The following is a 251,144-nucleotide window of genomic DNA, read 5'->3' on the forward strand; positions in this document are numbered from 1 at the left end:
CCCAAACTTTGACGGGCTCCTGGAAGGAGGGGCAAGAAGAATCCAGGCAAGTGTAAAGAGAGGAGGAGGAGCCAGGCCAACTTAACAACACCCCTGGGAGACTCTTGTGAGTCTTCTCTGAGAGTTCCTCAGAGCCTGCATGTCCTTCACCTCGGGAAGTAGGCGGTACAGTGCAGTTATAACCTACTTGTCAGCTAAATCCTCCGGCCACTGAAAATCTAAGCGAGGTTGGCTCACACATCTTTTCCATGACTCGAGGATGTCATGTCATCCCTAGAGATTTCACATATTCATTTGGAGACTTCAGTTTTATGGTCCAATTGGCCTCTACCCAACAGCTTGGACTCACATTGTGCTGACCGACATGTGATTTGCACACAACCAGGGTGACACTGGAAATATTTAACCATCATGGAAAAGGCACTGGCAATCAGGGCAGACATCACCTGTTAACCCTGGGGGCGAAGCCACCACTGCAGGGCAGGTGAGCATGAGCTCTGCGAAGGGTCCCGCATAGGCATGCATATGGCCAGTGATGCTGAAGACAGTGCACTTTACAAATTCTTGAAAGCTCAGAAGAGAGGTCGTTTGTGTACCATACATCTCCTGCTTTTTTCTTGCTAATGAAAACTCATTTTTATTCCAGCATAGGGTCGATGTTCTCCAAAGGTGAGCTCTCCAACAGGAAGGACCAGGAGAGACCAGGAGGTGAACCATGATGGGCCTGAGTGATCATGACAACCCAATTTGCCCGCTGCCGGGTGGGTTTAGGTGTAGGCGGCTGAACTCAGAAATACCAGATCTAGCCAGTGTTCTGAAGGGGAGTGTCCTAGAAGCTTCCGGAAAATATTTTCCTTCTTAGTGAAAATAAAAAGATACAAAAGGAAAATCTCTCTCCCGCTCCCTTTCCACCTGCTGCCTTACAAGGCAGTCACATGAGGACCTGTGTCCAGAGTTACATAGATGTGACACAGCCAGGTGGGAGAGTCCACAAGTGGAGGATAGCGATGCAGAGAGATAGGAGGAGCCTGGGCCTGCAGCTCTGGAACCACTGCTCCCCGGACCCTCCTCAGAATCTCCGTTGTTCCAGCCACTTCATGAGAGAGTGAGCTTCTGCTTCTTCTGGTCAAAATCTTGACCACAAACAGCTTGTCACCATCTCCTAGTCATCTCTTGTCTACTCTCTCCATTCCCCTCAAACTGAGACAAAATTTTCCTCATTTTCTCCTGAAAAGCAGGTCAAACAACTCTTATTATTGCTTGGGTCCCTGCCCAAAACCAGCCCTTGCATAGTCTCATCTTGTATCCCCAAGAGCTGAGTCAAGCTATTTATCCCAACAAAGAAAATTCCCTCTCTAGGAAGAATTCTCATTCTAGTCCTGAATATGATTTTTGTCTGAAAAGAAAAAAGAAAGGAAAGGCAAGGGGAGAGAAGGGGAAGGGAGGGGAGGGGAGGGGAGGGAAGGGAAGGAAAATTCAGGGCAGATCCCATTCAGGGATCTCCAAGAGATAATTATCTCTACAAATCATGGAAGGCCCTGACTGTCCTTGGCTAGAGATCCAGGAAAACAGCTGAGGAGGGCTGAACCCCTTAAAGAGAACCTATGATTCATTTGTTCACTCTGTCATTCAACATGTATTTATTGAGCACATACTATATGCTATGGACCCAGCAATGACAAAGAGAGAGAATGTCTCTCCCTACATGGAGCTTACATCCTAAAGGGGTAGACAGATAACCACACACAAAAAAAAACATAAAACAACCAAACTGGAAAAATAGTTATAAATTGTAATTACCCCCCTGAGGGAAGCAAAGACTGTTGACATTTTAGTGCATTCCTAAATTCTAGTAAAAAACTCCAATTCCAAGATTGAGCAGAAGAGTGCCGTGTACCCTGAGGCAGTAAAGAACTCATGGATTCGAGTAACTCAAAGTAAATGTTGGATGGGAGCCAAGAGGGTGGGGGAGCGGATGGTGAATTAAGAGAGGTAGCCGTCACCAGGAACCGATGGCCTTGAGGCCATGATAAGGCATCCTAATTTTAATCTAAGTGCACTGCGAGATATTGGAAGGACTAGAAGCAGTCAGGCAGCCTAATTATTCTGCTCTGATAAAGGAGAATGGGCTGGCAGTGGGTGGGTCTGGAGGGAGACTACCAACTTCCCCCTCATGAAATGCTTGCCCTGGCCCATCAATAGCACCCTTTGTGAAGGAGTGGCAGTGGACATGGAAAGAAATGGAACATTCAAGACGTATTTTTGGAGTAGAAACAAAAGGCCTTGCTGATAGATTGAATGTGGAAAAACCATAAGGACATTAGTCCTAAGCTTGACTCTTGTACATATTTCCAAGAAAAATAGGAACTGAACACAGATCCCCAAAGCCTGAATGTTGAGAAGTTTCATAATGGAAAAGGGTAAGGAACACCATTTCCTACAAGCATTTACAAAGCACTAATGGTATGCCAGGTACTGTGCTAGGCTCCTGGGAAATAAACTAGAAAACCCCCTAGCACTGGAGCGGAGAGGAAGTCTGTTCCGGAATCTTCATGTGGAGGCGGCCAGCTGAGCCAGGAGCCCAAGATTCATCCCTCTGAGATTTATCCTCATCAGGCATCAGCACAGCCTCCTTTTCCAAGCCTCAAAGATTTGCTGGAGTGAGAACATCTGTTTCCACCAACATAGAACTAGATAGCCCGAATGCTTTCCTGTTAGAAAATGAAGACAATTCTGGGTAAAACATGACAAACCCTTTTTAAATGCATAGCTGAGGTTGGGGTAGGGGATGGGGGGTGGTCGTGGTAAGAGAAACCCCCAAAGGCCAAAAAATGAAGAGAAAACAAAACCACATTGGCCTGGGAGAGCTCTCACTTTATCTTATCTCTAGGGGTTGGCTGGCCTTGGAAACCCAAAGATTTGAGTATTAATGGCTGCAGCCCTGGGCCTGAGAAAGGGAGGGAGTTGGAATCAAGACCCCCACAGGAGTCTCTGAAGTGAAAGGGTGCACCAGAAAAAAAAATCAGTCCACTGGCAAACTGGGACAATGAGGAAGCTGGTCTTACTTAACCTTTTGGTGGAAGAAATGCCACAGGATTTTTTTTTTTTTTACATTGAAGAGTATTATCTCATAGTAATCCCAGAACTGCAAGCCAAGCACAGAATATAAAAAGTGATCATAGAATGGTAATCCCCCTTGTGGTCTGACAGAAACAAATGCAAAACTGCTCTGAGGAGAGGTGCCTTGGTGGTGCAGTCAGTGGAAGGTCCAACTCTTGATTTCAGCTCAGGTCATGATCTCAGGGTTCGAGCCCTGAGTTCAAGCCCTGCATCAGCATCCATGCTATCAGGCTGTCAGCACAGAGCCCGCTTGGGATTCTATGTCTCCCTCTCTCTCTGCTCCTCCCCCTGCACGCTCTAGCTCTGTGTGTGTGTGTGTGTCTGTCTCTCAAAAATAAATAAACTTAAAAAAGAAAAAACCTCTCTGAGGAGCCCCAGCAGGCCAGATGACAGGGCATATTATCCAAGATTACATTATATGTGAAAAGACAATTGTCAATAAACAGCAAAATTAGAACTCCAGAATTATAAAGATACTTTAAATAATTAACACATCAAAGAAAGAATTACAACACATAGAGAAAAAAAACTTTTCCATGGAAAAAGAATGTTCAACCTCACTATTAGCCGCAGAAATTTAAATTGGAACAACAATGTGGTACCCTTGTTTGGCATAACAATTATCAACCATTACAGAGTGATGATACTCAAGGTTCTAAGAGTCAGGATAACTGGACCTTTGTCACCTGCCAGTAGGGTACACCTGATGTCTTGCCTTGGGTGTCCCTGAAGCAAAGCCTGGCATGGTGGCTTGATGGTGATCCCAGGAAGCAGTGCGGAACACGCACAGGGAAACCAAAGGAGAGACGCCAGCCCGGGGTTGTGTTATCAGGTAACTCCACAGTTGGTGGCTGGGGCTCAAACCTGCAGGACCTTCTGAGGAGGCTCGTGAAATGCATCTTAAAAGTTCCCACCCTGAGTCACCTGGGTGCTTCAGTCCGTTAAGCGTCCAACTCTTTTTTTTTTTTTTTAATGTTTATTTATTTTTGAGGGAGAGGGAAACAAAGTGTGAGCAGGGGAGGAGCAGAGAGAGGGAGACACAGAATCCGAAGCAGGCTCTGAGCTGTCAGCACAGAGCCTGATGTGGGGCTCAAACTCACAAACTGTGAGATCATGACCTGAGCCGAAGTCAGATACTCAACCAACTGAGCCACCCAGGCGCCCCAAGCATCCAACTCTTGATTTCAGCTCAGGTCATGATCTCACCATTCGTGGGATTGAGCCTCGTGTCAGGCTTTGCGCTGGCAGCAGGGAGCCTGCTTGGGGTTCTCTCTCTCTCTCTCTCTCTCTCTCTCTCTCTCTCCCCCCCCATCTCTGCCCCTCCCCCACTTGCACTGTCTCTCTCAAAAGAAATAAATGAACTTAAAAAAAAAAATTCTCACCCTGGGCAGGAAGGGGAAGCAATCATCTACTGGCCCCATCACCGAAGGTTCAAGTGGGCTCGCAGGCACTAATGCTTCCAGATTTCACACTTGGGTGTTCCAAGGCTTTAGAAATGCCCTAAAGAGGAATCTAGAGGCCACAGGAAGGTTGTCAGGTTGCCCCTCACATAGCTGGTCAAAGGAATGAGGGAACAAGAGGCAGGGCCCAGCAGACTGAAGCAGTGTTTGAAACACCCCACTGACCACACAGCATGCACTTGGTCTCAGGAATCACCCTTCAGAGCATCCACTTAGGGAAATACAGCTGACCCTTGGACAACACAGGTTAGAACTGCGTGGGTCCACTCATACGTGAATTTTTTTCAACAAACATATTGGGAAGTTTTTTGGAGATCTGTGACAGTTTGAAAAAACTCACAAATAAACAGTGCAGCCTAGAAATATCAAAAAAAAAAATAAGGAAAGGTGAGGTAGGTCATGTATGAATGCATAAAATATAGATATACTAGCCTATTTTATCATTTGCTACCATAAACGATACACACGTCTTTTATAAAAAGTTAAAATTTAGGGGCACTTGGGTGTGGCTCAGTCGGTTGAGCGTCCAACTTCAGCTCAGGTCATGATCTCACGGTTCATGTGTTTGAGCCCTGCATTGGGCTCTGTGCTGACAGCTCAGAGCCTGGAGCCTGCTTTGGATTCTATGTCTCCCTCTTTCTCTGTCCCTCCCCCACTCACACCCTGTCTCTCTCTCTCTCAAAAATAAATAAACATTAAAAAAAACTTATACATACACAGACTGTACATTATCTTTTCATTTTTGATGTCTAGCATCAGTTATACATATGACATCGCAGTGTTTTATGTCACATAAGGCTATATTGATGTACGTACTGACAGATGACTCATAGAGGACACAAACTTGTGGTATTGATAAATACAGGACAGTACTCTAAATGTATTTTCTCTTCCTTACAATTTTCTTAATAACATTTTATTTCTCTAGCTTTTTTAAAAAATTTGTTTTAACATTTTTATTTATTGTTGAGAGAGAGAAAGACACAGAGTGTGAGTGGGCGAGGTGCAGAGAGAGAGGGAGACACAAAATCTGAAGCAGGCTCCAGGCTCTGAGCTGTCAGCACAGAACCCGATGCGAGGCTCAAATCCACGAACCTCGAGATCGTGACCTGAGCAAAAGTTGGATGCTTAACCGACTGAACCACCCAGGTTCCCCTTCTCTAGCTTTATTATAAGAATACAGTATATAATACATATACCATGCAAACTATATATTCATCAACTATTTATGTTATTGATAAGGTTTTCAGTCAACAGTGGGTGGGCTATTAGTCATTAAGTTTGGGGAAAGTCCAAAGTTATATACAGATTTTCAAACGTGTGGGGCGTCAAGCACCCCTAACCACCATGTTGTTCAAGGGTCAGCCGTAATCAAAATAGGGGTGACGTATGTACTTAACTATATCTGAAAGGGCTAGAGGGAGGAAAAGAAAGATGGAAGGAGGGAGGAAAAATGTCTTTACCCCATTAAGCTTTCCTATTCAACCATATGTTATCCACTGCCCCAGGGAAAACAGCCACAGCTTAAATGCAAAGAGAAATACAAATAGTTAATTCTTACCTTTTGAGCTTCTGGTGGCCTTAATGGATTAAGGTTGATTTAAGGGATTTCTTTCAAGATTAATTTTACCTATCCTCAATTTTTGTTTTACATTTTGATTTTAAAGCTTAACTCCAGCATCAGGTGCAACTTCATAATGCATAGATTGATGCACAAAAATATTAACTGAAGCAGTTAATGGCACAAAAAAAAATTGGAAAAAAATCTAACCTAATTGTCCAAAAAGAATGTATTGATTAAGTAAGCAATGACACATTTTGACAATGGATCATTATGCAGTCATTAAAAATGATGTTTACAAAGAGTTTTCAATGATTTGGAGAAATATTCACAATATAATGTTGAGGGGAAAAAGCAAGAAGCAAAATCACATATATAGTATGATCTAGACCGTGTAAAAATGTATAGGAAAAAAGTGGAGCCAACCAGACCATGTTAAAAAATCTGCCTGAATTTTGAGAATTTTGTGATGTTTCCTCCTTTATGCTCATTTCTATTTTCAGTTTCCAAAATGAGTAAATACTGCTTCTACAATCAAGGAAAGAAAAGCATGTGTGTGCCTCAGTGGTGTTGTGGAGGACAATGGGAAACCTTAGGTCCCAGCATCCCAGATGATGTGACCGTATAGTTCAGAGCCCTGCCACATGGCTTCATTTCCATCCGAAGCCTCTGTTGCACCTGTGCGGCTGCTGGGACTGTTCTGACTCATTACTTGTGGCGTTGGCTATCTACCATTCAACATTCATTCGACAGCTGGGGCGAAATCCAGACCAGCCCCTCGCTTGATAAACCATAGTATAGGGGATCCTAACGAATGGAGGAAGAGGAGGCTTGGAGGGTGTCTGGCATGTCACTGGCACAAGTTATCTTTGAGGGAGCAGCCCAGGGCCATGGGCTTTGGAATCAGATGGATACTCGCTAGTTATACAATGGCAGTAGGTAGAATAATGGCCCCCAAAGATGTTTGCGTCCTAATCTCCAGTATCTGTAAATGTGTTACCTTACGTGGCAAAAGGGACCTTGCAGAGGTGATTAGTTTAAGGATTTTGAGGTGGGGAAAGTATCCTGTATTATTCAGGAAGACCCAATGTAACCACAAGTGCCCTTCTAAGAGGGAGGCAGGAGGACTGGAGGAAAAGAGAAGGTGTGACGGTACATACAAATCAAAGGTCACAGAGTGAGAGAAAGGCGGAGAAGAGAAGGATTTGAAGATGCTGCACTTTGGGTTTGAAGACGGAAGAAGGAAGGGGCCCTAGCCAAGCACGCTTAGCCTTCAGAATCTAGAAAAAGCAAGGGACTAGATTCTCCCCCAGAGCTTCGAGAAGGAACACAGCCTTGTCGACACCTTGATTTTAGGACTTCTGACCTCCAGAACAAATATAAATGAATGAATGAACGAACAAATGAATGAGTAATCTGAGCCGCTAAGTTTGTGGCAGTTTGTTAGCACAGCAATAGGAAATGGATACAACAACTGTGAACAAGCCTATTTCCTCATCTGTAAAGAGAAGCGTGTCATTTGTGTCTCTCCTCATCGTTATGAGCATCAAACCAAATACTGTACTTGCCATGCTTACTAATATGCATAACAAGCATTCAGTAAGCAATAGTTATTCTTTCTCACCCTGTAGGAGATCACCTTACAGCTGAATAGCATTTTGTAGAGCACATGAGAAACATACAATATGGAATAAACTAGTCAGTGAGGTAGGGAAAGTAGCACGTATATAATGTCACCGCTTTACATATGACACCATCAGGGATGGGGGAAGTTAAGCAAATTGTCTAAGATCACACAGCTATTAGGTGGCAAAGAGAAGATGTTTCACTCTTGACTTTTTTTTTTTAATGTTTATTTTTGAGAGAGAGAGAGAGACAAACAGAAAACAAGCTGGGGAGAGGCAGAGAGAGAGGGAGACACAGAATCTGAAGTAGACTCCAGGCTCTGAACTGTCAGCACAGAGCCCAATGCGGGGCTTGAACTCATGAACGACAAGATAGTTCCTGAGCTGAAGTCAGATGCCTACCCAACTTGGGCCACCCAGCAGTCCCACACTCTTGACTTTTAGTTCAGTGGTACTTTATTACCCTTGTGCTTCTCACCCAGGAAATCTGTTAAATATGCAGATGCCCAGAAAAATCTGGCCCAGGAATCTGCATTTTATCAAGCTCTGTAGTTACTTTTTATACAGGCTGGTCTAGTGACCCTACACTGAGAAATGGTACCCTGCCCCATTTACTGAACAGCTGTCCAACTGCTGAATGCTTCTATCTGCTTCCACTTCTTGGAGGAAATGGGAGGCCACAGATGCCCTATTATGTTGTTACCTTTATATTTTGAAAAATTTTGAACATACAGAAAGAAGAATTAATTAATGACCACTCATTTACCCACCACCTAGATTAGAGAACTACTAGCATTTTGCCCTATTTCCTGCATCTCTCTAGAACCACATATTTTCCTTTTTGGCTGAACTGTCCTAAAGTATATTACAGACACCATGCCATTTTTTTTTAAACTGCATTTTAAAAATAAGGACATTTTCCTGTTGTCCGCAAGAAACAATCACACTTAATGAAATTTTTTGAGATCATCTAATATCAATTCTTATATTCAAATTTCCCCAAGTTTCCCCCAAATATCTTTAATAGGTGACTTTTTTTTTCCAAAATCAGGAAGTATGCTCTATCAATTTTCATGCAGCTAGTCTACACAGAGCTAGAGGATTTCCAGGGTGATGTGCTGATGGGAGTCCCCTAGGTTTTCTGTACCTGAACAAGAACATGGATGAGAGTCTGGTTTTCCCCTGGAGTCTGGGCCTCCCTGTCCCAGGCTCTTGCCCTTCTGAGCTGAGGATTGACAGTAACGGCATTCCCTTTACCAAGGCCACAGAGCCTCTTCTGTGGCCTCTTCCTAGAACTACAGCCCCCTCTCCAGGTTCTGGTAACCACTCAGACCTAGATAAGAACAGGGATCTCAGCTTTTTCTAGCCCAAGGGTATTATACCATACCCTGTTGATTTCCCTTAATCACTGCTCACAACTTTGTAAATATCTTTGTTAAACCCTCTGCAATTACCCCACTTCAGTGTCCCATTGGGACACTGACTGATAAAGTAATGGTACCAGGGATGGCCCTATAGGAAAATAACCCTCAGATGAGATTCTAGAATTGGGTTGCTCACATATTTGAGATGTATGGCAGGGATATCCTCTTGCCAGACAGAGGGAAACAGAATGCAGTTAATCCATAAAATACAGTAGCATCAGGGCACATGGGTGGCTCAGTCAGTTAAGCATCTGATTTGGCTCAGGTCATCATCTCATGGTTCATGAGTTCAAGCCCCACATTGGACTCCCTGCTGTCAGCACAGAGCCCCTTTTGATCATCTGCTCCCCTCTCTCTCTGTCCTTCCCTAGCTCATACTCTCTCTGTTTCTCTCAAAAATAAATAAACATTTCAAAAAATAAAATAAAATAAAATAAAATACAGTGGCATCGTAGTTGTTCCAATTATCACCATGAGTGGCATTAAAAGAATGCGGATGGAAGACACAATGTTGGCAGATCCAGTGGCTTAGCTATGCTGACAGTGGTGATTACTGTGGTGTGGGGTGGCTGATCTATGATAGTCCCAGAGACCATATACAGAGGAGGGATAAATCGAAGGTCCTGAATACTTGGAACATGGATGGAAATGCAGAAAGCCTTGATGGTAGCTTTGAGAGACTCACAGATCTCTTGTTGGGCAGCTATGCCCAGGGACTGATTATAAAGGTGACATACACACAGAGTCTATTAAATGTTCAATCCCACTAGAATTCTTATGCCTTCCACTGGTACAAAAGTGAGACGCTGATTCATAGGACATTTGAGCAGACACAGATGTGGCAAAGTCACCTCAGGACTTGTTCCACAGCCCTCATTGCCTCCAGGCCCATAGTAAGAGTTATGTCCTAGTATAGCCCAGATGGAGAAGGACAAAGCATGGTACAGGGGAGAGAGAGCCTATACATCAAAAGGGTTGCAGAACCCCCAGGAGGAGCCTGGGAAGCATATATAGGAGGGAGTCGTAAGAGCATTGAATGGGAGAATTTAATGGTACAGGCGTGCTCACCCAAGATTCAGGACTTCATGTGCTGGCTTGAGCAGCTGGGAGTGGCAGTCATAGCTATACTGGCCAACAAAAGCCTGGATTCAACAGTGGCTGGCCGTTAATGAGGACTTTTCTAGCATTCTGAGAAGGAAACTGAAGGTTTGGGAGGTTAAGAATGTTGGAGGGGATCTATTCTGTACAACATGCACAGCCACACCTTAACCACACTCCCCAGGAGGCCAGAGGATACTCTCCTCTCGAGGCCAGAAGAATTCCATTGTGAAGTGTTCACAGACCTCCTTGAAAAGCTTTTGGCTGTTTTCTGTAAGCAGGAAATGACAATGGGAGAGGTTGCAATGAAATTAGACTCCTTGGTTTAAATGGAAAAAACGGGATCCCAGTGTAGTAGGGGTCAGGAGTCTCAAAGCCACAGTGGACACAATTACCATAATAAGGTGTGAAACTGGAGTGGTAATTAGAAAGTTTGGGTCTGTAGGGATCTCTGGCACTGGCTACCTAATCATGGGTTCCTCAGGACTGCAGTGGATGTACAGACTATTTAGGTGCTACTTGACATATATAATTCTGGGTCTAGTGGGGAAAATCATGGTGGACAATCAGGATTTACCGTGTTTGGACCCAGAGGCCCAGAATCCTTTGACTTGGGGGCAAAGGTGAGGGAGTCTCTTTGAACAAGCACCTGAAATGTGGCCATACCTCTATGCTGTGAATCTTCCCCAATCTTTCCCCAGAGAGACCAGAGGCCATTAAACGAAATGGGGAAAGGGAACTATCCAGAACTTTCAGGGACTGTTAGATTCTGTTTCTGAACTCATGCTAACCACAGGAGATTCAAACTGGCACAGTGGTCCACAAGTTATAGTGTGAGCTCAAGGAGATCAGGTGATAAATGGAATAGCAGTAGTCCAAGTCTATCTTACAGTGGGTCCAATAAGACTGAGAAACCACACTCGTCTTACCTTCCCAGTGCCAGAATGTATAATAATAATAGATATGTTACCTACTCACAGAATCTCACACTGGCTTCCTGACCCATGAAATGAGGCCATTATGGCAGTTCCAAGTGGGAAATGTCCCCTTCCAAATGGAACTTCCCTCTCCCCCACACCAAGACAGTGAACCCAAAGAAATATAGTAACCCTGTCAGAATTGCACAGATTAATGTAACCATCAAATACTTAAAAGATGCAGGAGTGGTAATTACTACCACATTAGCATCTAACTCATGTTTGACTGGTGTAGAAACCAGATGGATTGTAGAGAATGACTATAGATTATGGAGAATTCAGTCACATGGTGATGCCAATCAACTGTAGTTCCAGATGGGTATCTCAACCAAAACAAATAAAAACACCCTTGGCACCTGCTAGGTGCATCTACAGTCCTAGAAAAGGGTTTTTTCCAATTCCCAGCAGCAAAGCTAGTTGCCTTCACATGGCAAGGACAGCAGTACACTTCCACCTGAGGTTTTTATGACAAGGCTTCATCCACTACCTTGCTATCGCACTATTGTACTACAGTCCACAGAACTTGATCATTTTGATATCTAAAAACAAATCACTGGGGCGCCTAGGTGGCTCAGTCGGTTAAGCGTCCGACTTCAGCTCAGGTCACGATCTCGCGGTCTGTGAGTTCGAGCCCCGCGTCGGGCTCTGGGCTGATGGCTCAGAGCCTGGAGCCTGCTTCCGATTCTGTGTCTCCCTCTCTCTCTGCCCCTTCCCCGTTCATGCTCTGTCTCTCTCTGTCTCAAAAATAAATAAAACGTTAAAAAAATAAATAAATAAATAAATAATAAAAAATAAAAACAAATCACTGTATTTCATTGGTGACATTGTGCCAATTGCACCTGGTGCACAGGAAGTGGCAAATATTTTCGGTGCCTTAATAAGAAGTATGCATTTTGGGAGATAGGAGATAAACCCCAGGAAAGTTCAGAGGCCTTCCACATTGTGAAATTTCTAGGGACCCAGGGATGTGAACGATGTCAGGAATGAGTGACAAATTGCTCCATCTTGCACTTCCTACCACAAAGTGATTTGATATTTGGTAGATCTGTGGATTTTGGGGAATAACATAAAACACCCTTAGGTACGCTGCTCTGACCCATTCAGGCCGCCAGTTTTGAGGGATGCCAGATCAAGAAATACAAGCTGCTCTGCCTCTGGGACTACACAAGTAAGCAGACCCAGTGGTAGAGAAAGTGTTCAGACATAGACTATAAAATGCTGTCTGTAGCCTCAGGAGAACTCCAATGGAAGAACTACATGGATATCTCTAAGGTGTGAGGTCTGTGGCCTCTTTTGCTGACTATTCTTCATTGACAAAGCAGTTCCCCACTTGTCACTAGGCTCTGATAGAACCTAGACCTGGTCACACAGTATCATGTGACTATGTGACAGACACCACCATTGTGAGCTGAGCATTATCTTATCTACCAATTCAGGCACAAGCAAATTGCATGAGCACAGTGATGGTTAATCTACATATCACCTTAGCTGGGGCAAAGTGCCCTGATATTCAGTCAAATATTATTCTTGATGTTTCTGTGAGGGTAGATTGGTGACAAGGAGAACTGGGAAGGGATATATGGATAGACTTCAATGAATGGGCCAAGGTTGTGAAAATATTTACGTTCTATGTGAGTGCCTACCAGAGGGCATATTGGGACTAACTCAATGGAACCATGAAAAAGTAGCTTGCTCCACCCTTTCCTGAGATAGAAGCTATGGTAGTCTCAACAACATGGACTTCACCTCCCCAAGGTTAACATAATTAGTGCCACAGCTGAATGCCCTTGCTGCCATCAGCAGAGGTCAGTGCTGAGTTCCCAATATGGGATTATTCCCTAAGCTGAATAGCCAGTCACCTAGTGACAGGTTGATGACACTGAATCTGTTCCGGCATTGTGGGGACAGTGACTTGTCCTTAAAATGAATAGATACATACTCTACATTTATTTGTGCTTTACCCGCTCATAATGCTCTGCCAGCACCATCCTTCCCTACAGAATGCCTTATTCATCACTGTAAATCACATTGCCTATGACCAGGAAACTCATTTCTTAAAAGTAAAAAGAAAGTGCAGTAGAGAGTTTGTTCCAATTAAATTCATGTGGTCTTTCCACATGCCTCAGAAAGTAGATGGCTTCATATTCCAGTTGAATGGCCCACGGAAGGCTCAGTTACTATGCCTCCTGGAAGACCGCAGTCTGCAAAACCTGCTATTGGACACAGTACATACCTTAAACCAGCAGCCAATGTATGGTGCTGCCCCATAGACGGAATGCCCAAGTCTGGAAACCAGACTGGGAGCATGGATGTGGGCATGGCCTCTCACTGTTGTATCCTCTTAAGGGATGTTTGCTTCTGATCCTGGCGACCTTGGGCTCACTGGCCTCAGTGGAGGTCCCTGTGAACCAGAAAACATGGGTGAGGTTCTGTTAAGTCAGAAGCTGCTACTGCCTTCTAACCATTTTCAGCTTCTCATTCTACTGAACCAATAATCAGAAAAGAGGGCGTGCCACTCACCAAGGTGATCTGCTTACCAAGGAGAAATTGGGTCACCACTATACAATGAGGTCAGGAAGGACCAAATGCAGAATCCAAGACTTCATAGACCACCATTGAGTATTCTCTTCACTAGATTACTCATCAGTGGAAAACTGAGGCAACCCAAAAAAGATAGTGCCACCAAAGGACACAGATTATGAAGAAATGAGGGTAAAAAAATCCTGATTATTTGAGGTGGTAGCAAAGAGTTAGGAAATGTGTAATAGGTAATAAAAGAGGGAAGACACAATTATCAACTTGAGTCTCATGACCAGGTATAGAAGGAGGGATAATAGCAGCTTTTATGTTAATTACTTGATTCTCTTCCTTCACTTTTACCCCCAAACCTTACATGAAGAGCATTATGGTTAACACTTTAGGTTTCAGGTGGGAGTACGATGTCATTCAGTAACTAATGGGATTTTGTACGTCCTGGGGCTGGGGACATGACACCTTCATCTGGACAAGGTGGATGATGAAGGGCAAAAGGTGTGAAAAATGTTGGATATTCTCTTTCTTCCACTCTGTACTCTGTTCCTGGAAACTGGCCTCTGTGGACCACATCTATGGGCTCCTTTGTCTTCAGCATCCACTTGGGTTTGGCCATGGGAGGCTCTGACAGGAGGCTGGAGGAAGAAGACAATGAGGTCATAGCCATCAGCTCCTTAGTTTCCATCAGATCCTCCCCATCACATCACAGGTTGTCAGTGGCCACATTCCTTTACTAAAGGTTATAGTACTTTACCCTCCAGGTTCTAGTCCCCACACCTCCTCTTCTTCTCCTCAAGCAGAGGGGTGGTAATGGCACTCTACTCCCAAGATGATTCACTAAATGTTGCTGATTTCCCCTGACCCGACAAATACTCTTGTAAGTAGTCCCTTTATTAAACCCTTCTCAATTATTCCATTTGGATAATCTATCACAGTCCTCACCAACACAGCCCAGTTCAGTCAGGCTGAATCTAGAGCAGATATTTTCTCAGATTAGTGCCCATCCTCACCTGTTCTGAGTGGGCCTAATTCAAGGCTCTTGAATTTGTGATTCACCTGTCTATATTCTGTATAAAAGTTTTCAGTGCCACACATATTCAGACACTTTTTCACCAGCCTTCTGAATAAATAATCAGGAACTTGTTCAACAAAGCTCTCCTAGGGGTGTCTTTGTGGCTCAGCTGGTTAAGCGTCCAGCTTTGGTGCGGGTCATGATCTCACGGTTTGTGAGTTTGAGCCTCACATCAGGCTCTATGCTGACAGCTCAGAGCCTGGAGCCTCCTTCAGGCTCTGTGTCTCACTCTCTCTCTGCCCCTCTCCTGCTCATGCTCTGTCTCTCTCGGTCTCTCATAAATAAATATTAAAAAAATTACAAAAAAAAAAAAAAAGCTCTCCTAGCCTCAACTGGTGTGACTAGCTTGCTTGGGGAAGAATTGCAATGGACTGAACGTCTGTGTCTCCCCGAAATGTGTATGTTGAAATCTTAACCCCCACTATGATGGTATAAGAAGGTGGGAACTTTGGGAGGTAAGTAGGTCAGGAGGGTGGAACCCTCATGAATAGAATTAGTGGCCTACCAAAAAAAAGGACCACAGAGACTCTTCTCTATGCCATGTGAGGATACAATGAGAAGTCATCAGTCTATGGGCTGGAAGAGGTCCTCACCAGAACCTGACCATGCTGGTACCCTGGTCTCAGACTTCCAGACTCCAAAACTGTGTTTCTGCTATTTATAAGCCACCCAGCCTACTGTACTTATGGTAGCAGCTCAGACACACTAAGGTGACAATTCTAGAGCATTGGCCTCTGTCACTAAAACATCTTTGGAAGAATGTCCCAAATGGTAAGCCAACTGGAGTGCTGCAGATGAGCTCCAAGAATGCCATGGGAGATGATCCCCTCATCCTTCTGGGCAGCTGAGCAGGGCCTGAGTAGCTGTAGCAGCCTCACCTCCGAATCCTCGAAGGGCAGCCCCCAGGGAAGTGGCATGCACTTGGTCCTGCAGGCAGCTTGCACAATGAGAAATACCCCACACCTGTGGTTTTGCCTCCACCACTTGCCCAAGGACTCCGGCAGCCAGACACAAAGTCTGCACCTGCTGTTCATGGACACGACCATGAGCTACTCCAGGACTTTGTGTTCCACGTGCCAGGGGGCGTGGCCCACAGCCCAAAGAAGGCCCCTAGGGTGGCAGGGGTTCCCGCAGGCACAGCTCTCTCTCCAGCTTTGTGTACACTGGATACTTTTGTTGTTATTTTGGTTGATAAGCCTTTTAGTGGTGCCCAAGTGAGCCAATGACAATGCATGTTTTTTTTAAGTTTATTTATTTATTCTGAGAGAGAGAGAGAGAGAGAGACCTCGCATGCTAGTGGGGGAGGGACAGAGAGAGAATCCTAAGCAGGCTCTGCACTGTCAGCATGGAGCCCACTGAGGGACTCAAATTCACAGACAGTGAGATCAGGACATGAGCCGAAATCAAGAATTGGACGCTTAACTGACTGAGACACCCAGGCATCCCTAACAATGCATGTTTATTCTGCAAATTAGGACTTCTTTATTCTGAAATAGTTGATATGAAATAAATTAGTTTGGATTTGGAATTCAATTTACATCATACACACACAAATCAACATTACATATGGCACAAAGAAAAAGAAGAGCTATTAGATTCCTTAAACATAAACATATATAATAATATAAATATATGTATTAGATTTACTCACTAAATACATTTAAATATATACTAGATCTGCTTAAATATAAATATATACATAAATGTAAGTGTTGTAAATATTGGAATGGTATAAAACATTGCCTTACATTTTGTTGCCCATTATACATACATATCTTCTCCATCGGCCACAGTTTTCCATATAAATGTTATCATCTCTGTGGTGCCATGTTGTGAAAAGGTCTGGGAAGCACTGCTCTATGGTAACAACACACGTGATTTCCCCACCTCCCATACCTGTCATGCCCACAGCATATTAGCACAAACCACAACTAGGGATTAAACCTTGAACTGAACATCTGGATTAAAGGCTTCCCTAAACATAGACACAACTCTCTCTAATCCTTTCCCTCATAAACACAGAAATAATTCCCCATGGGGCTAATGCAGTCACATACACACATTATGTCCTCAGAGATTACCCTGATATGGGAGTATAAATTGACCTGGGGAGGAGAGGGTTGATTCTGAAGAGTAAAAGGGACAAAATGACCAGTAAATGGTTCGAGTAAAATTCTAACTCAGAAATCTGGCATGTCACAGGAACTATGTTACCTAGCTGCAGTCAACATTGACAGGTCTGAGCTTGAAATGCCTGGGTTCTCAGGCCCCTACATCCTTCTAGGCCCACTAATGAAAAGGGTGAGTTCAAGAAAGGAGAGTGGAAGTGAGTGGCAACATGAATGAACCAGACACAAAATAGTGCACAGTCTGTGATTATATTTTATAAAGAATAAAAACAGGCTAATGTAACATACAGTGTTAGCAATCAGGATAGTGGTTAACACAGGTGGGGTGGTGGAAGCAAAGGTGGAAAGGGGGCGCAAGAGAGGCTTCGGGGTTGCTGATAACGTAAGGTTGCTTAATCTGAATGTTGGTTATGTGGGCTGCGTCTTTGAAATGTATCGGGATGTGTACTTAACTACCCGTCCAGGTTTGTGTGTGTTTATTTTGCCTCAATAAAAACATGTTAAATGAAATGGCGGAGGGCTCATACTAACACAAAAATGCTTGGTAGTTAGACCCAGGTATAGAGGACAGAAAACAAAAATGAAAATCCAGGGGCCCTAGCTGACCACAAGCTGAACTGAAATAATAAGTCAGTGTTATTAGAAGCAAAGAAACAAAGATCACCTGATAACTTGGGCTATAATAAAGGATAGTTGTATGACTTACAGAGATTGTAAAGTAATTCTTCTATGCTACAGTGTAGCTACTTGAACTGTGATCAGAAAAATGGGTAGTTTTGATTAACATCCCTTCAAAAGGACATTGAAAACCAGAGAGGATTCAGAGAAGAGCAATAGAGGGAATTAAAGATATGGGAAATAGACTTTAAAAAAAGGTTAAAAGTAGTGCTTTTTTTTTTTTTTTTTTTTTGGTTGGGTGCTGGTTCTCTTCGCTTGATAAATGGTCACATGACTCCCCAACGCTTTCCTCTAGTTCTTTGCCCCATCTGCCTCTTCTTTATTGGCAGGTGGACTTGTAAGAGCCAAATACGTCAGCCGATGCTAATTTATTGAGCAGATATGTCCATGTCATTCTAAAAGAAAAATGATGTTAGGTCATTAAAAAGCACCAGTCAGAATAATTGGGGTGGCTGAGCTTAAGGAAGAGAAGACTTGATTGGCCTTAAAATAGCTGAAGATGTCTGAGAAGGAAGTTCATCAGTCATTCTTTACCTCTGACAAATTGAAAGTAAATGATCTTAAAATAAAGCAAAGATTTCAGCAGACCAGAAAGACTCATTAAATGAATGAATCACAAGGCCAGGGGGACACTCAAGAGGAGAATTAGGATATTCTGACTAGACTAGGTTCTCTCTAACATCATAATCTTTAGTATCTCCTGGATAATGAGTTTGATTTTATTTGTACCAACAATACCTTACATTTGTAACGCCTTAGAGTTCTCCTCCAGGGACATGTTTATGCCCATTTGCCTCAACTCGGAACCCTGCCTTTGAAACAGGGCTGCCAGAGAGAAATCTGCCACAGAAAGGAAGCCCCAGAGGCAGCCGGTGGGCAGGCCCTGGCCCTGCAGTCCTCCTGCTCCCTGGGGGCTGCAGGCTGGGGGCTGGGGGCTGGGGGCTGGGGGCTGGGGGCTGGTCTGCCAGCCTGGAGGATGGAGGCAGGGGCTGCCGGCTGTCGCCAGTCACCATGGTGACCTCGCAGCCCGCAGCTGCTCTCCCCACCATCTGAAGATGTGGGAAGGGTTCCGGAGGCAGGCTGGGGGCGGTGGGCGGTCCCAGAAGTGGCCTAAGCCTAGGGAAGTCCTGGGACTTGCTCTGCACAGCCAGTGGCCTCTTCTGCGGCTCCCAGCCGAATGCAGGGTCAGCTTCGGAGCAAGCTTGGCCAGAACAGCCTGAGAAATGTCTCCTGGCGCTAACATGCTCCTTCCTCCACCACTCACTGCCCTGGGAAAGTCCGACGCCTGGAAAAGAGACCACGGCTGAAGGCCATTTTTTTCAAGTGAAAACAGAATGACGTGGAATCTTAGGTTTAGGCCAAGACTTTGTTAGCTTGTCCACCCAGTATTTTGTCCATGTTGTAACTGTCGCTGGTGCAGGGCCTTCGGCACAGCCGCTAGGCTCGAATCCCGAAGAGGAAGCCGCCCTGCCTCTTAACAACCTGCTGCCCTTCCAGCGGCCCCTTTGCACAGCACCCCCCCTTCGCCCCCGCCCTGCACACTCCAGCCCCTAGACTCAAGCAGCACCCCCTGCGTGGCACCTGCCGCCTGGCACACACAGCAGGGCCCGGGCCAGCGCCCGAGGGAGCCAACAGCTGGCAGGCCATCTCTCAGCCCGGCGCCTGCCCTGCTGAGCCTCAGGGAGGAGGGGAGTCCCGGGGGAAGGGGCGGGGGGGGGGGGCTCTTGATGGGGGAGTCTCTCCAGCAAGACATCTGCTCCCCTGGCCGCGAGATCTGAAGGGCGGATGCAGGAGATCCGAGGGGGCGGGGCGTCAAGGCAGCCCCTACCCCGCAGCTGTGCCAAGCACCGGCTCCCACTCTTCGTGGCCACAGTCTGTCCCTTTCAAGCCTCGCTCTTCTCCCCTCCCCCCCTCAGCTGGCGGCTCGGGAAATAGAAGTATCACCAGCAAACTGCCACGGAAAAACAAAGCTGTCTGCTGGCGGCCGTCCCAGCCTGCCCGGGCTCCCCTGCCCACCCCCACCGCGGCCCCTTCCTGACACGCGGCTCCCCCACCCCGAGCAGCTCTGGGCCCCCGGCCAGGTCAGTGCAGGACCCCTTCTTGCTCTCCGGTCTGGTCTGCCGCCCCTGTCAGATGCTGGGAGGATTGCTGGGCTGCAGTACTGGGCCCTCGGGGACGGAAGTGACAGATGAACAAGGGGACTTCTTCTCACTAAATCACCAGTCTGGAGCCTCCCTGGCGGCTCTTGAAGAAGCGGCCCCTCCACCCCTGTTGGATCTCTCTCTCTTGGCCACAGCTCCTGGACTGAATGGGGTGGATGGGGGCTTCAATCCCCTGAGCTGGGGGAGTTGGCTTTTGGGCAAAAGCTCTATCAGCGACCCCACGCCAATTCTACCAGCCTGGTTGGGAGCAAAGAAAGAGCCTGTCATCACACCTTGATTAGCATAAGGATTTAAAAAACAACAAACAAGCAGTTCTGCCCTTGGCCTTGCCAGAGAGAGCAGTTTACAGACTGACTAAGGGGCCCAGACATTTATGTTGCCCAAGACTCTCAGGCAACCTGGGGTTTTTTCTCCAAGCACACTGCTGACTGAGCCCAGAATACAAGCAGACATCATGCAGGAGGCAACAACATGCGGGACCTCCAGGTCCAGTCACTCTGGGAATCTTGTCCCCAGAGACTAGTGGAACCCTGTCTACAAGACAGTACTGTCCTGCTGGCCTAAGCAATCCAAGAACACTCCTTTTCGGAAGTCCCCAAATCAGGGTACAACAGCAGAAGGACAAGACCACGCCCACACTCACACCCCCAAAACAGGCCATCCTTTGGCAGCTTGTAATCATTGTCCAATTGCTTCTGGTTTCTGGGTTTTGCAGTTTGGGCCATCCTCCTGGTGACGCAGAGATACATCAGAAAACTCGTAGAAAGTTGAGCTTGTTTTCTAGGTGACCACAGGGCAGGGAGCCCTGTAACACTCCAGCCCATGTCATTTCCCTGCACTGGTCATCAGCCTCCTGCAGCCTACTGGCCTCTGAGCACCCCCAGGCTGGCTAAGGGCTGGCAGGTGGCCTGGGAATTCTATGGCTCTCAGAGTTTCCACCTGCCTGGATACACAGAGAATACAGATCAGAACAAGCATTGTGCATCATAACATCACAAGAGCCAGTGTGTGAGTGTGTGTGTGTGTGTGTGTGTGTGTGTGTGTGTGTGAGGCTGGGGGGAACCAGCACTCCCAGCCTGACTCCTTCCTTAGCACCCCCGCTCACCCTCAGCTGCCCCAATTTATCCTGCACTTAACCAAGATCCTTGATGAGCACATCTCCATCATAGCATCATAGCATCATCCATTCATTTGACCTCTCTAGCTCCGTGAAGTGACAGCAGAGGCTGTGTCTTGTTTGTGGCCTAGGACAGCAAGCACTTCCCAGCGAGTGTTTGTGAATCGACTCTTCCAGAGTGTTCTCTAATTCCCAGCTCAGCCATCCACCCCCTCGTGTCAACGAGACATGAGCTAGCCTGGTCTCCTTGGCTCTTCAGCCTTCTCACCATCCACACCCAAGCAAATGGAGCATGAATTTTTAATGAATTAGGCAAGCCCCATGCTTTTAATAGGCCAAAAATGGAAAAACACTTATCTGTATACACAGAACGGGCTTTATTCTCCTAGGAGTTCCATCAGAGAATACAATATAAGAGGTGATCAAACAACAAAAACTAACAACAACAACAAAATCCCAACCAAACAAAAAATAAAAAAGAAAGGAGAGAACTAACAACAACAACAAAATCCCAACCAAACAAAAAATAAAAAAGAAAGGAGAGAACTAACAACAACAACAAAATCCCAACCAAACAAAAAATAAAAAAGAAAGGAGAGAAGAGGGGGCAGGGAGGGAGACATGGGATCTCTCTTCGAACCACCCCTTGCCAGCACTCAGCCCTCCTCAGACATTGTACCCAAGTCCCTGGAAGCCACAGAAACAGATGTAGTGCACATAGCAGGTGCCCAGTGCACCCATGGGAAGAATACTGCTCTGGGTGCAGGAAAATCTGGATACCAATCATGGGATACATTCTGGAATACACCACTTGGCTTCTCTGAACTCATGTTTTCCTGCAAAATAACGATAAGCCTGCCCTGCCTGCCTCACAGGAGGGTTGTGAGGAATAAATGGGATCAGAACCAGGAGAGGGAGAGTCCAGCACTCCTTCCAAGGAAAGTGTGGAAGTGATGAGCCCCCAGAGGCTGGTGCGTAGGAAAGGCCAGGTGGGCCCTGGGACAAGCCTAGAAACAAAAAGACACTGCCCCTTTCCTCGCTTCCTCTCCTCCATGCTGCCCCTGAGTGTTCCTGCTGTGGGCTCAGTCGTGTTCTCCCCCAAATTCATATGTTGACACCCTAACCCCCAGTATCTCAGAATGTGGCTGTGTTTGGAGATGGGATCCTTAAAGAGGTAATCAAGTTAAAATGTGGTCATATGGTTGGGCCCTAATCCCATATGACTGGTGTCCCTATAAGAAGAGACTGGGGCACAGACAAATGCTAACACACTGGAAGAAGGCAGACATCTACATGCCAAGAGAGACCCTCAGGAGGAACCAACTGGCCGACACCAGATCTCAGACTTCCAGCCTCCAGAGCTGTGAGGAAATAGATTTGTGTTGATTAAGCCACTCAGTATGTAGTACGTTTTTATGGCTGTCCTAGTGGACTCACACAGCCCCTTCCCACCTTTCTACTCATCCTCTTGCCCACTGGGTGCTGGTGTCCCCCAAAGAGCTGCTCCCCTAGCCAGCCTAACAAAGCACCAGAGAAGCAAATGCACAATGCCTGGTCACCATGCTCTCACATCTGTCAGGCCAGGACACGTCAACGAGGTGACACTGTCAGGCAAGATGTCCACTTCTGTCACACTGCGAAGACATTTAGGAGAACACGTGTCCTGTCGGTCTCGTACCCTACACAACTGGCAGTCCCCTGCTGCAATGGGTCCCAAATGCACAGGCTTAAATAGCTGTGGGTATCACGGAGAACCTGATAACAGTACAGACTCCTGAGCTTGCCCACAGAGATTCTAAATCAGTAAGCATGCGGTGGAGTCTGAGAATCTGCTTTGAGGTGAACCTGAAGCACAGCCAGTTTCAAGAATCGCTGACCTAGCTGCCTTTGTGTGAAGGATGCCCCTGTGTTTCATAGGCCACTTTGAGGTTGGGTCCCACGTGTGAGGGAGAATGGCAGTTAGGATATTGTTAGCAGAGCTCCCCAAAGTTCATAGTGCATTAACACACAAATGCCCACCAACTCCGGAGAAGAAGACCTCTGAGAAGCTCCTCTGTGTGAAGTCCGATGGGCCCTTGCCTCTTATTTCCTCCCTTCAGTGAAGTCCAGTTAAAAATGATTTCTCAGAGTCCCATATCATAGAATACTGGAGCTATATCCGGGCACCATAAGGGGTCATGGAGCTCAAGCCCCTCCATTTTCCTATAGAGACTGCTGTTGGGAGGCCAAGTAGCCTGCTCAGGCCACATAACCAGCTGGAGCTGGAAGCCAGCACAGGTTTCCAGATTCCTTGTTGGGTTCTTGCTTTCTCGACTGCACTCTTAAACACCATTCCAGCTTCTGAATGTGACTCTGACAGTAAAGAAAATAAGGCTCCAATATGACTTATTGAGCACCTGTATGCCTGGCACATCGTATGCATTATGTCATTAGTTCTCACGATAGCCTCTCAGACCTCATCCCCCACGCTTTTTATTAGAGAGCCTGTCCAATATCACACACACAATAAAGTTGCATTTAGGATTCATCCCAGGCCTGCCTAACTCCAAGTCCCAGATAACCCATAATCTGAGGACACGAAGCCTGTACTTTTTAAAAAATAAATATGGGGGCACCTGGGTGGGTCAGTCGGTTAAGCATTCAACTTCGGCTCAGGTCATGATCTCACGGTTTGTGGTTCGAGCCCCGTATCAGGCTCTGTGCTGTCAGTTCAGAGCCTGGAGCTTATGCTTCGGATTCTGTGTCTCCCTCTTCTCTCTGCCCCTCCCCTACTCATGCTCTGTCTCTCTCTGTCTCTCAAAAAATGAATAAATGGGGGCGCCTGGGTGGCGCAGTCGGTTAAGCGTCCGACTTCAGCCAGGTCACGATCTCGCGGTCCGTGAGTTCGAGCCCCGCGTCAGGCTCTGGGCTGATGGCTCAGAGCCTGGAGACTGTTTCCAATTCTGTGTCTCCCTCTCTCTCTGCTCCTCCCCCGTTCATGCTCTGTCTCTCTCTGTCCCAAAAATAAATAAAAAACGTTGAAAAAAAAATTTTTAAAAAAATGAATAAATGTTAAAAAAATATAAATAAAAATAAATAAAAACAAATTTGACATATAAAATTGTGTAAGTTTAAGGTGCACAGCCTGTTACTTTGATACATTTTATATATTGTAATATGATTGTCCATGTAGTGATACTTGCCACATTACATAGTTACAGTACAATCTTATTGTCTATATTCATTACACTGTACTTGATTTCTATGGCTTATTTAGTACATACTTACAAGTATGTACCTTAAATACCATCACTCTTTACCATGCCCCTCATCCCCAGGTAACCATTTTACTCTCTGTTTTTTTATGGGCTTGACTTTTTTAGATTCAAAATATAAGTGATATCATATAGTACTTGTGTTTATCTGTCCGATTTCTCTCACTTAGCACAATGTTTCCAAGGTCCATCCTTGTTGTTGCAAATAGCAGGATATGTCCTTTCTCGTGGCTGAATAATATTCCGTTATGTATATGCACCACATCTTTTTTATCCATTCATTCATTCATTGATGAGCATTTGGGTTGTTTCCTTATCTTAAGCCTGTACTTTTTGAACTACTGCCAAAGGGTGCCTGGGTGGCTCAGTCGGTTAAACGTCCGACTCTCCATCTGGCTCAGGTCATGATACTGTGGTTCCTGAGTTCGAGCCCTGCATTGGGCTCTGTGCTGATGGTGTGGAGTCTGCTTGGGATTCTGTCTCTCCTTCTCTCTGCCCCTCCCCAACTTGTGTGCATACTCTCTCTCTCTTTCTCAAAATAAATAAACATAAAAAAATTTTTGTAACTGCTGCCAAGAGCCAGAAGAACACCAGGACTCTCTTGCTGGGCGCACAGGTCTTTCCTGGCAGGTCACAGATGACACCCCTGATGAGGTGGGCAGGGCAGCAACACCCATGCCAGGAGCTAGGGCAGCTCCACCAGAGGAGAAGATACTTCCCGCCCTAATGCCAATGGCATCTGGTTTCCAAGAGAGTCCTTGGCTTTCTCTTGACCTCCTGTTCTTTAAGATGGGGCCACTTCACATCAGCTTTGACAGCGGAGGTTACATTTCACACACTGTCATCTGACATATCTCATTCTCTTCCTGGACCTACAGAACAGCTTCCTGTGGGACTCCCCAAGCTGATACCAGCTGCCAGGGCCCAGTCACAGTGACCCAGTACATGATGGAGGAGAGGGTGTGGATGACATGGAGGGGGTTTCCCCCACACCCACTGCCTTTCATGACAACCATTTTTAGTTCATAGGTCTTTGCTCTCCTCATCCTTCAACATGGCCTCCTTCAACAACCCCCCTAATCCCCACCCTCCCCCACTCCCTGTCCTATCAGAAGATTCTAGCCTCTTTCATTGACAGAAATGGGTCTGTTCATTCATTCATCCTTTTGTTCAGCAAATATTTATTAAGTTCATCACGTATGCCAGTCACTGTTCTAGGCATGGGGAGATACAGCAGTGAATGAAAGACACCAGCCAAACAACAACACAGACAAAATGCCCTCCCTGCATCATGGAGCTTCCACTCTAGCTGGGGAGATAGAAGGTGAATAAGAAAAATAAGAAAGTGTAAAGTAAGTAAGTGATAAGGATAAGTAAATAATAAGTAAGTAAGTGATAAGTGTGAGGGGTGATTTAAAGGAGACCAGGGAAAGCCTTATTCGAGTTACTGTTCAAAACAAAACAAAACAGAAGAAAACCATGAAGAAGTGAAGAAACAACCATGTGGATATCGGGGGGGGGGGGCACAGTATTCTACTCAGAAGAGCAATTGCCAAGGCTTGGAGGCAGAAGGCAGAAGGGAGAGACTGGGACAATGGGAGATGAGGGCCCTCAGGTGGGGAGAGGAGATAATTCTCCTAGAGGAAACCCTGGAGGGTTTGGCAGAGGAGTGCCAGGACGTGAGTTCTAGACGTCCTAACAGTCCACAACTTTCCTAACTCCTCTCCAGTTACCAAAGCTTGCATGTCCTGACTTCCCAGCAGAATGTCCTTGGGCTAGTTATTTCACCACCCTGGACTCCCTCTTTATCTGTGAAACAAGAATAAGGATTATATTCCCACCCCCACCCCCCTCCACCGCCACGGTTGTTGCGGAGTTGAGCAAGAACCTATAATCACAGAGCACGCGTAAGCCACTCCATCGTGGATAATTACTCTTCCTGCAAAAGGCCTACGTAACCACGTTTGCATCCTGGTCACGCCGACCCGGGTGTCCAAGCCGTGGACCAGTGTGAACTGGTCAGGAACCGGGAGCTGGGTGCTGGGTTCCCGCAGGAAACAGACGGCGGCACCTAGGCCCCACCCAGGGAAACATGCACAGGCCCAGGAACTAGCTCGCTTCGCAGCCTTCCTGGGCCACAGGGGAGGGGACAGGCCGCAGCCGCTAGACACGGAGCCTGGGGCGCCGCGGGGCGGCGGGAGAGAATCTCGGCCTGTGGGGCCCCCCGGGCCTCGGTCGTGGGAAGGCCGCTCTGGAGCCCAAATCCTGGCCATGGCCCAAAGCCCGGCTCTCAGCCACCTCCCGCTCGCCGCCCGCCACCCGCCACCCTCCAGCCACCGACCCATCCTAGCGCAGGGCTGGCTCTTTCCTGCCATCAGGGGCTGTTTCTGCAGTATTTTTGTCTGGGACCTTTAGGCCTTTCCCTGCTGGGCACTGCAGACGCTTCCTGCAAGGCCGCTAGGGACACGAGTCTCCCTTGCCTCGGCTCCCACGTCCCGGTACCTGCAGGGTCGTGCCCAGAGCTGCTGGGCTGTGCGGGTCAAAATCCCCAGTTTGAGTCCTACACTACCACCCTGGGGCTGTATGGCCTTGAGTGGGTTGCTTAACCTCTCAGACTCCACTTCCTCTGTCATCCATAGGGCGATTAATGCCCACTGGGTGGGACTGGCGTGGGATAAAACAAAACTATGCATACAAAGCACTTAGCCCTGAATCTGTCAGTGGTAAATGCTCAAATGATGGATGGCTTCGTTAGAATGAGTATAATGTAGGCTAGCAGGACCTACCACCCATATTATATAAACAAAATTAGAATGAAAATCAACAAAACAGCCTATCCTTTTCATTGCCAAAAAATGTTGACTAAGTTTGTATCCTCTAACTTGAGCTCAGAGTTCCCAGCCTTCTTCCAGAGAGCATGCACTTTTTAGGTAAGTTAATACCTTCGGATGGGAAAGAGAGAGACAAACTCTCAAAGACACCATTTTATTTATTTATTTTACTTTTTTTAAAGTTTCTTTATTTTTGAGAGAGAGAGAAACAGAGTGTGAGCAGGGGAGGGGCAGAGAGAGAGAGAGGGAGACACAGAATCCCAAGCAGGCTCCAGGCTCTGAGCTGTCAGCACAGAGCCTAACGCGGGGCTCAAACCCATGAACCGCAAGATCATAACCTGAGCCAAAGTCCTTCACGTAACCGGTTAAGCCACCCAAGCACCCCAAGGACAGCATTTTAAACTTGCTGTGATTTGGGGGTGTGCAATAAACCTATCCAAATGTATTCAACAGAACAGATCTTCCTCCTCCCTGCTGCGGACCTGCCTGCTGCCAGCCTCCCTGGGTTTCCCTTCCTCACAGGCAGCACAGCCCTTCCAGAAGCAGGTGAGGATGGGTGGGTGCTCCCCCTTATCCTGGCTGGGTATTCACAAGTCTGTGAGCCAAGGGGCTGTCTTAGGGCTGTCTGGGTGGGCGCCAGAGGATGGGAGAGACAATAGAGAACAAGTGCTGGGGCCATTTTCTTTTCTGAAAAGATCTTCATTTCCACGCTAATTGCAATTTCTAGCCTGCCTCAGTTTCAGACTCAGCCTTATTTGCCGAGTTGTCTGGCAAATGGCTCCTGGCGTGCTTCCCCCACCTCCTTTTTCTTGGCCAGACATGGCCAGTCATAAATTGACAGGGAAAAACACAGCTCTCCAAATTATTTTGGTGTCTAGCCTAGGGTTCTTATGGAGCTTGGGACAAATCCCAAACAGGTCTCAACTGCCGACCTCACCTGGCACCTCTCAACTTTCCTACCTCACCTTCATTCCTCTCTGCCGACCACAAATGAATTCCTTCTTCCTCAAACCTTCCCAAACGGCTCCACACACCAAGGACCACATGAAGGCTAGAACCAGACCCTGTGGGAACCAGAGGCCTCTAACCCAGGACTGGACTAACCCTCCCATCTGAAAGGCCCTTACTCTGCTACTTAACGAGGCAAAAGCAGCGAAGGGCTGAACTGTGGGACCGACCAGAGGTGAATGGAGATGGGGAATGTGCAGGTGGAGTTGGAGGGATAAAAGGAAGGTGTCCTGAGAAGGGCGAAGCGTGGAAGTCAGAACAACATCTGCAGTCAGGTTGGTTTCATGAGACCTGTAGCTCCAGGCCTCAGATTGCAGAGGCACGAGTTTGTTTTTAGTACATTAGGGCGAAACCAGGAGTTGCCTTGGGTTTTCAAGCACAGAAACTATGATGAAAGCACACTTTTTTTTTTTTCAAAGGTGGGAAAGAGAGTGGGTTCAGTGTACTGAAAGGCTCAGGCACCTTATATGAAAGAAAGTGACTCCACAGGTGTACATTCATTCCTATCCTTCCAGTCCCTTCATCCGCGAACCTACTCTAACCTCCAATGAAATTTAAGCTTACAAACTGAAGGATTTCAAATGGGTCATTTTTCTACAGGGTAAAGTTCATAAAAGGGGGTCTGTGTTTTGACAGCTGAAGGAAAAAAAAATTACCTAAATTGATGAGGGAGAGGCCCCTGGGTGGCTCAGTGGGTTAAGCCACGGACTCTTGAATTTTGGCTCAGGTCATGATCTTTCCAGTTCTGAGAGTTTGAGCCCCCCGTCTGGTTTCCTGCTGACAGCACAGACCCTGCTTAGAATTCTCTCTCCCTCTGCTCTCTGCCCCTTCCCTGCACTTAAAAAGACTTTTTAAAAAGTGATAAGGGAAACAAGGGATGCCTGGGATGCAGACCAACTCATCTCATGTCAGCGCGTTAAGACTGAAGACAGGTCCCAGGTGAGAAGAATTATAACCATTTAAGAGAACTGACCTCTAATTCTAATAAAAAGGGTTTGTTTATATTTTCAGCATTTTATTCTTTCGGTTGCCAGAAGATAGGGGATACGTCACATTTAGTGCTGACTGCCACGTTTTGTCATGAGAACAAGAATTGTGAAGTCTGTGAATCAAATTGGGAAATGGGCATTACCTTGACCTTTAGAGCATCCTGATTGGCTAGCTGTGCTGCCCTCTCCCCGGGCGTCAGCAGGGTCATAAACGCAGGAGAAGTAGAAAGGCAGGTGATCAAACAAACCTGCAGAAGCTTCAGCTGCAGCACCGGGCTAAGGAAGGAGGAGGGTGGGCGCTTGGTGCTAGGTTCAAGTCCGGTCGGTCGGTGCGCCTACGAGGGAGCACGTTATCCCCGCTAGAGGGTGCTATGGGGCTGGGAGGGGACTGGAGCAGTATGGTGAGCGCCCGCCCGCGTGCGTGAGACTAGGCGTGCCCATGAAGTGGCCCTGGCGGTCTGTGTGCACGCGTCTGTGTCCCCACTGCTCGCGGGCAGGACAGCGGGGGCAGCGACAGCGTGCTGGGGCGGAAGAGTCTGAGTTTTGCAGTGGCGCTCTTCGTGAGTCTCCCGGGCGAAGCCGCTCCCCTGCACCCCTGGCCTGGGACTGATTTCTGGGGGAGGTGGCGCGTGTGTCTGCGTGGCTGTCCACCTGGGCCATGACGGGCCCTCACACAGAAAACGATGTTTCTGCTCCATCAAGGACTGCTCCACCCAAGCGCTTGCATCAGGTCCAGGCGGGTACAGCAGGGCTCGTCCATCCAGGCCTCTAAAGGAAGCTTTTCTCTGCCCGGGAAAGCAGCTTCTCTCCGGGCAACATCCGTCAAAGTCCTGTCGGAAAACCTCGCACGTAATACTAATACGCTTGGACAGATTCGAGGACAGGAGCCGTAAAATTAAAAACCATACCAAAGTCCCGGAGTGGGATTGAGGTGTTTTTCAGTCTTCAGCAAGCCGCCCCGGCACCTGGGTGGCGGGCGTAATTAGTGTTTACTGATCAGCCGCAGCCGGGGTACGGTAACCACGGCGACCGCGCCGGGCCTCGCACCACCCCCAGCCCAGGAACGCGCCGCTCCGCGGCTCCGCCCCGCCCCAGGATGCCCCGCCTCCTCGCGCTCCCCATTGGTGGTCGGCTCCGGCGCTCCTGAAGCCACCAATCACCGGCCGCGTCTTCTTACAAAGGGTGGAGAGTCGCCTTCCTGAAGCCTTGCTCTTTCTGTACAGGAAAGCTAGGCTGATGGCTCAATTGAGGTTAATGAAAACTCCAATCAGAGAGGCAAAACGCGAGCGGGATTATCGTATTTACATAAAGGAGCAATACGAGAACTTGAGCAGCCCCTAACAGCTGGCCCTGGAAAGGTTTCTGTGGCAAAGGGCCATCAGATGTGCTCATCCTATATACTATGTACACTCTAGTTCGGGTTCCATCACCACCTAATTCCGTGTCACTTCCATCCGGGGGTCTCTGTTTCCTCAATTTAGAGAGGACTGGATAGTCTGTCGGGACCCTTCCAATTCTAAATTTCTATGAGCTGCGGAAGCTGAGTCACCCCCTGGGAGCCAACGCTGTTTAGCATTCAGGCCTGAACAGAAAATCACAGAATGGGAGTCTGGTTTGACTTTTTTTTCTGTCCTTCTGTCTACAGAGGAAGAAATAGCTGTCTCATTCCCCCTTGCCAGAAGAAAAAAAAAATCAATAGGTGTTTAATCTGCAAGGGAGATGAATTTCCCTTCAACCCAAGGAGATGTGGAATGGCTCTGGGCTGAGGTTTGATTGAAGTGTCAGGTGTCAGAGCCCGCAGGGATGATAAACAATCTCCCTCACCCCCTCGCTTTACAGATAAGAAGTCTGAGGCTCAGAGATGCTGGGCACCTTGCACAAGGCAGCCCAGCTTTCAGAGCAGAAATACTATGCCCTTTCTGTCCCATCATGCTGGACAGCTCGGACCATCTGCTTTCCTCAGGGACTCAGGTTTGCTGTGCCTCCCCCTCTTCTTCATCCTCTCATACTGTCCAATAATAATTGGCAACATACACATCCAGCCCTCAGAAACTGGAGACAAGGACCAAGCTGAGTTTTCTGATATTAGTCAAGGTAGATTCCTTGAAGAAAGAAGAAGGTGCCTTTAACTTGGCCGCAATCTGAAGCTCTGAAGCATTCCAGTGATTCTACAACACATAGGCTTTGACTCTGCAGGACTTGCAGATGATTTCACAAAATTTCCAAACCTTAAAAGGCAGAGTGATGAAGCATTGCATCAGCAGTATAGTGGCTAATGGCTGGATTCTCGTAATTTCCAAATATCCCATACCCACAACATAGAATCAGTTGGATCGGGTACCTGTAAAATCTTGCAGCCATCCAAGGATAGATTTCCTCATTTTACCAAACGCACCAAAGATCTTGGCATCTTGGACCACCTCCTCTACCCCAGCATCAGGCATTTACTGAACTCCCCTACAATCTCATCGATGGTAAAGGCTTTTGTGAGGCAAGGGAAGAATCTCAGAAGCTTTCCTCTGGCCTATTCTTGTCTTGCTGTCTCTGCCCACCTTCAGCCACCTGCCTCCCCCACCACACGTACCAATTTAAAACAGCTTTCAGGCCCCCATGATTTTCTCCTAGTTTTCTGGTTAATTCTTAAAATCCAACTTTTCCTTTTGTTTCATAATTTCTCCAGTGCTGTTCTAAAATAGACAAACAGCAGTTAAATTGGTTAACCATCTGCACAGAAATTGGAAGTTCATGGTGATGTCTAACCAAAGAAAGAAAGAAAAGGAGGAGGAAGAGGAGAGGGAGGAGGAGGGGGGGAGAAGGAGGAGAAACAAAATAAAGATAAAGGACTATAAAATGCATCCTATAGAGCAAAGTTCAAAATCTTTTCCACCACATTCAAAGCGGAGCCTACCCCATCAGTAATTGGCACTGCCCATTCATTTAACTAACCTTTGAACACCTATTCTGTGCTGGCACCGGGGATACGCTGGTGAACAAGACAGATAAGAAAACCCTTGCCCCTAGAGCACACAGGCTCCAGGCTGTAGTGGGAGCTGCTGGCAGAGACTTCCAGTGCAGGAACGCTGTGTGGCATTCAGTTGGATAGTGAAGGAACAGAAAGGAGGGCGGATGGCTGGAGCAAAGTGCTCAGAGGTCCGGTGGTAGGAGGTGAAGTTTGGAAAGGGGAGGCAGGGCCAGATCTTTCAGAACTCCGTACTCCTATTAAGGAGCTGTAATTTAATTTTAAGTCCAATGAAAACAATTGCAGGGTTTTAAGCAGGGGAGAGGCATGATCTGATTTACATTTTGTAAACACCACTCTGGCTGCTGTGTGGCTAATGGAGCGTAGCATTATCTAGAGAGGAATCTTCTTGGCATGAGGAAAAGCAATCCATTCAATTATCTTGAGTCGACCTCCCCGTTCTGGACTTTAATTTGCCCCAGGAGGAAACACTGGTACTGGTTATCCCACCCAGTCTAACTTGGGCTGTAATTAATTTTGGCCTTTAGGTTTACAAATCAGTCACTTATGACTTCTTTGGAATGAACCTCTGGGCTAGTGGACAAAAATGAGTTTCTAGACCTGCAAAGCTCTGAACTAGATTCTGTCCAAAGTCCTGGGAGGTCCTATGAGCAGTGGGTCAGAGCCCTCAAACCTCTCTCAGCCACAGCCATCTGCTTTAAAATAGCCTCATGTTTATTGACTGAAGGAGTAGGTGAAGGAAGGAACAAATGGGTAAAAAAAAAAAAAGATAAATGGCTGGCTGGTTGGCTTCTTTGGATGGATGGATGGATGGATGGATGGATGGAAGGAACCAGTGTGTGTGTGTGTGTGTGTGTGTGTGTGTGTGTGTGTGTGTGTGTACACATATATGCATGGAGAAAGAGAGAGAAAGTTTGGGCAAGTTGGAGACAGACCAGGTAAGGTCTCAGAGGAGAGGGAGAGGATAGATTAAGAGGGCCAGTGGAGAAGCTAATCTGGCCTCTAAAGCCACTCCCTACTTATTCTGGAAGATCCCTCAATAAGCCTTCCTGTCTCTTTGGCTGCCTGGACACCTAAGGAAATGACATGAAGCAGTGGTCACCTCCAAGCCCTTTGCTCCTGGAGGGCAAGTTCAACTATCCTCTCTTCAGACCCTGCAGCTGCATTCACCCCTCACTGGGAATACAGACTTCAGGTTAGGAAGACCCAGAAAGAGAGAAGTATGGGGCTGCTGAGACACCAGATTAGGGTTCCCTGTGGGGTCAGAGACAAAGATAGAAGCAGAACCCTCCCACCCCCACTGCAAGGCTGGTTCTGTGCCTCCCAAGGACCCACCTGCACAAAGGCAAGGCTATTGGGTGCCAGCGTGGTAAGCGGTAGTACCAAAAAGGCTTATCTGACCAAGTCATTGTCCCCCACTCCCAAACTGCCCCTTAAGAAGGGAATCCAAGGCCAAGAAACAAATGCAATCTGTGAGGTTAACACCTCCTTCAACTAGGAGCCACTCTGTCTTGGTCTCCAGACAGAGAAAAAAGCTTGAGATGGAACAATGTGCCAGCTTAGCAGGACTGGAAAATGGAGAACAAAATGCCACCAATTTGCTGTGCATCCACTCTGCTTGGAAAAATCTGGCATTTCTGATTCTGGCGGGAAGTCCCACTCTGCTCTGTTAGCAAAAGGCTGAGAGACCCGGAAACAAGATGCAGTGCCTGAAAGCATTCGGCAAGGTTTGCTTTTGTTCTCATGCAAGGTTTCCAGCAGGAGATAAATGCTTTCCACATGGCCTGAGAGTGGAGGAGGCTTCTTTCCACTCGCTTTTGATCCTTAGACACTGCAGCATGTAAACAATCATCATCCCACAGACAGTTTCCAGAAACAGAACTTCACTCGCTGACCTCCTACCCCCACCTCTGAGCAAGATGACCATGTTCCCACACCATCCTGCACCCCACCCTGCTGCCGACCCAAGAGCCATGCCAAGTCCCCAGGGAGCTCATCATCCAGAGAGGAAATGCCTGAAGCAAAGGATGCCCTTGGTGGCCATTGTCTGTGGTCACTTGGGCTCCCTGCCCAAAACTGTCTTCCCCAGAGCCCCTGGGCAACCTGACTGCCCTAAGATAGACCACAGCCCTCTCCTCCTACTAGCATGAAATCAGATTAGAAGAAACCCAAGGGCAGGGGATATACATTCTCATTGATGGCAGTGAACACATCAATTACTACAGATTTACTATCTCTCTCTAGGCAACTTGTAATACATAATTATAAAAATATTCCCTTCAAATACTCTTTGATTCCACTTCCAGGAATCTATCCCAGAAAACAAGCAGGAATGTGGCAAAAGGGAAAAAATTATAAATAACTTAAGTGCCCGACAATAGAAAGTTAAGTGATCTCTTGTACTTCGAGTCAACAGTCACATACTCCTATCGAATATAATTTTTTAGTTCACATCCTGATAAATACATATTTGTTTATAATGAGTCACACATGGGTACTACTGAACTAAAGACGTTATGTGCACTACAAAACATACAATGTGGAAATTTTGGCCAATATTCAAATTTTTTTTATTTTATTCATTAATACTACCAAAACATTTTGGCTTTGGGCAACATGATTTTGGATATGCTCCATTATTTTTTAAAATCCTATCTTCACATTTGGTGATGCAACAATGGAAAGGTCAGTATATTTTCATATTTGGTTGTAATAGTTGCCATAACTGGAAGCAATCTTTTATAAAGACACATACAAATAGAGGAAAGGCATAATTGGACACACTTATTAATAAATTAATTTTTCTTTCTCATGTACTAAGTATACAGACTTTTATTGAAATTAGGCTGAGTAAATTTTCTACTGCTATGATGTCAATCAATAGGTCTTACATTCTTTATATTTTAAACAAATGCTTCCAAAACACTAAAAACTTAACTGGAAGGTATTTAAACAAGGTAGCAAATTCTGTTTCCACATTTTTAAGTGAGTATATGAGAGTTTTTATATACAACTGCACTTTTTTCCAGCAATAAAGTCATAGAACATTGGAAATCTAAATGCCCTATTTCTTTCAAAAAGCTTTATGTTTTATTTATTTTTTTAAATGCTACCATAATTTGATGAGACAAATTCCATGTAATTATATATTTTAAGAGTCAAGTAACATAATATGGGAAGCCACAAAAATTTCTAAGTCATTTTTATATTTATTAACTCAAGTAATTTGCTACATGATACACATCTAATTTTGTGTACATAAAAGATTTTTTGCTCATTCTCTGTGACCTTTCTATTCTAACATGCTATATGTTAGAATATTTTATATTATAATATATATTTAATATTTTATATTATATAAACATATATTATATAAATTATATATATTTATATAATGTATTAAAATTATGTAAAATATTGCAAAGGTTCTACTATATATTAAAAGCTTCATTTTATTACCTGAACTGCATCACTGATACTCAGTGTAGAACTTCCAGCTTCAAATCCTTTGCTATAGAGGTTTGTAAATAAATTTCAAGTGTGGCATAAATTATTAGCTGATGTTTGTTGAGCACTTACTATGTGCCAGGCATAGTTTAAGCACCCTACCTATATGAATTCATTTGCTTTTTGCAACTAGCCCTCATGTAGACACAATTACTATCCCTATTTTACAGGGAAGGAAACAGACACAGGGAAGTTAGGTAACTGGCCCAAGGTCACACCACTGACAAGCAGCAGCACTGGATTTTGAACTGTGACATCCAGGATTGAGGGATGGCGCTATTCCCCACCATGACAGACCATTATCTGTGCAATGACGCTCAAGAATCTTGTTCCTGAAGTCAAAGCAGGTGCCCTGTCTGCACTTATTACTTCCATCCTTTGTTGTTGCTGTTGTTGTTGTTGTTGTTGTTTTAACCATTGTTAAAGATCTCATTTGATATTCAGAATATATGTCTTTCAATTATCCTTCCTGTAGTGGCTTACAAAAACAAAATTCATGTGTTTTGTTTTGGAAGCAGCATTTGGCAACTGCCATAACTGAATCATGTTGGAAACATATGTACTTTCATCCAACTCTGTGGCAAAACTCCTGCACGGCATTATGTATTCTCATACTTGTTTCTTCAAACATTCAGCAATTGTTCTCCTTGCATCTTCCAACAGTATTTTCTGACAAAATACTACATTTAAGTTCACCCCTGCATTTTTTCCATGTGTTACTTTGCCCAGTTTTACCATGGTATGTGGCTTTTAAGCTGCTGAGCATGTATTATTAGTAGTTTAGCAAAAATGTTTAAGTACTGAAATATTGCATGACTTTAAACATTGGTGGGAGAATGTTTTCTATGTTTACTTTTTAACATTTTGCCTGTGGTGATACTCTCCTTAGCTCATACCTTAGAAGCTAATATCTCTGTATGTAATATAGAGTTAAGGTAAGGCCATCATGAATGAAATGAATATATATCCATTATTTACATAATCTTCTCAAGATATGAATATATTTCTGGCTGACTTTCAGATCTGATGCTATTGGGGTTTTTTTTCTTTTACATCTAATCAGAATTATGATGAGCTCATGGTCAAAGCTGAAGAAGAATCCACTCTGCCATTTTCTTGTTCTCTTCTCATGCTCTACATTTTCTTTGGAGGAAGATTTTTTGGCTACCTGTTCATTTTATGAAGGTTATTATCTAAAAGAATATAATCTGGCAAAATCTCTAAGCCAGACTCAAAAACTACAGTAAATCAGAATTTGCTAAAAGCAAAAAACGCTGTTGGACCCGCAATGGCCACAGGTAACCAGGGGACTAACAGACTGGGTGCAACACCATGGTGAGTCCAGGTATTAGAGTATCAGTAAACCAGTTCTTTCTTATACTTGGATAAAAAGACACGGGAGGAAGTTGCAATATTTTCTTCCCTCATCCTGAGGGATTGTCATTCATGCACCCCACAAGAGACTACTTTTCAGTTATTAAAAAATTATGTTATAGAAGACTATATATAAAGACATGGGGGAAATAGTCACAATATACTGACTGGTAAAAGTTTCAGAAACAGGATATATATGATAATTTTCTACATTAAAGTGTATACCACATATATGATAGTTGCTCACATAAATGGCAGGAGGCAAATTCAAATGTTTGTCCAACAATACTTCATGCTCATCTGCACCTGTACCAACCTGCATCCTTCTGGGTGAAGTGTGTGTGGAGGGCACATATCACCCTGGAAAAGGATAAGAGAACATGTCTGACCTTCAGCGCTAACACTTCAGCAGAGATGAGCTCATGGGAGTGGGGGAAGGAGGAGGGGGAGGCCTGGAGTCAAGACTCAGCTTCATGAGAGCAGTCCAGGTGAGCCATGAGCTGCCTGAAAACTGGATGGGCACCAGGTACTTGGGCGGAGGGGGAGAAGAAAGTGTGAGTCAGCAGGCACATTTCCCAGCATCCAGCTCGGTCCTGGGGCAGACTTTCTGTCAGCTTGGCCTTAAGTAATGACTTGTGTCATTATAACACGGTTCTTCCAAGGAACCTCACAAGACTTCATGGCTTGTTCTCTTCACATGCCAGACAACGTGAGTTGGGACCGTCATGTCAAGAGGAGAGAGTTGCTCTTTATGTGCTAAACCGAAATGGCGTGTCTAGCATCTGGGAAATGTTAAGTCTTTGGCCTGAGGTAATGGGTCCCAAACTGTGTTCCCGTGGGTTCTGCTCAGCCCTCACATCCCTGTGGTCCGTCATCTCCAGTCTTCCCACCTCTGAAGGTGGGGGCTTGCTTTGGTTTCTTGTTGATGCTGACACCGAATGGCTGGTGAGTGCACCTGGCCTCTCCACACCTATTTTAGCAGCTCTTCTGGGACGGATGGGAGCCCAGGGCAGATATCTGAGGTGACCTAGGACTCACGGCCCATCCTTGGCCATGGCCATTCAGAGTCCCACATTCCCCCTCTCTTCCTGTGCTCACCACAGAGGAGGGCTGGGTCCCAAACCAAGAGACACCAGTGCCAGGTGGAGCACATGAGCCCCAGAAGAGTTAGAGAATGAGTCGGACAGAAGCCCTGGGTTGCCTGTCATTGCCATACCTGGGGGCTTCCTTCCCGTTACACACACATTGAAAAGGTGAGGTTTTTACTGGCCCTGCTGCTGAAATCAGCCCTGGGTTTGTCAGGGCTGTATGTGGCCCAACACTTGTTTCCTTATCCCGGGATGAAAGCCTTGGGCCAAAGAGATCATAAAATAATAATAGTATTTATTATAGCTGCCATGTATCGAGCCCCAATAAAACAATTGGCTCTTTACACATATTCTTTTTTTTAACTCCTATTAACAGCGCCTTGAGGGTAGGTTCTTTCATTTTCATTTTTTATAGATGAGGAAACTGAGGCTCCAGGGTTAAGTTAATAATTCACCCAAGGTCTCACAGCCAGGAAGTGGAACGGCCAGGAGCTGGTGAGCCTGCATGCATCCGTCTGGGGATCCCGCGTTCCTTCCTCTGGGCAGCACTGCCTAGGTTGTGACCAGTCAGCATGCCGTTTTAGCTCCTGTCCCAAGGTCCACTCTGGTGCCCATGAGGAACCGGTGGCACTTAGCGACAAGCGGCTGGCGGCAGCAGGCATGACGCTCTCAGACACCCCGGCCATCTACTCCATGGGATTTCACCCCACAACCCCAGCAGCCAACACAAGTGCCCCTGGGTGAGGCCTTCTTAAATGATATCAGATGCTCCCTGAGATGGGGCGAGGGACAGGTCGCCGGCACTGAGATCTGACAGTAGAGAGCGAGCCATCACGGAGTGAAAGGGGAAGCCGTTTGTGCACGTCCATTCGGCCGTGAGCCTGCTGTGGCCCATGCACCAGCTTCCCAGCCTGGCTGCCCGCCCGCTGCACCACGGACTCTGGATGCACGAGAGGGAGTGCACGTGCATGGGTGTCCATGTGTGACAGAATGTATGTGCACGCACGCGTGTGTTTAGAGGGGCACACGGACTCTCAGCCCAAATTGGGGATTGTACTGTCATTTGAGGCACCCATGGCCAAACATGTGCTCTGTACGCTTGCCAACTCTGGGGCCTCTGTCTAAAGGAGCCTATTTTATGGGTGAGAAGAAAAGCCGCACACGAATTTAAGAGGCCACCAGGAAGCTGATTATGATTTTTAAGAGCTAATGCTACCACCCACGACTCAGTGTTTATGGACGACCTTTGCTCACTGTCACTATCGTAAACTGTGTGCAAGACACTGTATATACGGGGACCAAGCGAAGCACTTGGAAGGCAGAGACAGTCAGTACTAATCAAGGTGCCTGGAGGAAAGAGGGCCCCGCTGCTGGAGAAGAGGAGCGCCGAGACCAAACAAAGGCAGAGAAGGCAGCTGCTCCCGCGCGCAGCTGTGTGGCAGTCTATTGAAGGTGACAGATCCCGTTAAGTTATGCAGCCGGGCGCACACAGAGGAGCCGTGTCCCCGTAAATCAACAACAGGCCCACGTCTTTGGGAAGGCTCCTGTAAGCCTGGGGGGTCTGAACAGGCCCACCGCCTGGGTCAAAAGGAAGAAAAAGAAAGGAAGAAGGGGGTCTGTGACTGTCCTACAACTTTGAAAGCCAGGCTTTGAGCAGCAGAGGTGGGGCAAGAAGCCCAGGGACCCCCCAACCTCCTACGCCAGAGCCCTGGGAGAATCTTGGGCCCTAGAGCTGCCGCCTTGGGCCCCACACTACCCAACCTGGTGCAGACAGTCCTGCAGTCTGGCGGGGAGAGGAGTGTGCTGGTTCCTTCAGGACAGTTTGCCTCTGCTCCTGGGTCTGTCTCAGCTAAAAGGCACTTCTCACTGACAGCCACAATGAACTAGTCTGCAAAATGGGACCCTGGATCTGTTCCCTCTGGTCCTTCCAGATCTATCAATTCTGATTCCATGACCGTGGAGATTGGGGGTGACATTCCCCCTCGAATGGTGGAAGCAAGGTGGTCCCACCACTGGAGCGGGACAGACCAGCGCAGACATTGAGCTCACATCTCTGACCACGTCAGGGCTCTGCTTTGCAGCTGCAACATTTCTGAAATGGCACTTGCTCCGAAACAGTGACACCGAAATAAAACCTAACAGGTTAATCACTTAAAAACTGTTAGTTTGGTAAAAATAAATAAATAAATACATAAATAGAGCCTTCAGCTCCCTCTCTTTAGTTTTGCTTTGGCTTCCCGCCCCCCACCCCCATCACCTACTGCAGACAAAAGCAGGAATTAATCACTATTATTCACAGAGCAGCACGGGTTCCTGCAGACATCATCAAAGATGCTGATGCCTCTGGGAGGAGGTGAACAACCTCACTTGTATTGACTTCCAGTGCTATGGAAACAAAGGGAAGGTGAGGAGAGAAGGGAAAGAAGAAGGAGGAACTGGGGCTCTCTCTTCAACAGCCCAGGGTCTGCCTTGTCGTGTCTACCTATTCTATTTGTAATGCTGTGCACATTGTTGAAAATCACATACCTGGGGGAGCATTCTGCTTCCTTAAGGGAAAAGCTCTTTTTGGTATTTAGAAAGGCAAAATCTCTTTTGACTACAGAGGTCTTTTCAAAATGAATGGGAAAGTTTCACGACACTGTAAAGATGGTCAGAATGGTTAATTTTATATTATGTATACTTCACTGCAATTGTTTAAAAGGAAGAAAAACCTAATGGGAATAAAGAGAAAAGTGTTCAGTTGTTTCTAGATCTAGCCTCTGGAAAGATTGCTGTACAAGCCCGCTGATGCTCTTAAGAGTAAGGAAAAGCACTCGGGCCAGCGCGAGCTCCCAGCCTTGGCCAGTGATTAACACCCAGCATGGACGTAACTCTGCTGTGGGTGCCCTGCTCCAGGTGGATCCGCCCTCACACTTAGAATCCTCACCCTTAGGGGAGCCCTGTGGGTTAGTTGGTTAAGCGTCCGACTTGGATACAGGTCATGATCTCACAGTTTGTGAGTTCAAGCCCTGCATAGGGTTCTCTGCTGTCAACAGAAAGCCAGCTTTGGATCCTCCGTTCCGCTCTTTCTCTGCCCTCTTCCCGCTCTCTCCCTCTCTTTCTCTCTCAAAAATAAATAAACATTAAAGAAAAAAAAAGGATCTGAGGCGCCTGGGTGGCTCAGTCGGTTGAGTCTCCGACTTCGGCTCAGGTCGTGGTCTCACGGTTCATGGGTTTGAGCCCCGCATCGGGCTCTGCTGACAGCTTGGAGCCTGGAGCCTGCTTCAGATTCTGCGTCTCCCTCTCTCTCTCTCTGCCCCTTCCACACTCACACTTTGTCTCTCTCTGTCTCTCTCTCTCTCTCAAGTATAAATAAACATTTTAAAAAATTAAAAGAGAAAAAAAAAGAATCCTCACCCTTAGAATCCAGGGCAGATCTGAAGTTCCTGTGTCCAGGGGGTGTGGCTGAGCTCAGAGCCTTTGGTCCAGGCTACTTCTATACTCAGTCTAGATCAAGGGGGAACTGATTCTCAGAGGCCATGTTCCAAGGCCACAACCTTTGTAAGGGCAGAGTATAATAACACTCATCAAAGGAATTAATTCATTCAGCATGCCAGGCACCATGCTAGACACAGACAGACCTTGCCCTCCTGGAAGCCCCGGGAGATGCATGTAAGTACTATCTGTGTAGTCACAGGGCCGGCATAAGAGTTACAGGAGCACATGGGCAGGATGCTGTCTCAGAGAAACTTGGGTTTGAGGATCTGTGCTGGGAGAGCCCCAGGGAATAATGTTTATGTCAGAAAGAGTGACTTCAAAAAAATAGAGTATCGGTTCCTCCAAAAGTTAAACACTGATTTATCATATGGCCCAGCAATTCCACTCCTAGGTACATACCCAAAAGAACTGAAAGCAGGGACTCAGATACCTGCACACTAATGTTTGCAGCAGCATTATTCACAATAGCCTACAGGTGGAAACAAATCAGTTTCCATTAACAGATGAATGGATAAAATGTAGCATGTATGTGTACAATTAGTATTATTCATCCATAAAATGGAAGAAGTTCTGACATGCTACAACATAGATGGACCTTGAAAACATTCTGGTACGTGAAATAAGCCAGACACAAAAGGACAAATATTGTGTGATTCACTTATCTGAGGCACATAAAGTCATTAAATTCATGGAGACCATAGATTAGAGGGATTAGAGGTTACTAAGGGCTGGGGTCGGGAAAATAGGAGTTATGGTTATGGGTGTAAAATTCCTACTTGGAATGATGAAAAAGTTCTGGCAATGGCTGCACAACATTGTGAATGTACTTAATGCCACTGAATTATACAATTAAAATGGTTAAAATAGTAAATTTTGTGTAATATATGTGTTTCCACAATAAAAACAATTCTTCGGTTACTTAATTCCTCCTGGGGGAAAAAAAGCCCCATATCACTCTCATATTACATAAGATTTCCACAGGCAGAGAGAGAAGAAGCCAGTAATAGGTGGATGTTTGATTCCTTCAATGGCACACTGGATTTTCAGACCAAGATGTCCACTGGGGGGAAAAAAACATACTGGATAAAATAGAAGCAAATTCCTTAAAAGCATCACTAAGCTGACCAGATAGTAACTACCAGGCTGGACTCAAAGCAGAAATGGGAACCCACAGAGGTAGCAGAACATGAAAGCGTCTCAGCTGTTTTCACCTTCAGAGCTAAAAATGGGCAAACTAAATGGGTTTTACTTTAACAGCCTGTTGGGGCAAGAAAACGGAAACCAAGGCTTGGGGACCCACCGAGACAGGGAACGCAACAGGACACCCTCCCCACATGGAGGCCTCCACTTGGGCCCAAATCCATTCTCCCCACCCCACATAAACACACAACCCAGGGGTCATAGGGTAGATCGCTTCTGCAGCTAGCAGGCAAGGCAAGGAAAAAAACAAAAGGAACACATCCTTGGCCACTGGCCCTAGAATGGATTTGCAGCCCAGACTCACGAGGAAACTCACCCTCAGAATCTAGTGGAAGGTGGTCCCAGATGGGCCCAGCTTACGTGGTATGCACAGAGTCAATAAATATTAGCAACCACCATTACCACCTCCCATCACCACCTCCATCTCACCACTCTCTGCCTCCTCTCTGCCTTTTGTGTCTTCCAGCTGCACTGGCTTCCTCCCATTTCCTGGAAGCTCCCACACTCTCCCGCCCCTGGGACTTCCCCTTGGGGCTCAACATTTGCTCCATGATCAGCTGACCCATACTCATCCTTTTGACCTTGGCTCCAGCGGCATTTCCTCAGGGAAGCTTGATCTGACCTCAAGTCTAAGTCAGGCCCCTTTGTAAATACACCTTTATAAAACTTCCTTCCTTGCTGCCAGAGCACTTAAATCAGTTTTGAATTAGACATTTATTAGTGGGCTTATTTGATTAATATCTCTGTCCCTCACAAGACTATAAACACCTTGGTAGCAGGAAATATATCTGGTAATATTCATCATAAATTCTAGTATTTAACACATAGGAAATACTCAAAATTATTTTTGAATGGCTGAATTGTGGGAGCTCAGAACACAGAGCTTGCCCCAACTTTGCCACTTATCTTTTGCCCTTTGCCAGGCACTGATCTTTCTGCAATTTAGTTTCTCCTCTTGTATAATGGAATAATAAGACCCACCCACCTACTTCTCAGGGTTCTTATAAGGTCCAAATAAAACCCAATATATGAAAAATTTTACTATAGGATTGTAGCTGGAACAATATCACATTATGCTATATGACTAATAAGTACTTATTGAGTACTTACTATAAACCAGGCACTATGCAAAGTGCTCCAAATACATGATCTCATCTAATCTTTATTTTAAAAACTGTGAAGAAGATATTAATGTCTTCATTCTACAAACAAAGAAATCGAAGTCCTAAAATGTTCAAGAAATTTGCTTCATCTTCAACTGAGAAATTTGGGGTCAGAACTCAGTCTCTGATCCTGGTGCCTGCACACTCTTAACCCCCATGCCTCAGTGTCATCCCAGAGCCCCACTGAGCCCAGCACTGCTCTGAGGCAGCAGCATCTACTCTGGAACCTACTGTCTGGTTGGCTAGGAATCAAGGAGCGAACATCGGAGGTCCTCTCTGAACCATGTCCTTCCCAACTTCACTAGAATAAATATACCAAAGCACAGCACTCCTTAGCATAGAGAACCTGGATGAGCTGGGGAAACCCAGTTTTGCAGAGGGTTCTGAGTCTGGCCGCCCCACAGAGGTGTCCCCATGACTATGGTGACAGAGCCACTTTCTTCCTCTTGTCCAAGATCTGCTTCAGTCCATGATGGCTTTCCTCCTGTCTTCCACTCACAGACACACAGTTCAAGCAGTCCTTGAGTGTCCAAAACCTCATGGCGGGAGAGGCTGATACTGAAGGAAGTTCTTCCTCATTTAACAAAAGGATTTTTCAAAAATGATATTTCAAACTTAAGGCAACAAAACAAAACAAACACAAAAAAAAAACAGCTTAAAATTTTTGCCACTTGTCTCCAGATCCAAAAGAACCGTTTCCTAAGTTTTTGAGTAGAACTACACTTTGGTCTACTTAGGAATCAGTTTATGGCTTCCATTTTGTTCTTTGAAAGGCCTTCATGTAGTTATGGCAAAGCTGTTTTCATCTTCAATCACCAAAGGAGCTGGAAAACCTTCTGTGTTCAGTGCCTAGCACAGTGATATGTATAGGCCTGTCTTAAAATCCCTCTGGTTAGTAAAGAGGGACAACCAGAAGAGTTTCCACTCTTGTTTTCTAGGACCCCAAGATAAATCCGAAACAGTAAGAGCTTGATGACTATATTTTGAACATCAGTTATGAGTGGGTAGCTATTTTATTTTAAACATACACACACTAAGTTTACTTTCTGTAAAGAGGCATTTCCAAATTCTACTCTAAACTCAAGTAAATTAAAACAACACACACACACACACACACACACACACACACACACACACATACACACACCATCTCAGCCGTATTTTCACCAAAGATAATGAACAGAGCAGACAAATCAGTCTGACAGGTAATTTACCATTAACGGTTTGATTTCATCAGTCTAGCCACAATGCATTATGAACTAGGAAAATTAGACAAGTCAAAAGGATGATAGTATCAGTGTTTAATGTTTATTTTCCATTACCTGGCAGCACAATTATTCTCAATAAAATATAACCATTCTCTAAGAGAAAAACTTGAAGCAGTTCAGCTCATAAAATAGTACTATTAAAGTTTCAAGCAGACTCAGCTACTTGGAGAAAGACACCATGTGCCTTTTATTGATGACTGGTGTGACAAGCGAAAACCATGCAGATTGATCTCTCTGTTTAGGTGAAATGAAGGAAAACAGGGCAGTCTCTGGACAAATAACTTCCATATTCACTAAGTGAAAGATGTTTTTCTCCTTCCCTTTTGAATGCCATGAAAAATGTAGTCATTTTCAAAATGAGTTAACAGTTCTGTGTTACTTATCCCAACCCAAAGCAGCATAGGACAGAGACTTGAAAATCTATGTCAATACAGACTATATCAGTAAATGTCACACATACTCTGGTGCCTTGAGCCCAGGTATAAACTCATCCAAAAGTGACTGAGACAAGAGTCTTAATAGATCTTACTGCCTAACAGACTTCTCAGAAATTGAGTTTTCAAAAATAGGTAAGTTGTTTGAAATTAGCCTCAGATACAAATATCTCTGTCATATGGGGAAGTTTTTCTTTCCAATGATCTGTTTTGAAAAAATAGTGAAATACAACTTTGAAAAAAAATCAGATCCCTTACATTTCAAATGTAATTTTCCCATTGTGTCCCCTTTAACCAATTACCAAACGAAGAAGCTGAGAATCCAAGATGAGTTTTAAGATAGCGTCTTCTTGGGAGTGGAAAGATAAATAATTACAAGAATTCCAAAGCTGAATGGCAGTAAAATACAGTTTCTAAGGCTTGATAAGGTCCATCTAGCAGCATCTACCAAGAGAAGAGGGAATTGAGGTCTCAAATAAGAACAGCAGTAGTAGTAATAATAATAGAGTTATAGCAAGGTCTCCAAACTGCAGAGACCAAAGCATTTACAATTGGGAATGACTGAAAGAAGAGGGTGGTGCGTATCCCCCTTCTCATTCAATTCTCACTCACTAGGTTAGCACCCACCTATAATGAATCCCTTATTACTTACATAGCTGCTATTCTCTTCTTTCCTTTGTTCATTCTTCTACTGGATTGTTGGTCTTTCACTTCTTAATTTCTAAGGGCTCTTTAAATATGAGGGAGATTACCCTTTGTCTAGGACAGATTCTCTCCTATTTGTTTTGTGTCAGTCTTGGGAAGTTTTTCCCCCTGGAATTTGCCCATTTTATCTAAATTCTCAAATTTGTTGGAATATTTCCATAATATCCTCTTATTACCTTTTACATATCTCTAGAATTTGTGATGATGGCCACCTGTTTTTGTGCTTTATGGGTTATTCTCTATCATCAGTTTTATTAGTTTTTTTTCAAATGACTATTTTTTGGTTTTACTAATCTCTACTCTTGTACACTTACTATTTTTTTCTTTTAATATTATTATTTCCATCCTTCTACTTCTGTGGGTTTAATTTGCTGTCCTTTGCTTATTTATAGAAGGTGAACTGTCACATTTCCAAGATCATTCAGTTACAATATTTTTAAATTTCCATTGTGATTTCTTCTTGGACCTCTGGGTTATTCAAAAATGTACTGCTTCAGGGCACCTGGGTGGCTCAGTGGGTTATGCGTCTGACTCTTGATTTTGGCTCAGGTCATGATCTCATAGTTGTGCAATCAAGACCCACGTCAGGCTCATCGCTGGGCATGAAGCCTGCTTAAGATTCTCTGCCTCTCCTTCTGCCCCTCTGCCCCTCTCCCCAACCACTCTCTCTCAAAACACAAACGAACAAAGTGTATCCATGCACATGTGACTTTTATAGTTCCCTTTGATACTGATTTCTTATGTAACTCCACTCTAGTCTGAGAGCATTCTCTGTATGATTTGAATCCACTGAAAGTTGTTGAAATTTTCTTTATTGCCCAACATATGGCCAATATTGGTAAATGTTACATATGCACTTTAAATGAACATGCATTCTACTATTGTGGGTACACACACGTCAATTAGGGCAAATTAATTAATGGTATCATTTAAATTTTTTATATCCTTGCTGATTTTTTCTCAACAAGTTCTGTTATTAAGGGAGAGATGTGTTAAAATTTCCCACCATGTTTGTGAATATGTATATTTCTTCTTTCAGTTCTGACAGTTCTAGATTTCCATATTTTGAGGCTATGTAAACAGCTGCATTAAATTTAGAATTTTTGTATCTTTCTGTATACTGACTCTGTTATCAATATGAAATATCCCTCCTTATCTCTGATGATGCTTTTTTGCGCTAAGTCTAATTTGTAACTCTAACAGCTTCATTTTGTTAATGTTTACATGGTATATCTTCTCCATTCTTTTACCTTAAACATTTTTTGTATTTTTATATTTGCATACTCCTATAAAAGGTATATTTGTAAGTTTTGGTTTTGTTTCATCTAGTACGATAAACTTTTAAGTGAAACATTTAATCTGTTTACATTTCATGTATTATTTTTATGTGTTATTATCTATTTGTTTTGTTTTCTCTTTTCCCACCTATCCTACATTACTGTTTGTCTCCCCTTTTTTGCCTTTTTTTTAATCTTATGGTTTTCAGTATTTCACTTCCTTTACTATAGCTTATTAACTGTATATTTTTTACTACTCTTTTTTTAAATTTATTTTTTTTTGTTTAATTCAAGTTAGTTAACATACAGTGTAGTATTGGTTTCAGGAGTAGAACACAGTGATTCATCACTTCCATAGGACACCCAGTGTTCATCCCAACAAGTGCCCTCCTTAATACCCATCATCCATTTAGCCCAGCCCCCCCACCCACCTCCCCTCTAGCAACCCCTAGTTTGTCCTCTGTATCTAAGTCTTTTTACTACTCTTGATTATAAAAGAGATCAGAGATTACAGCAAGTCTCTTGATTTATTAAATCTGATATAAATTAGTACTTTCACCACTTCCAGAACATTTGACTATATTTACTTGCCTCTCATCATTCGTATTATTATTGCCATATTTTAGACATGTGAATACCCACACATATGCACATACATGTGTGCCCCACAAATCATACCCACATATTTACTGTTTTAGTACCTTCTTCCTTAATCTCCATAGTTTCATTTGAGGTTATTTTTCCTTCTGCCTATGGAACTACATTTGTTATTTTGTTTATCAAGAAAATACCAGTAACAAATTCTCTCCAATTTCATCATTCTGAAAGTTGTCTTTATTTCTCCTCCTCTGTGAAGGATATTATTGTGGAGTATTAAGAGGGCTCTGGACACAAGTCCAGTATGTGGGAAGGAGGGGGCTGGTTCCTCACAGCAACAATAAACAATTCTTGGACACCAATTGGGGTCCTACAGTTCAACTCAATTCTGACGTTACGTACCAGGAGACAGTGTCAGATCCCACATGTTAAGGGTTCAATCCTACAAGAGTGCTTCACCTCCCCATCTTTAAATGCCAGCTGGCAAGCCCAGGCTATATCATCTGGGCTTCTGACAGACTGCTTATCAATTGGAGGTTCCAATTACCCTCTTTTTGGGTTCAATTAACTTGCTAGAGCAGCTCACAGAACTCAGAGAAGCATTTTATCTAATAAATTACTAGTTTATTGTAAAAGGATACAACTCAAGAACAGCCAGATGGAGGAAATGCATAGAGCAGGGTATATGGGAAGGGATGCAAAGCTCTCATGCCCTCTTCAGGTGCACCACCCTCCCAGCACCTCTATGTGTTCACCAACATGGAAACACTCAAAATCCTGTCCTTTTGGGTTTTAATGGAGGCTCCATTTCATGGGCATGAATAACCAAATCACTGCCATTGGTGATTGATTTAACCTCCAGCCCCTCTCCCCTCCCTGGAAATCAGGATGGTGGGACTGAAAGTTCCAACCCTCTAATCATGTTTGGTTCCCATGGAAAACAGCCTTATCCTTTGGTGCTTCAAAAGTCAATTCATCAACATAAACCCAGTTTTGGTGGAAAGGGCTTGTCATGAAGATCTCCATTTCACCTTTATGGCTCTGAAGAGATTTTAGGAACTGAGGACAAGAGACCAAATATTAATAACAAAAGATGCTCTCATTGCTCAATAAATTACAAGGATTTGGGGAGTTGTAAGCCAGGAACTGTGGGCAAAAACTAAACACATGAGAAATATATGTTGGGTCATTTATTTCTCATAAATCATAATGTACAAGTATTGGATTCTAGGTTGGCAGTTTACTTTTAACACTACTATTTTTGTTGAGAAGTCCACAGCCAATTTTATTATTGCTCATTTGAAGGTAATGTCCTTTTTCTTTTGTTTTTAATTTCTGGCAGTTTCTCCATGATGCCCTAAGATGTAGTTTTCTTTGTGTTTATTCTGCTTGGATTTATAAAACTTCCTCAATTTATGGCTGATTTTCAATCTATTTTAGAAAATTCCCAGCTATTATCTCTTCAAATAATGCTTCTGCCATGTTCTCTCTCCACCTTTTGACGTATCTTTCCTTTTGACGTATCTTCTCATACAATTCTCTCTTTAGCTGTATGTAATATGTAAGCTCACCTACTGGGGTTTTAATTTCAGTTACTACCTTTTTCAGTCCCAGTATTCCATTTCCCTGCTGTTATGAACTTTAGGATAAAAGGCTGTCTCTCAGTGTCCTATCATTTCCAGGCAACCAACTAGCTCTTATTTATTAAAATTATCCACATAGCTGCTCCCCTTCTGAAAGTGTCAGCAAGGTCGGATTCGATTCCAGGCCTCTGCTTTTAGCAGAGATCAGGAAAGTTGAAGGTCTTAATTCAATGGATTATTTCTGTGTTATATAATCTATATTAAGCAATCATCATTCATATTTTCCAAATAGTGGCATTATGTAATTATACTACAGTGCTACATATCTCCTTTTAGTTTCTCTTTACATTTCTTTACAAATTAATGTCTTATTTAGGTATCACAGAATTTGCCTTTTCTATTCAATCTGTTTCCCTTTAATTGAATCTTAAATATATTTCTCCATTTCCATCTAGTATAAAGTGTTGCTTTTGAAAATTCTGATAATCTAATACAAATCACATGCCCTTTTTAAATGGATGCCCAAAAGATTTGCTTCTTTTTCTTTATAGTCCAGTAATTTCACTAGATGATGTCTTGGTATTGGTTATTTTAGGTCAATATTAATTATTTGCTGTGCTTTTCCGATACAGAATTTCAATGTCTTTCCCAATTCCAGGGTTCTTGAAATATTTTTATGTCTTTTGCTTGTCTTGTTTTTTTTTATAAACTCCTATTAATTACATGTTTGATCTTCTTTGCCTATCTTCAATGACACTTTTTAATCTTAAAATGATGTTTTCTTAAATCTTTATTTTTGATTTAAAATTGTTTTCTTTTTTACACCTACTTCCTTCAGGGCATTGTTTTGTCTGCTCTTAGGTTTCTATTTACAATTCTGAAATATCTCCTCCTATTTCTAATTCTTTCCTGAGTTGTCACCTTATTTCTTGTAATTCTGTTTTATGTTCTTCTTTTATGTCTTTACCATTTCTTAGAGACTGAGTTCCTTTTGCAATCACAGGTTTCAGTTTTGTGGGCATGTGTTTTTGGCATACTTCCATTTTCCACTTGGATGTTATTCTGCTCCTTATTTTCTTATAACTTAATATGGGATTTGGCCTTGATACTATTATTTTGCTTGTTTTTGTGTAAATTTATTTTTTGGTACTTATAATTATTGTGTAATTATTAATAATTTGTGTAAAATTAACTCAAACTTTTGAAATAGGATTCAGGAAAGCTTTGTTAACAGATTCATCCTTGTTTTTGCATTGCGTTAAAAAATATGACAGCTTGATTCCTGGGGTTTCCTGGCTCTACTTCCCTTCCCCACTTTGAACTAGACCACCTTTTTGGTCTATTGTCCCTATCCTGTTCAATTTTGATTCCACTCTCAGCAACTTTTCTTTAATGTGACTTGTCCTGGAAGAAAGCTTTGCCAAGTTGGTTTTGAGAATTCCCAGAGGCTAATGTTCTAGCCCCTTAATTCCTGATGATTATATTGTGGTTCTTCTGTTCTCAGACCTAGCAGATACTACCCTGTTTCTTCTTCCTTGTTCCTCTGAGACACCAATATCATTGCAGACCTTGGAGGTGTTGGTGCTTTAATCCCACCTACTAGTATTTGGAGGTATGAAGATATCTTGTTACCTAGTTTTAGGGTCAATGTGATTATATTGTTGTTTTAATGTATGAATTGAAAAAGAACGCTCTCACCACCACCATCTTTCCAGAATCCTCTCCACATTTAATTTTATATGAAGTATGATGTGAATCTCTTGTGGGGCCACTACTGTTATTAAATCCATGCTTTTCCTAACACTTTCGGTGAGAATGTTCCAGTTCACATTTTATTGTTTCATGCCAGGGTGATCCATTTGCAGTTTAAAACCACACCTCTTTAAACTATGCTTCATCACAGTCTTCAACATTTCTTGTATTTGACAAGCTTTGCCTTACTTCACCTGAAAAAGCACTCAAGAATTATGTCATTCTCAACATGTTACTCAATTACATAGCAATAAATGCTAGCTCAATCTCAGTAGACTGGCATGACCACAACACAAATAGGCAATTTGGAAGACACACTAATAAAACTACTTGAGATTGGCCATTCTGAGTGCACCTACTCAAAACAGGTGTCAGAATTAAATATATACCAGTTATCATATTATCAACCTCAGAACTGTAAACATAAAAGCAAGGATTCCATCTGTTTGGTTTACCATTTTATCCCCAGAGGTTAACACTATGCTTAAATACCTAAAACACATTCACTGAATTTGTTGAACGAATGGACTCTTAGCAGATTGTTTATATTAACTCTCTTCACAACCTTTTATTCAGTGAGAGATGTTTCAGCACTACCCTTCATTTAAAATAGCAATTGCATCTTGCCTGATGCTGGCTTTGTAGAACCATTAATGCCAACTGAATATGCTACAACCGTTAATGAGTGATCCAACGGGTAAGAAGGTTGTCACTGTTTTGGCAATGCTCAGGCGATCAATTTGGCTAATCCAACAAGTTAGGAAACAAGGACATGATCAGAGAGGGCATTCATAAGATGTAGCCAGATGTCAGAAATGTTACATCAAATCTGGTGATCTAGCGGCACCTGGGTGGCTCAGTTGGCTAAGCATCTGACTTCGGTTCAGGTCATGATCTCGCAGTTGTCCTGCATCAGGCTCTCTGCTGTCAGCACAGAGCCTGCAGCCTGCTTCAGATTCTTGTCTCCCTCTGTCTCTACCCCTCCCCTGCTTACGCTCTCTCAAAAATAAACATGTAAAATTAAAAAAAAAAAATCTGGTCATCTAGCATAAGGGGTTGAATTCTGGGAATCTTATAGAACTATGTCATCCAAAGATACTGGGATTGCTCTTTATAAAAGGTTTAGTTTCCACCTTGATGCAGTTGTGTTGGCTTCCCTAGAGGTCTTTGATTCCTCTTTAAGTCTAACTCCCCTTCAGGAAACCTGGACACTGTGGACACAAGGGCCTCAATAAGTCCCCCAACAGCCTCTGTGAGTAGCCACTCACTTGATCATCTAAATAAAGCAAACAGCAACTACTGAGACAGAGAAGGGGAGGAGAGATGAAAGAGGAAAAGACACAGAAAGTAGCATTTCATGTTCCCACGTACTTCTTAATGAGAAGATAAGAAGAGAGTTTTGTGAGTTAATTTTACTAGACAGCAAAGCTTCTTCACCCTAGGTTTTGCTTAAGTCTGAACTGAAGCATTCTGTCAATGAGTTGGTTTAATTAGAAAAACAAACTATTATACTCACTAGAAATATTAAGATACTTAACAGAAAGCCTTACAAGGTTGAAAATACAACAGTAGCATTTTCTTCGGTCAGAGCATTATATATGTCAGCTACACATAGAAGTACCATCTCTGAAAGAATCTGGCCTGGGACCCTTAAAATAAACATTCTGATAGAGACAAAAATGAAAAATGCTAATTACCATACAGTGTATAGAACCTATGTACCATGTCACTGTCCATACTCAAGCAAGCATCTGGTGAAATCACATACAGACCTACTTAACTTTGAGACAACCAAAAATTTCCCTGTATCCATGACTGCCTGTCAGCTCTCATTTAAAGAGAAATTTTGTATGTCAGTTTGTCAAGATCTCCATCTCTTACAAGGTACTATTAAAAATCAGAAGTAAATACAAGGTGAAGAAACTTGGATCTCAAGGGAAAGTTCTCATTAGAACCATTTCTTTAATTATTGTTTCTAAAATAAGATTTCATTTTGATAAGTCTGGCTAGGGGGTTTATCAATTCTGTTAATTCTTTCAAAGAACCAGCTCCTAGTTTCGTTGATCTTTTCTGTTTTTTTGATTTTGGTATCATTGATTTCTGCTCTAATCTTTATTATTTACCTTCTTCTACTGGTTTTGGGCTTTGCTGTTCTTTTTCCAGCTCCTTTAGGTGTAAGGTTAGATTGTATATTTGAGACATTTCTTCCTTCTTTAGGAAAGCCTATACACTTCCCTCTTATGACTGCCTTTGCTGCATCCCAAAGGTTTTAGACTGTTGTGTTTTCATTTTCATTGGCTTCCATGTACTTTTTAGTTTCCTCTTTCATTTCTTGGTTAACCCATTCATTATTTAGTAGGATATTCTTCAACTTCCAGGTATTTGTGGTCTTTCCAAATTTTTTCTTGTGGTCAATTTCATGTTTCAAAGATTGTGGCCTGAAAATATGCATATGATCTCAATCTTTTTGTACTTGTTGAAGGCTGATTTGTGACCCAGTATGTGATCTATTCTGGAGAATGTTCCATGTGCACTCAAGAAGAGGGAAAAAAGAAAGGACCCAAATAAATACAATCATGAATGAAAGAAGAGAGCTCACAACCAACATCACAGAAATACAAACAATTATGAGAAAATATTATGAGCAATTATATGCCAACAAATTGGGCAATCTGCAAGATGGGGACAAATTCCTATAAATATATAAACTACCAAAACTGAAACAGGAAGAAATAGAAAATTTGAACAGACCCATAACCATTGAAGAAATTGAATCACTAATCAAAAACTTCCCAACAATCAAGAGTCCAGGGCCAGATAGCTTCCCAGGGGAATTCTACCAAACATTTAAAGAAGAACACCCATTCTTTTGAAACTTTTCCAAAAATAGAAATGTAAGGAAAACTTCCAAACTCTATGAGGCCAGCATTACCTTGATTCTAAACCAAAGACCCTGCTATAAAAGAGAAAGACCAATTTCCTTGATGAACATGGACACAAAAATTCTCAACAAGATACTAGCAAATAGAATCCAACAATACATAGAAAGAATTATTCACCACGATCAAGTGGGATTTATTCCTGGGCTGTTGGGTGGTTCAATATTCTCAAATCAATCAATGTGATATATCACATTAATAAAAGAAAGGGTAAGAACCACATGACTTCTCAGTAGATGCAGAAAAAGCATTAGACAAAATACAGCATCCTTTCTTGATAAAAACCCTCAAGGAAGTAGGGATAGAAGGAATATACCTCAACATCATAAAGGCCATATATAAAAGACCCATAGCTGATATATATCATCCTCAATGGGGAAAAGCTGAGAACTTTCTCCCTAAGGTCAGGAAGATGACAGGAATGTCCACTCTTACTACTGTTCAACATAGTACTGGCAGTCCTAGCCTCAGCAATCAGACAAGAAAAAGAAACTGGCATACAAATTGGCATACAAATTGGCAAGGAAGAAGCCAAACTTTCACTCTTCGCTGACAACACAATACTCTACATGGAAAATCTGAAACACTCCACCAAAAAATTGCTAGAATTGATATATGAATTCAGCAAAGTTACAGGATATAAAATCAATGTGCAGAAATCTCTTGCATTTCTATATACCAATAATGAAGCAATATAAAGAGAAATCAAGGAACTGATCCCATTTACAACTTCACCAAGAACCTTAAGATACCTAGGAATAAACCTAATCAAAGAGATAAAAGATCTGTACGCTGAAAACTATAAGAACACTATGAAAAAAACTGAGGAAGACACAAAGAAATGGAAGAACAATCCATGCTCATGGACTGAAACAAATATTGTTAAAAATGTCTATATTACCCAAAGCAATCTACACATTCAATGCAATTCCCATCAAAATTACACCAGCATTCTTCACAGAGCTAGAACAAACAATCCTAAAATTTGTATGGAACCAGAAAAGATCCTGAATAGCCAAAGCAATCTTGAAAAAGAAAACCAAAGTGGGAGGCATCCTAATTCCCAGACTTCAAGCTGTATTACAAAGCTTGAAGACAATATGGTATTGGCACAAAGACAATATGGTATTGGCACAAAAACAGACATAGATCAATGGAACAGAATAGAGAACCCAGAAAGTGACCCACAAATATATGGCCAACTAATCTTCGACACAGCAGGAAAGAATATCCAGTGGAAAAAAGACAGCCTCTTCAGCAAATGGTGCTGGGAAAACTGGACAGCAACATGCAGAAGAATGAAACTGGACCACTTCCTTACACCATACACAAAAATAAATTCAAAATGGATAGAAGACCTAAATGTAAGACAGGAATCCAGCAAGATCCTAGAGGAGAAAACAGGCAACAACCTCTTTGACCTTGGCAGCAGCAACTGCTTACTAGGCATGTCTCTGGAGCAAGGGAAACAAAAGCAAAAATGAACTATTAGAGACTCATCAAGGTAAAAAGCTTCCCACTGCAAAGAAAACAATCAGCAAAACTAAAGGGCAGCCAACAGAATGGGAGAAGATATTTGCAAATGACAGATCAGATAAAGGTTTAGTATCCAAAATCTATAAAGAATTTATCAAACTCAACACCCAAAAAATAATCCAGTGAAGAAATGGGCTGAGGACATGAATAGACCATTTTCCAAAGAAGACATCTAAATAGCTAAGAGATATATGAAAAGATGCTCAACATCACTCATCATCAGGGAAATACAAATCAAAACCACAAGGAGATACCATTTCACACCCGTCAGAATGGCTAAAATTAACAACTCAGGAAACAACAGATGTTGCTGAGGATACCAAGAAGGGGGAATCCTTTCGCACTGTTGGTGGGTGCAAACTGGTGCAGCCATTCTGGAAAACGGTATGGAGGTTCCTCACAAAGTTAAAAATAGAACTGCTCTACCACCCAGCAGTTACACTACTAGGTATTTATCCAAAGAATACAAAAATTCTGGTTCGAAGGGGCAAATGCACCCCAATGTTTATAGCAGTGCCATCAATAATAGCCAAAGTAGGGTGTCTGGGTGGCCCAGTGGGTTATGCGTCTGGCTTCGGCTCAGGTCATGATCTCATGGTTTGAGTTCAAGCTCCACATCAGGCTCTGTGCTGACAGCTCAGAGCCTGAAGCCTGCTTCTGACTCTGTATCTCCCTCTCTCTCTGCCCTCCCCCACTCATGCTCAGTCTCTCTCAAAATAAATAAACATTAAAAAAAAATAAAAATAATAGCCAAAGTATGGGAAGAGCCCAAATGTCCATTAATTGATGAATGGATAAAGAAGTGGTGTACGTGTATACACACACACACACACACACACACACACACACACACACACACGGAATATTACTCTGCGATGAAAAAGAATGAAATCTTGCCATTTGCAACAACAGGGATGAATTAGAGTGTATTATGCTAAGCAAAATTAGTCAATCAGAGAAAGACATATTATATGATTTCACTCATATGTGAAATTTAGGAAACAAAACAGATGAACATAGGGGAATGGAAGGGAAAATAAAATTAAAACAGAGGGAGGCAAACCATAAGAGACCATTAAATATAGAAAACAAACAGAGGGTTGCTGGAAGGGAGGTGGGGAGGAGGATGGGCTAAATAGGTGATGGGCATTAAGGAAGGCACTTGTTGGGAAGAGCACTGGGTGTTATAAGTAAGTGATGAATCACTAAATTCTGCTCCTGAAATCAATACTACACTGTATGTTAACTAGCTTGAATCTAATTTTTTAAAAAAAGTTTTATAAATAAAGATTGCATAAAAGAATAAAAAAAAGATTTCAGAAAATCTTGAAAGATTTGAAAACCTTTTCTGAAAATCTTTCCCACCAAGGTGAAAAGTCCTTAAAATCTGAATGCAAGAATACTGTGACATAGCATCAGAAATGTTAATTATCTCATAGTTCCTAAATTTCCAGAGAACAATGTCAACTGAAGCTTTTTCTGATAGCATCAGAAATGTTAATTATCTCATAGTTCCTAAATTTCCAGAGAACAATGTCAACTGAAGTTTCAAACTGATTTTCACCAAATTGCAAGCATTTTGATGGAGCTGTATTAGAAGTCTAATCACATTTACTACTCTCCCAGCCCCCTATAATGACAGCATACAATGGGACAAATATTCAAAGTTTGGCAGCCCTTGTATAAAAATGTTATCTTCTTGATTTTAAATTCTTCTAGTGTCATGTACTTGAGATGCGCATGAGGGAGAATTATGAAATATAATGCTTTAGAGCATATATTTTTGAAAGAATTTTGTATTTTGTAATTGCTTATTCCTCACAACCAACCTTCTATAACAACACTGTGCAGAAGAATTTTCTGTAAGGATAAAAAATATTCTATACCTGCATTGTCCAATATGGTGGCCATAGACTCCACATTTCTACTGAACATTTTAAATGCGGCTACTGTGACTGAATTTCATTTTACTTAATTTTAATGAAAATTTAAGTTGCCACATGTGTGCAGTGGCTATAGTACTGGACAGCATAGTTCTAGAACTCCAGTGAAAGCAGACATCCATATTAAAGAGATTAATGAACACAATGGCTAATCCAGAATGTCAGCAGGTAGAAATACAACCACTCAAGCCTGATTATACAACTAGAACTAGGAGAGACCAGCAGAAAGCAATACATACCCTCTCTGCCACATCTATATTCATAATAGATGTACATAATATATAAAAGTAAAAAAATTAAAAGTTTAAAAATTTTTAAAAATGTAAATAAATAAGTAAATGAAGTTTCAATACGCCACATAAATAAAAACTAACTTAGCTTGAAAACAGATGGTCAGAATAGGTAGGGAAGTTACTAGTTTGTTCTTCAAATGATAGTATTTGAACATGGCAAATACGCTTTACTTAAAATTGATTGTGAAGTTTAAAGAGACAATAACGTAACTAATCACGATAGGTCTTCCTTCCAGCCTTAAGCTTCTTATTTTGTGCTTCCATAAAGTAAGGCTGTGAATGTTAGGGCCCCTATTTGTTCTGTCCTGCTTTATCAATCAGTTAGACTCAGTTTTACTTGAGTGTCTAAGAGTCCCATTTCTCTTGCCTAAATATAAACAATCTCTCAAAATGTCCAGGAGGAGAAAGAAGGCCTTGAATGCTATGCTGAATCTTCACCGGTCACTCCACCATGAGATAGATGAGTGTTTGATGTTCACCTCTGCAAAGGCCCTGCTGATAAGAGCTTCCACAGCATCATTTGTTGGTATGATGTCACCACAAATTTTAGCGATACAAGGTTCATGACATTACAACTATTAGAACTACCTGAAAGATTTAGCTACCAGCATTAATAATTAAAAAATCTTTACCAAAAACTGTTTTTCTGAAAACACAGAGAGGAAGTAAAATAAAGGGGGGGGGGGAGGGTTGATGAGAAAAAACTAAGAAATCAGACTTTTCTAAATACATTTTGTAATGGTTTGTTAAACAGTTACCTTGTTCTACAAGTGCTCTGTTTATGAGAGTACCATGAAAGTGCTTTTTTTCTTTCCTTTTTTTCCTGTGGGAGAAGGGAAGCAATGAAGGAAATGAAAGAGTTCATTTAAGTGCCATATTCACATAAGGCTAATTTGTAAAAGCTCAATCCAGCTGAATATATTTACAGCCACCACTGGCCCACAAAACTTCAGTTGAGAAGACTAATTGAGATTCTTCAGGAGAACTCCCTTGTCTTTAGTAGTTATAGAATGTCTCATTAGGCATTCTGTACCTCCCCCTTCTCTAGAATACGAAGTCTGACTCTGCTTGGCCTGGGTTTGCAGCCTGTGAATTTCCAATAGATTCTAATACACCATTATTGTAAGACTTGATTTTGTTTTGCAGCCCCCTTTGCTATTTGTTTTTTTTGTGTGTGTGTGTGGGGGGGGGTTCTGGTTTAAAACGAAAGTTGCATTTAACACAACTGTAGTAGTTATATTGAAATACTGTTTAAAAAACAAACAAAAACAAGACTATGCCCCGCATCTAGGATTGTTACAGGCTACAGTCCCTATTAAACACCTTCTCTAGTCTTGTACTACAGAGTGCTTTCTATAAAAGAGGATCATTAGAGCTGATGGCTAGAGTTCAGAGAAACTAGAAAATTCCACAAAATCTTATTTTCTACCCATTTTCAGGTCTCTATATAGATGTCATCTTTGAACATTTGACTTTTATTAGGCCACTGACAGCATGATGCCCATTTGACTATTTTTATTTTCTTCTTTACTAAAATGACATGTTGTAGACTCCTCTGTGTCTTTTAAAAGCCTAAATATGTTGGAGAAATTAGTGTCATGGGAAACTGCATGTTTACTTTAAATATTTAATTAGAGGATCTCTCCCATGAGCTGAAAAAGAATCTCTTGGCAAAATTACAGAATAACTCTTTCTCCTCTTACTGCTATCTTAACATCTAATATTACAGGCTTACAAAGAATCATGGGATAGAACTAAAATAACACAAAGGTCTCCAGATATCTGCCATTATTATTAATGAAATTTTCATTTGTATGTAAGCAATGGCACACACACACACACACACACACACACACACACACATTTATATACACATACATGTGCCTCAGCCCAGTTTGGCTGAATTATCCCATTGGTGCTTTTCCCATAAGAAAAAAAATATATATATATATTTGCAGATTTGCCTCTACCTAAAAGACAACATCATTTTTCCAGAGTAAAAGGTAGTTTTACTGCTGTAAAATTTAAATGAACATTTTTCTTCTAATTCATATTTGAATATACTTTTCCTTTCAATTTCCAACTACTTTTTAAAATGACATTTTGAAGGAAAAGGCCTATTAGCAAATGAAATTCCACTGACAATTTATTTCAGCCTTTAACATGTTTTCTACTAAAAATCAAGTTATCAAGACAGGAAAATATTACTGGTTTTGCTATTACAAAAAAAAAGTGAGAATTTTTAATTCACAAAGGATGAAAACACAAGACATTTATGTCACTGTACATACAATATTACAATAAACGAATTAGCTGTAGACTAATAAAACATTTAAGACCCCACATACACACGTATGTACTTTGAAACAAGAAACACAGGACAATTTTAATCTTTGTTATGCCCACAGCTACCAAGAAAAAGAGCATCACTGATTTGAGTCTAATTGTTTTGCTGGCATACAATCACTATATGGGTCAGTTCTAAAGCATATTGTATTGTTCAGGACATTGTTAGGCAAATATAAACATTCTCATTTTGGGGCTTTTTCTCCCTGCCCAAAACAATCTGCTTTTCATAGCTATCAAGTAGTTTGGTTTGTTACCAATCTAACAAGATCACAACAACAAACAATATTTTTACCACAAAACTCAGGTGAGAGATTTTTAGGCAGATCATACAAAAACTATTTGTTCCCAAGGAAGGCAATCTGTAAATTACAAATGCAATTCTAAGAAAAGAGTCTCAATTACAAAAGTATCCACTTTTAAATATTGATGAAGAAATAAAAATTGGAGGGGGGATAGTGGAGGAGGTATTGGCATGGCAGGGAGCAGAAAAGGTGTGGAAAATGAGGAAAACATATATACCACATGAAATGCTGGATTCAATTGATTTTTTAAAAATGAGGTATAAGAGTATGCCAGTAAATGCAAAAACAAGAAAAAAGTAAAACCAAAATGCACATTTCCAATGGAAAATCTCTAAACCTCTTATAGTTTTCTTTATTCAGATTAGACATTTCATATACATCAGTTAATCTAGAAAAATACATCTTAAAATATCTTTAACAGACCATGCTCTCTGTAACAAAACCTTCCAAACCCTGTTTTATTGTAGAAATCAACCTACATTAGTAATGTAAAAAGAAATTCTCAAATTTAGCAATGTCATTTTCCATTTGACATCCATCTAATTTACATATGGGTTTCCACTATTCATACTGCAGTTAGAATTCTGTAATAAATTTTTTCTAATGTATTCTGTACATATTAAATTATCTAAAAGGTTCCTCTTGTAGTGCATTTGCCATTTAGCAAGTCTATTCAGTATTTTTCCAGTACCATTTGCATTACAGTGATTTGCCTGTAAATGTAATTAAAATCTAAAAGTGCACACAGTTAAGTTTCTCAAATAACAGCCTATTTCTGGAGGAAACCTAATATTCACGGAAAAGATTACCAATACCATGATTAGAAATGTCAGGTTAGGATGTACTCTGAGACTATACAACAAAATTATATACATAAGCTAAAGGACATTGTCTTTAGCTTATATTTACATCAACTAATGTCTGTTTCCACAGGGTCATACCAAGAACTCAGTATGGCACTAGACAGAATTAGGATGCTTAGCTACAAATCAGTATAGCACAGACAGCCCAAAAATACCCTGAACTGACTTATGCTAAGTTAAACTCCAGTATCACAGTGTGTTAAGTAATATTAGTGTGCTGCCCAAACAAACAACTAAGACATCCATCCAGTAAGGATGCTGTGCAACACAGTTAACAGGCAGGCAGCAAGGCTGCACAAGGGATTACATCTGGGTTATAGTGACTTGTAGTACTTAGACTACCACTGCATGCAGAAACCCTGAAAAAAAAAATACACAGGTTTCAAAAAGGATGTACTTCATTTCGTTTAGAATGCCCAAGAGCGTCTTCAAAATAACTGATAGTGAGTACTGTTCTATCAAGTGATGAAATCTAACGAATCATGAGAAGAAATTCTACATTATCCAGTTTGAAAAAAACAAAAAAACAAAAAAACATACTTTTCTTACCAAATTATCCAGTGTATACGACTGGTTAGAATTGCAAGTTTTGATTTATACTGAAATTCAGAGTATGAAATGCACACATTCAGGGTAAAATTAATTCAAAATTACACACAGTTATATCAACTTGCAACAAAGCAGCAAATATGAGGGCCTAACACACATCTTGACTCTCCCATTCCCTTCTGATCCCTCCAAAAAGTGCAAAATCAAAGAGTAACTGCTTGGTCCAAAATTAAACACATCATATTAAGGGTTTGAAATCTGATCGAATCCAACTTCTATTCCACAGGTTGTCTTCAGTAAGAATCAACGCCCGAAGATGGAATTTATTTCCAGAAGAATTAATTCTACGATCTGATTTTGGTAGACAGTATGAACTGCTATGTTACCAGTCTCTTTCTCTGGCTTTAACAGAGTGGGACCAAAAACAATTGCTATACTCTGATAGGTCATTCGGTTTTTTTCTCCGTTTTCTATAACTCTAAGAAGGAAAAAATAAATTGTTAAAAGAGTAAGCAGAGAGGAAAAATTCTTCAAATTGTATTAAAAACAGTTTGCATTTAGAAATGAGAAATAATGGGGCGCCTGGGTGGTTCAGTCTATTGAGTGTTCAACTTCAGCTCAGGTTGTGCACAGAGCCTGCTTGCCTCTGTGTGTGTGTCTCTCTCTCTCTCTCTGCCCCTCCCCACTCGTGCTCTTGCTCTCTCTCTCATAAACAAAAAAAATTTAAAAAAAAGAGAAATGAGAAATAATGCTCATTTTCCTAAACTAAGCTACTTAACCAAGTAGAACTCAGTCCAAACACCATGTGAAAGTTTCTTTTGGATAAACACAGCTGAAAGGTACAACTGTATATACTCTAACAAAATTAAGACACAGATGTAAGTATGAGCTACAATTCAGGTAACAATAATTACTCCACCAGATTGATGGGGAAAAAAATTTCATTAGGGTACAGAGATTAATTTTTCATTTTACTCATTTTATGTGTGTTTTAAATCTCCTTTGTTGGGATAATTTATTTTAGTATTCTAGTGTTCTATCAGAAGACAAAAATCAGTTATTAAAATGGCTAAGCAGTAACTATAGTAACTACAGTATATAGTACTATACTAACTATATAAATATAGTACTGTAGTAACTACAGTAACAACTACAGCAGTAAGCTATGATGGCTTTAACGGTAATTTAAATTTAATATTCATCACTTAACCAATCTCATCTTCATATTAACTAACTTCAACAATTTCTGGACACTTATGTGCTAGGTATTATATAAATGCTTACATATAATATTTACTTTAAGTAAATATCTTTCATAGCAGACCATTTGCCTATGGGGTACTAGGCCCAAAGGAATGGTCTTTTTCAAGTTACAAAGATAGCAATTAGCTCAGCTGGGACCTGAACCAACGTCTCAGTGACATTGACCTGGCCTTGGGGGTACCACGCCACATCTCATAACCATGCATCTGTCTTACTTTTTTCTTTTTTTCACCCTAATTACTATTTCTTTCTCTTTCTTTCTTTCTCTCTTTCTTTCTTTCTTTCTTTCTTTCCTCTCTCTCTCTCCCTTTCTTTCTTTCTTTCTTTCTTTTCTCTCTCTCTCTCTCTCTCTCTCTCTCTTTCTTTCGTGGTAAACCTCTTACCTTTTGAGATGTCTAAAAAGAATTTGCATTGTATCTTGATTTGGCTTTGGCAACTGTCTGATTAGGTCCTTAACAGCAGCGACTCGCTGTCTTGGTTCTTGTTCTGAAAAAGAGATAATAACTGGAGATTTTGCATGAAATTGAAAACAGTGACATATTTTAGAACCCGATATTTGGTAATACACAGTGACATCTGGTGGTCACATTTAAAGTTTCTGAAGTAAAACCTTTGAAAAAATTTAAAAGATCAAACAGAATGTAGTAGCTTAATCAGTACAGAGGACTTTCAACATCTAGAAAAAAAAAAACTAAGTTTAATGACATACTTACTAATTGCATTAACAAAATCATTAAAATGGTTAAATGTAAAAAGAGGTTCTGGTAATTCTCGAAAAAACATTTTGAGTGCTCCAGTGATAACATGAATATCTTCCCATTTACTATCATTCAAGTCCAACTTCTCATCTGGAAAACAGAATAGGAAATTTTTAAAAAACTTACTTTAAACTTATTCTAACAGTTATGAGAGTTTTTGCACATAACAATAGGGAGTACAATCTTACCATGATTGACTGCGAATCTCAGTTTCTGGATCACAGCAAGGTTGCCACTTACTCTGTATATCCCATCAACATCCAAACCTAAAAGAAAATTACAGTATTTTTGTGTTTAAAGTAGGTGTTTGCCTCTTCTAAAGATGCTTGCATGGGGGCGCCTGGGTGGCGCAGTCGGTTGGGCGTCCGACTTCAGCCAGGTCACGATCTCGCGGTCCGTGAGTTCGAGCCCCGCGTCGGGCTCTGGGCTGATGGCTCAGAGCCTGGAGCCTGTTTCCGATTCTGTGTCTCCCTCTCTCTCTGCCCCTCCCCCGTTCATGCTCTGTCTCTCTCTGTCCCAAAAATAAATAAACGTTGAAAAAAAAAAAAAAAAAAAAATTTAAAGATGCTTGCATGTTTCAGAATCGTTCTTCATTAACATTAGCCTAAAATCAAATGGGCAAATACTCTTTTCCTCTAACTGGCTTTTTATAGATGCTTGGCAGAGACAGAGGGGGTGGAAATGTTTAATAAACAGCAACAATTCTACTTTGTTTATCATGAAGCTGGTGGATCATTTCAAAAAAAATCACCTCATCAAACTTGAAATACTAACAATTTAAGATGAACTTCTGCACCTGTGGATAGTTCAACAGGTAAAGGAAACCAGTAAAATCAGCCCATCCATTTTTTTGCACATTTTATAATGTGGATGTACATCTTAAAGCACTCTTTCAAACATGGATGTCCTATTAAGTGCTTGTAATAAACTTAATATAAGCTAGCAATTAAAAAGTAAAGGTTCTATAAAAACTATTGATAATTTGACAGAGTTTATTAACTTATTTTATATATGGAATAGAATCATTTGAAATTCATCCCATTAAGCCTAAAAAATTCAAATGTTCATTAAATGATAAGGTTGTACACATTTAACAAAGCACACACTATTTAATGTGCTTCTTCATATAACTTCAAATAAAGGCGTGTTGTCAAGAAAAATCAGAGACAAGATCTGAAACTGGCAGAAATTACAAATTATGCAAATGTTTTAACTATACAAGATGTTTTTGATGATGTACAGATACAAGTTAATGTGATTACCATCAAGATATTATTTTATTAAAAATATTATATATTTGTATAATATAAATTCTAAGTATAATATTTATATAATAAAGGTATAAGTATTATAAACATGTTAACATTAACCAAAATATAAATTGGTTTAAGTCTTATTTAACCGGAAATGACATAAGAAGGTTGGTCTATTGAGACACTTCATAGTTGATTTAACAGTTTTAAACTGTGATCTCATTTTTATTTTAAAGAGAAAGAACACTCTCTTGATAAGTAAACACAACCTTCTACACTATCACTTCTTAATAAACTCAGTTTCATAATCACCTTCTTCATTTCAAGCAAATGCCAACTCCAAATGGCTTCAAAGAATACCATACGCTTAATCAACTAGAAGTGCAGAACATTCAACAGGTGCCTGCACAGGTCTTAATTTAAAATAAGTATAAACACGTAAGTTTTTTGCAAACCAGATGCTTTTCTTAATATCTTACAACTGTTCTATCACTCAAAAATCATAAAAATCCTAGGGATTTTGATGGCAAAACAATGGGTTAGTATGTTTAACATAAAAAAAAATCATTCTCTTACCATATGCTTCAACATGTTCAATACATAACTTCACAAATTTTGGCACTGTGCCATTTTCTCTCTGACACAGATTAGCAAGATTGGCTCCAAATACTTGATCTGAAAGAGATTTATTTTTTAAAATAAACCATCTTGCTAAAACTTAGTTTGCAACATGGTGATAACCATTCACAGTGCCATCAAGACATTTCCGTGCCAGACACCGTCAACTGTGACTTACGCCTTCTGTGATCTGCCTGCCCTTTTCCAATGCCACTTCAAACAACTCAACTGTCCTGCTTTTATTAAACTCCACAAACACCCTGACTCATTTCTACCTGAGAGCCTTTTTGTTTTCTACACCTTTTGCAGAGATCCATCCTCTCTCCCAAACGTGGCTCCTTCTTTTCACTCCCACCCTCAGCTAAAGTATCATCTACTTAGAAAAACCTTAGGAGCAGCCTAAGGTAACCCAGTTACAATCACTCTCTATTCTATTACTATGGTAAATTCTTCAGAGTAGTCAGCACTATTTGAAGTTATCTTGTCCATTTCTCATTTTTATGTAAGTTTCATGAGGGCAGGGACCTTGCAATTCTTGAACACCAGTAGGTATTCATGGCACCTAGGTGACCACTTAACACTTAGTAAATACTGAAATATTTCTTTAAGTATTAAAACAAGCATGGTGCACGGCACGGGGTGCCTGGGTGATTCAGTCGGTTCAGTGTCTGACTGGCTCAGGTCATGATCTCGTGGTTTGTGGGTTCGAGCCCCACATCGGGCCCTGTGCTGACAGCTCAGAGCCCGCAGCCTGCTTTGGATTCAGTGTCTCCCTTTCTCTCTGCCCCTCCCCTGCTCGCTCTCGCTCGCTCGCTCTCTCTCTCTCTCTCTCTCTCTCAAAAATAAACATTAAAAAAAGAAAAAAGCACGGTTCTGACATGACACATTTGTGCTAAGTATCCAGGAAAACAAAATACTCAAAGTGCTAAACACAATCTCCTATCACCATAAGGCAGCATAACACTATAAAGCACCAACAGTTTATATTTCTCAATGAAAAAGCCTGGTGAACAAATTAATAGCAGTTTCTTTTCATTGACTTGTCAGGCTTTTTTTAAGGTTCTAAACTCAATATACAAAATTCATATGCATCATCTCAGAGTCCCTGTTTACCGATAACTCTTAAGGTTGCTAATTTGAATCCCTTAATTGGCTGAACTCCACCTAGTTTTAAGTATCTTTTTAATGAAACCCATCTGTGTATTTTAGATGCTTTGCAAACAGATGTTCCAGTGATGGTCTTTGTTTGAAATTTCAAAGACATGTATGTGTTATATATTACCTTTACCTGTATCTTTATTTACTAATTAATGTCACCGAGTCATGTACTAGAAATCATTGAAATTAAAAGTGCTTGTAAAAACTAAAGGCATACACAAGTATATGTGATTTTAAAGAATACTCTTACTAAAAAAAGATCCTGTTAGTGCATTATTGCTATTACTGCTTATAAATGAAGTAACAAATATAAAAATTAATTGGGAAAACACACCTTATATGAATTTTAAAATCACCTGAAATGAAAACTGAAAGCAAACAATCAAGATAAAATTGTTCAATAATTTTCTTTCTACTGTGTTAGGGACCAATTATTCAAAATTTCTTCTGATCTGTGCATCTCAAAACTAAAAATCTTTATTGTCATGTCTCCTATCCATCCATCACATCCCTGTAATTCCTCTGGTACAGGGTTGTCTGGTATTTAGGTCTGTTCAATGTTTTAGTTAAACCCTTCATGTGCATTAAAATATCAATTTTAATCACTCAAATGTATTTTAACCAATGAACCTGGTAACTCTAAAGAATTAAAACATTTTTACTAGTCAAAAATTTTTCAGTTTTTATTTTAAAATGTCTTATTTCTGATTTTGGCCAACATTAGTAAAAACATCACTTCTATCTACCTTTGATATAACCTTTTTCACGAACAGCTTGCAAAGTGGGGCGCCGTGTAAGAAACTTCTTTAAGTTTTTCTTCGTTTTTTTCTGTTCTGAAGAATCTATGCTGGACACTTTCATGGCTTAAGACAAACAGATATTAGGCATTTCATAAAATAAGAACTTCTTGATGAAAGTTTTTCCACCTAGCACTCAAAACATATTAATCTCAAATGTAAAAATCAGTTATAAATTCAGTTATTGTAACTTTAACATAGTTTGAGAGTAATACGTGAAGAATCAAGCTAACACAGACCCAATTTCAAAGTGATAAACCAAGCAAAACATTTCATTTTTAATCACTAAACACTGACAATGAACTATACCTTCTTTGGTATATGTGCTAAGACACTGGTTATTTTAATTTATATTCAGTGTTTCATAAATGATACTACTTATACCTTCTTTGACTCTCCATCAGCTTTAGAAGGTAAAATGACCAGAAAAAAATGTCTATAAAACATAAACAAGTCCCTATCCTGCAGTATCCTTACTGGACTAGGAGTCTGGAGATATGCGTATCCGTCACAATTATTTGTACTTTAAGCTAACAAAATCTCATCATAATTACTTCTACACTAAGAATGGGACCACGTGAATAACATCCTACATTGCCATCAATCTGATTTCTTTTCTGGTTACCATAAAAAATATCCAAAAAGTAAATTTCTTGAAAGGAACTGTATATGAGGAAAGTTGAGAGCACAAACAATAGATAGTAAAGAATTAAAATAATCAAATTTTCATGTGTTTACATTGTTATATGTCCGTGACAATGCCTGTAACAGGCCTAACCTTCTTCAGAATATGGGAGAACAAAAGCAGAAATGATTTTCTAATCATTCAGTTAATCTGAAGGCTACTAGCAAAACATATAAAGAATAACTTACCACGAAGTTTCTTAGGGTCTTTATGGTCCTTCTCTTTATCATGCTTTTCTATTCCTGGTGAATCTGGTATCTCCTCTTCAATTGCTTCATCAGTTTCTACTGTCTATTGATTACAGATTTCCCAAACACATATTACTTTTGAAACTATTTTTAGATGTGATAGCATAGTTCTCATTATAATCAGTAACTGATCCTCCTAAATGATTTTAGGGAACTAATTAGTATATATGATTTAGATACTTGATAACTTTTTAAAAGTATTCTTTTTCCTCTAGATGGGGGAAATTAATTCTGATTTCAAAAGAGAAAAAATGCTAATAATTCACATGACAATAGGTTTATATACTGATGATGAGGCTATCTTCCCTTGTGTAGATCGACTGCATAAGAATTATAGTAACAAGACTTAAAAGGTCAGACTATAATCTGTGGTGACAGAACATGATGAAGCTACATTCTGTGCTAATACTACAAGATAAAGCTAACTAGCCTAGGGCACATTAATTTTTCACACCAACAAATGTTGCAAATTATACTTTGTATCAATAGCTAGTAATTACTCACAATTCGTGGATTTTAGACATTGAAAGAAATCCCAGGGCTCATGTACAGCCTGACCAGTCACTTTTACGGGTTAAAAAACTGAAGTGAGTTCTCAAAGCTAGAAGCATTGCTTTGCCTTTCACACTGATGTCTTTACTCCACTTAGAACTTATTTTTGTGTAGAGCATAAAAAAAGGTTCTAATTTCTTCTTAGATATCCAGTTGACCCAGTACCATTTATTTTAAAGCTTATTCTTCCTTATTTACAACGCTAAATCTAGCATAAAGTGTCCAAAGGTATGTGTTCTTTATTCTGTTCCATAGATCTGCATATCTAGCCTGGTATGGATACCATGTTCTATTAATTAATACAGCTTTATAAAGTCTTGACATCTGAGAGAACAAGTCCTTCCACTTTCTTCTTCAAAAGTGTCTTACTTTTACCAAATTTATATTCCTGTATGAATTTTAGAACAAGCTTGTCAGGTTCCATGAGATTTTGAAGGAGGTTCAAAAATCTCAAATATATAAATTTATAAATCATTTGGAAGAATATATCTTTACATTATTGAATCTATTTTTTAAAATTTTTTCTAAAATGTTTATTTTTGACAGAGAGAGAGAGAGAGAGAGAGAGAGAGAGAGAGAGAGAGAGAGACAGAGCATGAGCGGGGGAGGGACAGAGAGAGAGGGAAATACAGAATCGGAAGCAGGCTCCAGGCTCTGAGCTGTCAGCACAGAGCCCGATGCGGGGCTCGAACTCGACCACGAGATCATGACCTGAGCCGAAGTCAGACACTCAACTGACTGAGCCACCCAGGCGCCCCTACATTATTGAATCTTTAAAATATTTTTTAATATTTATTTATTTTTGAGAGACAGAACGTGAGCAGGGAAGGACACAGAATCCGAGCAGGCAAACACAGAATCCGAAGCAGGCTCCAGGCTCTGAGCTGTCAGCACAGAGCCCAATACGGGGCTCAAACTCGTGAACCAGGAGATCATGACCTGAGCCAAAGTCAGATGCTTAACCGAATGGGCCACCTAGGCGCTCCACATTACTGAATCTTTCAATCCATGAACATATAATGAGATTTTCTCCCATGTCTCTCAGTCAAGTTTTACAATCTTCCTTGCAGGAGTCTTGTGCTTCTTTCTACATTTATTGTGCATATTTCTACAGTATCTTTTGCCACTTTGTAAACAGTATATATTTTAAATTTCATAGTTGATGTTACTCTCTTTTCACTTGGCTTATCCCCTGATCCTATAAGGCTTAAATGGAAAGGGAAAAAAAACCCTTTTTCTCTCTGCAAGGCTCTCCTGGACCCCTACACTAGGTTAGCCCCTCCTTAATTGGTATTTTCATAGTAAGTTGTATATCCCTTACCATCATAAACCTCACTACATTCCACTGTATTAACTATTCAGTCATCTGTCTTCAGTAATCTTCTGTCTTTGGCTGTAAACTCCATATAGAAATGTGTAGCATGTGGTTGCATGCTGCTATATCTCCCCAGTGCATAAAGCACTCTCACGTTTATTAAATGAATGCAGCCATACTTGCTTTTCAAGGGATTGGGAACAGATTACAGTGACTAGAGCTGAAAGCCCATATTGGGTAGAGTAGAAAGAAGGTACATTTGAAAAGACAGACTGGGCTCGGGTTGTTGAATTTTAATGAGAGTCACAGAAGGTTTCTGAGCAGGAGAGGATTATAAAGTTAACATTAGGAAGTTTCATACAGCAATACTATTAGGAACATATTGGTGGGGGATGAGATGAAATAAGAAAAACTGGGAAGTGACTCTTATCTAACATATAAAGTCCTGATCAGGTTTCAGGAATAAATGGAAAGGAAGAGACAAGATTCAGAAATATACAATATTACAAACTGCAAAGGAGTTTTACAATATATACAAACTGCATATATATATATGAATGAATAACTGGCTACAAGAGGTAAAAAGAGGAGTAAGAGTTAATACTCAAGATTCCAAATCTGGTTGTTTTGAACTGAGTGCATCATAAAGACACTGGAGCTTAAAAGGATACTGGGAGACAATCAAATCCAACCTCCCTATTTTATAAGTGAAAAAAATGGATGCCCATAGAGGTAGAATACCTCAGTAAGATCAGAAATCTTATTTTTTTAATGGTTATTTATTTGTGTGTGTGTGTGTGTGTGTGTGTGTGAGAGAGAGAGAGAGAGAGAGAGAGAGAGAGAGAGAGAGAGAAAACACACCAGTGGGGAGGGAGGTACAGAAAGAGAGGGGTACACACAGAATCTGAAGCAGGATCCAGGTTCCGAGTTGTCAGCACAGAGCCCAACACGGGGCATGAACTCATAGACCATGAGATCATGACCTAAGCTGAAGTTGGATGCTTAACTGACTGAGCCAACCAGGTGCCCCAAGATCACAAATCTTGTTAATAATGAGGCTTCACCTACAGTCTCTGAAAGACTTCTCAGTCTTCACTAAAGCCCGTGATTCCCAATTTTTTTTCAGTCTTTGTTTAGTTTAAAACCATAACACACTTTCTTCAGTATTCACTTTTCTTTTTGTCACTGACCTATGATCCTTAATCAGGAACATGTCCCCATACAGTGTGGGTAAGAATATAGTCTGAAAAAGTAGCGTCCCTATTTGTTTCTTCCTGCTCTTACTAACACAGCTGCAGGATACAAATTTGAGGTTCTTTTTGGTTGTTATTGTTATATATATACATATATTCTATATTCTATATCTGCTGTGTGTGTGTATATATATATAATATATTACACACACGCACACACGCACACACATATATATACATATATATATATAGTATATTACACACACACACACACACACACACACACACACACACACACACACGAGGAGACTTACCAGGAATGGGAGGGTACTGAACACCTCCATGATTAGGGGAGTGAGGGGAGGAACTAGAATGCCTAAGGGGTAGCTAGAGAGCTATCATGAGGAAAGAAAAGGTGCTCATGAAGAGACTATAGCTTTATTCATTTTATAACTGCCTAGGACCTGCCTCCACCAAATAGCACTATTCCCAATTCATCAATCATTGAATAAATACTATGCACTAGGAATGGTTTGTCCCTCTTCTTGAACGATTTCTTTTAGGACCAATCCTTCAATCTGAAAATTATTTAAAATCCACTAATAGCAAATATTATAGAATTGAGAATGTTAAGTCTCCACGAGCCCTGGGGAATTGCTAAACTGACCAGTGCCTTTCCCACCTGTTTTATCACATATAAATTGGAAACTAGATATGCAATAGTCAATTAGAAAGCAGAAAAGAAAAACAGCTCTGAAGTAAAAACATTTACCTAAGTCAAACACATACCTGATTATTGATAGTACTACTAAGAACTTTAAACCAATCATTAATAACAGTGTCATTATCAGACTGAATTAGCAGTTCTGTTCCTTGACGGGTTTTCAGCTTTAGAGAAAAGGAAAAAAAAAAGTACAGTTAGTGCTTTCAACCAAATAAATGAACGCACATGTGCACACATGCGCGCACACGCACACGCACACATAATTATTAAAGAGAGAGTGAGAATCCCAAGCAGGCTCCATGCTCAGCCCAGAGCCTGATGCAAGGCTTGACCCCACAACCCTGGGATTGTGACCTGAGTTGAAATCAAGAGTCAGATGTTCATCTAAGCCACGTGTGTGTGTGCGCGCATGTGTGTGTGTGTGTGTGTGTGTGTATTTTTTTTCTTTTTAAGATTTTAAGTCATCTCTACCCCCAACATGGGACTCAAACTCACAACCCTAAGATCAAGAGTCTCATGTTCCAGAAACTGAGCCGGCCAGGAGCCCCCAAATAAATGAATATATTTAAACTAAAGTCTACAAAACCACCAGCAAAAGACGTTACATTAAGTGATGAAAGGTTAAAGTAATGCTGCATAGCAATAGAGTATTTTTTACTTTAATATAAAATAATCCCAGAGGAATTATTTTATAAAACATGAAATTTTTTTTTCACAAAAAATTCTCAACAAAAATCTAATAACTTAGGGTCCCAAATTCCATCACACAAATGCAATAAAACTTGCTGAAATCTAGTGTACTTTTTCATTAAAAAATAAGTTCAAGTATGGGAATGCAAGCTGGTGCAGCCACTCTGGAAAACAGTATGGAGGTTCCTCAAAAAACTAAAAATAGAACCAACCTACGACCCAGCAATTGCACTACTAGGCATTTACCCAAGGGATACAGGTGTGCAGTTTCGAAGGGATACATGCACCCCAATGATAGCAGTACTATCGACAATAGCCAAAGTATGGAAAGAGCCCAAATGTCCATCGATGGATGAATGGATAAAGAAGATGTGATATGTATACACACACACACACACACACACACACACACACACACACACAATGGAGTATTATTTGGCAATCAAGAAGAATGAAATTTTGCCATTTGCAACTACGTGGATGGAACTGGAGGGTATTATGCTAAGCGAAATTAGTCAGAGAAAGACAAATACCATATGACTTCACTCATATGAGGACTTTAAGATACAAAACAGATGAACATAAGGGAAGGAAAACAAAAATAATATAAAAAACAGGGAGGAGGACAAAGTATGAGAGACTCATAAATATGGAGAACAGCGGGTTACTGGAGGAGGTGTGCGAGGGAGGATGGGCTAAACGGGTAAGGGGAATTAAGGAATCTACTCCTGAAGTCATTGTTGTACTATACACCAACTAATTTGGATGTAAATTAAAAAAATAAAATGAATGAGAACAAAAAATAAAATAAACAAAAAAAAAATAAGTTCAAGTATCAAAGCTGTGTGTTTTCAATTAGAATTGAAACAAAATTCATTTTAATTTATGTTTTTTATGTTACAGGGAGCACATACACACGTGCACAAGTAGGGGAGGGGCAGAGAGGGGCAGAGAGGGGGGAGAGAGAGAGAGAGAGAGAGAGAGAGAGAGAGAGAGAGAGAGAGAGAGAGAGAGAGAGAGAGAGAATCCCAAGCAGCCTCCATGCTCAGTGCAGAACCTGGTGCAGGACCCAATCCTACAACCTCAGGATCATGACCTGAGCTGAAATCAAGAATCAGACACTCAACTGACTGAGCCACCCAGGTGCCCCAAAACAAAATTCATTTGTAAAGAAATAAAATCTGTGATCTTTTTATGTAAATCTGAGGAACTTTTTTCTCTCCCCAGTTAAAAAATAAATGTAGGAAAAAATATATGAAAGAGTGAAATATTCATTATTTCCTATTTAATAGGCAAATAAATATAATGGCTTGGTATAAAGAGAAGGCACAGACAATAAATGTTACATCACTTTTGGAAAGAAACAGTACTAAATTAAGTGTCAAATCATGAACTACTCAAGTAAGGATACTATGTATTATTCTACATGAAGGCTACTGCCAGATTATGTGTAATCACTTTGCTTCAAAGTTTCTTCCACTTGACTAAGAAAAATTATGAGGTATTGGGAGAAAGCCTTCCTCCTATTTTGTGGTTAGTAACTGTTTATTTTTTTCCTTGAGGAACATATTGCATTGTTTCCCATACAACATTCTGAGACATATGCCTCAAATACAGTTCCCAAAGTAATGTTTTAAAAAAAAGGTATTCCTCAGTGATATTTAAGATATTAATTTGGGAAATACTGGATTGAAGAAAGTTAAACAAGATTCTCTCCTTCAAGATATTGCAGGGCTTTGATATTCCAGGGTACACTGATTTTCTAAGGAAAGAATAACAATATACACCATTGCCTGCATTTATTTGACCATGGATTCACTTTCACTCTAAATTACTTCTTAAAACTACAAGGTTAATTCAGTAAACACTGACTTCCTTTCTTGTACTACTTTCCCAGAGTCCGTCAAGCCAGTCTACCAATACTGAATATTCACTGCACATGAGATACTGTCAGTTCTTACTTCAAGATAAGGAAAAATAGTCTCTCTGCTGAAAAAATAATAATTATCTAGTGGGAAGCGTAATTTACACATGATGGTAAACTAAGGCACACTCAATTAAATGCTATTTTATTTACTTATTTATTTTTTAATTTTTTTTAACGTTTATTTATTTTTGAGACAGAAAAGAGACAGAGCATGAATGGGGAAGGGGCAGAGAGAGAGGGAGACACAGAATCCGAAGCAGGCTCCAGGCTCTGAGCCATCAGCCCAGAGCCCAATGCGGGGCTCGAACTCATGGACCGCGAGATCGTGACCTGAGCCGAAGCCGGACGCTCAACCGACTGAGCCACGCAGGCGCCCCAATTAAATGCTATTTTAAAAGCATAATAAAAAAGAAGCATCAGTGTTGTGGTCACATTTCTCATGGGTCTTGGAAGACAGGTAACATGTGATAAGCAGAGACTGCCATGGGTACTAAGAGTAAAAATCATAGGAGCAGGAAAGCCTAGGTCTCACTTGGAAAACAGCAAATGCCTGGACAAGACAGGAAAGGACTGATACATGAGGCTCTAAAGGAAGGCTAGGATTGGGAAGACTGTTTGCAAAGACAGTCTGGAAAATTCCTCCAATCTCCGAATACACACCCTTCTGCACTGTGCCTTTACTGTTCCTCCATCAACAGGTGGGTTCTAGTTCCCCACAACCCTCAACACTCAGCTGGCTTTCGGACTTGCTTTAACCAATGGAATCCACTGATGTGTGACTCCTAAATCTAGGCCTCAGGAAGTCTTATATCTTCCACTCTTACCCTCTTGGAACCCTGACACGGCCCCGTGAAGAAGCCTGGCGTAGTCTCCTGAAGAGTGAGAGAACCTGGAGAGAAAGAGGTCTAGCAGCTGGCACAACACCATACATGTGAGTAGAATGCCCAGATGCAGTCAAGCCACTACTAAAGCCTCGTGAATGGCCCCATGTGAGATCAGAAGAACCACTCAGCTCAGTAAAGGCCAAACCCAACTAAAAAAATGGTTCTTTTCTCCTAAGCTTCTAAATTCTAAGGTGGTCTGATATGCAGCAGTAATAACAGATACAGAATCATATATTACTGTGGGGGATTTTTAATGACAAAATGGAAAGGTTTCAACTTATTTTTCAATATTAGATTTGGTAGGTAAAGGAATCCACACCCTTTTTATTGTCAGTAGGGAAAGGCAAGACTGTGGAACAAAGGCTTGTAATATATAGTCTGAGACCCAATAATTTATGCAAGTGAAGCCCAGATCTTTATACCAGCTTTTTTCCCCTTAAATTATGACACCAAACTGATTTAAAGACCAACTTTGCCTTAATCAGTTGCATTAAAATATAGCTCAAAAGAACTAAAAAAAAAGAACACCCAATTACTATGGTTAAGAAGGTGAATTATAGGGGCGCCTGGGTGGTTCAGTCGGTTGAGTGTCTGACTTCGGCTCAGGTCATGACCTCGCAGTTTGTGGGTTCAAGTCCCGGGTCGGGCTCTGTGCTGACAGCTTGGAGCCTGAAGCCTGCTTCTGATTCTGTGTCTCCCTGTCTCTTTGCTCCTCCCCTGTTCTCTCTCTCAATCTCTCTCAAAAATAAACATTAAAAAAAATTTAAAGAAGGTGAATTATACTTAGAAAAAAAGTGTATTACCTCAAATACATTCTTTTTGCTGGATTTGTCCTTTGAAGCCATCTCCACTGTCGCCCCCTTCAGGTCCACTGTGAACTCTGGCTTGGACTGATTACTCCCAAACTTCATTTTAGAAAAAAGGAAAAACCCTTGTGATATTCATGTACACGGGCATATCAAAAACAATTTAGACCAATTTTATATTATGAACAATAAATCAAATAGGTGATTACCTCAAATTCTTGTCTTTATTATAAAATAACAATTCATACCTTAAAACTGAAATGTCTACAAGACATGAATATATCGTTCACAGAAAAGGAAATGGCTCGACTTGCATCTTAATAAGAAAAACACAAAATAAAGCCACACTAAAATCTTTTTTCACCCATCAGTGTAGAAAAAAAATTCTAAAAGTTAGATGAAAAACTATGTTTTGCATAGAGAAATAGGCCTTCATATGCAAGTACAGTACAAATTGGAACAAATGCCTAGAGAGGGAAAATTGTAATACTTTATTTGGAAATTTACAAATGCATGTATCCTTTGGCTTGGAACTGAACCTAGGCTATATAGGACTAGGTAAAATGATGTGTTCAAAAGGCAAGGCATTATTCTTACATATGTATAAATAATATCTGGCAGATATCAAGTTGTTTTCCACTCAATAAACATTCTATAAACTTGATAATGCTTTCAAGAGTTATTTCCTTATTGACTATTTATGTTGTCAACAACTAACAGTAACTTATAAAAACAGAAAACTCTAAGTCTCATGTTCTTTTATTTAGCCTTTGTTAGAAATTATACCTGGAGCCAGATGCTATGAAGCCTCAGCAATTTAATAAAAAACTGTGAAAAGAATAGGAAGACAGCTGACATGAAAAGAAAAAGCACTTAGCTAGCTGTTAGATTTTGTTAACCAGATAAGGAAAAGATTAGCAAGCAGCAGAAAATTCATGTTAAATACAGACGTACTCTGCACCTTGTCATCATTAACTTAAATTTTTGTTTAGAAATTTAACTAAGAATAGACAACAGAACTAAGAACAGAAAATAGCTTTCCCATTTATTGAAAGGTTTAGAGGTTTTAAATCCTTAAGGGCTATAATCTTAAGGCCAAAGATTTATTACAGAAGATTTTGTTTCTTAAAATATTTTCAAGTCAAATTATGTTTGTCATTGGTAATGTATATTACCCCAGCAACCTACTGATATCTTAGTCACTGTTCGTAACACTACTCAGTAGCTTCCCATTTAATGAATGGTTCAACTTCATCTGTTCCCTTTTACTTCATCTTTTCAGCTAGCAACGTGGACTTAAATAATGTACTTGTTATAACAAAACAACATTTAGGATATTATATGGCATTTATTAGTGGAATCAAAACAAAGCTTAGGGTGTTATATGGAATTTTTATTAGTGGAATCATAATAACAATCACAAAAATTTTGACTAATTTACAGAGTCTTGGCCTTAAGTGTCTGTCATTGTCATTCAAAAGACATTTAATTAACCATAGGAGGAGCTACAATGGATGGGCAAAGAGAACTTTCTGAGCAAAAATGATGATCTCAAAAGTTGTAAAACTTAAATGTACACATTTAACTGAATGATAAAAATCCATGTACAAATTGCCATTACATGCCTGTAAATGGTTAGCTATAAGCTAAGATACTTAGCTTAAATAACTAACCAAGTAAGATATAGCAACCAAATAACAAATACAATGACAGGACATGGAATGCTGGTAAAAGTACATTCAATGCGGTTGGCAAAATTTTGTGTTTGTTACTCATTCTTTTTCAAACTTTAGTCCCACTTTATCATACATCCCTCCAATAAATTCATGGCAAAGAAAATGGAATAATTGTGGCAAGGGGCATGCAACAAGAACACATACAGTGACAGCCGAAACAGGATCAGATTTTACATATGCAGGCCGACGACTGACAGAGTTTTTCCAAGAAGAAAGCAGCGAAAGCAAGAGCTCAGAGACAGAGCCCTGTTGGCAGAATGACTTGATGGAAAAAGGGAAGAAAGTGATGATGTCATAATAATGCACAACGGCAAAATGACACATAAGAGAAAAGCATATGGAAACAAATGGGACAAAAATACAATTCCACAAGCAGACACAACACAAAGCTTAACTTCCAAATATTTTGCAAAGGCCCTAGCATTTATATCTCAGAATTATTTTCTGATTCTGTTACTATGTAAGTTCATGCTTTATTTTTAACATGAATGCTTTATAGAAATTACATTAAACATTACACTAAGCATTTATATCTCAGAATTATTTTCTGACTCTGTTACTATGGAAGTTCATGCTTTATTTTTAAGGTGAATGCTTTATAGAAATTACATTAAACAGAAATTACATTAAACATCTTCATCTGTATTCACAACAGAAGACCTGAAGGGTCACAGACGGAAGTCACATCTGGCCCACAACCATCTTACCCAGCAGCCCCTGAATCTGGGAGCTTCCTCCTTGCAACCTGCTGGGCAATGTCCCCCAGTGGCCCTAGCATCCAGTTTGCCTTCTCTTCCTTTAGGACAAGTGTTTCTCAACCACAGGCAATTCTGTCCCCCAGGGGACATCTGGCAATGTCTGGAGACATTTGTGGTTGTCACACCTGGAGGTGAGGATGCTACTATCTTCTGCTAAATACCACAAAATTTACAGGAGAGCCCCCACAACAAAGAATTATCTGCCCCCCCAAAATGACAATTTTTAGATATTTAAAAGCACATATAAATAAATTTGAATAATTACTAATATTTGTGGGGTGATTTTTATAATACTCAAGGAATATGATGAATGATATCCCGAAAGGTAGCACAATACATGTCATGTCACATTATAACTGTGCACTTGTCAGTCTTCCCCATTATAGTGTAAGTCATGAGGATAAAGACCATGTTACTTACTTGTAACTCCCCAAACTTAACACAATGCCCAGAACAAAATAGGCTGTAAGGTCTGTTGAACAAATCAGGTGAAATGAAGTAAGAAAAAAAACCAAGTATAATTTATGTTATTGATATCACAATCCAGTGGATAACTAAGTATACAGAAAACAACTGGAATATATCCTAAAGGGGAAAGAAAGGCTCACTGGATCATGTACCACCTATGTAAAATTTATCTTATATAGTGGAGTTGCATGGTGCACATGTATGTTTTGTTTACTTAATATTAACTATCCATGGAACCAAAAATAAATGCTAAGTATGAATTAATTAAAACAAAAAACAATTTCAAATAGTGTGAGTGATTTTGCTCAGCCTTCAATCAATGAGTATATGCCCTGGAGTGAGCATAAGATTTGAACCTGCTCTTTCTTCAAGTAGATCTAGGTTTAGGTTTTTGCATTAATTGTGAAACTAATTTTTAAAGAACCAACTGGCCTGGGGACCAACTAGCCCCTTAACATAAACCAAGTGGAGGGCAAGCAATCTTCCAACATCAAAGGCAGAAAATATCTCTGCTAGAGACCAACTTCTAACTAACACCTTTCTAAGAGATACTCAAGGACATTTTCACTACAAGTGATTTTTGTCTTTTTGGCTTATATCTAGCCTTAGAATCTCATCCTCAGGTAAGGTGTGATTTCATTATATAAACAGGATACATTTTACCTACAATAGATCTACTCGGTGACTGAGCAGAGAAACAAAGCTGTGATTTTTTCAAATCCTTTTTAACAATCCTAATTACAGAGTTAGTTAAGAAGCCTTTCACATATTTCACCAATTTTTTAATATTTATGAATGTTGTATGTGCCAAAATATATTGTACACACTCATATACTTTTTATTTGAATCATCTTGACTTGCTTTTACTTAGCCCATTTAAATTAGTTTTCATTCACTTCATAAATGTTACATATGGAAAGAAAGTCTGATTTTTAAATTTGCCATAAAATAAAAATTAAGAATTAACTGCAAATCCAAGCATTTTATCATCTCACATCTGTTTAGTTTTATTTAATTATACCAATTTGAAATTACAATATATTCTATAATTCAAAATACATTAATAAAATTTCATTTAAAGGCAGTAGTTCAAATAGTGAATCCCTAAACTTAAAAATTAATTAAGAATTCTACAGTTTCAAAATTGGCTGGCTCACTGAATTTTACACTGTTTCCGTTATTGCCACATGGTAATACAGTAACACAACTTTAGCTGATGAACAGAAATACCTCACATCCTTTGTCAAGATTAGATTTAATTATGAGTTCTGAATTATGTAAGATCTTCAAGAGTGAAAACCTTAAGTAAAATGCAACCAGCCTGCACTGATGATCATGAGCTGAGGTATTCACTTAACATCTTTAAATTTAAAAAAAGTTTTCATTTTCTTTAAATAACATACAAATCTGCCTAGCTAAATGACACCTCTTACCACAATGTTCTCTACTTTATCTGCACATACCACAACCTCCAATCTTTAAGTATCAGAAATTATCAAATAACCATTACTCGGCTTTCTTTAGGTACTTTTTTATTACTTATTAATCTCTAATTGCTTCTCCATTCCTCTTCTTGCATTCATTTCCTGCACTCGATTTCAAAGAAACCTTGAGCCACAAGCAGGAAGAAGAATTGCATAACCCTCTAGAAATGCATTAGCACAAACAAAAAGTACCATATGCTTTACCTCAGAGAAAAAAAGGAGAAACACATAATTATCCATTTACTTTAAGATAAATTTCAATCTTTAAATATGGAAAGCAGATCACAGGTCTGTTCCACCATTCTGGTTAAACAATGAAGCAAATCAAAAAATTGGTGAACAAAACAGAAGAAACATTCTAGAAAGTTCATATTAGTGCCCAATCCAGAGGATTTTGGGGTTGTTGCCATATCAGAGTTCTAACATGTTCTATGCATTCCTGGTTCTGAGTAATATGTTAAATGGCTGCATTATAAATGTAAATGAGTAGAATTTGCTTGAATTTTATAAATGGATTTCTTTTTTTTATCAAACATAAGGTCCATAAGTCCTGTTAATTTTAAAGCAACAGTAAATATAAGAAAATACTGGTTAAGGTAGGATATAGAGCAGACTAAAGACGTCAGATTGATTTCATTTTAAATTTTATTTAAGCTTGACTTTTCAAATTCAATTACCAAAAATTTTTAGAAATATTCTGAGGGTGGACTTGGGAGACAAAATGCCACCTAGTTCTGCCACTTAGTAGCTAGCTATATGACCTTCGGCAAGCTCCTTAACTGTTTTACACCTCATTTTCTCATCTACAACAGGGGAAGAGGGGATGATAAACAGTAGCTATCTCAGACTTAAAAGGGTAATAATATATGCATAATCTTCTGCCCTTAAAGGAGTACCTGATACATATTAAGCATTCAAAAAGTGTTAATAACTATTATGTCACAAACTGTAATTTTTAATATTTCGATTACAAATTAACTGAGGGGTAACAATAGCAAACACTCAGATATACAAAAAACTTCAAAAATCCCACAAGTAATGGGACATTTACTTATTCTTCTAAATGCTGGCTGACATACACAGATATGTAATCACTGACTAGTAATCCAAGGATCAGATCACAATTCAAGGTGGGGCTTGACACATTACTGTTTACTTTCTGAGTAAACATCTGAACTGGCAAAACCACAAAGCGTAAGAAAGCTTTTACAGGTGTCCCCTGCTTTTTGGAAGTTTTACACCACTTTGCTTTTACAAAAGACCTACATTAGTATCTGTTTTTGTTAACCAAAACAAATCTGATGAGTATTTGCACTTTCATTAAAAAAAGTGGGGTGCCTGGGTGGCTTGGTCGGTTTATCGTCCGACTTCAGCTCAGGTCATGATCTCACGGCCCGTGAGTTTGAGCCCCACGTTGGGCTCTGTGCTGACCGCTCAGAGCCTGTGGCCTGTTTCAGATTCTGTGTCTCCCTCTCTCTCTGTCCCTCCCCTGTTCATGCTCTGTCTCTGTCTCAAAAATAAATAAACGTTGAAAAAAAAATTAAAAAAAAAAAGGTGAAGAGTGAAAATAGCGTTGGACATTTGTTGTCAGTGAGCAACTGTGGAGGCAAACTCACACCCCAAGCTCCCTCTCAGGGAACCACACTAGCACCTGAGCATCAATCCACCATGGTTTTGACTGTGTAAGCGTCTGTGCTTTAGCTCGTTTGTGCATCCATTAGCAAGATATTTCCTAAGGTATCAGAAAAGCCTAAGAGAAGGATGGGGGGTGGGTGGGGGGAGGGATGAAAATCCTCAAAAATTTTTCCATATAAATTAATGGTAATTGCTTCTTTGCTTTATGAAGTTTCATTGGAATGCTCTGCTTTCGGACAACCTATAACATCCTAGAGGTGAATAAAGAGAGATATTTTGTTCTATTATGTCCAAGTAGTAAGCTCACCTTTCAGTCCAATGGATACAACAGACTTTGATGATTTAAATAATACAACTTATCAGACTTCTAATTAGCCCTCTTGTTATGAGTCAAAATGCATCTTTTTAAAAATTTCATTTACTTTTATTTGCATACCAGCTGTAGCTAGAAGGACTTTGAAATACTACATGAAATTCAGGTAAAATACCTTCCACAAAATTTAAATGTATAAAGCCCTCAAAGAGAAGAAATACTTACCCAACTTGTGCTGCTTCCTTGAGTTTTGGTAAAGAGTAAAGATGAACCTTGCAACACGGCCCAAGAAGACAACCAGTTCTTTCTGTAATTATAAATATGACCAACTAAAACTTTGCTACTTAGTTTTTCCAACTGCATTTAAAATATTAAAACCTACTTAACAATGTTTTCCACAATGTATACTCATTATTGACATTCTAATTGTATTTACTGAGAATATAATGCCCCAAATAAATGAAGCTAATAGAGACAGAAGTTATCAGCATAACTATATACCTAATTAAGTTCTCATGGACTAATCCAGCACACCTGTGATCAAGGGTATGAATTTATTTTGAAGTAACACGAACTGAACCCTTTATTTGGCAAGAATTACCCATGATTAAAAATTAGGCAAACATGCCCCCTTCACCTAATTCTTTATAGATACATATTGTTTTATATTTCTTAGTATTCTCCCTTCCCCTAATAAGGCTACACAATGTAAGTGATAGATACTAGGTACATTACAAGTATACAATAAATTACATACTCATTGATCAATGAGGTTACTAAGATGAGGGTTTTTTTTTAATTGTCCTAAATTACAAAATTAACACACATATAAAACTCTAAATATAAAATGTATGAAGAAAAAAATGTATAAAGAGAAAAGTCCCTATTTCTTCTCCTTCAACCCACATTCCAAAGACAAGCAATATTTACCTTATAAGGAAATTCAACTGCTGGCAGGCTAAAATGAATGTCAAATAGGTCTACTACAGAAATTTATTAAGGCCTACCTTACTGCCAAACATACTGATGGTTTTGTGAAAATTCTATGGGTACTAAAAAGATTTATTTTCCTTTTTCAGAATGCAGAACTCAATACATATCAATTAGACCTACTTTATTAGTTTTTATGTATACTTGAACTTCATGGATTAAAAGTAAAATAAAGTTTACTACTACTAAGTTTCTATCTAATTTTTCTTTTATTTCCTGGTGTTTTTGTTTATGGTAGTTAATGCTACTTACTTGGTGAATGGCTATTCCTAATGATTAGATCTTTATTGTGGATTTATCCACAGTTTTTATCATCTTAAGTCCCCATCTTTGTGATGCTTAATGATTTCCTTCCCCCTGCCTCCTCCGAACTGAACATGTCTGCTATTAAAAGCCCCATTCTTGCTTTACTTTTTGTATCTTGGACATGCCTTTTTTTTTTTTTTAACTTTTCTGAATCATTTCTCAGGTATCTCTTTTATATATAATATTTAGGTGGGTTTTGTTTTGTGCTTCATCTGAGTTATCTTTTCCTTTTAATAGAGGAGTATAGACATTGACATATGTTTAGTCCTTGTGTCATCTTTTTGCTATATTTTCATTTCATTTTATTTTTTGTTTTGTGTGGATCTCTTAAGATATTTTGAAGAGATTTATTTTTATTTGTAAATTTATTTTATACTCAATCTTCTATTTCTAGAGAGATCATCTACTGATTCCCTCCTCTGAAAAATGCTAAAATTAGTGTATTTCTACTTTAAATAAACTTTTTGAATTTAGTTTTCAAAATTAGAAAAACTATAGAACTAGTAAACATATTAAGAATATTGAATATTAAATAGTGAATTAACAATAGTTGTCTCAAAGACTGAAGCACTCGTGGGACTGAGCTGCAAGCAGAATTAGTCACAATTTTTTTCCCCAGGAAATTTTTCCTCGAAAAAAACAACAAAAACAATACTGATGATCATACTATGGTTATTTAGTCTTGAGCATTTGGCAGGTAGACATTACCTCAAAAATAAATGAAGTGAGCGTGTCATTTAAATGACAGTATTTGTTGACAATAAAAAATTAAAGCTTTCAAAGGGTAAGTAGAATTTGGGAAAACCTGGCATACCCACCACTGTGATGTGGACGATTTTCCAATCCTTAATGATTTTTCTGATGATGTTACAGATTTGTGATTCTTTGATATTATAAAATATGTCAACATTTGAAAAAAATCAGCAAACTTTAGTGAACCAGTATTTTCCAAATGATCCACAAGATGCTACAAAATTGTGCATGGGTAAAGATTCATTCAAAGTGCAACACAGACCGATGGACTCTTGACGTGACTAAGTAGGAAAGTTCACTAACTGCAACTAACACTTGTGGAGTTATGGTGTAGCAGAGAAATATGTGCAATAACCTAAGAATATTAAACTACTCCTCCCTTTGCCAGCTTTATATATGAAAGGGAGGATTCTCTTCATATACTTCAGCCAAAACAACGTGTCACAGCAGACTGACTGCCAGCATAGATGAGAATCCAGCTGTTTTCCATCAAATCAAATTTCAAAGATTTGCAAAAATGTAGAACAATGCCACACCTCTCAGGGAAATTTTTTGTGTTGGAAAATGCAGGTATTTTCCTTCATAAAAATGTGTAATTGTGTTATCTGTGTTAGCAGATAATGGGTTATAGTTTTAAGAGTTGCAATACTTAAAATTTCTTAGTTTTAATTTCTTAAAGTAAATAGCTATAGCTATAAACTACATAGACAAAAGTTCTTTGCAGTATTCAGTAATTTTTAAGAGTTTAAAGGGGTTCTCAGATCAAAATGTTTGCGAACCCTGGATATACAAAAAAGTAAAAAAACTATTTTGTTCAACTCCACACAAATAAATCTGAAGATGAAATGGATGATTTTCTTAGAAAACATAAATCACCAAAAGTATTCCAAAAGAAGTCGAAAATCTAAAAGACTACCACAGGAAAAACAAAAACAGAGAAAGTGGCCAAAGAACTATCTGCACTACATACACATGCCCAAAAGGGAGAAAAGGAAAAATAAAGACCCCATTCACAAGTGACTCCACCCAAACAGATGAAGGAACAAATAATTGCAGTATTTGTAAAGCTATTTCAGACCACTTAAAAGAAAAACTTCCAAGTACTAAAATGGGACAAAGACAGTTCAGTTAAAGCAAATCTTAAAAACTCAACTATATGTAAATTTTAAACTCTTCTTTACACAACAGACTGATCTCTGTTGACTATAAAATCATAGCATTTTAGCAGTTTTTAAAAACTGGGGAAAATCCAACTTAGCTTATAGAGTTAATTTCCTTGATTCATTAGGAGTTACTACACATTAACCAAAAAAGCCAGCAACCCAATAGATAAGCAGACAAAGGGGATGAACTAGCAATTCAACAACAACAAAAAGACCTACAAGTGGCTTATGATATTCTACCACATTAAAAATAATACAAATTAAAAATATCATTTTCTCTCTAATCTCTATTAGCAAAGATCAAAAAAGTGGGTAATATATTGAATTGGCAAAGGTGTGGAGAAATCCACTGCTATTAGAGGTATGAACCGATTCAGTGCCATAGAGCATACTTGGAACACTATCAAAATGACTACTGCATATGGCTTAGCAAGTCCACTTTTGTAATTTATTCTACAAGTGTATTTACATACTTGCAAAATGAACTATGTAAGATGTAATGTATGTGTAATACTGTTTGCAATAGCAAAAAAAAATGTAATCATTCTAAATGTCTACCAATAGACAAGGCCTATTTACCTACCTGCAAATAATGGTTAAATAAACTAGGGTACAGCCACACAATATTGCAGCAGTTAAAACCAATGGGCAGCTCTACATGAACGAAACAGAACCATCTCCAAAATAAACTCTTCAAAGACTGTTTAAAAAATTAATCTATGCATATACAGATGTATATATCTTCTAACTCTGGAAGAAAACACTATTTCTCATTAGACTTAACTAGTTGCCTCTAGGGAAGGGAACTCATAGATGGATGACTGACTTTTGGCTAAATATTATGCATATCTTTGTTTTTTACCATGTGCACTTACGACTTACTGAAAAAAATGTTTAAGTAAAGCTAATGCTTGATCAGAATCCTCTGCTTTATCACCTCTGAATCTAGTACCACCTTTAAAAATGCCAAGACAAAGGGAGATTTTCATACATTTCATGACAATCCTACATACGTTATATTAGAAAATACATTATTTGAAATTCTTATGAACCTTTTAATCATTTCTACTATAACTATATTCATAGCTTTTAATTTCAATCAAATACATGTCAGAATATTAATGATTTTTATACTTACCGAACCTTTTTCCCATTTTCAGTAATTTTTGTTACGTTTAATAATCCATATTTTTCTTGACCCTATGTAACAGAGTAATACCATTTACACATCACTCATCTAGACAGTAAAATCTAAATTCTTATATATGATTAAGACAAAATGATCTGGTACTCTAAAAATCAGCTTAAAAAAAGATTAGTCAGTATGTAATACGCTTAGTTCTAAAGTATGTTAGGAATACAATTTCCTAGTACTTCCGTAAGGTTATTTTCGGTAACTTTACAATTAAACCTTTCTTCTTCTCAAGTCACAGCAGCCATAAAGTACTTTGCTGTCAAATTAGGTTTCCACATGAACACTACTAGTCAGTATTGGGAAAATGATTTATGACTTCCTATTCAAAGAAAGTAATACAATGCTATAATAATACTACAAAAAGAAATTATTTGCTTTGTATTATTTTACAGCAGTACTGCCTGAAAATTAGTTAAGATACTAACCTCCTTTGTCAGAATGTAAAAATAACTAAATAAAACAAATGCAGTAACTGTATTAATAAATTACTCAAAAGTCAATGTTTCTATGCATAGAACTGGCCTTAATGTGGCATTAAAAAATTCAGTATGTGCTTCATTAAACATACTATCAGATGGTAAATTGGGCTCTGGACAAACCAGATATAGTAGTTAGCTGATGTCAAATAGTGACACAGCTTTATCATCAAACCCCTTGAAGGCAAAACCACTTTGCTGAAGTTAAATTGGATCTTAAAATTCTTCCAGGTGGAAGAAAGGAAACACTTTCTCATTGCTTAGCTTCCAATATTCAACTGAATTTAATCTACATGAGTTGATGTCTATAGCAATCATCCAAATTAGTAAGCACTGTATGTATATGACAGAACAATTTTACTTCAACCAAAACACACACACACACACACACACATACACACCAAAGAAAAAATATTCCCAATTCAGAATTTATTTCTACTTAATTTATCCCTCAGCTATTTTCTCAATGTATTTCCATTAGAAAAAGATAAATCTTTCTTGTATGAGAGATAAACATGATGTGGACTGTTTCCTCAATAATGTCTAAAAAATAATGTTTGAAAGTTTTGCCTACTCTGCCAAAAATTCTCATCTATAGACAAAGCTGTTAAAGTATTAATGTTCATCATTTGTGGTATAATGAAGACTCGGGAAATACCATGTGAAGTTTTACTATGATTTTTTCATGAAACACAGGTTAGATCTCCTTAGACATGCAAGCCTGATACTTCTACCAGTTCTCTATTGCCTCTTAACAAAAACATCGATTACACAATTTTAAGTATGCACATTTAAGTAAGAATATTCCCAACTTACTATCAGGAGCAGGGAGGGGGGAAAAACCCTTTCAATGATACAGGAACTAAGTAACAACAACTGCCAGGAGGGCACTGCTTATGTGAGCTAGGGGACACAGGAATTGGAAGAACAGAGGAGAGGGAGTCAAGCCTATAAGAATGCCAACCCAAGGAGCACACTCTTAATTACAGAAAAGAATCTGATGGTTCCCAGAAAGGAGGTGGGTGTGAGGACGGGGGCACTTGTTGTGATGAGCACCAGGTGATGCATGGAATTGTTAAATCACTGTACTGTACACCTGAAACTAATACTATACTGTAAGTTAACTAACTCAAATTTAAATAAAAACTTAAAAAAAATGCACACCTGTCACAGACACACTGGGAAAGAGACTGGGTTCTTGCATCAGCCCACACCTATTTAATCCACACTGTACTCATACTGCACGGAAATATTAACACCGATCTTTTTAAAAAGCATATGCGGCATATCTCAAAAAAGGATTTGAAGGGGGCATTAAAAACAACAGTAATACGGGGCGCCTGGGTGGCGCAGTCGGTTAAGCGTCCGACTTCAGCCAGGTCACGATCTCGCGGTCCGGGAGTTCGAGCCCCGCGTCAGGCTCTGGGCTGATGGCTCAGAGCCTGGAGCCTGCTTCCGATTCTGTGTCTCCCTCTCTCTCTGCCCCTCCCCCGTTCATGCTCTGTCTCTCTCTGTCCCCAAAAAAATAAATAAACGTTGAAAAAAAAAATTAAAAAAAAAAAAAAAACAACAGTAATGCATTTGAATGGAAATGAAACAAGAAAAAAAATGAACATGTTTAAAATTCATACTGAGGGATGGAATTTTAAATCTGGTTTGATTAGAAGAGGTTAAATGAAAATATCAAGCTGAGTGAACAAAGCCTGTCAAAAATGACCACATATTGTATGATTCCATTCTTATGAAATGTCCAGGATAGGCAAATCTAGGGAGACGGAAAGTGCGATTCCTAGTTGTTCAGGGCTGGGTGAGATGTGGAGGTAGAGGAGTGATACCTAATAGTATGTGGTTTCTTCCTGAGGTGATGAAAAAATTCTAAAATTGACTGTGATGATGGCTACACAAACCTGAATATACTAAAAACCATTTAACTATACATGTAAGTAGGTAAATTGTACAGTACATGAATTACATTTCAGTAAAGCTTTTTATAAAAACAAAACAGGGTCTGAAGAGATAGATGGGCACTTTGCAGAGATTTTAAGATGACATCAAGAAGCTAACAATGATTACAGTACTATTTTCATTCCTAAATTTGTAGCTTTCTTTTTCTTACTGCTAAGGCATTATACTAACCAGATTTTAACTCACAAAAAGGAAGTTATTAACCCGTATTAACCCATTAAGAGTGGGAAAGGCAGGCTTGGTGGAAAAAAGACTTGGTGGAAAAAAGCACAAGTTGAGAATAGGGAGTGGAGGGCCAAGAAAGGGAAAAGTCAAGGAGGGCAAAAGCCTCAATGGGAAGGGGCCAGACGGCCTGGAAGAGGTGTACTCCAGAACAGGAAAGAAGAGTTGTATGATTATGTGGAAAAAAGAATGGAGTCACGCAGAACTAACAAACCTATTCAACTTTTCACTTGAAGATAAAAGAATCAAAGAGGAAAATACTGGTGAGACAGTTCCCTGTGATGGCCATCAGGGGGTACCATGAGTCCAGGATGGTCTAGTTGCTGTCAAACTCTGGAGAAAAGGGGTAAATGGTTTGGGAAATAATTTGCAAATTGTCCTTTTAACTCTATGTGGAACATTTGCAAATTTGTGTTTCTAGTCTAACCTAGAGATTCGCTTTTACCAAAATGTAAATAATTTATAAAAGGTCTCCTTAATAATTATGTATTACCTGTATTTAAAATAAGTTAGGATTTCTGCTTTTTTTCTAGATGCGCTAATAAAGAGTATTAGGGTAATAACACCTTAGATTCATACACTAATTCCTGACACCACCACTAAAGTCATGTTCACTTTTATCTTTAATGTTTATGTACCCAGTACTATGTTACATAATGCAAAAGATCAAAAATAGAAACTAAAAAAGTAGTCACTATGTATCCCTTGGGAGTTTAAAACCTTAGTAGGGAGATGACAGGTACATGAGTTAACATTTACACTATTCGATGCAATAAGAGACTTGGCAATTCAGGAAAAAAAGAAGAGATCATGGGGCGCCTGGGTGGCTCAGTCAGTTGAGCGTCTGAATTCAGCTCAGGTCATGATCTCGCAGTTTGTGGGTTTGAGCACCGCGTCAGGTTCCGTGCTGACAGCTCAGAGCCTGGAGACTGCTTCAGATTCTGTGTCTCCCTCTCTCTCTCCCCCTCCCCTGCTTGCTCACTCTCTCTGAAAAATAAACATCAAAAAAAATTTTTTTTTAAAAAGAAGAAACCATTATTATGCTAAGGTTAGTCTGGCAAGGCCTCTGAAAGAGTCAGTCCTGACTCTGACAATGAATGTCAGAAGGAACTGTGTACAACATGTGATATGAACCATAAAAGATGTGATTCAGTTAGGGAATGGAGAAAGAGTTACAAAAATAAAATGGCATCTGTGGAAGCCTTTGCCTCTAAAAAATCAGAAGTATCATATAAGTAAGTCTACTACAGTTCCATAAAATAAGGAAGTAACAATAAAAGTCTGTCTTTTAAAAAGCTTTAAAAGTTTTATTTATTCATTCAGTAAGTATTTACTGAAAAGCTACTACTCTGTGTACCCACAGAAGTACTAGGGCTCCTCTATTACTGCTCTAATAAAGCTTTTCTTTGTCTAGCAGGGAAGACAAACACAAATAGAGGGTCTCAGGTTCCTATAAGAAATAAAAATGAAAAGTGTTATCTTATTTTCTATAATCAAGTAACATATAATTACATGTACAAAGAGTATTACAGAGAAATCTGACCAAATCTAGAAGATTCAAATGAGATTCTCTGAGGAAGCAAAATTGGAACTGAACTTGAACAAACGAACGGACATTAACAGGCAAAGATGTGGGAGAGAAATGGTTCAGTGGACAGAGAAATGACATGTGCCAGGACCTTGAGCTGAAAAGCAGGCTCTTTTGAGGAAAGAAGTACAGTGCAGCTGAGGGAAAACAAGCAAGGAGGGAAAAGGAGGACACAAGAAGTGTGAGGTAAGGCTGGAACACGCTCAGTGTTGTAGTCCTCATTACAAATGTTGATCTTCATTCTAAAAGAAAAGGAAAGCCACTGAAGGGGTCTGGCAGGATCAGCCCAATACAGGGAAGACCAGGAGGGACTGCAATACACAGATTAAGTAAACTTTCATCCAAGTCAAACCAGGTCTCTGAAGAGAAGTCATCTGGAGGTTTTCAGTTTAGGGCAACCTTAAAGTTGAGTTCAGACCTCTAATATTCTTCTGGCTTAGACCCGTCATTGAATTGTACAGCACAGAACAAAAGTGGTGTCTGTGCTCATTAGGAAGAAGGGAAACTGCTTACCTTTGGACTGCTGTCCTGAGGAAAAAAGAGCGAAGTATAATTTGACAGTATTTTCCAGGGATGTTATATTTATTTTAAAAAACCAAATATAAATTTGTCACTTACAAATATGGTATATAAATTATTTAATCATGAAGATACCATATTTTGCATAAAAAGGGGGCTTTTAAGTCTATAAAATGATTAAATTCTTAAACCTATTTTATGATTATTATCTAAAAAACCAAAGAAAGTTAATAGAAGCCCAAGAAATATTTAACGTTATACTTAGAGAAAATTAACTTATTGAAACTGATTGAAATAACTGGACTATATTATACTATATGCTATCATACTAACTGTATCTTGGTGCTTTGGTGAAGAGGGAGAAGATTCATTTTCAGGAAAGCAGGGTTTTGAGGCAGTTGGAGATTCCTACAAGAAATAAGTAATGAAAAATGTTACTCTATTTTATAGCATTATATTTCTCCCTCTATTCGCAGTGGGAGAGCTTAATAAGGGAAGCTAAAAAATTTTCTTCCTAGTTATTTTCTTTCTATATTCAGCTCTGAAACTAGTATGGTATTGATTTATAAAATACAGATGTCTTAAAGTTAATGAAATATGACATATTTTATTCTAATTACAGTTAAACTTAAATACTGCATACAGAATTAGTCAAAAGAAATGATGCATGTTGCCTTAATACCATGATGTTGTATCAGCTTCAACTGACCACATTTAAAATAGGTAAAATCTAAACACTTATGGATAAAAATGTATTAGTCACCATACTAACTGGCTCTTGGTACGGCAGGTATGAATACCCGGGATTAGGCAAGCAACAGTCACAGGAATGACGTGGCAACTGCCAGAATGAAAACTTTTTTGGTTAATGGTTATCTATGTAAATTAAATTAAATGGTTATTAATATTTAAAGTAATTTATAGCTAACCTTCAATTACTAGAAATAAACAAGATTTAAACAAAATAACAAATAAACAAAATAAACTTTAAAGATTAATAACTCTCCAGAAAAAAAATGTTTTAATGTCTAAGCCTACAAGAATATATAACAGGAGCAAATTGATGGTGTGTATTTTAAAAGCAATTCTGGTTTGTCAATATTAAAGACATGTTATGTGATTTCCATCACAGATGTTTACAAGACTCTTCATAGAAGACAAGACTGAAAAAACATTTTTGGTACCCACAGCCAAACTCCATTTAATTTTTTCCATTCCCCTAAATGCTTTATGAATAATCTTAGGAAAAGAGAATTAGAAAAATCATATGCCAACACTTATTATTAGTTTTCTTATAAAACTAAATAATGTGTTTGCACATTCATCTTCACATCTCTGTCAGTCTACCATGGTTATGAAATCAGGTACTGTTAACAAACCTGGAAATTTGTATTAAAACACGATAAAAAAACCCATCCACTCCATATCCATTCACTTGGAAAAAAATATTCAGGTTTATACCATATAAAGTTTGTAAACAGAGAAACTAGATAGTAGTGAAAGTTTACACAGAAAATCCCTGAAGGGACAATCTTACAAATCAAACATTCAAAGCCTATATTACTAATGAAGAAACATTAAAAGCATATCAAATGTATCTTTACAAAAAGAAATTACACATATCTAGTATAGCTTCACTTAACTATTTTTCTGACTGCTTCAGATGTTTCACTTTTTAATTTCTTGTGTGTCTAATATTAAGAGTTTGAAAAAAAGAGAAAAGATAGATTTGATGACCCACAAACTAAAAAACAAGTGAATGGTAATTACGATTTTTTTCATGACATTATCAGTCCTACAGAAATAAAAACCACAGCAAATGAAGTAATAATATATGTACAACAAGTAGAATTCTATAACACAAGTTTTACACTTATTTATGTATATTTATAAATGTATGTGCATGTATATCTAAATGTCTACAATGAGGTTTTAGTAAAAAAAACATACATAGGCAGGAACAGTACACCCACACATATACATATACACACAGATATACACACATCTACCTTCTCCAAAGTTGTCTGACATCTGAATTAGGACTTGTATCATCATGACAACATTTGCTACATAGTATTAGGTTTCTTTATTATTTCTTTTTTCCTCTTTTCAAAGTCTATTCATTCATTTTGAGAGAGAGAGAACAAGCAAGGGGCGGGGAGGGGGGTGCAGAGAGAGAGAGAGAGAGAGAGAGAGAGAGAGAGAGAATCCTAAGTATGCTCCAAGCTGCCAGCAGAGAGCCCAAAGCGAGGCTTGATCCCATGAACAGTGAGATCATGACCTGAGCCAAGATCAAGAGTTGGACGCTTAACTGACTGAGCCACCCAAGCACCCCACTTTCTATTACATTTCAAGTGACACATCCTTTAACCCTCATCATACATTACTCAGCTAGTTTGTTCTGGCATAGTTCCTCAAATCTTAATGTATATACTAGGTGGTGATAATAAATAGAAAAGCTTACTTGAAGTTATTATCTATGATTTCATTTATAAAGTTTAAGGTGTGGGTATTAAAAAAAAAGACCTTTCTACCAAAAATAAGTAAATCTCTGGTCGCAAGAAAATCAGGCTATCAGAACTCTGAAACAATCAGGTAAAAAAAGAAATGTCTGGGGCAACTGGGTGGCTCTGTTGGTTAAAAGTGTCCAACTTCGGCTCAGGTCATGATCTCATGGTTCATGAGTTCAAGCCCTGCATCGGGCTCTCGGCTCTCTGCTGTCAGCACAGAGCCCACTTCATATCCTCTGTCCCCCTCTTACTCTGTCTCTCTTTCTCTCTCTCTCTCTCTCAAATAAATAAACATTAAAAAAGAAGGAATGTCGTAAGAACTTCAGGCAAGTTATTCTAACAACAGACTGAAAATAAATCTCAAAAAAGATTTTACAAGAGTAAGAAACTAAGTCTCCATCTGCAAAGTAATCATCCCTTTTATTTGAGAATGAAGAGGGAGTGGGGTTGTTTCAACAATGGCTTTTGGGGCACCTGGGTGGCTCAATGGGCCAACTTGGACCAACTTTGGCCAACTCTGGCTCAGGTCATCTCGCGGTCCGTGAGTTCGAGCCCTGCATTGGGCCCTGTGCTGACAGCTCAGAGCCTGGACCCTGCTTCGAGATTCTGTGTCTCCCTCTCTCTCTGCCCCTCCCCCACTCATGCTCTCTCTAGCTCTCGAAAATAAACAGGGGCGCCTGGGTGGCGCAGTCAGTTAAGCGTCCGACTTCAGCCAGGTCACGATCTCGTGGTCCGGGAGTTCGAGCCCCGCGTCAGGCTCTGGGCTGATGGCTCAGAGCCTGGAGCCTGTTTCCGATTCTGTGTCTCCCTCTGTCTCTGCCCCTCCCCCGTTCATGCTCTGTCTCTCTCTGTCCCAAAAATAAATAAAAACGTTGAAAAAAAATTAAAAAAAAAAAAATTTTTTTTTTAAAATGGCTTTTGCCTTAGAGCATTATATATGACAACATACACAAGCTTTGTGTCTACAATGAATTATAATCTGGTTTTTGGAGTTAAATAAATTTTTCTATTAAAAATCTCTAGGAATCTCACCTACTCACATTAATCCCAATGCTTAAATATTGAAGCATTCTTCAACAGCACAGGTTCCAGAATTTTATTCCTTTGATATGCTCTCTACTTTCAAACCACATAATATTCTTAAAAAATATAAATTACAAACTGATCTACTACTTCCGTTGTTGTTCTATTAGTTTATCTTACAAACATAATGTGTGTAGACTGTTTCTACAGCTGCACAAAAAGCCTTCCATTTAATTTCACAAAAATATTAAAGTCACTAAAAAAAAAAACACAAAAAACCAACTTGTTTTGACTGATTCATATAATTTATAAAGGAATTTACATCTGAAAGTACCTAGGCATAGAGAAACACGCCTTAAGAGTGAATCATTCTGTTTTCACTCACACACCTGAAAATGTAGGAAACCTGTTAATTATGCTAAAGAAAAGTCTGATTGTGATAAAATGAGAGTCCCCAGTGACAGATATCTTTTTAAAATAAGTTTTTTAGTTTTAGAGTGTTACTACTGCCCTTTCATTTTTACATTAGTATGGCTGATGTTCTACAAATTCGCATGAATTTCCTACTCCATCCCCAAAATGAAGATACAACATAAAGAGAAAACTTACAAGGAAGTTAAAAACATTATGGCTTTTCCATTCTGATGTTTGCATCAAAATTTATCCCTTATTTGAAACAGAGAACATTACTTCTCAGATTGATAAAAGTCCTTCGTGCAGAGAACAATTAGGGAAACAGAGGAGTGGGATTCCGATCTTCCCAGGGGATGAAGAAAATTAACTAATGTCTTTACTATAAAACTTCTGGAAGACTGAAGATAAACAGTAACAGATATATGATTTTTAAAAAGGGTTATCAAAAGTATTTATCACCTACTAGGCTCAAACGTATACATTATTAAGCCACAGATAAGTCAGTCCACTGTGCAAAGATCAGTAAGCTTCAAAACCAAAACCCATTCCAGGATAAATTGCTGCTGTCTATATATAATAAAACAGTAGTCACCAAAATAGGAGATCCACCTAAGGAAAAAGATAAAAGTATAAAGAATAAAGAACATGCCAATATTGTCAACAGTTTTTCTCAAGAAGTCCTACCTTGTCATTGGTGTCCAACACAATGGTGCTATGTCTCCACTTTGTTAAAACTATCGGTTCTTGCAGCCGCCTGTCCAGGCTCCTACTTTTAATTATTTCTCTTTGTTGTTGGGATGAAGCATTATACTAAAAAAAAAAAAAAAAAAAATTATACCTCATAAATAATAGAAACAAAAGTGGAATCTAAACATGCAGGCTCCAAATGACACATAATGTTAGGCGAAGTTCATCACAGGAATTTTTCTTGTCTCAGTTTTCTCATCTTTGACCACACTGTGGCACAACTGAGATGATCAGGGGTTTTGGTGTTGGACAAAGTTAACGTTAGCTTGGCAAAATAAATATTCAGTCTCCGTGGGTCTCTGTTTCACCAACTGTAAAACAGGCATAACAGAAACACCGTCTCATTCACACCGGTGTTATAAAAGTTAAGCAGTATGGGGGCACCTGGGTGGCTCACTGGGTTGAGTGTCAGACTCTTGATTTCGGCTCAGGCCCTGATCTCACAGTTTGTGAGACGGAGCCCCACGTGGGGCTATGGGCTGACAGCATGGAGACTGCTTGGGATTCTCTCTCTCCTTCCCCCTCTCTCTGCCCCTCCCTGTGTGCCTCTCTCTCTCTCTCTCTCAAAATAAACTTAAAAAAAAAAACTTAAGCAGTGTAAAAAGTGCTAAATATTGCCCTAATAGTAAGATTCTCAGTAAATATTAGTTATAATTTGTAGAACGAAGTTGTTGAACAAATTTATTAAGATTCCTTCTAATTCAAAAATCCACATGAATTCAATTTTTGGTTTAGGTTTTTAAAATAATTATTAAAACAGTATCCTCACATTTAAAGGGTTGTTTGTTTTTATTTTTGCTTTCATTTATAAGCCAAACATATTATTATTTGTTTCTCTGAAGTGGTAAAACACAGCAGACCAGAAGACAGAGATGGTATTGGTTGGAAAGACCAATCTTGAATATATCAGTTGTGTGCAAAGAACAGAAAATAACTACCCCCTAAAATTATACAGAAAATTAAGAATGTATTATCAGTAAGGTATTAAATCATGTGTTTGAAATGTCAAGTAGATCAGCAAGCATAAACATTTCAGAAATATGACGTTTAGGAGTTATACTGATTTATACAGCCAATTTTAATAAATTATAAGTAATAAAACATAATTAAATGACAAAAAATTACAGGCTACATTCTTCTCCCGAAAGCAAAGGACACCTAATACCTATCTACTTCTCTCACCCATAAAAAGCCCATCAAATCTGAAAGTTTTAATGATTCATTACAATTCCAGTAAAATTATATTATAGCAATGTTTTTAATATTAAAAAATCTTCCAACATGTTTCTCTATGCCATTTTTTTAGTCCCCAAAATGAGCCTATATAGGCCCCCTAAACTGTCTCCCAAATCTGTTACTTCATTCTTCACATTAAAACTTGCCAAAGCCAGGCAGTCACATACGGCATTTGTTTTTAAATCACTGTTGCTTAACAATTAGCAATCTTAAAATCTGTCACAGAAGTTCACAAAGGGATCATTTCTAGAATGAACAAAGATGAAACTTAAAGGCTACACCCCCAAAAATTCTTTGCCAGAAGTCTCTAAGTGAAAACAGAAATACACTTTCCCTTCAATACAAACATCGCAAGAACTAAAATGTATAGCTGTGTAGAGACATGTATACAAACCATAACAGATACCTACCTTAGCTTATGAGCTTTATAATTACTATAGTTGCTGAGAAATCCTTTCTACACGGTATCAAAGATAACATAAAACTAAACTGGGTAATAAGCACAATTGTAAATGTGTTGGTGGTTTTACTAGGGCATAGTAAGTTCATAAAAACAAAGCATAAATAAAATGTCAAACAGAAAACACTGCATAGACAGAAGACAAAAACAAGGCGCCACACAATTAGAGAAAGGAAAAATAATTGTTATTTTTGCACAGTTGTGTGCAAAGAACAGAAAATAACTACCCCACAGTTAAAACACATGCACACACACACGCACATCTAGTTAAAAAGACAGCTAAGTTTAAAACTTTTCTAATCCCATTAAAAACACCTTTTTAACAATCTTAAATGAACTTTTATTTGAATTATTTCAAACATATACAAAAGAATAAAGACTCTAATGAAAACCCACCATCAAGTTTTAGCATATCTAATAGAAGACATTGCTTTAGGTACCCTTTAAAAAAAAAAAAGGAAAATATTATAGACATGTTAGAGACCCTCTGAACACATCTTTGAGATTCCATTCCTCTCCCTCTTTTCCCAGCAGCATCATATAATTCAGTGGTCATCATTCTCATCACACTTTGATATATACTTATGCACCTATAAATATATTTACCTGTGGAGTTTTAAAAGTGATATAAATGGAATCAGACCACATATTGCATCATTCTTCAACTTGCTTTTTGCATTCAACATGTTATTGTAAAAAACATATCCATGCTGCTGACTATGCAGTTCTGACTCACGTATTTTCACTTCTATAGAATATTACATTATATGTAAACACCACAATTTAACCATTTTGCTACAAATGGATATGTCTAAGGTGGCAGTACTAATTTATTTATAGTTCTACCAGCAGAACATAATGCTTTGCACTGCCCTACTTGGAATTGCTGAATTTATATGCATTTGTATATATAAAATAAATGTTAAGTACACATACACATTAAAAAATATGTGAAAGGTGAAACGCTAGCTCAGTGTTTTAATTTACATTTTTTCCTCTTCTGTGTATCGCTTAGTTGTGTATTTTGCCTAATTTCAACTGGACTTTCTCTTACATACAGAAAGGATCAGGAAGTTCTTTATATATTTTGCTTCTAAATATTTGTAAGCTACTTGAGTTCTTGAGTTTAATATACCTTTTCCTAGTCCATAGCTCAGCTTTTCCCCTAAAAGGTACCTTTTATATTAGTGTTTTAATTTGATGTAATCACATCTGTCAATCTTTCCTTTTATAGGTTTTCGTTATTGTAGTCTTTTTAAGAAATCCTTCCCATTCTGAAGTCAAAGATATTTTTATATAGATTTTAAAGTTTTGCTGATTAAATTTACATCTCTCATCTACCTGGAATTAATCATTAAGTATGACATGAGTCAAGATCTACACTTCATTTTTTTTTCCATGAGAATAACCAATAATCTTAGCAACATTTATTGCATAGTCCATGCTTAACTCATCGATTTGTAATGCCAGATCTGAGCTTTCTATTCTGGTCTATTTCTCTGTATGTGTGCTCTTACTACCCATCTTAATCACTTATTTTCATGAACCTCATCCCTCACATGCCCCACCTCCCATTTTCAGGAATACTTGGGTTCTTCGTAGACCTTTGTTTGTCAGCAAAATTTAGCATCAGTTCCAAAAAAGGTGGAGAGGGAAAAAGTAAGTGGAAATGCAGTGAATTTATAGATTAATGTGGACACTGCACTAACACTGGGCCTCCCTGTCCAAAACCACAATGGCATATTGCACCATTTATTCAGGTTTTATGTTCTTCCATTCTGCTCTGAAATTTTCTTCATTAAGATCTTACAAACCTTTAATTGGTGTATCAGTAGTTACAACTCTTCTTGTTGCCACTGCTGCTAATGTAAAGAGGATCTTTATTTCTATCACATTTCAAACCTGACTTTTTACTAGAGAAATGGGTAGTTGTTTTTTTTCTTTTAAGGTTCTTTATTTATTTTTAGAAAGAGAGAGAGTACCCTCATGAGTAGAGTACAGGCAGAAAGAGAGGGAGAGAGAGAATCCCAAGTAGGATCTGCACTGTCAGCTCAGAGCCTGATGCAGGGCTTGATCTCACAAACCATGAGATTTAAGGCTGCCATTTTGTTTTTTATCCTGTTTATCATTCACATTTCTTCTTTCTTCCCTTCCTATGGACTACTTGAAAAGTTTTCACTATTAGATTTTAATTCATCTATAGTTTCTTGAATATATCTTTTGTTGGTTTTTAGTGACTGCTCTAGGAATTACAATTTACATGCTTAATTTACCACAGTCTACTAGTATCAACATTTTACTATTTCAAGTGAAATGCAGAAAACTTACTAACAGTGATATCACTTTACTCTCCCCTCTTTATGGTACTGTATTTGGCTGTTTTAAGTATCATCTCTACCAGGGCGCCTGGGTGGCTCAGTTGGTTAAGCGCTGACTCTTGATTTCGGCTTGGGTCATGATCTCATGGTTTGTAAGATTGAGCCCCATGTTGGGCTCTGTGCTGTCAGTGGGGAGCCTACTTGGGATTCTCTCTCCCTCTCTCTCTCTGCCCTTCCTCTGCTCATGCACATGCACTCTCTCTCTCTCAAAATAAACTTTAAAAAAGTATCATTTCTAACTACAATGAGTACTTCAGAAATGTTTTAATTTTTGTTTTGAATGTCAAACATAATTTTTAAAACTCAAGACAAGTCTCCTCAGATATTCACCCTTTCCACTGTACTTTCTTCAGTCTTGATGTTCCAGGTTTTCTTCAGTTATCATTTCCCTTCTGTGTGAAGGACTTCCTATAGTAATTCTTTAAGAACGTGATACTGGTAATAAAATTCTTACATTCCTTTCCTTTGAAAATGTCTCTTTTATTTTCATTCTTGAAGAGCATTTTTGTTGGATGTACAATTATGGGTTTACAGTTTTTTCTTTCAGCATTTGAAAAATGTTATACCACTTCCTTCTAGCTTCATGGCTTCTGATAAGACATCCACTGCCATTCAAACCACTATTACCCTACAGCTACTGTGTTGAGTTGCTTTCGAGATTATTTTAGCAGGAAAGGAAAGAGAAGTCTTTAGTTTACAGAAATCTGACTACTATGTCTAGATGTGGGTTTCTTTGGGTCTATCCTGTTTAGTGTTGCTCAGATTCTTGGTTTGCCTTTTGCCAAATTTGAGATGTCTTCAAACACCGTTACTGCAAATATTTTTCAGCTTCACACTCTTTCTCCTCTTCTTCTAGAACTCCAATAAAATGAATAGCATAAATACCTAACACTTTTGTATTTTCCCCACAGATCTCTGAAGCTCTGTTCATTTTTTAAAACTTTATTTTTTGGTGCACATGCTCATTTCAATACTATACTTGTGACACGTTTGCTCAAAATCATTAGGGAAAGCTGGGGCACCTGGGTGGCTAAGTCAGTTGAGCATCCAATTCTTGGTTTCAGCTCAGGTCGTGATCTCATGGTTTCATGAGTTCAAGCCCCGCATCGCTCTGTATTGGCAGCACAGAGCTTGCTTGGGATTCTCTCTCTCTGCCCCTCTCCCACTCACACTGTATCTCTTTCAAATAAAAAAAATAAACTTAAAAAAAATCATCTGGGAAAGCAAGTCACATGACTGAACTCAGTTAACAGCAGAATATACCTCCACTCACAGTGGGAGGCCTCTACAAGGCACACAGCAAAGAGCACTGATACAGGAGTGGGTGCAGAATGGATCCAATGATGCACTCTACCACAGTAGGTAATATGGTCCTTTACCCTTTGATGGTTGTTACAACTGTCTCCCTATATTGAAGTTCTGAATATCCAGCAAAGTTTGTCAACACATAGATTTATTTTTATATATCCTAGTCAGCATTTAAGGCATATTTTCTACTAAAGACTCATGCCTTCATTCAATTTTAGAAAATTCCTAGAAATTATATTTTTAAATATTATTTCCCTATCTTTTTTCCATTCTCCTCTTCTGGAATTCCTAGTATATGAATACAGGAAACCTCTCACCCATCTTCCATTTCTCTTAACTGTGCTTTAATATTTGTTATCTTTCTGCCCTTCTGTCTGTAGTTTACACTACTGACTACCTACATTTTTTATTGCACTATCTCTTCATCTGAAATATTTCTTTTTTTAAAATGTTTTATTTATTTTTAAGAGAGAGAGAAAGAGTGCGCATAAGCGGAGGAGGGGCAGAGAGGGGCGGGGGGGACAGAGAATTCAAAGTGGGCACCATGCTGATCGCAGAGAGCCAGATGCCAGGCTCAAATTCAATAAACTGTGAGATCATGACCTAAGCCAAAGTCAGATGTTCAACCGACTATGCCACCCAGGCGTCCCTCACCCAAAATATTTCCAATTTATTTTTTATCATATTCACCTATTAAAATATCATTTGTATCTTTTTTTCATAATTTCTTGTTCTTTTTAAATGAAAGACTTCATTTAACTCTAGACATCTACAACATATTTATAAAGTCTTCATTAAGTTATTTTAAAAAGTAATTTCAACTGGAGTACAATGTTCTGATTCTGGATTTTTTCATGTTTATATAAGCGTTGGGGTTCTTTATGTGTTTTACTTAGAATTTTGGATACCAGACTCATTTTAAGTGGGGAATATTTTGTTTTGTTCTCTTTTCATTCATCCTTATTTTTCTCTCCCAGTCCTTCCTCCTGTCTAGTTTTTTGTTTGTTTTAGTTTATTTATTTTTGAGAAAGAGAGAGAGAAAGAGAGGACACGAGTGGGGGAGGAAAAGGAGAGATGGGCAGAGATGGACTCTATGCTGACAGCACAGAGCCCAACACAGGGCTTGCACTCACAAAATGTGAGATCATGACCTGAGCCGAAGTCGGATGGACATTCAACCGACTGAGCCCCCAGGCACCCTGCTCCTGTCTAGTATTATGATCCCCTTCACCTACACCCAATTTAGAACCAGGTATGCATAAATGTATGTGTGTATGTATTCTGTCTCACTTAGCTGTCATATGAACATGTTTCTTCTTTCCAAATTTACAGCAAACTCCTTGAGGGTAAAGACCATGCCCTATGCATTTGGATCCATTATAATACCTACACAGAGCTGACAAAGATATATTCATAAAATAGTTAGCTAAGTTTCTAATATCTATCTGCACTGGGAGTTACAAACCTATCTGATAGAATTTATTTTGGATTTACTAAGTGGTAAATTGCTTAGAGTACAAAATTTAACCTATAATTTTCTTTATCATACAGTAAAAATCCTTTAAATAATGGTTCTAAAACATTGTCTTTTTTCCTCATTCCCACTGTACCCAAATCAAACCTCCCTACGTAGATCCAATTTAGTTAGAAGTTCAAGAAACTGCCCATTCTGACTTTGTCCAAGTGGCAAATATTGGCACAAAATGAGATAATATCACAAAACTAATGACTCACTCCTGGTCACAATCAGCACTCACTTCCATTGTTGTGGAACTATCCTTAAAGGTTTTGATATCACTTAGTCCCTTGCCTCTCTTCTTTCTTTCATCCAGGGCATCTCCACAAACAAGTTTCTTAATAGTGAACTTTTAAGTCTTTTGACCAAGGAAAGTATAGGAGTTAATACAAAAACAAATATTTAGCTACTAGTTAAGTATAGGTTCCAAATTGCTCCTTACATAAGGTCATCCTGGAAGCCTCTTCTTTCAATGGACCCTGACCTGAGACAAATCGCTCAAAAGGCAGCTTGTGTTTGATCTCATTACTCCAGGTAATCAGAAACTACTATGAAAGAAGATGTAATACACTAAGATTTTTCTATAACTCAAATGATATCTGACATACTTATATGAGCTACAATGAGAATTTGTCAAGTGGAACAAAAATTTAATATATGTTTAAATTATTTAATTAATAATATATTAATAAAATATTGGCCTTCTATAATCTAAATCACTTTCAGTGAACTAAATTTCCAGCAGATTTACCTTCTGATGTCTTCAAGTAAAAGCAGATCTCATATTTTATAAGCCCAATACAACCAATCATTGTTACATAGTTCTCAATATTGAATAATTATGTCCCCAAATACATATTCTTTTCCCAGCACATAGGTATTAACATATTTTGACTCTCACCATCCATAAGATTTTCAAGATTTTCAAGATTTTCAGAGCAGTGAAAATACATCATACAATATTATAATGATGGACATGTCAGTATACTTTTAACCAAACACACAGAATATACAATACCAAGAATGAACCCTAAAGTAGACTATGGACTTCAGGGATTATGATGTGTCAATGTGGGTTCATCCTTAGTAAAAAATATACCATTCTGGTAAGCAACGTTGATAATGGGGGAGGCTATGCATGTGTAGGGGATATCTGAGGAATCTCTGTACCTTCCTCTCAATTTTGTTGTAAACCTAAAACTGTTTAAAAAACTTAAGTCTTAAAAAGAAAAAGAAAACCCACAATGTGATATCTTCAAAACTCTTTGCATAAAGGAGTTTTGTAATTAAAATATAAAACTTATCGTCATTAACAGTAATATGTCATGGAGGCGCCTGGGTGGCTCAGTCAGTTAGGTGTCTGACTTCGGCTCGGGTCATGATCTAACAGTTCGTGGGTTCGAGCCCTGCATCAGATTCTGTGTCTCTCTGCCCATCTGCCACTATTGCTCTCTCTCAAAAATAAAAACATAGGGGCGCCTGGGTGGCTCAGTCGGTTAAGCAGCCAACTTCAGCTCAGGTCATGATTTCGCAGTCCGTGAGTTCAAGCCCCGCGTCGGGCTCTGTGCTGACAGCTCAGAGCCTGGAGCCTGTTTCAGATTCTGTGTCTCCCTCTCTCTGACCCTCCCCCGTTCACACTCTGTCTCTCTCTGTCTCAAAAATAAATAAACATTAAAAAAAATGTTTAAAAAAAAAAAAACATAAAACAAAACAAAAAAAACAACAAAAAAAACAGTAATACATTATGTTGCAGATAGCATTTGTGTTTTTTAAGTGTTTATCTTTGAGACAGACAGAACACAAGTGGGGGAGGGGCAGAGAGAGGGAGACACAGAATCCGAAGCAGGCTCCAGGCTCTGAGCTGTCAGCACAGAGCCTGATGTGGGGCTCCAACTCACAAAACCATGAGATCACGAACTAAGCTGAAGTTGGAGGCTTAACCAACTGAGCCACCCAGGCGCCCAACAAGTAGTACCTGTTGTCTATACATAAATTTTAATACAACTTCTCATTTTGAAACTACTAAAAATGGTTAAAAATATGAAATACATTTTTCTGCTGAGCTGGACAAAAGAGAAAGTACCTGTGTAAAATAAGTGCTAAAATATGTGAATATAAATAGTCACTTGAAGATTTGACAAGGCTTTTTTTAAACACAAGAAAAATCCAGAGCTGCACTTGATAGTCAAATTAACCAAAAGAGCTATTATTTCCTTTATCCCCAACCCTTATCCCCGAATGTTATCAAGTTTGCATTATAGCAACTTACATCGTTCTTTGAGATCTTAACATTTTATTTTATTTACAAAAATTTTTTTAATGTTTATTTTTGAGAGAGAGAGGGGAGGGAGAGGCAGACAGAGAAGGAGACAGAGGATCCAGAGCAGGCTCTGTGTTGACAGCAGAGAGCCTGAGGTGGGGCCTGAACTCACAAACCATGAGATCATGACCTGAGTGGAAGTCAGACACTTCAATGACTGAGCCACCCAGACGCCCTGAAATGTAAACATTTTAAAAGGTGTCAGACTTAAGGGCACCTGGGTGGTTCAATGGGTTAAGTGTCTGACTCTTTACTCCAGCTCAGGTTATGATCTCACGGTTCATGAGATCGAGCTCTACGCTGACAGCATGGAGCTTGCTTGTGATTCATATTCTCTCTCTCTCTCTCTCTCTCTCTCTCTCAAAATTAAAAGATAATACTAAAAATAAAAGCTGTCAGACTTATAATGGAGTTCTTACGCTAGTGGCTCAAGATAGGCCACAAAGATGTTCTTAAAAGTCAAGTACAAGTGGTTCATCTTTTTCTACTAATATCAACCCTTATAATTTCATAAAAGAATTAGAGGCAGATAACCTTCACATAGGAAGAAACCACCATCATTACTACTTTACTAGATAGTGTTTCCCAATCTTCAATTTAGTAACACATAGTGAGTTTTTCTATATGTATCTTTATACTAATACTTTTCTTTAAATTGACTGACTTTGGTAAAGAGACAAATTTTTTTAAAAACTGAAGTTTACCTGATAATTAACACTACAGATACGTCTGCTGACTATGGCTGTTTTCTAAAACATCAAAATAATATACCAATTAAAATTTAAAAGCCTGCTTGATATCATCTAAAATGATCTCAATACTACTAGTGACAACTACATGACCACTCTGAAACCTGCTGCCTTTTTTTTTTTTCAACGTTTATTTATTTTTGGGACAGAGAGAGACAGAGCATGAACGGGCGAGGGGCAGAGAGAGAGGGAGACACAGAATTGGAAGCAGGCTCAGGCTCTGAGCCATCAGCCCAGAGCCCGACGCGGGGCTCGGACTCACGGACCGCGAGATCGTGACCTGAGCTGAAGTCGGACGCTTAACCGACTGCGCCACCCAGGCGCCCCACCTGCTGCCTTTTAAATTTTTTTTTTTTTAACGTCTATTTATTTTTGAGACAGAGAGAGACAGAGCATGAACGGGGGAGGGGCAGAGAGAGAGGGAGACACAGAATCGGAAACAGGCTCCAGGCTCTGAGCCATCAGCCCAGAGCCCGACGCGGGGCTCGAACTCCCGGACCGCGAGATCGTGACCTGGCTGAAGTCGGACGCTTAACCGACTGCGCCACCCAGGCGCCCCACCTGCTGCCTTTTAAATTTTTTTTTTTTTTTAACGTCTATTTATTTTTGAGACAGAGAGAGACAGAGCATGAACGGGGGAGGGGCAGAGAGAGAGGGAGACACAGAATCGGAAACAGGCTCCAGGCTCTGAGCCATCAGCCCAGAGCCCGATGCGGGGCTCGAACTCCCAGACCGCGAGATCGTGACCTGAGCTGAAGTCGGACGCTTAACCGACTGCGCCACCCAGGTGCCCCCCTGCTGCCTTTTAAACTCAGCCCTAGTGTACTTATCTGAAAGGAGATATCCAGTGAGAGCCCAGAATATCTTATCAGCACATGCTGCTAATTACTGACACAATTACAACACATATTTACATATGAGAATAAACTGGAATATTGAGCTGCTTTTTTTTTCCTCCTAAAAAAAAAAAAAAAGATTAGGGGCACTTGGATGGCTCAGTCAGTAAAGTATCTGACTTTGGCTCAGGTCATGATTTCACCGTTTGTGAGTTCGAGCTCCGCGTCAGGCTTGCTGCTGTCAGTGCAGAGCCAGCTCTGGATCCTCTGTCCCTCTGTCTCTGCCCACCCCCAACTTTCGTGTGCTCTATCCTCCCTCAAAAATAAATAAACACTAAAAAAAAAAAAAAGATTAAACGTAAAATCAACCTCACGTAGAAAATTCAATATATTCAAGATAACTAGGTATAAGATGTCATTATTGGCACTGAAGGGGATGCTTATCTCTAGGAACAATGAAAAACTGATTTCAAGTTAAACCAGAATTTTTGAATAGAAATTATCAGTATTATATAGTATTATAAAGATAATACACATCTTAGAAAAATTTACCAAAAAGATTCTCAGTGAATTCTGAAAAAAAAGTCTTGTTCTTTAAAGGTTGAATAAAAATTTTAAGTAAATCTGCTGAAGCCATTTTCAGATAATATTTTATCTGCTATTTAAAACAGAAATTCAGTGTTAAGGTTTATTACCTTTGGCAATTCCCATTCTGACCGAGATCCATCTGCACTGTAGTAATATTGTCTACCTTGATCATCAACATGCTTGAGCCACTATAAAAACAAAATAGGTGTTACTTTTTCCATTTAAGTAAAAGTGAGTTTAAGCTTATACAACCAGAGATATTAGATATTTTCTTAGGAATTTTATTCTACTTGCTCAAGAACACTATAAAAGAAATTTACAAACTTATACTAATAGATTTGTATTTTAAGTTTGGTAAAAATAAGTAAACTCAATATTAATTTCTTTAATTGAATTTCTTTTCTCTTTCTTCCAGTGTGTCAAGCTAGTCCCAATGTCAAGCACCACTTAATGTAAGAAATATGTAACAAAGATACACAGATACACATATACACCAGACACAGAGCCACACTCACTCTGAAAACAAGGTTGAGAAATTAACAAGAGAAAATTTTTTTTAATCTTCAAATATAAAACTATTGAACAATTTAAGCCAAACTTAATGCAAACCCTTAGGAATTACCTCCTGTAGCCAACAAATTTCTTACTCAACATGATTTAAGTAATACTAATAAAACTTCGTATAAAATAATACAGGGAATATGAGGGGCAAAAGACTAAGCACTGCTAATATAAACAAAATTGTGAAATAAATGAAAACTAATGTTTCCTTATGTTCTAGTGTCAAATAATTAAAGCAGAAATGAGGGGTAAAAGCCCATCTCCATTTATTCCCAAAGGTCTATTCTCTAGGCAAGCACAACCTTACCTTCTCTGATGACACGAGATATAATACATAAAATTTCAATATGCATTCCCAAAATAGTTAATCATAAAATAACTAGATTCATGGTTTTTGTTTTACGTAACTTGGTTATAAAATAAAAAGCACAGAAAGTGAAGCGGTATATCATAGTGACACATGCTGAGAAAATGATTCCCTAAAAACCATTCCCCCCACAAAAAATATAAAGAAATATGTTTATTGAAGAAGTTTAAACAGAATGACACTCAATAGGTCTACTCTTATAAAGATTTGTCTTAAATGGGTTTTGACACCACAAGAATCACTGTAATTATAAAGTTTAAAACCATGAATCAGTAGTTATAGTGAGTTTTCATGTTGTCAATTGCCATGACTACAAAATTACAATAAAGAATATTTTCATGAGTTTTTAAAATGCCAAACTTGAGTACACAACTATTTTATGAGAAGATTCTGCCAAGAAAACTAGATGAGAAAAAAAGAATGTACCTTTTCATTAGTATAGTCACTGGTATATAAGGTATGCCCACGTTCATCCAACTCTTCTGACCAACCCCTTGGAGGAGAACCACACTGCCTATCTGACTGGCTGTAACAAATGCTGTGGTAGTTTTCTTCTGATGAAAGAAGCTATAAATAGTCAGAAACATAAGTATTTTTCTTCTTTGAAAAAAAAATATATATGCAGCAGTTGCAAATCTAAGCAATAAACTGTATCTGGCTGAAGCACTAAGATATCTTGACTATATCTCAATATTTTCAAAACAAATTGTTAGTCTTTCAAAGAGTACACTGTAAGTGGTAAGGTGAAATTAATAATGGTTATTTTAGCACAATAATGCAACCCTGGAAAAATTCTCTATAATAAAACTGAAAACAATGTTTTCAGACTGAGAGATAAAAATGCTGCCTTCTATTTAATGCTGCTTTTGAACCAAAATCAGGTTAAAAACTGACAGGAATGTGTGTATGGGTATACACATCCATGTGTAAGCAAAATAGGGGATGAGGGTACTTCATTAGACTGAGTTTCTTAAAAATTCTCACTCACCTATATATACAAGTTCCTAGACAAATGCCTGACAGTGTTCAAAAAATAGATCTTGAATTATTTTTTTAAATGTGTGAAACTGAGAGGTAAGAGACATTAGTTTTATAATACTGTATTTTATATCCTAAATTATTGGCAAGATTTCCTAACTCATTCAACCAAACGTTTATTAAAGATGGTTGGGAACTGAACTTCAAAACAAGAAAAAATAATATTAAAAAAATTCAAACATGATAGATGAAAAAACTCAGTATGGAAGTAACTTAGGTATACTTTACTTTTAAAAGCATGAGAGAGGGGCGCCTGGGTGGCTCAGTCGGTTGCGCTTCCGACTTTGGCTCAGGTTGTATCTCACAGTTCATGAGTTCAAGCCCCGTGTGGGGCTCTGTGATGACAACTCACAGCCTGGAGCTTCAGATTCTGTGTCTCCCTCTCTCTCTGCCCTTCCCCTGCTCACACTCTGTCTCTCTCTCTCTCTCTCAAAAATAAGCATTAAAAAATTTTAAAAACAAATAAAAATAAATAAAAGCATGAGAGAATCCAGACATATAAGACAAGCGATTGAGATGGAGAAAACCTAATCTCTGCTTTTTCCAAACAAGAAGTATCATAATGTGAGTAGCAATTTACTTACTGCCCTTAAATGTCATTAATTCAACAAATATTTACTAGATTAACTCTCAGGTGCAAATGACCTTTCCTGGGTCACTTTTAGGTAAAATAGTTTCTACAATTATATCTTACTTAATCAGACTGCATTTTCTCCCACCACAGAATACTAAAATACTAAATGGTCTAAAATAGTAAAATGTGTAGATTCTCAATGTTTTAGAAGTAACTTAAAGATACAAACATACTAACATAACACAAAAACTGACATAAACAACTTTACAGAAGCCTTGCATAAAGTGCGCTATATATGTTCTGTAACAGGAATTTTTTTTTAATGAAAACTTATTGCAAAAATCAGAATTTATTTTTATTTAATTGAGGCCACTTAAAATATAAGTTCATGTAGGCAAAGTACAATAAAATCTTTTAGAAATAGAGAAAAGAAATCTATACAGTAGAATAATATTCAGCCCTAAAAGAGAATGAAATTTTACCATTTGTGACAACATGGATGGACCTTAAGGGCATTATGCTAAGTGAAGTAAATCAGAGCGAGAAGACAAATACTATATGATCTCACTTACGTAGAGTCCTCAAAACCAAACAAAACAAGCTCATGGATGCAGAGAACAAACTGGTGATTGCCAGAGATGGGGAAGGCAGGTTGAATGAGCAAAGGAGACAAAAGGCATGAAATTCAGTTACAAAGTAAGTCATGGGGATTTAATGTACTGCATGGCAACCACAGTTAATAATACTGTATTGCATATGTGAAAGTTGCAAAGAGAGTAGACATTAAAACTTCTCATCACAAGACAAAAACTTCTATAATCAAGTGGTGACAGATATTAACTAGATAGTGGTGATCATTTTATAATATTTACAAATATTGTATCATTAGGTTGTATACCTGAAGCTAACAAAATATTATATGTTAATTATACCTGAATAAAAAAAACTAGTAAAATTAATTTAGGAAACAAAGTTACTAAATCAATTTTTTTGTAAATATGACTTTCTACTTGGCAAAATGCTCCCATCATTTCCCAATTTTTGTGCAGTAAGATGTTCCTTTCTTCCATGAAAAGAAACCTCCAGTATCTCAACATGTTTCATTACAGAACCAGGAGTACTTTGAAGATCTTGATTGTTTACTGCTAGAAAGGAGCTATTTAGTGGCAATTAAATAAAAGTTAGATTATTTTTGGCAAGCATTGTCAATGTTAACTGTGCTATATACTCATAACTCCATTCAGCAGCATACTTAGCTCAGTAACTTTGGGGTATATGTTTTGCAGCAAACATGGCCTAGTAGAAATAAAGGGGGCTACACAGATGTCCCATTTACAGGGGAATGACAGGGAGGTACTGAAATGGGTACCTGGATTAAAACAATTTAAAATATTAATTTTTTTAAGTTTATTTATTTTGAGAGAGAAAATGAGCAGGGGAGGAGCAGAGAGTGAATCCCAAGCAAGGACTGTGTCAACACAGAGCCTGATGTGGGGCTCGATCTCACAAACCCGTAGGATCATGACCTGAGTCAAATCCAAGAGTCCGACGCTTAACTGATGGAGCCACCCAGGCACCCCTAATATATTAAATTTTTTAACACATTCTTTAAAAAAAAAAAGTTTATTTTTGAGAGAGACAGAGACAAAGAACGAGCAGAGTAGGGGTAGAGAGAGGGAGACACAGAATCCAAAGCAGTTTCCAGGCTCTGAGCTGTCAGCACAGGAGCCTGATGCGGGGCTCGAACTCATGAACCACAAGATCATGACCTGAGCTGAAGTTGGACACTTAACACACTGAGCCACCCAGGTGCCCCAAATTTTTTTAAAAAATTATCAAGAAGCAAGAAACTGACTAAGAAATACTCAGAAGTCAAAACTAAGTAGAAGCAAGAATCCAAAAGTATAAGTAGAATATAAAGACCAGCTTTCTCTTTGAAGGCATTTGCCAATCCCTAAACTAGAACATTACTTTTCAAAGTCATGAAGCATTGGGAAACAGAACTCAAGACTACCAAAAGTAGGGAGTCTAACAGAATTCCCCCCTGAAAATAAAGAACTGGGACCCCAAAGAATTATACCCTCAGATTATCAGTTAACCAGAAACAAATTTTGTCCCTTTATTCCACACAAGAGAAATCACAGGAATCTTCCCAAATAATGGAAGAATGGGAGGGAAAATGGGAGAATCTCCAGCCACAAACCAGTCTTCATGCAATCCAAATTACTACTACCTAGGTGGCCTGTAAAAACTAAAGCTGAAAATTCAGTTTCAAATGTTCACAGGATACTAACTTCCTGGCAGAAACAAAAGCAAATCCTCTCTGATGGAACAGACTGTCAACCCCAGCACTAAACACTTCCTATATATGAACTATAATCTCATCTTAAAATACATACACACGGACAAGATGTGAAACAAAACACTGTAAGTTAGAGTCAGCAAAAAAGCAGCATAATCCAACTCTTAAAGACTTCATATACTAGAATTATAAAAAATAAAAGACTAAAGAAAGATAGGACGAATGAAATATATGATCCTTTACTGGATCTTTTATTGCAGGAAAAAAAATGTAAAGGATATTACTTGACAAATGAGAAACACTGAATATTAACTATGTATTAAATAGTATTCCAATATTAAACTTGAGTATGATAAATTATTTTTCACCAAAAAAAAAGTTTTGCTAGAAAATGTCCTTATCCTTAGAAAATAAAATATTATGTTGTCTTATCCAAAAGGTTCAGAAGAAAATTACTGGAGGGTAGAGAGCAGAAGGAGGGAGAGAAATAAAGCAAATGTAGCAAAATTTAAGACTGGTAAATCTTGACTAACAAGGCTATCTAGTATATGTATGTTCACTATTCTATTCTTTAGGTTTAAAACTTTCCAAAGTAACAAGATGGAGAAGCTCCCCCAGATAAATAAAAACTAATAGGTTTTTAAAATTCAAGGATTGGTTTAATATCAAATAAAGAAGGGGGATCCTGGGTGGCTCAGTCGGTTCAGTGTCCAACTCTTAATCTCGGCTCAGGTCATGATCTCACCATTTGTGAGTTTGAGCCCCCTATTGGGACTGTCAGTGCAGAGCTTGCTTGGGATTCTGTGTCTCCCTCTCCCTGCCCTCTCCTGCTCACACTGTCTCTGTCTCTCTCAAAAAATAAATAAACTTACAGAAAAAAGATGCAAAAACAAATAAAGGTGAAGAATAGTGAACTGGAACATCTAAAAATTGAGAAGCACAGAGAGACCTAGAGATATAATACACAAGTATAAGGGAAATCAAGAGACATGACCAATGTAAGCAGATTAAATGTTCCTCTAATCAAAGTTCCAGAATGAGAGGAAAGAGAAAATGGGACAGAGGCTATATATAGATGACCAAGAATTTTCTAGAACTAATCAAAGACAAGGCTCCTCAAGTTCAAGAACCTCAAAAAAACCCTGGCAGGAAATAAAGACACCCTCACCTAATCACATCATAGGAAAATTACAGACATGGAATTTAAGAGCTGCCAGCGAGAAGAGACAAGGAATGACAATCAAACTGAGAGCTGAATTTGCAATATCAACAATGAAAGCCTGAAAACAGGAGAATAAAATAGTCAGTGAACTAGGAAAAAACAGTCAACTCAGAACTGTTTATCAAGTAAAGATATTCTTCAAAAATGAGGAAAATTAAATTTTCAGACAAAACTAGATTCTATCACTAATAAATCTTCACTAAGAAAATTTAAAAGTACATACTTAAGACAGTAGTTAACCAAAAATTAACCAAGATATCTAATTTGCATAAAGGAGTGTGAGAAAAGAAAGTACTAAACACAAGGACAAATTTTAAGAGACACCATGTACAAAGAAGGGGCTAAAAACAGAAATAAAAGACAAGAACAGCAAACAGCACACGGTTCTTGTATGGCTTTAAAGAGCAAGAAGATACTAACTTTCGACTTTGATGTACATGCACCTTAACACTTATAAGGCAGGGTTCTCAACAGCAGCACTACTGACATTTAGGACCAGATAATTCTTCATTGTGGGAGCTTTCTTTCATATCATAGGGTGTTTGATAGCACCTCTGGCTTCTACCCACCCAATCAATGCCAATAGTCCTCCCCGAGTTCTAACAACCAAAAATGTCCCCAGACATGGAGTGTCACCAGGAGGCAAAACCATCTCCAGCTGAGAACAACTGTTCTAGCTAAACACTAAAATAATAAGCCTGAATTAGATGGATGATTGAACACTTATTTCCTCTCAAACCCCACTAGAAGTACTCAAATATGCTTCAATGAAAAGACCTAAACTCCCAAGAACAGGGAGAACACAAGAAGAGACAATAGTCACAAAACTCTGGAAGCTGAGAAGCAGATGAACAAAAGACTAAATTATCTGCAAAGAGCAAAGTCTAAAATGCTGGGGGTAGTGGGTGGAGTTGGAGAGGGAAGTGAAATCCAACCACTTTACAGAGCAGAATCTTCAAATGGCTCAGGAACTGACAGTATTAGGTCCTCTTTGAACTGGGGATGAAGAGAGGGTATTGCAATGAGCACTAAAATTGCCAGAATCCCTTTCCTTCAGGCCTGACCGCTAGGTGTGCACCCTTCCCTTTTCCCAGCAGAAGTACAGGAATTCACTCCCTCTTAAGAGGGAAAAAAGATTCTGATTTGAAAGACAACACGCACAACTGGGACATGAGTACCAAGCAGAAAGAGGAGAGACTAAACGCACACTAAGTGCTGACTACCAAGACCCTGGCAACCCTTACTTTCCTGGAAGATTTTAAGACTTCTGTGAAGATTCATTAGTCTAAAAGGAAAGACCTAATGGTTCTGACATTGGAGACTCCCTACAAGCAGTTGATCCATATGGCCATAAAGTGAAGTTCAAAATGCTTTCCGATTTTGAGAAAAAATGATTTCCAACCTAGAATTCTATACTCACTCAGGCAAGCTATCAATTAAATACAAGAGCAGAATATAAACCTTCTCAGGGCACCTGGGTGGCTCAGTCAGTTAAGCAGTCGACTCTTAACTTCAGCTCAGGTCATGATCTCATGCTTTTTGAGATGGAGCCCTGCGATGGGCTCTATGCTGACAGTGCTGAGCCTACTTGGGATTCTTGCTTTTCCTCTTTGCCCCTCCCCTTCTCGTTCTCTCAAAATAAATAAATAAACATTAAAAAAATATATAAACATTTTCATACATAAAGTCTCAATATTATATAATGTATGCAACCTTTCTCAAGAGGTTACTGGAAAATGTGCTCCAGCTACTATGGAAATAACTATTTTGAAACAATCTGTGCAGAGACTGAGACTCTCATATACAAATCCATCCCATGTATTTATTAAAATGGAAAGCTAAAAAACATACTGAAAATTCCTGTGTATACTTCAAATTCCTTTAAATTATTCTATAATTTAATTTAATCCCTAATTCTTCCAAATTATTAGATTTTACTTTATTATTCATACACAGGACAATATAATTTTAAATCTTTCTAGATCTACAATTCAAATAATTTTCCCAACATTTTTCTTATTATAGTAACACATGAGCAAATTTCTCTCACTATTCTCGATCTCATTCTTGAACACTAAAAATACAAGTTACCACCAAACCAAAGCTATAAATAACCAACTGAAAAATAGGACAAGAGGAGTTATTAACTACAAAAAGCTTTTAGATTCTGCTAAATACAAGATGTGCTACCTGATTTTTCCAGCTCCTATGTGACTGGAGTTCTGTTTTTATTACACAGTCCAGCTACTTTCTGTAAGACCAAGGTGTCCTATGCGGGCATAGGGGCTTCCGTCTATCAAACAGGAGATTTTAATTCCGTTCTATCAATTCTACCCAAGCCTCTCCTGCATGTTTGAACAGTCCTAAGGAATCCCTCCAGACTTCTGACATGAGAGTACTCAAAATATGGCTGGCCAAGTTCACTGCACCAGCCTCAAAGAGGTGAGACAAAGGTAGGGGACAGGTAGTATGAACACTTGATAGAGAAAATAATGACTTGAAAGTGAATGGTCAAACTTTACAGGGTGGCTCATTTATAGCAAAGGATTACATTTACTCATTTTCCTTACATATAAATAAAAAGTGATGTTGTACCTCTGACTGACAAAAACTGGCAAAGTATCTTAGTCATACCACACCAATATAGAAAAATGTCTGTTTTAACCAGTTAATAACTTTGTTTTTATTTGTTTGGCTAAGTCATATCTGTATTTTCTTTCCTTTTTCTATAAAATGTCACTGATTCAGCAATAACAATAACCAAATTAGTATCTTCTATAACTGGCACTAAGCAACTTTGAGTTAATTCTGGAACTAGTAAGTACATTATAAGGTTAGCTACTGTCTATTAGTTAGATATTAGAAAGTAGCATTAATATAATGAAACTTGGAAAGAACATTTAGTATCTTAGAGATTTCAAGTGTTCTACTATTTTAATACCAAGAAACAAACCTATTCACTTCTTTTATCTTGAATAACAGAAACAGAGAAAATTTGGTAAGTCACTGGTTGATTTCCTTAATCACTCATACCTCTTGGTCTCCTGGACTCTGGAAATCTCCTTTGCTTATGCTTGTGTCCCGAGTCCAACGAGGTGGTTTCCAGGTTCTTTCTTGTGTTCCTCTGTTATAGTAATAACATCGCCCTGAACTATCTTTATGAGTTTCCCATTCTCCGTTAATCTGAATTGCTGGGCTCCCAGGCAGCGGGGGGAGCGCAGACTGGGATATTTTCAGTTCTTGTAGATTAGCATAGACAGGAGAATCTGGGCGTCCTTGATTTGGAGGGGTTGTGGCCTGTGGAAAATGTGAAATATTCATGTTTAAACTGGCATAACATTTACAAATAAAAATTGAATGAAACATGAGACACAGAAAATACATACAAATTTATTTAAAACATACATACAGATGTATATATTCTTTCTAAAGAAAAAGCAATGCAATGGTATTAATATTCATGATTTGGTTAAAGAAAACATAAAAGTTTCAAATAGAATCCAAAGTGTACTTAGTAACTTTTCCTTATCCTAAAAGAATCGTGCACTAGAAGTCAGGATCTGTGGGTTTCAGTTCAAGATCTGGCACTAACAAGTTGTATGACATTGGATTAGATCACCTCATCTCTCCAAAACTGATTTTTTAAATCTCTGTATATGAGGGGATCAGATTAAATCACACCAGTCTCCTTTGTCTCTAAAAGTCTATCATTTCAGACAATCTTTTAAAACACAAAAAGCCTTACACCTGGGTAACTCAAAAAACTACCAAAAGAAAGATTTTACGTTCTAAGCTCTAATAGTAAATCAGGAATACATAAGTGAAAGATAAAGGAGATAAATTCTTCAGCTAAGAGTTTACTACATTCTATTCCTTCTCAACTAATAATTTCTCAGTTGCCATAAACAAATCATTTAATCTCTTCCTAGATTCCTCATTTGTGAATTTCCTAACAGTGGAAAAATAAGCATTAGCAGGAACTGATTTACATGCTTAATCTCAACTTCCAGCTTTACTTTTTATTTTTAAATGTCTCACTAGATGTCAGTCAAGAGCAGAATATTCTTCAGACACTTTTCATAAGGACACTATGACTGAATTTAAAATTCTAATAGCTGAAGAAAAAAAGCACATGTCTGAGAACACCTTTCTATACTGGGTATTCATATTTGTATATTTATCTTTCCTTTTACCACAGGGTGTCTCAACCTGGGCACTATAACATTTTAGGACTGATAATTCTTTGCTGTGGGGGGTCTATCTTGTGTGTTACAAAATGTTTACTGGTATCTCTGGCCTCCACCCACTAGATGATAGCAGCATTCCCCCACTGTGTCAACTAAAAAGTCTCCAGACATTGCCAAATGTCCCCTGGGGACAAAACTAACCTTGACTGAGAACCACTGCTTTACTATATAAATCCTAGCATTATATGCAGATGTTTAATTACATCTATAATGTACCCAGAGTTTTATGAATGCTTAAAAATACTGAATTTAAAAAGGGAAATGTGGATGGATATAGAGTCAGTTATATTAAAATTAAAGTACTTTAAGTTCTAAAATATTACCTGCCTATGAAGTAATTATAATGAATCTAAATCAAAGAATAAGATTTAAAAGAGAAAACAGTAAAATAACTCCAAACATGAATACATATGTAAAATTGTTACCTTGGTTTTTTTACACATAGTAATTATGCACAATGATACAAATTAAGACTGTTTTCCTTGAAATGTTAGCTGTGAATTTAGACTACCACCGAACAGCATCTTTCTATGAAGAAAATCTATCCATGAAGACAGATTTCCATGTAGTATTTCTCTTTGAGAGTAATTCCATATCCTGGTGAATTAGCCAAGGTAACAATGTTTTTCTCTGACTACAATGAACTCTGTTAATACAACAAATAATTCTATGTAGCAAATCATTTCCCAGAACCTTTTCTAGAGAATATTTATTCAACAAGTGTTAAAAGAAATTCTTACTTTGCTCCTGATATGTTACTAGACTTAGGGAAACAAAGAGCCAAGAGACAGCCATTTTCTAAAAGATGTTCATAGAAAATTCTACTGATAGAAAATTCTACTCTATCTTTAAGAAACGACCAAGTCCTGTTATTTAAACAGTGCAAATTTAAACAGTTTTTCTACTTAAAAAAACTGAAATGCTTCGGGGCACCTGGGTGGCACAGTTAGTTGGGTGCCCAACTCCTCGATTTTGGCTCAGGTCATGATCTCATGTGAGTTCGAGCCCCACATCAGGCTCTGGGCTGACAAAGTGGAGCACGCTTGGGATTCTCTCTCTACTCTGTCTCTGCCACTCCCCCACTCATGTTGTCTCTCAAAATAAACATGAAAAAAAATTGAAATGCTTCAACACAGTTTATAAGACTAGCGTTATTCTAAATGGAAGAAAATTATAAACCAACCTTGGTTACAAATGAAAATATACTAAGTAAAACATTAGTAATCAAATCTAGCACTGTACTAAGTAAGTAAATCAGAAATAAAAAAAAAAAAGAAATGTTAAGAAAGTCCATCTTTAGGAACTCTCATACTATAATTCTTTACATTAACAGATTCACATAATCCTCTCCACAGACACCATTTGATAAAATTCAACGTGGATTCAGGATAAAACTCTTAGCAAGTAAAGTGTGATGTCTCCTTAATGTGACTTTAGGAATTACTATTTAAAATGAATATCACAGGGGCACTCAGTCAGTTAAGCTGAGTGGGTGGCTCAGTCAGTTAAGTGTCCGACTTTGGCTTGGGTGATGATCTCACAGCTCATGAGTTCAAGCCCTACATACGACTCTGTGCTGACAGCTCAGAGCCTGGAGCTGCTTCAGATTCCGTGTCTCCCTCTCTCTGCCCCCTGCCCGCTTGCGCGTGCTTCCTCTATCTCAAAAAAATAAACATTTAAAATTTTTTTTTTAAAAATAAAATAAGCATCACAGCAAGGATTGATAAGAAGCATTTTCATTAAAAGAATAAAAACTAGGATGCTAAATATCACCGCTTTTATTCAACACTGTATTGGAGATTCTAAGCAATGTACTAAGATATAAAAAATGAATTAAATTCATAAATACCTAGAGGAAAAAAAAACCCTGATATCTGACAATGACATAACAAATATCTGGAAACCCAAGTCCAGAAAAACTACTAAGAAATTTAATAAGTTGGCCAGATAAAAGATCATCTGATCAGTTTCTCATACATGAGCAATGACAGTGGAAAATGTAACAATGTAAAAAACCTCATTCACAATAGGAAAAGAATATAAATAAGCTTTAAAAGAAATGTATAAAATCAAATGAGGAATATGTACTTATAAAACCTTCCTTAGATGCCTAAAATTATATTTATCTATTCAGATAAACCTTTGTTTCTAAAGGGAAAAAGTTATCTTGTAAACATGTGATTTCTGCAAAAAAAAATCTATAAATCCTACAAATTCAACACTATGTCCAGCAAGCAGTATAGTTAGTACACTGCCCAGCACAAAGTAGCACTTAATGAAATTCGTTGAATGAACGAACAAACATGTGAACAAAAAAATACAAACACCTAACGCCCAAGTGAAAGTGAAATTCAAGGACTTGGAACTGGCTACATGTGATAGAGAAGAAACTAGAAAAACATCTATATTTCTAGTCTTGGGAAAGGATGGACGGTTGTGTCACCATTTAAGAGAGAAACTATCTAGGGGCGCCTACGTGGTTCAGTCGGTTAAGCGTCCAACTCAAGATTTCAGCTCAGGTCACGATCTTGCCAGTTTGTGAGTTTGAGCCCTGCACTGGGCTCTACGTTGAAGTGCAGAGACTACTTGGGATTCTCTCTCTTTCTTTCTCTCTCTCTCTCTCTGTCCCTGTCCCACTCATGTTTCCCCCCTCTCTCAAAAATAAATAAACTTTGGGGCACCTGGGTGGCGCAGTCGGTTAAGCGTCCGACTTCAGCCAGGTCACGATCTCGCGGTCCGGGAGTTCGAGCCCCGCGTCAGGCTCTGGGCTGATGGCTCAGAGCCTGGAGCCTGTTTCCGATTCTGTGTCTCCCTCTCTCTCTGCCCCTCCCCCGTTCATGCTCTGTCTCTCTCTGTCCCAAAAATAAATAAACGTTGAAAAAAAAAATTAAAAAAAAAAAATAAATAAACTTTAAAAAAGTATCTTAAGAAAAGAAACTATCTAAAAATGAATTGGGAGCCAAGTACTTAACTAGGTGCTAAGGTTACAAACATGAACTAAAAAATGTACTGTCTTCTGGGACTTCGTGATACAGCAAAAGGAACTGAAACAAAAGCTCATTTAAGTGGATAATCCACAAGACTCTAGAGCTACGCATGGGATGCTGTGGGAGCTAAAAGGAAAAAGACATGGAAACAAGTGACTGAGTTCTAGAAATGAATAAATAATAAGAGTCAGCCAGGCAAAAGTTGGGGATACAGGAGGCAACACAAACAAAAGTGTGGGGAAAAAGCATGGCACAGTCAAGGAATGATGTGACTCCTACAATACGTAAAAGGAGCAGCAAGATGGGAGATCTAAGGAGAAGCAATGACAGAACAAGGAGGGCTGAAGACTTTAAGGCAGGAAATACATTCTGATTTAAAATTTAGAAATATTACGGAGGGACACAACCAGAGGCGGAGCGCTGTTAACGCGGGCACAAAGGTACACACAGAAGATGAAGAAAGCTACAATGAGACAAGGATGGTAGGAATGAAGCAGCAGGGCCAGACTGGAGAAATAATGAGGTTACATTAACATACGGACTGTATGTTTGTTTATGTGAAGTATATTTTGTTTTGTCTGTGTGTTTAACTACAGGTTAAATAATGCCAAGATAAAGAACAGGATAAAAAGAAGCGAAGAGGGATTCCATTCAGATTGTATTAGGTTGATGCGCCTTTTGAAAATATTCACAGACTGTTTGCTGGCTACAAGGATGGGGAGTTCAGTACAGAAATGAGAGCTAAAAATATAAATGTAAGTCATCGGCATACAGGTGGGGCCATTACCTTAAGAGAGTAGAGTATCCAGAATGTGAGGAGGAGGAAAACAGACCTGTGGAGAATACTAAGCAGTTGCTTTATGAATTAAAATGCAAATATAGGTATAAAGTTAGCACAGGGTTTAATATGGTGACCTCTAATGTTGTTATAATTATTATTGCAATTACTATAATTAAAGTACCAAAGTTAGAGGATCTAATAAAAAAGGAAGAAAGGAAAGTCTGAAATAGAAGAGCTAAACAGGAAAAGGCGGTATTTAAAAAAATCAAAGAGAAGAAAATTTCAAAAGAAGGGGAATTTGACAGTATCATTCCAAAGAATCCAATATAAGGTCTCTGGAACAAGTATTAGATTTAACAATTAAGGAGTCATTAGAAGACTTCAACTTCCAGTCATGAAGATCCCAAATTATCTCCCTGCCACCAACATTCAGAAAAGGGAATGAAATACAGGAAACGGGCATTTTCAGGCATTGGAACAACAAGCAGCACAGGACTGTGATCTCAAGAAAGAAGAAACAAATGAGGTGTCCCCTGACCACTCCAAGGCTTTCTGCCTGGAGGTAGTTTCCAGAAATCAGCACAGGAAGGGAAAACCTATACAGTTTCACTGACTAAACAGTACAGAGATAAAGGTTTACATTTCTTATTTAAAATATCAAAGGGAGGGGCGCCTGGGTGGCGCAGTCGGTTAAGCGTCCGACTTCAGCCAGATCACGATCTCGAGGTCCGTGAGTTCGAGCCCCGCGTCGGGCTCTGGGCTGATGGCTCAGAGCCTGGAGCCTGTTTCCGATTCTGTGTCTCCCTCTCTCTCTGCCCCTCCCCCGTTCATGCTCTGTCTCTCTCTATCCCAAAAATAAATAAAAACGTTGAAAAAAAAATTTAAAAAAATAAATAAATAAAAGGCTGCTCTTTAAAAAAAAATAAAAAAATAAAAAAAATAAATAAAATATCAAAGGGAAAAATACAACAAATGAAAATAATTATGTAAGTATCAAATATTGCAAAGAGAGGACAAGGAGAATGGTCTCTAATTTTTCCAGGAATCTCCAAATTTTGTTGATGTTCTTCAAAATTGATAAACTAAGAAATCAAGGAGAGTTATGTCTGAAATCAAGAAATATAACAGTAATTTTAAACAGAATGACATGTAGTTAGAAGAGGTTTATTGACAATGAATGAATGGTAAAATTTTAATATTTCACATGCTTACTACCAGTTAAAATTTTTGACAGATGTTCATTTGAAATGTTGCTCATCTACTGTCAGAAACAGGTTCTGGTAGAAGACTTTTGTTTTCTCAATTAAGAATTAACTTAAAGGGCGCCTGGGTGGCTCAGTCAGTTAAGCGTCCGACTTCGGCTCAGGTCATGATCTTGCAGTCTGTGAGTTCCAGCCCCGTGTCAGGCTCTGTGTTGACAGCTCAGAGCCTCAAGCCTGCTTCAGATTCTGTGTCTCCCTCTCTCTCTGCCCCTCCCCCACTCATGCTCGGTCTCAGAAATAAACATTAAAAAAAGAATAAAAAAGAATTAACTTCATGATTAAAATCAGTTTATACTTTAACTTCCAAAGTACACAGAAAGAGAACAGAAGAGGATTCAGTATTTTTATTAATACTCTCATCTCTGACAAAAAGAAAACTGTGTATGTTTATTTCAATTGCTCAAATCATTGAGAAAAACTGAAGAAAAATGCCATTTCTGTAAGGCATTTCCTTGGAGATCACTAAGGATTTCCTCAAGAACTTTTAAAAATATAAATTCCTGATAGAAAAAATAGTATAAAATATCAAACTAATTTTACACATAAATAAATACAGATTAACTACAAAGAGGAATGTAAATAATTATACACCATTTTGTCTAGTGAACCAAAAATACTTTTTTTTTTTTTTTTTTAACAAACACACTCAATGCTGGTGAAGGTTGAATGTAAGAGCTTCAGTTTACTGCTGGTGACTTCAATTAGCTGAACCTTTTTGGCAAACAGTTTGGCAAGTATGTTTCAAAAGCTTTTAAATATATTTTTAGAACCCTGAGCAGAGGGGGGGAAATCCTAAGTATAGAAAAAAGTTTTTCCCACAAAGATATTCATTCCAATGTTATTTATCAGAAATAAATTAGAAATCATCTAAACATTCAACAACAGAGGAATGGTTAAGTAAATAATGATATATGAGGCAATAATATATTTTTTTTCAGTGAGGCACTGAAAATGTTAATGATTTTTAATAACACAATAAAAATTTTGAGGTTACTGAGAATAGCAGAATATAAAGCTGCTTCTAACACCCAACTAAGTTCCAACTAAAAATTTTAAAGTATGAAGAAAAACCAACTAAACACGGTCATTTTTCTCTGGATAATAGGATTATGTATGATTTTTTATGTGCTTTATTTCCCAATTTTATTTTCCTCAATAATCTGGGGCACTTGCCTAGTCCAGGGGACTCACAAAAGTGACAGCAACAGTATTAACACTATGTAAACTAGTGTTTCTTAACAGGTGGTCAAAGGATGATCTAGATCAGCCTCATTTAGGAATGCTTTTTAAAATTTAAAATTCTTGGGGCGCCTGGGTGGCTTGGTCGGTTAAGCGTCTGACTTCGGCTCAGGTCATGATCTCAAGGTCCGTGAGTTTGAGCCCCGCGTCGGGCTCTGTGCTGACAGCTCAGAGCCTGGAGCCTGTTTCAGATTCTGTGTCCCCCTCTCTCTCTGCTCCTCCCCTGTTCATACTCTGTCTCTCTCTGTCTCAAAAATAAATAAACGTTAAAAAAATAAAATAAAATAAAATTTAAAATTCTTGAGTCATATCCCAGAGACACTGGGAAGTAGTAGTCAAGAATCTGTATTTTTAAATACTCTATGGGATCCTTATGTGTACTATTGTTTGGAACACACTGATAAAATTAAATCTTCCTGAATGGACTCAGGGCAAACTGGTACCCTTGGTCCAACAAGTTTGTATTCTAAAAGGCTTAAAGATAATTCTGAACTCTACACCTCCAGTTGTTAGTCTGCAGATAAGTCAAAGAATTAAAATAAAAGAATAAGCAATAAGAAGTTCTTCCAACATATGAATCACATAAAAATTAATTTTCTAATATTTATAAGACTTATGCATTGTGCCCTTAAACTGAGCAAAAAACCTTGCTCATGAATTGTAGACAACAAAATAAGTGATTTTTCATACAAAACAAAACAAAAAAAAAAAACTTTAAAAGGAGAACAAAGAAACAAAGTTAATTTTATGGGCCATATATCTGTCATTAATTAACAACTGAATTGGGACTAGTACCTCTGCACATGACCCAATTTTATATTTAAAAAAAGACTTGGCCTGTTCCACTTTGTCTATACATAGACTAAAATAGTCCTCCCACTATGCACAGAAAGAAAAAACTGGGGAACCACACACATATATATATATAAGAAGGTAACTTTAAACTTAGACTCTACCTGAATCCTTACTTTTTTAATACCAAAAACATGGAGATTTGCTCTCTTTTTACTTTTTAACATTAAAGTACTGCTTCTAAAATAAACTTCAGAGAATGGCAGAATATGTATTAACTAAGGAGCTAGGGCCCTTGTTTCTTAAATAGCATATGCCACTCAGTACTAATACTTAGTATCTACCTTCATAATAATAATGAATTACATTTATATAAATATGCTTATATTTATATTGCTCTTTAGTAATATAGTTGATTATTCAACCAATATAAGTCCCTGCAGCCTATAATCATATCTCTGACTTAGTATGGGTAAAACAAAACAAAACATTTACCAAAGTATCAGACTCCAAAACAAAATTTAAATTATTTTTTAACTCTATTTTAATTGATGTGGAGAAAAGACATTTATATGCCTTTGGTACCATTACCTGCTTAAACTCTGCCTTACCATAATTGCCAATTATCATAACATTGGTCCAGTCAACAGAATAAAGGACAAAAAATAGCCAACAAGCCAACATTCAGTTAAAGTAACAGTAAGGGGCGCCTGGGTGACTCAACTGGTTAAGCATCCGACTTCGGCTAAGGTCATGTTCTCACAGTTTGTGAGTTCTAGCCCCATGTCGGGCTCTGTGCTGATAGCTCAGAGCCTGGAGCCTGCTTCAGATTCGGTGTTTCCCTCTCTCTCTGCTACTCCCCCACTCACACTGTCATACTCTCTCTCAAAAATAAACATTAAAAAATAGTAATAATAAAAAAAAAATAGGTGGTAAAATTTGTTTTAGTTTCACAACTGAAAACTGCATATTAATTTCAACTGAAAAATGTTACTTTCCAAAAGAAATCTATTCACTTAAAGCCAAATTTTAGGGAGAAAAACATATATTACCCTTTGTTTGATAATTTTAAAATATAAAAACTTACAAGCTCTAATGTTTATATCTCTCTTTTTTAAAGTTTTATTTATTTATTTTAAGAGAGACAGCATGAGCCAGGAAGGGGCAGAGAGAAGGAGGGAGAGAATCCCAAGCAGGCTCCACACCATCAGTGCAGAGCCCAATGTGGGGCTGGAACTCATGAACTGTAAGATCATGATGAGCCAAAATCATAAGAGTCAGATGCTTAACCAACTGAACCACCCAGGCACCCCTCTAATGTTTATATCTTTAAAGCATGCCTACATTAAGATTTCAGTGTTTACAGAGTTTACTATGGAGTATTCTATGATTTTACTTACTTAACTAACATTTAAGAACTAATTATGAGCTGGGTGGGAGATGAAATTGTGACAGTTCCTATCCTTAAGGGCCAGCAACCTAGTAAAGAGGAAGAGACAGATAATAAAATGATTCCAATGGCACAAGCTAAGTGCTACAGTGAGCTATGTGTACAGGATACTCCAGGAGCACACACAAAAAAAGTGGCAATAAACACGGAGGAGAGGGTGAGACAGAGTGTGGAAGAAAGGTTCACAACACAGGTTTAACTGGATCTATAAAGGGAAGCAGAGGGAAGCAGGAGGGAGCCAAGGAGGTCAAAGGAAGTGCTCAAGGGCACTCTGAGTACATTTCAAAATCTGTTTTTAGCTAGCATAACACAAAAAAATAAAAAGCAGCCTTTGCATAATAAAACATAACTGGTAGCTAAAGGAAGTCAGTACTGTGAAAAGCTTCAATAAATATTATTTTCATGGTTTAAAAACAAAAAGCCTCTTTTCTGTATTATTTTTTTTCCTATTTATTGCACTCAAGGTTGCTCAGCTCCTCTAGAGTTTGATACCTTATATTCATATATTAAAACATTTTAGCTGCTTATCTTTCACCTTGTTTCCATCCTCTTTCCCTCCCCTTGGATCACCTTAACTGACAAACCTCAACAACCGCTTCCCAACATCAGAGATCTGTCACCATTTCTGCCTCTCCCTTGACAGACAGTAAGAAGGCAGGCCACAAGTACGAGAGCTGTGAGGCCCCATAAAGGCTTATTTGTAGGAAGCCATAAACAAACATACTGATGAAGTCATTTCTGTGCTGCCGACCTGCAAAACCAGATGCCAACTGACAACAGTGCAAATGTGCCATGCTGTCAACTAAAATCACTGGGAGCTGAAGATAATCAGAGGGTGGACAGATAAGAGCTGACAGACACCACAATAATAAAAGGGACCCATACAGACATAGTCATAAGGGTGTGTACAATTAGGAAGTCTGTCACAGGTAAAAGATTTGCCAAAAAAGAACAAAAGACCTATTTCCCTTAAAAACTAGGCCCCCACACACAAAAAAATTAAGCCCACAGCTCTTTCAATAATTCTCTGTTGTGCCCTCACATGCATCTCTTCCTACAGCCTTACTATGCTGCAGCTTATCTCTGGGGTACTCATTAGACTGCACTACGATCGCAGATTTACTTGTCTGCCTTTCCTTCTAACACTTGGTGATCTTCAAGGCAGAAATGTTTGCCTTGATTATCTCTTCATCCACAGTGCCTAATACAGCACCTGCACACAGTAAGCACTCAATGCACCCCTTAATGAAAATTATTTCATATAACTAAAGAAGCTATCATGGAATCCATACACTGAAATTAACTCCTTACCACTGTTTTCATAGTCTCCTTGGGAAATCTTACCTAATTTTACTGCTTCAATAAAATCAAACTCCCTCTCTAACATCTACCTCTCTCCCCTAAATGACAGACATGTATTTTGAAAGACCTACTACCATGGATCCTCCACACATACCTTAAATTCCTTACATCTTCTTCCTAAACTTTTTTTTTCTGTAACACACTATCTTTGAATATTTGCCAGTTCAAATAACAGCATCATAAGCTACCCAAGCAGAAATCTCAAAGTCATCTTGTGTCTCTTCTCTTTACTCCAATACGTTCCATGAATTCTTCCTAATATACCTTAAATTCTTTCCTCTCTTACCCTAAGATAACTACCTTAGTCTAGGTCCTCTTCATCTATTTTGCTAAATGATTACAAGCACCCTTGGGGGTCAACTGCCTCCATTTCTTCACCCTGTCCAATTGGTCTTTCACAGTACCAATAATTATTCTCTAAAATCACAAATCTGATCTTCTACTCACCTGCTTTTAAAAACATCAATGAATATTTCACTGACTATAAAAGAAGTTCAAATACCATAGCAGAGAATTTAAGACTCTTGAACACTCCAGTCCCAAAGAATCTTTTCTGCCTTTCTTTTCATTCTCTTCACATTCTTTGCTCCAAAACCCCATGTTACTCACACATCTATTATGAATGTCATGCTATTCCCCCACCTCCAACCATTACTTTCAAATATTTCTTTATCCTTCTATCTGGGATATCCTGTCCTTAATCACCAATGAGTAAGCCATATATAAAACCATAAAGAGTTGGTTCAAAGGTCACTTTCTCTCTGAGACACTCCTCTATTCCTCAATGCGGAATGCACAGGTTTCCTATGCATCTACAGTAGCACAAATACAAATATAATGACAGCCAGATATGTCATTTAAAATTTTCTAGTAGCCACATTAAAAAGGCAAAACAAGATGAAATGAATTGTAATAATATATACATTTAGCCCAATATATCCAAAATACCAGTATTTTACCATATAATCAATATAAAAATTCTAAGTCTTTAAAATCCAGTATTTTATAGCATATTTCAATTTAGATCCCAAATTTTCAAAGTACTTAATCTGTTTGTAGAGATCATAAAATTTACAATTAAGCAAATTCGCATATGCAAATTATTCTATATCCGTTTTTAAATTTAACTTATAATAACTAAAACTAAAATAAATTCAGTCCCTCAGTCTCATTAGCCATATTCAAGTGCTCAATAACCACACATGGCAACTGGCTACTGTATTAAACAGTATCAATCCACAGTGTTTTGTATCCACCTCTACTAATTCCCCCCCATACTACATTGTACTTAGTTGTTATTTTTCAGTCTCTCCAACTAAACCTGAAGCCCCCAAGAGTTTAGAGCAAGATCATGTCTTAAACACACTGTATTTTCAAAATGTAGAAACAAATAAATTTAAGATGTCTTCTCAAGCCCTGACTCAAACACTGATAATTTTCCCAGTAACTGCTTTCCCAATACATAGAATATTTTAAAAAACAGAAAGATAAATGAAACAGCTAAGAATATTTATTGATGAAACCTCATTATTGTGTTGAAAGTACTCAACCAGATATGCCTGTCCTTGGTCAGTTAAGCAAACAAAATTCTCCACTAGGACATTATGCTGAAATAGCAAGACTTAGCTACTAATTTATACTGATGAAGCAACATGCAATGGCCTGGTATGCTGCCATTCACTATCGCAAATCTCTCTCCCTAGGGACTTGAATGGTAACTGTATGATCAGCATTCAGAGGATGACTAAAGAATAAAGAATACTCTGTTGTGAAATTTCTAGAGAGTAAAAAGTTTGTGGTAAAATCACCCATGGAAAAAAATGCATCTGGCTTTACTTGTTAGAAAGCATTTAATATAAATACAAGTTTAAGCTTAGATGTTGAGGTTTCTGGTAATAGCCAAAAATATGATAAATTAAAAACAAATACAAGATCAATCCAAAGTTACATGGTACACATTTAAATGGTTGACAGACCGTCCTGTCATTTTCATGACTGTTCTTTTGTTTTTTCAAAAATAAGATTCTGAAGTAAAATATTCTGAAAAACTCATTATCTAAGGAAAATATAAATTTTCACTTCAAAAGAGCACAACCAAATAAATGGGTTTCTAATTTACTTCATGTACCAATTTGTTAACAAGTCCGTATGACAGGTACTTGGATAATCTATTATTATATTAATTCTAAACTGAGTGCATAGTTTACAAGGTTTAAAGTATTATACCCTTAAAACTGTATTGAACACCTTATACCTATACAAAGCAAATAAAAAGTAGATGATTTTCTATCATTTTAATGGCCACTTTATACTAAAACAAGAAACATTTAAGCCCTGAATTCCTTAAAAGATACTCTAAATAGGTATTTAGACACATATAGATGAACCTAAAAATATAAAAATGTATCCATAAATTCACACACATATGCATTCATAGATGCATGAAAAAAATCAAGACTATAAGTTTTGTAACTTATTTCATGGAATTATGGCTGGCTTGGCTTACCTGTATTCTCTTATTTATTCTGAAATGAGATTAAAAAGAAAAAACTTGTGGAAGAGAAAAAGGCCATTAGTTTTAAATCTATACAACAATTCTGGAATGATCTTTAAGAAATTCTACAACATAAGCTACAAAAGCAAGAACACACTGATGATACCCATGGAGTTCAAAATTCAAAACTTTAAGTTTACCCAGAAAATCTAGAGTAGGCAAGGAAGAAGGGCTAGTTCACAGTCATGAGTATTTTGGGTTCATTCTAAATGACAAATGTAGTCACTGTCCTTAGAATTAAAATCCTCATAAGTCACAATGAGAATACGATTCCCATTAGCAAGTTTTCCAAGTTGCTAAAGGATAAAACAGGACAGGGGAGAGAAGGGAAAGGTAAAATGGGTGAGACAGAATGAGAATGTTCTATAATGACAGCAGTGAAAAGTCTAACACCTCTTTGAGCAGTTCATCCTAAAGTTTCATAAACTGAGGCCTGTCTAGACACTAGGTAATCATTCCCAGCCATTCTCTCTTTGTAACCATCACCACCATCCATTTCCAGAACTTTCTTCATCTTGCAAAACTGAAACTGTACACATTACACAGTAACTCTCCATCCCCTCACTCCCCAGCCCCTGGCAACCAACATTCCACTTTCTGTCTCTATGAATTTGACTACTCGAGTAGTGGAATCATACAATATTTGTCTTTTTGTGACTGGTTTATTTCATTTAACATAATGTCTTCAAGATTCATTCATGCTGTGGCAGGTGTCAGAATTTCCTCCCTTTTTAAGACTGAATACTATCCCACTGAATGTACATACTATATTTTGTTTACTCATCTGTTGATGGAAACTTGGGTTGCTTCTACCTTTTGCTATTAAAAATAATGCTGCTATAAACATGGACATATCTATTCAAATCCCTGCATTCAATTCTTTTGGGTACTGTGATGATTAATTTAGTCAACTTGACTGGATTAAAAGGATGCCCAAATAGCTGGAAAAACATTATATCTGGGTGCCTCTGGAAGAGATCAGCATTTACATCAGCAGACTAAGTCAAGAAGACTGTCCTCATCAAAGGAAGCTGGCATCCTCCAAATCTGCTAAGGGCCTAAATAGAAGAAAAAGGCAGAGGAAGGGCAAAATCACTCTCTTGCATGACTCTCTTGTTTCTTGAGTCTTAAGACGTACACAAGGACTGGGGTGCCTGGGTAGCTCACCTGGTTAAGTGTTCAACTTCGGCTCATGTTAGGATCTCATGGTGAGTTTGAGGCCCATGTCGGGCCCTGTGCTAGCTCAAAGCCTGGAGCCTGCTTCAGATTCTGTGTCTCCCTCTCTCTCTCTGCCCCTCCCCCACTGGTGCTCAGTCTCTCTCTCAAAAATAAACATTAAAAAACAATTTTTTTTTAAAGACTTAGACAAGGAGTTACACCATCAGACTTCCTCAGCTCTCAGACCTTCAGCCATGGACTGAATTACGCTATTGGCTTCCTTGGTTCTACAGGCTGCAGACAGCAGATCTGGGACTTCTTAGCTTCCATGACTGCATGAGTCAATTCCTATAATAAATCTCATATATATACCTATTTATACCCTATTGGTTCTTTTTCTCTTGAGAACCCCAATACCAATAAGAGCCCTTTTCTTCTCAAACTCCTCAGTAAACTTACCATTAGCTCTAAAGGTCATCATTCAAAAAATAACATTGATACCTTGCATGTTTTCCACTTCCTGACATCTTACATATATATGAAAGACCATTAATCTAAAAGAAGGAAAAATCAGGGACGCCTAGGTAGTTCATTCAGTTAAGCGCCCAACTTCAGCTCCGGTCATGATCCCGCAGTTTGTGAGTTCCAGCCCCACATCCAGCTCTGTGCTGACAGCTCAGAGCCTGGAGCCTGCTTCAGATTCTGTGTCTCCCTCTCTCTCTCTCTGCCTCTCCCCACTTGCATTCTTTGTCTCTCAAAAAAATAAATACTTTTTAAAAAATTTTTAAAGAGGGAAAAATCAGCAGCTAAGTTTAAAAGCAATTTAATCTTGTTCCTCTTGACCTCCTCATATATTCTCATTGTAAAAGAGAAAAATATAAAACATTCTAGTTATATCCCAAAGTACATGAAACAAAATTCATCCAGTAAATGCACTTGAATTCTACAGAGTTAATGCTAGCCAAAACTGCAGTTTGTTTTCCAAGATCTTTAGTCTCCTTAGGGCCTTTCCAACCTCTCTTCCTCATCAAACCTAGTTCTCAGTTGGAATTTTTTTTAAAAGCTCTTAAATACAAAAGATACATTTCCTCTAAGTCAAATCAACTACTGACTCTCATCTAAAGGCTCAGAATTACTCTATCCTGTTCCAAGACTCACTTGAGACATGTCAGTCCCCTTTGCTTCCGAAACAGTTATTTATATGTTTGCTCCTTTTCATCAGGTATCTGAATGTTCAAGGAGAAATAAAAACATTTCATTCAGGCTTCAGAAGTCTCTACATATAAAAACAGACGAATGAGAAAATCTGTGACAGAGATCTAAATTAAGATTTACTAACTTCTTGTTTACTGTGTCTGTTTAGGATACTGTTGCTCTTCTGAATGACACATACTGAAAGTGGCATAAAGATGCCTCGTTCCTTTTCATAGAAGAAACTGCTAACCGTAGGAAGGAACAAGTCTGGTTATCACAGTTTTCAGTCTTCATATTCTATTTCAGTGAATGCACTAACATGAAAACTATTACATAACAATAGTGATACAGCAAAGCAAGTGACCATTATAATTTGGTATGTGAGCATTTTATTGTATTTTACACTTATTAAAATGAGGCAAAAAATAAAAATGGAAAAATAATAGTATAGTATAGCATTCCCCTAGATTTCCTTATGATACAGAGAAGGCAAACTATAATCCAAATGTAGCTTGTAGTCTATTTTGGTAAATTAAGTTTATTGAAACATAGCTGTTTTCAGTAAAACACAGTTTTATTGAAACATACCGTTCCCATATGGTCTATGGCTATTTTATGCTACAATGCGAGTTGGATTCTTGTAACAGAAATCATATAAGCTCACAAAACCTAAAGTATTCACTATCTGGTTCCTTACAGAAAAAGTCTGCCAACTCCTGTGAAAATGCCCTCCTTGCATTAAGCTAGATTTTATTAAAACCAAGTACACAAGAATTAGATGGGTATGTATTTTACTGCATTCTTCCAAAGTAATTAGTTTCAATAATTACAAAATTTAGATCTGTTCAGCACTGACATTATCCTATAAACCTCAGAAAAGATGAAAAGCTACAATCTTCAGCTTTTAGGTTACCAGTTTCAACTGATTTTCATAATTCACATGCAAGTTTTATTACCTATTTAAAAGACAAGCATAGTTCTCTTAGCTACAGAAAGAGTTCTCACAAAGGCCTTTAGTGAGTTCCCTTAAAAATTTTTTTATTTAAAAAAATTTTTATTTTAAAAATGTAAGGTGGCTGGGTCAATTAAGCGTCCGACTTCGGCTCAGGTCATGATCTTGCAGTTTGTGAGTTTAAGCCCTGCATCAGGCTCTGTGCTGACAGTTCAGAGCCTGGAGCCTGCTTTGGATTATGTGTCTCCCTCCCTCTCTGCCCCTTCTCCACTTGTACTCTGTCTCTCTCTCTCTCTCAAAAATAAACATTAAAAAATTAAAAATAAATAAAAATACATTAGTACCTAGACCAAATCAGACACACAAATTAAGTGTAGAATCTCTAGTTGTAAATATTATTTAACTTATTCTTCCCCACATATTTTCCCTCTGACCTCATATCCTATTCACTGCCTTATCCTACTTATTACCTGCATTCCAACAAATCACCTAACATGCTCACACTTGGCTCTAGTTTAAAAAAAAAAAGTCAATACAGATTAACAGACTGACACTAGGCTGGCAGGGTTTTTTCCCCCCTAGCTTACTTACTAAAAAGTATATTAAGTGGTATTATTTCTATTTCCTACATGTCAGGAATTTTTAAGACAATGAATGGGTACTCTTCATATTTTGGATCTAATTCTTATTTTCGTACTACTATATTTTAGTTCTTTGCATTCGCAGAACAGAAAATTAGTGCTGTGGGGCACGTGGCCAACTCCTGATTTCGGCTCAGGTCATGATCTCACAGTTCCTGAGTTCAAACCCAATGTCACGCTCTCTGCTGTCAGCGTAGACTCTGCTTTGGATCCTGTCTCCCTCTCTCTGCCCCTCCTCCACTCATGCTCGTTCGCTCCTCTCAAAATAAGTAAATAAACTTTAAAAAAAAAAAGCTCTATAGTAATAAATATTAGAGGATAAATGATGTTGTGTTGCAATTTCACTTCCTGATTAACAATGACATTTTCCTTTGTCTAAATACACTTACGCTTAACTGTCTATTCAAAACCATTTAATTGTTCTCCAAGTTAAGTTGAAGTCACTTGATTATCTTGGTTTTCTAAGCACTCCACCTCTCCCATTTCCTCCAAAGTCTCCTGGAGGAGTCAATAAAAATTAATGTGTGTGACTTAATTTTTTTCTATGATCTATATACAGAGAGAAAGACACTCAAAATGTTGTGACCTCTAAACACTTGAAAGCTGGGGGGTGGGGAGGAACACCTAAAACATCTGAACTGTACATCACTGCCAAGCATAGACTAGCAGTTTTTATATCAGGTAAGTATCATAACTAAAATCATCTCCACTTACAGTACCAGAATCATATTGGAATCTCCTATATAGTTCCTTGATGTTTACAGTAATGGCTCCTACATGCTTCTACAAGGTTGCTGGTCATTCTAGTCTCTGCAGGTACTTTTAACAACCCCTAAAGGTCAGGAATGTCCAAATTGAAATTTTTTTCTTGTGGGAGATCACTAGGAAGCAGTAGAAATGATCTACTATTACACAATGGTATGTAGTATTCATTTATAAAGCATGGTTTTATTACAAGACATGATCCTTTACTCATCATCATATCCCTAGAACCTTGCACTATACAAAGTATGTAGCTGGTGCCCAATAAACATTTATTTAGTGAATGCATGAATGAATGAATTATTCCAGTAAATCTAAAGTCATGATTTTTTGCTTTATTTTATTCTTCTCCATCAGTATCTTCCCTTCCTTTCCAAATAAAAAATATTCAGATATTTAACAAATATGTATGGGAAAGAAACCAGTTTTTTGAAAGCCTCTAGCTGACAATGGGTATTAAAAAATTCTTGTTTCACTTGAGGAGTTCAAACTTCTCTGAAACACAGGGAAGATATTGCAGATTCAATTTTCAAATACCCTACCTTGTTATGGTCTCCAAAAAATGCTTATGTAAAAAACACAGGCTCACATCTCCTCATGTAAAATAACCAAATACAGACACATATGAATGTCAATATCAAATTATCCCTAGTAATTAACTAAGTTCCACCTTTACTACTTCAACCAGACATATAATGGTATTTCTACAACATTCATACATTTACTTCATAAGTAAATTTTATTTCCTAAGTAGGTATTAAAATAGGCTTTAGCTATTTTTCTTTTCTTCTATTTTTAATTAAAATGTCAAAAAATATGTAGTTCTAATCTGCAGAAAGTCTACAGTTAACCTCTAACAACTTAATGGTGAGAAACTGAATGTTTTCCCTGCTAAGACTGGAATAAAGGCAATCACGTTCCCTCTCACCATTCCTATCAACATCATACTTGAAGACCCAGCTAGTACAACCAGACAAGAAAAGAAATTTTCTTGTGTGCAGATTGAGAAGAAAAAACAAACTGTCTTTACTCACAGATTAATGTGTGTGTGTGTGTGTGTGTGTGTGTGTGTGTAGTTCTACCTATATGCTTGAGATCAGTTAACAAAAGTACATCTACAAATAACAGAAACCACTTATATCATATATTTTATGGACCAGGCACTAGTCTAAGTACTTAGATTAATTCATTTAACCCTATAAAAACCCTATGACATAGGTACTCTTATTCCCACTTTACAGATGAGGAAATACTGCCAGAAAAGTTCAGGTACTCATTTATTGTCAGACAACTAGAAAGTGATCTTTGAACCCAGGCAACCTGGCTCTAGAACCCATGCTCTGTGCCTGTCTTACACAACACTGCCTCTACACTTTATTAATGGGTAAAAAGTGTATTAAAGTTATAAATATAATACTGAAATTTTAGACATGGCTAACAGTTATGAGCTATAGAAAGTAAACCATACCAAAATTCAAGTCTTCTTCAGAGTAAAGACTAAACTGGAAAACCAAGAAAAGGACTTGTGCCAGTGAATAAAGTAACATGTCTGTCTGGCAATGTATACATTAATTAGGAAAAAGAACTGAGAAATCATATTCTTCAATGTCTAGGTCTTTTGATTTCACTAGTAATCTTTTATGCTCTCCATCATTCACTTACTCATTCAAGAAACGTTCACATCCTTGACTAAAAGGATAAGAAAAAAGTAACAGACAAATCAGAGTCCTTGAGAAGTGTGGCAACTCAGGTATGGGAAGCAAGACTCAATGCAGTTGAGTGTACTTTCCAGACTTTACATCATAAGTTCCTCCAAAAAACTGTACCGTATCAGTTTTCCATAAGAATATCAAAATTGACAAAAAATTATCTAATATAATAAAAGTGCAGAAAGCAATGCTATGTTAAAAAATAAAAAATAAAAACTGCCTAAGGCAGTAACACTGTCTCTATAGGTGGAAAAACACAAATAAATGCCCTGGGCCCAATGATATATTACAAAAGGCCCAATACACTATACAAAATACATAAGTACACACTCCAAACAAATCAATTCCAAAGTAATATACCAATAATGCATTTAAGAATTTGTGCTTGTTTGGGTGCCTGGGTGGCTCAGTCGGTTAAGTGTCCAACTCCTCTCCCACTAGTGCTCTCTCTCTCAAAATTAAATAAACATTAAAAAAAAAAACACCTTTAAAAAAAAAGAATTTTTGCTGGTCTCAGAAACGTTTTTTTGAAGGGTCTCAAATAGAAATCCACAAAGTTGGGACACCAGGTGGCTCAGTTATATGTCTGACTCTTGACTTTGGCTCAGCTCATGATCGCATGGTTTGTGGGATTGAAACCCACAACAGGCTCTCCACTGACAGCACAGAGACTGCCTGGGATTTTCTCTCTCCCTATCTCTGCCCCTCCCCTCCCCCCCCCCAAACATTTAAAAAAGAAAAAGAATGAGAGAGAGAGAGACAGAGAGAGAGGAAGGAAGGAAGGAAGGAAGGAAGGAAGGAAGGAAGGAAGGAAGGAAGGAAGGAAGGAAAATCCAAAAAGTTTTGTACTTTTTTTCCAATAAAATTTTCCTTAGGCAGGAACAAAAATAATACATAGCAGTTAGTATTTATTAAGCATAAACTCTGTTCAAAACACTTAACTCATCTCCTTAATCTTGTCAACACCCAGGAGTTTAATTACTCCTCCTCATGAGGAAGTTGCTGAACCAAGATCAAAACTAGGTCTATTTGATTTCAAAAGTCCGGGCTATTACTTAGTACCTATATTGTTGCTACCAAGTAGAAGTAATCATCTCTTGGAGTTGTGTTTAACAAATACTTTTGTTACCACAGTGCAAAATATTTTCGAATTTAGGAACTGACACATTGTCTTTCCCTGAAACTGCAAACAGGAAAACACTAACAGGAAATACTAAGTACTAAATTATTCCACTTTCATTTCAGTTTGCCTACCTTTTAGTAAAAGATCTGAGAATACTGTTCCATACTTTGTATAACATGACTGGCACAGCATAAGTAATCAATAAATATTTTAAATAATTAAATAATACTCTTCTTTCTACGAGCATGACAACCATACAGTTCAGTTCAGATTTCAGTGCCTCCTACTGCCCCCAGAAGTTCATTCTCACTTCCCATACTTGTCACAACAATGTTCTGATTTTTGGTTCCTACAGTATGGTTGCCACATCCACGACACTACCAAATATCCAAGCTCAAAATATTTAAATTAATTTAATTAATTAACTAATTTTGCTGTGCACAATGAAAGTAGAATAATTAATGGTGCAAAAGTGTATTCCACTAGGAAACAGATTACTACTTGATTCATTACACAGAGTCATCTAACTTAGTGCCTGTAAGTATAGGGCATTAGGCAGTTTTGAGCAGAAAAAGATCATTCTCAAGGTTTGTATTCATGGTTCTCTAGTACCTTGGAAATTATAAAATAACGGTCATGACACACCCACCAATTTCTTTTTTAAAATAAGTTTTGAATACATTTTTGACTATAGCGCACATTCTGTCTACCCTCCCAAAGTAAGGGACTGGATACCTTCCCACTCTATCAGTTTCTCAAAGAGAGGGGAGGCAGAACAATTCTCCCACTGTATAACATTTGGCTTGATTATGTGCTTAGGTACTGAGATTTTAATTAACATATGGTCCTCATCTGCAGAGAAGCTACTAGACACAAGACCAAAGAAGGCCAGATGTATGCTCTGGGCTCTAAGAGGCCAAAAATGGTAAGTAACTTTCAGAGGATAGAATCTCCAAAATAAGACTAAGTCTACAGCCACAGGATTTTAAATGAATGTCAGAAATAATAAACACACTAAGAGTTAATACAGTAGAAGGAACAAGTGTTTCAAACTTAGAGAGTTTTGTTTAGATTTTGTTTTAATCAGAGAGAAAGAAAAGTGAAAATCTACATTAAAAAACTGTAGTAGTCAGAGCCTACCTAACCAAAACTGTTACCTGTAACTTCTCAGAGTTTTCATGAGAGAGGAATTAGGCAAATGATATCTGGTAGTATAATTATTTTTCCCCCAAAACCGCATTGAGTATGTCCTAGAAACACTACAAACTAACATATTACTATGAAGATAACTAACAGTAATAATTATGATGACAACAACAGTCTTGGTTTCTTTAAAGAAGGGTTCAATAATCTTTCATATATTACTGATACTAATACACTAAGCATGGCTTACAATACACTAAATTATAAGCCTCCTACAGGCAGAAACTAGACAAGACTTCATTTTATCAGGCACAGAGAAAGTCTTTAGTAAGTGGAGAAGGAAACATAGATACTGGACATCCCTACCTTACTAAGGGAAATTAGGCTAAAATTTCTGTACCCCAAGAAAATGGACTGAGATTTCATTACATTAAGAAATATTTATTCCCTAAGACTTATATTAATTATCCCCTTACCCAAACTTGCTTCAAAGTTCAGCTCAACAAGCATGACAAATAAAAGGAGAGAAGTGCTATGAATTCATCTTATAACAAAGTAGTGAAAAAGTTCCATCACTAATTAAGGTATCTCTCAAGCTGTATGCTATGTTTAAGGCAGAACCAATATAGTAGGCAGGCTTTTTTTTTTTTTTTCTTTTGGTAAGTTTTCTATTTTCTAACTTCAGCATAAAAACATTTAAAGCAGTCTGACTCCTTCCTCTTTTCCATCCTTACTAGAGACATTAAGTCTTTCACTTCTTGTCATTTCTATTTCTGCTTACTCAAGGTTTTCAGGTCTTGAAACTGAGTATTTTCACAATGCTTTCCTTGTGGGAATGTGACCCTACGTACAATAACTGATTTAAGTATAAACTACTTCTAAGGCATGAAATTTCCAACATTTTAGTAGTGCCATTATTCATAATATTTCATATGGGTTTACAACAAAAATTAATTCTATATATTATTAAAAGACCACTGAATATATGCTTTCTGATCTACCTGATGCAGATTTTAACAAAGAATTCACCTACCAATCTCTCTAACTGAAAAAAAGAGTTTAGCCAAAAAGTATATAGTCAAATTTTAAGACATTTTATCAAAAATGTTTATTATCATCAACCACTAAACCACTCACATATACCCTTTTCCTTCTAAGGGAAGAATTCTGCAAGGCCTCAATCAAATACCATTTCACAAAGCCAAATGCAGACTTTCACCACAACAGCAATTCTCAAACTTTTTGGTCCCAGAGTCCCTTTATACTCTTAATAATTACTTGGGAACACCAAAGGGCTTTTGTTTATCTATGTTCTATCAACTGCTATTTAGTTATTAGGAATTAAGACAAAGAAATTTTAAATTATTTGTTAAATTCATTTAAAAATAATAAGCTCCATGATGTTAACATAAATATATATTTATGAAAACTAAAAACAGTCTCCCCCGAAAATTAGTGAGAAAGATGGCATTGTTTTACATTTACAAATCTCTTTATTGTCTGGATTCACATATCTACTTCTACATGAAGTCTTTTGTAATATGTTGTTTTGAACTACATGAAGGGAAAATGGTTTTATACAGATATGGAAATGGAAAAGGGGGAAGTATTTTAATAGTCCTTCCAGATAACTGTGAACATTCTTCTCTGTCACTCTGCCAAAACTCAACAAGTGATAGATTCTAAAGATTACCTGCAATGTGGAATCTAAAATTGCAACGATTATTTGTTCGTTGGCACATTAAAAGTCCATTGGTCTATCTTGCCTTTGAATGACTCTTGTATTCATCATGCTTTGGTCATTTGAAAAATACTAATTCACTGAGTTACATTTATCTTCCAAATGTTGAAACATTTCATTAGACAGTATCAAAAACAAAGAACAAAACACAATTCTTTTTTTTTTTTTTTTTCAACGTTTATTTATTTTCGGGACAGAGAGAGACAGAGCATGAACAGGGGAGGGGCAGAGAGAGAGGGAGACACAGAATCAGAAACAGGCTCCAGGCTCTGAGCCATCAGCCCAGAGCCCGACGCGGGGCTCGAACTCACGGACCGCGAGATCGTGACCTGGCTGAAGTCGGACGTTTAACCGACTGCGCCACCCAGGCGCCCCAAAACACAATTCTTAATACCACCAGTGTTTCACCAGAAAAGTCTTGAGACTGGGGCGCCTGGGTGGCTCAGTTGGTTAAATGTCTGGCTCTTGACTTCAGCTCAGGTCATGATCTCATAATTCATGAGTTCAAGCCCCACAGCAGGCTCTGCTTGGGATTCTGTCTCTCTCCTTGTCTCTGCCCCTCCTGCATTCTCTCTCTCAAAATAAATAAAAAGAAAGAAAGAAAGAAAGAAAGAAAGAAAGAAAGAAAGAAAGAAAGAAAGGAAGGAAGGAAGGAAGGAAGGAAGGAAGAAATGAAGAGGGAGGAAGGGAGGGAGGGAGGGAGGGAGGAAAAGAGGTCGGTCTTGAGACTGAGAAGCTATAAGCTCACGGCAGCAGATATAAGTTTTTAAAATTCTCATTTTCGGGGCATCTGGATGGCTCAGTCAGTTAAGCACCTGACACTTGATTTCAGATCAGGTCATTTCATGGTTCGTGGGATCTAGCCCAACATCAGGCTCTGCACTGACAGCATGGAGCCTGCTTCGGTTTGTGTGTGTGTGTGTGTGTGTGTGTGTGTGTGTGTGTGTGTGTGTGTCTGCCCCTCCCCAGTTCATGCTTGCCCACTCTTGCTCTCACTCTCTCAAAATAAATAAACTTTAAAAATATAAAATAAAATAAAATTCTAATTTTCACTTTAAAGCTTGAATTTTATCATTTGCAACAACTGTTGTTTTCCTGAAAGTAATGGGCTTACTTTGTTCATATCTGAGAAAATATCTAACATATGCCCTAGTGTGAACACTGCTTCTCATTCTTTCAGGTAAAACTGGTGTTCCATGAAAAGTGACTGGTTCAACTCCTAACACAAACAAGAATGTCAGATTTTTTATATAGTTGTATTTAAGTACTTTTTAAAGGTGTAAGTATTCCCCTGACTGTGCAAACTGAGAATATGGAATTGTTTCTTCAGAGTAGTAAGAAAGTCGTCTCTATCTACCTTACAAAGCAGTGGTGAAGCAAGTGCATATGTACGCATCTCTCCCGGTGCCTGATACATTAAAGATGCTCAGCAATGGCTAGATCCATTCACCTTCCTCTCTCTCACTACAGTATTGGTTATTTTTGTGAATCCCCTCTATTTTTGTATCTCTCATTAAAAATCAAGTTGCCGGGGCGCCTGGGTGGCGCAGTCGGTTAAACGTCCGACTTCAGCCAGGTCACGATCTCGCGGTCCGTGAGTTCGAGCCCCGCGTCAGGCTCTGGGCTGATGACTCAGAGCCTGGAGCCTGTTTCTGATTCTGTGTCTCCCTCTCTCTCTGCCCCTCCCCCGTTCATGCTCTCTCTCTCTCTGTCCCAAAAATAAATAAACGTTGAAAAAAAAATTAAAAAAAAAAAAAAATCAAGTTGCCATTCACCCACTTCAAATCACTTTGGAACTACTGAATTTTACACTGCTCTGAGTCAGAAAAGCAGGCAAGTAAGTAATGTTCAACCACAGGTTACAGAAAGAGGGCTTCAGAAGTCAAATATCTTGTGGAAAGGCTCTGAGACAAAAATTTCTCTGGTTTGGAAGCCTATTCCTGAACCTCTTTCCTTAATGTACCAAATTACATTCATGATTTTCCAGAAATCTGAGTGGTGTTACTATACCCCACTTCAAAATAATTATGGTGATAAAATTATTTGGTAGTCATTCTGAGTCTAAACCATCTGTCTGGCATTTACTGAAGCAATTGCTAAAGATATTCTATGCATACAGATGAGATTTTTCTGAAGAAAAATGCAAAAATGTTTCCACATCTGTTGTTTTTGTTGATATGTCACCTAGATTAGCAAATTCTTTCCTAGGAAGAAAACAGGGTGAAAACACAAAACATGTATAATGTACACATTTTTTTAATGACTCTATTAAGATTATCTTTTCAACCACATTTTCCATTACTACTCTACTACAATCATACTACAATTATAGGTATGTATATACACATACACATATATACATCAAGAGACAGAGAAAGAAATTCCCAATATCGCAAGTCAACTAACACAATGACTTTAATCTTTAAATGTCGACTTTTTAAAGTCACAGAATAGAATATTCAGGCATTTAAGTATATCAGAATCCATCTACAGAAGTGAAAAAAATGTATATGTAATTGATCTTACACAGTATGCAAAAATTCTGAAACATAAATACATTAATTCCATATTCCAAAAGATAGATCCCAGTGTACAGCAAATAACTGTGCTATCTGAACATGTATTGTTTCTGTCCAGCATTCTCCTTTTCCTGTGCTAGCACCAGCACCTTTCCTTTCTTTGGTTATCTGCCTTCCCCCAAATATGTGACTCTACCCTGCACACCTCACACCTTTGTGAAGGATTGGCACAAAACGCAGTGATTTCTGACAAATCAGAATACTCAACCAACCTACACTATACAGAGATGAATACAGACTTAATTAAGCTAGGTTCAGATGTCCCTGCAAAGGACTTGAGATATGAACTTCATATCTTTCTTCTGGCTCTAACTGTGATGACAAAAGCCTGGAATATTCAGTTGCCTATCTGGTGAATTAGGGTTCTCCAGAGAAACAGATCCAACAGGATATATGTGTGTATATATAGAGAAAGAGAGATTTATTTTAAAGAATTGGCTCATGCAATTGTGGAGGACTGGCAAATCCAAAATCTGCAGGGTAGGCTGGCAAGCTGGAGACTAAGGGAAGAGTACCAGTTCGAGTTCAAAGGCAGTCTGCAGGCAGAATTTCTTCTCATTTTGGGGAGGGTCTATCGTCTGCTCCATTAAGCCCATCCACATTATGGAGAGTAATCTGCTTTACTCAAAGTTCATTGACTTATATGTAAATCTCATCCAAAAAACACCTTCACAGAAACATTCAGAATAATATTTAACCAAATATCTGGGCACCATGGTCCAGCCAAGTTGACACATAAAATTCAGTTCGTCATCACAAGTTCACCTCTTGTCAACTGTAGGCATATCATATTAAGGTGGTGGTGTTTTTTTTTTTTTAATCAGTACTGGCTTCACTATACAGATTATTCACTACATTATTTGCTGTCAAAAGTTTACTGGAAGAAATAGGTAGGACACAATCTTTGGCTTTAAAGACTATACTCTGAAGAGAACAAGATATGCACAAAAATTTGCTCTTCCTATTTTTTGGCACAGAGAATTCCTCTCCATTTGAAATCTGGATCTTCAAAACTTCATGTGCTGAACCAGAATCAGTCTGGGTATTCCATCCTTGCTAGCTCCATCCCTGGCTTTCAGAACAGCTGGTGTCAATGACTGACCTGATATGAACAGATACAATGTGGGAAGACCCAGAGAATCAATCTCAGAAACAGAGGATATGGTTGATAACTATACTGTCTACCTGGCACCTCTCCCTTATTCTGGGAACAGCATACCTACTATTTCTTTGGGAGAACTGTTTCTCTGTAAATTCCAACTATGCAGTTTGGGTAGGGTCCCTGGCCATAAGTACAAGCATGTCACAAGCCAAGCCCAATTCCTTCTCTGAGATTTTCTAAACTAGAACTAAGAAAAGAAAATAAGATACTCTACTATAAAACTGAGGATGTGATCCTAGTAGTTGCCAGCAACTCATCTACAGCCATGAGGAAGAAGTCTGTTTGGAAGAATAACAAAATCATGGAGACAGAATCAGAGATATGAGACACAAGTGATAAAAGGAATCCTAACAGTGAACAAGGCCCTAGCTCTAATGAATAAACACTTCCTGTAGCCTGGTTACATGAGCCACTAAATTCCCTTCTGCCTCACCTAGTCACACTTGGTGTCTACCACTTAACAGCTACATTCTGACTAATCACAGGGATTAAAGCAGAAAAAAGTAAATGAATGTAAAATAAGACCAAATGCATTAGGAATCAAAGTAGAAGGACAGGTAGAGTTTAGAAGAAAGTTGAAAGACACCTTAGAAAATGAAAAAGTGAGAAAAGGTCAGAGAAGAGGTGAAAGGGAGGTGGACATAAAAGGTGAACTGTGAGCCCAATGAAACTGTATGCATGAATGCACATGGAGGCACTTTCTTAGACAATTCATTCCTTTCCCTAGATCCTCAAAAGATCAAAACAAAAAAACAATTTAGAAAGAAGGAGCCTGATAAACAGATCTATGCTAAAATAAAACAGGCTCTTTGTTCCAGAAGGAAGCTAAGATCAGTTATCCTAAAAGACCTCAATCAATTTTGCCTTCAGCTTCACCCCAAATACAACTTCAAGCTCATCTAGCTCCTCTACCAAACTGCCATCTACCCAGATATTTAAGCCTAAATTTCCTTATAGAAGATTTATCAATTTTTACTCCATAATTACTCAGCCTAAAACTTCCACTTTAAGAATCCAGGTTTCTGGAGGCACCTGGGTGGCTCAGTAAGTTAAGTGTACAATTTCAGCTCAGGCTGTGATCTCGAAGTCCATGGGTTCAAGCCCCACATCGGGCTCTGTGCCAACAGCATGGAGCCTGGAGCCTGCTTTGGATTCTGTGTGTCCCTCTCTGCCCCTCCCCCATTCCCACTTGGTCCCTCTCTCTCAAAAATAAACATTAAAAGAATTGTTTTAATAATAATAAAAATAAAACCAACTTTTAAAACTATTTTTCTTTCCTATTTAATTAAGTAGAAAGGTGTGACTAGAAGATGATCCTGTGAAGCAGAAACAGATGTCATTCAGGGAGGAAAATATAAACAAAGGAAAGTTAAGGACACTAAATAGTTTTAAAACATCAACATTCTGCCTAGATGCAGCTAAGTAATGACTCCACTGGTTCCAGCAGTGTGGCAGTGGAAGGATTTAACAAAAAGATCTATTAACAGTGAACAAAGATTTGGATGACAGGAGACATTATTAGTTTTTGCTATACAAAGCTAATTTAGATCTGTTTTTAGAGTCAGCACCATCTATGTGGAAATGGATTTAGGAAAATCTCTAACAAACCCTGAAACATTTTATACCTATTCCTGCATTAACCAGAAAATCCAATTAGCCTGAAAAATTACATCCCTCAAGCATTCTTCTTTGCATAACAGATATTCTATTTGTATGTTAGTTTTTAAAATATTCCCTATAGTGAAACTGCACATACAATATAAATGTTTGTAAATATACAAACGTACATACGTATAGTTAAATTTGAATTTTTAAACACAATAAACATCTATTTCAACAGCCAACACAATTTGGCAATAAAGGGACTAAAAGGAAATATTTAAATGTTTTTTCAATTAGAAACGAAGTGTAAATCTATAACAAATAAGGAACTGATCTTGTGAACCCAGAGAATAACACCTAAAAATGTTGATGAACTGCTCCATATACAAAATTTTCCAGATTAATTTAAGATTAGGTTTCAAATGCATTAGCTTATCATGGTCAGTGAAGACACTCCTTTATAAACATATCTGCCAACATAAAAAGCTAGAACTTAATCCAAACATTTCTAGATTTATGGTCATCATGATAGACATTCATATTGTATTTTTTTTAAATGTTTATTTATTTTTGAGACAGAGAGAGACAGAGCATGAACGGGGGAGGGTCAGAGAGAGAGGGAGACACAGAATCTGAAGCAGGCTCCAGGCTCTGAGCTGTCAGCACAGAGCCTGACACGGGGCTCGAACTCACAAACCATGAGATCATGACCTGAGCCGAAGACGGACGCTTAACCGACTGAGCCACCCAGGTGCCCCTCATATTGTATTTTTAAAATAATGATTCTAGGCATTAGAGTTGTTTGGCCTTCCTAAATTTATGGCAGGTTGTCAGTCCTCATTTCTCTGTCTAGCACGAGCCCATAGATAAAGGTCTACAAAATACCATTTCTACTCTCCAGTTTTTGTGGGTTTTTTTAAAAGTTTGTTTGTTTGTTTATTTATTTATTGGGGGAGAGAGAGAGAGAGACAGAAAGAAAGAAAGAAGTGGGTGGGTGAGGGGAAGAGAGAGGGAGAGAGAGAGAATCCCAAGCAGGCTCTGCACTGTCAGCATGGAGCCCAACTCCAGGCTCGAACTCATGAACCTTGCGATCATAACCTGAGCCTAAATCAAGAGTTGGATGCTTAACTGATTGAGCCACCCAGGCACCCCTTACTCTCCAGTTTAAGACCATACTTTCTAACTATAGGGAACTGGGAAACTTGATACTCCAGGTTGATATGTCATATATTAAAGGGGCATTCGTGAGATCATGAAGGGAAAACAGGGTATCAGGAGCAAAATGTACAGTTTTTAAGTCTATTTAAAGGTTTAGAGCTCTGCACTAACGTACTGATTTTCAAAGTTTCATATTCTTATCAACCATTAATATGAACTTTGAAATGACCTAAAAACCTACTGTTCTAAGGAAGACAATAAATATGATGTGTCCATTTCACTGTGAGTGAAAGGCCAAACTGAATTTTATAATTTTTGACTCAAATTCTGGAATCTCTAAAATCAACTCCTCCAACTTCATCTCCCTAATATTCTTTGATAAAATCTATGCTGTAAGCAAGGGTCACAATACTTCTAGGTTACTTTTCAAAAAGGAACATGCCTTTGATGGGACATTAATCTAGGTTTCCCTTTCCCCTTTGACTTCATGCATTTGTAGCTAAACACTGGTCATCATTCCAGAAACATTCAGCATATGTATTATGTACCATGCACTACACTAAGGGCACTCGATATGCAGAGATAGACAAGACATAATAACTAGTATGGCCTGGAGATTACAGACTGACTAAAGAAAAAGAAGAAAATCATAAATGCAGTGAGTACAACAAAGGAGGAGTACAGGACGCAATGGTAGTTTATGATGAGAGGGTATCTCAAAGATGCCAAAACTAACAAGACTGTTAAGAGGTCAAGAAAATTAATACTTGGGGCAGCTGGGTGACTCAGTCGGTTGAGCGTCCAACTTCAGCTCAAGTCATGATCTCACAATTCTTGGGTTTGAGCCCCACATCAGGCTTTGCGCTGACAGTGCAGAGCCTTCTTGGGATTCTCTGTTTCCCTCTCTCTGCCCCTCCCTAGCTCATGTTCTCTCTCTCTCTCTCAAAAATAAACATAAAAAAATTTTTTAAACAAAATTAATACTTAAAAAGTATTAATACTTAAAAAGTACCACTGAAAACTTATCAATTACCTTCCATTCTGGGAAAAAGAAGTAAATGTACTTTTCCCTATTCCTCACACTAAGTACAAATAAAAACACTGGATGCAATACAAAACAAACACAAGAACACATCTGTCCACCCAAAGATGAATGGATAAAGATGTGGTACACACATACACACACACTCTCAGCCATAAGAAAGAATGAGATCTGCCATTATTACAACAACATGGATGGCCCTAGAGAGTATCATGCTAAGTGAAATAAGCCAAACAGAGAAAGACAAATACCATATGATTTTACTTACATGTGGGATCTGAAAAGCAAAATAAACAGACACAGACTCATAAATAGAGCACAAACCAGTTGTTGCCAGAGGGAAGAGAGTGAGGGGAATGGATTAGGAATTACTATTATTAAATTATTAAAACACACACAGACTCTGAAAAGTAGAGAGAAAGTAGACCAACTAGTGACTTCAGGACCCAACGAACAACATGGTGGTGAGTTTCCTATGTTTAATTTTGGCTTCATATATCCCAGATTTGAAGGCAGAAGTCAGCAAAAAACAGAAACACTAACAGACAGACTAAAAGGCCCCAACAAATCCCTGCTCTAACAAAAGGACCAAAAAAGAGGAAGATTTAGCAAGACTGAAAACTTTTATACACAACCACTCTGCATCAGCCAAATGCTACATAGAAAAAAACGCCTACAGTCTCACCACATATCACCAACAATGGCAGACAGGTAACCTAGATCTTCACACTTACCAGGCTGGAACAAGGCACTCCAAAATGCCCACCTGAGTGGTGTCAGAGAAGGCAGAAGAAACTAGGAGTCATTACCAGACAGTAACAAGATAACCTCCACCCCCAACACACACACACACACACACACACACACACACGGCCTACTGGGAGAATCAAAACTTACGTTACTGCCAAGCAGCAAGGAAGCCATCCTCTAACCCACGGTGTTAGTGGAAGCCAGGTGGACCAAGTAATGAGGTAATTCAACCCCTCCTAGCCAGGGAGGTAGCAGAGAGATTTAGTGAGGAACCAGATATTAATGAGAAACACTCAGAAAAGCTCCCAAACATGGATAATTGAGAAATTTAAAGCCTCTGCTACCTACAACCACAGCAAAATTTAAACACAATTCAATTTCTTGCCAGATTAGCCTAACACTAGAGGTCTAGTCACTTCAGTTCCCCTTACCGAATAGAACATGTCTGGCTTTCAACAAAAAATCAGAAGATATGGCAAAAGGCAAGAAAAAAATGTGAAGAGATAACTTATGTTATCAGATATGGCACAGATCTTCAAATTATCAGGGAATTTAACTTCTATTAATATCTTAAGAGCTATAAAAGAAAAAAATTCAAAAACAAGTAAGTAATGTAAGCAGAGAGATGGAAAAGCTAAAACAGAATCAAAAACAAATTCCAGAAATTAAAGCACTGTTAAAAAAAAAAAAAAATAGAAAATGCCTTTGATGGGATGATCACTAGAATGGACATGGCAGGGAAAAGAATCAATGAGCATGAAGATATGTCAAAAGAAACGTCCCAAACTGAAAACTGGATAAATATCAAAAAACCTACAGAAAGGCAGGTCATATGCAAACTGCAAAAAAACAAAGATCAAGAGAAAAGCTTGAAAGAAGCCAAAGGAAAAAAACACCTGAACTACTGAAGAATTATAGCATACTTCTCATCAGAAACCAAGCAAACAAAAAAAGGGTGAAATATTTAAAGTGTTGAAAGAAACAAAATCACCAATTTTCTTTGTATCCAAGGAAATTATGCAGCAAAATGAAGCAGAAATAAACACCTGCTTTAACAAACAAAACAAGGAATTCAGCACCACATCTGCCCTGAAAGAAACATTAACATTGTTAAAATGGCATCATTCCCCAAACCATCTACAGACTTCCGACCATCTTTATCAGACTTCCAGCTGTCTTCTTTGCAGAAACTGACAAGCTGATTCTAAAATCCACATAAAATTACAAAGGAGCCAGAACAGACAAAACACTCTTGAAAAAGAATAATAAAGTAGAAGGGACAACACTTTGAACTTTCAAAACAGTAATCAAGACAGTCTATCTAGCACAGACATAAGGATATACATATAAATCACTGGAGTTGAACAGTTCAGAAATAAACACATGTCTATGGTCAACTGATTTTCAACAAAGTTGCCAAGACCATTCAATGAGGGAAAGAAAGTCTTTTCAAGGAATGGTCCTGGAACAAAAAAAATTAAGTTGGACCCTTACTTTATACCATACATAAAAATGAACTCAAAATGGATCAAAACTAAATTTATGAGCTAAAACTATTGGGAGAAAATGAAGGACTATCTTCCTGACCTCATATTTTGCGATGGAGTTGCACTAAAAGCACTAGCAACAAAGACACTAAAAGCACAAAATTAAAAAAAAAATGGGTAAATTGGACTTGATCAAAATTTAAAACTTGTACTTAAAAGCACATTATCGAGAAAATGAGAAGACAACCCACAAAATGGGAGAAGTATCTGCAAATCATGTGGTAGTGGGCTATACCTAGGCTATATAAAGAACTCTTACAACTCAAATAAAAAGACAACTTAATAATGGGCAAAAGATCCGAACAGACATTTCTCCAAGGAAAATACACAAGTAGTCAATGAACCTATGAAAAGATACTCAACATCATTAATCATGAGGGAAATACAAATCAAAGCCACAATGGAATACCACTTCACACCCACCAGGACAGCTGTGATAAGTCAGATACTAACCAGTCCTAAAGAAGATATGGAAAAATTGGAACCCTCATATATTGCTGGTGGGAATGCAAAACAGTATAGGCACTTTGGAAAATAGTCTGGCAGTTACTCAAACAGTTAAACACTGAGTTACCCTATCACCTAGCAATTCCACTCCTAGGTATTTACCCAAGAGAAGTAAAAACATATACCCACACAAAAACTTGTACACAAGTGTTTATAACAATATTATTCACAGTAGCAAAAAAAAAAAAGGATGAAAACAAGCAAAATGCCTAACAAGTGATGGATAAACAATAGATTATTATTCCACCATAAAAAGGAAAGATGTACTGATACATGCAAGATGAACACTGAAAACATTACGCTAAGTGAAAGAAGCCAATCACAGAAGAGCACATCTTATATGATTCCACTAAAATGAAACATTCAGAACAGGAAAATTTACAGAAATAGGAAGTAGATTAAAGGTTGTTTGGGGCAGGGGTGGATAGAGGAATAGCGAAGTGATAGCTAAAGGGTACAAAAAACTACAAAACTCTAATGGAAAGACATCAAGAGCAAGTCTAAATAAATGAACACGTATTCCTTGCCCATGGATTGGAAGACTCAATAGTGTTAAAACATCAATTCTTCCCAACTTGATCTATAGATTCAATATAATTCCAGTCAAAATCCCAATTAACTCTTTTATAGATAACAAATTGAATCTAAACTTAATATGGAAAGGCAAAAGACCTAGAAGAGTCAACACAATACTGACGAATGATAAAGCTGGAAGACATGCACTCCCTAGTTTCAAAATTACACTAATCCACACAGCATGTTATTGGCAAAAGAATGACACAAAGATCAATGGAACAAAACAGCCCAGAAATATATCACACACAAATGGTCAACTGACCACTGACAAAGGAACAAAGGCAATTCAACAGAGAAAGGAAAGTCTTTCTGTACATAGTGGGAACAACTAGAGATATATATACATGTATTATATATATATATATACACATATAATATACATATATAATATATATATAATATATATACATATATACACACATATACACAAAGAATCTAGACAAAAACTTTACACCTTTCACAAGAATTAACTCAAAATGGGTCACAGACGTAAACATAAAATGCAAAACTATACATATTCTAGAAAACAGAGAAAATCTAGATGATCTTAGATTTGGCAATGAGTTTTTGGATACAACAGTAAAAACACGGTCTGGGAAAAAAATTAAATTTTGCACTTTATTAAAATTAAAAAATTCTACTCTGTGAAGGTCACTGTTATTAAAATAAAAAGATAAGCTACAGACTAGGAGAAAGTATTTGTAGATATATATAGAGAGAGATATACATATATATATATATAGAGAGAGAGAGAGAGAGAGAGATCTGATAAAGGATTTGTATCCAAAACATACAATGTGATTTTAGAAAAACCTCCTAAAACTCAATAATAAACACAATTTTAAAATGAGCAAAAGATCTAGACATCTCACCAAAGATAAAAAGACAGCAAAGTAAGCACAGGAAAGGATGCTCAGTATCATTTGTCATTGGGGAACACAGATTAAAACAATCAGATCCTACACATCTGTTAGAATGACTAAAATCCAAAAAACTAACAATACCAAATGCTGGTTCACCATCTTCATGTTCATGCAGAACAGGAACTCTACTACTGATGGGAATACAAAATGGTATAGGCACTTTAAAAGATAATTTGGCAGTTTCTTACAAAGGTAAACATAGTCTTGGGGTGCCTGGGTGGCTCAGTCTGTTAAGCGTCAGACTTTGGCTCAGGTCATGATCTCATGGTTCGTGAGTTCAAGCCCCGTGCTGGGCTCTGTGCTGACAGCTCAGAGCCTGGAGCCTGCTACAGATTCTCTGTCTCCCTCTCTCTGCCCCTCCCCTGCTTGTGCTTTCTCTCTCTCTCTCTCTAAAAGAATAAATACATATTAAAAAAAAAAAAAAGGTAAACATGGTCTTACCATACTATCCAGCAATCTTAGATATTTATCCAAAGTATTACCCAATTGTTCTTAGGCATTTCCCAACTCATCTGATATTTATGTCCATACAAAAAAAAACTTCATGCAAATATTTATTGCAGCTTTATTCACAATTGTCAAAAATTGGAAACAACCACCAGTCCAAAAGATGAATGGATAAACAAATTGTGGTATATCCCTACAAAACATTCAGCAATAAAAGCAATGAGCTATCAAGCCATGAAAAGACATGGATAAGTCTTAAATACACATTGCTAATTAAAGAAGCCAATTGAAAAAGGCTACCTACCTACTGTAAGACTCCAATTAAAAGATACTCCAAAAAAGGCAAAACTACAGAGAGAGTAAAATAATGAGTGGTTGCCAAGAGTGGGAGGGGAGGGAAGGGTAGAGAGGGTGAATAGCCGAAGTACAAGGAATTAGGGCAGTGAAACTATTCAGTGTGATACTGTAATTATGGATATACAATAGTATGCATTTGTCAAATCCCACTGAACTTTACAGCACAAAGAGCAAACCTCAATGTCTCAATGTACGCAATTTTTTAAAACAGAAACTCAAGGTGGGGTGGGAAATCCCAAAACAGAAAGCAGAATATGATTTTTTTAAATGTTATAAATGTATGCAGCAACCTCATTAAAATGGGGGGGCGGGGGTGGGTAGGGTGATGATCAAAGAAACTTTGAAAATGAGTCTGTAAAACTAAAATCAAAAAGAACTGCATTTTGGGGTGCTTGGGTGGCTCAGTGAGCTAGCTATCCAACTCTTGATACTGGCTGGGGTCGAGCCCCATGACGGGCTCCGCACTGGGCATGGGACCAACTTGGGATTCTCTCTTGCTGCCACTCCCCAGCTTGTGAGCTCCTACTCTCTTGCTTTCTCTCAAAATAAACAAACATTAGGAAACAAAAACAAAAACAAAAACAACTGGAGCGCCTGGGTGGCTCAGTCAGTTGAGCGTCTGACTCTTGGTTTAAGCTCAGGTCATGATCTCACGGTTTCATGAGTTTGAGCCCCTGTGTGGGGCTCTGTGCTGGCAGAGCAGAGCCTGCTTGGCGTGCTCGCTCTCTTTCTCTCTTTCTCCCTCTCTCTGTCCCTCCCTGACTTGTGCTCTTTCTCAAAAATAAATAAAAACTTTAAAAATAAAGTAAAAAAAAAAAAAAACTGCATATGAAGTACTATATTCTATTTAATAAAGTTCTTTCCACAGGGATACAAGTTAACAATTCTGATACTCCTATACACTTATACTTGTATTGAACAATTATGCAAATGGATAGTGGACAATGGAAGCCCCATTTCTCAATGTTGGGGAGGAAGTTTATAGATAAGCAATGATCCATGCAGGAAGAGATTACAGAGTGGAAGACATCAATATGAACCCAGGTTTAGCTCAACACAGATGCAGATGATTACATATGGAAATAATTATAGATTGGGTATATATATGAGTTAACATATCTATGTTTATTTCCTTGCTCTGTCAGCTCAGAGGGCCTAGAAGCCATGACATCCTAGTAGCATCAGCACACTAGCACCCAGAACTTGGTTTCTAATACCATTCTCCAGTTAAAGGAACAAGGGACCCCACGGAGAAATGGCTGATTCTAGGGCTGGGGCATAAAATACAGAGGATGAGCACGGAGCATCCTGAAGTGCCAGCAAGTAAGGAATGGCTAAAACACACATACACACACCTGAAAGAGTTCTCAAAGGCCAAAACTGAAATAATTGAGGAACAAAATACAGTAGTATTGATTATAATGCAAGGTATAAAGAAAAAATCTGTGAGTCTATACAGATATAAATAAATAACTGAATAAATGGTGCAAAACATACAAATTTCTCATATAAAATAATTCCAAATAATTTATGTAGACACTGTACACTCAAAGAGGTAGGGCATAATTCCTCCCCTTCTTATGTATGGGCCACTACAGCAACTTCCTTCTAAAGACCATGGTATGGAAAGGGAGGGAGAAAAAGAGTAACTTTACAGTGGAAAAATCTGACAATAACAGCTATCAGGTGATCAAGGTCACTATCAACACTGATAAATGATGTTGGTAGTTATTTACCCTTGACAAGATGTGATGAAAATGACATTTTACCTCTGTGTCTTCCTGCCCAAAAGTCTAGAACTACAGTCCAATCATGAGAAAAACATGAGACAAATTCCAAAATAGGGTCATTCTACAACACCTGACCAACACTCCTCCAAACTGTCAAGGTCATTATAAACAAGGAAACTCAGAAAAACTATCAAAACCAAGAAGAACCTAAGGACACATAACTACTAAATGTAATGTGGTATTCAGGAAGAGATAAAAAAGAACATTAATAGAAAATAAAGAACTCCTGAAAAAAGTATGGACTTTAGCTAATAATGTATCAATATTAGTTCATTAATTATGACAAATCATACTAATATGTTAACAACAGTGAAAACTAGGTGTGGGGTATATCAGAAGTCTATAATTTCTTCACAATATTTCTTTCAGTCTAAAGGTGCATTAAAAAAGTTCAAAAGTAAGAATAAAAACAAATCGTGGGCACCTGAGTGACTGTCAGTGGCGCATGCGACTCTTCACCTCAGGGTTGTAGGTTCAAGCCCCACATTTGGTGTAAAGATTACTTAAAAATATAATCTTTAAAAAAATAAATCAACTGTATTTCTATATACTAGTAATGAATACGTGAATACCAAAATTAAAAACTCAGTATCACTTACAATTGCTCTAAAAAATTTAAATACTTACGTGTCAATACAACAAAACACATACAGGACTTTTACTGAAAACTACAAAATGCTGATGAAAAAAAATCAAATCAGATCTAAGTAAGTGGAAAGAGACACACAATATACACAGATTAAAGACACAACATAGTAAAAATGTTCATCTTCTCCAAAATGACATGGAAGTTAATGCACTTCCTATCAAAATCCCAGCAAGATGTTTTATAGGTATGAATCAGACTCTCCTAAAATGTATGAGGAAAAGCAAAGGAATTAGAATAGCCGAGTAGTTTCCTGTGGCTGCCGTAAGAACTTAATACAAAACGGCTTAAAACAACAAAAATTTATTCCTTGCCAGTTGTGGAGGCCAGAAGTCCAAAATCAGTATCACCAGGCTGAAATCAAGGAACTGGCAGGGCTGCACTTCCTCCAGAGTCTCTAGTAAACAATGCTTTCTTTGCCTCTTCCAACTTCCGGTGGCTGCCAGTATTCCTTGGCTTGTGGCCACATCACTCATGTCTTCAAGGCCAGCATCTTCAAATCTCTCCATGCTCCATCTTCACATAGCCTTCTTCTTTGTGTGCGATGCCCCCTCTGCTCTTCTCTTGTAAGGACATTTGTGATTACATGCAGGGTCCAGGATAATTTCTTCATCTCAAAATCCTTAACTTAATCTTATCTGTATAAAGATCTTTTTCTTAAAAAAGAAATGTTCCAGGGATTAGGATCGGATATCTCTGGTGAATATCATTTAGCCTACTACAATAACTAAAACAATTTTGAAGAACAAATTGGGAGGAATCAGTCTACCAATTTTAAGTCATATTATATAGCTACTGTAATCAACGATGTCTGAGAGGTGCCAGGTAAGCATCTGACTCTTGGTTTCAACTTGGGTCATGATCTTGCAGTTCTGTGGGTCTGAGCCCCACATTGGGCTCTGCACTGACAGAGTGGAGCCTGCTTGGGATTCTCTCTTCCTCTCTGCCCTTCCCCCACTCACCCTCTTTCAAAATAAATAAAATTAAATATTAAAAAAAATCAAGGATGTCTGATATTAGAGTATGGAAAGATATATGAGTGAAACACAACAGAGGATCCAGAAATAGATCCATACAAATATGGCCTACTGATTTTTCACAAAGATATAAAAGCAGTTTACACACACACACACACCCTCTGGAGAACCCTGACTAGCTATGCTGTTAAGAGTATAAAAAGACAAACTAGACTGGGAGAAAATATTTGCAAACCATGTATCTGGCAAATGACTAGTATCTAGACAATATAAAGAACTCTCTACACTCAAGAGTACAAAAACAAACAGTCCAATTAAAAAATGGGCAAAAGATATGAAGGACATTTCAATTAAAAGGATCTATTGATGGCAAATGAGCATATGAAAAGATGTTCAACATCATTAGTTGTTAAGAAATGCAAATTATAATCACAAGATATTATTACACACCTTTCAGAATGGCTAAAAACAAAAACAAAAACAAAAAAACAGTGCAACATCAAACGCTAGTGAGCATGCAGAGAAACTGGATCACATATATTGCTGGTAGGAATATAAATGGTACAGCCACTCTGGAAAACAGTTTAGCAGTCTCTTTAAAAAATTAAACACACATCTACCATACCATTAGCAATACTCACGGGCACTTATGCCAGACAAATAAAAAGTTATGTTCACTCAAAAACCTGTGCAGAAATGTTTATATATAGCAGCTTTGTTTACAACAGCAGAAAACTGGAAACCTAGATTTTCTTCAATGGGTTAATGGTGAAACAAAGTGTGGTACATCCATATCACAGAATACTTGTCAACAACAAAAACAGCAAACACTGATACAGTCACCTGGATCAATCTCCAGAGAATTACGCTGAATGAAAAAGCCAACCTCAAAAGGTATATAGCATATGATTCCATTTATATAATATTCCGAAATGACAAAATTATGAAGATGGAGAACAAATTAGTAGTAACCAGGGTTAAGGAGGGAGGGGGATGGGAGGAAAGAGGATGTGGTTATAAAAGGGCAATATAAAGGATCCTTGTGGTGATGGAAATGCTCAGTATCTAGATTGTACAAATGACAATTTTTTTTTTTTAACGTTTATTCATTTTTGAGAGACAGAGCATGAGCAGGGATGGGGCAGAGAGAGGGAGACACAGAATCTGAGGCAGGCTCCAGGCTCTGAGCCATCAGCACAGAGCCCGATGCGGGGCTGGAACTCATAAACTGCAAGATCATGACCTGAGCCGAAGTCAGTCGCTCATCCAACTGAGCCACCCAGGTGCCCAACAAATGACAATATCTTGATCGTGATATGACAGTATAGTTTTGCAACTGGATAGAGGACACAAGGGAATCTCTCTGTATTATGTCTTACAACTGCTTTTATGAATCTACAAGCATCTCAAAATGAAAAGTTTAATTAAAGCAGATTGACCAATGACACTATAAGTCAGAAAAATGACAATCTCCTAGCAGACACATGAGGGGCAGGGGAGCAGCTCAAGGTTACAGAGGTGTATACGTAAGTCAAATCCATCAAGCTGTGCATTTAAGACTGCTGCAATTTACACACTTGATTGTATGCTCTGCCTCAGTAAAAGATTATTTTAAATTGTCATATGATTATTAATCTTGTTCACCATGATGATGGCATTGGCTGTGTATGAATGTTTTCAATTGTCTGTAAAGTTATTTACCTGAGTACCTTTTAGCAGAAGCAGTTTAGGTAGAATGGTGGAGCTAGAAGTCCTACTAAGTTAAGGAGTGAGTGAGAAACAACAAAATGCAGAGAAGCAAATACATACAACTCTTCCCGGGAGTTGTCAATAAAAGAAAAGGGTGATAAAGTGATACTCAGAGGGGAAGGTATTATTGAAGTGCTTTACTAAAATGTGAAAAACATGAGATTTAAATGAGGGAGAAAACATGGTAAATAATCAACCACATGAGCACAATGCTGCATAATATTTAGCAGCTATGGAGGGGAGAAGAGAGACAATGCTTGCACCACACAAGGGGAAAGGGGACTGCTGATACAGGTGCACCTATAGATTTGATGGTGGAAATAATAATAGAAATAACAACAACAGCTCTATTTTACTGAATACTTACTATGCTAGCCAGCCCCAACATGGACCCCAATGATCCTCATCTCCTGATACACATACCCTTTATGGTCTCCTGCCACACAGAATAGAAGTGAGATGTGTAATTAATAGGAAATGACAGTGTATGACTTCTAAGACTGGCATAAAAGACAATGTAGCTTCTACCTTGCTCTTGCAAGCTACCTTGCAGCTCTTGGACTGCTCCTTCTGAGGGAAAGCTGGTCTACAACAAAAGCACCTGTGAAGAGGCCCAACTAATTTCATGTGAGTGAACCATTTTAGAGGCAGCTCCTCCAGCCCAAGCCAAGCCTTCACAAGACTACAACCTCATGAGACCCTGTGCCTTTAAAACCAGTCATTTAGGGGCGCCTGGGTGGCGCAGTCGGTTAAGCGTCCGACTTCAGCTAGGTCACGATCTCGCGGTCCGTGAGTTCGAGCCCCGCGTCGGGCTCTGGGCTGATGGCTCAGAGCCTGGAGCCTGTTTCCAATTCTGTGTCTCCCTGTCTCTCTGCCCCTCCCCCGTTCATGCTCTGTCTCTCTCTGTCCCAAAAAAATAGATAAACGTTGGAAAAAAAAAAAAAAAAAAACAGTCATTTAACCGGCTTCTGAGTTATGGACCACAGAAACTCTGAGAAGATGTTACAGTTTTAAGCCACTAGACTTGGGAGGAATTTATTAAATAGCAATAGATACATAATGTACTTATACGCAAAGCATAGTTGTAAGCATATTAGATATAGTAGCCCACTTAATCCTCAACAACCCTGTGATCCCCATTTTAAAATGAGGAAACTGAGACACAGAGGTTAAGCACTTTGCCCCAATTATGGCAGAGCTGGTAAGTGGTATGGAATCAGATCCAAATCTAAAGCCAGTGCTATTAACTGCTGTGCAATACATCCTCCCCACAGCTGAAGCATTTCCATCCTAAAGCTTTTATTCAGGCTACAGACTAATAAAAGGTAATAGAAGGTAAAGTTATTTGACCTAAGAGAGCAGGGAAAAGCAGGTGAATGAGAGAAATGATAAAGTTTTGAAATACTTGTCATGAACAGTTAGGAAAAGGACCTGTCAGAGAAATTTAGCAGGATTTCCAAGCAGTGTTAAGGGCTCAGGAGAGGTCAGGAGCCATGAACTTCCATGCAGTGAATTTAAGATGACCATAATGAAGAGAACACAGGATTGCTGGGATACATAAATATAAAACATACCGTGAACTGTGATGGCTATCAGTAATAGAAAACGCATCTTTCCTAAGTCCCGCTAGTTCAAAAAGAAGCTATGAACAGAAAAATTCCAGGAAACACTGTATATCCTATGTCAAAGTATCACATAAAGACTAAAGAAATAGAAGCCTCCTAAGACACATGATGGTAAACTGGCAGTGCTACTTCATTAACTGCCCTGATCTCAAACATCAGAAATTTTTCTAGAGAATCTTCCCTTTTCCATTCAAAATGTCACAAAAAAATTAAAAGCTATAGTAAGAACAAACTAGTTCCATCAGAGTCAGACCACATCTAAGACCAGCCTCACAATTACTGACTTAACTTGATGAATAAATCTTACAACAGAGCTTTAGACCAAAAATTTACCAATTTACAATTTCACTTAAAATTAGACTTCTCCAGGGTACTCAGTCAGTTAAGCAAACAACTTCAGCTCAGGTCATAATCTCCCAGTTCATGGGTTCAAGCCCTGCATCAAGCTCTGTGCTGACAGCTTGAAGCCTGAAGCCTGCTTCAGATTCTGTGTCTCCCTCTCGCTCTGTCCCTCCCCCACTCGTTCCATCTCTCTCTCTCTCTCTCTCTCAAAAATAAATAAAACATTTAAAAAAAATTTTTTTAATTAGACTTATCCAAATACATTCAAGTTTTGATTTCATGCAATTGCTTTTAATTTTATTTCACTTTACATGACAAACTGGCATAAACTAATCTCAAAATAAAGTTGGATAAGGAGGAAAAAAATCAAATCACTGACACACAATCTTTTTCAGGCCAATGCTCCATGCAAACAAGTGTGTATATTTAAACACTTAAGACACCAAAGTGCATGAATGAAGGCAAAGATTTGTCAGCTAGTTTTTAAATATTAGAGGTTAATAAACAAGTTTTAAAGAACAAGAGTTAGCAGCTAACATTCCAGTGACACCTTTCCTCATATTCCCACTATTACCTGAAAACTTATCACAAATAAGCCAAATGAGTACAATTAGAAAACAAAGTTGGTCTAGTAAAAGAAATATCACTGGGTAAGTAAATCCTTTCTACCCTATGCATTATCAATAGAGAAGACCAAAAAAAACTTTTCCACACTTGAGGCAGCTCTAGTCCCACAAAGGTACGAGAACTATGGAAACCATAAGGCCAACCTTTATGAACTCTACAAGTTATTACACTATTCTCCACCTCATTAAGTCAGGATGGAACCTATTCTAATAACAAAGCAAAATGAACAATGCCTAACTCCTACAAAGATTTTAATTAAAATCTGCAATATTTTTGTTATGGTAGTACAAGTGCTCCATCATTCTACTTTTCATCTTACCCTTATCTGCTCAGTGGAGCTGCTGCTAAGTTCATCACCAGATTCAGAATCCTGATGTACTCTTTCTGAGCCTTCTCCTGCTGAATCACAAGACTGTTCCTGGGAGAAGCTAGTTTTCTCTATGTCCAAGAACTCCGGGCCGGGAAAGTGACCAAATAAGCGCGTCCTATTCTGGCCAGAAACTTTAGGAGAATGTGAATCACTGTTAAACTTTCCATTATTATGGGTCAGGTCCAGGCTTAGGTTCACAGTCTGACATGGATTATAGTTGGGTCCAAAATTCTGATTGGCATCACGAATAAGACCTGTTCCTTGAACAGACGATGATGGCTTTCCGAAGCTCGAAAGCTCAGGCAATTTGTTCACATTTTCTGTTGACCTCTGAAGATGGAGACTCTGTATCATTTTCATGGAATTATTTGGCAGTCCAACTGCCTGTTTAACAGGCGGCATGAGAGCTTTACGGGTGACCTCCTTGACATACTGAGCTGGCACATAAAATGCTTTGGAGTTCTCATCTGGTTTGACTTGCCACCAGTCGTCATTGGTCTTTTTCACCAAGATGTATCGTTCCCCTTGTTTTATCACGATCTTTCTGTCCTTAGCTTCATATTCATAATCATATTCCACTTCAATATACACTTGTCCTGGAACAGTCTTCCCACTTCTGTCAGCCATTTTTATTCAGTAATGTTCACCTCTCAAACAGGATGGTATGCCACATTATGGCTTTATGCCTTGTTGGATTAATACAGCTATTTTTATTTAAATGGAAGAAGAGAATAAAGAAAAAGTTAACACAGCCTGGATTTTTAATATTTATCCAAAAGCATCATATAATCAAGGTATTTAAAGAATACTACCAGGGCGCCTGGGTGGCTCAGTCGGTTACACGTTCGACTCTTGACTTCGGCTGAGGTCATGATCTCACGGTTCATGAGCTGACAGACTGTGCTGACAGCACAGAGCCTGCTTGGGATTCTCTCTCTCCCTCTCTCTGCCCCCTACCCTGCTAACATGGGAGTGCACTCTTTCCTTCTCAAAATAAATAAACAGTTTTAAAAAATATTACCTTCACCCTCCAAAAAGTAAACGTGTCTAATATCATATGTATTTTCCTACATTAAAAACATTCATTCTAACTGTAATCTACATTTTCCAGTCATTTATAAGCAAAACCAAACCAATTACTGGAACAGTAAATATCCTAACCAGCCAGACAGAAAAAAATAATAATAAATAAGAGGTGAGAATTTTCCTTCTTTTCATGACTACCTAAAACCTCCTTCACTTTCTTAGAAAGGCTCACTAATAATAACAAATACATCTTAGGCACTTACCAAGAGCCAAGAACTGAGCTAGGTTCACTTATCTAAGTCCTTCTTTGAAGCTGGAACTGAATTTCAGTAACCCTGTACTATTTTCTAAAATGGTCAAGAGTATTAATGTGCTTTAAAAAATTATCCAATTATATGAGTTTCGTCTAACATAAATGGATAAAAAGGAGAACACTGTTATTTCCAGACAAAGTACGCACATGAAGAAAACAAAACTCCTAGTTTACTTTGTTTCCATGTTGTACCTCAGGAGGGCCACAATCCTTGTCAGGCTGAATCCCACAAATGGAAATAAATAACCAGTCTTATAATTTTTTTTTTTGAGAGACAGAGAGCAGGAGCTGGTAGGGTGGGTGGGAAGGGGGAGAGGAGGGGGTAGGAGAGGGAAAGACTCTTAAGCAGGCTCCATGCATAGCACAAAACCCGAAGTAGGGCTCCATTCCATGACTCTGGGATCATGACCTGAGCCAAAAATCGAGTCAGACTGAGCCTGTCCAGGTGCTCCCGATCTTTTTATTTATAAATGTTAAAAATTCTTACCCCCTCTACCACTCAAAGTCTGTTGCAGAATGAGTCCTAACTTGGCTTGAGAAATCTAGGGATTCACTTTTATTTCTATATCAATTCCAAAATACTTTAGTACTTCACAGAATACAGTATTCAAGCTTCAAAGTGATCATAGCATCTCGATATTACTACAACTCAAGTACCAACTGCTGTAGGATGAACTGTGTTCCCCAAAAAAGGTATGTTTAAGTCATAAACCCAGGACCTATGAATGTGACCTTATTTGGAAATAGGATCTTTGCAGATGTAATCAATTTAAGATGAGGTTATATGTCATTAGGGTAGGACCAAAATCCAATGACTGGTGTTTTTATAAGGAGAGGGGGATCTGGAGGCAGAGAAAGGAAACACATAGAGGAAACACTACTGGAAGTCAGAGGCAGAAAATGGAGTGAAGCAGCTATAAGCAAGGAACCCCAAGGACACCCAGCAGCTACCAGAAGATAGAGGCAAAGAAAGAGTCTTTGCTAAAGCCTTCACAAATGGAGGACAACCCTGCCTTTATTTGGGACATCTAGCCTCCAGAACTGGGAGAGAATAAGTTTCTATTGTTTTAAGCCACCCAGTGTGTGGCACTTTGTTATTGCAGCCCTAGGAAACTAATATTAACCCAAGGCTCAAGGATCCTAAGGCAAAGCTAAGCAATTCTGAATACCGAGATACACCACAAATGTGTAAACCTAAGGTCCCATGATAACCTACCAATTCTCTTCAGCACCCAAATGCTGGGCATAGCATTACTGGGTGCTGTATGTACAGTAACAATCATTTCCTTGAGGACATTTTTCTTCTCTGTAATAGATAAAGCCCATAAGTCCAGATGATAAATTAGTGACACAACTTCAGTAACTAAAACTTTTACTTTCTGGACAAAGTACTTGGATAACAAATTTAATAATATTTTGAAAAAGATTAAAAATAAAAAACTTACCTTAAAGGAAGAAATAAATATCCAGTATTTCATTTAAACCTATAAAAAAATAATAAAGTTCATTAACTTTAACCAGGATTGCTTTAAGAAGGCTAATAATATTGTTCATGATTTAGAATAGCTGCGATGTGTTGCTCATATTTTTATAACAGCCCTATGAAACAGTACAATTTTATATCTCAAGACTGTTCCGCACCACCCTCCAAATGTGGACAAATACAAGGTATGCTTCACCACTGCCCCTCCTACTTCACTTTCACATGGTTTCAATTTCATTTCTGCCCCTTATTTTTTATTCTAACAAATATCCTTTAAAATTTTTAATAATATGAAAGCAGCCTTTGTAAAATTGTTAAAATGACAGAACTGGCTTTCAAGTTTATTGTACTGAATGGATAAAGAGAATGACAACAAACACTCCAAGCTATTGGGAGTCCTAACATGTTTCCCCACAGATTACTTACTAATTATAAATAGACGAATACACCTTTACAACAGAGAAATCTGGCAGTCATGAGCTTAACCAAGTGATCAAATGCAGTAACACCAACAGTGGGACAACCTTGATGATATATGCCTCCTAATGTGATGTACACAATGTTGCCTAAGTTGCATTCTTGTCAAAAACATGTTAAATCTTGTTAATTGTTAAGAAACAATTAATTCCAAAGTATAAGACATTCTATTAGATAACAGACCTGAACTCTTCAAGAAATACAATTTCATGGAAAAATGAATAAGGGAGGAAGAGTCTTCTAGATCAAAAGAGATTATTGGACCACAACAACAAAATCCACTTGGTATTTTAGTAGGTACCTAAAACTTACAACATGCAAAATCTACTTTCTATCTCTATCCCACCCGAGCCCCACCAGATCTGCATGGTCTTTCCAATAGCGGTAAATAGAAAGTCTAACCTTCCAAATGTTCAGCCTTTACTTTCATGCGTTACCAGGACATTAGTATGTGCTTTAATCCTTTTACCTACATAAAAGTTTTTCACTACAACTTTTTAAAATTCCACACTGAAATACTTCTCCTCAGGTGAATTTTTTTTTCTTTTGCTTTCCAGGAAGTAATAAAGTAACTTAAGCAACACCTCTAAGCTCATACATACCATAAGCAGTCAGGTATTTATCCACAGCAATGAAGAAAAGGAAAGTATGAAGAATAACAAGAAAACTGTATGTCACGCTAGTAGGAGAGAGGCTGGGCAGTGGGGACCAACAATAGGTTAAAAGCCAATCCATGCTCAGTCCCTTTCACTGCCAGGCTTTATGACTACACCCTGCCCTGTGACTACAAAGATAAATATGAAGGAGAAGTTAGAGAGAAAGATGAAGTAGTCAGTTCACTATGTTCAACATGAGACATGCAATCTAAAGTTTAAAAAAAAAATGAGACTGGGAGGACAAAGAAGATGGAGAAGTAGCCAAAAGACTTCTACATAGAAAAAGAAATTGGATATCAAGGCAGACAACATGAACAGGAGTAGACACATGGGATAAGAATAGGGGAAATGGAGCTGACATAGTTTTCTAGTTATAATACTGGGGTGGTGAGGTGGGGAATGAAACTGGGAAGCCCCTAAGAGAGACTATTAAAATTATAAACCTCTAGAAAGTCACATAGCAGGAATTATGTATCACAACCCAAGGTCTAGGAAAAGTTACATAAAATAAAAAAGAGGAAAGCCTTATTTTAAGTTATGGATTCAGAGAAAATTAAAATAATTATGGGGTAGCTCTAAAAACTGAGATCTAAGTGAAAATTATCTGCAAGTATATTATATTGCCTAATTTTATTTAAAAACACAAGCTATATTAAAACAAACATTTATCTTTTTCTCTACTCTCCAAACTTGTGGATTCTTCTCTTTAGATAGGTTAAGCACTGTTTATCCTGCTATTTTATCCTCTCAAGTATTTTGATTAGAATCTTACTCATCCAACTATAATGCTCTGAGCACAGCTCTCCTCGAACTGAAATACATTCTGTACTCATCACCACACTCCCCCATCCACACTCATCACACACACACCTTAAAACTAAGTACCCAACCACCAATATATATAAAGTTTTTGCGTATCTACTGACCCAGTACCAACCACTGCTTTACTCGGCAGTTTCAACACCACCCATGTAGGCTTTCCATGACTCTTACCAGTTTTCTAACTCATGTTTCAACAAGAACAGATATACACAACTCCTTACATCTTTTACTTCTCTTCTTCCACGTCAGCTTCAGAACTTTCTACCATGCTATTTTAAAATCTAATAGCCTCCTCCTTTCTGTCTGCCTTTTTTTTCCCCCTCATTTTCTTTCCCACGGCAAATTACACAGCTCAGCACATGTTATCTTCCTCCCCCAGGACATCTGTTTTAATCAACTACATCTCTCAGCATGGTATCTTTACTAGGTATATCAAAAAAGTAAACAAATGAACACAATCTTAAGAGAAATACAGTAAATGCATCCATAATTAATGAGTCTATAATTTTAGGGGGATGAGTCTACAATTTAAATCTAATACATATATGTACAATGAGTATAGCAATTGTAATGCCATGAGCAACAAAATATTAATATAGCCTCACGTGCATAAATATTAACCAACTTTGGAGCACCTGGGTGGCTCAGTCGGTTAAGCATCTGACTTTGGCTCATGTCATGATCTCGCGGTTCATGAGTTTGAGCCCCACGTCAGGCTGTGTGCTGACAGCTCAGAGCCTGGAGCCCACTTCTGATTCAAAGTGTCTCCCTCTCTCTGCCCCTCCTCTGCACACGCTCTGTCTCTCTCTCATTCTATCAAAAAGAAACAAACATTAAAAAAAAAAAAAAAAAAAGAAACCAGGGGCGCCTGAGTGGCTCAGTCGGTTAAGCGTCCTACTTCCACTCAGGTCATGATCTTATGGTTTGTGAGTTCAAGCCCTGCGTCGGGCTCTGTGCTGACAGCTGAGAGCCTGGAGCCTGCTTCAGATTCTGTGTCTCCCTCTCTCTCTGCCCCTCCCCCACTCATGCTCTGTCTCTCTGTCTCAGAAACAAATAAACATTTAAAAAAATTTAAAAAAAAAGAAACATTTAAAAATATAAGTAAATATTAACCAACTTAAAAAGTACAATTTAGGCCACTTTTTTTGACATGAAGCCCTCCACATAGTTTTAAAAGTACTTGTTTAAAATGAATAATCCCCCTAAAAAATTAAAAATAAATAAAATGAACAATTCGTAAACAGGCCTCTACTGAAGAAATCAGTTAAACATAATGAGCACAATAAAATAGTTAAGAACAATTCCAGCATTAAGTTCTAGCATAAAGAATTATACCAGCAAATAATTTTTTAAATTGTACACTTGCACAGCAAAAAATCATAGGCCACTTATCAGGCACTTAGAGTTTTTCACAATGCATGACACCTGTTTTCTAATAATAAAAACGTGTAGGATGTAAGACATTTCTTTAGGCCTAAAGAAGAGAAGAAAAATATAGTGATTAATATTATCAACTACATTGGCCATGAAGAAATAGCAAAAACAGGGACAGAAGAAGGATACAGGAAATATTTGGGTAACTGGAAAGCAGGAGAGAACACAAACATAGAGTAGTAAAAGAAATTTAAAAACTGAGATTTAAATCTGAAACAAAAATGAGGAAACAACAAAGCATTTGAGGAAGCAAGCATTTTTTACTAAAAATTACATTTGCATAGGGTATTTTAGAATGATTCGTGCCATAAAGTCTTAGTCAGAAATAAGGGTGGATGTAATAACTTCTTGGATTGTTACAAGAATGGAGAAAATACTCTAATTTAAAAGGGAAGAAATATGATATTGGGGTTTACAATGAGTTTTAGTTATACAACCAAATATACAATCCATGAAAGAAAAAAATAGGAGTTTATTAAAATTAAGAACTCCTTTGTGGCAGACACTGCGAAAAGAATGAAAACACAAACCACACACAAGGAGAAAATATTTTCAAAATACATACCTGATTAAGGACTAGTGTCCAAAATATACAAAGAATTCTTAAAAGTCAATAAAAAGAACCTAACATTTTAAATGGAAAAAGAATCTGAAAAGACAAATCATGAAAAAAACCAGACAAATGACAAATAAGCACATGAAAAAGTGCTCATCATGCCATTAGGGAATTACAAATTAAAACAAGACACCACAGCACACCTCTTACAATAGCTACAATCCAAAAAAAGCTGACAACACAAGAGCTAGTGAGGATGTAGAGCAACAGGAACTTTCATTCACTGCTGGTAGGAATGCAAAATGGTTCAGCTACTTTGAAGACAGCTTAGCAGTTTCTTACAAAGCTAAACATAGTCTTGCCATACGATCTAGCAATCACACTCCAAGGTATTTACCCAAATAAGTTGAAACCTTATGTCCACAAAAAGTCCTGCAGGCAAATGTTTACAGCAGCTTTATGTATCACTGCCAAAACCCGGAAGCAACAAAGAAATCTTTCAATAGGACAAAGGATAAACCAACTATGTGTGAGACATCCACACAATGGAATATTCTTCAGTGATAAAAATAAGGTATCAAGCTAAGAAAAGATACAAACTAATCTTAAATATATTTGGCAAAGCGAAAGAGGCCAGTCTGAAAATGCTACACACTGAATGACTTCAATTATATCACGTTCTGGGAAAGTCAAAACCATACAGACAGTAATTGCCAGGGACGGGAGGAGGAGATGGAGGGTTCCACAAGCGAAGCACAGGGGATTCTTTTAGGTCAATAAAACTATTTTGTATGATACTGTAATGGTGGGTGTAAGACAATGTACACGTCAAAAGCCATTAATCTTTATAACACAAATAATGAACTTTAATGTATGCAAATTTTAAAAATTCATTTAGGCAGTTGGGGGAATGCCAGGATTTCCCAGGAAAGCAGATTAAGACAAGATAGTCTAATAGTATGACAAATGCATGGAACAACCTCACTGAATGGACGGAGGGTGGAAGAGGATGCTGATCTAACTTATTTTGAAAATAAGTGAAGTTTGTAAGAATATAGGCAAAGGAATTGAACATAAATACTGTATTCTAGCTTGATAAAAAACACATCCCACGGGGGTACAAGTCAAAAATTTTGATACAGCCATATTTGTGTATCGTAACGAAATAATTAATTAAATGGAATATGGATGATAGGAACCAGGTTTCTCAGTGATGGAGTGGAAATTTATAATCATGGGGAAAAGACTAGAATTATCCATGGATTAAACTTGGAAACATCAATACGAACTCATTTTTAGCTTACTACAGATAAAATAACAAAGGTGATTCTGTAATGGACAGAAAACACGAATAGACACTTTTCCAAAGAAGACATCCAGATGGCAAACAGACACATGAAAAGATGCTCAACATCACTCATCATCAGGGAAACAGAGATCAAAACCACACTGAGATACCACCTCACATCCATCAAATGGCTAAAATTAACAACTCAGGAAACAACAGATGTTGGCAAGGATGTGGAGAAAGGGGAACCCTCTTGCACTGTTGGTGGGAATGCAAACTGGTGTAGCCACACAGTGTAGAGGTTCCTCACAAAATTAAAAATAGTATTAACCTACAACCCAGCAACCGCGCTAGAAATTTATCCAAAGGATACAAAAATGCTGATTCAATGGGGCTCATGAACCCCAATGTTTATAGCAGTGCTATCAACAACAGCCAAATTATGGAAAGAGCCCAAATGTCCATCAACTGATGAATGGATAAAGAAGATGCGGTTTATACATACAATGGAATACTACTTGGTGATAAAAAAAGAACGAAACCTTACCATTTGCAACAATGTGGATGGAACTGGAGGGTATTATGCTGAGCAAAATAAATCAATCAATATCATATGATTTCACTCATATGTGAAACTTAACAGATGATCGTAGAGGACAGGTAGGAAAAGTAAGATAAAAACAGAGAGGGAGGCAAACCGTAAGAGACTCTTAAATACAGAGAACAAACTGAGGGTTGATGGGGGTGGAGAAAATGGGTGAGGGGCATTAAGGAGGACACTTGTTGGGATGAGCACTGGGTGTTGTATGTAAGTGATGAATCGCTGGAATCTACTCCTGAAGCCAAGACTACACTGTTATGTTAGCTAATATGAGAATAAATAAACTAAAATAATAAAAATAAATAAACAGAACAATAACAACAAAAATAAAGGTGATTTCATAAAGAAATACTACAGATATGTATCTATATATTGCTTAGTATACACATTTTGCTGTCAGTAAAAATGATACCTAACAGCAACAAGTACACCTAACATCCAGATATGGTTTCTAATACCATTCTCCAAATAAAGGAAACAAGGCTCTTTGGAGAGATGACTGATTCAAGGACTGGGGCAGAAAATATACAAGATGAGCCCCAAGCTCCTTGTAGTGCCATAGTGACCCTTCCCCCTCTGGATTTTAAGGACTATATTTACTTTTTTTTAAGGACTATCTAGTCCTTAGATTTAAATGCTTACCATTTTTTAAATGCTTATTATTAAACTACTGTCTTCTTAAACTATAATTCAAAGTGATATGGCGCACATTTCATATTCATATTAAAATATCTTAGGGGGGGCCTGGGTGGCTCAGTAGGTTAAGTGTCCAAATTCATGTCAGGTCATGATCTCACAGTTCGTTGAGTTCGAGCCCCACATTGGGCTCTCTGCTGTCAGCACAGAGCCTGCTTTAGATCCTCTGTCTCCCTCTCTCTCTGCCCCTCCCCCACTCATGGAGCTCTCTCTCAAAAATAAAAATAAAAAAAAAATCTTACATTATGCTGCCCCACATTTGAATAATTTAAATAAAAACTCACATTTCTGTAATTCTTTACTTTTACACTCTGCATTTATGGAGAATCACAGTGCCTGTTTTTCTCAACAAAATATAAATTACAATTACTTAAGAGGCAGTAGGGTTCAAAATCATTCTAAAATAATCTCTTATACGTGGAGAGTAAATACTGATCCAGCTGATATATGACAGAGCAGAAAGTGAGGAGCATACTGTATTAAAAATTTCACACACTCAGTACTTCAGTAAACCATCCTGATCAAGCCCTTTCAAACCAAAAAGGATTAAACTAGAATTTAATCCTTTCAGATCCATTTGCACACACCAGAAGACAGCCTATAAGGTTAAAAAAAACAAACTCAGACCTAGTAAAAAGTCTAAGGATCAAAAAATTTTCTTGAGCCAATAGGTTAACTTCCTTTTCCTTCAGATTCTATTTCATAAGCTACCTATATGGATACTGGCTCCATGTTAACCTTTAAAACCACCCTTCTACAATAATCAATTCTGCTTCTGTATTTTTCAGCTTTCTTATTATTTCTTTCTGAATGCACTCCAAACAATGGATTCTTCCTTCTATACCCTCAACACCTGAGTCCCATATTTTAATTTCTTATTAAGAAATTTCTATAATAACCATTTTTAATTAAAAAAAAAAAGTAACCTTTTTTACAGGTCACATAAATTTGATCTTGCCTTGGTGGCATCAAACCTGTCCCCCCTTATAGTAACAACACCTTGATTTTCCTTTGGGGAAGCATCCATGCTCATGATCTCAGTCCATATCATTACACAAGTTGTCATATATTAATAAGAATATCAGGGCACCAGGGTGGCTCAGCCAATTTAAGTGTCCAACTCTTACTTTCTACTCAGGTCATGATCTCGTGGTTTGTGAGATCCAGCCACAAGTTGGGTTCTGTGCTGACAGCACGGAGCCTGCTTCAGGTTCTCTTTCTCCCTCTCTCTGCTCCTCCCTTGTTCACTCTCCCTCACTCTCTCGCTTTCTCTCAAAATAAACTTAAAAAAAGAAAAGAAAATCATAACCTTGGTCTTTATAAAGTTTAATAGGATTTCTAATCCTCTAATAATTTACTCTAGAAGAAAAACTTCATTCACTTCACAATTCTATTGGTTACCTCGGTATTAACCACCCTCTCCCCCAACCCATTCAGATATTCCTCCAAAACTATACACATTACCCTCTTAAAAATCTTTGAAATGACTATTTACATTCAACTACTTTCAAATGTTTACCAAATCCTGTGCTTTAAAAAAATATACAATCTACAAAACAAAGGCAAATACAAGAATAGTGATTATTAACATCTGGCCATTGCAAAGCTCTAGTCAGACCTCAGTAACTTTTCAAAAAAGAAAAAACTATTCTGTTTAATGCTTACATTATACCAACCTACTCCAAATTAACATCATGATAAGAGCCATTGTTGGCAAAGGACTTGAATAGATATTTTTCCAAAGAAGAGAACACAAGTGGCCAATAACAAGGAAAGATGGGGGCGCCTGGGTGGCGTAGTCGGTTCAGCTCCCAACTTCAACTCAGGTCATGATGTCACAGTTTGTGATTTCAAGGCCCACATCAGGCCCTGCACTGACAGCTCTGAGCCTGGAGCCTACTTCAGATTCTGTGTCTCCCTCTCCCTCTGCCCCTCCCCGGCTAACACTCTGTCTCTGTCTCTCAAAAATAAATGTTTAAAAAAAAAAAAAGAACATGGAAAGATGCTCAACATCACTAATCATTAGGGAAATGGAAATCAAACCACAACAACCAAAAAAACCCCAAAATAACAAGTGCTGGTGAGGATGTGGAGAAATTGCAATTCTTTGCACTGCTTGTAGAAGTGCAAAACAGTAGCAGCACCGGGGTAAACAGTATGGTGGTTTTTTAAAACATCCAGCAATTCCACTTCTGGGTATATATCCAAAAGCAGGGACTTGTAAACATATATGTACACCCATGTTAACAGCAGCACTAATCACAGTAGCCAAAAGATGGAAAGAAAAACCAAATGTCTGTGGACAGATAAATGCCTAAACAAAATGTGGTACACACATAAAATACTACTGTGTATATATTACCACAATAGTCATTGCAGAATACAATTTAAATCACCTTACACCTGCCTACCCCCAAACCACAAAAGTCACTAAAATCCTCACATAGCTTTTACAGATACGCTTTCAAAGTAAATTTTAAAAGGCAAAAACACATTCAAACTTTTAGAAAACTGAAAGTAGCACTTATGTGGCATACAAATGATAAATTATTACTACTACCAATCCCTCAGATTGAAAAAAGAAAGCACACTATGATTCTTAATTTTTATTCAGATTTAAATTATTTTACAAAACATTGAAAATCCAAACATGCAAATTAAACCAAAACAAGATTATTACTACACACCAACCACAATAAAGTAATTTTCAAAAATTAGACAGTACAAAATGCTGATAAGTCTACCAACAACTGAATCCGACACACAGTGCTAATGGAAATACTAAAAACAGTGCAGCCAGTTCAGTAGTTTCCTATAAACAAAGATTTTCTGCAGCCTGAAACAAATTGTTCCTGGGCCATGAAACAAATCTCAATAAATTTCAAAGGACTAAAATCATACTAAGTATATTCTCTAACAAATGAATTGAGTTATAAATTAACAAAAACTTACCTGCAAATTTGTTGTTGGAATCTAAACAACACACTTCTAAATAACTCAGAAGTCAAAGAAGAAATCAAACAGGAAATCTAAACTGAATAAAAATGAAAACATGACATCTCAAAACTTTTGGGATGCAGCTAAAGTAGTGCTCAGAGAAAATTTATAGCACTAAATGGCCATATTAGAAACGAAAAAAGTCTCAAATCAATGATGTACACTTCCCCTCTGAGAAACTACAAGATGAACATCAAGCAAATTAAACAGCAAATAGGCAGAAGATATCACATGATAAAGATCAGAGCAGAAATCACTGAGAGAGAAAACAGAAAAGTGTTAGATGAAATCAGAAGATGGTTCTTAAAGATCAGTAGTACTAATAACCCTCTAGTCAAATTGATCCAGAACACAAGGGGGAAAACCATGAATTACCAATATCAGGCATTCAGACAGGGAACACAACTACAGCTTTAAAGGCATCAAAAGTAAGATAATACTATGAACAACTTTAACCCAATAAATCCAACAACTTAGATGAACCAGACAAATTTCCTGAAAGACAAATTGCCAAGGCTTGATAACCTAAAAAGCCCTGTATCTGTTAAATAAATTGACATCTCTTTAAAAATCTTCCCACAAAGTCCTAGCCCAGATGGCTTCACTAGAGAATTTTACCAAAAATATAAGGAAGATAATACCAATTCTACACAAACCTTTTGAAGAAAATTGCAACAGAGAAAAAACATCCCAATTCATTCTATCAGGTCAACATTATCCTCATACCAAAACCAAAGACATTGTAAGAAAAACTAAAGACCTAACATCCCTCATGAACATACATACAAACTTATCTCCAAGAAAGGACTCACATTTAAATATATACAGAACTATTCAAGTCAATAAGACAACCCAATAAAAACTCTGAGTGCCTGGGTGGCTCAGGAGGTTAGGTGTCCAACTCTTGATCTCAGCTCAGATCATAATCTCACAGTTCACAGGTTTGAGCCCCACATCACGCTCTGCGCTGACAGTGTGGAGCTTGCTTGGGATTCTCTCTCTCTCTCTCTCTCTCTCTCTCTCTCTCTCTCTGTCCCTCCCACACACACTCACTCTCACCCTCTGTCCCCCAACTCTCTCAAAATAAATAAACAAAAAAAAGACAACCCAATAAAAAATAGGTAGAAGATATACTTATCCAAAGAGGATCTACAGATGGTAAATAAGTCCATGAGAAGATGCCCAACATCTTTGGTTATTAGGGAAATGCAAATTAAAGTCACAAAGAAATAATACTACACATTTATTAGAATGACTAATATTTAAAAGACTGACCATATACCACTGTTTTCTGGAATGCGGAGCAACCAGAACTCAACACTGCTGGTGGACCTGTAAAATGGTAAAATTTGGAAATAGTCTGAGAGGTTCTTAAAAATTTAAATATATATCTACCATATGACCCAGGGATTCTACTGCTAGGTATTTACCCAAGAGAAATGAAAGCAGGTGTCCACACAAAGACCTGTGTGTAAATGTTCACAGCAGCTTTATTTGTAACAGCCCCAAACTGGAAACAATCCAAATGTCCATCAAGAGGTGAATGGATAGGGGCGCCTGGGTGGCTCAGTCAGCTGGACTTTGGCACAGGTCATGATCTCGCAGTTTGCGGGTTCGAGCCCTGCATCCGGCTCTGTGCTGACAGCTCAGAGCCTGGAGCCTGCTTCAAATTCTGTGACTTCCTCTCTCTCTCTGCCCATCCCCCACTCGCACTCTGTCCCCTCAAAAATAAACAAACATTAAAAAAAATGGTGAATGGATAAATTGTGGTATATCCACACAATGGGATATCACTTAGCAACAAAAAGGAACGAACTACTAATACATACAACAAACTGGATCTCACAATAATTTTGCTGAGTGAAAAAAAATCCAGACAAGAAAGACTGCATACTATATGGGTCCGTCTACATAAAATTCTAGAAAATGGAAATGAATCTAAAGCCCCAGAAAACAAATCAATATTGACCAGAGAACAAGGGAATGAACTATCCTGAGCTCAAGAAAATTTGGGGGTGGGGGGGTGGGGAGGAGATTAACATGTTCTTTATAGTGGTGATGGTTTCACAGGTTATATATATACATACATATATATATATACACACACACACATATACACATACATCAAAACTCATTAAGTTACACATTTAAAATATATGCAGTTTATTAGACAGCAATTATACCTCAATAAACCTGTTAAAAAACCCTCTAATAATACAAATTTAAAGCACCAAATACTACTTTCTCCTATACTACAATGACTTTAAGTATATATAAAGGATATCTTGCATGGTAAGAATACTAGCAACTGGAATTTTCATTCACTGCTAATGGGAATGCAAAATGGTACAGACACTCTGGAAAACATTTTGTCAGTTTCTCATAAAGTATACATTTACCATTTGATCTAGCCATTCCTTTTCAATACCTCTAGGTATTTACCCAAGAAAAGTGAAACCGTAAGTCCATACAAAGGCCTTACATCAACATTCATAACAGCTTTATTCATAAAGTGCCAGAAACTGGAAACAACTCAAAGGCCTATCAACTGGGGCACCTGGGTGGCTCAGTCGGTTAAGCATCTGACTTCAGCCTAGGTCATGATCTCACAGTTCGTGAGTTTGGAGCCTGCTTCAGATCCTGTTGTGTCCTTCTCTCTCTGCCCCACCTCCATTCACACTCTGTCTCTCGCTCTCGCTCTCTCTCAAAAATAAACAAACATTTAAAAAATTAAAAAAAAAAAGGCCTATCAACTAATGAAACCCTAGACTAACTGTGGTACATCCATGTGTAAAATAGGAAAGAATGGAAACCTTAAGAGATCCTGGGAAGGGAGGAGGAGTGGAGGGGGATGGGCAAAATGGGTGAAGGGGACTGGGAGATACAAGCTTCTAATTATGGAATGAATAGGTCATGGAATTAAAAGGCAAAGCACGACGAATATAGTCAACGCTACAGTAATAGTGTTGTATGGTGACAGATGGTAGCTACACTTGTGGGTGAGCAGAGTATAACATATAACTTTTCAAAACACTATGTTGTACACCTGAACCTAATGTAACATTGTGCGTCAACTATACTCAAACTTTGAGACATCCTTGTGAAAATGGAAAGAGAAAATGTGAAAAAGTACTTAAACTATAAAGCTTGATACAGACCATCACATTAATCACTGTTCACTAAAGGAAACAAAGTGCTGAAAGAAAAGAACCCACGAATCATACTGTATGTAGCCTTCTACATCTGGCTTATTTCACTTAGAACAATGCTTTTGAGATTCATCCATGTAGTTGCATGTATCTATAGTTCACTTCTACTGTTAAATATTATTATATGTTAATGTATACAAAACTGATTTTTTTAAACAAACCAGTAATATATAGCAAAATAGTGGTAATTTTCAACAAACTTTTTTTTTTTTATTTTTTTTTCCAATGTTTTTATTTATTTTTGGGACAGAGAGAGACAGAGCATGAACGGGGGAGGGGCAGAGAGAGAGGGAGACACAGAATCGGAAACAGGCTCCAGGCTCCGAGCCATCAGCCCCGAGCCCAACGCGGGGCTCGAACTCATGGACCGCGAGATCGTGACCTGGCTGAAGTTGGACGCTTAACCGACTGCGCCACCCAGGCGCCCCTCAACAAACTTTTAAAGCTACCACTCTAACGTAAAATGTATTCTAAATTCTCCTGTGGCAAAAAAGCACAGAAATCAAGGTTAGAGGTCTGAAATTTAGATCTAGGATTTGCCATTTATGAGCACCTTAACTTACCTGTAAAACAGACAATACAAACCTCAAAAGATCCTTGTGAGAATGGAAAGAGAAAAAAGCACTCTGTCAACTATAAAGGCATGATACAGAGTATCCACACTAAACACTTATTCAAAAATGCAAAAGTTGCGGGGTGCCTGGGTGGCTCAGTCGGTTAAGTGTCTGACTCTTGGTTTTGGATCAGGTCGTGATCTCACAGCTCATGGGTTTTGAGCCCCCTGCAGGGCTCTGCTCTGACAGCGAGAAGCCTGTTTGGGATTCATCCTCTTTTTCTCTCTCTCTCTCTCCCTCCCTCCCTCCCCCACTCATGTTCTCTATCTCAAAAATAAATAAACATTTAATAAAAACTTTTTTAGATGAGTTCTACATTTACAGAATTATTGCAAAGATAAACAGAGAGTTCCCATATACCCTGTATACAGTCTCCTCTACCTTTAACATCTTATATATGTATGTATGGTACATTTGTCACTGACACAATAACCATGTTCTGTTCAGATTTCCTTAGTTTTCCCCTAATGGACTTCTTCTGCTCTAGAATTCCATTCAGAATACCACATATACATTTTGTGATCATATCCTGTAGCTTTTTTCTTTTTTAAGATATTTTTAATGTTTAGTTTTGAGGGAGTGAGAGAGACAGAGCATGAGCAGGGAAGGAGCAGAGAGAGAAGGGCAGAGACAGAGGGAGACACAGAACTCAAAGCAGGCTCCAGGCTCTGAGCAGTCAGCACACAGCCAGACGCAGAGCTCAAACCCATGAACTGTGAGATCATGACCTGAACAGAAGTCAGACACTTAACCTACCGAGCCACCCAGGCGCCCCATATCCTGTAGCTTTTAAAACACAAGTTACTGGGGAGCCTGGGTGGCTAAGTTGGTTGGGCATCTGACTCTGGCTCAGGTTGTGATCATGATAAGATCATGGTTTAAATGGTTCATGGGATCGAGTACCATGTTGAGCTCTGTCCTGACAGCTGGGAGCCAGAAGAAGCCTGCTTTGAATCCTGTGTCTCCCTCTCTCTCTGCCCCTCCCCTCCCTCAAAAATAAGTAATAAACATTAAAAAAAAATTTTTTTAAACACAAGTTACTGAAACCCAGACAATATAATGAGAGCAGTATGAGGTGAGGCCCCCAAATCTGCATTCCTAATGCAGTTCCCTAAGGATGCTGATGGGGCTAATGTAAAAATACACTTAGAAGAGCAGTGGTCTAGGTTCTAGACTCCAGAAGTGATGTCCAATGCAGGAGCCACTAGCCAAATGTGGCTACTGAGCACTTTAAGTGTGGCTAATCTAAATTGAGATGTGCTGGATGTGTAAAATACACATAAGATTTGAGTTAGGGGGCGCCTGGGTGGCGCAGTCGGTTAAGCGTCCGACTTCAGCCAGGTCACGATCTCGCGGTCCGTGAGTTCGAGCCCCGCGTCAGGCTCTGGGCTGATGGCTCAGAGCCTGGAGCCTGTTTCCGATTCCGTGTCTCCCTCTCTCTCTCTGCCCCTCCCCCGTTCATGCTCTGTCTCTCTCTGTCCCAAAAATAAATAAACGTTGAAAAAAAAAATTAAAAAAAGATTTGAACACTTAGTCTGAATAAAAGAATCATGTGGATTACATGATATGGTAAAATTTATTTCACTTGGGTTCTCCCTTTTTTTTTAACTTTTTATCATGTGACTACTAAAAGCTTTAAAATTACACAGGTGAGGTGCGCCTGACTGGCTGGCTCAGCTGCAGCAGCATGAAACTTCTGATCTCGTGGTTGTGAGTTCAAGACCCATGTTGGGTGTAGAGATTACTTACATAAAAAATTACATTACATTAAATACACAGGTGACTGGTATTACATTTCTTTTGGACAATAGTTTGTGTGGCCTGGGCAGAAGAGCAGCAAGGGTATCTATCACCTGGGGGATTGTTAGAAGTTCAGGTGATCCCCATGCACATTAAAGTTTGAGAAACACTAATTATCAACAAGGGAGGGGTGCTTAGAGATGTCAGCATTTGGCAGTTTGGTTCAAATAAAAAGCTAATGAACTGCAAACTGAAACTGCAAAATATTTAAGTCAATGAAAGTAAATGGAAAATGGCTGAATCACAGCAAAGCCGTCCACAATTGAGGATGTATCATACTTAGACCAGTTAACAACAGAAGAAAAGAAAAACCACAAAGATAGTGGCCCAATGGGTTCCTCAAAAGAGAGAGATTTGAAAAGCATGATTTGAAGTAAAATGATGGTATGTGATAATCATACCTTTTCAGGTATGATTCAATCCACAAAACACTGCATATTTGCAATTAAAACTAAAAATGTTAAATATGAGATAAAATAAAAGTTTAATTTCACTTTTCTCTCCCACTATTAGAAAACTGTAATGCCCATTTGGGCCAGATTCACCTTAAGTTACCTTTTCTTAGTACCAATTTTCTCAGATAAGCAAAATATTGGTACTACCACTTATACCTCACTATATTCACTGCTTTATTTCAATCAATTTAAACATTTTATTACCCTCTTTTTCTCAGGAATGTCAACTTCATAACTTCAAGTACTTAAGTTTGTAAAGCCCACTGTCTATCCACCTATTTACAAAAAAAAAAAGCACCCAACAGATACTTTCTAATTAATGAAATGAAAACCAAGTGATTAACTGCAAATAATACGCTATTTTTCTACAGCATTTATAGTACACGTTTTCACTTGTGCCTCACAACTAGTACAGTAAGTAAAAAATAAAAACATGTAAGTTATTGTCTATATATGAATAACCTTTACAAATGGCATTATATCAAGAATTAGTGCGTTAGCAATCTTTTCCAACTTTTATGGTGGATAAAGTTGAACAGAATCCTATCAACAAATCCTGGACATACACATACACAAACACATAATCTGTTCATTACACTTCATTTTTTCCCCCAAGCACAAACCCCTCCAGAGCCGGGGAGCTACATGCAACCGCGGGTCCCACATGTGCATCGGGCTTGTCTGGCTCTTCACGGTGCACTGCTCAGGGTTAAAATTTCACAGCCTGCTTTTAGGCACTTCTCTGGGCTCCCAAATCCCTATTTTGAAACCTTTCCAAGCCATTTCAAAACAGAGAAAAAGAGAAAAATACTAGCACCAGCAGCCAGAATGTCTACTCAGACAAGAAAATGTACAGAAAGATGACCCATTCTGTAACACACCCTTCTACAGACCAGGGAAGAAACACTGGATATGGACAAATAAATAACAGCTCTAGGCCACCATTTCCCAACTTTTCAGTAGGAAACAGGCGTGGCCAGGGGCTAGATACTTTTTAACAACCTTCCACTGTAACACAGTCTTCCGAGGTCTCACCTTCAGAAGGGGTGGCAGAATCTGAACCAGAAGCCGAGTGACTCCTCGCTTGCTGCTCCTTCCTCCACATTTCCTCCCCTTTGGAATATGTGCATAAATGCTCAATAAAATCTGCTCATAGGTCATAATTAACCATAAAACAATTCGAGCGTTAGGTGCCTTTACCCATAATAAACACTTCACTTGGAACGGCATTAGAACTTTCCTAAAGGTATGCTTTAAACATTTTGCTTTAGCCTTTGCAAATGCATTTATAACCGCTGCTGCAGTCGAAGGAAAACATCGGAAGCCTCTAAAACTGAAGGCCGTTGAGTTTTTCTGTAATGCTGACCCTGCGGACATTTCTTCTCAGAGGGTCTGCCGTAACTTAAGATCCAACACTTAAAGGACAGCCATTCTTGGAAGACAATCAACTGCGTTGAAACGGCAGGAGGGCAGCACGCTCATAAGGAGCATTTTTTTTTTTTTAAATTCAAGGACTTTGAGGAGATTGCTCCCAGAAGAGCTAAAGTAGCAAGTGTCCATTCAACAGGGGCGGAGCACCTCTAAAGACTGCGGAGACCAAAGTGCCCAGTTTAAGGTCAGCAGTCGAGGGGAGGCCCCAGGTGGGCTGCCTGGATGGGCGGAGGTTTGCACACCCCACAGCAATTAGAGAGCGGGCACACGCAGCTGCAGAAGGCGAGGAAGGAGGGCGGCACCAGCCTGCCTCTTACACACACAGACACACACACACACACACCCCGACGCCCTCCTTCCTAGGGGCGGGGCGGGCGGGCGCTGCCCTCACACAGGAAGTCAGGAAACCCGGGGGGCAGAGGAGCCACAACTTTAGAGCCATTTAAACCCTCTCGCCCACGTCAGCCAATGGGCTGGCACGGCCCCCCTGCCCCCCGCGCCAACCTCGCGCCCCGCGCCGCGCCCCCTCCGCGACGCTCCCGACCGCACCTCGCGCTCACCTCGGCGCCGACGCGCCTCCCGCACACACCTCCCCCTAACTCCGCCGCCCTCGGCGGGCACAGCCCCGGCCGCGGACGCCTTTGTGCAGCACCTCACCAACCTGCCCTCCGTCCGCGGGAACCTGTGCCCCCCACCTTACCGAGAGGACGGCGGCCTCGCGGGAGGCAGCTCCCTCTTGTACTAGCACGGGGTCTGCAGGACGCCTAGGCGAGCCCGAAGGGCGCTCACACCGCGGCGGCCGCGGCCAGCCCGTCCCCGCAGGCTGGTCTCCGAGGGAGGGTAAGTTCCAGGGCACGTCGGAGCGCGCCGGCGCGGGGGCGGGGCGGGGCTGGCGGCTCACGTGACGGCAGGGGGCGGGGCGGGGCTCACGTGACGACCCGGGCGGGCGCCGGGTGAATCGGCTGAGGTGGATCCGGGAGGAGGGGGGCGGTCCGAGGGACTGGCTGAGGGACTCGCGCTGGCGAGGTTGTTGCCTGCCAAGTGGGCGTAAGCACTTTGTAAACATGAAGTGGGAAACGTTGAGAGAAAACGCTCGGGAGAAAACGAGGGAAGGGCGAACGGGAAACGGAGCGAGCACTAGGGTGACAGGAATGGAGCCCAGGGAAAGACAGCGGGGCGGTGGGCCCTGCCCGCTCCCTTTCTCGGCCCACTGGCCTGCTGGGAGCTGCTGCCAGGCTTAGGTCAGTCGTCCACCGCCCCGGAAATCCCTCGGGGAGACTCGGAAAAAGTGCCACCAGCTACCTCCTGGGGACGAAATGGAACACTGGAGACAGTGAGTCCATTTACTGGGTCCGTGAGGAGCTGTCCTTCGCTGGGGCCACCAGGGCAGATTGCTGCACCAGCTGTGCACACACACTCAGGGCTGAAGAGGGCCCTGGGGACCCGAGAACGGCCGCTCTGTGGTCAGGCTGCTGCAAAGCAGCATGACCCCTCGTTCAGCATTCAGCTGAATGCTGAAGCAGCCCAATGGCTGTCCATGGGGCCAGCTGTGTGCAAGCCCCGGGGCCACAGTGTCATTGGCCAAAGTCATCACTGCTTGCAGCGTTTGCACTTTGGCAGCACAGAATCCAGAAGTCAGAGGCACTAAAGGTTTTTCATGGTGATCCTATGGCAGGAGTTGTACTCGACAGAGAATCTGGAAAAGACACCTAGCTTCTACCACTGTCCCTTCACACTTCTCGACCTCAGCTGTCAAAGGAGTGTGTTCACTGAACTCAAAGGCTCCTTCTTCTAGCCCTAAATTTAATGACTGTGAGGAAAACTGATCAGCATTATTAGGTCATAAGGAACTACTCATTCAGTAACCAATTGTTGTGTCTATTATGGTGCCGGGATTAAATTTTAACGATACCAAAATTAAAAAAAAAAAAAGTGGGAGGATATGGTTGGAAAGTCACTCTAGGGAACTGGCCCTTTTCTGTTCTTCACCTCATACTTGAAGAAGCCACTGTGTCTGGCTTCCTTATCATAAGCTGAATTCCCATTTGTTCTTTAATGACTATAGAGAACCCACTGGGTTATTGACAAGATTTTAACAGCCATAGTTTTCCACCTTCTTATTAAATTTAATGGGTGGGCGGCACTACAGTTTTAAAATATTTTCATTTTAGAAAGGAAAGACACTTTCTAAAGAAGCCAGAGACTGTCTTTATCATTGCACTTTCCACCACTCCTTCCTTGACACTAATGGTTTTTCCTGTCTCCCTCAGTTTCTAACATGTTCTCTTTTCCATGCACTTATTCAGCATACAGAGTGTTGCTGCTGTATGCTTCCGAAACTTTTCCATAGAATCCCTTGTGATCTCTTTCTAGAACCAAAACAAGGACAGGCTACAAAAAGTAAACAGTGCCCTGATGGGAATGTGCTGATAACTTTATCTTCCCTACTCCCCAAACCTGAACTGGGCACCCTTGGTTTCAGCAAGAGAAAACTGAACAGTTTGCATACTTGCTGATCTGCCTGTAACTTCTACTTCCTATTTCACAACATAATCTCAGATGATACCACAATGCCCACAGTATGCTGATCACTACCAACAGCAGATGGAGTCAGATAAAAAGAGCTCTCACTCAAGTGTGTTGTTTGAGAAGGGCCTGATGGAGAGCTATGAAATCATTTGCAACACTGCCTCTAGTTAGTTTTTAAATAAGACTAGCAGCATATGTCTGGCTCCTGTGCTCAGGATCTCAACAGATCACTTTCAGGATATTGACATTTAACTGACTTCTAATGAGGTAGCATGAAGTTCCAAAATGTAGATTTCAAATGTAAGCTCCACAAAGGCAGAGATTTGAGTTTGGGGTGTGTGTGTGTATCCAAAGTGCCTGAAAGTACTTGGCATGTGATAGATGCACAATAGATTTCTGTTGAAATGCACTCTGTAAATTGCTGAATATGCCCTGCTTTCTAATTCTGTAATAGGTAACCGACTTTTCATTTTGTATTTCTAAATGAAAAGGCATAAAATTATATCTGGCATCCCTGCTTTGGCTAGGTTCTCGAGAAACAGGAATTTGGCAGTCCCTATCAAAATTACAAATGCATACATATTCTGAACTCCAATTCACTTCTAGGGATTTATCCTGCAGATGTATTTCTATACATGAGAAATGATAAGGTATTTCTTATAATGTTGTTGAGAATAGCAAATGATTGGGAATAACTAATTAAATTATGATAAATCCATACATGCAAACACTGCATGGCTGTTAACAAAGAAAAGACAAAATTCTTTATGTTTTAATATCACAGTCTCCAAGTTTTTTTGTTAAATGAAAAAAAGCAGGAAAATGGTGCAAAATAATCTATTTCCTTGTATATGCATTAAACTAGGACAAACTAACTGTTGATGTATAAGAAATCTGTGGAGGGAAGGCCTGAGAAAGATCCTTCACTGTATTCATATCTGAACTTTTTTTTGTATCTAAACTTTTTGATATTCAAACCATGTGAGTGATTTAACTACTCAAAAATTTAAATTAAAATATTTAATTTTTTTCTGTTATCTTTATTTTGTTATTAAAACAGTCAGGCTTCACCTATTTTATCAAAGTTTACCTAATCAAATAAGCCTATCAGGTAAACTAGTACATAAATAAGGTAAACATTTTTTTTAATTAATTAATTTATTTTTGAGAGAGAGCGAGAGAAAGAGCACGAGCTGGGGAGGGGCAGAGAGAGAGAGAGGGAGACAAGAATCCAAAGCAGGCTCCAGGCTCCAGGCTCCGAGTTGTCAACACAGAGCCCGATAACAGGGTTCGAACTCACAAACTGTGAGATCATGACCTGAGCCAAAGTCTGATACTCAACGGACTGAGCCACCCAGGCACCCCTATAAGGTAAACTTTTTTAAAAATCAGTTATTTTCATTAAGTTTTGATTGAACAATAACTGTACCTTACTGAAATAATTTAAGACCCAGGTACTATACTTACTTTGAAGTATGGTTACATCATATCAAATATATGTGTATTTTCAAAAGAACTTTATTTTTCTTGAAATAGAGCCTTATTTGGACACGTTTTAATGACTTCGATCCTCTGATTAAGTAATAAAATTAGAATTTTGTGGATCATTTATTCATCTCTTAATTAAAATTAAGAAAAAAATATTTGGGAAAAAAACACTGAAAGCATGTGTTTCTGTGTATATCTGTTAGTTTGCCCACTTTGTAATGTCAACTACCTTCTGTTTTCCAAAGATTACCTAGGTGCCCTGGAAATTACTTTGCCTACTGTGTTTCAGAATTTTATTATATTTATTCCTAGACTTAATTTCCAGAAATTTCAAAAAGAATTATAATCATAGACTACAGTAGCATTCAAGTTTACAAAACACCATCTCCTTGAGGATTGTAAGGGCTTTGTTAATATATTCTTGTGAAATCTCAGTTTTCATAATATAAACTTACATGATAAGTGTTTTCACACTTTTTGTTAGAGACAAATTCAGGCATAAGTAATTAGGACTAAAAGGCAAACTGTCACCTCGAAATTTTTCCAAAATTGTATAGCCAGGGCTACCTAACACCAGAAAATTAGTAATTGACTTTAACATTTAAACTATGTAATCAGCCAATCAATAATTAAAGGTATATTTTAATTTGTTCTGCTTATATCCTTTAAATTATATATGCAGCCATTTAAACTTTATAACTCAGATATAGGCACTAAGAAATTACCTTAAAATTAATAAAAAGCAATGACCAATAAGTCATTATTGAAGTCTATTTACACTACATGAAAACCTTTAGTATTTGTCATAATTAAGCAGTAGTACAATGTTTCAGTGTGAAACACAGGTAATATAGAAATAATATTTCTTGATTTAAAAGTGGAGATACTACTCTAACTTTGGGAATAAGGCAAAAATATCTGCTTTCACCACCTTGAGTCAACATTGTACTGGCGGTTGTACCGAGTATCTGGCAATAAGTAAATTTGTAGATAAAACTTTATGTATGTTTATACAATTTGGTACAGTAGATAAAACACCCAAACAAATCACATTACTGAAATCCATATGATTGGATGGAAGGATTAAAGAAGATAGCCCCAAACTTGGCATTTGGTAGGTGGTCAGTAAATGATAAAGTTGAAGTTCTGTGGAATTTTTCAACTCTTTGTAAAAGAGTAATTTGTTATAAAATTGTGGAAATTAGACCTTTACAGATTTACACAGGCAAGGGATGAAAATATACTTTTCTTAGTTTAGGTTCCTCCAGAAACTGACCTTGAGGCAAGGATTAAAGTGCAGATAGTTTATTTGGGAGGGGATGGAAGAAGCAGGGGAGTGAGGAAAGGAGGCAGAGAAGAGGGAAATTAATAAAGGATGCGTACAGTGGGTAGTTGGAGGTTAACCCCACCAGGGAAATTCTGGGAACCGAGCAACAATAACTTCTCTTCTATTTTCAGTGTGAGTTTGTGAAATTTTCTAAATACATGCGCAAGATGGAACTAACCGTCATAATCATATTTTCCAAAAGATGCTAGATGAATTCTCCAACTCCATGGTAGCGGGGGCCCTATACTCCTTTAGGTGAGCATGTGAAATTTGCATTGCTTTCAGTGTATGTCTACCAATTCAGTCTTATAGTTGTGTATAATAATGGTTTGAAGAGTCAATCCTGGAGGATTTTCTCTGTCCCATACTTAAGAAGAAACGTTTGTTTTTGTGTGGCCAGAATTATGTTAAAAATATTAGAATATTAAAATGCATATTGTCATCTTTATCGCTCCATGAAGTATAACTTTATCATTTCCCAGTATGAATCCAAATGTGATGATGTGACTACAAAACCGTAAGTCGGATTAATTATAAATCAGATATCTGGCAATATAGACTACCCAAATAGCCGAGAACCAAGAAATTTTTTTTTTTTTTTAAAGCAGAGCTCGGAACAGAATTCATGCACAAAATTTACTCAATCCGAAATTCTATGTTTAATAGGCTGGTTATTCTCCATACCCAACCACCATCCCTGGATTCATTCTCCACCCCTTGGTGTCCTGCGTTATGCCCTGGAGGCCAATCCCTTGGAATTGTATCAAAACCAGGCTCCCTTGCCCTGTTGGTTTTTGGTTGGGAGGCAGTGACAGAAGATAGAAGGTGGAAAGAGAGAAAGGGCCAGGGTATTTATTCCTCTCCATGCCCTGTCTTTCCAAGATTCTGGTGGTGGGGAAGCTGCTCACCTCTGCACATGCGACTCCCTTTAAGAACTCTTCTCTCACAGTTCCTGCTCTGTACAGGCACTGGAGCATTAATTGAGCTTTCCTCCTCCACCTAGAGGTCTGGATGGTGGAGTGACTCCTGGTTGTACTAATCTCTGAGTACCTCACCACCCTCTTGTTGGTTCCTTTAACCCTACCCACACCTCTGTGAATAGTGCCATCATTAAATTAACTTCGATTAAATTCATTTAAGTGGACCTTTTCCTGATAGGTCCCTGACTGACACATTTGATTAAACATGTGCCTGAGGAACAGTTTAGCCTTTGATAATTTGGATAATTTGTCCCACTGAAATTAGAAGGATTCCTAGTGACACTCCAGCAAAAAAAGAATAACCAATACCCTGAGGGCAGGTGAAATGAAAGGAGAAAAACACTATCAGAAAAGCAGCAGCAAATGCTTGAGCCGAGTTTTGAAAACATTTAGTAAAGGCATTTCAAGAACCCTCAAGGTCATTGAACTTTTCCTGCTGTTCATTTTAATGAGTCTAAGTGCTCCTCAGTAGTTGAGGCTTCACAGTAATCCCAAAAGATATTTTAAACTTCCCCGAAAGTAAGATTTTTAAAATATACATAAAAATCTGCTGCTGATTATCTAATCATTGGAACCGAGGGAAGAGAGGGACAGAACATCAGCCTACCACATACAAACCCTCCACAGGCAGGTTTTTACATGTTACAGTTTGCATAAACTGCTGGCACACATAAAAAAACAGCCCGTTACCACAAGATGCTGGCTAATGCTTAAAGTATTCAGATTTGTTTTTGTAAATTTGAGTTTCTAGACTTCAAAAAAATTGATAAAACTGCATTCTTATTTCTACTTTAATATTATTTTAATTTCTAAAAATACAATAGGCAACATCATTTATCAATCAGTGTTCACTAGATGAAATAAATTTTAAGAGATGACTTATATCTTAATATAGCAATCTATCTAGTTAAGAAAAATACTACTAATTCTTTAGACCAACTTTGCATAGTTATTAAAGAACTTCAATGATTAAAATTATTGAAGTTTTTGAAGGGGGTAAAATAAAACTTCAATTTTCAGGGAACACTGTACTACATCTGTTGATATTATCATGACAGCATTTAAGTAGCTGTCATGGTAACCACGATTTAATCCTCCATTAGTGTCTTGGAACATTCAGGCACCCCAGGAAGAGAGGAGGGTGGGTGATTCAGCAGGCAGCACACCCCTGTCCTTGTGAGTCACGAAAATACCAATGTTCTCACTCAGCATAGAAGACGTAAAATGCAGCCACTACATGATCTGTGACAGTTTCCACAAGAGCAAGGTGTTGGTTTCCTTAAATATCCCTGTCGTCTATTTTCATGGATTTTGAGACATTTTCACTTTGTGCTCATGTGCAGCCTTTATGTCTCTTCCTTTTGCTTTTAGGCAATTCAAAACATATTCTTCACTTTCTTTTGGGTGCAAGGCCAGTGAGAAAGTAAAACAGTTCTTTTTGCTGCCTTACCAGTTTTGTTTGAAAGCAAGAAAAGAGGGGCTCCTTGGTGGCTCAGTCGTTTGTGTGTGTAACTCTTGATTTTGGTTCAGGTCATAATCTCATGGTTGTGAGACAGAGGTCCCACGGCAGGATCTGCACTGGGTGTGGAACCTGCTTAAGATTCTGTCTCCCTCTCCTCCTGCCCCTTCCCTGCTCATGCTCACTCTCCCTCTCTCTCTCTCTCTCTCTCTCTCTCTCTCTCTCTTTTAAAAAAAAAGTTCTTGCCACGTAGAACTTTCTTACTGTGTTTTTCATTTGATTAACTCATACTATTTCATGTGTGTGTGTTTATGTGCATGCATGGTATGAAAGAAGACAGATTCTTGTGTATCTAAATATATATTACATCCTACTTAAGTTGGGGGAAAATATATAAAAGAAAGCAAAAGTTCTTTAATATTTAAAGAAATTGGGGGGAGGGGAAGATACTCTCTCTCTTGATTTTACAGTTTGTCTCCTCTCTATCTAAGCATGTAGCTTCATGAGCAACACTTACAAGTTTGAACTCTGGATCATTAGATGTATCTACTAATACAGGGGCGCCTGGATGGCTCAGTTGGTTGAGCGTCTGTCTGACTCTTGGTTTCAGCTCAGGTCATATCTCATGGTTTGTGAGTTCGAGCCCCACATCAGGCTCTGTACTGACAGTGCGGGACCTGCTTGACATTCTCTCTCCCTCTCTCTCTGCCCTTCCCCTGGTCACTCTTCTCTGTGTCTCAAAAATAAATAAACTGTAAAAAAAAAAAGTATCTACTAATACAATTCCCCTTAGCTTCACACAAATAAATCAACTTGCCTGTTTTCCCAGTGTTTGATGAAGACGCTTCTCTGATGTACTGATATGCAATTTCCTCATTGCAACCTGCATTATTTCCATAGAGAGTTAACACATTCACTTAACTGATCAGCTGAAAAGAGGGGTGTAGCCTCTTAAATCACAAGGATTCCAGAGCCCTCTTCCTTAGTGTAACAAATTTATTTCTTCTGATATTAATCAAACTGTTGAAACCAGATTGAATGCTCTCTGTCAAACTGGTTCCACTTCGTTTCAGTGACCTTTGTCCTCTTGTGTTTACAGCAGCACACAAGCTAAAAAGATGCTTCGGTTTGATTAAAACCTGCTCTTTGATGCCTATTTCTTAAGCTTTTAGACATAAAATATTTTATCTTTAAATAAACTTACAGTCTTTTGTCAGAGAACTTTATATACATATTTTAGCCTATTTGAAGCACTTGGTTTTTTTTGTTTGTTTTTTGTTTTCAAAGTAGTCTCCACGCCCAACGTGGGGCTTGAACTCATGATCCTGAGATCAAGAGTTGCATGCTCTACCCACTGAACCAGCCAGGGTCCCCCTGAAGTAATTATTTTTACTGTGAACAGAAATTTAGCTCTTAGGGGGCACCTGGGTAGCTCAGTAGGTTGAGCATCAGACACTCGAGTTCAACTCAGATCATGATCCAGTGGCTCCACTGGGTCCTGTGACTCAGGGTCACGGGATCCAGTGGCTCCACACTCAGCATGGAGCCTGCTCGCGATTCTCTTTCTCTCTCTCTCCGCCCCTGCCCCCACGCTCGCGTGCACACATGCGCTCTCTCTCTCTCTTAAAAAAATTAGCTCTCAGAATAAAGAGGGAGCTTGAAACACTTCTATTAAAGATGATGCATAGTAACTTTCTACCCATTAGATGAAGAGGGAGGTGGTAGAAGGATATCTGGAGGAAACCCCGGACCCCCACAGTAGCATGCAAGTTCTGTCTTTAATTAGCATTGTCACTTTATTCAAGTGTCATCTTGGCTGAAACCTCTCAGAGACTTGGTTTCTTCCTCTGTCAAAGGAGAGAGTTAGCTGTGATGATTCCATGACCCTGTCCATTCCCAATATTCCTTGATTCTCTTTATGATCTCAAGATACTTGACAAAGGAGATCATTTTTGAGTCTTGACTTGGGTTTTAAAATAACATTTACTGCAATATAGTAATACTTAATGCTATTCCTTTCAACCTCAAAGATTTTTCTTTTGTAATCTTTAAAATATCTGTTGGATAAGAGGAACTATGATTATCTGGGTGTTTCATATAGGGAATTTAGGCTGTTTCAAGTAGCTGTCAGCATTAGAGTCCTATTTACTGGTCTTAAGCCCTGTCATTTCCAGGAGGAGGAATGTTCTTAGAGCCTGGGTCTGGATAGTCACCTATGCAGGGAAAAGTTCAGCTCATCCACTGTCACTTCAGACAGGACTCTGTGTTTATGCCCCTTTCAGTACTTGCTCTAGTTGTATCCATATAAAAAAATTATAGGGGCGCCTGGGTGGCTCAGTCTGTTAAGCGTCCGACTTCAGCTCAGGTCACGGTCTCGCACTCTGTGAGTTCGAGCCCCGCGTCGGGCTCTGGGCTGATGGCTCAGAGCCTGGAGCCTGCTTCCGATTCTGTGTCTCCCTCTCTCTCTGCCCCTTCCCCGTTCATGCTCTGTCTCTCTCTGTCTCAAAAATAAATAAACGTTAAAAAAAATTTAAAAAAAAAAAAGAAAGAAAAATCATATATGAAGTGCCAGCCTCCCAGGAAGTGGCTGCAGAATAAAGGATAATAACTTGGTTCCAAGCTAAGTTAAATTAAATTATGTCTAAGTAAATTATTTTAAAAGACCCTGGAATGGCAACATTTTGTGGAACCACCATGGCTCCACAGTGACTTATATGACGTGTATTTCTGGTGTTATATAACACATAAACATGATATTTGAAAAGTGGTCAAAACTTATTAGAATGCAGTTTTCGAGTGAGTACCGGCTTAAGTAAAGAAGAGAGCGATTTCACCACAGTAACATGGACTTCTATTTCACTGGTACAGCAGACGGAAATATATCACAGGAAATATATATCTTTCCTGCCCTTCCTGGATTCCTCTTCACATTGCAGTTCCAATGCTGCCTCTGAAAATACTTAAAAGGGGAAGAATTCCACAGTGTTGCATACAGAAGGCCTTTCTCTAGATAGTGCTTGTTAGTTCTCTTTGTAAACGGAGATTACAGAGACCCCAAGAGATGAACAAGGGACGTAAGATGATCAAAGGATGAACAATTAATAAAAGAGGAAATTCAACTGTTTAGCAAACAGTGGGAAAAGGTTCCATCTCACTAGTAATCAAGGATATGCAAATTAAAGCACTAGTAAGAGGCCATTTAGTAAAGTGTTTGGTTGCTTGTTTTTTATAATACTCAGCAACGACATTAGTGTGAAAGCTGCATTCTTGCACACTGCGATTAGCTGTGTAAACTGACTTAGCTCTATTGAAAAGAAAATTGGCAGTGATACAAATAAAATTAAAGCATTAAAATATTTTATCATTGTTGAACTAGTGATTTCACTCTTGGGAATCCTTTCTAAGAAAGTTTAAATATGGAAAATATTTTGTATACACCAACATGTTTATCACTGTGCTATTTGTTAAATCAAAAAGGAGAAACTAAATAAATATCTAATAATAGGCTAATTAAAGTATGGCTTATCCTTACCAAAGCATTATGAAGCAATTAAAATTATTTTAGGGGTGCCTGGATGGCTTCGTCTCTTAAGCGTCTGACTTCAGCTCAGGTCATGATCTCACGGTTTGTGGGTTCGAGCCCTGCATCAGGCTCTGTGCTGACAGCTCAGAACCTAGAGCCTGCTTCAGATTCTGTGTCTCCCTCTCTGTCTGCCCCTCCCCCATTCATGGTCTGTCTCTCTCTGTCTCTCAAAAATAAATAAAATGTTAAAAAAAATTTTAAAACAAATAAGTGAACATTAAAAATTTTTAAATATTCCTTTAAATAAAATAAAAATAAAATAATTTTATTGTTTCTAATCACATAGGAAAATACATACGTTATCATGCAATGTAAGAAATCAGTTCATGAAAAACATGAAACAATCATGAAAACAGATTTTTTCAAAAGACAAAAATAAACTTATTTCCGGAAAAAAACAATGGAAGAAAATACACTAAAATGTTAATAGCAATTGTCTTCAGATTGGTAACTCTTTACTTTTCTTCATTCTTAATGTTTTTATATTGATCACTTATAATGTAGACAAAAATGTACTTTAAAAAGGATAAGAGCTTTTTATCATAGCCCCCTTTAAAAAAGCATTGTCTAAACAAAAAACTGAATTCCCTGGATTTCATCTCTTCTCACTGTTATCTTGGTCTTTTTCCTTTATATAACATCTTTACCTACGTTAAATAGATAATTGATCTATTTCTCAAAACACCAACAGCAAAATGTTCCTAACAGTTTCCTTAGAAATTTTCTATGATTGTGTTCCAATAAACAACTTCATTTAGATTCTTTCCAGTTTCCTTTGAACTCTATATTGTTATTTTTCAAAATGAAAGAAAGGAAAATAGTAAAAACAATGATAAAAATTAGTACTATTTAGTCTTCAAAAAGAGCAGCCTGGCCTTTATCACAGGAATATTCAGTACTTAGAAAAAGGAACCCAGAGGAGAAGAAAATGACAGATATCCAGTGGGGGAAAAGTCTTTTGAAAGGAAACCTGCCAACGTGTAGAATTGTACAGTAATTTTGCACTATAACACACTGGGAATTATTTGCATGAGATGGTGTAGCATTGGGTTGGATTTGTATGATACCACCTAAAACCAAAACCAAGAAGGAATATTCAGTTAAACAGATTTTGATAGACTCGTGAGGTGTCAGCAGGATTCCCCATCAAGCCATGGTGCTGGGGAAGAGAAATGGTCTCCAGGTTTCCTGAGCAGCTCCTGCAGATTCCTTTCTCCCTCCCTTTTCTTCGAATGCTCTGAACTTATGACTTTTTTTTTTAAATGAGGTTATTTATCTATTTCAAGTAAACTCTACACCCAATGTGGGGCTCAAACTTACAACCTCAAGATCAAGAGTCTCACGCTCTACTGACTGAGCTAGCCAGGCATCCCTCAATTTGTGACTTCTGTTAGGAATATACAGTGTCTTTTTGGTGCTGAATTTGAGAAACTCTACTTGAAAATCAACAACTTCTCCACTCTATCAGCTTTTCTTTCCTATGTGATTCTAAAAACAAAAAAATATAACAATGCCACAACTTGTTTTCTTCTTAAATTTTACACTAATAAATTAAAGATGAATGTATTCGATCCCTTTTATGATGGTGGTTGTTAGCTTTTAGCATGCCAGACTTAGCAACTCATTATTTATCCTCTTCTCCTGGGACTCATCATTTTTCCTACATTACCACATTGCAAGCTCATAGCCCTTTAACGCTCACGCCCTTTGTGTACATTCCATTCGTCCTGCTCACCCATTATGGATTATTGCCATCTGGTGGAAAAACAGGGTGGACTACCAGATGGGAGTTTTGAAATATCCGGAAGTAAAGTGAAATACTTTTCATCAGGGGAAAATATGCATTTATTTCTCTCATCCATATTCTGGGGTTCTAAATCAATGAGCATTTTCCTTTTCCATTTCACTTGGGGGAGTATACAATAGGTTCAGCTGCTGAATAGATGAAAAAATTTGACTTTCTATAACAATCACCCAAGAATAGTACTTGTGAAAAAGTTGGGCCACATTTTTAACCCTAGTACTATAAAACAAACATGACAACACAAAATGAAGCTAAATGTCTCAATTGCCTTTCCCTTTGCCAGGGAGAAATGCACTATGAGATATTTTCCACTTCTAAATTCTATAATAGCACATTTGAGTCACTGGGCAACTTTCAAGTGTATTAGTTCTTTAAATGAGTTTTATTCATATTCAAAATTTAGCATAGTCTTCAAAGTGACAGGATGAATATAATTCTAGAATAATGAGGAGTTTCTCTTTCCCAGTTGTCATAAAATTTACTAAGATTATCACAATCTTTAAAAATTGAAATTAAACAGGATAGCAGGCCTGAGCTCCTCAAAAATGCCAACATCATAAATAACAGAAAATAGCAGGGGGATTGTTTCAGACAAAAGAGATTAATGAGACTATAATTACCAAATTCAGTGAGTAATTTTTGATTGGATTGTGATTGTGGAAAGAGAAAAGGATAATTAGAGAAATTCGAATATGGGCTATGTATTACCTAATATTACTGTATTGGTATTAAATTTCTTTTTTTTATTTTTTTAATGTTTGTTTTTGAGGGAGACAAGCACACACACACACACACACACACACACACACACAGCACGAGTTGGGGAGGGGCAGAGAGAGAGGGAGACACAGAACACCAAGCAGGCTTTGGCTCTGAGCTGTCAGCACAGAGCCCAACACAGGGCTCAAACCCATGAATCATGAGATCATGACCTGAGCTGAAGTTGGATGCTTAACCAACTGAGTCACCCAGGAACCTCTATTAAATTTCTTAGGTAGAATAATACTATTGTGGTTATGTATGAGAATATCCTTTCCTTGAAAGATAAAGGATAAATATTTAGGTGTGAAACTTACTTTCAATTTATTTACAGAGATAAAGCATATGCAGTAGAATATTAATTTTTGATTCTAGGTGAAAGCTTATGGATTTTCATTTTTCAATTTTTTTCAAATTCTCCAAAAAAGGGTTCACATTTTTCAAAATCAAAAGTTGGGAGAGAAAAAACACAAAACTGAAGAGAATATTCTTTTAAAAAACCTTAAAGGGGGCAGTATTTCTTTATCAGCACATAATACAAAATGCCAGTGATACACAGTGGATATTTGACTGTGTATTACTCTCATTATAGGCCTCTTTGTCTTATTACTAGATGTCAGACTGTCAGTAAAGTCATTTAGTAGAACCAAAAAGCACCAAGTGGTTTTTTTCTTCCAACCATGATGGAACAAGAATCGGATTTACCCTCTTACCTCAAATAAGAAATTGGACAATGTATATGAAACATTGGTTCACAGATATTGGACAACAGAAAGCTCAGGACAGTGTTCCCTAAGGGAAGGAAAACAAATGAGGTTAGCCCTACCATTGTCTCAGCTTACTGTTCTATACTTTCCAGGCCATAGCTCAAAGAGGGATAAACTGAAACAGAGCCTGAGTGCAGAAAGAGAGTTGAAATGACAGAATTGAGGTGAAGGTGGTTAGAATTTGCAGGGTGAAGTACTGGAGAAGAAAGAATTATATAGAAAGAGAACTAGAGGGAACTGCAGAGGGTTCCTCTCAGGTCTCCAGCTGAGTATTGATCAGCACACACCTGAGAGGAAACTCCTTGAGGCTAGAGAAAAGACCACCTGAAGGAAAAAGGCAGAATGATCTTCAGAGATCAAACAGGGTTGGGAATGGTTATTGTTCCCACTAGCCAGAATGAAAACCTGAAGGAAAAAGGCAGAATGATCTTCAGAGATCAAACAGGGTTGGGAATGGTTATTGTTCCCACTAGCCAGAATGAAAACCTCATAATTATTAGACATTAAATAGAATGCTCAGAAGGGTATTGCTTTAGGAGAAAAGCCAAATTAGCTTTAGAGTAAAGGCTGTTTTGGTTCTACCTTGCAAGTGTAAAAGTAAGCATTGACAGGATCAGACGGTTTCAGGTTTTACTAGGTTGCATCCCAGGGCAAAGCTCAAAAGTATTTAAGAGAATTAAAAAAAAAATCCAGCACCTAACAATGTAAAATCCACAAAGTCTCCCATTTAAACAAAATTATAACATAAAAAGAAACAGGGAAGTACAACCCATAGTGAGAGGAAAAGTCAATCAATAGAAAGAAGCAGACTCACATATGGAGCACATGATAGAAGTGGGAGAAAAGGACATTAAAACTGTTATTATAAATATTCTGCATATTTTAAAGAAGCATTGCAAAGAGATATATAAAAGATATAACCCATATAAACTTCCAAATATGGAAAATACAAAAAATTATACCAGATGGGATTAGCAGCAGATCAGACACCATAGAAGAAAAGATTAGTGAATTTGAAGACAAAGCAAAAAAAAAAAAACCCTATCCAAAATAAAAAACAAAGAGAAGAGAGATTGGATATGAAAATGAACACAGTTCAGTTCAGTGAGCTATGGGACAACATCAAGCAACCTAATATACGTGTGATTACAGTCGCAGAAGAAGAGAATGTGATATGGGAGAGTGGAAGCAGAAAGACTATTTAAAGAATAATGACCAAACATTTTCTATATGTGATGAAAAGTATACATCTACAAGATCTATGTAGCTCAATGAAGCCCAAGAACAAGAAACATGATGCAGTTTATAGGACCTTATAATTAAATTGCTTAAAACTACTGATAAAGAGAAAAAAGAATCTTAAAAGCAGCCAGAGAAAACCGACATTAAGTACACAAACATCTCATTGTAAACAATACAAACCAGAAAAGAATAAAGCAATATCCTAAAAGTAATGAAACTAAAAAATAGCCAACCTAGAATTCTTTACTTGGTGAAAATATCTTTCACAATGAAGGTAAATAAAGACATTTGGAGGCATATAAATGTTGAAAGAATTCATCACCAGATGACCAACCCCAAGATATGTGAAAGTCCTTCAGGCAGATGGAAATGAAACCACATAAGAAGTCCTTCAGGCAGAGGGAAGTGAAACCACATAAAAATTTGGATGAACAAAAAGGAATGAAGAGCACAGGCTATGGTAAATATGTGAGTAAATAGTTTTTACTCTTTTTTTTAAGTTTATTTCTTTATTTTGACAGAGAGGAGTTGAGGGGGAGAGAGAGAGAGAGAGAGAGAGAGAGAGAGAGAAAGAAAGAGAGAGAGAGAGAGAGAGAGAGAGAGAAAGAAAGAAAGAAAGAAAGAAAGAAAGAAAGAAAGAAAGAAAGAAAGAAAGAAAGAAAGAAAGAAAGAAAGAATATCCCTAACATGCTCTGCACTGTCAGGACCGAACCCAACGTGGGTCTTGATCTCACCAACCATGAGATCATGATCTGAGCCTAAATCAAGAGTTGGATGCTTAACTGACTGAGCCACCCAGGTGTCCCCTATTTTGTATTCTTTAAAGAAAAAGTAGTAAAAATGAATTTTGGTGTTTAGTACATATTTACATGTAAAATGAATAACTAATACTGGAAAAATTGAGAAAAAAGAAATGTACATAAATTATTGTCAGATTCTTAAATTTATGTGAAATTCTATTTGAAGGTAGATTGTGAGAAGTTAAAGATATAAATTGTAACCCTTAATAGGAAACACTAAAAATATTTTAGATGTTATAATTTATATATATAAATATGTATATGTATTACATATATAATATATATGTTAATTATTAATTTTCCTTGTGATTTATTCTTTAACCCATTGGTTGTTTAAAAGTGTGCTGTTGGGGCGCCTGGGTGGCTCAGTCAGTTAAGCGGCCGACTTCGGCTCAGGTCATGATCTCGCGGTCCGTGAGTTCGAGCCCCGCGTCGGGCTCTGTGCTGACGGCTCGGAGCCTGGAGCCTGTTTCGGATTCTGTGTCTCCCTCTCTCTGACCCTCCCCCGTTCATACTCTGTCTCTCTCTCTGTCTCAAAAATAAAAATAAAAACTTTAAAAAAAAATGTGCTGTTAAATTTCCAAATATGTGTAAATCTTCCCGTTTTCCTTCTACTATTAATGTCTCATTTTATTCCCTTGTATTCAGAAAACATACTTTGTATAATTTCCACCTTCTTGAAGTTTTTAAGACTTCTTTTGTGGCCTAACATGTAATCTATTCTGGGGAATGTTCCATGTACATGTGAGAAGGTATATTCTTTTGCTGGATGGATTGTTCTGCATACGTCTCTTTATTACAATTGGTTTGTATTGTCGTTCAAGTCCTCTGTTTTGTTATTTACCTTCTGCCCGGTTTTTCCATCCATTGTTAAAAATGAGGTATTGAAAGCTCCTAGTATTTTTGTGTTGCTATTATTCCTTTCAAGTCTGTCAATGTTTGTTTCCTGATGTTAGAGCTCTGATGTTAGGTAGAGATATATATATATATATTTTCATTATATCTTTCTGGTGAATTGACCCTTTATTATATAATGTCCTTTGTCTCTTGTGAGTTTTTGACTGAAATTATATTTTGTCTAATATAAGCATGCTACCCCTGCTGTCTTTTGGTTAGCATTTGTGTAGAATATCTTTTTTCCATCCTTTCACTTTCAGCCTATGCATGTCATTAGATCTAAAGTGAGTCTCTTGTGGACAGTGTGTAATTTTTTTATCCATTCAGCCAGTATATGTCATTTGATTGTGGTTTGATACTTTCACATTTAAATAGTTACTGATAGGGAATGACTTAATATTGCCATTTTGTTCATTTTTTCTGTATGTCTGAACCTATCCCTCTTTTACTTCCTTTCTTTGTGCTCCATTTATTTTTTGCAGTGGCATGCTTTGTCATTTATTTTCTTTTTTGTTACAAGGGGGTTGGGTTTTTACCGTTTTTTAGGTTATGCTTTTGTGAAAAAAAAGTTTTACTTTTTAGAGTATTTTTAGGTTCATAGCAAAATTGAGGGGAAACTACAGAGCATTCCCATGTACTCCTGTCCCCACACAGGCGAAAGTTACCCTACAATTGACATCTTGCGCCACAGTGGTACATTGTTACAATTGATAAACCTACATTGATATATTGTCATCCAAAGGCCATATTCACATTAGGGATCGTTATTGGTGCTGCAAATTCTGAGTTTGGGCATGTACAATGACATGTATCCACCAATATAGTATCATACAGAATAGTTTCATTGCCCTAGAAGTCCTCTATTCTCTGTCAATTCATCCCACTCTCCCCCACTAACTCTTGGTTACCACTAATTTTTTCACTGACTCCATACTTTGGCATTTTCAAGAATGTCACATACATGGAATCACACAGTTTGTAACCTTTTAAGCTAGCTTCTTTCACTTAGTATTATGCACTTAAGTTTCCTTCATGTCTTTCCAAGTCTTGATAGCTCATTTCTTTTCAGCACTGAATAATATTGCATTGTCTGGATACACTGCAGTTTATTTATCTATTCACCTACTGAAGGAAAATGTTGGTTGCTTTTGAGTTTTGGCAGTTATGCATAAAGTTGCTATAAATATCTGTGTGTAGGTTTTTGTGTGAACATAAATTTTCAATACCAAGGAGCGATTGTTATGTCATATGGTAAGAGTGTGTTTAGTTTTGTAAGAAACTGCCAAACTGTCTTCCAAAGTGGCTGAATCACTTTACATTCCCATCAGAAATAAATGAGAGCTCCTGTTGCTGCACATCCTTGTCAGTATATGGTGTCAGTTTTTTTGGCCTTTCTAACAGGAATGTAGTGGTGTCTCACTGTTGTTTTAATTTGCAGTTTCCTAATGATGTATAATGCTGAACATCTTTTCATATACTTACACTTACCTGACATCTGCTTAATTTCTTTGGTGAGTGTCTGTTCAGGTCTTTAGCCTATTTTTTAAATCAAGTTTTTGTTTCCTAGTGTTGTGTTCTAAGAGTTCTTTGTATGGGGTTCCTGGCTGGCTCAGTCAGTGGAGCCTGGGACTCTTGATCTCAGGGTCATGAGTTCAATTATCACATTGTGTGTGGAGTCTACTTAAAATAATTTTTTTAAAAGAGCTCTTTGTATGTTCTGGATAATAGTCCTTGATCGTATATGTCTTTTGCAAATATTTTTTTCCCAGTTTGTCCCTTGTTTGCCCATTCTCTTCACATTGTGTTACACAGAGCAGAAATTTTTTTAATGTTTATTTATTTTGAGAGAGAGAGTGAGTGAGGGGCAGAGAGAGAGAGAGGGAGGGAGAGAGAATCCCAAGCAGGCTCCATGCTATCACTGCAGAGCCCAATATGGGGCTCCATCTCATGAACCGTGAGATGATGGCCTGAGCCAAAATCAAGAGCCAGATGCTTAACGAGTTAAGCCACCCAGATGCTTTCACAGAGCAGAAATTTTTAATTTTAATGAAGTCAATTATTTCTTTCATGGATTGTGTTTTGCTGTTATATTTGAAAAGTCATTGGCATACTAAAGATCATCTGGATTTTCTATATTATCTTCTAGGAGTTTTATAGTTCTCAATTTTGCATTTAGTTCTATGATTCATTCTGAGTTTTTGTGAAGGATGTGAGGTCTGTCTAGATCCTTTTATTTGCATGTAGATATCCAGTTTTTCCACCTCTATTTGTTGAAAAGACAGTTTGTCTGCATTGTGTTACCTTTGCTTCTTAGTGAAAGATTAGTTAACTATATTTTTGTGAGTATATCTCTGGGCTCTCCATTCTGCACATCCCCCTGCCCACCTCCCCTCTAGCACCCTCAGTTTATTCTCTATAGTTAAGAATCTGTTTCATGGTTTGCCTCTCTCTTTTTCCCCCAATATGTTCATCTGTTTTGTTTGTTAAATTCCCCATTTGAATGAAATCATGTGGTCCATACCTTTTCTCTTAATCTATATGTGTCTTTATATTTTAAGTGGGTTTCTTGCAGACAACATATAGTTGGATCTTGCTTTTTGATCCACTCCAACAATCTCTGTCATTTAGTTAGTGTATTTAGATCATTGACATTAAAAAATATTTCAATGTTTATTTTTGGGGGAGGGAGAGAGAGAGAGAGAGAGAGAGAGAGCGAGCGCAAGTGGGGGAGGGGCAGAGAGAGAGGGAGACACAGAATCTGAAGTGGGCTCCAGGCTCTGAGCTGTCAACACAGAGCCTGACATGGGCCTTGAACTCACAAACTGGGAGATCATGACCTGAGCTGAAGTCAGACAATTAACCAACTGAGCCACTCATGTACCCCTAGACCATTGACACATAAAGTGCTTATTGATATAGTTGGATTAATATCTACCATATTTATTACTGTGTTCTATTTGTTGCTCTTGTTCTTTGTTGCTATTTTTATCTTTAACACTTTTTCTGCCCTTTATGGTTTTAACTGAGCATTTTATGAGATTCTATTTTCTCCTTATTAGCATATCAATTATACTTAATTTTTAAACTTTAATTAGTGTTGATCTAGAGCTTGCTATATACAACTAATCCAAGTCCACTTTCAAATAGCTCTGTAACATTTTACTGGTAGTGCAAATACCTTATGAAAACAAAATACTCCTAACTCCTTCCTCCTGTCTCTTGATTGTTATCATTTATTTCATTTATACATAAGTATGATAAGTAGTTACACATACATGATTGAATACATCATTGGTATTATTTTGACTGTTATCTGTTAGTTAAATTAAGAATAAGAAAAATCAGGGGTGCCTGCCTGGCTCAGTCTGTAGAGTATAAGAGTAAGAATAAGAAAAATCAAAGTTTTTATTTTTCTTTTACTTATTCCTTATCTAATACAATTCCTTTCTTTATATAGATTCCTTTCTGATCTATATCATTTTCCTTCACTCCAAAGAACTTCTTTTAACATTTTTTATGAGAAAAATCTATTGGCAACAAATTCATTCTATGTTTGTTTTTCTGAGAAAGACTTTTCCTTCACTTTTGAAGGATATTTTCACAGTTTATAAAATTCTAGATTGATGGGTTTTTCTCTCAATACTTTGAATACTTTCATTCCATTTTCTTCTTGCTTGCTTGATTTCTGAGGAGAAAATGTAATTCTTATCTTTACTTTTCTCTGTGTAAGGTGGTTTTTTTCCCTTTGGCTTCCTTGAAGACTTTTCTCTCTTATCTGCACACTCTTTCTTTTGATTTTTTGCAATTTAATATGATATGCATTGGTGTATTTTTTTTGCCAAATGGTGTTCTCTGAGCTTCCTGGATCTGTAATTTAGTGTCCATCTTACATTCTTCATTTCTGTTATGGTGTTTTTGAACTCTAGCATTTCTCTTTTATTTATTTTTTTAGAATTTCTATCTCTTTGCTACATTATCCATCTCTTCTTGCAGATTCTTTACTCTTTCCATTAAAGTCCTTAGCATATTCACCAAAATTTTTTTTATTTCCAGGTTGTTAATTTCAACATTCCTGCCCTATCTGACTCTGATTCTGATGGTTTTTTCACTGATCAAACTGTTTTTTGCCTTTTAACATGTTTCATGATTTTTTGTTGGAAAGCAGACATGACGTACTGCAAAAGGAACTACTGTAAACAGGCCATTAATAATGTGATGGTAAGGTGTTGAGGGGAGGGTAAGTATTTTATGGCAGTGTGACTAGGCCTCAGTCTTTTGGTATACCTGTGCCCTTAGACTATGAAATTGACCAGTACTTCTTAGGGTTTTTTCCCCCCTTACCTGGGACAAATGGCAAGAGGGGGTTAGAGTTTCATATTCCCCTTCCCCCAAATAGAAGTCTAGAAATAGCTGGAAATGGATGTTTCCCTTCCTTTAGATAGATTAGACTCTGATTGAGTTAGTCTAATCTAGTTAGTCTAGATAAGATTCAAAATTGTAGATTCAAGATTCAAGTTAGTCTCTGGTAGATAGCTTCTCCTGAGGACAGTCCTTATTATGAAGAACAGAATGGTCCAGGGGCACCTGGGTGGCTCAGTCAGTTGAGTGTCCAACTCTTGGTTTTGGTTCAGGTCATGATCTCAGGATTTGTGGGTTCGAGCCCCACATCAGACCCTGCACTGACAGCTGCGGAGCCTGCTTGGGAATCTCTGTCTCCCTTTCTCTCTGCTCCTCCCCAACTGTCTATCTCCCTCTGTCTCTCAAATATAAGTAAATAAACATTAAAAAAGAAAAATGAACAATGCTCTAGTGTCCTTCAGAGTGCGTACTTTTCTCCTCCTCCTACCATGAGGCATGAGAAGTTTTTTGCCCAGTGCTCACTGTGACAATCCAGTAGAGCTCCATGGGGTAAAAGTCACAAAAGGATGAGAACCCACCTCCCCAATGACGGGGCTCCTCTGTAGTTTTTAACTTTCATACTTGTCCACATTGAGTCTCCAGCAAATTGCCAATTACTGTTCAGGTTTTCCTACTTAGGCACTGGTTCCTGCTGAGATTTTTGCTCATGGATTTCTACTCCAGTAGTTGTGAATCTCTGTATGTGCCTGTTTCTCCAACCCTGGGGGCAGTGATTTGCCCTGTGACCTCACTTTTCTTCTAGATCTTAGAAGAATGGTTGATTTTTCATTTTGTTCAGCTCTTTATGTGTTAGGAGAAAGTGGCAACTTCTAAGCTCTTTACATGCTTCTAAGCTTCTTACATGCTGGACCAGAAACTGTAGGTCTCTCCTTTCCTTTAGTGTACTTACATAGGTAATTTCTTTGTGGTTACCATGGCAATTGTATAAAACATCTTAAGGTTATAACAACCTATTTTAAACTGATAACACCTTAACTTCAAGTAAATATGAAGCTCTACTCCTTTACATGTTTATCCTCACCCGTTTTATGTCATTGATGTCACAAATTACATCTTTTTATATTGTGTATTCATTAGCATAGGTTTGTAGTTACTTTTTATGCTTTCATGTTTTAAATTCTATACAAGAAGTAAAAGTGGCTGACACACCAATAGTACAATACTACAGGATTCTGTATGTGTTCATATATTTATCTTTACCAGGAAGTCTTATATTTTCATATAGTTTCATGTTTCTGTCTAGTGCCCTTTCATTTCAACTTAAAGGACTCCCTTTAACATTAGAGCAAATTTAATGGTAATAAACTCCCCCAGCTTTTGTTTATCTAGGAAAATCTTAATTTCTCCTTCATTTTTGAAGGAAGGTTTGCTAAATATATTATTCTTGGCTGGTAGTTTTTTCTTACATACCTTGATTAAATCATCACAATACCTTCTATTCTATAAGGTTTCTGCTGAGAAATTCACTAGTAATCTTAAAGATGCTCCCTTACAGATGACAAATCACTTTTCTCTTGCTAATTTTAGGATCCTCTCTTTATCTGTGACTTTTGACAGTTTTTTTTTTATTTCAACAAATAGTTACTAAACAAATAAAAAGCATAACAACTACTGCTAACACTGTGGAGGAATCTGACAGAAGACAATCAGTGATCCTTTTTTTTTCCCAAGTTTTTATTAAATTCCATTTAGTTAGCATACAGTGTAATATTAGTTTCAGGTGTACAATATGGTGATTCAATACTTGCATACAGTGCCTGGTGCTCATCACAAGTACACTCCTTAAAACACATCACCTAGGGGCACCTGAGTGGATCAATTGGTTGAGCGTCCAACTTTGGCTTCAGTCATGATCTCACGGTGTGTGAGTTCAAGCCCCACATCAGGCTCACTGCTGTCAGCTCAGAGTCTGGAGGCTGCTTCAGATTCTGTCTCCCTATCTTTCTCTGCCCCTCCCCCACTTGTGCTGGTGCATGCACTCTCTCTCTCTCAAACATAAATAAACATTAAAAAAAAAAACCCGTCATTTATTTAACCCATTGCCCCACCCACCTCCCCTCTGGTAGCCATCATTTAATTCTCTGTCATTTAGACTCTCTTTCTTGGTTTTCCTCTTTGCTTTTCCCCTCTATGGTCCTTTGTTTTGTTTCCTAAATTCCACATATGAGTGAAATCATATGGTATTTGTCTTTCTCTGATTGGCTTATTTTGCTAGCATAATGCTCTCTAGCTCCATCCATGTCATTGCAAATGGCAAGATTTCATTCTTTTTGATGGCTGAGTAGTATTCCATTGTGTGTATATATACTGCATCTTCTTTATCCATTCATCAGTTGATGGTCATTTGGGCTCTTTCCATTATTTGGCTATTGTTAATGGTGCATCTTTAAGCACTGGGGTGTATTTGTCCCTTTGAATCAGTATTTTTGTAGCCTTTGGGTAAATACCTAGTAGTGCAATTACTGGGTCATAGAGTAGTTCTATATTAACTTTTTGGGGAACCTCCATACTGTTTTCCAGAGTTCCTGCAGCAGTTTGCATTCCCACCAACAGTGTAAACGGGTTCTCCTTTTTCCACATGCTTGCCAACACTTGTAATTTCCTGCATTGTTAATTTTAGTCCTTTTGACTAGTGTGAGGTGATATTTCATTGTAGTTTTGATTTGTATTTCCCTGATGATGAGTGATGTTGAGCATCTTTTCATGTGTCTGTTGGCCATCTGGATGCCTTCTTTGGAAAAATGTCTATTCCTGTCTTCTGCCCATTTTTAATCGGATTATTTGGTTTTTGGGTGTTGAGTTTGATAAGTTCTTTAAATATTTTGGATACTAATGTTGTATCATATATGTCACTTGCAAGTATCTTCTCCAATTCCGTAGGTTGCCTTTTAGTTTTGTTGATTGTTTCCTTCACTGTGCAGAAGCTTTTTATTTTGATGAAGTCCCAGTAGTTCATTTTTGCTTTTGTTTTCCTTGCCCTAGGAGACATAACTAGTAAGAAGTTGCTATAGCCAAGATCAAAGAGGTTACTGCCTGTGTTCTTCTCTAGGACTTTAATGGTTTCAAGTCTCACATTTAGATCTTTTATCCATCTTGAATTTATTTTTGTGTATGGTGTAAGAAAGTGAGCCAGTTTCAGGGAGGCTGGATGGTTCAGTCGGTTAAGCATCCAACTTTGGCTCAGGTCATGATCTCAGTTCGTGAGTTCAAGCCCCGCATCGGACTCTGTGCAGACATCTCAGAGCCTAGAGCCAGCTTCGAGTTCTGTGTCTCCCTCTCTCTCTTCCCCTCCCCCACTTGCACTCTGTCTCTTTCTCTCAAAAACAAATATTAAAAAAAAAATTAAAGAAAGTGATCCAGTTTCATTCCTCTGCGTGTTGCTCTCCATTCAAAGCCATTGTGTCCTTGTTAATTTTCTGCTTAGGTGATCTGTCCATTGATGTAAGTGGGTTGTTAAAGTCTCCTACTATTATGTATTATTATCAATGAGTTCCTTTATGTTTGTTATTAATCATTTATATATTTGGGTGCTTTCACGTTGGGTGCATAAATATTTACAATTGTTAGATTTTCTTGTTGGGCAGTCCCCTTTATTATGATGTAGTGTCCTTCTTTGTCTCTTGTTAAAGTCTCTGATTTAAAGTCTAGTTTTCTGGTGTAAGTACTGCTACTCCAGCTTTCTTTTGATTTCCATTTGCATGATAAATGTTTCTCCATCCCCTCATTTTCAATCTGCAGGTGTCTTTAGGTCCAAAATGACCGTCTTATAAGCAACATACAGATGTCATGCTTTTTTTTTTCCACGCTGACACCCTGTGTCTTTTGATTGGAGTGTTTAGTCCATTTACATTCAGAGTAATTAATGATAGATATATATTTAGTGCCATTTTATTACTTGTTTTGACATTGTTTCTAGAGATCTCTGTTCCTTTCTTGTTTTTGTCACTTTTGTTCTTTCCCTTCCACTCACAGAGGTCCCCTTTAATATTTCTTGTAGGTCTGGTTTAGTGGTCATGAACTCCTTTAGGTTTTGTTTGTCTGGGAAACTCTTTATCTCTCCTTCTATTCTGAATTATAGCCTTGCTGGATAGAGTTGGCTGCAGAATTTTCCACTTCAGCACATTGAATATATTATGCCACTCCCCTCTGGCTTGCCAAATTTCTGTGGAGAGATCTACAGCTAGCCTTATAGGTCCTTCCTTGTAAGGTAGGGACTTCTTTTTTCTTGCTGCTTTTAGGATGTTTTTCTTTATCACTACATTTTGCAAATTTAATTACAGTATGTCTTGGTGTTGGCCTGCTTTTGTTGATGTTGATAAGAATTCTCTGTGCCTCCTGGATCTGTATGGTTGTTTCCTTCTCCAGATTAGGAAAGTTTTCAGCTATGATTTCCTCAAATAAATTTTCTGCCCCCTTTTCTCTCTTCTTCTTCTGGGACTTCTGTTATTATGTTTGATGAAGTCACTGAGTTCCCTAAGTCTATTTTTGTGTTGCATAATTCTTCTTTCTCTCTTTGGTTGAGCTTCATTATTTTTCATTATTCTATCTTCTATATCACTTATTCATTCCTCTGTTTCTTCCATCCTTGTGTTTACTGCATCCAGTCTGTTTTGAATCTCAGTTATTGTATTTTTCATTTCTGACTCATTGTTTTTATCTCTTTTATCTCTGTGGTAAGGGACTCCCAGAAGCCTTCTATTCTTTTCTCAAGCCCATCAAGTATCTTTATGATTGTATCTTTAAATTCTCCAGGCCATCAGGCATATTACTTATACCTGTTTTGCTTAAATCTCTGGCCATGACCTTATCTTGTTCTTTCATTTGGATGAATTCCTTTGTCTTGGCATTTTGTCTAAATCTCTGTCTTCTTCTGTGGGTTAGAAAAGCCCATTATGTTTCCTGCTCCTGAGAGTTATGGCTTTATGAAGAAGAGGTCATATAGTGTCCATGGCCTGGTGCTTCAGGGAATATCTTTGGTGTGTGCTGCATGTACTCTGCTATTGTGTTTTGGCTGCTCTGTCTCTTAGGTTAGTCATCTACAGAGGCTCTCCTTGCCTGCAGTGGGCAGTGTTTGGCCCTTGGCCAGAATGTGGCGAATTTTAACTTGGTTTTCCCTGGTGTGCTTGTTAACTGAGACCTGATGCTACTTCCACAAGTACTGAAGCCTTGCCAAAAACTCTTATGTTGAGAAATGTGGTGTGAGCAGGAGGTTTCTGCTGGTCTTCTAGGGTGGGGGGTTTGTTGTGCTGGGACTGAGGTACACTTTACTGGGCAGTACCAATAGAGAGCAGTGGGCTGTTACCTGGCGCAAGCAAGTTAGGCAGCCAGTGTCAGTGCTGTGCTGTTTACTGAAGGTGATTCTGTGTTTATGCTGAGGGGCAGGGGAGGGAGATGGTGCCAGCCAGCTCCTTCATCCTGGGAGAGGGGTCTCCATGCTTCCTATTCTCAGGGAAGCACTCCCAGAAGAACGAATAATCTCCCTGCTGTGTGTTTCAGTGTTTTTGAGATGGTGGTTTTCATGAGGTCTGCCTCTGGGTTGTTTGCCTGCCTTCTCTCCAGGAGCAGTACAGTGCCCTCCTGCCTCTGTCCCAGCTAAGCCTGCTGACTTTTAAAACTCCAGGATTTAGGGATGTAGTGTGGGCAGGGGCTGCACTGGTCTTCTGGGGAGGGTCTTAATATCTTATGGGGCACCTGGGTGGCTCAGTCAGTTGAGCGCCACCTTTGGTTCATGTCATGATCTCATGAGTTTGTGAGTTCGAGCCCCACATTGGGCTCTGTGCTGACAGCTCAGAGCCTGGCACCTGCTTTGTATCCTGTGTCTCCCTCTCTCTCTCTTCCCCTCCCTTTGTCTCTGTCTCTCTCTCTCTCTCAAAAATAAAATAAACATTAAAAAATAATTTCAATATCTTCAAGTTTACAGATTCTTCCTTCAGCTTTATCAAGTCTGCTGTTAAACCCCTCTAGTAAAATTTTTAATTCAGTTATTGTATTTTCCAGTTTAAGAATTTCTATTTGTTTTTTTTTGTTATAGTTTCTATCTCCTTATTGATATTCTCATTTTATGATCATTTTCCTGATTTTGTTTGTCTGTGTTCTCTTTTACCTTATTAAGCATCTTTAAGATAGTTATTTTGAATTCTGTGTTAGGTAGTCCATTAATCTCTGGTTCAATAGAGTCAGTTTCTGGAGATTTATTTTGGTCTTTTGATTGGACCATGTTTCCCTATTTCTTTGTGTACCTTGTGATCTTTTGTTGAGATTTTAGCATTTGAAAAAAGTCACCTCTCCCAGTCTTTATAGACTGCCTCTATGCAGGGGAAGACCATCACCAATCAACCCAGTAAAGATTCTGGGACGTCTCAAAATTTCTCTAGAGATATGTCTCCTCTGAGCTTTTGCATGTGATTGTTTACTTAATAAGTCTTTTTCCTATTTCTTTTCATGAGAGTGTAATCTCTTCTCCTGCTGGTGTCTGCCTGAGGTACTGTAGTCTCCCTACTGCTACAACATCTTGATGCTTGCCTTTCTTCTCAATGGCCCCCAACCTAGCGAGCAATTATGTCACTAGTTCGCATCAGCACTTAGTCAAGTGAGACAGAATATTCCCTCAAGGAGCCCCATAAAATCTTTAGACAAATGTTCCAATCTTCTCTTTCCTTCCTGAACGAAAAACTGGTCTTCGGGAATTTTCTCCCAATTGCACCATACTGTAGGGTGGGTGGGGTGGGTAGGGAAGAAGTGAGGGCAGGCAAAATGGAACAAACTTTCCTACACACTTCACTGTGGCTCTCTTGGCTTTGTCTTAGCCTAGGTACTACAGACTCTTAACTAGTTTCTGGAAGTCTGACAAAAGCAGTTTGATCTGGATGTTGTTGTTAAGTTGGTGTCTCTATGGGGAACAAAGCCCTGGGGCTTCCTATTTTGCCATCTTGCTGATGTCCCACCCTCTAGAGCTTTATTTTTAAGTGTAATACAATGTGCTTTTTTTTAGACTGAGAGCTAATTTTGCTCCCTTGGCTGCAACCGAAAATTCACTTAACCATTTCAATTGCAAATAAGTGATTGAATTGGGATATTGTCATTCAGCTTCACAGTGACAATGAGAAGTCATTATTTTAAGAAGATACATAAAAGTCAAGAGAAAAGAGCTTTTAATTTTATGTCTGTGTCTTTGCTGCTGCTGTTGTTTTCAGTCATATACACTTGTGAGCACAGACTCAGACTTCCTAGACTCTTCCACAAGTTCTGCCACTTATTAGCTGAATGTCCTTGAGCACGTCATGTAATCTGTCTTGCTACAGCTTCTCATCTGTAAAATGGGCATAATAAAATACCTATCTTATAGGGGTGAGGATTAAATTTTATGCTTAGGAAAGTACCTGAAAGAGGATAAATGCTGTGTAAGTAATTGACCCTTGAACAGTTAGGATTGCACAATCAAAAATCCTTATATAACTTTTGACTCCCTCAAAACTTAACTCCTAATTGCCTACCATTGACCACAAGCCTTATTGATAACATCGAAAATTAATATATTTTGTATATGTATCATATATTGTATTTCAATAAAGTAAGCTAGAGAAAAGAATGTTAGTAAGAAAAGTATAAGAGATGAAATACTTTTACAGTACTGTACTATATTTATTTTTAAAAATCCACATATAATTGGACCTTGGCAGTTCGAACCCATATTATTCAAGTGTCAATTGTACTCATTATTGTTGTTCTTGTTTCACACAGAAAAAAAGCATATCACCTGAAAAAAGTGAATTTAAAACTGCTTTTTAACTTGGGGAGAAATAAATTGAGAATCTAGGAGAGCGACTGTTGTTCTTTTCTCATAAATCTTTTGTTGTTGTTGTTGTTGTTGTTGTTGTTGTTGTTGTTGTTTTAAGTAATCTCTGTGCCCAACATGGGGTTTGAACTCACAACCCCATGATCAATAGTCACCTGCTCTACCAACTAAACCAGCCAGTCTTCCCTTTTCTCATGAATTCTTAATTTTTTACTTATATTAAAGAAAAGAATAATAGCATTAATAGAATAGTGAGACAGCTGTATATATCCAATTATATTTTATGTAAGATAATCTTGAAATAAGTTTACTTTGCTTAGTATAATTTGATGGGATGGATTAGACAAAAATAATGTGTGGCAAAGACAGAGAAGAATGAGTCCTCTGATATGAAAAACTCGTTACAAATTGGTAGATGTTAATAATATTATTTATTTTCACCGGGTGTTCTCTGAGGGTCAGTCATTGTTCTGTGCACTTGTGGGTACTCTTTCAAGTCTGACAACACAATTAGGAGTCAATATTAGTATTACCTTTATTTTGCAGATGAAGAAACTGAGGCCCTGTGTGTCACTGGCAGAACCAGAATAATCAATGCATGGATCATTGAGAATTAACTTTTACATAGTGAAGTAAACAAGAATGCCATTAATTATGAAAGAATCTGAATTTGAAGGCATTGAAATGTAGTCTACTTGAATCACTAGGATATTGGTGCCAATTTGATTTCAGATATTTTTCTTAAAGTTCAAGTACATAACTGGATGCGTAAAATTAATGCATGACTATTGCAAAGGGGTTGTTTTTTACATGGTACGGGTCTTTTTATTTTTCAGAACCCAGTTAATATTGTCAAGATAACGAGCCATTTTTGTGCAAATTGAGGTAAATATTCCTACTTCTTAAAGTAATCTTTCATTTTCTTTTCATTTTTATTTGCTCATTTATTTTTTAAAGCTATTTATTTTTCTTTCTTTTTTTCTTTTTTTTTTTTTTTTTTAAGTAAGCTCTACATCCAACATGTGGCTGGAACTCACCACCCAGAGATCAAGTTCACATGCTCTACCAACTCAGACAGTCAGGCACCCTTGTAATTTCTCCTTCTTTTTTTAAAAAATGTTTATTTATTTATTTTGAGAGAGAGAGAGAGGACAGGGGAGGGGCAGAGAGAGAGGGAGAGAATATTAAGCAGGCTCCACACTCAGGGCGGAGCCCAAATCAGGCCCAATCTCATGACTGAGACATCATGACCTGAGCCAGTGTCAAGAGTCAGAAGATGCTTAACCAACTGACCCACAAAGGTGCTGGGTAATTTTTCCTTTGAATTGATGTGTTACTAGTAATATGTCACTTGAATGATGTCTTTTTAAAGAGTCATTGTAATTGTTTCTCAACAGTCCTGACTTTGTGTGTATATGTGGGTGTGCATGTGTCTCTGTGTATGTGTGTGTATGTGTAGGCAATCCCCCCCATCCAGGGAATATTAGGCAATGTCTAGAGATATTTTTTTTATTTTTTTTTTAACATTTATTTATTTTTGAGACAGAGAGAGACAGAGCATGAACGGGGAAGGGGCAGAGAGAGAGGGAGACACAGAATTGGAAGCAGGCTCCAGGCTCTGAGCCATCAGCCCAGAGCCTGATGCGGGGCTCAAACTCACGGACCGCGAGATCGTGACCTGAGCTGAAGTCGGACGCTCAACCGACTGAGCCACCCAGGTGCCCCTAGAGATATTTTTTGATTGTCACAACATGGAGGAGAGCAAGGTGCTACTGGCATTTAGTGGGTTGGGGCCAGAGAGACTACTAAACATCCTATAGTGCACAGTGCACAGTGCACAGTGCACAGAGCCCCTCACAACAAAGAGTGTTAATAGTATCAAGGTTAGAAACCCTGATATGTGTGTTTGTATAATTTGTATGTATATCAATGTCATTCTTAAAAAAAGGGTAAGAAAAAAATTAATTTTTAGATGACACTGTTTTCAAATGCAAATAGTGACTCTTACAAACATACTGACATTTGATTAGATTCTGTAAATATGTATTGTGCACCTATTCTTTGTGAGGCACCATGTTAGACACTAGAGGTAGACATCATTCCTACTATCTTGGAACTTAGTATATCTTACCAAAGAGACCTTAACATTAATGTTTTTATCCTCCTATATTAGACTATTTCAAAGATAGATATTTTCCCCCAAAAGGAGACAAGAAAATTGGCTGCACACTGCCCCAACTCAAGATACAAATATAAAATTAAGAAATCAATTAAATTGCTCATCGTTGGCTTTAGAAGGCTATTGGAAAATGTTGGAATTGTCAAACCACAGATTTTTCTTTTCTCTTTTCCTTTAGGTAGTAAAGTTTCACAACTATCACTGCTGTTACTAAAAGTAGTTGTCACTTAGAACATAGTGGAACATTACGTTTGGAATTTTTACAATGGTCTCTTCTAGTTTTGCTCCTTTTATTCAATGACACTGTTATGGTTACTCATAATATGGCAGAGCTGGCCTTCTGCATGAATGAAGTGAATACAGCAACTTAAAAGCACTCAAAATTCTATCCCCATCGTGCTTTAAATTCCACCACTTGAAAGTAATTAATACCTTTATGTTAGGTGTTATGCCTTCAAGAGTTTTTTATTAAAATATAGACACTCCAGAAAGAAAGAGAAAGAGTGGAAACATAACAAAAAGTAATATTTGTAAAAGATTTTATTTTGGGGAATTAAAAAAGATATTCGTTGACTTGGAAAGATATGGGGGGGATGGAAAACAGATTACCATTTACCAAGTAGTAGATACAACATAAGATATATAATATGTATAATGTATATAACATGTATACAACATATATAATATGTGATATATGATACATTCTGACTGGCATCATTATATGTGACATTTATTACTTATTTGCTCATACACAAATATTTAGTTTCATTTACAGTTAACACCGGTCCTATCTATGTCAGTTTTTTATAAACTTAACATTTTAGGTCAAAAAAGAAAGCACCAAGGTGTCAAGTAGCTTTCAGCTCAGAATGCTCCAGAGATCTGGGGAAGGCAGTGCTGAGAGAGGTGTCACATTTTAGCAAAAGAGAACATGTGTGGCCTGGGAAGGACCTATTACAGAATCTCAGAGATCTAACTCTTGACAAATGTAATGTAAAGTTTTCCGTGTATCTGCACTGAGCAGACCATGGACTGAAATGAAATACAATGCACAGCTACAGATTGTGGTGTGACTTTGTTTGGAATCAGAGAAGGCAATCATGAGAAGCAAATAATGAGGTTGTATGTTTGGCAGTCTGGTTGCATTCTGCTCAGCATGAGCTGTAAACACACAAATGCTTTTTCAAAATCTATGACACATTGAAAAGATTTCATGCTCAGTATATGCGACCAAACCAAATGCACAGTCATGTGCCAAACAATCCCCAGCCCTCCTCAAAGGAAGGCAAATAGACGCTTCTAATTAAGCCACTTTTGTTGAGAATCATGTCTAATGGCTGAGAAATTTGCTAATGACTTACTTGACTCAAGAGATGAAATACGAGAACTTCAGAATATAGAGATGCTTAAGTTATAACTCATTTTTCAGGTAACAGCTCATAAACTACTCTGAAAAAAACAGTGAAGATTGTTCTCTGTTTTGGTGTAATTATCTACAATGTTTTATTCATTCTGCGAAGCATATGTGGAGCACCTGCTATGCTTCAGCCATGCTAAGTTCAAAAATACAAAGAGGAATCAGCTATGATCTGTGGGCACAGGACATAGAGTTCTGTGAGGGGAACCAACTGTATGGTGTGTGTCTAAAGCCACGAAGCACAGAAGAGGAATGCTGGACATGCAAGGGCCCAGGGTTCTGAAAAACTGGACTTCCACTTCTGACCAAGATGGATTGAGAAGGAACTAGATTTACCCTCCTCGCATCTGGCACAACTTTAAAAAGAGGCAAAACACAGAAAACAACTGTTCTCAGGCACTGTGTGCCAGGCAGCAGAGGACGGTGATCCCTGAGACTGGGAGAACAAATGAAGTGAGCCCTGTGATTGTCCTGGCTTACTGCCTGGAGAGAGTTTCCACGGTGCGATTTAGAGAGTGGGAATCTCTGTGGGCCTTGAGTGTCCGAGGGGGCCATGGCATTTTGAGCTCCCAGGCACAGTAGCAGGGAGAGGAGTGTCACACAGGGAGAGAGCTCCTAGAGGAGGCCCCCAAGAGTCCTCAGCTGAGTACTGATCAGCACCTAAGCATGTGGAAACTACTCCAGGATAGGAACAGAGGGAATAATCCTTGGATGAAAAGGATGTTATTGCCTCAGTAGTGTGGCAAAATTAGCTCTGAATTAAAGGCTGCTCATCCTGCCTAACAAAGCCTGAAAGAAGCTTTGAAAACATCAAACTATGTCCAAGTAATTTAACCACTTCCCAGAATAAGGTTCAAGAAAATATTATAGGGATAAAAAATAGCACCTAAGAAGGTAAAATTGACAATGTCTGGCATCCAGTGAAAAAGGACTAGGCATGCAAACAAGCAGGAGAATACAATGAGTGATGAGGAAAAAAATCAATCAATAGAAGCAAACCCAGAAATGACATGGATATTAATTTATACAAAGACAGAATTAGTAGACAAGGACATTAAAAGTTATTATAGCTCTATTCCATAAGTATAAGAACCTAAAGGAAAGATGGAGCATAGTAAGTAGAGAAATGGGAGATATTAAGAATAAACTCTAGATATGAGAAATATATGGTGAAAAATATACTGAATGGGATTAAATTTTTCTTGAAGTTTTATTTATTTTTGAGAGAGAGAGAGAGAGAGAGAGACAGAGCCTGAGTGGGGGAGAGGCAGAGAGTGAGGAGGACACAGAATCCAAAGCAGGCTCCAGGCTCTGAGCTGTAAGCATAGAGCCTGATGTGGGACTCGAACTCACAGGCCGCAAGATACTGACCTGAGCCGAAGTTGGGTGCTTAACTGATTGAGCCACCCAGGCACCTCATATACTGAATGGGATTAATAGCAGATTAGACCCAACAGAAGAAAAGCATAGGAAACTTGAATACATAGCAATAGAAATTTATCTAAAATGAAACAAACAGAGAAAAAGGGTTGAAAGTAAAATGACCAGAGTATCAGTGAGCTATGGGAAAATTTCAAGTTGCATACATTGTAACTCTGTACCTGAGGCCAAAGTTGATTGCTTTATGAGTGGACACCTTGGCCATGGCTGAGCCAAGGGCTTTCTTTTTCGATATTTTGAATTTAGAACCCAAAGGGAATAAAGCCAGTCTCATTCTGTGTGACTGAAGTAAGAACATAGAAATCTTCATTATTTCCCACCAAGTAAACTGAGAAGCAGAAGTTAGTCTGTAACAAGGGGAAAAAGAGGCATACAGAGGAAAGTAGAGGTATAATTTGGAGAGAGAATTCATCAAGTTTTCCAGGTCCTAGGTTCAGTTTTTTCTGAGCTTAGTTGTATCCATGTCTGTTCAGCTCCCTCTTAGATTCCACGAGATGTAAGTTTTGTCACATATAATGAAAAAAGGTCTTAAATTTATATACAGGTGATGCATTTGAGTTTGGACATGTTAAAATGTTATTTGATTTTTGGATGCATGTTTGGAATGTCTATGGAATATCAGTGTGGAAATGTCCACTAGGTAGGTGAATAGACTTCTCTGAAGCTCAGGGAAGAAGCATGTGCCCCAAATTTACATTTTGATTCTACAGAATAAATAGAGTACCTAAATCCATAAGAGTTTACCTAAATCCATTGGATTATATGAAATTGGGAATAGAGAATATGTAGAAGAGACACAAAAACAATAATGGGATCTGGAAAACAATCATATTAAAAAGAAAAAGAGCATCCAGGGAAAGACTCGGAGACAGACTGTTTACCAAGGCAGGGTGAGAGCATGATGTAGAGAAATCAAAGGAAGGGAGAATCTAAAGAAAAGAGAAATCAGTAACATTGTCAAATTCCTGAAGGACCTAAAACATCCTTGACTCTGATTGGTTTCCATCATTTATTTATTTATATTTTTTAAAATTTATTTATTTATTTATATTTGATAGAGAGAGAGACAGAGCATGAACAGGAGGGGCAGAGAGAGACAGAAACACAGAATCTGAAACAGGCTCTAGGCTCTGAGTTGTCTGCACAGAGTCCGACATGGGGCTTGAACTTGAGAACCACGAGATCATGACCTGAGCCGAAGTTGGCCACTTAACCGACTGAGCCACCCAGGCGTCCCTGGCTTCCAACATTTCTAAACTTACTTCTGGTTTTTTGCCCATAGTTACCACGCATTAGTCCATACTTCCCTGTTTCTGACCTCAACATGCTAACTTAACCATAGATATGAATCTCTTTTAGGATAGATTTGCGCTATCTTAACCCTGCTTAATTCTAAATACCTAGTAAGGATTAAAGACCCAATGAGAGGGGCGCCTGGGTGGCGCAGTCGGTTAGGCGTCCGACTTCAACCAGGTCACGATCTTGCGGTCCGTGAGTTCGAGCCCCGCGTCAGGCTCTGGGCTGATGGCTCAGAGCCTGGAGCCTGTTTCCGATTCTGTGTCTCCCTCTCTCTCTGCCCCTCCCCCGTTCATGCTCTGTCTCTCTCTGTCCCAAAAATAAATAAACGTTGGAAAAAAAAAATTAAAAAAAAAAAAAAAAAGACCCAATGAGAGCAGATCAACAGAAAAGAACTTTTCCCCAAAAGACAATTAATTGTATGGCAATATAACTGGGGGAGGCAAGGAAGGAGCTGGAGAAAAATGTATGGTTTCCATAAGAGGAAATGAGGCCTCATCAGTTTATTAAAGTTCTTTTAGGAGGCACATATGCATATGGACAAAGCTCATGAATGGCGTCTATTTAGATTTTCAAAAAGCCTTTCACAGAGCTCCACACAAAAGGCTATTTTAAAAATTGAGTCATCATGGTATGATGGAGACTGGTGTAATGCACAGGGAAGTTGCTTAGAGACAAGAAACAATGGTTTAGGATAAAAGGGCATTCTTGGAGGAAGAAGTATAAACATGGCATTCCTCTCTAACTTGCCCTGTTTAATATTTTTATTAATTATTTGGAGGAGGGAAGGCATAATGACAACAAGTTCTTCTGAGTATGGAAAGCTCAAGTATATGGGGATAATCTGAAGTTAGTATGAAGCTATGTGAATAGGCAGAAAGTATTGAATTGATCTTTGGGCAAAAATAAAGTATTGAACTTAGATAAAAATAATCTGAAGTGTACTTAGAATATTTATGTACCCATTCACTCATTAAAGGTTTATTGAGGATTGACTACATGGCCAGATATTGTTTTGCAATTTGGGGAGGAAATTAATAATTAAGAAGGCATTTCTCCCTGCTTTTAGAGAACTTAAATACAACAAGAAGATTTTTCCTGAATCTTGAGAAAAGTAAATTTAAGGTGGATAAAGGAAGTAATTCACATAATAAGAAACACTTGGAGCTTAGGTTCTAAGAGTTAAGCTGATAAGGTTGAAGCATATAAATATTCTCAATATTTAGATAATTTCATAAAAGGCACTGCTGTGATTGTTAAGGTAGCCTAGAATATTTGGAGCTACACTCATAATATCTGGATATATTAGTATATTAGGACCATTTTTGCCAGAAGCAACAGAAAGCCACATCAAAACTAAAAAAAAAAGGAGAGCCTGGCTTTAGGTGTAGCTGGGTATAGAGAGGCAGAAGATGTCATGAGAACTTGGTGTAACTCGCTCACTTTCCACTTCTGAGTTCCATTTAATTCTGTATGGTATTATTCTAAAAATATTTCCACATGGAGCAAAGGTAGCCTGTATATAGGTATGGGAGAGGGAAGAAATTCCAGTTTTCAATGTTCTACTGCACCTAGGATCTTAGGAAACCCTTTTTCTCCCAGCACCCGTGTCAGTTCCTGAAAAGAGATACCAAATGGCCCATCCCTGTACCACTCACTGTGGCCAAAAAGTTTAAGCATTCTTACTGGCAAGGCCAGGGCACCACAGTGCCTCCCACAAAAACCAGGGTGATGAGGTTAGGTAGTAAGGCTCTCAGAACCACACAGATTGAAAATGAGGAAGAAATCATTTTCTAAAAATATGGCAGGCAGACAAAAAATAAGAGAGAACAATGATCTACTTCTCTAAAAGATCATCATTGACTGATTAAAGTTACGATAGAAGCCTCAAAGATACACCCCCCCCTTACAATCCCCACCTCCTAGTATCCATGTACTTTTGTAATCCTCTCTTTCAAAGGCTAGATTTAGTGACTCACTTCTAAAGAAAAGAGTATGATAGAAGTAATGGTGTGTCACTTTTGAGATTCGGTTATAAAAGATTGCAGGTTCCATCTTGGATGTTCTGACTTTCTGGCTTTCTCTTGGATCGCTCACCCTGTGTAGAAGCCAGCTACCATGTTGTGAGTCAGTCCCATGGAGAGGTTCTTGTAAGTGAGCTTGGAAGTGGGTTTTCTAAGACTGATAATAACCAGGTGTATGAACTTGGAAGTGGATCCTTCCCCAGTCTAGTCTTTTGATGAGACAACAGACCTGGCTGACAGCTCAATTGCAACCTCCTGAGAGACCTAGAGCTAGAGGCAGCCAACTAAGTTGTGCCCAGATTCCTGATCCACAGAAACTGAGAGATCATACATTTTTGTTGTTATAAGTCACTAAGTTTGGGGGATATTTGTTAAAGAGCAATAGACAACTAATACACTGGGGTTGATCCATTATTAGGTAATATTTATGGTCTTATGTGCAAATGACCAAAAAAAAAAAAAAAAAAAAACCTACAGGATGAGGCAAAAAAAAAAAATCTGTAAAAATGTCAAATATGACTTCTGTCATATTTTAATATTTTCTGTGTTGAATTTGAAGAAAACTAACTTTCTGCCCCTAGAAGAAACTATCAGGTATTATTTTTATCCATGAACAGACTGAATACCTAGTAGCTACATATTATCTTATTTATTAAAAAAAAATTTTTAGGTAATATCAATGCCCTGAGATCAAGAGTCCTGAGATCAAGAGTCACATGCTCTACCTACTGACAAGCACCCCTAAATTTAAATCTTAAATGAAGATACCTGGGGCACCTGGGTGGCTCAGTCGGTTGAGCATCCAACGCTGGATTTCGGCTTGTTATGATCTTACGGTTCAGGGGTTCGAGCCCTGCACTGGCAGTGCGGTGCCTGCTTGAGATTCTCTCTCTTTCTCTCTATGCCCCTCCCCTGCTTGCTTGCTCTATCTCTCTATAAAATTAAACATTTAAATCTTAAATTAAGATACAGTAATTACAGCATTCTGTAACTAGGTAAAGTCTAGACTACATTATTTGGCTATGTTCTTTGCTGTTTCTCTAATTTTTTAGTGGTTCAAATGAGGTTTCAATTGTAATCTGAGGTTAAAAAAGAATCATTTTGCCAAGTTTCCTTTGACTCATTGTTTAAAAGATCTGAAATAAATCACCACGAAGTTAAGGTCCAAATAAGGTCAACATGACTTGTCTTTGAGATCTGTTTATGTCTTCATGTTTGTAGGTTACCTAAGTACCTCTCCCTGATGAAAAGTCTAAAAAAAAATCTCCAAGTGAAAAATAAAGAGGACTAAGTCCAATATCAAAATGATGTTTATTAAAGCCAATTTTCATTAGCAGCAGCTTCACAATAAAATGAAAGATATTTTTAAATTTATAGATTTATAAACCTGGGTATAAACACCAGACTGATGTAGCCCAATAAAAAAATATCAAGTTTTGGGGCGCCTGGGTGGCTCAGTCGGTTGGGCGGCCGACTTCGGCTCAGGTCATGATCTCGTGGTCCGTGAGTTCGAGCCCCGCGTCGGGCTCTGTGCTGACAGCTCAGAGCCTGGAGCCTGTTTCGGATTCTGTATCTCCCTCTCTCTGACCCTCCCCCATTCATGCTCTGTCTCTCTCTGTCTCAAAAATAAATAAACGTTAAAAAAAAATCAAGTTTTAATCTCTAAAAACTAAGTAGGTAATAGAAATATTGATTACCTTCAACTGAAGTACTTCTACCTGCTACTATTTTCAGAAGTTAATAGCTACCCTGCGGCATTTTTAACTTACACATAATGTTGAGTGGGATTTTCCTGTGATGATTACCCTAATATTTCAGAAAATTCTAATTAGCAACTAATTACCAATCCACCCTGTCATCACACAACCCTGACACTGCTGCTGTAACTCCTTGTCTTCAAATATGACAGATGGAGGCTCCAACAAGTTCTGAAGGTGTTTTTGATAATTACGTAACACCAGGAACGGCACAACCTTTGCTATAATGTCTGTAAGATATAACTATATGCAGATAGTGTGTTCAATGTAGAATCCAAAACAAAGTTCATTTGGTTATTTTGGGAGATCAGTGTCTCAAAGTGAGCCTAAAATATGCTCCCATCTACTTGTAGGCTACAGGTTATTTTTTTTAATTGAGGTAAAATTGGCATATAACATTATACTAGCTTGGGGTGTACAACGTAATAATTTAATATTTGTGTACACTACAAAGTGATCACCACAATAAATCTAGTTTCCGTCCATCAGCATACAATTGACCCCCTTTACCCATTTCACCCACTTCCCAACTCTCTCTTCTTAGATAACCACCAGGTCCCATATATAAATGAAATCACATGACTTTCTTTGTCTGACTTATTTCAGTTGACATAATACCCTCATGGTCCATACATGTTGTTGCAAATGACAAGATTTCCTTCTTTTTTATGATTGCATGTAGTCCATTGTGTACACACACACACACACACACACACACACACTGGACTACTATCCACTTTATAGATGAAAAACTCATATATATATTATATGTATATAATATATATTCATAAACATGTATAAATATAAATAAATTTATACATAAATATATATAATAGAATATATAGAATATATTTATTTATAAATAATTTTTTATATAATTTATAAACTTACATATAAATAAACAAATAAAAATATTTTTAGCTACATCTAAAAAATAATATAAATATTGTTTATATATATATATATATATATTACATCTTCCCTACCCATTCACTCATCAATGTACATTGAAATTATTTACATTGGCTATTGCAAATAATGCTGCAGTGAACTTAGGGGTGCATAAATCTCTCCAAATTAGTGTTTTCATTTTCTTCAGATACTCAAAAGTGAAATAGGTAGATCATATGTTAGCTCTGTTATTAATTTTTTTAGGAACATGTGAAATGTTTTCCATAGTTGTTGCACCAATTTACATTCCCACCAACAGTGCACAAGGGTTCCCTTTTTTCCACATCTTTGCCAACACTTGTTATTTATTGCTTTCTTGATAATAGCCATTCTGACAGTTGTGAGGTGATACCTCCTTGTGGTTTTGACTTGCATTTCCCTGATAATTAGTGATATTGAATATCACTATGTGCTTGTTGGCCATCTGTATATCTTCTTTCAAAAAATGTCTAGTTAAAACCTATCCCATTTTTAAATTGGATTTTTTTTTTTTTTTTTTTGCTATTGAGTTGTTTGAGTTCTTTATATGTGTTGGATATTAACCCCTTATCAGATGTATGATTTGCAAATATTTTCTACCATTCAGTAGTTTGCCTTTTCATTTTGTTGATGGTTTCCTTTGGTGTACAGAGCTTTTTAGTTTCTTTTTAGTTTTTTGTTTTAAGTAGGTTTAATGCCCAGCACAGAGCCCAGTGCAGGGCTTGAGCTCACTACCCTGAGATCAAGACCTGAGCTGAGATCAAGAGTTGGACACTTAACTGACTGAGCCACCCAGGTGCTCCTGACACTTTTTATAGTTCCAATTGTTTATTTTTGCTTTTGTTGTCTTTGCTTATGGGGTCAGATCCAAGAAGTTAACACCAAGACCAATGTCAAAGAGCTTGCTACCTATTTTTTCTTCTAGGAGTTCTATGATTTCAGGTCTTACATTGAAGTCTTTGATCCATTTTGAGTTAACCTTTGTATATGGCATATCATTCTTTTGCATGTGGCTGTCCAATTTCCCTAACATGATTTCTTGGTTATCTTATCCCCACTGTACATTCTTGGCTCCTTTATGGTAAGTTAACTTATGATATATGTGTGGGTTTTTTCTGGCTTTCTATTCTGTTCTATTGATCTATATGTCTGTTTTTATGCCAATACAATACTGTTTTGGTTACTGTAGCTTTGTGGTATACTTTGAAATCAGGGAGCATGATACCTTCAGCTTTGTTCTTCTTTCTCAAGATTGCTTTGGCTATTCAGGGTTATTTGTGTTCCATACAAATTTTAGAATTATTCTAGTTCTAGTTCCAATAGCAAAATGCTATTGGAATTTTAGTAGAGATTTTATGGAATCCATAGATTGCTTTGGGTAGTATGGACATTTTAAGAATGTTAATTCTTCCAACCCGTAAGTGTCGAATATCTTTACATTTTTTGTCTTCTTCAATTTCTTTCATCAGTGTCTTATAGTTTTCAGTATACAAGTCTTTCACTTCTTTGGTTAAATTTATTCCTAGGTATTTAATTCTTTTGGATACAATTATAAATGGGTTTGTTTTCTTAATTTCTCTTTCTGCTAATTTGTTATTAGTGTATCGAAATGCAGCACATTTTTGTATATTTATTTGTTTCCTGCAACTTTATTGAATTCATTTATTAGTTCTAACAGTTTTTTTTGGTGGAGTCTTTAGGGTTTTCTATGCATATAGTATTATGTCATATGCATATAGTGACAATTTTACTTCTTTCTTTCCAATTTGGATGCCTTTTTTTTCTTTCTCTTGCCTAATTGCTATGACTAGGACGTCCAATACTGTCTGAATAAACGTGACAAGAGTGAGCACCCTTGTCTTATTCTTGATCTTGGAAAGCTTTCAGCTTTTTATCATTGCTTATGATGTTAGTTGTGGGCCTGTCATATATGGCCTCTATCATGTTGAGGTGCATTCCTTGTAAACCCACTTTGCTGGGAATCTTTATCATAAATGGATGTTGAAGTTTGTCAAATGTTTTTTCTGTATCTATTGAGATGATCATATGATTTTTATCCTTCATTTTGTTAACGCGATGTATCATGTTGATTGATTTGTGGATATTGATCAATCCTTGCATCCCTGGAATAAATCCTACTTGATCATGGTGTATAATCCTTTTAATGTATTATTGGATTAAGTTTACTACTATTTTGTTAAGATTTTTTCATCTGTGCTCATCAGGGATATTGACCTGTACTTCTTTGTAGTGGTGGCCTTGTCTGGTTTTGGTATCAAGGTAATTAAAATGGCCTTGTAAAATGAGTATGGAAGCCTTCATTCCTCTTCAATTTTTGGTAGAGTTTGAGAAGGACAGGTATTAAATCTCCTTTGAATGTTTGATAGAATTCACCAGTGAAGCCATCTGGTCCTGGACTTCTGTTTGTTGGGAGGTTTTTGATTACTGATTCAATCTCTGTACTAGTAATTCGTCTATTCAGTCTTGGAATATTGTATGTTTCTACAAATTTATCCATTTCTTCTTTGTTATTGAGTTTGCTGGCATATAATTGTGCATAGTAGTCTCTTATGATCTTTTGTATTTCTGTGATGTCAACTATTACTTCTTTTTAATTTCTCCTTGTGTTTATTTGAACTTGTGTCTTTTTTTCTTGGTGAATCTAGCTAAAGGTTTGTCAGTTATGTTTATCTTTTCAAAGAACAGCTCTTAGTTTCATTAATCTTTTCTATTGTTTTTTTAGTCTCTATTTCATTTATTTCTGCTCATATCTTTATTATGTCTTTCCTTCTCCTAATGTTGGGCTACATTCGTTCTTCATTTTCTAATTCCTTTGAGTGTAAGGTTAAATTGTTTATTTGATATTTTTCTCGTTTCCTGAGCAATGTCTGTATCACTATGAACTTTCCTCTTAGGACTGCTTTTGCTAAATCTTACAGGTTTTGGATTGTTGTATTTCCATTTTCATTTGTCTCAAGGTTTTTTTTTTTAATTTCTCCTTTGATTTCTTCATTGACTCATTGGCTGTCCAGTGGTGTGTTGTTTAATCTCCACATTTTGTGATTTTGTTTAGTTTTCTTCTTCTAATTGATTCCTGGTTTCACACTCTTGTGGTCAGGGAAGATATTTGATATAATGTCAGTCTTCTTAAGTTTATTGAGGTTTGTTTTATGGCCTCACATATGATCTATTTCAGAGAATATTTCACATGCACTTGAGAAGAATGTGTATTCTGCTGCTTTTGGATAAAATGTTCTGTATATATGTATTAAATCCATCTGGTCTAATGTGTCTTTTAAGGTTGATGTTTCCTTATTGAATTTATGTCTGGGTAGTCTATCCCAGTAATGAAGGTGAGGTATTAAAGTCCTCTACTATTGTATTGGTGTATTCTCCCTTTAGATCTGTTAATATTTGCTCTATATATTTAGTGCTCCTATGTTGGGTACACACATATTTATAAATGTTGTATTTCCTTGCTACATTGATTCCTTTATGATTATGTAATACCCTTCCTTGTATTTTATTACAGTCTTTGTTTTAAGGTCTATTTTTTCTGATATAAGTGTAGCTACACCAGCTTTCTTGCATGATATATCTTTTTCCATCCCTTTATTTTCAGTTTGTGTGTGTGTCCTTGGATCTGAAGTGACTCTCTTTAAAAAAAAAAAAAAAAAGACAGGGGCTCCTGGGTGGCTCAGTCAGTTGAGTGTCTGACTTCAGCTCAGGTCATGATCTCGCAGTTCATGAGTTTGAGCCCCACATAGGGCTCTCTACTGTCAGCACAGAGCCCACATTGGACCCTCTGCCCACCCCCTGGCCCTCCTCCGCTTGCATTCTCTCTCTCTCTCTCTCCCTTGAAAATAAATAAAAACATTTAAAAAAAGACATTAAAAAAATAAAAATAAGGTATGCAAATATATACAGACCTGTAGAATAATCATCATCATCATCATCATCATCATCAACTGTGTTGCAAAAATCAGCTTCAGATTGGTATATAAATTCCTTTTGGGGAGGTACCAGCAAGTTGTGGTGAGACCAAGGAAGGACTCAAAGATGGTGTTTCCCTGCTATGTTCCCTCAAAGTGCCTCTGTAACCTCTAAAGTGGGGCAAAGTTGAAGACTATCCCTCTGATTGAAGCTCCAGGACAAGTAGATGGGCCATTTTCTCAGGTACACTGAGAGTGCATTTCAGTTTGCTATCTGTGCAGTGCCCTGGGTGCTATAGCCTGCCCAGAACTAACTTTCCAATTGTTATAGTCTTTTGGGACTCAGAAACACAAGTTACTCAGGCTGCCAGGACCAGACCATCAAGAGACACCCCCTGTTTAGACTGCCCTCACACACAGGCTTGGGGAAAGCTGCATGAGTGTGCTGAGGGCCATACATGTCCACAGGTTTAGGGAGATGTGGGAATGCTGGGCGTGCAGCTCGGTGGCTTTAGTGAGGCTGTGTTCACACATATTTGCCTGTACTAGCAAAATAGAGGGAGAGTGCAAAAATGGCACTAGCTGGTGCCTCCATCCCCAAAGAATGTCTCAACTCATCCCTGGCCCCTCTGGCAGATGCTTTAAGGTTAGCAAATGAGTGTCCTTCCCATGTAATCCAGTCACCTCTCAAATTTCTATCTTTGTGCTGGTTCCTGGGATGAGTAAGTCTGCATGTGAGCCCCTCATAGGAAATATCTCAGATTCCCACAGCCCCCCAGTTTCCCCGGATATAAGCCTCTTTGATTTTCAGAGTCAATGTTTTGGGGGTCTTATCTCTCTGGTGCAGATCCTTAGGGTTGGAGTGCTTGATATGGGGCATAAACCTCTCACTTCTCAGGGAGAGACTCCAGACCTGTGAGATCCCTCCCTATTGTGTATGGGTTGCTGCATGTTGTGTGGGGAATGAAGTTTTTGGTGAGATTGTATTTCTGCCTCTCCTTCCTTTCTCAGTGTGGCCCCTTTATCCTTCATTATGGAGAGAGCTGTTCAGCTAGGTTTCTGTTCTCTTTTAGAGGGAATTATCCCTTTTGTAGCTATAGATTTGGTATCTGTGGGGGAAGTTGAGTTCAGTCATGGTCTTCCTTGGCCACCATCTTCAGGCTCCAGGTTTTCTCTTACAGGACTGGAAGCAGGGGCCTTTACTTGGAATTCATTGGAATTCAGTGAATACCTGGAATTCACTGTTTGTTACCAGTTAGCTCATTGTATGGTACAAATTCATTCATCCTAAGCAATTCTCACTCATGTGCATAGAAAATTCCGTTTTCACACATTACATTTGGTTGAGTTTTTTTTCCTCTTCCTTATTTAACTTTCCACTACTATAGAGAACTGTTTTAATGCTATTTAATTTTTATTGTTGTTGTTCAGTCCTTTGAGCTTTATAAGGAAAATTGTATGAATATACACATGTACATACAGACATCCCTTCTCATTTCCTACAGTGCTAAAAAAATCAACTGAGTAAGTTTGAAGATCTAATTGGCTTTTTTCAATGATTCATGAATCCCATTTAGCAAATAGAAAGAACCTCCAAGGAGCTCTACAATATGGAAGGCTTTTATAGGCAGAAGGGGGAAAAGAATGGATTGTTTCAAGCAAAGTCAAAGTCACTAGGATTACCTCACTAGTGCTGATTAGGACATTTCAGACTGACTGGTTAAGATTACATCCTAGGAGGGGCTGAAACTGCACTTAGTTTAGGTATTAACCTCTCTTGGCTTGCTGATGTGGGGTTTAGCACAAGTGGCTCCATTTTGGAAATCCTAATGTTTCTTTTTTAACATACCCAAAGTTATTGATTCCAAGGAACTGAAGTAGTGCTTGTGATGATAGATGCTCTTTGGAGAGCATATAATCAGTCTGTAGGATCTGGAGAGGAAACAAAACTGATGCTCCCATCTTCTCTTCCAGAGTAGAGAACTTTGACATCCCAGGCCCTTGACTGGGTTAGATTGCCCTGGAGCAGTTTCAAAGCTAATCTCATGCCATTACATGGAAATAGAGGGATTCTGTGCACCACCAGCTTGATTTTGCATTGGAAAGCCAGAGTTTTTATTCTATATCCAGATAATTCCATCAAGAAATGGTTATTATATATGATTATTAGCCTACTTAAAGTAGAAAAGACTTTTACGCATAACAGCAAAGAAAGAAATCATAAAGGGGAAGACAGATAGATTTTGCTACAAAAAAAGGGAACATATTTACAAGTAAAAAAATACCGTAAATAAAACTAAAAGGCAAATAAAAATATTGGAAGGTATTTGCAAACTACATGACAAAGGATGACAGAGGATTAGGGCTAATGTTTTTAAGACATGGAGAGTTCTTTCCAACTTCTATAAATAAAATTAGGTTTCTGTTTTTTCCCTTTTAGGGATAGTATCCAGAGGCATTCAAATGGTCCCGCATTTGACAATCCATTGTAGGCGATTTTACAAATACAACCTCTAGCAAAACTAGGCTGCCCTGAGCCCCTGGTATTAGAATTGTTTCTCTTTAAAACAAGAAGAGTGGGGACAGTACACAAAATCCACGTGTGGCATGTGCCCAGGCCAACTTCAAGGGGTTTGTGCAATGAGATCTGAAGTGTTTATGAGACTGTCTAAAACCAAAAAAACATGTCCTCCAGGCCTGTGGCACTTCCGTGGTTGCTAAATGTCTCCAGGACAGGATCAAGAGTGCTTTTCTGATCGAGGAGCAGAAAATCATTATGAAAGTGTTGAAGGCACAAACACAGAATCAGAAAGCTAAATTAAAAAATGGACCTTTTCTGGGGCTCCTGGGTGGCTCAGTCGGTTAAGCAAACAACTTCAGCTCAGGTCATGATCTCATGGTTGGTGAGTTCAAACCCCATGTCAGGCTCTGTGCTGACAGCTCAAAGCCTGGAGCCTGCTTCAGATTCTGTCTCCATCTCTCTCTGCCCCTTCCTGCTCCTGCTTTGTCTCTCTGTCAAATATAAATAAAACATTAAAAAAATTTAAAAAATAACAAAAAATGGACCTTTTCTAACTAATAAAAAAAGCAAAAGACTCCTAAAAAATTAAGTTTCCATTACTACTTCATGGAAAGTGGATGGGCATATTTTCACCAAGTTTAGAATGATTTCAGGGTGATTCGACCTAAAATATAGCTCATGTATTGTACAAGGAATCCATCTGGGGAAAGACCGAGGGAGATGGGCAGTCCTACTTTAGAACAGCTGAACCTGAGGTTCAAAGCAAGGCATTGGCAGTTCCTACTGCATCAGACATACTAGTGAAAGTATTAGTGGTGTCAATACTAGCTAAAGCATAGAGTGTTATGAGATTGAGATAACCCACATAAAGTGCTAAACTCAATGCCTGGCACATTCCCTTATTTATTCTACTCTGAAAATTTTTATCACGTGACTGCTGTGTCCCAAGCACTCTGTTAGGTGCTTGGGATACAGCAATAAACAAAACAGACATAATCTTTAGCTTCTTGGGGCTTACATTTGACTGACACATAGTAAAACATCATAAATCATAGGTAGCATTATCATATAATACAAAACATGCAAAATGTAAAAACCAAGGTACCTTTTTTCCTACCAGGTAGATTTACAAAGGTTCTCTAATAAAGGTAATACCTAGCAGGTATTCCATCTAGGCCCTTCCCGAGAGTGTGGGAAAATAGGCCCTTTAATTGATTTCTGGGGTTGTATAAAATTGGTGCTCTTAGGAGAGCAGCTCATAATATGTGTCAAAGGCCTTTACTCCCTCAATGCCACCTCTCTTGATTTCTTTATTATCCTAAGGAACTATTTGTGGATTATCCAACAACTGCTACATAAGAAGGAACTTAAGAAGTTCAGAGCCTGAGCTATATGTAGCTTTGCAGGCTGGTTCTGCTTCTGCTGGCTGTGTGACCTTCACAGTAATTAGTGTCCCTCAGTGTCCATGTCATTTTAGGCACATTCTTTATAGCCTCTAAGCAGCATGTTCCTCATCTGGAAAATGGTGATAATAATAGGATTTACCACACAGGGCATTGTGGGGAGTAAACGAGGAAATGCACACGAAGCACCTTAGCATATTACCTGATATATGGTAAGCCTTCAACATACTTAAGCAAAAGAGAAAAAAAAAAGAAGTGTATGTTCAGCTCAACATTATTTACAATAGTAAAAGGTAAAGTAAAAATTGCCTAAGTGATTAAAATACATACAGAGAAGAAATACTATGCCAACACTGAAAACCAATTGAAAAGCAGATGAATAGTTTAATGACATGGAAAATAATCACAATGTGTCGGGAGAAAAAAGTTGGTTATAAATAGTACATTCAATATAATTCCAATTTTAGAAAAAAAAATATAGAAAGAAAATACTATAGGGGTGCCTGGGTGGCTCAGTGGGCTGAGCATCTGATTCCTGATTTCAGCTCACGTCATGATCTCACAGTTCATGAAATAGAGCCTCACTTTGGGCTCTAGGCTGACCCTGAGGGGCCTGCTTGGGATTCTCTCTCTCTCTCTCTCTCTCTCTCTGCCCCTCCCCTGCTCACGCACACTTTCTCTCTCAAATAAACATTAAAAAACCAATACTATATATTCCCACAATGAACATGCATTATTTCATAATGTAAACAAGTCTTACACATTATTTATAGCAGATGTATAGAGGGTTTTGGATGCCCAACATCATCCTATTTCCTTATAACATCCCAGTTTTCTTATGGGAAATAGTATTTCTTCCTCAGTGAGGAATCTCAGCAGAAGGGGAAATTTTAGCTTGCCCATCTCACATCCACCTCTCTCTTACAGAAGCCAGGAGGACTTTGACCCAGGAGGCCGCTAGATCTTTTGGAGGATAGTCTCCCTGTGGTGGTAGCACTGTAGGTGCGGAAGTGGGTGGGGCTGGGACTTCTTTGACCCCCGCCCTTTCCCAAGCCTGGAACTCCTCCCCCTAGTGTGTTCATGAGCCCCTATTAGTCTTCCAATAAATCCTTTTCTGCTTACATTAGCCAGAATGTGTTTCTGTTGTTTGCAACCAAGAACCCTTACTAATGAGTTATTGTTTATAACTGGAAAAGGAATAAAGCAAGCTGCACATTAATGTAACAGCAGCTGCAGGGCTATTCTTTGCAGGAATAGTCTAAACGCAGGTGAGTTTGATAGGGATAGGAGGGAAAGGCTAAATGACCTGGCTGTGGTCACAGGATGCCAAATATCTGGTTGGAAACTGGAAAAACGAATTTAAAAATTTAGATGTTCCCAAATATCCAATTGTTTGACATCATGTGACAGCTGATGATTATTATTCATGGATCTTTGTGATTTGGATTGACTTAGAATTTAGAGCACTATGAGTGAAATGTTCAACTTCACTGAACAAAGAACTTAACCATGGTGATATTAACCACATGCACGAGTAGGAATGAAAGCTATCCTCTACACTGCTTTAGGAAACCATAGGCCTTTAGCTAACACACTTTTAAAACCTGCCCCCAGAGAATGCGATGAATTACAGTTTTGTTGTTATGCTTTAACAATAGCAAACACCTGCATATGTTCATCTGCATTTCATTTTGGTAGCATGACACCATCTGTTTTTAAAAGTTTTAAGCCACCTGCTATTAAAATGATTACTGCCCTTGACATGAGTAAGTTTGCTAGACAGTCACACATCCTCAGTCCTCATCTTTACAACATTTCAGGAATCTTGGCTTCTAAAATCTTTTGACTTGTCTCGATTACTTAGCCAGTTTTCTCCATCTCTCATGGAGAAAATACCCTCCAACTGTAAGTCAGACCCATGATCTGGACAAGTTTTAACACCTAGAGAACACAGCACATCTAGCTTTCTGGGAATAATTACTGTAAATACAATTTTAACTCAGTATGAAGTTTTTCACAATTTGCAATCAGTGTTGTTAAAGGCAGTAGGAGAATTACATGTCACACAATTTTACTTTAAATCAATACTTCTTGGGGTGCCTGGTGGCTCAGTTGGTTGAGTGCCAACTCTTGATTTCAGCTCAGGTCATGATCTCACAGTGCCTGGGCTCGAGCCCCACATTGGGCTCTAGACTGTCAACTCAGATTCTCTCCCTCTCTCTCTGCCCCTCCCTTGATTGCATTCTCTCTCTTTCTCTCTCTCCCTCTCTTTCTGTCTAAATAAAAACTTATAAAAAATCAATACTTCCCACACTTTAGTATATGTGCTGCCAAAGCGAGCACAATACTTCCCACATTTGAAATGTGCATATGAATTATTGAAGGATTGTGTTAAAATGCAGATACTGATTCAGTGGGTGTTCTCGTTATCTGTTGGACAGCAGATCATCCCAAATTAGTGGCTTAAAACAGCCATTAAGTGATTACTCATTTATTTTGCTCACAAACCTGCAATTTGAACAGGGCCTGGTAGGGAAAGCTTGTCCCCATACATGCTTAGATGGGAAAGTTGGATACTGAGGATAACTTAACAGCTGGGAACTGAAATCATCTGAATATTTACTCACACAGTCTAGTGGTTAATGCTGTCTGTTGAATGAGACCCTAGATGAGGCTCTTGACCAGAAGCTCACATGTATCCCTTCCAAGTGTATGCGTGGCTCCCTTCAGCATAGTGACTGGGTTTCACCAAGTGGCCCAAGAAAGCAAGGTGGAAGTGCATGGCATTTTTATGATGTAATCTCAGAAGTCACCTAGTGTCACTTCTACCATAATCTATTGGTTGAGTCAGTCCAAAAGGTATTCCCATTTTTAAGGGGAAGAGACTTTGCCCCCATCACTTGATGGGAGAAGGGTCAACTTCACAACATGTGGAATGGAACATATTGTACGGCTATATTTGGAAAACATCATCTGCACAGTAGGCCTGGTGGGGCCTGAGACTCTTCATTTCTAACTTCCAGGAAATACCAGAGCTTTTATGAATATTCTTAAAAGATGCCATGTAACTTTTTCTTATTTTGTTTTCATCTTTTTCTTACAACATTCTTTTAGCCTAATCTCATTTACTCTTCTTTCTGCATACTTCCTGTAAAGAAGGAAGAATTCCTTCATAAAGCATTGGTTAGATAGACCCCATATGTAGAATTTTGTACCACATATTTCTTAAAGGGTACTTGACATTGTATTATACTGTATTTTATTTAATGTTTATGGAAATAAATATTTATTATTGAAAGTCACAATCTGTTTCTTAAGGGCAAAATTTGTGAATTTTAAAGCTAGTTAGTTTTAAATTAATTTGTCTTTATGACATCAATTTTTTAAATCCTGGGGAAATAATTTAATGTAGTCTCAAGTCATGTAGAACCATGAGCCATCCCTGTAAGGTGATAAGATAACTTTATGGGATGCCTCTCTTAAAGAATCACTGAGGTGCATTCATTGAACTAGTGACTATTGAGTACAGTTCTAGGTTCAAGGGATTGAAGATGAACAATGTTCCCGCATCTGTGAAGCTGACTTTCCGGAGGGTAGGATTGGGAAGAACAAACTGTCAACAAGTAAATAAATAAATCATCACTTCTCAAAGTGTGGTCCATGGACTTTTGAGAATCCCCAAGACCCTTTCAGGTGTCTGTAAGATCAGTATTACACTTGGGTGAAATATCCACCCAAAGTACAAATGAACAATGTGTTTTAATATAATGGAGTGCAGAGAGTTTATTGATGCGGTTTCAGATTCCATGTTGCAGTTAACCTTTCAGAAACTAATACTTGTCAAGTTTTGGTGCAGTATCAAAGAAGAATTTCCAGTTATCTGAAAATGCTATGTCTGCTTTTTCCAATTGCACATCTGCAGCCAGATTATCTTCATGAACTTAAACCAAAATGAGATACTGCAACAGGGACACCTGTTAAGCTTCCGACTTCAGTTAAGCTTCCGACTTCGGCTCAGGTCATGATCCCACAGTCTGTGGGTTCGAGCCCCACATTGGGCTCTGTGCCGACAGCTCAGAGCCTGGAGCCCGCTTCGGATTCTGTGTCTCCCTCTCTCTGCCCCTCCCCTGCTCATGCTCTGTCTCTCTCTGTCTCAAAATAAAAGCATTAAAAAAGTTTTTTTTTTAATAATAAAAAAGTAAGATACTGCAACAGATTGAATGCAGAAGCAGATATGAGAATTGAGCTTTCTGGTAAGAGACCTGCTAAAGTGTAAAGCAATACCACTCTTCTGGCTTAATTTTTTTGTTCTGGAAAATATATTTTGTTTTCATATAAAATATGCTATTTATGTTTGCATACAATGAGTGTTTGCTGATGTTTAAAATCAATTAATAAATACTTAAATGTTTTTTCACTTTTAATTTCTAATATGATAAATATGGAGAGATGTAAGCCATATGAAGAAAAGCTTTTTGAAATACTCAGTAAAGGCAAAAGTCTCCCGGGGGTGTTAACCCCCACATTTCCATGTTGCCTCACCTGTCCTCTTGTGTGGCCACTTAGGATGTCAGAGCCCATGCCTTGCCATGTGGTCTCATCCAAGGGCAGAAGTAGCAGGAGCAGGTAAACTCTGGGCAAGTGTTTGGCCTGTTTATGTAGAGGCAGCAAGAGGATACAGCCTTGCTCTCCCAGGCCCAGGGATTGGGCCCATGTGTTGGGCCCAGATGGTAGAACCATGTGCTGAGGTGAAGAGGAAGCTGAGGGTCTGAGAGGAGGCTGGTGCAGAGGGAACTCAGAAGGCGTACATCCATGTGTCCCATGTACGTATATTGTGGCTGCCTTTTCATGGCAGTACGTATAGGTCTACTCATTCTTTAAAACAGACGTATGACTTTATATTATTAAGGATGAATGATAAATTTTTAAACTAGTTCCCACTGTCAGGCATTTGGGTTGTTTCCAACTTTTGCTTTATAAATGATGCCAAAATGACCAGCCAATAAAATAAACATTGAAAAAATGAACAAGACGATTGCAGTGGTGATTAGCACCTTGTAGACAGTCACCAGAATAGAAGTCTCATAAGGGTAGGGATTTTAGTGTTTTGTCCACCCTATACCCCCAGCAGTTAGAATAGGGCCTGTCATATAGTAGATGCTTAAGAAACATTTGTGAAATGTCTGATACAAGTGATTGGGAGCAGCACTCAGGAAATACCTATATTTAAGCTCAGACCTGAGTGAGGGGAAGAGGGCCAGCCTTGGGAAGGGTCGGGGTTTCTAGGGGTTTCCAGGCAGAGGGAAGAGACTGTGCAAAGGCTGAAGGGTGGAAACGCCTTGGCATGTTTGAAAAACAGGAAGGGGGGCATCTGGGCGGTTCAGTCCGTTAAGCTTCTGACTGTGGCTCAGGTCATGATCTCATGGTCTGAGAGTTCGAGCCCGGGGTCGGGCTCTGTGCTGACAGCTCAGAGCCTGGAGCCTGCTTCGGATTCTGTGTCTCCTTCTCTCTCTGCCCCTCCCCCACTTGTGCTCTGCCTCTCTCTGTCTCTCAAAAATAAATAAACATTGATAATAGTAATAATAATAATAATAAACCAGAAAGTTCATGGGCTAGAGGACAGTGAGCAAGGGGAGAGTGTAGGAGAGGAGGTTGGAGAAGAGGATGGGGCCAGATCCACAAGGCCTTCTCAGCACTCATAACAAGGAGTTTCACTTTTACAAGATAGCTGAAAGGCATTGTGGTTTTACCAGGAAAATGACATGATCTGGTTTATGTTTTTAAAAGATTACTCTGACCACCTCATACTTATTAGGAATTTATAAATATATAACAAGTATTGGTGAAAATGTGGAGAAATTGAGACCCTTGTGCGCTGTCAGTGCGAATGTAAAATGGTACAGACACTATGGAAAACAGTATGACTGTTCCTCAAAAAGTTAAAAATAGAATTACAGTAGGATCCAGCAATTCCACTCCTGGGTGTCTGACCCAAAATATTGAAAGCAGGGACTTGAACACCTATTTGTAGGCCCATGTTCATAATAGCATTATTTACAATAACCAAAAGGTGGAAATAACCCAATTGCCCATCACCAGGATGGATAAACTAAATATACGTGCATAAATGGAATATTCTTCAGCTTTGAAAAAGAAGGAAATTCTGACACGTTACAGCGTGGATGAACCTGGAGGACATTACGCTAAGTGACATAAGTTAGGTATAAATGGACAAATGCTGTGCGATTCCACTTATGTGAGGTACTCAGAGTCATGAAACTCTTAGAGACAGAAAGTGGAGTGGTGGCTGTCAGGGGCCAGGGGAAACGGGGAATGGAGGGTTGCTTAATGGGGACAGAGTTTCAGTTTTGCAAGATGAAGAGTTCTGTGGATAGGTGGTGGGGACAGTTGCACAACAGTGGAAGTGTACTTGATGCCTGTATGCTTAAAAATGGTTAAAATGGAAAAGTGCATGTTGTGCGTATTTAACCACAATTGGGAAACAGAAACAAACAACCAAACCTTGCTCTCGATGTGTTCTGGAGAAAAGTTTGTAAAGGGGCGTGGCTGGTTGTCGTCTCCTCTTCCTGACAGAATCTATTTTCTCCTCTCTCCTTCCCAACACAGTGTGACTTAGTTTACATATCCACCCATTCTCCTAACAGCCCTAGGCCCTAATGATCTATCCCCTCCTCCAGGGGTGGGCCTCCCTTCAGGGGAGAGCTTCCTAAAATGCAGCCGGAGTCCCTGGGGTTTCTGAGATCCTTTTCGAGGGTCTGTGAGTTTCTTCCATTTCCGGCTACATATCTGAATGAGCCTGGATTCTTATTTATTTATTTTTAATGTTTATTTATTTTTGAGAGAAAGACAGAGATAGAGAGAGAGAGAGAGAGAGCGAGCAAGTGGGGGGATGGGCAGAGGGAGACACAGAATTTGAGGCAGGCTCCAGGCTCTGAGCTGTCACCCAGGTGCCCCTGAATGAGCCTGGATTTTTAAAAAATACTTCTACTGAGGCGTCTGGGTGACTCAATCGGTTAAGAGTCTGACTTCAGTTCATCTCATGATCTCACAGTTTGTGAGTTGGAGCCCTACATCAGGCTTTCTGCTGTCAGCACAGAGCCTGCTTCGGATCCTCTGTCTCCGTCTCTCCTTTCTCCTCTCTGTCTCCCTCTCTCTCTCAAAAATAAATATACATTTAAAAAAAAAAACCACTACTACTAATAGATCCCAACAGATTGAATGAATACAAAAGCATGTATGAGAATCGAGCTGTCTTACACTAAACCAAATATTAAGGTGCTTTGCAAAGATGGAAAGCAAGGCCACTGTTCTCATCAAATATGTTTACTATATGGCTAAAAGCAACTACCATATGATCCAGAAATCCCTCTTCTGGGTATAACCCACCCACCCCCGGCCTCCCCCACACACAAAATGAAATTGTCATTTCAAAGAGATACCTGCACTCCCATGTTCATGCAGCATTATTCACAAAAGCCAAGATATGGAAACAACCTCAGTGTTTGTTGACAGATGAATTGATAAAGAAATGGTGATATGTACATACAATGGAATATTATTCAGCCTTAAAAAAGAAGGAAATCCTGCCACTTGTGACAACATGTATGAACTTGGGGGACACTATGCCAAGTGAAATAATCCAGACACAGAAGAAACAAAAACAAAACAAAACAAAAACAAACAACAACAACAAAAAACTCCTGCATGATCTCATTTGTATGTTGACTCTAAAAGAGGCAAATACATAGAAGCAGAGAGTAGAAAGGTGGTTTCCAGGGTCTAGAGGTAAGGGAAATGGGGAGATGTTGGCCAAAGGGTACAAGGTTGCAGGTATGTAGGATAAGTAAGTCTAGAGATCTAACATACAGCATGATGACTGCAGTTAATAATATTGTCTTGAATACTGGAAATTTGCTGAGAGAATAGATTTCAGGTGCTCTCATCACACACACAAATGGTAACTATGAGAGGACAAGTTTATTAATTAGCTTGATTGTAGTAATCATTTCACCACTTATGTGTATGTCAAATCATCCTGTTGTACACCTTAAATACTTACAATTTTTATTTTAACAATGCTTTTGCTTTGGGGGTGCCTGGTTGGCTCAGTCGGTTAAGCATCTGGCTCTCGATTTTGGGCTCAGGTCATAGTCTCACAGTTCATGGGTCTAGGCTCTGTGTCGGGCTCTGTGCACGGCTCAGAGCCTGGAGTCTGCTTCAATTCTGTGTGTCCCTATCTCTCTGCCCCTCCCCTCTCATGCTCTGTCTTTCTCTCAAAAATGAACATTTGAAAAATGCTTTCGCTTTGGAAAATATAACTATGTTAACTTATATTAACATTTAATGGGTTTATTGTTGCTATTTTCTTTTTAATTTTTTGTTTGGGAGAGAGCGCGACCAGGGGAGATAAATTTTTTTGAGCATCTGGGTTGGTCCCAAGATAAAAAAGTTTGAGAACCACTGGCCTGGAGGAATGCCATTCTCTTTGCTGTGGATTGGTATGGGAATGTTCATGGACTCCAGAAATGTCCAATGAGACAAGAGAAAAGTCTACTGGGAAGCTTCTGGGAAAAGCTTTTCTACTCCTAAATGTGAGCCCCAGGAAGATATTCTCTTCTTCCCCTAGGGAAATGATGTTTCCAGATTTCATGATTACAGTGATTTGATGAACATCTTTCTATGTAAAATATATTTGTTTGAGTCTTTTGGTGGAATAAATTCTTAGAACTGGAGGTGCTGGATATCAGCATATACACATTTAAAATTTTAATAAATATCAATTATTGAAAACTTGTCTTCCCAAAAGTTTTTACCAATAAAAATGTCTACCAATATTTATTTAATAAGCGCTTTTGTAAAGCTTTCTACGTGCTAGGCAACTATTCTAAGGCTTTTACAAATATAAGCTCACTAATAGTATATGTAAGCGCCTGTTTCTCTACCTTTGCTAAATTATTTTTTTTAATGTTTATTTATTTATTTTGAGAGAGAAAGCACGAGCAGGGGAGGGAAAGAGAGAAGGGGAGAGAGAATCCCATGCAGGCTGCATGCTGTCAGCACAGAGCCTGACGTGGAGCTCGATTCCATGAACTGTGAGATCATGACCTGAGCTGAAACCAAGAGTTGGACACTTAACTGACTGAGCCACCCAGGTTCCCTGCTGAGTTATTTATTTTTTGTCTCTGCTTATCTAATAAGCAGAAAATAATTTACTATTTCAGGTTTCATAACTTTGCAGCTTATAGTTAGTATGGTCAAACATTTAAAAAATATTGTCTTTAAACAGTCTACTTGTGTCCTTCATCCAGTTTCCTTTTAGGTTTCAGCTTTGTTTTACTTATTGATTTCTAAGAGCTCTGTGTATATTAGGGACATTAGCCCTTTAATATCATATATGGAACAAATAAGGTTGAATCACTTATTCACAATTCCAACATCTGAAAAGCTCTGAAGTTTTAAGTAAATTTGGTGCAAACTCATTTGATAACAAAATGTAACCTCTGCTGACATAAGACTACTTTTAGCCTTTGTAAATTCCACTTAATGTGAGTAGTGGTACATTTTGCTGAAGAAAAAAACTGATTATAAGATACTGGTCTAGACCTCACTGGTGGTGGTATTTATATACTGTGTATTATTATCTTTTCTAAATTCGTGAAACTCAAAATTCCATAAAATATTTGTCCCTAAGGATTTCAACTAAGAGATTGTGGAGTTTATTTACACACATAATGCTTGGGGGATTTTTAGTGCCTGTGAGGTCTTCAAGCTGCATGCTGTTGACATATGAGTTAGAAATTTAAGGGGGAGCTTAGGGTTAGAGAAGCGGATTTTGGATTTATCGACATATAGATAACGGTTGCATTAGAATCATGAAAGCCCGTAACAGAAACCATGCATTGCCAGAAGAGCCATGGGAACATCAGTGTTTAAGGGATGGATCAAGAAATGTGGAGAAGAAAGCTTGAATTGGACAGAGCAGAGGGTGTGATCATTCTGGACCATGACCACTAGCAGTGGCCAAGGAAAGACACAGCACACTTTTCTGGCTTCCTAGTTCTCAGTGGAGTTATTGTCAGATGTCAGAGTGAACTTAGACTTTTGGAGCACGTGTGTGGAGGATGGGGTAGGAAGGGCTCACGGTTGCCTCTGCGTCCAGGCTCAGGGATCTGACCTCCACATTCCTGGTAACCAAGCATCTTTCCATCAGCCTTCTTGAGAAGGATTATACATGCTTCTTCTCCCATAAAAGTTCAAGGGTCTGCTGCAGTTTTCCAGTCCCATCAGCTCTCTGTTGAGCTCAGTCCTCTAGCAAGTTACTCAGACCCCAAAATGAGCGAAGTATTGCAATACTGGGTATAGGAAGAAGTTGGTCCTGGACACAGATACTGGGCCGAGGAGACCAGAAAGGAGACCAGGCTTGTTCCTGTGTATTCTTTCAGATAGGCCACGTTGGGAACCTTGGCAGGAGCAGTTAGAAAACACTTGCTGGTGGACAGCCACTGTCAAAGATAGGACAGTTCGAAGACCTCTGGTCTGCCTCTAACCTGCCCACTGCAAAACAATCTGTAAACCATTTGCATCTGGTCTCCTGTCTAATGAGAGAAAAATCTGTTTTTCCTTTTCAGTTGAATGTTCTCAGCCTTCAAATGTGTGCCTTTTGTTCATTCTAACTCGCCTACATCTGCATAAAACAAAAGTTCATTTTCAGAGCAGTGTGGAGGGGGACTGTGCACAATTCCAGTTATTGTATAGAAAAGCTGTGTGCCTAACTTTTTATTCAGCGAGAAAATAATATATCCAAGATGTTAATGTGGGTGTTTTCTGTAGCTCACACTGGTGATGTCTTGTCTATCTCTCCAGAAACAATGAGCATTTATTTGGGATTGCTTAGATTTAGTTACGCTACTTTATTTTTTATTTCAAATGGCTGTCAACTGTTAAGTGGGTGAAAAAATGAATTAATTTCTTGGATATTTTAAATAGTTGTCATAGGTTCTAATCTTAGCTTCAGTGGACACATTTGAAAGTTCGTAATGTTAACATTAATTCATTAAGCTAATATGAAGAGCATTAAATAAATATTCTGGTAGAGATCATGACACAAATAATTCTAGTCCTGAGCTAATATCCGTGTACATTTTTCTTTAGAAAGCACTTCTTTTCCAACACTACTGAATTGTACACTTAACAATTATTAAAATGGTAAATTTTATTTTATGTGCATTTTACCACAATTTAAAAAAATTCCCTTCTAAATTTTCAAACTTTAGAAACATTTATTTCATAAAGAAGTAATTTCAATAACTTTCCATTTCAGAGAACTTGTGGATTTGTTTTTGCACATCGTCAGTGATTATAAAGGCTTAATTTAAAATGAACCCTTCAGATGTGAGATATATATATTTATCTTATATATATATTTGAACTCAGACAAACATTTTACTTAAAAATACGGAATGCTTCAAATTTGCATGTCATCTTTACACAGGGGTCATGTTCATCTTGTCTGTATTATTCCAATTTTTAGTATATGTGCTGCTGAAGCAGGCACCAGTTGCTATATTTATATCTCCAGGAAAGGTTAGTTGGCATCAAAGAATTATAGAGCAACAAGAGATCTAAGAGTCACCTTGCGGTTTTCAAATGACAATTCTTTGTTCTACAAATGAACAAGTTAAAGTCTGTTAGGTCAAGAACCTGGGGCTAGCATCCAAAGCCATCTTCACAGCAGAGCTGTTGATGACAGAATACAGAGCTGAGCCCTGAAAAGTCAAACGTGCTGTAGAAAACTTGTTTCAAAAACAGTGGTTCCCCCCCAATCAAAATAAACAAAACTAAAAAGTGGTCCCCTGCCCCACCTCACCTCTTTCCCACTCTCCAGAAGCAGCCTTTTTCATTTTTTTCATCTCCAAATCCCTGCTACTTCTTGATTATTCATGGTTAAGCATCATCAGTTATCCCTATGGAAGATGAAGAATGAACCCTTTTCATTACTACACACACACACACACACACACACACGCACACCCCTCCCACCACACACAAATACACCCCTCCCGCCCACCCCACACTCCCCACACGAGTGCACACCCCACACACCCCACATACACAAACACACCCCACACCCCCCCCACACACATACACACCACACCCTTAACCCCTCTTCTTCTCAATAAGGTCATATCATGGGGGTGCCTGGGTGGCTCAGTCGGTTGGGCGTCCGACTTCAGCTCAGGTCACGATCTCGAGGTCTGCGAGTTCGAGCCCCGCGTCGGGCTCTGGGCTGATGGCTCAGAGCCTGGAGCCTGCTTCCGATTCTGTGTCTCCCTCTCTCTCTGCCCCTCCCCCGTTCATGCTGTGTCTCTCTCTGTCTCAGGAATAAATAAACATTAAAAAAAAAATTTAAAAAAATAAGGTCATATCATGAATTTAATAATTCATGTTTATGAATTTAATAATCAGTGTTTATATACTGTGACAATGAAATATGCCACTCGCAGCTGAGCCATGTTAAATATTATGGCAGCTTTTCCTTTCTCACTTAGGGTTCCTTTTTGAATCAGTAATTTACCTTCTTTCATGGTTCTATGTACCAATCATTTGGTTAACCTTACTCTTCAGTTATATAAATTCCCTCTCCAAATCTTTAAACACATCAATTAATCTGTTTTATTTTGGAAACATATCTCTGGTAGCTTTCTAACTGGCCCTAATCTGGACTGGTTGCTCTTTATGTGTCACCTTGATGATTCCCTTCTTTTGTTGAACCCTTCTTTTGCATGTCCCACACCTTCTTTCTTAGTTTAATCCCTCATTTTGGTTAGCAATAGTTTCCCAGTAAAGGGTTCTAAGAAGTAAAATTTTGAGAACTTGTGTGTCTGGAAACCTTTTACTTCCTTTATATGAATTGAGATCATTTTCCCCGAGAATTCTGACGGTAGTAATACATTTTCTTGTAATTTCCAGTGTTGGTTGATGCATTCAGATTCTCAGTCCTTTGTATGAAATCTGTTGTTTTTTAAGGTCTTCTTTGTACTGAGATATCACAATGATGTACCTTAGTGTGGGTCTATTTTTACCCATTGTGCTGTACATTAGAAACTGATGACCTTTCGTTAAACTTTCTTGAATTATTTCATTGATTATTTCCTCTGTTCTATCTTTGTGGGATGCTTAATTATTCCCATGTGGGTCCTTTTGTTCTAGTCTTCTAATTTCTTTTTTCCCCCTATTTTCCAACATTTTTGGGTACTATTTTGGTAGCAGTTTCCTCAACTTCATCTTCTAACCCTTCTATTGAGTTTTTCACTTCTATTTTCTATTTTCTTTTTTAATTTTTTAAAAATGTTATTTATTTATTTATTTTTGAGACAGAGAGAGACAGAGCATGAGCAGGGGAGGGGCAGAGAGGGAGACACAGAATCTGAAGCAGGCTCCAGGCTCTGAGCTGTCAGCACAGAGCCCGATGCGGGGCTCGAACTCACGGACTGTGAGATCATGACCTGAGCCGAAGTCGGACGTTTAACCAACTGGGCCACCCAGGCGCCCCTGTTTTCTTTTTTTTAAACATTTTTATTTATTTTTGATAGACAGAGCATGAGTGGAGGAGGGGCAGAGAGAGAGGGACACACAGAATCCCAAGCAGGCTCCAGGCTCTGAGCTGTCAGCACGGAGCCTAACATGGGGCTCGAACCCACAAACCGTGAGATCATGACCTTAACCGACTGAGCCACCCAGGTGCCCCTTCATTTCTATTTTCAAGATATTTTGTTTTCTGAATATTTCTTTTTTATGGTCCCTTGGTTTTTAATTTCTTTTTTAGTGGAGACAAACTTTTTTACTATTTTAAAACCTGAGAATATTAGTGGCATTTCTTTAAAATATTCTCTTCTCCCTTCATAGAGCCACTCTTTGTCATAATATTTATTTTTATTTTAATTAAATATAATTTATTGTCAAATTGGTTTCCATTCAACACCCAGTGCTCATGCCAACAGGTGCTCTCCTCAATGCCCATCACCCACTTTCCCCTCTCTCCCACCCTCCATCAACCCTCAGTTTGTTCTCAGTATTTGAGTCTCTTATAGTTTGCCTCCCTCCCTGTCATAATATATTTTTTTTAATTGTTTGTTTTGATTCTTTCACCTTTTAAGGGCTTTCCTCAAATGTCTGATGATCCTTGACTGTACATATTTAAGATGGGGACACAAAGAAGCTGACTGGAAGCAATTGGTTCGTATGAATAGGATTTGCCTGCATTTCTGAAATTGCTTCCCTGGGTACCCCCAGTATCAGCTGTCAAATTTTTCACAGAGCAATCTTCTAATCTCCTGGATGGAGAGCCTAAGCCTGGCTGCCAGCATTCAGGTAGCCAAGTGAGGGAATAAAGGGCTGAGGTTCTAAATACTCACATTATAAACTTTCATATTACTGTCTGTATCAGTCATGGTCCAAGGGGATTAAGTATAAATGGGTACAGATAACTTTTATTTTTATTTTTTTTCCAATATATGAAGTTTATTGTCAAATTGGTTTCCATACAAGACCAAGTGCTCATCCCAAAAGGTGCCCTCCTCAATACCCATCACCCGCCCTCCCCTCCCTCCCACCCCCCATCAACCCTCAGTTTGTTCTCAGTTTTTAAGAGTCTCTTATGCTTTGGCTCTCTTCCACTCTAACCTCTTTTTTTTTTTTTTTCCCTTCCCCTCCCCCATGGGTTTGGGTACAGAGAACTTTAAAAAACAGTCTAGGGCTAAGGGAGAGTACCCAAGAATGGAACAAACTTAGAAGGGGGCCCCCTGTCCCCATGTCTGGGATTCAGATTTAATTGGTGAAGGTGATTGCAGCCCACTGAATGGTGAAGTTTGCTAGGGTTCTCAGGCTAGAACTGGACCATAGTCGCCAGGCAAGCAAGAACCATCCCTCTGGGTTGCAGTCAGGCCAAGGTTGGCAAGCGGGGAACCATGACTGGAACTGGGAAAAAGGAAACACCTCACTGGGATACAACAGGGTTGAGGCTAGCACATCCCTCCAGAGTACAGGTGAGCAGGAAATGCCTCTCCACGAGGCTGAAGGGCAGGCTCAGAGGGAGTCAGGACTTTGGAAGTCTATTTGCCAACAAGAGAGGTGGTCACATGCTGCAGGGCTGCAAGCTCGCTTAGAGACTTTGTACCCTGGGGTTGAGAGCCACTGGATGTCTCCATCCAAAACCACAAACACACCACTAAAAACTGGATAGTGTTAACAAGAAAAGCAAATGAAAGCATGCCAGCTAAGAAACGAGAAAAGGAAAAATGCTTGAGGGTCCAACTCAATATTGTAGTGTAGCCAATTGTAGTAGTTTGCTAGGGCTGCCGTAATCAAGTACCACAGCCTAGTTAACTTCACAGAAACTTATGGTCTCACAGCTGTGGAGGCTGGAAGTTCAAAATCAGGGTGTTGGCAGGGTTGACTTCTTCTAAGGGCTTAGGGAAGAATCTGTGCCCGACCTCTCCTTGGCTTGTAGATCGCTGTTCCCCATGTCTCCTCACATCATCTTCCCTGTGTATCAAATTCGTCTTTTACAAGGACCCCAGCCATATTGGGTTAGAGCTACTCTGGTGACCTTTAACTTGATTACCTCTGAAAAGACCCCCATCTTCAAGTAAGGTCACATTCTAAGGTACTAGGGGTTAGGACTTTAATATAGGAATTTGGGCGGGCAGGGGGAGGAGCACAATTCAACTTCTATTAGCAATGAAGGGTGAGTTTGGGGATGAGGCAATAAATTGATAATTGTCATGCTCCTTACTCTTTGTTTTCAGTATGTTACCCTCCCCTCAACTCTTTGTGGTGTTTCCTAGTATAGAGACCTTGTTTTACCCCTTCTAAATAAATACACGGGCTTATGCTGGGATGCTGTTGCCAAGCTGTATAGTATTGAAGAGCCCATCTGGGGATCAAACTGAAAGTCCTAAATACTTTCAACTCATCCTATATTCAAGCTCCTTCTACTGGTACCTGATGTCATATTCATGAACATTTGGGAGTTCTACGGGAGGCGAGATACTGGGTTGCTTCTTAGCAATCTTTTCACTGTTGACTTCAATGTCAGGTTTCTGGAGTCTGCTTTAGTTTCCAGAATGTTACTGCTGTATCTGTTTCTTACCGCTTTATAAATTATTAAATAAACCTTTTCTCTTGGAATAATTTTAGATTTACAAAGTTGTAAAGTAATACAGGGAATTCCCTTATACCCTTTACTCAGTTTCTCCCGATGTTAACATCTTTCATCACCAATGCTTCAAAATTAAGAAACTAAGTGATACATTACTTATTCACCAGGTTTTCCACTGATGGCTTTTTGTTCCAGGATCCAATCTAGGATACCATACTGCATTTGGTTGTTAAGAATCCATAGTCTCCTGTGATTTGTGAGTTTGTCTTTCCTTGTTTTTCATGACCTTGACACTTTGGAAAAGTACTGGTCAGGCATTCTGTAGAATGATCTTCTATTTGGTTTGATGTTTTTCTCATGATCAGATTGGGGTTAGGAGTTTTGGGGGAAAATAACAGGAAAGTGCTCTCATTACATATCAAGGGTACAGGATATCCACATGTATCATTGGTGATCACTTGGTTAAGGTAAAAAGTTCAGCGGTGACTTTCTGCTGTATGGTAGGGCCCGATGCCTGATGGTAAATGAGGCTGTTATAGAACAAGATTCACTGGGGTGCCTGGGTGGCTCAGTTGGTTGAGCCCTCCTACTTTGGCTAAGGTCATGATCTTGTGGTTTGGGGAGTATGAGCCCCACAGGGGCTCTGCTGTCAGCATGGAGCCTGCCTTGGAACCTCTGTCTCCCTCTCTCTACTCTTCCCCTGCTTGCGTACATGCTCTCTTTCTCTCAAAAATAAACATTAAAAAAGCTAAAAAAAAAACCCAAAAAACAAAAAACCCCAAAAAAAAAAAAAAAAAAACCAACAACCCACTAGAATTACTGATAGCGATGGAGATGACAAAATTCTCCCTACCCTCTCCAATATAAAGACCAGGTGGTGATACCTAACTACCAGAAGACAGAAGGATATAATTACCATACTGTGTAGCAGGGCTGACCTGGCAGCTTAGGGGCCTGGATTCACAATTATGGATATGGCTAATAGAACACAGTATGTCTAAGGGCAACATATATGGGCAGCAAATAAGGATACTATTCAGTTTTTACCATCAGAATATTAATGATGGAAGACAACAAGGAAGCTAAGGGCAGTTGCCCTAATAAAGTCACAATACCTTTCCCAGTTACCCAAGCCAGTTTTTCAACCCAGAACACAAAATGAAGAGGTTTGGTACCCAGGAGGAAGGACCTGGCAACAACACAGCATGCACAGACTAAATTCCCTATCTGACCCCAAACGGAATTCTGGCCATTTACTCAGAACTGTACACTGGAGAGAGGGATAGATATATCCAATGTTTTGAGGGGAGGCTGTTGGACATAGTCTGGGTTGGCACTGACACTCAGGGGTCTGAAGCATCATCATGGTGGGGAGAGGGGGAGGAGAACATGTACAGGCACAGTAATAAACATCAGTGTTGATCAAATTATAAATGTATGTGTTAAGTGCTCTTATACTGCATACATTCATGGACTGGAAGAACAAGTATTGTTATATCTATGCTACCCAAAGCAATCTACAAGTGTAATGCAATCACTATCAAAATGCCAACATGATTCTTCACAGACGTAGAATAATCCTGAAATTTGTATGGAACCACAAAAGACCTTGAATAGCCAAAGCAATCTTGAAAAAACAAAACTGTTAGTAACACAATTCCAGACTTCAAAGTATATTACAAAGCTGCAGTAATCAAAAGAGTATGGTACTGGCACAAAAACAGATGCACAGATCAATGGAACAAAATAGAAAACCCAGAAATAAACCCACAATTATATGGCCAATTAATGTTCAATAAAGAGGTATGCAATAGGAAAAAGACAGTCTCTTCAACAAATGGGAGTTGGGAAAATTGCAGTTACATGCAAAAGAATGAAACTGGACACAAAAATAAACTCAAAATGGATTAAGAATGTAAATGTGAGACAGGAAACCATAAAAATCCTAGAGAGAAATCCTCAGTAATTTTTCTGACATCGGCTGTAGCAACATCTTTCTAGATATGTCTCCTGAGGCAAGGGAAACAAAAACAAAAATAAACTATTGGCAACTACACCAAAATAAAAAGCTTCTGCACAGCAAAGAAAATAGTCAACAAAACTATAAGACAATCTACTGAATGGAAGAAGATATTTGTAAACGACGTATCTGATAACCAGTATCTATAAAGAACTGATACAATGCAATAGTCAAAAAACAAAAAATCCAAATAAAAAAATGGGTGGAAGAAATGAACAGACATTTCTCCCAAGACTCCTATGGCCAACAGACAACACATGAAAATTTGCTCAACATCATTCATCATCAAGGAAAATGCAAATCAAAGCCACCATGAGATATCATCTCACACCTGTCGGGATGGCTAAAATAAAAAACACAAGCAACAGGTATTGGTGGGAATGTGGAGACAAAGGAACCCTCTTGCATGGTTCATGGGAATGCAAACTATTATAGCCACTCTGGAAGACAGTATGGAGGTTCCTCAAAAAGTTAAAAATAGAACTGTCCTATGATCAGCAATTGCACTAACTGGGTATTTACTTCCAAAATACAAAAACATGAATTCAAAGGGATACATGCATCCCTGTGTTTACCGCAGCATTATTTACAATGCTCACATTATGAAAGCAGCCCAAGTGTCCAATGATAGGTGAATGGATAAAGATGTGGCACATATATATAAAAGTATATTTTTCAGCCATAAAAAAGAATGAAATCTTGCCATTTGCAACATGGATGGAGCTACAGAGCATAATGCTAAGCAAAATCAGAGAAAGACAATTATCATATGATTTCACTCATATGTGGACCTTAAGAAACAAAACAAACCAAGGAAAAATAAAAAAGAGCAAGAGAGACAAACCAAGAAAACAAACTCTTAACTACAGAGAAGAAACAGATGGTTACCAGAGGGGAGGTGGGTGGGGGACAGATGAAAGAGGTGATGGGGATTAACAAGTACACTTATCATGATGAGCACTGGGTAATGTATAGAATTGTTTTTAAAAAAATTGTATATACTGTGGACTCAGCTTATAGGTCATTTCCTTATCTCTCCATGTGTAACCAGAATTGACATAATAGATGGCAGGGCGCCCCACATGCATCTTTGGCCTGTAGGACACCGGCTATCCCAGAGGCCAAACAGAAGCCTTTGAAACTGCTGTGCCCTCCCTTCCCACACCCACTGGCCAAAACAGTATATAACGTGCTCCTTTCAGATTATAAGCAGTTCACATTCATATGTAGCAGACAACATTCATGTACAATTTTGCTCCAGGGCCATGTTAACTCTCCTGACCTCTGTCAAATTTGAGAGTTCTGGACATCTGGTCACTCCACAGAACATATATCAACACCTTTTTAAGCTTATCGAAATAAATGCGACAGAAGTGGCTAGCACAGTGGAGGCCCTAAGACACACTGTACCAGTGTCCAGTGTGGGAGAGAATATGTAAGAGTCGGTTTCCATTTCAATTCCTCCATAAAAGGGAAAAATGATTTGGAGGCTCACAGAGTACACTTAAAAGAAAACCAAGTAACAAAAACAAGGGAAAAAATGCACTACTGGAAGATAGTAGTGACATGACTGACTTTGAGACTTGCAAGGAATCATTTATCCTGTTTTTCCTCTGCAGTTCTCTACTGCAACTAACAAATGAAAGCATCATCACATA

General features: G+C 38.7%; 1 protein-coding gene, 1 long non-coding RNA gene and 1 other non-coding gene across 9 annotated transcripts; all 3 read right to left on the reverse strand.

Annotated features, from left to right (window-relative positions):
• Positions 1 to 13,369: 13,369 nt before the first annotated feature.
• LOC115519078 lies at positions 13,370 to 30,071 on the reverse strand. Its single transcript, XR_004343813.1, has 3 exons — positions 29,181 to 30,071; positions 13,803 to 14,432; positions 13,370 to 13,666 (listed from the first exon to the last, which is right to left on the reverse strand). It is a non-coding gene; the product is annotated as an uncharacterized LOC115519078 (long non-coding RNA).
• A 30,210-nt stretch (positions 30,072 to 60,281) lies between these two features.
• On the reverse strand, positions 60,282 to 183,407 carry ARHGAP12 (Rho GTPase activating protein 12). Of its 7 annotated transcripts, XM_030321214.2 has the most exons (20): positions 183,239 to 183,373; positions 165,465 to 165,503; positions 162,630 to 163,384; positions 117,841 to 118,104; positions 110,098 to 110,238; positions 108,851 to 108,931; positions 97,290 to 97,415; positions 92,992 to 93,066; positions 92,653 to 92,667; positions 87,832 to 87,893; positions 83,707 to 83,788; positions 77,085 to 77,186; positions 72,846 to 72,944; positions 68,937 to 69,039; positions 68,013 to 68,129; positions 66,067 to 66,165; positions 64,426 to 64,503; positions 64,193 to 64,327; positions 63,863 to 63,965; positions 60,282 to 62,694 (listed from the first exon to the last, which is right to left on the reverse strand). In XM_030321214.2, exons 3-20 carry the CDS (start codon positions 163,305 to 163,307, stop codon positions 62,520 to 62,522), a joined length of 2,535 nt encoding a protein of 844 aa, XP_030177074.1. In that variant the 5' UTR covers positions 163,308 to 163,384; positions 165,465 to 165,503; positions 183,239 to 183,373; the 3' UTR covers positions 60,282 to 62,519. The 7 variants fall into 7 exon arrangements, with proteins under 7 accessions (XP_030177074.1, XP_030177078.1, XP_030177076.1 ...); XM_030321218.2 differs by lacking the exon at positions 72,846 to 72,944 and having other exon boundaries at positions 183,239 to 183,375; XM_030321216.2 differs by lacking the exon at positions 92,653 to 92,667.
• A 59,348-nt stretch (positions 183,408 to 242,755) lies between these two features.
• LOC115519557 lies at positions 242,756 to 242,861 on the reverse strand. The gene has a single exon (XR_003970563.1). It is a non-coding gene; the product is annotated as a U6 spliceosomal RNA (small nuclear RNA).
• Positions 242,862 to 251,144: the final 8,283 nt, after the last annotated feature.

Source organism: Lynx canadensis, chromosome B4 (genome assembly GCF_007474595.2).
Source record: "Lynx canadensis isolate LIC74 chromosome B4, mLynCan4.pri.v2, whole genome shotgun sequence".
NCBI classification, from domain to species: Eukaryota; Metazoa; Chordata; class Mammalia; order Carnivora; family Felidae; genus Lynx; species Lynx canadensis.

What these genes read in the sequence shown, in the direction of transcription:
- ARHGAP12 (XM_030321214.2), bottom strand. Translation starts at nt 163,307, where the DNA reads ATGGCTGACAGAAGTGGGAAGACTGTTCCAGGACAAGTGTATATTGAA. An exon ending in GAAAATGGGAAAAAGGTTCG is followed by an intron (nt 83,789 to 87,831) that starts GTAAGTATAAAA and finishes TTATAATTACAG; the next exon opens with AAAGAACTGGTTGTCTTCTT. An exon ending in TGAAAAAGGTTATATCAAAG is followed by an intron (nt 66,166 to 68,012) that starts GTAGATAGAAGT and finishes AATCTCTTTCAG; the next exon opens with ATCAAGTATTTGGAGCCAAT.